General features: G+C 33.4%; 9 protein-coding genes, 1 long non-coding RNA gene and 1 other non-coding gene across 14 annotated transcripts; 4 read left to right on the top strand and 7 right to left on the bottom strand.

The window, feature by feature from the left end:
• Positions 1–19505: 19505 nt before the first annotated feature.
• LOC140044387 (protein strawberry notch homolog 1-like) lies at positions 19506–61298 on the bottom strand. The gene is made up of 26 exons (XM_072088868.1): positions 61154–61298; positions 57485–57709; positions 57173–57323; positions 56822–57031; positions 56001–56085; positions 55781–55871; positions 55032–55187; positions 54612–54726; positions 53561–53666; positions 51468–51621; positions 50993–51178; positions 50709–50806; positions 50248–50549; positions 49985–50151; positions 49725–49844; positions 46067–46202; positions 45805–45917; positions 42926–42997; positions 42643–42733; positions 42301–42381; positions 42063–42209; positions 41623–41717; positions 39627–39710; positions 39120–39331; positions 23378–23571; positions 19506–22692 (listed from the first exon to the last, which is right to left on the bottom strand). Exons 2-26 carry the CDS (start codon positions 57707–57709, stop codon positions 21644–21646), a joined length of 4440 nt encoding a protein of 1479 aa, XP_071944969.1. The 5' UTR covers positions 61154–61298; the 3' UTR covers positions 19506–21643.
• Positions 61299–61623: 325 nt separating this feature from the next.
• Positions 61624–83101, bottom strand: LOC140044388 (protein strawberry notch homolog 1-like). The gene is made up of 29 exons (XM_072088869.1): positions 82987–83101; positions 81867–82010; positions 81528–81599; positions 80850–81347; positions 80607–80715; positions 80275–80484; positions 80080–80164; positions 79799–79886; positions 79516–79677; positions 79271–79406; positions 78968–79073; positions 78726–78879; positions 78432–78614; positions 78102–78199; positions 77367–77719; positions 77103–77267; positions 71895–72073; positions 71656–71787; positions 70527–70662; positions 68709–68821; positions 68426–68497; positions 67995–68094; positions 67710–67784; positions 67467–67613; positions 67278–67372; positions 67053–67145; positions 66736–66953; positions 63453–63646; positions 61624–63315 (listed from the first exon to the last, which is right to left on the bottom strand). Exons 2-29 carry the CDS (start codon positions 82008–82010, stop codon positions 63209–63211), a joined length of 4224 nt encoding a protein of 1407 aa, XP_071944970.1. The 5' UTR covers positions 82987–83101; the 3' UTR covers positions 61624–63208.
• Positions 69005–69076, bottom strand: Trnad-auc (transfer RNA aspartic acid (anticodon AUC)). The gene has a single exon. It is a non-coding gene; the product is annotated as a tRNA-Asp (tRNA).
• A 3047-nt stretch (positions 83102–86148) lies between the features above and the next one.
• LOC140044390 (uncharacterized) lies at positions 86149–87338 on the top strand. Its single transcript, XM_072088871.1, has 3 exons — positions 86149–86266; positions 86699–86797; positions 87104–87338. The coding sequence occupies exons 1-3, from the start codon at positions 86218–86220 to the stop codon at positions 87289–87291; spliced, it is 336 nt and encodes a 111-aa protein (XP_071944972.1). The 5' UTR covers positions 86149–86217; the 3' UTR covers positions 87292–87338.
• Positions 87339–90378: 3040 nt separating this feature from the next.
• LOC140044389 (ATP-dependent translocase ABCB1-like) lies at positions 90379–101046 on the bottom strand. Its single transcript, XM_072088870.1, has 25 exons — positions 100545–101046; positions 99748–99796; positions 98541–98771; positions 98139–98272; positions 97819–97895; positions 97492–97586; positions 97199–97323; positions 96980–97096; positions 96658–96826; positions 96319–96555; positions 95999–96202; positions 95585–95755; positions 95060–95255; positions 94827–94960; positions 94513–94653; positions 94183–94365; positions 93860–93943; positions 93520–93723; positions 93022–93122; positions 92652–92792; positions 92315–92477; positions 91876–92073; positions 91469–91672; positions 91229–91375; positions 90379–90961 (listed from the first exon to the last, which is right to left on the bottom strand). Exons 1-25 carry the CDS (start codon positions 100706–100708, stop codon positions 90755–90757), a joined length of 3876 nt encoding a protein of 1291 aa, XP_071944971.1. The 5' UTR covers positions 100709–101046; the 3' UTR covers positions 90379–90754.
• Positions 101047–102035: 989 nt separating this feature from the next.
• LOC140044382 (arf-GAP with coiled-coil, ANK repeat and PH domain-containing protein 2-like) lies at positions 102036–126951 on the bottom strand. 2 transcript variants are annotated; one of them, XM_072088862.1, is made up of 27 exons: positions 126755–126951; positions 124647–124704; positions 124268–124326; positions 123515–123575; positions 121085–121138; positions 120464–120522; positions 117852–118035; positions 116108–116152; positions 115659–115754; positions 115479–115553; positions 114982–115076; positions 114811–114862; positions 114036–114136; positions 113706–113817; positions 113317–113381; positions 113061–113116; positions 112790–112923; positions 112375–112466; positions 112033–112151; positions 110699–110770; positions 110414–110517; positions 110002–110118; positions 109677–109786; positions 108928–108988; positions 104680–104729; positions 104505–104563; positions 102036–104105 (listed from the first exon to the last, which is right to left on the bottom strand). In XM_072088862.1, exons 1-27 carry the CDS (start codon positions 126805–126807, stop codon positions 103996–103998), a joined length of 2253 nt encoding a protein of 750 aa, XP_071944963.1. In that variant the 5' UTR covers positions 126808–126951; the 3' UTR covers positions 102036–103995. The 2 variants fall into 2 exon arrangements, with proteins under 2 accessions (XP_071944963.1, XP_071944961.1); XM_072088860.1 differs by having other exon boundaries at positions 113061–113122.
• A 10834-nt stretch (positions 126952–137785) lies between these two features.
• LOC140043289 (uncharacterized) lies at positions 137786–153508 on the top strand. Its single transcript, XR_011844293.1, has 2 exons — positions 137786–137960; positions 151822–153508. It is a non-coding gene; the product is annotated as an uncharacterized lncRNA (long non-coding RNA).
• Positions 153509–157094: 3586 nt separating this feature from the next.
• Positions 157095–164530, bottom strand: LOC140043290 (uncharacterized). The gene is made up of 2 exons (XM_072087789.1): positions 164361–164530; positions 157095–159367 (listed from the first exon to the last, which is right to left on the bottom strand). Exons 1-2 carry the CDS (start codon positions 164448–164450, stop codon positions 158003–158005), a joined length of 1455 nt encoding a protein of 484 aa, XP_071943890.1. The 5' UTR covers positions 164451–164530; the 3' UTR covers positions 157095–158002.
• A 13199-nt stretch (positions 164531–177729) lies between these two features.
• Positions 177730–182378, top strand: LOC140044386 (peroxisome biogenesis factor 10-like). Its single transcript, XM_072088867.1, has 8 exons — positions 177730–177739; positions 178100–178219; positions 178740–178820; positions 179599–179675; positions 179834–180091; positions 181264–181424; positions 181895–182030; positions 182240–182378. Exons 2-8 carry the CDS (start codon positions 178108–178110, stop codon positions 182306–182308), a joined length of 894 nt encoding a protein of 297 aa, XP_071944968.1. The 5' UTR covers positions 177730–177739; positions 178100–178107; the 3' UTR covers positions 182309–182378.
• A 625-nt stretch (positions 182379–183003) lies between these two features.
• LOC140044383 (uncharacterized) lies at positions 183004–192991 on the bottom strand. Of its 2 annotated transcripts, XM_072088863.1 has the most exons (21): positions 192950–192991; positions 192006–192312; positions 191433–191604; positions 190972–191078; positions 190211–190399; positions 189716–189879; positions 189228–189387; positions 188873–189063; positions 188605–188761; positions 188161–188330; positions 187914–188055; positions 187658–187803; positions 187042–187198; positions 186837–186952; positions 186598–186746; positions 186328–186490; positions 185972–186126; positions 185303–185429; positions 184619–184816; positions 184154–184338; positions 183004–183656 (listed from the first exon to the last, which is right to left on the bottom strand). In XM_072088863.1, the coding sequence occupies exons 2-21, from the start codon at positions 192211–192213 to the stop codon at positions 183626–183628; spliced, it is 3087 nt and encodes a 1028-aa protein (XP_071944964.1). In that variant the 5' UTR covers positions 192214–192312; positions 192950–192991; the 3' UTR covers positions 183004–183625. The 2 variants fall into 2 exon arrangements, with proteins under 2 accessions (XP_071944964.1, XP_071944965.1); XM_072088864.1 differs by lacking the exon at positions 192950–192991 and having other exon boundaries at positions 192006–192425.
• LOC140044384 (E3 ubiquitin-protein ligase MIB1-like) lies at positions 192781–200508 on the top strand. Of its 2 annotated transcripts, none has more exons than XM_072088866.1 (16): positions 192781–192800; positions 194213–194401; positions 194567–194674; positions 194925–195096; positions 195393–195499; positions 195698–195892; positions 196440–196561; positions 196850–196976; positions 197170–197357; positions 197532–197680; positions 198023–198185; positions 198371–198525; positions 199025–199154; positions 199393–199605; positions 199762–199943; positions 200055–200508. In XM_072088866.1, exons 2-16 carry the CDS (start codon positions 194296–194298, stop codon positions 200086–200088), a joined length of 2151 nt encoding a protein of 716 aa, XP_071944967.1. In that variant the 5' UTR covers positions 192781–192800; positions 194213–194295; the 3' UTR covers positions 200089–200508. The 2 variants fall into 2 exon arrangements, with proteins under 2 accessions (XP_071944967.1, XP_071944966.1); XM_072088865.1 differs by lacking the exon at positions 192781–192800 and adding an exon at positions 193088–193204.
• The last annotated feature ends 8049 nt before the right edge of the window (positions 200509–208557 follow it).

The following is a 208557-nucleotide window of genomic DNA, read 5'->3' on the forward strand; positions in this document are numbered from 1 at the left end:
CCCTAACCCTAACCCTAACCCTAACCCTAACCCTAACCCTAACCCTAACCCTAACCCTAACCCTAACCCTAACCCTAACCCTAACCCTAACCCTAACCCTAACCCTAACCCTAACCCTAACCCTAACCCTAACCCTAACCCTAACCCTAACCCTAACCCTAACCCTAACCCTAACCCTAACCCCTAACCCTAACCCTAACCCTAACCCTAACCCTAACCCTAACCCTAACCCTAACCCCTAACCCTAACCCTAACCCTAACCCCAACCCTAACCCTAACCCTAACCCTAACCCTAACCCTAACCCTAACCCTAACCCTAACCCTAACCCTAACCCTAACCCTAACCCTAACCCTAACCCTAACCCTAACCCTAACCCTAACCCTAACCCTAACCCTAACCCTAACCCTAACCCTAACCCTAACCCTAACCCTAACCCTAACCCTAACCCTAACCCTAACCCTAACCCCTAACCCTAACCCTAACCCTAACCCTAACCCTAACCCTAACCCTAACCCTAACCCTAACCCTAACCCTAACCCTAACCCTAACCCTAACCCTAACCCTAACCCCTAACCCTAACCCTAACCCTAACCCTAACCCTAACCCCCTAACCCTAACCCCCTAACCCTAACCCTAACCCTAACCCTAACCCTAACCCTAACCCTAACCCTAACCCTAACCCTAACCCTAACCCTAACCCCTAACCCTAACCCCTAACCCCTAACCCTAAGACAGACAAACAGACAGTCTAGATAGTTCAGACAGACAGTCTAGACAGACAGTCTATACAGTTCAGACAGACAGTCTAGACAGACAGACAGTCTAGACAGTTCAGACAGAAAGACAGTCTAGACAGTTCAGACAGACAGATAGTCTAGACAGACAGACAGTCTAGATAGTTCGACCGACAGACAGTCTAGACAGTTTAGACTGACAGACAGTCTAGACAGTCTAGACAGTTCAGACAGACAGATAGTCTAGACAGACAGACAGTCTAAATAGTTCAAACAGACCGACAGTCTAGACAGACAGTCTAGACAGTCTAGACAGTTCAGACAGATAGTCTAGACAGACAGACAGTCTAGATAGTTCAAACAGACCGACAGTCTAGACAGACAGTCTAGACAGTTTAGACCGACAGACAGTCTAGACAGTCTAGACAGTTCAGACAGACAGATAGTCTAGACAGACAGACAGTCTAGATAGTTCAAACAGACCGACAGTCTAGACAGACAGTCTAGACAGTTTAGACCGACAGACAGTCTAGACAGTCTAGACAGTTCAGACAGACAGACATATATTTCATACACCAAAGAAAAATTACAAGTTTATGCAAACAATATTTAATTAAAAATGTAAGATTAGCAATAAAATCGTAATTTGACTTGTATTGTGATTATCTTGTCCAATCACCAAATAATTGAATCATATTTACAAAAGTCAATATATTTACAACATTTTTATACAATGCAATGCATATGGAAACTATTAATAAAGGAATAACACTATAAAATAAACCATATCGTTGGTATTCTTTCAATACTTTGTATCTTGACAGAAAATGATCTTACAGGAAGAAATTTAGAATTTTATATGTAATGAAATGAAACACTAATAGTAAAAAGATCAAATTAATTATTTTTAATTTGTTCACTTACTGTAACTATTAATTATTATTATTTATTTTGTTATCTGTATAATTAGGGAGATCACTTATGGACGAGATCCCAACTGGAAAATGTACCGATGCACAGATGATATGATCACTCATCCTCGTCAGATGGCAGTACAATTAGACAGAGTTCATTTATACATTAGATGGCACACCACATTTCATTAGATGGCAGTACTGAATAGACAGAGTTCATTTATACAATGGCACACCACGTTTCATCAGATGGCAGTACTATTAGACAGAGTTCATTTATACATTAGATGGCACACCACATTTCATTAGATGGCAGTACTGAATAGACAGAGTTCATTTATACAATGGCACACCACGTTTCATCAGATGGCAGTACTATTAGACAGAGTTCATTTATACAAAGGCACACCACATTTCATCAGATGGCAGTACTGTTAAACAGAGTTCATTTATACAATGACACACCACATTTCATCAGATGGCAGTACTGTTAGACAGACTAGTTCATTTATACATTAGATGGCACACCACGTTTCATCAGATGGCAGTACTGTTAGACAGGGTTCATTTATACAATGGCACACCACATTTCATCAGATGACAGTACTGTTAGACAGAGTTCATTTAAACATTAGATAGCACACCAAATGACTGGATGACTTGGTTTGCTCTTATGACAATTGAAGCCTTTATAGATGAAATTAGAAAATGACATTGATGACATCATCAATTTGAGTCATCAGAAAATGCTTTCAGGCATGTTTTGTTTATTAAATATATAAGATAAAATATGCCTACCTGCCTATTTTTTTTGGAATTGTATTCAATACCATGTATGTTGGTATAATAATACGTCTAGATGTCACTATAATAATACGTCTAGACGTCACTACAATAATACGTCTAGACGTCACTACAATAATACGTCTAGACGTCACTACAATAATACGTCTAGACGTCACTACAATAATACGTCTAGACGTCACTACAATAATACGTCTAGACGTCACTACAATAATACGTCTAGACGTCACTACAATAATACGTCTAGACATCACATAATACGTCTAGACGTCACTATAATAATAAGTTCCGAATATTGATGAGTAGTTCCGAGTAGTTCCGAGTAGTTCCGAGTAGTTCCGAATATTGACGAGTAGTTCCAAATATTGACGAGTAGTTCCGAATATTGACGAGTAGTTCCGAATATTGACTAGTAGTTCCGAATATTGACGAGTAGTTCCGAATATTGACGAGTAGTTCCGAGGAGTTCCGAGCAGGTCCGAGCAGGTCCGAGCAGTTCCGAGCAGTTCCGAGCAGTTCCGAGAAGTTACGAGAAGTTACGAGAAGTTACGAGAAGTTACGAGTAGTTCCGAGTAGTTCCGAGTAGTGACCTAGTAGTTTCGTGTAGTTCCGAGTAGGTCCGAATATTGACGAGTAGTTCCGAGTAGTTCCGAGTTGTTCCGAGTTGTTCCGAGTTGTTCCGAGTAGTATCAATTAGTTCCGAGTAGTTCCGAGAGATTCCAATTAGGTCCGAGTAGTTCCGAATATTGACGAGTAGTTCCGAGTAGTTCCGAGTAGTTCCGAGTAGTTCCGAGTAGTTCCGAGTAGTTCCGAGTAGTTCCGAGTAGTTCCGAGTAGACAGACAGTCTAGACAGACAGACAGACAGTCTAGACAGACAGACAGACAGTCTAGACAGACAGACAGACAGTCTAGACAGACAGGCAGACAGTCTAGACAGACAGGCAATAGACTGTTCAGACAGACAGACAATAGACAGACAGACAGTCTAGACAGACAGGCAGACAGTTCAGACAGACAGACAGTCTAGACAGACAGACAGACAGACAGTCTAAACAAACAGACAGTCTAGACAGTTGAGACAGACAGTCTAGACAGACAGTCTAGACAGACAGTCTATACAGTTCAGACAGACAGTCTAGACAGACAGACAGTCTAGGCAGTTCAGACAGAAAGACAGTCTAGACAGTTCAGACAGACAGATAGTCTAGACAGACAGACAGTCTAGATAGTTCGACCGACAGACAGTCTAGACAGTTTAGACCGACAGACAGTCTAGACAGTCTAGACAGTTCAGACAGACAGATAGTCTAGACAGACAGACAGTCTAGATAGTTCAAACAGACCGACAGTCTAGACAGACAGTCTAGACAGTCTAGACAGTTCAGACAGACAGATAGTCTAGACAGACAGACAGTCTAGATAGTTCAAACAGACCGACAGTCTAGACAGACAGTCTAGACAGTTTAGACCGACAGACAGTCTAGACAGTCTAGACAGTTCAGACAGACAGACATATATTTCATACACCAAAGAAAAATTACAAGTTTATGCAAACAATATTTAATTAAAAATGTAAGATTAGCAATAAAATCGTAATTTGACTTGTATTGTGATTATCTTGTCCAATCACCAAATAATTGAATCATATTTACAAAAGTCAATATATTTACAACATTTTTATACAATACAATGCATATGGAAACTATTAATAAAGGAATAACACTATAAAATAAACCATATCGTTGGTATTCTTTCAATACTTTGTATCTTGACAGAAAATGATCTTACAGGAAGAAATTTAGAATTGTATATGTAATGAAATGAAACACTAATAGTAAAAAGATCAAATTAATTATTTTTAATTTGTTCACTTACTGTAACTATTAATTATTATTATTTATTTTGTTATCTGTATAATTAGAGAGATCAATTATGGACGAGATCCCAACTGGAAAATGTACCGATGCACAGATGATATGATCACTCATCCTCGTCAGATGGCAGTACTATTAGACAGAGTTCATTTATACATTAGATGGCACACCACATTTCATTAGATGGCAGTACTGAATAGACAGAGTTCATTTATACAATGGCACACCACGTTACATCAGATGGCAGTACTATTAGACAGAGTTCATTTATACAAAGGCACACCACATTTCATCAGATGGCAGTACTGTTAAACAGAGTTCATTTATACAATGACACACCACATTTCATCAGATGGCAGTACTGTTAGACAGAGTTCATTTATACATTAGATGGCACACCACGTTTCATCAGATGGCAGTACTGTTAGACAGGGTTCATTTATACAATGGCACACCACATTTCATCAGATGACAGTACTGTTAGACAGAGTTCATTTAAACATTAGATAGCACACCAAATGACTGGATGACTTGGTTTGCTCTTATGACAATTGAAGCCTTTATAGATGAAATTAGAAAATGACATTGATGACATCATCAATTTGAGTCATCAGAAAATGCTTTCAGGCATGTTTTGTTTATTAAATATATAAGATAAAATATGCCTACCTGCCTATTTTTTTTGGAATTGTATTCAATACCATGTATGTTGGTATAATAATACGTCTAGATGTCACTACAATAATACGTCTAGACGTCACTACAATAATACGTCTAGACGTCACTACAATAATACGTCTAGACGTCACTACAATAATACGTCTAGACGTCACTACAATAATACGTCTAGACGTCACTACAATAATACGTCTAGACGTCACTACAATAATACGTCTAGACGTCACTACAATAATACGTCTAGACATCACTACAATAATACGTCTAGACGTCACTATAATAATAAGTTCCGAATATTGACGAGTAGTTCCGAGTAGTTCCGAGTAGTTCCGAGTAGTTCCGAATATTGACGAGTAGTTCCAAATATTGACGAGTAGTTCCGAATATTGACGAGTAGTTCCGAATATTGACTAGTAGTTCCGAATATTGACGAGTAGTTCCGAATATTGACGAGTAGTTCTGAGCAGGTCCGAGCAGGTCCGAGCAGGTCCGAGCAGTTCCGAGCAGTTCCGAGCAGTTCCGAGCAGTTCCGAGCAGTTCCGAGAAGTTACGAGAAGTTACGAGAGGTTACGAGAAGTTACGAGAAGTTAAGAGTAGTTACCAGTAGTTCCGAGTAGTGACCTAGTAGTTTCGTGTAGTTCCCAGTAGTTCCGAGTAGGTCCGAATATTGACGAGTAGTTCCGAGTAGTTCCGAGTTGTTCCGAGTTGTTCCGAGTTGTTCCGAGTTGTTCCGAGTAGTATCAATTAGTTCCGAGTAGTTCCGAGTAGTATCAATTAGTTCCGAGTAGTTCCGAGAGATTCCAATCAGGTCCGAGTAGTTCCGAATATTGACGAGTAGTTCCGAGTAGTTCCGAGTAGTTCCGAGTAGTTCCGAGTAGTTCCGAGTAGTTCCGAGTAGTTCCGAGTAGTTCCGAGTAGTTCCGAGTAGTTCCGAATATTGCCGAATATTGACGAGTAGTTCCGAGTAGTTCCGAGTAGTTCCGAGTTGTTCCGAGTAGTTGTTCCGAGTAGTTGTTCCGAGTAGTTGTTCCGAGTAGTTGTTCCGAGTAGTTGTTCCGAGTAGTTGTTCCGAGTAGTTGTTCCGAGTAGTTGTTCCGAGTAGTTGTTCCGAGTAGTTGTTCCGAGTAGTTGTTCCGAGTAGTTGTCCCGAGTAGTTGTCCCGAGTAGTTGTCCCGAGTAGTTGTCCCGAGTAGTTGTCCCGAGTAGTTGTTCCGAGTAGTTGTTCCGAGTAGTTGTTCCGAGTAGTTGTTCCGAGTAGTTGTTCCGAGTAGTTGTTCCGAGTAGTCGTTCCGAGTAGTCGTTCCGAGTAGTTCCGATTAGTAGTTCCGATTAGTAGTTCCGAGTAGTTCCGAGTAGTTCCGAGTAGTTCCGAGTAGTTCCGAGTAGTTCCGAGTAGTTCCGAGTAGTTACGAGTAGTTACGAGTAGTTACGAGTAGTTACGAGAAGTTCTGAGAAGTTCCGAGAAGTTCCGTGTAGTTTTTTTGTTTGATGTTTAGTAGTAGTAGTATAATAATACGTCATTAAAATAATACGTCTAGACGTCATTAAAATAATACGTCTAGACGTCATGAAAATAATACGTCTAGACGTCATGAAAATAATACGTCTAGACGTCATCAAAACAATACGCCTAGACGTCACCATAACAATTACGTCTAGACGTCACCATAACAATTACGTCTAGACGTCACCATAACAATTACGTCTAGACGTCACCATAAAAATTACGTCTAGACGTCACCATAACAATTACGTCTAGACGTCACCATAACAATTACGTCTAGACGTCACCATAACAATTACGTCTAGACGTCACCATAACAAATACGTCTAGACTTCACCATAACAAATACGTCTAGACGTCACCATAACAAATACGTCTAGACGTCACCATAACAAATACGTCTAGACGTCACCATAACAAATACGTCTAGACGTCACCATAACAAATACGTCTAGACGTCACCAAAACAAATACGTCTAGACGTCACCAAAATAACACGTCTAGACGTCACCAAAATAACACGTCTAGACGTCACCAAAATAACACGTCTAGACGTCACCAAAATAACACGTCTAGACGTCACCAAAATAACACGTCTAGACGTCACCAAAATAACACGTCTAGACGTCACCAAAATAACACGTCTAGACGTCACCAAAATAACACGTCTAGACGTCACCAAAACAACACGTCTAGACGTCACCAAAACAACACGTCTAGACGTCACCATAACAACACGTCTAGACGTCATCAGAACAACACGTCTATACGTCATCACAACAACACGTCTATACGTCATCACAACAACACGTCTAAACGTCATCACAACAACACGTCTAGACGTCACCACAACAACACGTCTAGACGTCACCACAACAACACGTCTAGACGTCACCACAACAATACGTCTAGACGTCACCATAACAATACGTCTAGACGTCACCATAACCATACGTCTAGACGTCACCATAACAATACGTCTAGACGTCACCATAACCATACGTCTAGACGTCACCATAACAATACGCCTAGACGTCACCATAACCATACGTCTAGACGTCACCATAACAATACAAGAAGTTCCGAGTAGTTCCGAGTAGTTTCGAGAACTTCCGAGAAGTTCCAAGTATTTCCGAGTATTTCCGAGTAGTTCCGAGTAATTCCGAGTATTTCCGATAAGTTCAGAGTACAATCCGGGTACGATCCAGTTACGTTTCGGGTATGTTCCGGGTATATTCCAAGTATGTTTTGAGTATGTTCTGACTATTTTCTTAGTATGTTCCAAGTATGTTTCGAGTATGTTTCAAGTATCTTCCGAGTATGTTCCGGGTATGTTTCATGTATGTTTCATGTATGTTCCGAGGCTTAGTTTTTCACCCTTCTTAAAAATTTCCGTCACCTTTGCTATTTCCACGTGTTTGAAGATTTTAATGATTTTTTTATATTGATTTTAAAATTTTTCCTGTAAATCATTGATAACTCATTGGGTGCGTCATCGACATAAAAATATATATTACTATTACGCCAAGTGTAACACGCTTTGCGTTTTTGGAAAATATTGCCATATTTTCCCTAATATTCTTATGTAACCACTTTCAATTAAACATGCTTAAATATAATACTGTATAATAAATATTATATAATTTATAAGTAGAGCTCCACTTTAAAACAGACACGTGTGAACATTTTGCCCAGAAAGCGACTGGGTTTACTATGGCATGTTGTTATGATCAAATCAATCAATGATCACAGAGGAGTGTGCAAACGCCCTCTACCGTATGATAAAAAGTTATGCCATTGAATTCCCAAATACCCACTTTATCATCTCACTGGGTCTACCGAGAGTAGGGGAACTAAATTACAAAATTGAGATGGTAAACGCAGAAATCAAGCACGCAATGAGACTTGACAATATACACAACTTGTCATTCTGTGACAACAGCAATTTTCTTAGAAATGGTAACATTATCTACAATTTATTGGCCCAAGACGGATATCACCTATCTCAAAATGGAACAAGTCTACTTGCTAGCAACATTCGATGCAAAGTCCAGTTAACCCTCAAGTTACAACGCCCGAGTACATCGTACAAGAGACAGAAGTTAAAACCGAAATAACCAAAGTAACATGGAAAAGTCTACTCAAGCAAACCCTGAAAGCGCAACAAGTATAAACAATGACAATCTATCAAATCAAACTGATCCTATTACTCTATGTAACAACTTTGACGAACAGGATGAACTAACTGATCATAGTCTTAGCAATAAAATATGTACGATAGAGACATGCTCGTATATGAGCACAGACCAGTTAAATGACTCGGTTAATAAAATAAATAATATCAGCTACTCATTTTTACACTATAATATCAGAAGTATTAACAAACACTTAGATGAATTAATTACTTGTTTAAACGGCATTAAACACCCATTCACTGTAATTGGCTTATCAGAAACATGGCTTAAAGAAACATCACCTAGACCATACTTACCAAACTACGATTTCCATGCTCTAGACAGGGAAAATCGAAAAGGAGGTGGTGTTGGCTTGTTTATTTCAAATACTATAGAGGTCAAAAAAAGAACCGATTTGAAAATTAATTTCTGTGAATGTCTGTTTATTGAGATAATTGAAAAAAAGTGTAAAAATGCAATTGTTGGTACTGTCTACAGACCACCAGACATGAAAATAGATGTTTTTAATGATTCACTTGAAGATGAAACAAAAATACGTATAAAGAATTTAAAAAAGCTTTTGCACGCACGTGCAAAATCGCCAAAAAGATGTATTATGAAAATCTTTTCAATCGAACAAATGGTAATATTAAAAAAACATGGAATGTTATAAATTATGTAATTGATCCGAATAAAGGAAAAACTAAAGTTCCATCTTCTTTTACACATAGCAATGAAACTATACATGGTTGCGAAAATGTTGTAAATCATATTAATGATTATTTTATTAATGTAGGTTGTAAGGTTCGAGACAATATTGAGTCTACTACGACAAAATATTCTGAATACCTCACAAACAAACAACGCAACTCAATGTTTTTTTGCTATGTTGATGAGGAGGAGGTACTAAAAGTTATTGAATCTCTCGATTCAAACAAAGCCTCCGGATTTGATGACATTTCAGCTAAAGTTGTAAAGGAAGTAAAATACAATATTTTAAAGCCACAACAGCACGTCTAGACGTCACCACAACAACTCGTCTAGACGTCACCAAAACAACTCGTCTAGACGTCACCAAAACAACTCGTCTAGACGTCACCAAAACAACTCGTCTAGACGTCACCAAAACAACTCGTCTAGACGTCACCAAAACAACTCGTCTAGACGTCACCAAAACAACTCGTCTAGACGTCTAGACGAGTTTACCACCGCAACACGTCTAGACGTCACCACCACAACACGTCTAGACGTCACCACCACAACACGTCTAGACGTCACCACCACAACACGTCTAGACGTCACCATCACAAATACGTCTAGACGTCACCATCACAAATACGTCTAGACGTCACATCAACAAATACGTCTAGACGTCACATCAACAAATACGTCTAGACGTCACCTCAACAAATACGTCTAGACGTCACCTCAATAATACGTCTAGACGTCACCTCAATAATACGTCTAGACGTCACCTCAATAATACGTCTAGACGTCACCTCAATAATACGTCTAGACGTCACCTCAATAATACGTCTAGACGTCACTTCAATAATACGTCTAGACGTCACTTCAATAATACGTCTAGACGTCACTTCAATAATACGTCTAGACGTCACTTCAATAATACGTCTAGACGTCACTTCAATAATACGTCTAGACGTCACTTCAATAATACGTCTAGACGTCACTTCAATAATACGTCTAGACGTCACCTCAATAATACGTCTAGACGTCACCTCAATAATACGTCTAGACGTCACCTCAATAATACGTCTAGACGTCACCTCAATAATACGTCTAGACGTCACCTCAATAATACGTCTAGACGTCACCTCAATAATACGTCTAGACGTCACCTCAATAATACGTCTAGACGTCACCTCAATAATACGTCTAGACGTCACTTCAATAATACGTCTAGACGTCACTTCAATAATACGTCTAGACGTCACTTCAATAATACGTCTAGACGTCCCTATAATATTACGTCTAGACGTCCCTATAATATTACGTCTAGACGCCACTACAATAATACGTCTAGACGCCACTACAATAATACGTCTAGACGCCACTACAATAATACGTCTAGACGTCACTACAATAATACGTCTAGACGTCACTAAAATAATACGTCTAGACGTCACTACAATAATACGTCTAGACGTCACTACAATAATACGTCTAGACGTCACTACAATAATACGTCTAGACGTCACTACAATAATACGTCTAGACGTCACTACAATAATACGTCTAGACGTCACTACAATAATACGTCTAGACGTCACTACAATAATACGTCTAGACGTCACTACAATAATACGTCTGGACGTCACCACAATAATTACGTCTAGAGGTCACCACAATAATACGTCTAGATATCACTACAATAATTACGTCTAGACGTCAACACAATAATACGTCTAGACATCACCACAATAATTATGTCTAGACGTCACCACAATAATTATGTCTAGATATCACTACAATAATACGTCTAGACGTCAACACAATAATACGTCTAGACGTCACTTCAATAATACGTCTAGACGTCACTTCAATAATACGTCTAGACGTCACTTCAATAATACGTCTAGACGTCACTTCAATAATACGTCTAGACGTCCCTATAATAATATGTCTAGACGTCCCTATAATATTACGTCTAGACGCCACTATAATAATACGTCTAGACGCCACTACAATAATACGTCTAGACGCCACTACAATAATACGTCTAGACGCCACTACAATAATACGTCTAGACGCCACTACAATAATACGTCTAGACGTCACTAAAATAATACGTCTAGACGTCACTACAATAATACGTCTAGACGTCACTACAATAATACGTCTAGACGTCACCACAATAATTAGGTCTAGACGTCACCACAATAATTATGTCTAGACATCACTACAATAATACGTCTAGATATCACTACAATAATACGTCTAGACGTCAACACAATAATACGTCTAGACGTCACCACAATAATTACGTCTAGACGTCACCATAATAATTACGTTTAGACGTTACCATAATAATTACGTTTAGACGTCTAGACGTCACCATAATAATTACGTCTAGACGTCACCATAATAATTACGTCTAGACGTCACCATAATAATTACGTCTAGACGTCACCATAATAATTACGTCTAGACGTCACCATAATAATTACGTCTAGACGTCACCATAATAATTACGTCTAGACGTCACCATAATAATTACGTCTAGACGTCACCATAATAATACGTCTAGACGTCACCATAACAATATATGTCTAGACGTCATCATAACAATATACGTCTAGACGTCACCATAATAATATACGTCTAGACGTCACCATAATAATATACGTCTAGACGTCACCATAATAATATACGTCTAGACGTCACCATAATAATATACACCACAATAATACGTCTAGACGTCACTACAATAATACATCTAGACGTCACTACAATAATACGTCTAGACGTCACTACAATAATAAGTCTAGACGTCACCATAATAATATACGTCTAGACGTCACCATAATAATAATACGTCTAGACGTCACCATAATAATACGTCTAGACGTCACCATAATAATACGTCTAGACGTCACTACAATAATACATCTAGACGTCACTACAATAATACGTCTAGACGTCACCATAATAATATACGTCTAGACGTCACCATAATAATACGTCGAGACGTCACCATAATAATACGTCCAGACGTCACCATAATAATACGTCCAGACGTCACCATAATAATACGTCCAGACGTCACCACAATAATACGTCCAGACGTCACCACAATAATACGTCCAGACGTCACTACAATAATACGTCCAGACGTCACTACAATAATACGTCCAGACGTCACTACAATAATACGTCCAGACGTCACTACAATAATACGTCCAGACGTCACTATAATAATACGTCCAGACGTCACTACAATAATACGTCCAGACGTCACTACAATAATACGTCTAGACGTCACTACAATAATAAGTTCCGAATATTGACGAGTAGTTCCGAGTAGTTCTGAATATTGACGAGTAGTTCCAAATATTGACAAGTAGTTCCGAATATTGACGAATAGTTCCGAATATTAACGAGGAGTTCCGAGGAGTTCCGAGTAGTTCCGAGTAGTTCCGAGAAGTTTCCGAGAAGTTTCCGAGTTGTGACGACTAGTTCCAAGTAGTTCCGAGAAGTTCCGAGTAGTTCCGGGTAGTTTCGAGAACTTCCGAGAAGTTCCAAGTATTTCCGAGTATTTCCGAGTAGTTCTGAGTAGTTCCGAGTAGTTCCGAGTATTTCCGATAAGTTCAGAGTACGATCCGGGTACGATCCAGTTACGTTTCGGATATGTTCCGGGTATATTCCAAGTATGTTTTGAGTATGTTCTGACTATTTTCTTAGTATGTTCCAAGTATGTTTCGAGTATGTTTCAAGTATCTTCCGGGTATGTTCCGGGTATGTTCCATGTATGTTTCATGTATGTTCCGAGGCTTAGTTTTTTCACCCTTCTTAAAAATATCCGTCACCTTTGCTATTTCCACGTGTTTGAAGATTTTAATGATTTTTTATATTGATTTTAAAATTGTTCCTGTAAATCATTGATAACTCATTGGGTGCGTCATCGACATAAAAATATATATTACTATTACGCCAAGTGTAACACGCTTTGCGTTTTTGGAAAATATTGCCATATTTTCCCTAATATTCTTATGTAACCACTTTCAATTAAACATGCTTAAATATAATACTGTATAATAAATATTATATAATTTATAAGTAGAGCTCCACTTTAAAACAGACACGTTTGAACATTTTGCCCAGAAAGCGACTGGGTTACTATGGCATGTTGTTATGATCAGGGAAGAGTTAATTAACTCTTCCCTGTTATGATCAAATCAATCAATGAAAATCAACATTTATTTCCAAAATGGTGGCGTCACCAAAAAAGCAAAGCTTGTGTCAGGGACGCCCAAACAAAACAATCAAAAGCAAACAAAACATATAAATAAGACACAGAAATGAAAATAACAATAAAACTTAAAGCGGTACATTTCAATTGTAGTATAAATCATATTAATACATTTTCAATATTTCTATTAAAAGGTAAATATATTAACAAGAAACATAGCAGCTAGTATTGTTTGATAATAAATAATATTTTGCAGTTTTTTTTTAAATTATTTACATTATGTATATTTTGTAACGAATGAGGCAAAACATTCCAAAGTTTTGCACCAGAGTATCTAATACTGATGAAATATAGTAGTCCTGTGTTTTGGGAGATGAATGTAAGAGGATGACCTAGTGTCGTAGTTATAGAAAGTAACATTAAATTAAACATATCGTAAAATATATGAGAATAATTATGATTAATACAGTTATGAACAAAAATATGTTGCTGATAAGTATTTAAATCTTTAAGTGTTATTATATTAAGTTCCTTAAATAGAGGACCCGTATTAGCTGTAAAAGAAGATTTTGAAATTATACGTATGATTCTATTTTGGAGCAATGTTAATTTAGTAAGATTTGATTGAAAAGTATTACCACAGACCACATTACAATATAAAAAATAAGAAAGAACAAGAGAATTATAATAAAGGTACGGAGAATATTTACATTAACTAAACATTTAATTCTGTTGATTACTCCTATACTTTTAGATATTTTAGTCACCAATTCGTTGATATGGTATTTCCAAGTTAACTGCTCCTCTATGAAGACACCGAGAAATTTTGTTTGTTCTACTCTTTGAATGTCATCATTGTTAAGTACAATTTTTAAATCATTTACATCATCAGTCTTCTTTTTCTTATTACTAAAATAAATATAATTACATTTCTTTGAATTTAATGATAATCTATTAGCCTTAAACCATTCACAAATATAATGTAATTGGTTGTTGGCAGTACTATATAATTCATAGATGTCATCATTACTGTAAAATATATTTGTATCATCGGCATATAGTATAAATGAAAAAAGATCCGATGTCTTAAAAATGTCATTAACATATAAAATACATAATAGTGGTCCAAGTAGTGACCCTTGTGGTACTCCACATGTTATATTTTTCAGTTCCGACAGCAAAGATTCATATTTAGTAGGCCTACACTGGGATCGATTTTCAAGGTAACTTTTAAACCATTGTAATGCAACAACACCGTGGATTCCATATTAACTTAACTTATATAATAAAATGTTATGGTTTATCGTATCAAAGGCTTTGGATAGATCTAAAAATTACCTATTGCATGTGATTTGTTTGCAAATGCACTTATAATTCTATCTGTAAGATCCACCAGAGCCATTGAAGAAGAAAATTTGCTACGAAAACCATTATTGACCATTATGAAGAATATTGTACTTATCTAGAAAAGAAACAATTCTAAGAAAGGCAATACGTTCTAAAATTTTGGAGAAGCATGATAAAATAGAAATTGGTCTATAATTACTAATGTCTCCTTTGTCTCCAGATTGGTAAACGGGTGTAATCTTAGCTATTTTTAGTTGGCTAGGAAAAATACCCTTAACTAATGATGCGTTAAAAATATGGCAGAGCGGTTTGCTAATTAAGGCTGCTACTGCTTTAACTACATTGGGACATAAACCGTCTAACCCAGCAGCTTTATTATTTTTAAAATTATTTATTATATCACATATTTCTTCTTCGGTCGTTGGAAAAAAGTACATTGAATGGTTGTTTGGTAGTTTTAAATAATCATTATAATCAGAGGGAATTTTTCTATCAAGTGAGGAACCAATTTGTGTAAAAAAGTCATTAAATGCATTTGCAATATCTTGCGGTTGATCCAAAGATCGACCATCACAAGTAAAATTAATATTTTGTTTACATTTGACTTTTCTGTTTAATGAATTATTTATTACATCCCATGTTTTCTTTATGTTCGATTTAGTACTGGAAAATTGTTCGTTATAATAAGCTAATTTAGATGTTTTTACAAGAGTATTCAATTTATTTCTAAAAGTTTTATACTTTAACTCATTTGGGCCTCTTGGATATTTAAGAAACTTTTTATACAGTTTATTTTTTTGCTTAATAGACTGTAAAATCCCATTGGTCATCCATGGTTTTAATTTTCTCTTATTTTAGTTTTTAACAGTATGCAATGGAAAATTGTTTTGGTATACTGTTGTAAATTTGGATTGGAACAAATCATAAGCCTTTTCAGGGTTAGACAAAGACATTACATCATCCCATTCGTTTGTGGCCAGATCTTGTTTAACATTTACAATATTTAAAGGATTAATTAGGCGATACGCCTGAATAGGGACATCATTTTGAAATGAATCATTTATAAATTAAGTGATTTGAAAAATTGGCAAATGATAGCTAACGTCACAATATAATATACCCCTTGTGACAGGTAGATCATGTGAATTTGTTATAATATTATCAATCAATCTAGCAGTATTACTAGTGATTCGAGTTGGTCTATTTATTAAGGGTAAATAGAAATTACTATATAATATATTTAAAAAGTCTTGCGTTGAGTTTATACTCGTATATCGTAAAAGGTCTATATTAAAGTCACCCATAATATAGTTTAGCTTATTTTCTTTATCTATTGTTGTAAGTATTTTATATCAAAATCGTCCACAAAGTGGTTACTGTTTACATCTGGTAGTTTATAAACAACACCAGCGATAATATTCTTTCCATGATTTTGATTAATTTCAATAAAAATTGAATCACATGAAATATTTGTCAAGTAAATGTCATTTCGTTGAGTATATGATCTTAAATTACTTACATACAAAGCAACCCCACCACCTACTCTACCGTTTCGATTTTTAGATAACAATGTATAGTTAGGTATATTTAACGGTGGACTATTTTTAGATAACAATGTATAGTTAGGTATATTTAACGGTGGACTATTTTTAGATAACAGTGTATAGTTAGGTATATTTAACGGTGGACTATTTTCATTACACCATGTCTCCGAGATACCAATAATATAAAACTGAAAATGTAGAATTTCAATAAATTCCATGATAGCATCCAAATGTTTTACTAGACTTCTTGCATTAAAGTGGATACTAGAAAAACTTTTTTGAGTATCTACTGTTTTAAATTTGCATGCAAATTGATCACAAAGAAAATAATTAGAAAGGTTTGTGCGGCCGTCTGCATTGGTGATGTTTCATCAGATGACCTTCCTCTATTATGTGGCGTCCCACAAGGTTCGCTGCTTGGAACACAGCTGTTTTCCATCTATGTTGCCCCAGTTGCTGAAATAATACGAAGACACGGATTATGTCATCATTTAATTCTATGCAGATGATCTACAAATCTACGTTTCTGTCAAGCCTTGCCAGACCAAGTTTCTGTCCGCCGTAAAACGGTTAGAAGCATGCACTGCTGAGATTAGAAAATGGATGGGCTCCAACTTCCTCAAGCTAAATGATAAAAAGACCGAGGTGATCCTATTTGGTTCTGTTCAGCAGAGAAAAAAGATCCGGTTTGATGGCCTACATATTGGTGGCGTACTAGTCAATCCATCATCAGAAGTTCGTAACCTTGGTGTACAACTTGATTGTAAAATGACCATGGAATCACATATCAACAAAATCTGCCGATCTGCTATTTTCCATTTATGTAACATCGCCAAGATCAGACGTTAATTGAACCATTGTGCAATAGAGCAGATTGTGCATGCTTTTGTTACCAGTCGGCTTGATATGGAAAATTCTCTGCTGTATGGTCTGCCAAAGAAGCAGTTGCGGACTCTCCAGAAGGTGCAAAATTGGGCAGCTCGCTTGGTGATGTGTGCCAAGAAGTATGATCACGTCACACCATTGTTCAAAGAGTTAAATTGGCTACCCATGGAGTCACGTGTGTTAAATTTAAGATCCTGCTGCTGGTGTTCCGATGCCTAAATAGTTGCGCTCCAAAATATCTCTCAGAATTGTTGACAGTCAAGAAAGGAAAGCGAGAACTAAGATCTAGTCATCAGGTGCTACTGGACATTCCAAGGAGCAAACATAGTTGGGGATATCGGACTTTCAGTGTTGCTGGACCTAGGCTCTGGAACCACCTACCCTTGAACATTAAACACACATCATTATTGAGTCACTTTAAGTCACTACTCAAAACTCACCTTTTCTGATTTTTTACAGCGCCATGAGCAATGAATGTTGGAATGGCGCTATATAAATCGAACGATTGATTGATTGATTGATTGTAGAAATTTTGGTCAGGATCTAGATCAAATTTTCCTGCAGAATTTGTAATCAAACTTGAGTTGATTTAGTCTATTTGTATTATTGGTATTTCCTGAAACTGAATCGCTACCAGTAGTAGAATCTGGTGGGTTTAGGGTTCCCCTAACCCTAACCCTAATCGCTACCAGTAGTAGAATCTGGTGGGTTTCTCTTTGTATTATGAGTTGCTACTGAACAAGCCATATCACATGATCACATAATAATATAGAGTCAATTCCAAAAATATAGATACCCAATTGTTAATAATTTTATACTTACAATAAATAAAATGATACCAGTAAACAACATTAAATAAACGACAAAAAAAGAAACAAGTTAACGCCGCTCGGTAAAACCGACAGACAATTATTATTATTATATTATTATTATATCAACATTTATAAAGCGTCAATTCAAGAACCGAGGTACAAAATCAAAGGCGCTGGGCATGTTAGTGGTCGAAAAAATGAGTTTTGAGCAATTTTTTAAATAAGGCAACAGAAGAGCAGTGTTTAATTTGTGGGAGGAGTAAATTTCAGAGTGTGGGTGCTGCAAAAGAAAACGATCTATGACCAAAGGTTTTAGTGGCTATGCGTGGAACAGAGAGTAAAAAATCATCAGATGATCTAAGAGAGTCCGTCCAGGAACATTGACGGATGTAAGCAGGTTGGTTGAAAAGAAGTGCTTTAAAAGTAAGGAGCAAGATTTTAAATTTGATTCGATTGTCAATGGGGAGCCAGTGAAGTTCTCGAAGAACAGGTGAAATGTGAGAGCGACGGTTTGAGAACATGTTAAACATACAAAGTAAGGTACAGTATTCAAAAATACCACATATGCATATTATGGCATGTACCGGAATGAAAACAGCAAAATATTAAAAGTTATTTATAGTTTAGTTAGTCAACAAATATATGGGAAAAAAACTCCATAATAAACACTCCAATATTACTCCCTGTTAGTATGATTCAATCTTGTGCAATTCGGCCATACAACCTTTCATTTATATACAGATTTCCGTTCCGAAACACTGGTTTCTTACCTTTCGTTATATGCTTTCTGCATTTCTCTGTATGATTTCTATTTAGCAATATCTGCAGCGGGTAAGTCCTCTATTACGAACGTGTCACATTCTTTGAGAGTTGAGTTTTAGCGCGCTTTAACACGATACGTCGATCCGACCTGTAGACAAAACGAGCGATTATAATATGTCGTCGCGGTTTGTCAGCTGATGTTTTGGGTGGTTTGCCGGTGCGGTGAGCCGCCTCAATGTCAACGTTGGGATAGCCTACAGTAGCTTGTTGGTTATGATATTTTTTTCAGGGGTTTTTCACCCTTTTCTTCTGTGATGCCACCAAATCTAAGGTTAAACCCACGGGAATGACGTTCAAGACTTACCATTTGTGTCTCCAGACGTTGTAATGACGGTAGAGTATGCCGTTGAAATATTTGCTATTTTATTTGTCAGATCAACATTTTTCTTTTCGAGATCACTTACTGATTCTGCAGTATAAGCTACAGATTTTTCCATATCTTTTTGAATAGATTCCATCTTATCCATCCTTCTTAATAATGTATATTGATTTTTAAGTAGTACGTCAAGCCTACCTCGCATTTCTCCTGCGAGCTTTTGAATTTCCCGCCGAAGGTCAGTTAAGCCCTCACCTGGCTAGATAGTAGATGCAGTAGGAGGGCTTTCAGAAACAGCTTGGTCAGATGTTAAACGTAAGTTAGATTTACGAGTTGATCGGGCTGCCATTTCCTATAATATTGTAATATGTTGAATCTTAAGTCGATGCTTATTAGTATTTCACGGCGATCGGATGACGATGGTTCAGGAATAGTGATTTTGATTCAATTTTGGCGGAGCTAACTTACGTACGTTCTACATGACCTACATGACCTACGATCAATAAATGGTATGAACAAACAAATGGTATGAACAAACAAAAACGGAAAACATTATATTTAAATAGACTAGTTTTTATTCTGGATTATAGTTTTATATAAAAACATGAATATCTTACAACTTACCAACAAATTGAATTGTGTATAATAATTATTTAAAACGTGTATTTGATAGTGGACTTGGTAATTATACATTTTTTATATAACAGCTATCAAGGTTAAAATAATATAATTTTAAAAATTACTTTGGCAAATCCCATTCTCAAAAATAAAATAACGAGTTGTTTAAATGTAAGTATTTAAATTAAGGAACTTAAGGATCAAATTAAGTCCGACTACTACCGATATACAAAAGTATCCATAAAGCATTGCTAGACTCTTTCGGTAAAGTACAAAACTATTTTAAATACTGCCATAAATAACTCTGTAAACGTTTATGTTGGTCAGGTACAGTAAAACCAGGGGCAAACTTTTCTATACAGTATAGTACTATTTATACTGCCATAAATAACTCTGTAAACGTTTATGTTGGTCAAGTACAGTAAAGACAGGAGCAGATTCTTTCTGTACAGTAAAGTACTATATATACTGCCATAAATATCTATATTAATTTGAAAGAGTTCTACTGTACTTTTAAATCGGTAACAAACTTTCAGACAAGTAATAAAAAATATATATTATACACAGTATAAATCCATGAGTTATAAATGTTCTGTTTAAAATACAGTTACAAAAGAAAGCATTATTAGTATTAAATTTTAAAAATACCAATTTTACAGCATATTTGAACACTTATCTTTATTATAAACTATTAATACAATTAAAGACTTGCCAACACTTGCTTCTTTAATGAAATTTATTATATTCTAAAGGTTAAAATTCAATGAAATGTATTTTGGGGAAAAATGTTTAAACAGTAATGTTTGTTCAAATACTCAAATTATAGAATGCCTTTGATGACAATAATTATATGCACTGTCTGTAATAACCTTTATAATCTAGTTGCTCATTTACAACATTCCTCAAATTCTGATGGCAAACAAATCAATACACATTTTTATATATTATTTTTTCAAAAATAAATATAAATGTATACATTTTAGTGTATTGCACAATTCCCTGAGAAGTATATATTTTTATTAACTGATCTATAATATCTATCAAATACATATGTATTATACTGTATTATACTGTATAAGGATATGTATGATAAATAGTTTAGATCACAACATTGTACTACAAACGTACTGTAGCTATTTTTATTATCTTCCCTGAAATTATAAACTATTTAACCTCATAAAGGAGAAATACAGTTATCTCCTGTAAAAACTGGCAAGAAATGGCCAACTTAACAAATAAAAGAAAAAACCTTGAAACATTGTGTGAAAAATAAGTGAACTTGATACTGAGTGAGTAACAAACAACCATTTGAGATTACTTAATGCAGGATATATACTAGATTGATCAACAATAGCCAAACACCAGAAATAAATAGAACATTATGACTGTATGAGGCAGTATGGTTGATATTGAGTAACAAACAACCATTTGAGATTACTTAATGCAGGATATATACTGGATTGATCAACACCAGAGGTAAATAGAAAATCAAAAAATAAGACTACATAATAGTTTGAAAAATATTTTTTTACACAGACCAAGCATCAAAGGCAAATAATTTGAGCAGTTAAATTCTCTAGATTATCTCTATGCTGATAAATGACATTTTTGTGGTGGTGTTATATTAACCAATAATTAGTTTAAAAAATGAGCTAAACTTAGCAAGTTCTTGAAAAATAATTGTGTTAAGATCTGGTAATTTGATCAAGAATCCCAGTAAAATAAAGTTGATTATCATTGGATTCTGATGGTGGTGAGATAGGTTGTGATGGTGGTGAGATAGGTTCTGTTTCTAGGTGAGGAATACTCTCTTCATTTGGCCACAGATTACCTGGATTATTTGAGAAAGGAATGTATTGTTGAGCTGTTGTCTGCTGTAAAGACTTGTTTAATTCATTTGGCATTTGATAGCCAAAATTATTTGTGTATGACATATACGATGAATTTTTATTAATCATCTTCGTATGACTTGATAAGTTTAGATCAATTGATTCCTGTAATGGAACTGGAGAAAAACCATTACTATTAGGTTCCTGAAAAGACTGTGTTAATAAATTGGGCATTTGAAACCGACTTTGCTCAGAAGACGACTGTAGATTAACTTGCTTATGTGAATTGGGTATTTGAAACAGACTTTGCTCAGAAGAAGACTGTAGATTAACTTGCTTATGTGAATTGGGCATTTGAAACAGACTTTGCTCAGAAGACGACTGTAGATTAACTTGCTTATGTGAATTGGGCATTTGAAACAGACTTTGCTCAGAAGACGACTGTAGATTAACTTGCTTATTGGGCATTTGAAACAGACTTTGCTCAGAAGAAGACTGTAGATTAACTTGCTTATGTGCTTCACCAAAGTCAAATTTTTGTAAAAAATTCAAAGCGGACTTATTACTACTATCATGTTCAGGTTCAGTTTGCTTGTTTTTTGAATCAGTTTGTTCTTTTGACCTTGATGATGAGAAATACAAACTGTTAGGATTTGATAACACCTGAGAGGTACTAGGCTGTGCAAGAAGGTCTGTTAAAGAATCTGTTGGAATCATGTCAACTCGTGGAATGATTTCATTCATCCTTGGAATGTATGGGTACTGATTTGGCGTGTTTAATTCTTTATCTGAGGATACCGATTCATTATCACTAATTATAATTGGGTCCAGTGGTAAAGATGCTTTCTGCTCGTCAGCAAGCATAGACTTCAGCTCCTCAACACACACTTCAGGCATCAAACAACCTTGTATATTTAAAAAATGGAAAACTTACAATAACAAGTTTGAATAGTTAATCATTATAGAAGACTAGATAGAGTATTGGTAGGCCCTAATATTGATTTTACTTATTACACTATCTAGCATTGTATTCTAGTTAATCATTTAGAAGACTAGATAGAGTATTGGTAGGCCCTAATATTGATTTTACTTATTACACAATCTAGCATTGTATTCTACTAGTTAATCATTTAGAAGACTAGATAGAGTATTGGTAGGCCCTAATATTGATTTTACTTATTACACAATCTAGCATTGTATTCTATTGTATTGTTCTCTGGTTTGGGAGGATAGGTATAAATGGATAGTAGAACAATGTTGATTAATGATACATGTTATTAGAACATAGTAGCTACCATGTACAATGTATTGTTCTCTGGTTTGGGAGGATAGGTATAAATGCATAGTAGAACAATGTTGATTAATGATACATGTTATTAGAACATAGTAGCTACCATGTACAATGTACAACAATCTATGATATTATTAATTGTTCTGCCGCAAATCTTTAAATCATTTTAATAGAATTATATAATAGATGGTGGGGTGCAATATTCCGCAGCAGAATTAAATAAAAGATGATGATGTTATTATAGTGCTCTTTATTTGAGCTCCAATATGGAAGGAAGAACACCATTATAAAATACATACCTATCAATTTAGAATCATCCTCTAGTCGTACTCGTATGATTTGCATTTTAGATTGAGATCCTGGATGACGACGTAATACTTGCTCAACTCGTGACCATACACTTAAAACAGATCCTGTAAGAACATGGTAGTTAGTCTTTCGAAGACCTGACTTGCATCTAGTTGTTGATGTTGTAAGTTTACAATTACCCGTCCTGAAATTTGACAAAGAAATGATTTAATGCTAAATTACTAAAAATAAACAATACTTACAATTGTATATATCTCATTTTATTATAGTTAAGTTAATTGTATGTTCTACAGTATAGAGGGCCTTGACATCAACTAGCCTTCGGATCGATCTTCAAATAAAAGAAAAATAAATCAAGTTCAATATTAAAATACTAAATCTTGATTATCATTTAAGAATCTGAAAACTACTCTTTAGTTTATTAGTTATCTGCAAGCCACGCATCACTGGCACAACAGTTCATCTAAGAGTTTATTGGTAAGGGATCATTTGAGATGTAAACTGTGACGCAGCCACGCATCACTGGCACAACAGTTCATCTAAGAGTTTATTGGTAAGGGATCATTTGAGATGTAAACTGTAAGTGACGCAGCCACGCATCACTGGCACAACAGTTCATCTAAGAGGTTATTGGTAAGGGATCATTTGAGATGTAAACTCTAAGTGACGCAGCCACGCATCACTGGCACAACAGTTCATCTAAGAGTTTATTGGTAAGGGATCATTTGAGATGTAAACTGTAAGTGACGCAGCCACGCATCACTGGCACAACAGTTCATCTAAGAGTTTATTGGTAAAAAAAGGATCATTTGAGATGTAAACTGTAAGTGACGCAGCCACGCATCACTAGCACAACAGTTCATCTAAGAGTTTATTGGTAAGGGATCATTTGAGATGTAAACTGTAAGTAACGCAGCCACGCATCACTGGCACAACAGTTCATCTAAGAGTTTATTGGTAAGGGATCATTTGAGATGTAAACTGTAAGTGACGCAGCCACGCATCACTGGCACAACAGTTCATCTAAGAGGTTATTGGTAAGGGATCATTTGAGATGTAAACTCTAAGTGACGCAGCCACGCATCACTGGCACAACAGTTCATCTAAGAGTTTATTGGTAAGGGATCATTTGAGATGTAAACTGTAAGTGACGCAGCCACGCACCACTGGCACAACAGTTCATCTAAGAGTTTATTGGTAAAAAAGGGATCATTTGAGATGTAAACTGTAAGTGACGCAGCCACGCATCACTAGCACAACAGTTCATCTAAGAGTTTATTGGTAAGGGATCATTTGAGATGTAAACTGTAAGTAACGCAGCCACGCATCACTGGCACAACAGTTCATCTAAGAGTTTATTGGTAAGGGATCATTTGAGATGTAAACTGTAAGTAACGCAGCCACGCATCACTGGCACAACAGTTCATCTAAGAGTTTATTGGTAAGGGATCATTTGAGATGTAAACTGTAAGTAACGCAGCCACGCATCACTGGCACAACAGTTCATCTAAGAGTTTATTGGTAAGGGATCATTTGAGATGTAAACTGTAAGTGACGCAGCCACGCATCACTGGCACAACAGTTCATCTAAGAGGTTATTGGTAAGGGATCATTTGAGATGTAAACTGTAAGTGACGCAGCCACGCATCACTGGCACAACAGTTGATCTAAGAGTTTATTGGTAAGGGATCATTTGAGATGTAAACTGTAAGTGACGCAGCCACGCATCACTGGCACAACAGTTCATCTAAGAGTTTATTGGTAAGGGATCATTTGAGATGTAAACTGTAAGTGACGCAGTGTGTTTGACGTTTGACTACTGATCGTGAGATTGAGGTTCAAATCCAACACTCGCTGCATTGGTTGTATCATTAGCCAAGACACTTTACTTACCCGGTTAGGTCAAGACACAACCTTGCGCTGATTACTAGCTACATTATGGGAGCATGTTTCCATACATGTTTGATCCAAAAAAAATGACTGGGGTAATAATGTTCAGCACTTAGAGGTTTCACAACATTAGGCACTATATAAATCCAGGATATTATTATTAACATGCATTCTGCACATTTTTGCTGGAATTTAGTAAGAATAATGTGTTTATGGTGGAATGTTACAGCAACTTAAAAAATAATGCTGCTAAACTGACTTACCCATAAGAATGATTACAATGCATTTCAGAATAATGTGTCTATGGTGGAATGTGACTTAAAAAATGATGCTGCTAAACTGACTTACCCATAAGAATGATTACAATGCATTTCAGAATAATGTGTCTATGGTGGAATGTCACTTAAAAAATGATGCTGCTAAACTGACTTACCCATAAGAATGATTACAATGCATTTCAGAATAATGTGTTTATGGTGGAATGTTACAGCAACTTAAAAAATAATGCTGCTAAACTGACTTACCCATAAGAATGATTACAATGCATTTCAGAATAATGTGTCTATGGTGGAATGTGACTTAAAAAATGATGCTGCTAAACTGACTTACCCATAAGAATGATATGCATTTCAGAGTAATGTGCCTATGGTGGAATGTCACTTAAAAAATGATGCTGCTAAACTGACTTACCCAAGTTCAAGTTCAAGTTCAAATTTATTGTCAAAGGCCCTGTTCAGACCCATGGCGTTAGACCGTTTTAGCGTACAACGTTACTATCAAGGTCACGTTACAAACCGCAGAGAAAAAAACGAGGTGTTCAGACCCATAGCGTACGATTATCGTTACAACGGAAGTACGTCATCCAGGTTGTTTCTAGTTGCATATTCATGTACTCTTACCCATGTGTTTTCATCATTATTTCCACTGTATATAGGCCTAGATCTCATCCCTACAATTATGACAAAGTTTGCCGTAAATCAAACATACCTCAGCATTTATTTAAGAAAAATATAGTAAAGCCAAATTTCTGTTTCTATTGTTTTTATTTTGTAGTAAAAAACATTTTCCCCAGGCTATTGACTGTTACGAAAATAAAGCAGGCCTCGTAATGATGAAGAAAAAAATGATTGTTGATTAGTCTATCCAGTCCAGTCAAAAAGATATATATTCTTTGGTCCAGTCGGTTGAAAATAACCCTTAACTTGCTAATAAAAGGGACACAGCTCCCCTTGTTTGTTTACTGATTTTTTTAGGAGTTAGGGGGTTTTCAGCATTAAACTTGTCCAGTCTTGTCTGCCTTGTATGAATGAGTGACTTGATGTCCCACGCTAGTTTTTAGCTTGAATGAAATGCGTGAATGGCTCTAGGCCTAGCTAGGCCTAAAAGCGGATGGGATCGTAGTCCATATGTTTAAATACAAGGTGCATGTATTTATGTCATTTGTTAGAAAATATAATGGTAATCAGTTGATAATAGTTTGTAGCCTTTGTAACAGTTGTATTTGTAGTGTAGTTAGGCCTTATTTATTCTGGCCTTTTTGTTATTGAAATCCATCTCACACATTGACGATACAAGATGTCAGCCTAGGTCAAACCTTGTTTCGCGTCATAACAGCAAACGTTCTGATTGGATACAACGTTGACTTACAGTAGCGTCGTACGCTAAAACGGTACTATCAACCGTTTTCCACTACAACGCTACAACCGTTGTACGACGCGTTGTACGCTAATCCCCAACTGTTCAGACACACATTCTTTTAGCGTCGTACGCTAAAACGGTCTAACGCCATGGGTCTGAACAGGGCCAAATACACAGTAAATGAAATTTGCCTTCCAAGGTTCAAATTACAATAAAAATAACAACAGTTAAAAACATACAATACTATACAATGGATAAGATAATATATAAGAAAATATGCTATGTATAAAACATTATGAACAATATAAATATTAAAATACTATATAAAGAATAAAATATAAAACGTCTCAAGTTATCTTTTAAATTGCTTGTTGTATTGCCTGATTGCACACGGAAGAAATGATTTATTATGACGCTCAGTCTTCTTAATTGAAGGAATCATCCTTCCGGATCTACTGAAATTTATAAAGTTAAAAAGAGGATGAGACTGGTCGTTAATTATACATTTTAGTTTTTTCTCCATAACCTTATCGCATATATCATGGATAGATGGGACGTTTGCACCTATTACCTTCTTAGCCATTTTGATTATTCTCTGTAATTTATTTGAGTTATACTTAGATAAACTATTTAGCCATACAATACAGCAAAATGTTAATATGGACTGTATCATAGCCTGATGGAATAGAGACAGCGCATCTCTGCCAATCTTAAAGTTTCTTAATTTCCTTAAGAAGTACAATCTTTGGTTTGCCTTCGCATAGACTTTGGCAGTGTTGGCGTTCCATGACAGTTTTTCATCTATCCATACTCCTAAATATTTATGTTCACTAGTTGTGCGGACATCATTATCTTTGATATTTAAAGGTATAAGTTGCCTCTTAATTTTACGAAAGTCAAACACAATTTCCTTTGTTTTATTTACATTAATACTTAGACAGTTCATATCACACCAGTTAATTATATTATTAACTTCAGTTCTATACGTGCTCTCATCATTGTTTACAATTAAGCCTGTGATACAGGTGTCATCAGCAAATTTAACTATTTGACATGATTCACTTCTAAGGTCGCTTGTATATAATGTGAACAACAATGGAGATAACACGCATCCCTGTGGGGCACCGGTGTTTGAAACAATGATATCAGACAAAACATTATCAATTCTAACACGCTGGGTTCTGTTTTTCAAGAAATCTCTGATCCATAGACAAACAAAAGGATTAACATTCATACTAACTAATTTATCAAGAAGTATGTTTGGTTTCATTGAATTGAAAGCCGAAGAAAAATCTAAAAATAACGTCCTTACATATTGCCTAGGTTTATCCAAAGTTTCATAGATTGGATGCAAGAGGGTAGTTATTGCATCGTCGACACCTCTATTACTACAGTATGCAAACTGATTATTATCAACAAAAGGCAACGTTTCTTTAATCAATACATCTTTAAATAGCCTCTCAAAGCACTTTGTAAAAATTTGGGTTAGAGCAACAGGACGATAATCATTTAATATTTTCGGCTTAGGTACTTTATTTATTTGGGCTATTATTGAATACTTCCACATGCATGGGACACAAGAAGAGCTTAACGACCAGTTAAATAATCTACAAAAGATAGGCGCAAGTTGTTTATAGCATGACTTTAAAATATTGCCAGTTAGTTTATCTGACCCAGCTGCTTTATTTGGCTTAACACCCTTAAATACTTTCTCAACTGAAAGCAGATCAAATTCAGGTACATCAGATTTGGTTGTATTTAACTCTAGGTTCAGTTTAACATCATTATCATTAGTATTATTAATTTGGTCATCATTATCAAATCTGTTAAAAAATATATTCAGTTTATTTGCAAAGTCCAATGGGCGGGATCCGGATGGAACTATTGTTGTGTTCTGCCTTTTCGCGTTTCCAATAACTTTCTTTAATCCATTCCATGCTTGCTTGGGGTTACCGCTATCAAAATCATTCTTTATTTTCTCTCCAAATTTGCGTTTGGCATCATTAATTCGCTTTTTCATTAACTTCTGAATACGCTTCTTTTCCATAACATCATTATTGCGGACAGCTTGTTGTTTTTGCTGTAAAAGTTCTCGGATATCCTTAGTGACCCATGGTTTACTATTTGGATAAATTTTTATTTCCTTCTTTTTAATGATGCTAGACTCACAAAAATTAATATATTCAACAATTGTTTCCATAGTGGCGTCAATAGAATCTGTATTCATAAACACATCCCAATTCGTAGCTTCAAGACATCCTTTAAATTCCTCCATACTATCATTTGTCCACACTTTGATTTCCTTGACCATTGGTTTACTTTGTTTTAACTTTTGTTTATAAGCTGGTATTAAATGAATCATCTTGTGATCTGATTTACCAAGACCTGCCTTAGGCGACGACTTGTACGCGTTCTTTATGTTGCCGTAACAACAATCAAGTATTTTGTCACCGCGTGTGGGAAAGTCTACGTACTGATAGTAATTCGAAACCTTCTTGAGGTCGCACGAGTTAAAGTCACCAGTGACTAACTTAACAGCATCAGGGGATTCTGTGTCCAGCTCACTTAATATGGTTTGAATGTCAGATGCAGCTACTTTCATATCAGCTCTCGGGTGGATGTAGACTACTGTGACAAAAATGTTATTGAACTCGCGAGGAAGATAAAATGGACGAAGCGAAACAGTAATGAGTTCATAGTTAGTAGTACACCGCCGATATTTCACCGTAACATTGTTGCACCATAGACTGTTGACAAAAACGCAAACACAGCCTCCAATGGATTTTCCAGAGTCTAGTGTTCGGTCAGACCTTTCACATGAGAATCCATCGATGTTTGTATCAAACTCAGAATCAGTATCTGTAAACCATGTCTCAGACATACATATCAAATTTGCATCACGATAATCCTTGAGATAAAGGGTGCATGCTTTCAACTCATCCAGTTTATTGCGAAGTGACTGAGCATTCCCTGTTAGTATAGAGGGTAGCGGAGCAGAAAACTTACGGCGTTTAAGTCTAGCTTTAAGACCACCTCTTCTCCCTCGTTTCCTATTTTTGATCTGCGCTCCTAACGTGTCAGTGTCAGTGGCACTAGGCCTAGATCTACGTTGCACGCCGGGTAACGCAGCAACAGAACAGAAACCAGAGCTCGAAACACGATATAACTATACTTAGATACATAATGAAAGTAAAAAGGGAAGAGGGCGTTTTGGACCATGTGGATATTTAGGATTTTGCTCTCTCAAGGGCTCCAAAATTATCCGGTTTTAATTATTTTATAAACAGAATTTGTGGTTAAGTGTCATTTATATCTTATTTATGTTGGGATTCTGTAAAATTAGCACCTGGTTTGGTTTGAATCTGATGTTAACACGTTATCCAAAAGCTAGGCCTAGGTAGGCCACAAACCGGAAGCTACCTAGCCAGGCAGTGTTCACTCTAGTGACTAGCTGAGTGAGGTGAGCAAGAGTACACGTGGGAATAGGCTATACAACAAACAAGGATGCCTAGACCTAAGACCGTTAAAGGAAAAGGGAAAGAGGATGAGGTGTTAATAGTTGGAGATGAAGACTCGGCAGATGATGTTCCAACAGATGCAGTTTTGAAACAACTATCTGATATAAAAGACCAAGTCAAGTTTATACCCAGTCTCTTAGAAAATATGAGGGAAATCAAATCGTCCATGGAATTCTTTAACAAACTAATTGAAGAAAACTGTGTTAAGATGAAAAGCATTGAGCAAGAAAATAAACAACTGAAAGAAGATAACGAAGATCTTACGAGAAGAGTGGAGAAATTAGAGAAAGAGCAGGATGAACAGAATCAGTATAGCAGACGAGAGAATATTGAAATAAGAGGTATATCACAAATTGCAAATGAAAATACTGAAGATATTGCACTGAAAGTTCTAAAGGAAATCGACAGTAGTATAAAAAAAGAGGACATCGAGGCGTCACATAGGATTGGTAATCGAGATAGAATAGACAGACCAATAATTGTCAAATTTTGCAGCAGAAAGAAGCGTGATCAAGTATATAATGACAGGAAAAAGATTAGGAATACAACTACTGATATGCTTGGATACACAGGTAAAAACCACATATATGTTAATGAAAACTTAACTCAAAAGAAACGTAGTCTTATGGGAAAAATAAACGATATAAGGAAGACAAAGAACTATAAGTATTTGTGGACATACAATGGGCGCATCTATGTACGCAAACAACAGGGTTCAATGTTGATTGTTATTAATAGTGAAGATGATATTGGTAAAATTGTATAATAATGCTAATAGTTTTTCTGTACTTAAATATTTATTTATATGGTTTTAATGGCTAACCAAAATCTAGATTATCAATTACATAATAGCTGTAAGACATATTCGTCATCTGAATTTTGTAATTTTTTTGATAATAAATCTCAATCAGTGTTTTCAGTATCTCACATTAATATTAGATCGCTTAACAAGAACTTTGAAGAATTTAAATTATTTTATGAGGAATTGGTTCAAAGTAAATTTAAAATTATAGCCTTGTCGGAAGTGTGGCAAGTTACAAACAAGGATTTGTTTAAAATGAATAATTACTCGTTGGAAACTAAATGTCGTATTAATCAAAGAGGAGGTGGAGTAGGAGCGTACATACATGATTCAATTAATTATACGGCTATTGATTATAATGTACATCATTCTGAGTCTTTATGGCTGGAAATAGATGTTGGTCAAAATAAATCCCTCATAGTTGGAGTTTTATATAGGCAACCAAATACAAACGTTGAGGAATTTATTGAAAGCCTAGAATTGTCACTTGCAAATATTAAACAACAAGGTACTGAATGCATATTAATTGGGGATTTTAATATTAATGCCAGTAATTTAAATGCTGCAGATGCTTTAAGTCTAAAAAATAGCTTGTCTTGCTTAAACTTTATACAACTTATTAATGTATATACACGAATAACCAGTAGTTCAAGAACAACAATTGATCATGTATATACAAATATCCATTCTAGATTTTTAACTTCAGGAACCATAGAATTAGATATATCAGACCATTTGGCTACTTTTTGTATGTTAGAGAACTTTAATGACTACTTCCAACAGACTGATCAAATCAAATTTAGAAAATTTTCCAAGTTTAATATCCAACACTTCCAACATGATCTTATGAATGTAAATTGGTCTGAAGTATTTGATAGTCAAGAGGTAAATTCTGCTTACACAGAGTTTAAAAGGTTATTTCTAGAAGTTTGTAATAAACATGCACCATTAGTTTTAAAAACTGTTAACCCAAGAAAGAAACTAAAGAAACCATGGATTAATTCTAGTATAAAAAAATCAATTAAGCATAAACATAGGTTATTTTCAAAGGTAATAAAAAGTAACTAGATTTAATTCGTCACTATGACGAATTATAGGTTATATGCCTTGATTTAAATAAAGATAATTGATTTTTAAAAGATATATTGATTGATTGATTTTCTCAGAATCTTTAATTATTTATAATATATGATAGGACCTTGCTAACGCGAACACCATAGCCGGTATCACAATCCGATCAAAGATCCATATGCGTATAATGTCATAAACCACATTTGTTGTTACATAATAAAATAAAGACATAAGTTAATTTTTATCTAGATTTCATTATAAATCATGTGTATAATCTATACACTAAGAAATAAATTTGAACAAACAATACGGATAATAAAAAAAAAAAATTCGTATTTCGTTTCCCAAGGTGAGACTCGATCTCGGTACCTTGAATGCCATAGACACGAGCACAGACCACCGAGCCGTACACAACTGACTAAAAGTTGTAGAAAAATTCCTCCGTGTATTTACTATGCAGTAACCAGTTTGATGCAAATAGATTATTACATACCGAAATGAATTATAATTTTTTACTATGATGACATCTTTAAAATGTATACAAATGATGGACTGTCAAACTACATACTTTTAACTTTAATATATGAATTTTTGAAGGAAGAAAGTTAATGTTAAGTTTGTTATTTTGGCCTAAGAGAATGTCATAATTTGTTTGATTGTCGAAATTATTTTTTTTTAATTTAATATGCAATTAATGATGACTTAATCAACTTTTGTTCTCTTTATTTCATAAGAAATCATACATATGATACATACACTTCAAGAAAATTAAATAAAAAATAGGTGTTCCCGAGCATTCTAACGATATATATTAATTTTAAAATTTAGCATATTTTCACCATTTTGTTAACTTACACGTGCGTAGCCTGTCACTTTTGACGTGCTCGTATAACGCTGTTTCGCATTGAAAAGTGAATAAAATATGATGATATTATTAAAGAAAGGTTATACAACAGTAATCGGACAAAAACAGTGCGCATTAACGTTTGACGCGCAGTGCACGTGCAAAAATCTGCGCACTCATGGCAATTTTTTAAACGCTTAAAATTGCCTGAAACGTATTCTAATTTCATCGAAAATAAATTCTGACAATTTTCAACATTCTAAGCGCGCGTACGCATGCGTTATATGCGCTACGCACGTAATTGTATTGCCATATGATGAAATATGACCTGAAATTTATGAGTACCAAATTTTGTTTAAAAGTGATTCATGCTTGTGAAGATATGATTACAAACGTGATTTCGTTAAATCGCACGTAGACCGCGTAATGTTTGATTGCGCACCCTGAAAACATAACCACATCGATTCCTGGCCATAAGGAATATACTCTGAAAAATTGACTTAGATAGATGAAACTGATATCAAGATAATTCACGGACAAAATAGTGCTAAGGAAAGAATAAACTAGATTTAATTCGTCACTATGACGAATTATAGGTTATATGCATTGATTTAAATAAAGATAATTGATTTTTAAAAGATATTTTGATTCATTGATTTTCTCAGATTCTTTAATTATTTATAATATATGATAGGACCTTGCTAACGCGAATACAATAGCCGGTATCACAATCCGATCAAAGATCCCTCTGCGTATAATGTCATAAACCACATTTGCTGTTACATAATAATAAAGACATAAGTTATTTTTTATCTAGATTTCATTATAAATCATGTGTATAATATATACACTAAGAAATAAATTTGAACAAACAATACGGATAATAATATAATAATAATAATTTCGTTTCCCAAGGTGAGACTCGATCTCGGTACCTTGAGTGCCATAGACACGAGCACACACTACCGAGCCATACACAACTGACTAAAAATTGTAGAAAAATTCCTCCGTGTATTTACTATGCAGTAACCACTTTGGTGCAGATAGATTATTACATACCGAAATGAATTATAATTTTTTACTATGATGACATCTCTAAAAATGTACAAAAAGGATGCACTGTCAAACTATATACTTTTAACTTTAATATATGAACTTTTGAAGGAAGAAAGTTAATGTTAAGTTTGTTATTTTGGCCTAAGAAAATGTCATAATTTGTTTGATTGTCGAAATGAATTTTTTTTTATTTAATATGCAATTAATTATGGCTTAATCAACTTTTGTTCCCTTAGTTTAATAATAAATCATACATAAGATACATACACTTCAAGAAAATGAAATAAAAAATATGTGTTCCCGAGCATTCTGACGATCTATATTAATTTTAAAATTTAGCATATTTTCACCATTTTGTTAACTTACACGTGCGTAGCCTGTCACTTTTGACGTGCTCGTATAAGGCAATTACGCGTTGAAAAGTGAATAAAATATGATGATATTATTAAAGAAAGGTTGTACAACCGAAATCGGACAAAAAGAGTGCGCATTAACGTATAACGCGCAGTGCGCGTGCAAAAATCTGCGCACTCATGGCAATTTTTTAAACGCTTAAAATTGCCTGAAACGTACTCTAATTTCATCGAAAATAAATTTTGACAATTTTGAACATTTTAAGCGCGCGTACGCAAGCGTTATATGCGCTACGCACGTAATTGTATTGCCATATGATGAAATATGACCTGAAATTTATGAGTACCAAATTTTGTTTAATTGTGATTCATGCTTGTGAAGATGTGATTACAAACGTGATTTCGTAAAATCGCGCGTTGACCGCGTAATTTTTGATTACGCATCGTGAAAATATAACCACATCGATTCCTGGCCATAAGGAATATACTCTGAAAAATTGACTTAGATAGATGAAACTGATATCAAGATAATTCACGGACAAAATAGTGCTAAGGAAAGAATAAATAAATAAATAAAGATTTTGACAGAATCAAGAGGTTATATGCATGATAATGCATATAACCTAATTACAATGTAGATATGTTAGCAAAGTATAAACGATATCGAAATTGTCTTACAAACACCTTAAGAACAGCAAAACAGAAATATTACTCAGATCAATTTGAAGAAAAGTGTGGTAACACAAATAAAATATGGGAAATTATTAATGATATTTTAGGAAGAGGTAAGAAGAAAATGAAATTACCTAATAAATTAGAAATTAAATCATGTGATGGCAATGTTAATATAGAAACTAATCAAACAGCAATAATTAATGGTTTTAACGATTATTTTGTTTCAATTGGAAAAAATCTTGCAGAAGAATGTATTGATAACACAAATGTAAATCATAATATATATTTATCAACTGTACCCCAGAATTCATTATTTTTCAATTATGTTGTTGATGAAGAAGTAAATGATATCTTAAAGGGTTTAGATAAGAATAAAGCTGTAGGCTTGGACCAAATTAATCCTAAATTAATTATATATGCAGCAGATTATATATCTAGACCTTTTACGTATATAATTAATTTGTCACTATCTACAGGGATCTTCCCTGATGACTTAAAAAAAGCAAAGGTATTTCCATTATTTAAAAAGGGTCTGCCATCAGATCCAGGGAATTACAGACCAATATCTGTATTGCCACAATTTAGTAAAGTATTTGAGAAAATTATAAATAAGCAACTTTTATGTTATTTAAGTAAATTTGATTTATTATATCATCAACAGTATGGATTTAGAGAAGGGTACAGCACAAAACTTGCTATTATTGAGTTAGTACAAAATTTGTCTGAGAAATTAGATAAGGGAAACATAGTTGTTGGAATATTTTTAGATCTAAAGAAAGCATTCGATACAGTCAATCATCAAATACTACTGGATAAGTTAAGTGCATATGGGATAAGAGGGTTGCCATTAGCTTTATTTAAAAATTATTTATATAATAGGAAGCAATGTATCAGTGTAAATGGAATAGAGTCTAATGAGAATTCAATAACTTGTGGAGTACAACAAGGGTCGGTCTTAGGACCTACATTGTTTCTTATTTATGTAAATGATATTGTAAACTCTTCTGACTTTTTTGATACACGATTATTTGCAGATGATACTAGTTTATTTTGTTCTTTTAATCCACATGAAATTGTTGACCTAACAAATGTAAATGAGCAGTTGAAACATATAGTAGATTGGTGTGATGTTAATAAGTTGACAATTAATTCTAAAAAGACAAATTATATTATATTTCGTAATCAGCATACAATAATTGAAGTAAAGGGGGATATATACATAAAGGAATCAAAATTAGATGAAGTTGAAGCTACAACTTACATTGGGGTAGATATAGATAATAGACTTACATGGAAAGTGCATTCTAATAAGGTTAATAAAATTATTAGTTCTAAGGCTGGTTTATTGTACAAACTTAAATATGTTGTACCCCAATCAATTTTGGTGCTTTTATATAATTGTTTTATTTTGCCTCATATTTCATTTGCATTAGAAGCTTGGGGTAACACTTATAAAACTCATTTAAAACCAGTATATTTAACACAAAAACGTATTATACGCACATTGACTTATTCTGATAGACTAGCACCAACATCATTATTATTCAAAGAACTTAAAATTTTAAATATTTATCAGCAGCATCAGTATTTAATTACTTTATTTGTTCATGATAGTTTACATGGTAAATTTCCAGATACAACTCCTAAATATTTTTTGTATATTAATTTTCGTTATTCATCAAGGTCTCAGACTAGAGAAAAGTTGTATGTACCAAAATATAGAACAAACATAGGACAACATTCCATCAAGTATTCTGGTGCAAAGCTCTGGAATGAAATCCCGGATGATTTAAGGTTTCTAACAAAAAGCAAATTCAAAAAAGAAATGAAAACATACTATTTGTTTGTATAGTGATATTTATTTATTTTATAAGAGAATTATATTGTATATATTTGAGAGAAAGTGTATTTAAAAAAAAAAAAAAATGTTAATGTATATTAATTTTATTTTAGACAAGTAGCCCTAATTTATTTATATAACTATTTATATTTCAATGTTTAGGGGCTGAACTTGATTAGTTTTAACTATTTTTTAGCCCTTCCCTTGATATAATTATTATTATTTGTATATTACAATGTTTATCATTTATATTTATGGGTAAATAAAGAAAGAAAGAAAGAAAGAAAAATAAGGCAACTGGATACAAAAATATCACCGAAACAACAAATTTAAGACGATATAACAAGACAATTTCCGAACCTTGGTGGTCGCCCTCAGTGTAGCGCCCTCTCTCCCCTTGGTGGTCGCCCTCAGTGTAGCGCCCTCTCTCCCATAAGAATGATTACAATGCATTTCAGAATAATGTGTCTTTGGTGGAATGTCACTTAAAAAATGATGATGCTAAACTGACTTACCCATAAGAATGATTACAATGCATTTCAGAGTAATGTGCCTATGGTGGAATGTCACTTAAAAAATGATGCTGCTAAACTGACTTACCCATAAGAATGATTACAATGCATTTCAGAATAATGTGTCTTTGGTGGAATGTCACTTAAAAAATGATGCTGCTAAACTGACTTACCCATAAGAATGATTACAATGCATTTCAGAGTAATGTGTCTTTGGTGGAATGTGACTTAAAAAATGATGCTGCTAAACTGACTTAACCATAAGAATGATTACAATGCATTTCAGAGTAATGTGTCTATTGTGGAATGTCACTTAAAAAATGATGACGCTAAACTGACTTACCCATAAGAATGATTACAATGCATTTCAGAATAATGTGTCTTTGGTGGAATGTCACTTAAAAAATGATGCTGCTAAACTGACTTACCCATAAGAATGATTACAATGCATTTCAGAATAATGTGTCTTTGGTGGAATGTCACTTAAAAAATGATGCTGCTAAACTGACTTAACCATAAGAATGATTACAATGCATTTCAGAATAATGTGTCTATGGTGGAACGTCACTTAAAAAATGATGCTGCTAAACTGACTTACCCATAAGAATGATTACAATGCATTTCAGAGTAATGTGTCTTTGGTGGAATGTCACTTAAAAAATGATGCTGCTAAACTGACTTAACCATAAGAATGATTACAATGCGTTTCAGAATAATGTGTCTATGGTGGAATGTCACTTAAAAAATGATGCTGCTAAACTGACCTAACCATAAGAATGATTACAATGCATTTCAGAGTAATGTGCCTATGGTGGAATGTCACTTAAAAAATGATGATGCTAAACTGACTTACCCATAAGAATGATTACAATGCATTTCAGAATAATGTGTCTTTGGTGGAATGTCACTTAAAAAATGATGATGCTAAACTGACTTACCCATAAGAATGATTACAATGCATTTCAGAATAATGTGTCTATGGTGGAATGTCACTTAAAAAATGATGCTGCTAAACTGACTTACCCATAAGAATGATTACAATGCATTTCAGAATAATGTGTCTTTGGTGGAATGTCACTTAAAAAATGATGATGCTAAACTGACTTACCCATAAGAATGATTACAATGCATTTCAGAATAATGTGTCTATGGTGGAATGTCACTTAAAAAATGATGCTGCTAAACTGACCTAACCATAAGAATGATTACAATGCATTTCAGAGTAATGTGCCTATGGTGGAATGTCACTTAAAAAATGATGCTGCTAAACTGACTTACCCATAAGAATGATTACAATGCATTTCAGAGTAATGTGTCTTTGGTGGAATGTGACTTAAAAAATGATGCTGCTAAACTGACTTAACCATAAGAATGATTACAATACATTTCAGAGTAATGTGTCTATGGTGGAATGTCACTTAAAAAATGATGACGCTAAACTGACTTACCCATAAGAATGATTACAATGCATTTCAGAATAATGTGTCTTTGGTGGAATGTCACTTAAAAAATAATGATGCTAAACTGACTTACCCATAAGAATGATTACAATGCATTTCAGAATGCTGATACTGAGCTATCCAATCAGATTTTGCATGTTTTGGTGATACCTTTGTATATCTTAATTTGATGTCATCAAGTGATTGAACCTTGTTGGTACGGCCAATGTTTGGACGGAACTGTTGTACCATTCCTGTTTCAGCTGCATTTTTCACAAGAATAGCTAGACATTTCTCATTATACCGCTTAAAGAAAAATATTATAACAGGTTTACCATAATTGTTTGAATCCATATTATGCCAGGTAGGATTTGCAAGGAATCTAAAAAAATACTTTAAATATATATATCAAATAAAACAACACACACACTTGTGGGGCATTAAGACATTTATACACCAAATGAGCTTGACGACTACTTAAGGTTAGTTACTTACTTACTGAAATGTAAATGTATTTAGCACTGTACATAACATCAAATGCAATGTATATACAATACTGCATGGCGTTGTTAGAGAGTAACTGAAAAAGAGTTTAAATTACCTTATTTGATTTGTAAAATGAACAGTCTCCTTGAATGAAAAAATCTAATGCTTGATCATATGAAATTCCACGATCTGACACAATCTATATAAGAAACAGACAGCAGTAATAATACCTTATAAATGTTAAAATATGTTATAGAAACAGACCACAGTAATAATACCTTATGAAGTTAAAATATGGTATAGAAACAGACCGCAGTAATAATACCTTATGAAGTTAAAATATGGTATAGAAACAGACCGCAGTAATAATACCTTATGAAGTTAAAATATGGTATAGAAACAGACCGCAGTAATAATACCTTATGAAGTTAAAATATGGTATAGAAACAGACCGCAGTAATAATACCTTATTAAGTTAAAATATGGTATAGAAACAGACCGCAGTAATAATACCTTATTAAGTTAAAATATGGTATAGAAACAGACCGCAGTAATAATACCTTATGAAGTTAAAATATGGTATAGAAACAGACAGCAGTAATAATACCTTATGAAGTTAAAATATGGTATAGAAACAGACAGCAGTAATAATACCTTATGAAGTTAAAATATGGTATAGAAACAGACCGCAGTAATAATACCTTATGAAGTTAAAATATGGTATAGAAACAGACCGCAGTAATAATACCTTATGAAGTTAAAATATGGTATAGAAACAGACTGCAGTAATAATACCTTATTAAGTTAAAATATGGTATAGAAACAGACCGCAGTAATAATACCTTATTAAGTTAAAATATGGTATAGAAACAGACCGCAGTAATAATACCTTATGAAGTTAAAATATGGTATAGAAACAGACTGCAGTAATAATACCTTATTAAGTTAAAATATGGTATAGAAACAGACCGCAGTAATAATACCTTATGAAGTTAAAATATGGTATAGAAACAGACCGCAGTAATAATACCTTATGAAGTTAAAATATGGTATAGAAACAGACCGCAGTAATAATACCTTATTAAGTTAAAATATGGTATAGAAACAGACCGCAGTAATAATACCTTATGAAGTTAAAATATGGTATAGAAACAGACCGCAGTAATAATACCTTATTAAGTTAAAATATGGTATAGAAACAGACCGCAGTAATAATACCTTATTAAGTTAAAATATGGTATAGAAACAGACCGCAGTAATAATACCTTATGAAGTTAAAATATGGTATAGAAACAGACCGCAGTAATAATACCTTATGAAGTTAAAATATGGTATAGAAACAGACCGCAGTAATAATACCTTATGAAGTTAAAATATGGTATAGAAACAGACCGCAGTAATAATACCTTATGAAGTTAAAATATGGTATAGAAACAGACCGCAGTAATAATACCTTATGAAGTTAAAATATGGTATAGAAACAGACCGCAGTAATAATACCTTATGAAGTTAAAATATGGTATAGAAACAGACAGCAGTAATAATACCTTATGAAGTTAAAATATGGTATAGAAACAGACAGCAGTAATAATACCTTATGAAGTTAAAATATGGTATAGAAACAGACCGCAGTAATAATACCTTATGAAGTTAAAATATGGTATAGAAACAGACAGCAGTAATAATACCTTATGAAGTTAAAATATGGTATAGAAACAGACAGCAGTAATAATACCTTATGAAGTTAAAATATGGTATAGAAACAGACCGCAGTAATAATACCTTATGAAGTTAAAATATGGTATAGAAACAGACCGCAGTAATAATACCTTATTAAGTTAAAATATGGTATAGAAACAGACCGCAGTAATAATACCTTATGAAGTTAAAATATGGTATAGAAACAGACAGCAGTAATAATACCTTATGAAGTTAAAATATGGTATAGAAACAGACAGCAGTAATAATACCTTATTAAGTTAAAATATGGTATAGAAACAGACTGCAGTAATAATACCTTATGAAGTTAAAATATGGTATAGAAACAGACCGCAGTAATAATACCTTATTAAGTTAAAATATGGTATAGAAACAGACCGCAGTAATAATACCTTATGAAGTTCAACTGTCACTGTTCCTGTTGATGACTGACACTTAAACGATTCTGCTTCTATCTTTTTTACTTTTCCACTTTTAAAACCAAGATCTGGAATGAATATACAAACATTTTGTGTTTAAATTCAGAAAGGTGGCAAACACAAGATTCTCTACATAATATTAAAGTTCACAATTCTATGTATGCAAGATTTGTTATGTGGTGTAATACAATTTATGTGGAGTTTAAAGTAAATATATTTTAAATTTACTTTAATTTCTTTAAGGTAGAGAGAATGTTGCAACACATATCAGCAGCAAAAGGTTTAGTAAAGAATTATAAATGACTTAAAGTAGAGAAACTATAAAGGGGTTTACAGCATTAAGGTAACATAATAACTATTAAAATTCATTAATACTGTAAATGTAAACACTGACAAAAATGCTGATGAATTACCTAGAATTCCCATATCCCATTTTCCATCTTTTTTGACATTGTTGAGAATCTCATCTAAAGTGTCCATAAAGTGTTTAAATAACTGGTTTTGTAATTTCACCTCTAAACCAAGAATTCGATTAAGAAAAACTGAAACTTCATTACATCCTGAAAAATAAAAACATTTTTTGTAAAGATTAAATACTTTTTTATTTTTGTAATTAGGAGGGTTATAAATTCTTCTTGTATGACTTTTTACCTTTTTCAATTGTATATGTAGGCCTTCTGTAGCTAGCCATAGTTGAAATCATTCCAACCCCAGCAAGCCCTTCCTTTACACCTAAAAAAGCAATTATACAAGTTCACATCCAATCCAAATATCCTAATCACTATATATCAAGAACGTAATACAGTTTATAACTCTCTTTTTAACCTTTAAGAGGACTTCTAACATGCTCTTATATGTATTACTCCATACCAAGTTACCATATTGAACAAAGCTAGGGTTACACAGATTGATTGAGGAAAGAATTCCAGTTCCAGTACACCTTTTTGATAATGCTGAATGTGAGATTTTCATTTAGGAGAGCTAAATACTTACTTTCAAGAAATTGTTCATTTGGAAATGGAACCAGTCCTTCTTCTTGACCCACTATTTGTTTTAAGACATTGTCAAGAGCTTGTCGACCATACTGATAAAAAAGAATATTTAATCTTTGTAGTAAACTCATAACATGATGTTTTTTAATTATAACTTAAATTTAATTTATACAATACATCTTAAAAGAAACACTTATCATACTTACTTTATTGTTTATATTAAAGCTTGTTAGGTCAGTAGAGTTTGTGGCACAATACATCATACAAACACTTATCATACTTACTTTATTGTTTATATTAAAGCTTGTTAGGTCTGTAGAGTTTGTAGCACGTCTATCTCCATGTGTTAAAGCTCCCTGAAAATTGGTGACAAATAATACAAGAAAAATAGATGAAAGATTTTAGCACTACTGTAACCAAAATTAATCTATATTTATTTCAATTTTTTAATGATTATTATACATATATTGACTGCTTAGAGGTTAAATATAAGATTTTACATCCCGAGGGAATGATATTTTGTTCGAGGGAATATATTCCCTCGAACAATATATCATTTCCAAGGGGTTGTCAAATCTTATATTTTACCGATATAAAAGGCAATATCTGTTATATTACATGGCCAACAACAAGTTGAATGTAACTGCTGGGTCGGGTGTAGCTAGGCCTACTTTGTAATAAGCCTGCCTAGGCTAGTTAGGCGTTGCATTCACCTTAATAATATAGTCATAGTCATATATACTTTATTGTCCATTTAAAAAACAGAAATGTGATTTGAAAACTGGCAAAATACAAAAATATAAAATATAATTAAAACACACACAAAAAGTTAAGAGGCTAAAATTGTTAAAATTAGATAAAAATTATCGGTTACATTTTACCTTTGTACTCTGGAGTTATATAAGTGTATAGCATAAGTACAAACGAGCACCTAAACCGTTTTGTTTTGGTAGTAAGTGCACGTAGTCTTATGCCAGAATTCATGAGAGAAAATTGTTTGTGAAGAGGATGTGTTTCATCATCAATGATACTTTTTACTTTTTTTAACACATTTTCTTTATACAAGGATTCAACATCAGGTAAGTGCTCTCCTACTAGTCTAATTGCTCTATTTCCTATTCGATTAAGTTTAATTTTATCTTTTTGCATTGTATTACCATAAAAACAAACATTACAAAAAAGTATTACACTGAGAATTACAGAGTTATAAAACAATTTAAGTATAGTTTTGTCAATTTGTAGGTACTTCATTTTTCTTAAAATAAACATCCTTTGGTTGGCTTTGCATGTGGCTTTATTTACATTATTTATCCAATTTAGCTTATTGTCAATTATACAACCCAGATATTTGTACTCATTTACTACTTCAATCTCATTTTCATTTATAATCAGAGATAATAATATACAGATAATTACTAATTAATGATTCCTTGGCAATAAAATATGCACTTAGGCCTAGGTCGTTTAAATTAACAGAAGAATTTCCATCAATAAGCCTACATTAATAATAATAATATTATCAGGTAGGCCGAATAAATAATAATTCTTCCTCTTCGAGGACCTGAATCACCAGATGTTCAACGCGTCGCGCGTACCGAGTTACTACTGTGAGTATTAACCAATCACAAACAGTCTTTCATCACATCTAAGGAGGACTAATAACAAATGAGGGCGCTATGTATGCATAGTTTAAATAGTTAAGTTTTTTATTTTTTTTTATTTTTTCAAGCAATAATAATAGTCACAGCCACGCCACACGCAAGCAAGTTGCGTGGCGCATCGGATGAAGCGTTGTCCTGTGATGGAGTGACAATTCATCGCAAGTTTAAGACCCAGTAGATGAATTTTGTTTATTTATCGCCAAACGCGAGTGTTGTCAAACAAAAATTACACAGTCAATATCATCGTACTCGAGAATTTCCTGAATTTTATATATGTTTAAAGACAGGCAGGCCCGTAGCCAGGGGGGGTTTTATGGTTCGGGCGAACCCCCCCTTTACAGCGAACCCCCCTTAACCAACTGCGAACCCCCATCCCCGACATGCCCAATACCTCACCCTCATCTCCAAAAATCCTCCAAATACGTGCCCCACAGTACAAAAAGTTGTTTGTAAATTGAAAAATTCGTAAACTTGTTCATGAACGTTCTTCTCTGTATGAGTGTCAACTAGTGATACGTGTCTGTAAATTTCTAAAAGCTGCAAATGAATTGCCGATTTTAACCTGAAAAATAAATGTTTGGTCCCTGCATGTAACATGATACTGACGCGTCTCATAGCGAGCTGGCGCACGAACGATTCGTACAAAGGACACCGCCAGACAAACTGCGTACCTATAATTGTTTAGATCACTGGCAGTCAGGCAGCATGCATAAAGTATATAGCCTTCCGACGTACATCAGTATTTATGTGTGACTATGAAGTATAATGTATCATAGAGGATTATAGTGAATATTAATATTTTACACTATAATATCTATGGTATCAAGTACTGTAGTTCACATTATGGCATCCGATTATTTTTTTCTAGACCACCAGCCGATACGTACTAAAATGTATCAATATCACCTATTTACATATTTATATTCCTCAACAAATTTCTGTAGATAAATATTATAGATAGAGCTAGCAAATAGCATTTGCCTTCGCCCAGTGTGCTTTTTTCGGGGCTGCTCCTAGATATACGTTCGCATTGAACTTGAACGCAAAACAAAATACGGAGTAAATGATCAAACAATCGGCGGTTCCGCACAGAGCACGCGCATCTAACATACGGCAACAAATAGTTATCGTCATTTAAATTATCGACGTGTTTGAGGAGGAAAAAAGTACGATCTTTTTGCTCATTGGTTATATAGCATGCTGCACGAGAGTGTCTTTTCCGGCCATCTAGGGGTGTCATTTAACAAAATTCGCTTCGCATCAGGCTGGGGGAGGGGGGGGGGTTGACCCAAATATTTAGGGTCCGAACCCCCCCTTGACAGATCCTGGCTACGGCCCTGACAGGGACACGATAATTACGTGAAAATTACTGGGTCAATATCATCGTACTCGAGGATATATACGATTTACGATCCTTGCAGCAGTATTCATGTGATGCAGTTTAACCAATCACGTTCACGTATTTACATAGGCTATGTAATATAAAGATAATTATTACCTACCAGATTTTCAAGTCTCTTAGCAACAATGGAGGCAAATCTCTTCTCCCCAGCAAATCCTGAAATCAGGAAAACATATTCAGGGGAAGAAACTTGATTGGACCGATGCGTTCGACCTACAGACACAAACAAAAAAACATTTTTTATTATCTGGGACAAACAAACTTGTGAAAAACAAAATTCTACATAGCAACACAAACCATTGCGATGCATCTAAGGAGACATTTTTGCTTTATTCACTTCATCATAATTTGTTTAAACGTACCAAACTGCTGAATTGCTCTATCTGCACTCCATGGCAACTCTAGCATCATGTGGACTCTTCTTCTTCTGTTGGGTACTCTTTTGTCAGCTTGGAGTGAAATTCCAGAGCTTGCAGCCTCTGATATTACAGCAACAAACTAGGCAGACATTTAATTAAACATATACATATACCAAAATGTTATATATTTTATTTATTTTTTTTTTTACAATTTCAACTCCATTGTTATCTTATACACATTTAACACTGCTTATCTCTGAGTTATCAAACTTTTCTTTTTTCGTTCAAAACATTGACAAACTTTTTTTTTGCAAACATGGAACACATGCAGATTAAATTTCTGAGACTTAACCGAAAGTTGGTAACATTTGGGAGAAATATTAATCTAGTAAGAAAACCCATACATGGCTTATTTGAAGAGAGACTATTGAATGTTAGGCAATCTAGTGAGAAAAACCCATACACGGCTTATTTGAAGAAAGACTATTGAATGTTAGGCAATCTAGAAGGAAAAACCCATACATGGCTTATTTGAAGAGAGACTATTGAATGTTAGGAAATCTAGTAGGAAAAACCCATACACGGCTTTATTTGAAGTGAGATTATTGAATGTTAGGCAATCTAGTAGGAAAAACCCATACACGGCTTATTTGAAGAAAGACTATTGAATGTTAGGCAATCTAGTAGGAAAAACCCATACACAGCTTATTTAAAGAGAGACTATTGAATGTTAGGCAATCTAGTAGGAAAAACCCATACACGGCTTATTTGAAGAGAGATTATTGAATATTAGGAAATCTAGTAGGAAAAACCCATACATGGCTTATTTGAAGAGAGATTATTGAATGTTAGGCAATCTAGTAGGAAAAACCCATACATGGCTTATTTGAAGAGAGATTATTGAATGTTAGGCAATCTATTAGGAAAAAACCATACATGGCTTATTTGAAGAGACTCAGAGATTATTGAATGTTAGGCAATCAAGTAGGAAAAACCCATACATGGCTTATTTGAAGAGAGATTATTGAATGTTAGGCAATCTAGTAGGAAAAACCCATACATGGCTTATTTGAAGAGAGACTATTGAATGTTAGGCAATCTAGTAGGAAAAAACCATACATGGCTTATTTGAAGAGAGATTATTGAATGTTAGGCAATCTAGTACGAAAAACCCATACATGGCTTATTTGAAGTGAGATTATTGAATGTTAGGCAATCTAGTAGGAAAAACCCATACACGGCTTATTTGAAGAAAGACTATTGAATGTTAGGCAATCTAGTAGGAAAAACCCATACATGGCTTATTTGAAGAGAGACTATTGAATGTTAGGCAATCTAGTAAGAAAAACCCATACATGGCTTATTTGAAGAAAGACTATTGAATGTTAGGCAATCTAGTAGGAAAAACCCATACATGGCTTATTTGAAGATAGACTATTGAATGTTAGGCAATCTAGTAGGAAAAACCCATACATTGCTTATTTGAAGATAGACTATTGAATGTTAGGCAATCTAGTAAGAAAAACCCATACATGGCTTATTTGAAAAAAAGACTATTGAATGTTAGGCAATCTAGTAGAAAAAACCCATACATGGCTTATTTGAAGAGAGACTATTGAATGTTAGGAAATCTAGTAGGAAAAACCCATACATGGCTTATTTGAAAAAAAGACTATTGAATGTTAGGCAATCTAGTAGAAAAAACCCATACATGGCTTATTTGAAGAGAGACTATTGAATGTTAGGAAATCTAGTAGGAAAAACCCATACATGGCTTATTTGAAAAAAAGACTATTGAATGTTAGGCAATCTAGTAGAAAAAACCCATACATGGCTTATTTGAAGAGAGACTATTGAATATTAGGAAATCTAGTAGGAAAAACCCATACACGGCTTATTTGAAGAGAGATTATTGAATGTTAGGCAATCTAGTAGGAAAAACCCATACATGGCTTATTTGAAGAGAGATTATTGAATGTTAGGAAATCTAGTAGGAAAAACCCATACACGGCTTATTTGAAGAGAGACTATTGAATGTTAGGCAATCTAGTAGGAAAAACCCATACATGGCTTATTTGAAGAGAGATTATTGAATGTTAGGCAATCTAGTAGGAAAAAACCATACATGGCTTATTTGAAGAGAGACTATTGAATGTTAGGCAATCTAGTAGGAAAAACCCATACATGGCTTATTTGAAGAGAGATTATTGAATGTTAGGCAATCTAGTAGGAAAAACCCATACATGGCTTATTTGAAGAGAGACTATTGAATGTTAGGAAATCTAGTAGTAAAAACCCATACATGGCTTATTTGAAGTGTGACTATTGAATGTTAGGAAATCTAGTAGGAAAAACCCATACATGGCTTATTTGAAGAGAGATTATTGAATGTTAGGCAATCTAGTAGGAAAAACCCATACATGGCTTATTTGAAGAGAGATTATTGAATGTTAGGCAATCTAGTAGGAAAAACCCATACATGGCTTATTTGAAGTGAGATTATTGAATGTTAGGCAATCTAGTAGGAAAAACCCATACATGGCTTATTTGAAGTGAGACTATTGAATGTTAGGAAATCTAGTAGGAAAAACCCATACATGGCTTATTTGAAGAGAGATTATTGAATGTTAGGCAATCTATTAGGAAAAACCCATACATGGCTTATTTGAAGAGAGATTATTGAATGTTAGGCAATCTATTAGGAAAAACCCATACATGGCTTATTTGAAGAGAGATTATTGAATGTTAGGCAACCTAGTAGGAAAAACCCATACATGGCTTATTTGAAGTGAGATTATTGAATGTTAGGCAATCTAGTAGGAAAAACCCATACATGGCTTATTTGAAGAGAGACTATTGAATGTTAGGAAATCTAGTAGTAAAAACCCATACATGGCTTATTTGAAGTGAGACTATTGAATGTTAGGAAATCTAGTAGGAAAAACCCATACATGGCTTATTTGAAGAGAGATTATTGAATGTTAGGCAATCTAGTAGGAAAAACCCATACATGGCTTATTTGAAGAGAGATTATTGAATGTTAGGCAATCTAGTAGGAAAAACCCATACATGGCTTATTTGAAGTGAGATTATTGAATGTTAGGCAATCTAGTAGGAAAAACCCATACATGGCTTATTTGAAGTGAGACTATTGAATGTTAGGAAATCTAGTAGGAAAAACCCATACATGGCTTATTTGAAGAGAGATTATTGAATGTTAGGCAATCTATTAGGAAAAACCCATACATGGCTTATTTGAAGAGAGATTATTGAATGTTAGGCAACCTAGTAGGAAAAACCCATACATGGCTTATTTGAAGTGAGATTATTGAATGTTAGGCAATCTAGTAGGAAAAACCCATACATGGCTTATTTGAAGTGAGACTATTGAATGTTAGGAAATCTAGTAGGAAAAACCCATACATGGCTTATTTGAAGAGAGACTATTGAATGTTAGGAAATCTAGTAGGAAAAACCCATACACGGCTTATTTGAAGAGAGACTATTGAATGTTAGGAAATCTAGTAGGAAAAACCCATACACGGCTTATTTGAAGTGAGATTATTGAATATTAGGCAATCTAGTAGGAAAAACCCATACACGGCTTATTTGAAGAGAGATTATTGAATGTTGATTGTTAAAATTGTAAAACTAAACTGACCTTCTCTCCTTTCATAAAACAGTCCTTCTCAAATATGTTGACCTTATCGATATTTTCACTTCTTGGTTTGTATAAAAATTTACTGTTATCACGTACGATCCTATGCTTACGACCGGTCATCTGCAAAATATGTACAATTTTATGCACTGCACAGACTTGCGATAACAAATTAACTGGATTTAAGGGTCTTGATCTGGAACTGTGCGAGAACAGGTGTGAAAGACCCTTAAAAACAGGAAATAATAGGTAATTTAACTAACCTCGGCAACACTTGCAGGACCACCTAATTCATCAATCAGTGTATCTAGTGTATTGCAAGGAAGCTCAATTTTTTCTAGGTCATCTAATAGTTCTTGTCTCATCTTTTGTATATCTTTATTGTCTTGTTTTATGCTGGGAGATGAGGATCTAGTTAAGCGAGCACCAACTGTAAATACAAAATTCAAAATGTTTTAGTCAAAGATTTTAATACCATAGATAGTTTTTTTTTAGTGATGTAAGTGTAAACAATAAGACACCATACCTTCACAATTTTGAAACAACTTTGGAAATTCATTCTTCCTTGAAGGTTTAGGAAATTCATCTTCCGAATCACTTGAAAGTGTTATGATTTCAGGACTATAAGTACACTTCATTAATTTGTTATCATTTTCTCTTAATTCATCAACAAATGCTTTTCGTTTCCGTGACCTCTCTCCACTTTCTTCATCTTGACTGAAATTGGCTGGTGATAGGTTACTACCAGTGTCACTAAATTCCAGGTCTGGTAAAATCTTGTGATCTGAGCAAGGGAAATGCCTCTCTATTAATGTTCGAAGTATACCTCTGAAATTAAACACAAGAAGAATGCAAATACTTAAATCTAGTGTAAACAGCAAATAACCACATTTTAGTTAGTTTCATGAATTTAAAGGTCAAACATGTCATCTGGAATAATTGGGGTTTATTTTGACACAAATTTGTAACATGTTTAACCATACATACTTTGCTGATGACACAAAACTTGTTAATTGGTTACCAGCTGATTTCACAGCATCTATTGTCCGAGCCTCACCCGTTGATTGAAGACCTATTACTACACACTGCAAACAGAATTAATGAAAATTAACAACATTTATTGGTGTAGCACTGTACTGAATAATAATATTCTACATTTGAAACTATACTTGGAAAATAAACAATTTTGATATATGCACACATTAAAAATATAGTAGTTTCATCAAATGTTACTAAAGTGATTCTTTTCTGGAAAACATTTAACTACCTACCTTATCATTTTGTATTGCTTTAGAAGTTTGTTCAATAACTGAGGCAACTTTGGAAGCTATGCACATACTACGAAAGAAACGTTGATGGTCAGCCCAGAATTGAGCCCATGGCGGTCGTGATTTCTGACCTGGGTCAAACACACGCAGATCCAGTGCTTCCTGAAAATATTTTCTTGCTTTAATCCACTGGAAGCAAAAAAGTCAAAAAGGACATTGTTACTCAGTAGATAATACTGTTAATAAATACCACACAACTTGAGTTATAAACATAGGAAAAGGACATTGTTACTCAGTAGATAATACTGTTAATAAATACCACACAACTTGAGTTATAAACATAGGAAACAGTCTGTTTCAGATTTTGAGCTGAATATAATTTACTTTGTGAATTGTGAATGTGTCATTTTAATATTATATCAAAGGAAATAAAGTCCACAATTTTTACTTCTGATTTACAAAAATAAGGAACACTTACCCAATGAACTGATTGGTTGTAGACTTCAGTAAACTTTTGTGAGAGGGCAACCTCATGAATTTTGAAGGACACACCTTGGAAACTAAGCTGTCTTGCCATATACATGCCCCTAAGCTTCATTTCCATTGGGACTAGCTCCATTCCACGCACACCCCTAAATAAAGAATGCTAAATAATAAATTCCTCTGAAAGGTCAATTAAGCTGTCTTGCCATAATACATGCCCCTAAGCTTCATTTCTATTGGGACTAGCTCCATTCCACACACACACACCTTAATACAGAATGCTAAATAATAAATTCCTCAGACAGGTTAACTAAGCTGTCTTGCCATATACATGCCCCTAAGCTTCATTTCCATTGGGACTAGCTCCATTCCACGCACACCCCTAAATAAAGAATGCTAAATAATAAATTCCTCAGACAGGTCAACTAAGCTGTCTTGCCATATATATGCCCCTAAGCTTCATTTCCATTGGGACTAGCTCCATTCCACGCACACCCCTAAATAAAGAATTCTAAATAATAAATTCCTCAGACAGGTCAACTAAGCTGTCTTGCCATATATATGCCCCTAAGCTTCATTTCCATTGGGACTAGCTCCATTCCACGCACACCCCTAAATAAAGAATGCTAAATAATAAATTCCTCTGACAGGTCAACTAAGCTGTCTTGCCATACATGCCCCTAAGCTTCATTTCCATTGGGACTAGCTCCATTCCACGCACACCCCTAAATAAAGAATTCTAAATAATAAATTCCTCAGACAGGTCAACTAAGCTGTCTTGCCATATATGCCCCTAAGCTTCATTTCCATTGGGACTAGCTCCATTCCACGCACACCCCTAAATAAAGAATGCTAAATAATAAATTCCTCTGACAGGTCAACTGAGCTGTCTTGCCAAATACATGCCCCTAAGCTTCATTTCCATTCGGACTAGCTCCATTCCACGCACACCCCTAAATAAAGAATTCTAAATAATAAATTCCTCAGACAGGTCAACTAAGCTGTCTTGCCATATACATGCCCCTAAGCTTCATTTCCATTGGGACTAGCTCCATTCCACGCACACCCCTAAATAAAGAATGCTAAATAATAAATTCCTCAGACAGGTCAACTAAGCTGTCTTGCCATATATGCCCCTAAGCTTCATTTCCATTGGGACTAGCTCCATTCCACGCACACCCCTAAATAAAGAATGCTAAATAATAAATTCCTCTGACAGGTCAACTAAGCTGTCTTGCCATATACATGCCCCTAAGCTTCATTTCCATTGGGACTAGCTCCATTCCACGCACACCCCTAAATAAAGAATTCTAAATAATAAATTCCTCAGACAGGTCAACTAAGCTGACTTGCCATATATATGCCCCTAAGCTTCATTTCCATTGGGACTAGCTCCATTCCACGCACACCCCTAAATAAAGAATGCTAAATAATAAATTCCTCAGACAGGTCAACTAAGCTGTCTTGCCATATACATGCCCCTAAGCTTCATTTCCATTGGGACTAGCTCCATTCCACGCACACCCCTAAATAAAGAATGCTAAATAATAAATTCCTCTGACAGGTCAACTGAGCTGTCTTGCCAAATACATGCCCCTAAGCTTCATTTCCATTGGGACTAGCTCCATTCCACGCACACCCCTAAATAAAGAATTCTAAATAATAAATTCCTCAGACAGGTCAACTAAGCTGTCTTGCCAAATACATGCCCCTAAGCTTCATTTCCATTGGGACTAGCTCCATTCCACGCACACCCCTAAATAAAGAATGCTAAATAATAAATTCCTCTGACAGGTCAACTAAGCTGTCTTGCCAAATACATGCCCCTAAGCTTCATTTCCATTGGGACTAGCTCCATTCCACGCACACCCCTAAATAAAGAATGCTAAATAATAAATTCCTCTGACAGGTCAACTGAGCTGTCTCGCCAAATACATGCCCCTAACTAAACCGGAAAGCACTCCACTAACACACGTGATTCAATAACCCAAGTAAACTAAAAGTTGTTTACACTGGATTTTTGTATTTCTGCATCCTGCCTAAACACATTACTCATTATACATTTTTTGTCTCAGAAAGGTGACATACCACTTTTCAACTGTATTCAAGAAATCTTGGAAGTTTTGAAAAGGAGTTGACTTTCCCCAAAGACCAAGTCGAGTCATATATGCCATGTTTTTTAATTCTGAAGCACCTTTAAGAAATGAAAAAAGAAAACATAAATTGCATACTTATTAAACTGTCTAGATGTCTCTGACGTCAGATTTCTAGATGTCTCTGATGTCAGATTTCTAGATGTCTCTGATTTCAGATTTCTAGATGTCTCTGATGTCAGATTTCTAGATGTCTCTGATGTCAGATTTCTAGATGTCTCTGATGTCAGATTTCTAGATGTCTCTGATGTAAGATATCTAGATGTCTCTGATGTCAGATTTCTAGATGTCTCTGATGTAAGATTTCTAGATGTCTCTGATGTCAGATTTCTAGATTTCTAGGATGTCAGCTTTGTTTATCATTTGAAGTTTGAATTGGGTTGTACGATTGAGGAAAGTCCTGAACCAAGTGTACAGTGGTTTGCACACCTGCCTTAACAGCCCGTCCACTAGACAGGTTAGGCTACAGATTTTATGGTTTGCACACCTGCCTTAACAGCCCGTCCACTAGACAGGTTAGGCTACAGATTTTATGGTTTGCACACCTGCCTTAACAGCCCGTCCACTTGATAGGTTAGGCTACAGATTGTATGGTTTGCACACCTGCCTTAACAGCCCGTCCACTAGACAGGTTAGGCTACAGATTTTATGGTTTGCACACCTGCCTCAACAGCCCGTCCACTAGACAGGTTAGGCTACAGATTTTATGGTTTGCACACCTGCCTCAACAGCCCGTCCACTAGACAGGTTAGGCTACAGATTTTATGGTTTGCACACCTGCCCTAACAGCCCGTTCACTAGACAGGTTAGGCTACAGATTTTATGGTTTGCACACCTGCCCCAACAGACCGTCCCCTTGACAGTAGTTCTCCCTGTTTTCAACTTTGAGATTCAGTTTCATTTTTTTTTAAATATATTTATCTTATAATTGGCTATGACAAGTCAAATAATTTGTATTCATTATTAATATATATTTTTGAACATACCTGTTGCACTACAATACACTATTCTTGCTTTAGGTAGGCGTTTCTGAAGTTCAATAACCTTGGCTGATGTCTTTGTGGACAAGTTCTTTGCTTTATGGCACTCATCAAGAATGATCTGAAAGTAGCAGTCAAGGCCGTCGACTTGAAGCAGTCAACAAGAATGTTGATCATGTACAGTAAAACACTATTTCATTTAATTATATATAGGTGAAAGCCATAGAAAGATAAATATTGCTCTTATAGGCCTTTACAATTATTATTAGTGGTATATATACAAAATAAAAGCTCTGAAGAATAAAAGTACTGGTCAACCAGTTATTCTAAAGAAATGCTGTTGTTTCATATCTTTTTCTACCCATACACCTTTTGACTGTGACTTTTATTTAAATATTATATAAATACATCATTCGATAAGGATACAGGTCCCTCAAAAAACTCTCCACCACACCATTGAACAAGTTCATTTATTCGACTTTCATTATTTCCTCGACTTTCCCTAATTAGTGATGAGTAAGTAGAAAACACAACACCATCCAATATTCCAGATGATTCACCATTTAGGTTACCATACTTAACCTAAGTATATAAAAGAATAAAGAAACATATAGTGATTCACCATTTAGGTTACCATACTTAACCTAAGTATATAAAAGAATAAAGAAACATATAGTGATTCACCATTTAGGTTACCATACTTAACCTAAGTATATAAAAGAATAAAAAAACATATAGTGATTCACCATTTAGGTTACCATACTTAACCTAAGTATATAAAAGAATAAAAAAACATATAGTGATTCACCATTTAGGTTACCATACTTAACCTAAGTATATAAAAGAATAAAGAAACATATAGTGATTCACCATTTAGGTTACCATACTTAACCTAAGTATATAAAAGAATAAAAAAACATATGACTATAGTTTAACCCTTGCATTGTGTATATACCCTTAATAACAGGTATTATCAAATGTTGAACTGCTTGCGTATACCTGGTACCACCGGGTACAGGGTCAATAATTGTTTTAAATTATTACTTTAATTCAAGTTTAGATAATTTTAAATATTTATTTAAAAATGTGTATGCATCCTTTATAATTATTCGCACATAATATTTAGTATGATTAAACATTACAGAAAAATGTGTGACCTTGTTGTGGTGACTGACCTTGCTAAGTAGGCATACAGATATATCTGGTGCTCCAATATCTCTTAAGTCTCGTTCAGCATCATATTTCAAATCACTAGACACAGAGAACCTATGGAAACAAGTCATACTTCCAATCAATAGAATAACCACTACATTATGTTAGCTTTCCATCACTACAATGCATTATACCCAGGTACAGCATGCTTTAAGGGTCAAATTCACCAAACATTGACCTTACCATAAAGCTTTCTTGCGACCTCTAAGGTAGTTTTCGTATATAATCCCAGCTGCACTTCTGCCTTTCCCAACACCTACACCATCTCCTGAAATAACATTATCGTAAACATATTTAAAGGTATTTGAATGATTAGCTCATGTAGACAAGTAACCCCTAAAATATGATGCAAGGGGCATTTTTGGGTAGAAGCTGGGATCCACTTGATTTAGAATATTTGAATGAATAGCTCATGTAGACAAGTAACCCCTAAAATATGATGCAAGGGGCATTTTTGGGTAGAAGCTGGGATCCACTTGATTTAGAATATTTGAATGATTAGCTCATGTAGACAAGTAACCCCTAAAATATGATGCAAGGGGCATTTTTGGGTAGAAGCTGGGATCCACTTGATTTAGAATATTTGAATGATTAGCTCATGTAGACAAGTAACCCCTAAAATATGATGCAAGGGGCATTTTTGGGTAGAAGCTGGGATCCACTTGATTTAGAATATTTGAATGATTAGCTCATGTAGACAAGTAACCCCTAAAATATGATGCAAGGGGCATTTTTGGGTAGAAGCTGGGATCCACTTGATTTAGAATATTTGAATGAATAGCTCATGATTCAAGAATTTTCTGCAAAATTGTCATTATGTTGAAATTATAGACTTTTTTTGGATAAATACAGACACCACTGGATTGGTTAGGTAGGAAAAATGTGAAACAACCCAGAGATATAGTGACGTTCACTATAATATCTCTATGAACAACCAGAGGGCACTTTTGTAACCAATAAGCTGCCTTCCAAGTCTATACTATACAAATACAAAAAAAGCATACCTATAAGAAAGCCTGCTCTCTCATCTGATGCCAAGAACCTACTGTGTTGTTGACAAGCATAGATAACAACCTCCAATTGTAATGCAGACAGTTTACCATCTGCAATAACTGAAGGAGGAAAGGCAAGTGTGTAGTCAACATCTGGTGGTTCTACACTTGCAAGTGAGCTTGTTTCTACTACAAGATCAGGATGCTTCAAGCCAACATCAGCTGAAATTTAACAAAAAATTTTAACATGAAAGCTTACTACCATGGAAGAGATTGTAATCATTGCTTATATCACTGTCCTTCTCTGAACATACATTTAGGCTGCCTACAAAATGCTTAATATAAAAAAAAGAAGATTGTTACATTTGCTAGGTTTGTAGTTGGCAAATGTATCTGCTTGGCTCATTTCAGCCTCTCCATCATCTTCATGGTCAACAACTGCATCTTCCTCCTCAATTGACTCTTCTTTGTTAGCCTTTACTTTTTCTTCAATTGTTTGAAAATGTTGAATTTCCTACAAAATTTAGTATTTAATTACTACAAACATAATGGAATAATTATATTTTTATGTCCAAAAATAAAAATAATTGATTCAGATTCAATGTACTTTAAAATAATTCCTGGAATCGTGATCAAAATGTTATTTCTTAGAATATAATCACAAAGTATTCTAACCTGGTCTAATGAACTACTATACATATGGTTGTTTAACTCAGGTAATACTGCTTGCCCCATATTCACCATCTCACTGAACTCAGGTTGATCCACAAGAAAAGCATCAAGTTCTTCCCATATGTCCATTTCTGCTGTGTCCCCAGCTCTAACTCTGTCTCCTTCCCGCGTGTAATCAAAATTGTCTGTGTTCATGGCTAGTAGCAGATTGCCACTATTATTATGCATCTACAATGATAATTACATTTTTTTGCCAGTAATCATACAGTATGTCATTGTCACATTTATTTTTAAATACTTGCCAAATTTTCAAAATTTGATTTGAATTATTATAGGTCAATTAACAAATGAATTAATATTTATTTGTTTATTCTTTATATTGGGTAACATCTTCAGTTAAAAAATTGTTCTCCCAGAGGGTCTATTACAGAAATCACAATGACAGTAACTGTTCTCCCAGAGGGTCAAATACACAAATCACAATGACAGTAACTGTTCTCGCAGGGGGCCCAGTACACAAATCACAATGACAGTAACTGTTCTCCCAGAGGGCCCACTACACAAATTACAATGACAGTAACTGTTCTCCCAGAGGGTCAAATACACAAATCACAATGACAGTAACTGTTCTCGCAGGGGGCCCAGTACACAAATCACAATGACAGTAACTGTTCTCCCAGAGGGCCCACTACACAAATTACAATGACAGTAACTGTTCTCCCAGAGGGTCAAATACACAAATCACAATGACAGTAACTGTTCTCGCAGGGGGCCCAGTACACAAATCACAATGACAGTAACTGTTCTCCCAGAGGGCCCACTACACAAATTACAATGACAGTAACTGTGCCCAGTACACAAATCACAATGACAGTAACTGTTCTCCCAGAGGGTCAAATACAAAAATCACAATGACAGTAACTGTTCTCGCAGGGGGCCCAGTACACAAATCACAATGACAGTAACTGTTCTCCCAGGGGGCCCAGTACACAAATCACAATGACAGTAACTGTTCTCCCTACTCAAATCACAATGACAGTAACTGTTCTCCTAGTACTCAAATCACAATGACGGTAACTGTTCTCCCAGTACTCAAATCACAATGACAGTAACTGTTCTCCCAGTACTCAAATCACAATGACAGTAACTGTTCTCCCTACTCAAATCACAATGACAGTAACTGTTCTCTCAGTACTCAAATCACAATGACAGTAACTGTTCTCCCTACTCAAATCACAATGACAGTAACTGTTCTCCCTACTCAAATCACAATGACAGTAACTGTTCTCCCTACTCAAATCACAATGACAGTAACTGTTCTCCCTACTCAAATCACAATGACAGTAACTGTTCTCCCTACTCAAATCACAATGACAGTAACTGTTCTCCCTACTCAAATCACAATGACAGTAACTGTTCTCCCAGTACTCAAATCACAATGACAGTAACTGTTCTCCCTACTCAAATCACAATGACAGTAACTGTTCTCCCTACTCAAATCACAATGACAGTAACTGTTCTCCCTACTCAAATCACAATGACAGTAACTGTTCTCCCAGTACTCAAATCACAATGACAGTAACTGTTCTCCCAGTACTCAAATCACAATGACAGTAACTGTTGTCCCAGTACTCAAATCACAATGGCAGTAACTGTTCTCCCTACTCAAATCACAATGACAGTAACTGTTCTCCCTACTCAAATCACAATGACAGTAACTGTTCTCCCAGTACTCAAATCACAATGACAGTAACTGTTCTCCCTACTCAAATCACAATGACAGTAACTGTTCTCCCAGTACTCAAATCACAATGACAGTAACTGTTCTCCCTACTCAAATCACAATGACAGTAACTGTTCTCCCAGTTCTCAAATCACAATGACAGTAACTGTTCTCCCAGTACTCAAATCACAATGACAGTAACTGTTCTCCCTACTCAAATCACAATGACAGTAACTGTTCTCCCAGTACTCAAATCACAATGACAGTAACTGTTCTCCCTACTCAAATCACAATGACAGTAACTGTTCTCCCAGTACTCAAATCGCAATGACAGTAACTGTTCTCCCAGTACTCAAATCACAATGACAGTAACTGTTCTCCCAGTACTCAAATCACAATGACAGTAACTGTTCTCCCTATACTCAAATCACAATGACAGTAACTGTTCTCCCAGTACTCAAATCACAATGACAGTAACTGTTCTCTCAGTACTCAAATCACAATGACAGTAACTGTTCTCCCTACTCAAATCACAATGACAGTAACATTTAAAAACAATTCAAACAAACCATTGCCAATGATACAAATACAAAATAAAAACTATAAAACAAAGAAAAAAATACCACCCCACATTCATTAGTATTCCAGATGTGAGTACCCTAAAAATAAATCTTCTTTAATTAAATCAGTTCTAGCCTTGGGTAATAACCATTAGTAGAACTGAACCTGGTAAATAATTATGAACATCATGAGCTAAATCAAAACTATTTTGGAGAGTAGGGACCCTGCCACTCAAGCATTTAACAAAAGTAAGCACATGGGTGTCACGTCTGTAACTAAGAAAACACCAACCAAGAGAAGTATGCAAACAAAAACTTAGTACGATGATCCGCCCTGAGAATAACATGGGCAGCTCCATTCTGCATCTTTTGATGTACAATAATTTCCAATGATACTCCGTAATGCAATGGTTAAACTGGCTCTTTTATACAATAATTCATTATTAATGTATTGAATTACAAATGTCAATCAATGTGATGATAATAAAAAGTTTGGCAAGCCATTATTATTCAATATTTCAAACTTTATTGGTTCCTCATCAGATAACATATTTAGTAAATTACACATCCAATGTACAGTCTATCTATGTCTGTCTATTTTTTTTTATATCAAATAAAAAAAATGGATTTCACTATATAGCCCATCCACCATCAACACAGAAAGTAAGTGTGGCCTAGATTAGTATCGTTAGTGAATGTTTGTGAATGTCCATGGTCGACGTAAATGTTTTATTTAGCACAAATCATGTTCTAAAAACAGGGTTAATGCTCGGTTAGGGTTTTTATAGATTCTTTTACAGTCTGTCTGTAGTAGACTTATTGGTGCTATAATATAATAAATCATCGATGTTGTATTATCATGGATTTTGTACAGTTTATAATTACGTCCCAAACAACAATAAATTAATTGTTAATAAATAAAAAAAATAAAAAATTATAAGTAATAAGGCCAAGGCATAACCTAGTCCACCTACAGGACAAGTCCTACCAGCCAGGCTAGGCCCTATCCTGTGTCTGTGGTTAGTTGTTGGCCTTGCCCGACGGACGGAAAAACAGAAATAAACCAGTTTTTCCTTTTAATTTAAGGATGATAATAAAGCATATTATAGGCCTATAATATCTGTCATGATATGAACAGGGAGATGTAAAATAATAATCTCCTTGATGAAATAAAAAGTTCTTTCAATTTAACAATGACTACATTCCTTTGAAAATGAGATCATTTCTTTTTCTAGGCAAATCATTCTGAACCGGAAGTTGCAATACGAATATTCATATGAAGCAACCACCGTGTATAAGGCGATGGAATTGTTGCTCCGAGCCTTCTAAGCCTAGGCCTAACCCTTCGAAATCCTGAAGTCCGAACCACATAGACAATTGAAACCTCACCTTTTTCTTTACTCCTAAAAGTAATACTGCCAAGCAAACCAAACGTATTTTATTCAAAAATCATTATTCCTCATTATAAAGTATTCTTACGGTGCCAATCAATTGTAGATTTGTGTTTTTTTGTTCGTCATAAAAGGGATTTTCCATGGGAGATCCCCTTATATTTCGTTGGCTTGCGTCCGCGTGTCAATTGTGTCGTGTGTGTGTGAGAAAAAAGGCAGCACATCATAAAATCGATCGTTCCGTTTGTGTTCATCACACACAACACATACACGACGACGAACGGGAACCAATCTTTCTTGGAATTCCCCTATTCGTCATTAAAACTACTGTATATTTGGGTATCTGTACTCACTGTAATAAATATCCATGGCAAAAACGAATTGTGCTAGGCCAACATGTCGACGAATATAAAATAACATCATATTTCATACACTTTTATTTATTTCTAATTTTATCTTCTCAGGCACAATAATAAAAACAATTTTAAATGGGCTAAATACATTGGCTGTTTCCAGATGCTTTATTATTTTTACCAAACTCAGGATTAAATTTTTATATATAAATATTTTCTTAAACACATGGGGAAGGAAATACAGTCCTCGTATAAATTGGTATTATTGCGTTCGCCAAAAAGTTTTTTGAGATCTAAAATAAATGAACAACTCATGCAATGACAAATATATGATTTAACAATAACGTTTTGCAGCATATAGGTCTATACTGGTTCCCTGTAATAACATTCTTGAGTACTATCAATACTCAACACAATTTCTGATAAAAAATATAAACAAAAATAACCTCTTCTAAAATTGAAATAAAATCAAGAATGTTCTCAGTTCTAGTACTATTAAATCTTAACACCTAAATATAAAAATACTATTTTCTTTCAACGACTCCAATACTTAATTGATGTAATTTCAGTGACAACACAAGCAGTCAAATGTCCGACAATAATATTTTAATCCTAATTAGAAACAAAATAGATTTGACATTGAATAAATAGAATACTAGCAACTATTCAAGTGGAGTAGTAAAATGTTGGATAATGCAACATAATGCGTAACTCATACCATATACTATTAATGTGTGAAATAAAAGAACTATTGAAATTTCAGTGGAAAAAAGAATAAGCTATCTTAATTTTAACACAATTACTTAACCTGATCTGAAGAAGAATCATCGCTGAACTGCTAACAAAAGAATAAGCTATCTTAATTTTAACACAATTACTTAACCTGATCTGAAGAGGAATCATCGCTGCTAACAAGATCATAACAATACTGTTAACTGTTTACATAAACTGAAACACACACAATTAGTTACAAACTTTGTACTATGTTGTTTAAACATAACAGCATTTCTAGGAAGTGAGCTCAAGTATTTCACCAAACGAACAATAAACGTCATATGAAGCAGATAAAATGTGTTTTTTAATATTTTGAGTATTCATAACTTTTGATTTGGTAGTGAATAATTTAATTAAAATTTCTAAAATGTTTAAAATTTACATTTTGAATTCCAAAAAAAATATAAAGTAAGCACTTAATAAAAGTTGCTCATAGATGGTTTTCTAAAAAGATAGTTTATTATAAAAATTCTGTTTTTGATCACCATATTATGTCCCAACAAATGCTGTTTTTGATCACCATATGTCCCAACAAAGATATTTGAAAAACATAAGATACCAAGACATCATCAATATACTACTACTTATATTTTTTAATGGCAATAACTAAAACAAAAAATATTTCTAGAATATTCCAATAAAGAAAGTAAACTTTTGAAAATCGCCTTTTAGTTTTTTCAATTCAATGCTGACTCAATAGGTTCATTTGTTGCACTGATCGACTTCAGTTTTGGCTCAATAAGTTGACTATAGGTTCATTTGATGCACTGATAGATTTGTGGCTCAATAAGTATTGTTTTCAGAATACAGTATAAAGAATACAAAACGTTTTTTTCATGATTTAGTTGTTTTCAACAATTCACAATGTTTAGTTTCAGGGAAGTTGACTGTATATTCTTGACTGTATTCTTCTTGGTTTTTTAATATCAAAGTACTGCACTATCTGCACTGTTAAATTGTTTACTATATGTTGTTGCACCAACAGAGAGTTTAGCAATCAGGGCTGGTACACAGTTTTTTGGTATGAGGCAACCTGTAATAAAAGAATCAAACAAATATAATAATTAGTTTGGTGAGGTTATCATCATACATATCCATAAAGTGCTTGACAACAATTAGAGGATTTATATATACAATAAAAGGAGTAATGGAGTTATCGCTCTATCTTACCTACAAGTTTGGCTCCATCATCAGTTTTTAATCTTAAGATTTGCATTTTTGAATGGGGACCTGTTGCAGTTGCTAAAATGTCTTCAACCTTTGACCAAACACTTAAAACGGATCCACTAAGAATATAGTAAGTGCGCCTCCTTAAACCTACTTCACACGACTGATATACCATGTACCTTTTACAATTACCTCTCCTAATTAAAACAAAAGCATATATATTTGTTGTGAAACAGTAAAAATAAATAGTTATATTATATACTATGAGGCTAGCATAGATAACTTTTCAAACAATTTCTAGATTGCTATGGTGGTGACTGGTTAGCATAGATAACTTTTTAGACAATTTCTAGTTTGCTATGGGGATCCATAGTTCTTGGTGATGACTGGTTAGCATAGATAACTTTTTAGACAATTTCTAGTTTGCTATGGGGATCCATAGTTCTTGGTGATGACTGGTTAGCATAGATAACTTTTCAAACAATTTCTAGTTTGCTATGGGGATCCATAGTTCTTGGTGATGACTGGTTAGCATAGATAAATTTTCAAACAATTTCTAGTTTGCTATGGGGATCCATAGTTCTTGGTGGTGACTGGTTAGCATAGATAACTTTTTAGACAATTTCTAGTTTGCTATGGGGGATCCATAGTTCTTGGTGGTGACTGGTTAGCATAGATAACTTTTCAAACAATTTCTAGTTTGCTATGGGGATCCATAGTTCTTGGTGATGACTGGTTAGCATAGATAACTTTTCAAACAATTTCTAGTTTGCTATGGGGATCCATAGTTCTTGGTGATGACTGGTTAGCATAGATAACTTTTCAAACAATTTCTAGTTTGCTATGGGGATCCATAGTTCTTGGTGGTGACTGGTTAGCATAGATAACTTTTCAAACAATTTCTAGTTTGCTATGGGGATCCATAGTTCTTGGTGATGACTGGTTAGCATAGATAACTTTTCAAACAATTTCTAGTTTGCTATGGGGATCCATAGTTCTTGGTGGTGACTGGTTAGCATAGATAACTTTTCAAACAATTTCTAGTTTGCTATGGGGGATCCATAGTTCTTGGTGGTGACTGGTTAGCATAGATAACTTTTTAGACAATTTCTAGTTTGCTATGGGGATCCATAGTTCTTGGTGGTGACTGGTTAGCATAGATAACTTTTTAGACAATTTCTAGTTTGCTATGGGGATCCATAGTTCTTGGTGATGACTGGTTAGCATAGATAACTTTTTAGACAATTTCTAGTTTGCTATGGGGATCCATAGTTCTTGGTGGTGACTGGTTAGCATAGATAACTTTTTAGACAATTTCTAGTTTGCTATGGGGATCCATAGTTCTTGGTGATGACTGGTTAGCATAGATAACTTTTTAGACAATTTCTAGTTTGCTATGGGGATCCATAGTTCTTGGTGATGACTGGTTAGCATAGATAACTTTTTAGACAATTTCTAGTTTGCTATGGGGATCCATAGTTCTTGGTGGTGACTGGTTAGCATAGATAACTTTTTAGACAATTTCTAGTTTGCTATGGGGGATCCATAGTTCTTGGTGATGACTGGTTAGCATAGATAACTTTTTAGACAATTTCTAGTTTGCTATGGGGATCCATAGTTCTTGGTGGTGACTGGTTAGCATAGATAACTTTTTAGACAATTTCTAGTTTGCTATGGGGGATCCATAGTTCTTGGTGATGACTGGTTAGCATAGATAACTTTTTAGACAATTTCTAGTTTGCTATGGGGATCCATAGTTCTTGGTGGTGACTGGTTAGCATAGATAACTTTTTAGACAATTTCTAGTTTGCTATGGGGATCCATAGTTCTTGGTGATGACTGGTTAGCATAGATAACTTTTTAGACAATTTCTAGTTTGCTATGGGGGATCCATAGTTCTTGGTGGTGACTGGTTAGCATAGATAACTTTTTAGACAATTTCTAGTTTGCTATGGGGGATCCATAGTTCTTGGTGATGACTGGTTAGCATAGATAACTTTTTAGACAATTTCTAGTTTGCTATGGGGATCCATAGTTCTTGGTGGTGACTGGTTAGCATAGATAACTTTTTAGACAATTTCTAGTTTGCTATGGGGATCCATAGTTCTTGGTGATGACTGGTTAGCATAGATAACTTTTTAGACAATTTCTAGTTTGCTATGGGGGATCCATAGTTCTTGGTGGTGACTGGTTAGCATAGATAACTTTTTAGACAATTTCTAGTTTGCTATGGGGATCCATAGTTCTTGGTGATGACTGGTTAGCATAGATAACTTTTTAGACAATTTCTAGTTTGCTATGGGGATCCATAGTTCTTGGTGATGACTGGTTAGCATAGATAACTTTTTAGACAATTTCTAGTTTGCTATGGGGATCCATAGTTCTTGGTGATGACTGGTTAGCATAGATAACTTTTCAAACAATTTCTAGTTTGCTATGGGGGATCCATAGTTCTTGGTGGTGACTGGTTAGCATAGATAACTTTTTAGACAATTTCTAGTTTGCTATGGGGATCCATAGTTCTTGGTGGTGACTGGTTAGCATAGATAACTTTTCAAACAATTTCTAGTTTGCTATGGGGGATCCATAGTTCTTGGTGGTGACTGGTTAGCATAGATAACTTTTCAAACAATTTCTAGTTTGCTATGGGGGATCCATAGTTCTTGGTGATGACTGGTTAGCATAGATAACTTTTTAGACAATTTCTAGTTTGCTATGGGGGATCCATAGTTCTTGGTGGTGACTGGTTAGCATAGATAACTTTTTAGACAATTTCTAGTTTGCTATGGGGATCCATAGTTCTTGGTGGTGACTGGTTAGCATAGATAACTTTTCAAACAATTTCTAGTTTGCTATGGGGGATCCATAGTTCTTGGTGGTGACTGGTTAGCATAGATAACTTTTCAAACAATTTCTAGTTTGCTATGGGGGATCCATAGTTCTTGGTGATGACTGGTTAGCATAGATAACTTTTTAGACAATTTCTAGTTTGCTATGGGGGATCCATAGTTCTTGGTGGTGACTGGTTAGCATAGATAACTTTTTAGACAATTTCTAGTTTGCTATGGGGGATCCATAGTTCTTGGTGGTGACTGGTTAGCATAGATAACTTTTTAGACAATTTCTAGTTTGCTATGGGGGATCCATAGTTCTTGGTGGTGACTGGTTAGCATAGATAACTTTTTAGAAAATAATACTTTTCAATTTTCAGTTAAAAACCTTATGCAGTCTTTGTTAAAGGTTTTGAATTGACTTTTTACTAACAAAATAAATAAGCATTACTAACCAATAAGCATGACTACATTGGCTTGCTGATGAGTTGTACTGTAATTTCCAATCTTTTTCTGCTGCCTTTGGTAAAACCTTTTGGTATTTCTTTTTGATTTCTTGCATGGATTCTAGTTTCCCTTGTAAGCCAGTGTTTGGTCGAAATATTTGATACAAATTCTTTTTGACACCTTTAGCTGCTTTCACAAATATTGCCATCCTTTTACCATTTCGCATCTACACAATAAAAAAACAATATTTTGTATTTGTTAACAATGGAAAGCATATAAATGCAGATACATTACACCAGCCTTTAAAAAGAGACATTCTACATACCTGATTAGACAAGAAGAATCCTTCTTCAACTGTACGTAATTCTTGCCACATAGTAGAAACGGTTTCAAATGGTAAGCCACGTTCAGAACTAACCTGTAGGATACACAAGAACTTTTTATTTATTATGTCCATGTACTTACAAGTAATACAAACACAAAAGAACACAGTTATTATAACCATCACTCACAGTAAAAGAACAACAAATATTTATTAACTTGGCATTACCTTATTCAGTTCAGTTGTGGCTGTTCCAGTTGAAAAACTGCCTATAAATGTTCTTGCCTCTAATTTCTTTACATTTTCTCCTTCAGATCCAAGATCTATTGTTGATTAGAATTGTGATCATTACAATATTACAATTAGAATTTTAAATTGTATATAAAAGTTAATGTACATAATAAAACAGTATCATACCAAGTATACCCATGTCCCAGACACCATCTTTCTTTGCATTGTTAATTATATGGTTGAGGGTATCCATGAAATACTGGAATAACTTGTTCTGCAGATCTACTTGAATTCCTAGGATACGATTTAAGAACTTGGATATGCTAGTGTAATCTGAAATACAGATATACATGAATCAGGATGTGTTATTTAAGCAAGTATATGTACAATGGTTCAATCTTTATATGTTATATACAAGATTATGATTACCTTTGTCAAGTGAAGCATTTTCTAATTGCTCATCTTTAATCAACATCCCAACACCAATTAAAGCTTGTTGAATATCTGTAAGAACAAAACAATTGTTTGGCAGTTACATTCAATGAACCGAAAAATGAGATATTAAAACACTAGATTTTGTATTTATTCTGATTTTTTAACATTTTTGGTATTATAAAAAGTACAAGTTAAGAATAAAAAATATTATTATCTTAAACCTTTAGAAGACCCACATACAGGATGTATGAGTAAAATAAAAGTAGGTAAAGTACTTGCCTTTAAAGAACGAGCTATTTGCACCGCCAGGAGGTATAACCAAGGGTCTATCCAATCCCACAATGCTCTTCATTGTAGTCTCCAGAGCTGTCCTTCCATACTTTAAACATTACAATCACAAAATATCACAATTTAGACAAAATCTAACATGTATTAAATTAAACTACTACTTTCAACTCAGTATTCTGTACTAGTTGCTTCCATTACATTTTATAAACATGATTTACTGCAACAATGACACTTTGGAAATTAAGAGTAAAAGTATTTAGTTTTGTTGTATCCAAAAACGAGTAAATAATTAATCAAGTACAAACAAGTATGCATTCATATATTTTGTAAACAGTCTGTTTTTTTAGACTGTTGTTGTCAGTTTGGCCTGATGTCACCTCGGTGTTATTTGGATTTAAATGAAATTTATGGGAAAATCTTACCTTATTATCAATATTAAATCGACTTAGATCTCTTGTTTCAACAGCTCTTCTGTCTCCATGTGTTAAGGCACCCTAAAAACGATATAATTTTGATAACTGATTACTAAGTATTATAGGTACTGATTGCTAAGTACACTACTAGTTAAATGGAACATGTTTCAGACTGTTGAAATCGTTAGTTATTATAGTTATTAATGAATTATTACTTTCTTTACTCTACTTTGTTCACCCAAATGGCGTTTATCTCACGCTGCATAGCGGCACTATGATTGTTTATACTCACTAAACTTTCAAGTCTTTTAGCAACAATTGAAGCAAAGCGATGTTCTCCTGCAAGTTCTGATATAAGGAATAAATACTCAGGTGCAGTGACCTGATTTGAACGATGCGTCCGACCTGTTCAACAAAGAAGAAACACGTTCATCTAACACTAAGTTCACCTTAATTAAATTCAGTCCAAACAAATGTATACAAATTATCATTGAAACAGTCATAACTTAATAAATATATATATATATATATATATATATATAATTTGAAACGATAAAGATGAGGAAATCTGTGAGAATGAGAAAAAGTCGCCCCAACCGAGACTCGAACTCGGACCGCCTGCTTGATATGCAGATGTCCTAACCATTAGACCACTGGGGCTTTCATGGTATTGTTCGAACTCGATTGGATAACGACTCTTTAACATTCTCGGCGTGGTACGGCGGAACAGCACTAGTCCTCAGTTGTACGCACGCGCAACAATCCCGCCTCGTGAATAAAAATACTGAAAGATGAGGGCGTATCAACTGAGGACTAGTGCTGTTCCGCCGTACCACGCCGAGAATGTTAAAGAGTCGTTATCCAATCGAGTTCGAACAATACCATGAAAGCCCCAGTGGTCTAATGGTTAGGACATCTGCATATCAAGCAGGCGGTCCGAGTTCGAGTCTCGGTTGGGGCGACTTTTTCTCATTCTCACAGATTTCCTCATCTTTATCGTTTCAAATTAATTAATTAAATTTCAGTATATCACCGGGCGGTTTAGAATTAATGTTCTTTGCCTCTTGTGTTTATATATATATATATATATATATATAAACACAACAGGCATAGAAATAAATTCCAATTACCACCCGGTGATACACTGAAAATTATTTAATTAATTTTTGAAACGATATATATATATATATATATATCATTATTTACTATGACGTTATCCAAATTCCTTCACTTTCACTGATAAAGGGCTAGTGTTGCCCGAAAGCTCTCCTTATTTTTCTGGATGTTTTACTTTATCATTTTGATTTAGCTTTTCGCTTTTTTTTTTTAATTCAACAACAACATTTATTTAGAAACCAGTTCATAAAATAAAAACAGCATAGATTAAAAAACAATAACTTAAGATGGTAACATTAAAAAGAACGGTTTCAGGGATCAGAAAAAGAAGTTAAAAAACTTGTCAAAAACCAACCCCTAACACAAACAACAAAAGAGCAAACTGCAAGACAAATCATTTTTGTATCTCCATTGAGATCCAGCCTACCAACAGCATTGTCATTTTTTTTAGTAATTTGCCTTTGGATATATATCATTATTTATATTCTTATAATTTTTTACAATAATAAATAATAAAGCAATATTTTGTCGTTCACTTTCCTACTTTAATATTACAAATAGTAAAAAACCAAGATCGTGGCAATTGTGGACAAAACTGAGTTACAACATATTGAGAATAACCAAATTGTTGAACAGCTCTATCAGCACTCCATGGAAGCTCCAATGTAATAACTATGCCATCCACTTTTATATTACAAATACTGATAATTGTGACAAAACTGAGTTACAACATATTGAGAATAACCAAATTGTTGAACAGCTCTATCAGCACTCCATGGAAGCTCCAATGTAATAACTATGCCATCCACTTTAATATTACAAATACTGATAATTGTGACAAAACTGAGTTACAACATATTGAGAATAACCAAATTGTTGAACAGCTCTATCAGCACTCCATGGAAGCTCCAATGTAATAACTATGCCATCCACTTTAATATTACAAATACTGACAATTGTGGACAAAAATGAGTTACAACATATTTAGACTAACCAAATTGTTGAACAGCTCTATCAGCACTCCATGGAAGCTCCAATGTAATATGTACTCTTCGTCGTTGATTCTTTACCCTTCTGTCTGCTTGAAGTGAGATACCAGAGCTTGCTGCCTCAGAAATTACAGCAACAAACTAAAGAAAAGAGAAAGAAATGTCTGTTTTTATCAAACTCTATTAAACATACAAGGACTGCACAACGAAAAACATTACAAAACAAAATTGTCCAAATATTGATGAGAAAAATTAATTACATACCATATTGTTCTTAATAAACGCCCCCTTCATTTTTTTTTTCATTATCTAATTAACACACCTTAGTGCCCAATCTATATAAACAGAGGATTCTCACATTTAGAATTGGTTTTCAGCCCGGAAAGTCACATTTTTTAGCGACTGTGATAACGATGTACGCTAACAGCGTGACAAAACATGTAGGCATACACCGGGCGCGTATGGTAATTCGCGCGTGTAGGACACTGGACGTTTTTTTTAAATTCGCGACAACATACATTGCTGGTCTTTAAAAACCAGGAAAACAACGGGGATCAGACAATCGCATGTTTATTCACACAACACGGAATCGATACAAGGTGTCTGGTTTTATGAATCCCTTTCGTTAGAATTTTTCATCAAGTTGAGGGCGGATTTCAATAAACGCAACGCCTACGATAAACACGCTGTTTCTGTTGTGAAGGATAACGAAGAACGCTGCATCGTTGGCCATTTGTCATAAGAGCAATCCAAGATTTTTAATCTTTTTTTTTTAAAGATAAAGGCGAAGTAAAAGTATAAATTACAGCTAAACGCAGGCACAGTAGCATAGCAGGGAGTTTGGAGGTACCCTGTGAACTTATTTGTTGCACACCCTAAAAAACATTGATTGACCGTCTGAAGCAACTTGTTTAGGGTAGCCTAGGCAGGCCTCATATAGGCCTTGGCTCTATTTATGATTTTTACATTTCACCCCTAACAAACGCTCCCCTTTTAAAAAAATGCAACGCCCCGAGGGCGTTTATTAGGAACAATACGGTAGTCATATACCTTCAAAACAACAGTATAATATTTTCTCCATGTAGATAAGAAATTGTAGAAAACATATTTATTATTAATAATATTAAAATGTACCTTCTTTGCATCCATAAATCGTTTCTTTTCTGTTAAGTTGAGAATTTCTAAAGGAATGTCAGACTCACTACGTGCTTCATATTGAACATTCCCATCTTCTTTGCTAACTACACGTCCTTTACGACCTGTCATCTAGAAAACAATCCAATACCTCTTTTTGAGTAACATTACTTGCCACAAAGTTTTTTAAAAGTATTACAGTAATACAATAAACAATAATATCAAGTTGACAACCATACCTCTGCAACATTTTCTGGACCACCAAGACTATCAATAAGCTCATCAAGAGTGTTGGGTGGTAGTTCAGTTGACATCTCTTCAAGTTCATCTAAAAGTTCTTGTTTCATTAACTGAGCTTTTTCTATTGCATCCATGCCTGGCAAGAAAGGTGATGACGATGATGTTGAAAGTAGAGGGGCTAATGAAAAAAGAAACAAATTATACAATCATTTTAGATACTGTGTAAAAAATAAGGTACCATTATTGTAAACACTATGACACTTAACCATAGAGGTACTATTGTAAACACTATGACACTTACCAATAGAGGTACTATTGTAAACACTATGACACTTACCAATAGAGGTACTATTGCAAACACTATGACACTTAACCATAGAGGTACTATTGTAAACACTATGACACTTACCAATAGAGGTACTATTATAAACACTATGACACTTACCAATAGAGGTACTATTGTAAACACTATGACACTTACCAATAGAGGTACTATTGTAAACACTATGACTTAACCACTTACCAATAGAGGTATTATTGTAAACACTATGACACTTACCAATAGAGGTACTATTGTAAACACTATGACACTTACCAATAGAGGTACTATTGTAAACACTATGACACCAATAGAGGTACTATTGTAAACACTATGACACTTACCAATAGAGGTACTATTGTAAACACTATGACACCAATAGAGGTACTATTGTAAACACTATGACACTTACCAATAGAGGTACTATTGTAAACACAATGACACTTACCAATAGAGGTACTATTGTAAACACTATGACACTTACCAATAGAGGTACTATTGTAAACACTATGACACTTACCAATAGAGGTACTATTGTAAACACTATGACACTTACCAATAGAGGTATTATTGTAAACACTATGACACCAATAGAGGTACTATTGTAAACACTATGACACTTACCAATAGAGGTACTATTGTAAACACTATGACACTTACCAATAGAGGTACTATTGTAAACACTATGACACTTACCAATAGAGGTACTATTGTAAACACTATGACACTTACCAATAGAGGTATTATTGTAAACACTATGACACCAATAGAGGTACTATTGTAAACACTATGACACTTACCAATAGAGGTACTATTGTAAACACTATGACACTTACCAATAGAGGTACTATTGTAAACACTATGACACTTACCAATAGAGGTACTATTGTAAACACTATGACACTTACCAATAGAGGTACTATTGTAAACACTATGACACCAATAGAGGTACTATTGTAAACACTATGACACTTACCAATAGAGGTACTATTGTAAACACTATGACACTTACCAATAGAGGTACTATTGTAAACACTATGACACTTACCAATAGAGGTACTATTGTAATCACTATGACACTTACCAATAGAGGTACTATTGTAAACACTATGACACTTACCAATAGAGGTACTATTGTAAACACTATGACACTTAACCATAGAGGTACTATTGTAAACACTATGACACTTACCAATAGAGGTACTATTGTAAACACTATGACTTAACCACTTACCAATAGAGGTATTATTGTAAACACTATGACACTTACCAATAGAGGTACTATTGTAAACACTATGACACTTACCAATAGAGGTACTATTGTAAACACAATGACACTTACCAATAGAGGTACTATTGTAAACACAATGACACCAATAGAGGTACTATTGTAAACACTATGACACTTACCAATAGAGGTACTATTGTAAACACTATGACACTTACCAATAGAGGTACTATTGTAAACACTATGACACTTACCAATAGAGGTACTATTGTAAACACTATGACACTTACCAATAGAGGTACTATTGTAAACACTATGACACTTACCAATAGAGGTACTATTGTAAACACTATGACACTTACCAATAGAGGTACTATTGTAAACACAATGACACTTACCAATAGAGGTACTATTGTAAACACTATGACACCAATAGAGGTACTATTGTAAACACTATGACACTTACCAATAGAGGTACTATTGTAAACACTATGACACTTACCAATAGAGGTACTATTGTAAACACTATGACACCAATAGAGGTACTATTGTAAACACTATGACACTTACCAATAGAGGTACTATTGTAAACACTATGACACTTACCAATAGAGGTACTATTGTAAACACTATGACACTTACCAATAGAGGTACTATTGTAAACACTATGACACTTAACCATAGAGGTACTATTGTAAACACTATGACACTTACCAATAGAGGTACTATTGTAAACACTATGACTTAACCACTTACCAATAGAGGTATTATTGTAAACACTATGACACTTACCAATAGAGGTACTATTGTAAACACTATGACACTTACCAATAGAGGTACTATTGTAAACACAATGACACTTACCAATAGAGGTACTATTGTAAACACTATGACACTTACCAATAGAGGTACTATTGTAAACACTATGACACTTACCAATAGAGGTACTATTATAAACACTATGACACTTACCAATAGAGGTACTATTGTAAACACTATGACACTTACCAATAGAGGTACTATTGTAAACACAATGACACTTACCAATAGAGGTACTATTGTAAACACTATGACACTTACCAATAGAGGTACTATTGTAAACACTATGACACTTACCAATAGAGGTACTATTGTAAACACAATGACACTTACCAATAGAGGTACTATTGTAAACACTATGACACTTACCAATAGAGGTACTATTGTAAACACTATGACACTTACCAATAGAGGTACTATTGTAAACACTATGACACCAATAGAGGTACTATTGTAAACACAATGACACTTACCAATAGAGGTACTATTGTAAACACTATGACACTTACCAATAGAGGTACTATTGTAAACACTATGACACTTACCAATAGAGGTACTATTGTAAACACTATGACACTTACCAATAGAGGTACTATTGTAAACACTATGACACTTACCAATAGAGGTACTATTGTAAACACTATGACACTTACCAATAGAGGTATTATTGTAAACACTATGACACCAATAGAGGTACTATTGTAAACACTATGACACTTACCAATAGAGGTACTATTGTAAACACTATGACACTTACCAATAGAGGTACTATTGTAAACACTATGACACTTACCAATAGAGGTACTATTGTAAACACTATGACACTTACCAATAGAGGTACTATTGTAAACACTATGACACTTACCAATAGAGGTACTATTGTAAACACTATGACACTTACCAATAGAGGTACTATTGTAAACACTATGACACCAATAGAGGTACTATTGTAAACACTATGACACTTACCAATAGAGGTACTATTGTAAACACTATGACACTTACCAATAGAGGTACTATTGTAAACACTATGACACTTACCAATAGAGGTACTATTGTAAACACTATGACACTTACCAATAGAGGTACTATTGTAAACACTATGACACTTACCAATAGAGGTACTATTGTAAACACTATGACACTTAACCATAGAGGTACTATTGTAAACACTATGACACTTACCAATAGAGGTACTATTGTAAACACTATGACTTAACCACTTACCAATAGAGGTATTATTGTAAACACTATGACACTTACCAATAGAGGTACTATTGTAAACACTATGACACTTACCAATAGAGGTACTATTGTAAACACAATGACACTTACCAATAGAGGTACTATTGTAAACACAATGACACCAATAGAGGTACTATTGTAAACACTATGACACTTACCAATAGAGGTACTATTGTAAACACTATGACACTTACCAATAGAGGTACTATTGTAAACACTATGACACTTACCAATAGAGGTACTATTGTAAACACTATGACACTTACCAATAGAGGTACTATTGTAAACACTATGACACTTACCAATAGAGGTACTATTGTAAACACTATGACACTTACCAATAGAGGTACTATTGTAAACACAATGACACTTACCAATAGAGGTACTATTGTAAACACTATGACACCAATAGAGGTACTATTGTAAACACTATGACACTTACCAATAGAGGTACTATTGTAAACACTATGACACTTACCAATAGAGGTACTATTGTAAACACTATGACACCAATAGAGGTACTATTGTAAACACTATGACACTTACCAATAGAGGTACTATTGTAAACACTATGACACTTACCAATAGAGGTACTATTGTAAACACTATGACACTTACCAATAGAGGTACTATTGTAAACACTATGACACTTAACCATAGAGGTACTATTGTAAACACTATGACACTTACCAATAGAGGTACTATTGTAAACACTATGACTTAACCACTTACCAATAGAGGTATTATTGTAAACACTATGACACTTACCAATAGAGGTACTATTGTAAACACTATGACACTTACCAATAGAGGTACTATTGTAAACACAATGACACTTACCAATAGAGGTACTATTGTAAACACTATGACACTTACCAATAGAGGTACTATTGTAAACACTATGACACTTACCAATAGAGGTACTATTATAAACACTATGACACTTACCAATAGAGGTACTATTGTAAACACTATGACACTTACCAATAGAGGTACTATTGTAAACACAATGACACTTACCAATAGAGGTACTATTGTAAACACTATGACACTTACCAATAGAGGTACTATTGTAAACACTATGACACTTACCAATAGAGGTACTATTGTAAACACTATGACACTTACCAATAGAGGTACTATTGTAAACACTATGACACTTACCAATAGAGGTACTATTGTAAACACTATGACACTTACCAATAGAGGTACTATTGTAAACACTATGACACTTACCAATAGAGGTACTATTGTAAACACTATGACACTTACCAATAGAGGTACTATTGTAAACACTATGACACTTACCAATAGAGGTACTATTGTAAACACTATGACACTTACCAATAGAGGTACTATTGTAAACACTATGACACTTACCAATAGAGGTACTATTGTAAACACTATGACACTTACCAATAGAGGTACTATTGTAAACACTATGACACTTACCAATAGAGGTACTATTGTAAACACTATGACACTTACCAATAGAGGTACTATTGTAAACACTATGACACTTACCAATAGAGGTACTATTGTAAACACTATGACACTTACCAATAGAGGTACTATTGTAAACACTATGACACTTACCAATAGAGGTACTTTTTGTGGAAGGTTGAGAAGTCATTTTTGAATTCACTGTTGTATTTGTCTTTTGTATAAGCCCAGCTGCTAGTAGGACATTGTTCACTTCTTCACCGTTTTTCTTTGGTTTCTTGTTTTTTTTCTTTCGTTCTTTACGATGTAACCAAGGATCTAAAAAATGTAAAAGATGAAGAAGTCATTGCTGACGACAAATATGAAAAAAAAAATGCTTATGCCTATAAATGATGATAAATAAACTTGTATTCTTACCAGCATCGCCAAACGAATCACTTTGGAATGGATTGAAGTCATCTTCATCATTCGATGATAGCTCTGAATTACCAGTATCAGATTCCTCATCACTCAACCTTTTCATTTTCTCATTGTCACTAACATCAAAATTACTATCAATGTCACTATCATCATCAAAAAATGTTTTTCCTCGTTTATTATTTGATTTTTGATCACTAACACGTTTTCGTTTACGACTTGTTTTTTCTTTCATGTAACTATCAGGCGTGTTGCTTCGACTGTCGTCAAAGTCCCAGCCAAATAATCCACCTAATGTTTTCCGCCTGTTTGGTGCAGGAAAATGTTTTTCAACTAATGTACTAAAAACACCCCTGGAAATAAAAAATTCTATCTTTTATTGCAATGTACATGAAACAAAGTTAAAGCTACTACAACTGGTATGGGGGTGGGGGTGACCCAAATACTACGGCCCTGAAGTTAAAGCTACTACAACTGGTATGGGGGTGGGGGTGACCCAAATACTTAGTGTGCGAACCCCCCCTTGACAGATCCTGGCTACGGCCCTGAAGTTAAAGCTACTACAACTGTATACTTTAAAAACAAAAACTACCTAACTTCACAAAATAATCATCCTTTTAAAAAAATAAATTCTTAAAACATTAATTTAACTTGGTTTAATATTATTGCCTTTTTAAAAAAAATACAATGCAAATGCCTTATGTGAAATACTAATAATAATTCTACAGCACTTACTTAGCAGTAGATACAAAATCATTAAGTTCACCTCCTGCTTCTTCTAATGCATCTAATGTTCTTGCCTCACCTGTTGACTGTAGGCCTATTACAACACACTTAAAGAAAATTATCACTCAAATTAAATTGTTACTTTAATATACTTGGTAGATTAACAGAATGAGTCTATAAGATCAACAGAATGAGGGTTGGCAAGCACCATGTTAATAATTCTACAGAGTCTCTTAAACACAATGAAGCAGCTGTGTTACACCTTAAAAATAATTTACAATGAAAATAGTTCACTTAAAAATATTGTAGAAAGAGTAATCTTGACAACTGTGAACAAACCTTTCCATTTTTGACAGATTCCCTTGCCACCTTGACTGCATATGGCACTTTTGAAGCAATACACATGTACTTGAAGAACCTCTGATGAGCTGACCAGAACTGACCCCACATTGACTTGCGCATTCTATGCTCTGCACCAATTAAGTCAGCTGCTTTCTGGAAATATGCCCTACTTTTCATCCACTATATAAATAAACAAATAGAATACATTCTGCAATATTTTTATCAATTCTTATTTGATAAACATCTTAGTAGCTGGTGCACAAAAATGACACTACTTAGATACTGTCTTACCAGATGTGCAGATTTATTATATATCTCAATAAACCTCTTGGCTAATGATACTTCTTGTATACTGAATGAGACACCGTGAAAACTCAGTTGACGTGCAATGTACATGCCTCGCAGTTTCATATCCATGGCAACTATTTCCATAGCACCAACTCCCCTGTATAATTGTATAAAATAAACACAAATTCAAGATGACTGAATCACAGTTTAGAATTGGTTAAGAATTGATTTTGAATGACACTTGCCTTCTTTCAACAGCTTGAATGAATGAAGGAAACTCTGGAAAAGGTGTATCTTTGCCCCATAGGCCTAACCTTGTCATGTAAGCCATATTCTTTGGTTCTGACGCTCCTTAAAAAATTAGGAAAATCAAAGTTAATATATTATGAAACTACTTATACAAAAACATTATTTGATATACAGTTTTTAAATATATTACTTCTATTGGTAGTTTTATTTATTTTTTATTATCAAGGATATTACTTGCTTTCAAATACTATTAATGAACACAACAGCATTTAAAAAAAAAACTTGTTGGCTGTTCTTACCTGTGGCACTACAATATACAATTCTTGCTTTTGGAAGCTGCTGTTGAAGATCTAGTACCGTAAGTCCAGTCTTTGTTGGTCTAGATGATCCAACAGGAATCAAATTCTTTGCTTTATGACATTCATCCAAAATTATCTAATATGTAGTTGCTAAGGAAAAGAAGCACCATTGTAAACTAAAAATCCCTCATTATGGCAGTTTTTTGTAATTCTTTACATTTAATAAAAAACAATTGAAAGGATACAGGACCATCAAAGTCCTTGCCGCACCAATGAACCAGCTGTTTTAAACGCGTTCTATATTTTCCACCAGCCTGACTTTCACCTATCAATGATGAGTAGGTAGCAAATATTACTCCTTTCTTTACACTATTGTTTGTATGTGAATTGATTTTGGCATATTTAAACTGTAAGAAAAAAAGGTATAAAAATAACAAACTTTTTTAATTACTATGATCGTTTTAAGGAACATTGTAACAGGCTTTACACAATATGTTGTCAAATATGTTGGTTTCATCCTAAACTTACCTTGTTTAATGAATGCACACTTATATTTGCACCAATATCTTTTAAGTCTCTTTGAGCGTCATACTTCAAATCATTAGAAACAGACAGCCTGTGTAAAATTATGAATTTATTTTTTATGCTTTTATTTTAATAGTAATTTTTTTATATATCCATTCAAGGAATTGGTAGAGAGCCACTCTAACAGAAAATTTAATTTGATGTATTTTGTTTTTGTTTTTAAATACAAAAATAAATGTTGCTTTGAGATCATTTTTACAATCGATTGATAAAAGAAAACTGACCAGAGTGCACGCTTGCGTCCCAAGAGGTAATTTTCAAATATGATTCCAGCTACACATCTTCCTTTACCCACACCTGCACCGTCACCTAAAGTTTTAAAACAATAAAGAAAATTAACTTTGTGTATCTGTAGTTGGAAAATACTAGCAACATAAAATTATAACAATTATTTTTACACTCTAGAGAAGAAGACTCACCGATAAGAAAGCCCGCCCTCTCTCCACTAGCAAGGAATGACTCATGTTGTTGACAGGCATATGTGACTGCTTCAAGTTGCAGTGCGGAGAGGTGTCCATAGTCAATAGTACTTTCTGGAATGGCAAGTCTATACCAAACATCTGGAGGTTGAACACTTGCAAGAGAACTAGTCTCAACTACAGGATCTGGATGTTTTATCCCAAGTTTTACTGTTATAAATATGAAAAATCAGATCAGAAAAATAAGTAGTATAATAATATACAGTAAAATAGATGACATTTCATTGACATAGATTTTATTTGTGGTACATTAGTAATTTGGTATAACTTACATTTACTAGGCATATAGTCAGAATATGTGTCAGCATAGCTTAAACCATCTTCGTCTTCATCCTCATCAGGTTCTTCCTCTTTTGGAGCTTTAAGAGCATTCACTACAGCCTAAAAAAATTGTTTAATATAATCATAAAGCCTGGTTCAATGTGTCTACAAGACACATACATTAAACTATAACACTTTTAGTATTTACTCAATTTTTTTAAATATTTACTGTAATAAAAACTGGTGTTTCTTACCGGAAGATAAATTGAATTTTTAGCATTTTCATTTGGCCAGGACTTGATTGTTGTATTAATAGTTTTAAAGTCTTTCTTCACTGCTTGTGCTTGGGTGGATCCTTGCGCAAGAGACGTCAAAGCTTTTGATGCTACACCCGTTAAAAGTGAATGCTTAGAAACTACAGAAGTGGATGGTCTTGTTGTAAGTATAATAGTAGGCTCTGATTTTTTAGGTTGTGATTTCAAAGATGTTGCTATTTTTAAAGTCTTTGTATCAGATTTTCCATTTGAAATAACACTCTTTGGTGGTTCAATATTTAACTGTTCAATTGCTACTTGGCCAGGCCCTTTAGAAACCAATTTGTAAGTTTTTAGAATCTGATTATTTTGAAGGTTAGATAGTCCAGTTGCTGACTTTATCATGGTGGTTGGGGTCTGACCAAGAGATTTTGGAATTACAATTGTTTGCCTTGATGTCTGTGGATGGATAACAATAGAAGGACGCCTTTGTTGTACCTACAAAATAATAATTTAGGTCATTAATTTAATTTTAGCACAAATGTATACAGTAATAAGAACACATGCCATGATCAGTCAACCATGTGTGACAGAAAATTCCCAAAATGTTTTAAAAACTTTCAGTATTAACTTATATTGAAAGGGATTGCAATTAGGATACAAAGTATACATGCTTACCTGGTGAGTTGATTGAAGTGCTTCAATCAAAGGATCAGTCTCTGTAGTACTAACACCACTTTGAGCCAAAGCCTAATACAACAATATTAAATAAATACAAATTTTGTACAAATTTAACAGTCAATAAAACTATATTATTTTAGTTAAAAATTTCATACACTAAGCATAATCAAAACCTGAAATAAGTAGGTTATTCAAAATTGTTATCTGATAATTTTTTACAAATAAAGAAATAAAGTCAATAAATTGGCTGATTTTAAACATTGAAAATGGCAACAACAAATAGGCATGAAACACACTTTGCTGTCATTCAATTAAATGTTGGATGATCAAGTTCACCTGTGATATAAGTCCTCCTGTGTCAATATTCTGTTGGTTGTTGGTGTCATCATCAGGAGGATTCAGAATATCATTAATATCTAATGAAAGGCCACTCTCATTCATAGCTGCCGAAAGCAGATCAAAGCCTGGCTGCTCAGACATCTAATTAGAAAAACAAAAATTGAGTAAAGTATATTATCGACTATTGCGGTGACTAAGGTCTTATGAATAAAAAAATTGCATTTTACTATTTTTAAAGTACATTTACTGACATTGCTTGCAGACTGTCTGTTCATTTTGTTGTCAACAAGTGATATAAATATAAAACGCTGTTTTATTATTCCGGCAGAATCAACACAATTGCTTGGTCAATTAAAAATCGCTCATACATGCACATTTTTATAACCTCATGTACAAAGTTTAACACCGATTTTTCCAACTGGTTTTATTTTTAACTCACAATTGTCTTTTTTGTCTTTACCCACAACTTCCTAGAGGGATGTTTGTTTTAGGTTTAGAGGGCCGAAAGCATGATTGTCTCAGTGAATTTGTTATGATAGGCAGTTGAGTTCTGATGCCGGAATCATAATAATTCAAGATAATTTATTGTTGCCATGAAGATTTTAAAACAATGTTTTGTTGTCCATTGTCAGATACCAACAGGTTTCTGGTTAAACTTAACCATTCATTTTGTCTTTTTATAATAATGTAATATTATTTTTGTTTACTTTTTTTTTCAAAAGCCTTAGAGTTAGACCTACCTTTTAATGAAAAGTAAGTGTAAAAAATGCTGTCTTGTTAAATATGACAATTGTATAGGCCTACTACTACTCTACTACTAGGGCCAGGCCTAGCTAGGCTAGCCTAGACTAGGCCTAGAGTTAGTTGAAAGGTAGACTAATCTGCTAAAGTACGCCGTATCTACTAGACTAGGCCTGACAACCAGTACAGTGCCAGTGCCACTAACCTCCACACGTCGCACGCGGTTTATATTCATGTTGTTGTAGTTCATCCTATAGGCTAGGCCAGGCCTAGCTAGGCCTTTAGGAGGCCTAGGCCTAACCTTTTTAATTAGGCCATCGCTAATAATGTAATAAAAGAAACGCCAAAACCTTACAGAAATGTTAATTATGAGTACCTTGTTTATTCATGTATGTGTTTCAGGCGATTTTGGAGAATCCTTAAACTACGTTCTTTTTAAACAAAGCATGTTTTCCTACTAGCTAGGCTAATAGTAGTCTAGGCCAAGAACGTCTGCTGCTCTATAAAAACGAACGATGGATGCTGAGATGAGATCACACATTTTTACCGTCAACCATGTTTCAATCGCGTCAACATTGTGTTTGTCGTCATATATTAACGCAAACATACAGACATTATACAATATACAATTATAGATTGATAGATTATTGTGTGATTGATAAGACGCATTTTAAGTGTGCCACTGTACCTATTATTATTAAGTTTCAATTCTTCCAGATCATAGTATTCATTCATTAGTATTTTTCCGTGCAAAAATCCTTATTGTTATCCTGCTGGATCCTAAGGTGGTAGGCCTAGGGGTTCATTTATATCATTATTATTAATACAATAGATATATAAAGTATTATAAAAAGTGTTATTGGTGAAAAGTTGGCTCCTAAATTTCAATTATTTTCAATTAAGATCAGAAACTGATTCTTGGAATTAAATTTAATATTTTATATCCAGGTAGCCTATATGCCTACTCTCCCAATCATGTTTGGTGTCCTTTCTCAATATGTGTAGCTCACACCTACACCCCACCGATTCTTGGAATGCCTAAGTCTCCCAGTCATGTTACTGTTCTTGTAGGTGTCCTGTCTCAATGTATAGCTCACATGTACACCCCACCGATTCTTAGATAGAATTAAAAATCTTCTCTTTGGGTTCGTTCCCAATGCTTTCTTTGTCCCTTGTGTCCGAGGCAGAGACCCGACTCAAGTTCCTGTATCTTTCTGGGATATCCAACTGCGTTATTCCTTTCCTCCCAGATGTATTGTTATTTGTAGGGCCTATATGTTATTCCTTTCCTGCCAGATGTATTGTTATTTGTAGGGCCTATATGTTATTTCTTATTTATTCCCTGATGTATTGTTATTTGTAGGGCCTATATGTTATTTCTTATTTATTCCCAGATGTATTGTTATTTGTAGGGCCTATATGTTATTTCTTATTTATTCCCTGATGTATTGTTATTTGTAGGGCCTATATGTTATTTCTTATTTATTCCCTGATGTATTGTTATTTGTAGGGCCTATATGTTATTTCTTATTTATTCCCAGATGTATTGTTATTTGTAGGGCCTATATGTTATTCCTTTCCTGCCAGATGTATTGTTATTTGTAGGGCCTATATGTTATTTCTTATTTATTCCCTGATGTATTGTTATTTGTAGGGCCTAGATATGTTATTTCTTATTTATTCCCTGATGTATTGTTATTTGTAGGGCCTTTATGTTATTTCTTATTTATTCCCATGATGTATTGTTATTTGTAGGGCCTATATGTTATTTCTTATTTATTCCCTGATGTATTGTTATTTGTAGGGCCTATATGTTATTTCTTATTTATTCCCTGATGTATTGTTATTTGTAGGGCCTATATGTTATTTCTTATTTATTCCCTGATGTATTGTTATTTGTAGGGCCTAGATATGTTATTTCTTATTTATTCCCTGATGTATTGTTATTTGTAGGGCCTTTATGTTATTTCTTATTTATTCCCTGATGTATTGTTATTTGTAGGGCCTAGATATGTTATTTCTTATTTATTCCCTGATGTATTGTTATTTGTAGGGCCTTTATGTTATTTCTTATTTATTCCCTGATGTATTGTTATTTGTAGGGCCTTTATGTTATTTCTTATTTATTCCCATGATGTATTGTTATTTGTAGGGCCTATATGTTATTTCTTATTTATTCCCAGATGTATTGTTATTTGTAGGGCCTTTATGTTATTTCTTATTTATTCCCTGATGTATTGTTATTTGTAGGGCCTATATGTTATTTCTTATTTATTCCCTGATGTATTGTTATTTGTAGGGCCTATATGTTATTTCTTATTTATTCCCTGATGTATTGTTATTTGTAGGGCCTATATGTTATTTCTTATTTATTCCATTATTGTCTAAATCAAAAGGAAGTAAATAAATATTATTTTGAATTGAAAAAAATAATGCTGCACGTCCACATCTTACAGTGGTTTTTTTTCCTATAAATATTTTAATGTGTCTGTAGACCTACTTCTTCGTCAAACCATGTTTCAACTACGCGTCAGGATTTGTAGCCGGCCACATCAATTTGAAATCCTGTTTTTTGCTTTTGTGGGTTTGTTTGCCTATTATCTGTAGTGCAATCCGTATTATTTCTTCTTTTCATTTGTTTGGGTTCTGTTTTTTTTTACTTCAAACAAAACTATTTTTATTAGTATTATGTTTTTTTTTATTTGTATGTACATTATTATTAATAATATTTGGTAAGCTTTCTCCTTGGTAAATGGGTTGTTAATACCATCAAATTCTGTAATTTCCCTCAATGTTTTGCTATAAATGACTTTATCTGGTACATAAGTAGCCTATGTTGTGCAGGAATCATTGTTTTAAAAGTTAGCTTGGCTTAGGTAATAGTATTGAAACTCTTTCCATTCTAAAGGTTTGTTTCTCCGTTTTGCTTCAATTTTTCGTTTTTCTTTATAAAGGCTTTCCATTCTTCTCGGTTTTTTTTTTGTCTGTTTCCTTGAAATGTAGATGTTCAAAAAGGGTCGAAGGTCCTTCATTAATCTAGCTTTTTTTTTTGTAGATTTTTCTCAAAGATTACTTTTATTAGTCTCGATTTCCCTTCTCGTTTCATTTTCCTAGCCTATTATCGGTGCAGTGATTTCATCATCTCACGTTTAACTGTTCAATATTGTGTTGGCTTGTGTTGTACTGTTTCCTAACTTTACTGTTAGGCACATGATATTTTTTTTTTCTCCTATCCCGTACTGTCTATATCCATGTAATCTGTAATTTGTTTCTTTCATCCACATTGGTTTCTTCTGGTAAGTTAAATATGTATTTTTTTTACATATCATCTAGTTTAGTGCTGTTTGTTTCGTGCACTGCTCCAACCCCCCTCGACCCCACCCCACCCCACGCACAAACCAATTCCCGCCCACCACCACGCCCCCCCCCCCCCCATCCATGCCGCGTAGTGTTTTGTCAACAACGTGTTCCAATTTTGCGCGTGAACATTGTGCGTTCCCCCTAGTAACTCTACAACACAAAAGCACAAGTTTTCAATTGTTATGAAAGATAGCTGCGCATTTTTGTCATTTTTTCGTTAAAATACACTGCTTCTACTTTTTTTTAGATGAGATATCTATTTCAAACACTTTTCATTAGCTTGTTTCCAAAAACAGGTAGGCCTACGGAATAATTTGTGTTGGTTTGGATTTTTATTCACTATCTATACTATCTATCTAAACTAGCCTAGGCCAGTGTTTGGGCCCACCACCAGACACTGATTTCATGCATATCATCAAAAAACTTATATAAGTTCTTTGATATCATGGTTTTTTTTTTTATTACAGTGTTATTATTTTTCTAACCTAATAGTTATGTACAGTAACCGGTAGACCTGCTTAACAGAACAAACTCTTTAACAACTGGGTTATTTTCAGATTTAATTTTTTAGAAATGAATTAGGCCTAGTATTATACTGTTACTTTGAGGGGCTTTTATAAATATCTATAGTATCGTTGTAAGAGCCTTTATTTTTTTGATGTAGCATCTTTTCAATTCTTAGTCGCTCTAGGTGTGCATTGCTTAATTCTTACGTTGTTATCTATTAGCCTCTGGATGGGTATCGGAATGGACAATGGGGCCACCTTGTGATGACCACCAAATTGGTGGCTATTGGGGACAGCGTTGCGATGGGTTTAAACTTGAAGGTTAGTGCATACATTATTTCAAAATGATTGCCACTTTTAAATGGTCATTTGCATACGGTATTGCAAAAAAGACGCCTTTAAGCATGGAATAATTTATTTTTATATAAAAATAATGTATTTATGTATTGTTAGCGCATTACATAAAACATCTCAACAATTTAAATCAAAATTTAAAGACTTCCTATTATGTGGACCTTGCTTGCCCAATGTTAGGTTACGTCAATATATCATGTTACGTTAAAATGGATTATATTTTAATACACATACATTTGGTTTGAACAATTTTACACTGCACTTTTGTTTTAGATGATCGTGACGATCCTGAAGTTTTATTTGGTGCTTGGATAACATGCTTCCTAATCCTAAGTTTGCTTCTAATAATCCTGGTCAAGAATGCATACGCTATAAGTCAGAGTGTGACGTCAGCATTGTCAACGCAACCGTCAGGTGTTTGGACAAGAACTACACAATCCAATCGGCTACAACGCATATAGGACTTTCTTTTAATTTAAAAACAGTAGGCCTAGGGCTATGCTGCAAAACGGAAATAAATTTATAATTTAATGACTTATGTCATATTATGTTGAGACCGACTTACTTTAAAAATCTCTAACATTTAAGCCTATTTGATATCAGAATCATGAAATAATTGATTCAAATTATTGTCACTTTTGATCATCATAAACTTTCAAATACAGCCAATGGTACAACAACAATCACAAAATCAGCTTTGGAATTATTGAAATTATTGGTATTTTATGTAATGTGATTTTACATAATGTTTGCCGAAATTAATAAAATACATACAGTACTTGTCCTGTTCACAAGCATTGTGCACGGACTGACCGGCCGGCCGCACAGTGGGCCAGAATCAATTCAAAGTGTGCCAAAAGCCCAAAATGGTAAATGTGGCATTCCAAACTTTTTAATATTGGATTAAGAAGAAGACATCTTAAATTATATAAATCCACTAATAATTTAAATTTTTGTAAATTTTAATAGTGTCTTGTAACCATGGAAACTTGAAGAAACCATGGCATTTCACTTAACATGAGCAAAAACAACAGTTTTGATAAATTCACTGTTATTTTTTCTAGAAAAAAGCAATGGATTTGATACTGCATGAAATTGTTGTCTGTTATTAATAATATTAGGCAGTAAAATAACATTTTCGATTATTGCTTTATTGTAGGGTTAAAAGTCACAAAATATAGCCCAAAAATACCAAAAAATCGTATTTTTAAAGTAAAACCACTAAAGTAGTTTGGATTCGCGTCGATTTGCGCGCTAATTTTTACATTAATATTTTGAGCAAAGCTTGCGACATTGCATATAGGAAGCTATTTAAATGTCCCGTTTTAAAATAAATGTATAATGCATTTCCATTGACACATTGATGTACCACAATCGCACTAACTTCACGAAGAGAAAACGTTTCCACGACGCGTCTGTATTGGAAAAGAGAATGCTACCAGTGTGAGAATAAGCATTCATAAATGTAGGTACAGGTAACATGGCCTCCATATCAAAATACAACCTTTAAAGCTGTCCATTCGGCTGGTTTAATTACCAACATTGAACTAGCCTGCAATGTATGTTTACGTGAATTGCGTTTACATTACAATGTAAGGAATGCCGAGAACATATCAAAAGAACTTTTGGAGTATACTACTAAAACTATCAAACCATTTCTTTATTATTTACGAAGAATATGGTACAAGTATGGCCATCACAAGGTTCATTTCATCAGCTATTATTAGTCAGAGAACCAAAAGAACTGCTCTATGCTGCTTCTCAAGGCGTCTATAAGCAAAATTCACATTTAAAATATGTGCTGAAGTTTGCAATGGTAACACCATTAAGACCAGCTAAAATAAGAAAGCTTTGTCACTTTTAGCTAGTTGAAACTGATATGACAAAACAGTCATACCAAACAGGTTTGTGGAACGTGAGGGAAGCTAAGCATAGATGCTACGCAAATAATATAACGGTTAAAGAAGATTCGTCAAGAGTACCCCTTCAAAGCTTGCTGGACCAAACTGCACTTCAAATTGTTCAGTAAAAAAAAGAAGAAATTACAGAAGTAGTTGAACATAAAGATACTTCCTCGTGATTTTGCCGATCTTTACACCTGCAATTCAATATATTATTTGATATTAATTAACTATGAACTGGCTGCAGATGAAAACAGAAAAGACAACATCTAAATACACTACAATTTACAATTCACCATAGTTGACCAAAAGGTCGTGAATGCTTTGACTGAAACCAAGTATTCAATGCGATGTTATATATATGTGGAGCTACTCCAAAACAGTTTAATGATTTGGATAAACTCCCATCGTCAAGTGAAGAAGCCTACAGCTATGGCTCTCGCCACTATGGAGTAGGTGCTTCGAAATGCTAATTCATATTGGTACAGAATGCCAGTAAAAAAAGGGGCGTATTTCGTCTGATAGTGAAAAAGACATCGTTGCCGATATGAAGAAAAGAAATACACGATCGGTTTAAAGAAGATATAGGAGTGAAAGTAGATGAACTTACAACAATGTTCAGGAAAACAATGGCAACATAGCTTGCAGAGCTAGCTTTCCAGGAAAAAGAGACTTTCGCTGAAATTTGCGGGTTTGGATGTCAATCTAATACGTGTTTAGACCCTTTACAATTTAGGGACTACTGCCGAAAAACAGCAGAGTTATATATACAACTCTATCCATGGTATAAAATGCCAGTGAGTGTACATGTTCTCCTAGTTCATGGTTCATCAATTATTTCGAGTTCTGTATTACTGATAGGTATGATGAGCGAAGAGGCTATCGACGAAAACATGCAATGAAAACAAACAACAACATAAGTGATGTATTTCAGTCATTTAAACCCTTATTTGTAACATACAATAAAAACCTATTTCAATATTAATATTATTCACACAATCAGAAAACAGTATTTGTAATGACATCATACTGAACAATAAAAAGATGGTTTCATTGAACTCTGTGGATCTTTAAATAATTTAAGTACGTTTCAAGCATGGATGCAATTTAATCACACATGATATTGTAATGAGAATTAAAGTCATCTAATCAAAAATTATTATTTTATGACGTCTAATATATTAAGAAAATGTTTCAGTTGGATTTATTGGGTGTAATAGAAACCCTTACACTTTCAATAATGAATGTAATATCAATCGACATAAGAATCACAAGCACATTCGCCTCAACCAATCAGAAAACACCATTTGTATTACGTCATACCTATTTAAAAATACTTCTATTAAATTCTACGGGTACGTCTGAAAACCCTTTAGATCCTTTAAAAGTTAAGGTAATCAGTATTTATTTATGCGTATAGACTTTTGGCACACTTTGAACCAATTCTGGCCCACTGTGGGCCGCCACGCCGAAGATGTTAACGTCGATAATCAAACATGAGAATGAGAATGTGGTTTAGTTAGTAACAATTTATTTATTCATTTTCTTTTGTAAACATCAAAGTTGGAATGCATGATGTATATTTACAATTATAAAAAAATTAAAATAAATTTAATTGAAAAACTATATTATATTCTACTACTAAAACATATAATCATGAACATCAATCGGATTATTACTATTATTATTAGTGTTATTGTTATTATTATTATTATTATTTATTACAAGTTGAAGTTGATATTCGTTTTTTCGCACAACAATTATTGTTAGTAATAAAGTCGATTGGATAATAGGAATTAAACAAAGAATGGAGAGTGTTCTGCATCAATCTTAGCTACTTTTAATTTACTGTAATAAATGTATTATTAACTATGTATTGATTTCATATGCAACAGGAGTATATGCTAACATGTAGGCCTATAAGTACGTCTGTGTTGGAGATAATCTGTACAAGTGACTTGTTTATAGATTGGTATCTTCAACCCGTATTACGTATGCATTGTGATTGTGACAATAGTACAATTTATTGTGATTTATTTTGCCGCTGGCCGCCAGTAAGTACAAAATAGTGTGCTTTCTTGTCCATTAGTTCTTGATGTGATCCGGCCTCAATAATCCGACCATCTTCAACTACCGCTATTTTATCTGCATTTTGAATAGTTGATAGACGATGTGCAATTACAATGCAGGTGCGACCATCCATAGCACGATCTAACGCTGTTTGGACAATCTATAATTTAAACAAACGTTGTTTACGCAAAAGAGAACTGGGCTTAGGCTTACTAATAAATAAATTATTTACTAAACATTAGTAAACTCACCATATGTACATTTTGTTATATGCATCATATTGTTAAAACTCACTCTCATAAAGCTACTATATTGTTATTTTTATGCCCACCATTCATTCGTTCGTTAATTCATCCATTCATTCACTCCGGTGTCAAATAATACAAACAAGCAGAAAATGCTGAAAACTTTATGTAAGTAGGCCTACCTTTTCACTCTCACTGTCTAAGGCTGAAGTTGCTTCGTCAAGTAGAAGTATTCTGGGATTTCGAGCAAGTGCTCTTGCAATTGCGACCCGTTGTTTCTGTCCACCAGATAGTTGAGTACCCTTTTCTCCTACAGGTGTTTCATAGCCCTGCATATATAACACATTATAATTTGTAGTAACACACAATGCACTGTATAAAATATCAAGTGTTTTCTTTGTATAATTAATAAACTGTTTTACCTGCGGTAATGAAACAATAAAGTCATGGATGTTAGCCATCTTGGCAAACTCTTCAACTTCCGGCACCGTTAGAGGTGTTTCAACAGAATACTCAATATTCTCCTTGATAGTTTTATCAAACAAAATAGGTTCCTGGCTTACTATGCTCATCTGAGATCTTAACCACTTTATGTTATATGCTTTTGTTTCGTCGCCATCTAGCATCTGAAAGAAAATAGTTAATAAAAACATTATAAAGCTCTGTCTACACTATTAAATTAGTTTGACCAAAAGTTTAGACAAGGCTTAATGAAGAATTATGAAAATACTACCATTGCCTGATGATTGTTGTGTCAATTAAAATAAACTGCAGGCATATGTCTAAGTTCTTCTACTAAAAACAATTTGTTTTGACATAACAAACTTACAACTTTTCCTTCAGATTGATCATAAAAACGCTCTAATATGGAAACAAGTGTGCTCTTTCCGCATCCACTTTCACCAACGAGGGCAACGGTACATCCCGGCTCAATAGTCAGATCTAAGCCTTTCAATATCTTCATATCTGGCCTTGACGGATATGTAAAATGTATAGACTCATACTTAATTTTCCCCTGCATTTCACCCTGAAGTAAGAGTTATATGGAAACAGTTAAAAGCCTAGATTCTAGTATTCATGGGCGCTACGTGTCACAAATATTAATAATTAAAATTTATACATACTAATTATTATTTAATACTATTATGTGCTTGATTTTTTTAAATACTATATTGTTTTGAATCAATTGAATTTTTATTAAACTTAAAAATTATTTACAAACATAATTTTAGGAACATTTAGGGAAAATGATGATAAATGATGATTACCGGATTTGGTTTTAAACCTCCAGTTGAATAGCTGTCTATAGCAGGTACTGTATTGAATAGTTTGATTAGAAGAGCTGTCGAATATTTAGCTTTTGTGTAATCTGGAATGAACGCAGACGACTGTCCGAGCGAAATACCAGCAAACGATATACCAAAGAAAACCCTTAAAAAATGACATCCATTGTTAATGGAAAGAAGGTGGAAAAAGTGATTCGAAAACATCTTCAGAGACTCTATGTTCAATAACCGAGAATAACAAGTCAACAGTTCGTTTAAACATTATAAAGTTTGGGATTCTGGAAACTATATAAATACATATCAGGACAAATATACTTACTTGAAAACTTCGTCTGCTTGCATTTCATCTTCCGTTATAAGATAGCCTCCAAAACTGAATGCAGCAGCATATATAAAGAACATAATGCCTTGAGAAAACGCAAATGTTAACCCATAGAGCATGGTATTTCTTTGGCTTGATCTTAAAAAAAACAGTGGTAGGTGTTTAAAAAAAGACAAATAAACTATAAAGGGCAGGAACCTAAAAGCATCATGTCAGATTTCACATTTCGATTCACGTCATCTCAATCGGTCTTCTCTCTCAACAATGTATAACCCTACGTCTAGAAAGGCGTTGAAGGAGGAATGAATCAGAAATGTCTAAAGGGACCGAAGCTTCTAATATATATAATTTTAGGTTAGTCACTTACGTGTAAGGTGCCTGTAACTGTTGGCAGTATTTACTGTAGAACCTTTCTTCTAGCGTCAAAGAGGCCACCGTACGCATGTTTTCAATCGATTCACTGGCGGTCTATTAAAATAGTTATAGTAAAGTCACCAACATGGCGTAATAACGAGATGTTTACGTTAGATTACCGTATTTGGACTTGATGCTAGTAAATCGGTATCATAAGATATTTTTTTCGAAAAAGTTCTGCAATTCAGTTCAGTTCACTCTGGTCGAAGCTTCTACAAATTGGTTCATTTAGGCCTAATTTAAAACTGTTATTATCCCGTAAGTAATAGTAATGAAAATCTTTCGCATCTGCATTAATAATATAATAATTTGAAAGCAACGTTTTTATTTCTAATGGTCTCACCCTAACCCCAATTGCAAACGATTTAACTAAAACATGTATTCAATTAGCTTTAAATGAACCAAAAAACATAAAACAACTTAGGCCCTACTATTTTAAATATAAACCTACTTTTCCAGCATCTTCAAGAAGTTCAGCATCTTTCTTTTGACTTCCGGAGACAGCTTTCATCTGAAGAACTCCTGCTAGAGCCAAGAACGGCATACAGCCAAACATGACCAATGCTAATTTCCAACCGTAGTAAAATGCAATAAAAATCGCGGCTACCATGGTAACTACTGACTGCAAAATGGCCCCTATACGAATACCAGTCGCCTATAGTAAATTAGGATTTTAGAGATAAAACGGACAATAGTTAGACATTTAGCACTTATTCACTTACGCGACTCACCACAATGGAATAAATCATGTAGTGATGTATACTGTACTCGCATTTTCCGTTAATACGTACCCCTTTTACGTTAGAAGCATCAGTGGCCAGTCGAGTAGTCAATGCGCCAGTGCTATGATGACTATCATCGTACCATGCCATATCCTACAAAATAAAGGTAATATACTGTCTTGAAGAATCGTAATTCTATATAATTGCTCGTAGAACCACTCAAATTGTTGTCTTTTTATTGTTATTTTACTGGAATTTGTAACTTTACGTAATGTGTTCTTCAGTATTGTAGAAGCTCTCTAAACTTAAACACGTGTCCACGTGCACATTGCCCAAAAGCGTAGGCATAGTCCGTATTTCTATAGATCTTAGTTCTTACTGTGTGGAAATACCTGTCTTAACATGGCTTCAAATGCCTTAGTCCTTAAACGCATAGTGAGATTCTCGCCAGAGATGCTAAACATCCAATTTTGGAAAAAATTGCCTAAACCAGTTACAACACCAAGTACAACGAACATCAACGACCAAAACCTGGCGGCATCTTGCATTTCCTCAAGAGAATCTTCAGAAAACACCTGGCAAACAAAACAATTTTTAACTTACTGATGTAAAGCAAAGAAAACTTATCCACAAATTACGTTCGACATAAGCCTTGTACTATCTTGATTTTTTTATTGTTTTTATACATCACTATTTTTTATTAGGACTAACATTATACATACGTTTATTATTTCGCCGAAGAAGATCGCAAACAATGGAAAAGTTAAACCGAGAACGCATGCAGCCAAACATCCAACGATTATGTAGTTCAATTCAGGTTTGTTCATTCCAAGTATTTGTCCATACTTAATTTCAGGGACTTCCTAAAAATAAACAAGTTAAAACATGACGATGGTGTTTGTGAAGTAATTCTCTATGGCTGCGTACTACTACTGACGTACGGTACTGTATTATAATTGCATCAATAAAAAAGTAGACCATTATAATCAATATTGTATTAAGTTCTATCAGTATACATTGAGTACGTGTATTTTACCTCTTTTTCCTCTTCTTCGTCCTTAGTACTTCCTGCTACTGATTTTGTTCGAGATTTCTGGCGAGATAAGTGGCGTTTTGTAGATGTTTGCCTTGAAAATGACTCTGAATTTTCTAACTTGTCTTCTCTGCCTTCTGTTGTCATCCAATAAGAAAGAAGAACATAACAAGCGTTATTACAACAACAAATTTTAACAACAATTAGTAAAATGTTCTGCACCACATACTACTAACCTTCATGGGCAGCCTTTTCTGCACCATCTATCATTTGTAGAGTCACTAATTGCTTGTAAACGCCATTTAGATCCATAAGTTCGTCATGTGAACCATATTCCATTACTTGTCCATCTCTTAATGCAAAGATTATATCAGCATTTCTAATGGTTGACAGTCGGTGAGCAATTACAAGTACAGTACGCCCTTCTTGTGCCTTATTAGAAAATAAACTAAATCGTAACCTTTTTTTACCATTACAATTACAATACTTCACTAAAACAACAAAGGATTTTCTTGGTTCGTTTCTAATTTACTTCACTTTTTAAAGAAATAAAGTGAAGGAGCCTAACAGAAAGCATAGTTTGCGTAGTTTTTGTAAAGTTTATTTTATTGAAAATTTCAAATTACTTTTACAAACATCCGTACAAACATCCGTTTACAAAAACAAACCTTTTTTCTCTTACTCAATAATAAGATGGTGTGTCATTGTCCATCGTTTATTGATAGGCCTATATATCTGCTTAATTAGAATAATGGTGATACCTTATCTAGTGCCTCCTGGACAATCTTTTCACTTTCACTATCTAAAGCAGATGTTGCCTCATCTAGCAGCAGAACTGTTGGATTACGTACAAGTGCCCGGGCTATAGCAACGCGTTGTTTCTGACCTCCAGATAACTGAGCTCCTCGTTCACCAACCAACGTGTTGTAACCCTAAACATTACATGAATATATTTAATATAATAATAAATATATAATTTAGATAATAGGAGGTATAATATAGGAGAAACGTTTGAGGAAGCCATAACAAACGGGGGATATAGTAATGGATCTAAAAGACACTTAGATTTGTTGATTTATTACAATCATTCGGTTTAAAAATTGACCATAATTATAGAGTAGCTTTTCATTGTGGAAATAAAAGAAAATTAATATGATATTTATAGAAGATTTTACCTTTGGAAGCTTACTGATGAAATTATGTGCATTTGCAGATTTAGCAGCTTGTATGACCTCGTCATCAGTCACATGAAGCCTTCCATACCGTATATTCTCGTCAATACTACAACCAAATAGAATTGGTTCTTGGCTGACGACACCAACATTCTGACGCAACCAGTTGATGTTTAGATCTTTTATTTCAACTCCATCCAGTAGAATCTAATATTACACAAATATGTATTATTATTTCAAATTTCATTGTTTAATGGACTTTAATTAAATAGCTGTGTTTCTGGTTGGTTAATAAATATCATTATTAAAAGATAGTAGCTTACCTGGCCACCAGTGATATCATAGAACCTCTGCAGAAGACTTACGACTGTTGATTTACCACACCCAGACGATCCCACAAGTGCAACTGTCTGTCCACTGGCGATATTTAATGATAACCCATTCAGAACTTGTACGTCGGGTCGTGTTGGATACGTAAACGTTACGTTTTTTAGTTGTATATTCCCTTGTAGAGACTGAGGCCGAAGACCTTCTTTAGAGCTACTATTAATTGATGGTTCCTATTTGAAATGATAATTGTTCCATTATTGTTTACTTTACACAATGTACCTATACAAACTACTTGATTATCAATTAAAACATTAGATAACGGTATAACCTACATTATCAATAATTTCATAAAGAACATAAGCTGCTCCTCTTGCGGTGGCAACAGACGACAAGTGTGGTGTAATGTTTCCAAGCGAAAATGAACCAATCATGACGCAAAAAAAGACAGTCAAAACTTCACCCGGCTCAATTTTGTTTTCGCTTACCATCTTTGGACCGTACCTATAATCAAATGTATAATATGTCTATTGAGTATTTGAGAATGTAAAAGACATAATTTGCTTTCTGTGTGGAAATTACTATTAGCATAAACAAACACACACGTGATCTAATTGCCTTCTACATACGAGGCAATAAATGTGAAAAGAAAATTACCAAAATGCCAGTGCGTAAGAAGAAAACAGGATAAACATAAATAAGCCAATACCAGTTGCTGTTGTTAATCCTTTCTTGATACCAACGTTTTTAGCAGCAACAAGTTCTTTGCTATACCTAAAGACACAAGAAAACCAACTCTACACCTATTTTCTGCTCTTTGTTATTGTTACATAATACATACAAGGTTTAAAGCTATTGTGAGAAGGATGAACTTGCCTCTTTGCCTCTTTCTGCTCACCACCAAATGCCACGACTGTTCGAATACAGGACAGTACTTCCTCTGCCACGCTACCTGCAGCAGCATACACAGTCTGCTCTTTCTTTGAGAACGACGTAATGGTCTAAAAACACGTATCATTTATTATGTATACGTATTGTAATGATGATTACCCTGTTGATTGCGGTGATGATAATAATAAAGTTGACGATGAAAAAGAAATGAAAATAAAATATATAAATGGCTTTATGACGATAACAATTACTAAAACGTGAATTGTTGCAATACATACGATAGCCATGAATGCGCCACATATGGCTAATAAAGGTGTGAACGACATCATCACTAATGTAAGTTCCCAGCTTTTCCAAAATCCAATAGCAAATCCTATAAAGAAACATCACACACTATAAAACTGACACCATAACTTGTGATTTAAAATAATAATCAATCCGCGACAGAAGCTTTTTGGCTCTGTTTGCTTCTATTTGAGCAATAACCGTAATAAAACTTTTAAATCTATAATAATCAGTTCACCCGTTGTTTTCTAGATTCTACATTGGCCTCCTCCTCAAAAACTAGTGGGGACAATATGGCATTATTCTTGAATATAATTTACCTGAAATAAGTTGTGATAAGAATTGGATAACCAAGGCAAACTTATCACCTATGCCTTCCTTCACCCGTTCTAAATCACTGGAGAAAAAAAGAGGAAAATCTTAAGTATTGTTGATCTTCAATTATGAAGACCTCATGCTTTGTGGAAACTTTCAATATTTATTATTAATCCATATAGATATAATAGGGTATGCATGTGTAATTCATGCGTAGAGAGTTCAAGTAGTGAAGTACCGTACTCTGTAGATTCTACACCCTTATAACGTTATGGAGAATTCAGGACTAATAACACAAAACAACAACAATTGGTTGTCTTCTTACTCGGCTAATCGTGTAGTCAACTCTCCGCTTTGATGTTTATCGAACCAGCCTATTTCCTGCCGAAGTATTGCTCGAAAAAATGTTTTTCTTAAAATGTGTGACTGACGCTCACTGGCGGCACTCCAACATGCGGCCTAAAAATAAATTAAAAACTCGTGAAAAAGTATATATTTTGATGGTACCTTATAGGCCTAACACATTTCCATGCCAATGTTTCTAAAAGTTAGGTTTGATTTATTGTTCATATTTATGTATGCAATTAATATTCGGTATAGCAAGACTGCGAATATAAATCTTTTTTTTTTTCCGGGGAATATACGGATGTAAATTTCACCAAATTTGGTAATCTAGTGTACGAAGAAATCGTAACCAGAAAGTGTTGATTTAATGTCTATTACAAACCTGGAGAAAAGAGGCGAAAAAAATTACACAGCCAATATACACATAAATCAGTGAGTACCGCCTGATTTCGTTTTTAAAATCGTCCATTGAGATATTTTTATTCGTCTCTACAAAATCTGTAGTCATTTCACCAAATATGATCATCATGAATGGCCATCCTGCACCATGTACAAAGGCAAAGATCGAACCAATTAGCAATAATAGACCATCAAAGTACGTGGCATATCGGAACTGCAAAATAATAAACATGCAATATTTAGAAACCAGAACAGAATATACAAGATACAACAATTTACACGATAACTTTATTGTCAAATAGTGAGAAAGTAGTAGTAGTCAACGAAAGATTTGAAATTGTCTTTTTTCATGGCAACATAATATAAAAATAGAATAAAATCAGTAAAATGTTAAAACACGAAGTAAAATACACAGAACAATAATATGTACAAAGGATAAATGCAATCAGGCGTTCCCAGGTGTTTTATAATACAACTATTTGTGTTTGTTGTCATTCTATTTAAATATGCATTGTGGGACAAACGACAGTCGGTACCGTGCTGTCCGTAACCTTGATGGTAGGCATACTCTTAGTCGACACCCAGTACGATTAGATACAGAGTGGATGAAGTGTCATCATTCATAATTGCAATTCTTTTCTGTTCCATTCGATTATCATACATTTCCATAACATTAGGCAGATTATTATCTCCATTTATGCATTTCTTAGCTCTTTTTTGACTATGCGTTCAAATTGCTTTTTATTGTATTCATATGTGTTACCATAGTAACAAGTTTTAACTTAACTTAAAAGTTAAACATTAGAACGGCTTTGTAGAAGAGTAAAAGTATTTCTTCATTTACCCTAAAGTTTTTGAGTTTCCTAAGGAAATACAAACGTTGATTGCTTTGCGAATAGTTGCTGCATCTGGTCAATCATGGTTCCTAAATATTTATATTTGTCAACTTGTTAAACAACATACTAAGGCTATAGGACGTATTTCTTTTATTTATATTTGTCAACTTGTTCAACAACATACTAAGGCTATAGGACGTATTTCTTTTATTTATAAGTTTTATTTGTTCATGTTCTCATTTTAAATGCAGTAAGATGCGATAATAGTATTATATCATTAATCAAAAAACCCACAGCAGTTAGTTTTACCCATTTTTACTCAACTTACATACGGTTAAGTATGTTAACACTCACTAGTTCAAAAAAGGCGGCTTTGTTCCTTGGTGGCTCTTCATTTTTCTCTCTATATTGAAAAAAAAACCCCTTTTTAATAAATTAGGTGTGTACGAGACACGTACTATTGTTTACATAGAGCAAATACACCGTCCAACTTAATAGACAAGTTAAATATTAAACTGCTCGTTTTAAGAAGATGACCTTTGGAACTTTACTGTCTGATAACCACTTCTGATATACCTGGATACGCCATTAATTCTAGACCCAAACCAATTTTTGGGCAAATATGTCCGTGCAATGAATGGAATACACGTCTTAAAGGAGCCCTTCTCTGCAATTAAATTTCTCAATGCCTCCTTATAAGCCTATCTTAATCACGGGAATAATCCTCTGTTTTTCTATTGATTTGCAGTCACTAAACAATAATATGCAAGAGCGGCCACTCCGTATCAATAGTATATATTAATTAGATTTAACTTTATATGAAAACAATTGTATTAATAAATACACACACTCCCGGCCAGAACCTCCCTCGCACAACATTACATCATCATTCGTAAACAATGTAGCATCGATATCATAACAAAAAATGCCAAAATACAGGGTATACTCTGGCGAACCATTATCTACGAAGGTACAACACATTAAAACAAACAAATGCATAGAAATTAAATAAATAATTAAGAGAAGACGTATTAAGAGAGACAATTTGCCACCTGAAACCACGTGTCCAGTATGCAGGAATTATAAGAAATAAAAAAAGAAAAGGAGAAATCAACAAAAAATGTGTTTATAGTGATGTTACATGATCTTACCCCTGCTTCTGACCGTCTTTGATTTCCACTTCAATGTCGTCAGATTTCCCATTTGGCAGTTTGTGATGAGCATTTACATCCTCTTTGATTGCTCCATAGTCATAATTTTCCTCTTTCACCATGTTTCCGTTGTCTAGCAACCCCTTCGATTCTGACGCTGTCATGTTGGAAAGAATAATTAACGTTTGCAGCTTTGAAGTTCACGGTGTTTGATCAAAATGGTGATGTGTACCGAATTCACTTAGGATCTATTGCAATTGACCCGACCAATGATGATCCCGTGACTAATGGTTATGATATCATAGCCTATTTTTAGGTATGATAAGCGATTTTACATTTGTGATAGATTTAGTAAGAAAAAAATAAATACTGTTTATCGGATAAGAGAATTCACCAACCGGATGCGGCGGATACAATTATACTACGCTTGAGGGTTGTTGCACTCTTACTTCTAACTCTAACCACCCCACCACACCACACCACACCCCAATCCCCTTCGCCCATCAGCACCTTTCTATTATTAAAAAATAAGATCACTCTCACTGTACTCAAAATGATTAAACCTTTCCTGTTTCCATCCATGCACTGAGACGAATTAATTATAAAAATAGCACGACGCGTGTTCAAATTAATTAACTATTATATTTTCACTCACGAGTAAATAAATAAATTCAATGCGAATTCTTACCTATCTGACAATACGTTGATCAGGAATGTTCATAGACACAGCGGAGACTAAACCTTCCCTCCGTTATATAAACGTACAAGTAATAATCAATGAATATTGCGTCCGAAGTTCATTATTAAAATACTACCTCCTAATGTCATCTTGAGTGGCTACATCGGCTGCTAATATAAACACATTATAATTTATGATAGCAGAGTGAAAGTCACACTCCTAAAGTATATCTTTCCAATGATTTAAAAAAAGCGGACATGTAATTTAGATCAATATGTTTTATGTATAAGAAGAGAAACACAGAGAATGTCTAAAATGGTACGATTTTAGATTTGTATTATGAAACCCAATTACGCATAAATCGGATCATTTTGTTCAGCAACTTCTCTGATCTCACTGATTTCGAAAGGAACGGAGTCAACGAAGTTATGCACATAAATTTTCTGCCAAATAAATTATTAACTTGATTTTATCTTAACCGAGCTTGGGCGGATCTAGAACGATTTTGAGAGGGATGATGAGAACGAAAAGAAGACTGGGGGAAAGCTAGACTGAGGGAAAGCTAGACTGAGGGACGGGGGTCGCCAGGGCCATCGGTAATCGAGCTCGAACTAATAAGCCTAAATAATTTTGTTGTCCTATTTTCTCTTTCGTCCCCCCCCCCTCTCTCTCTCTCCCCCTCTCTCTCTCTCTCTCTCTCTCCTCACCTCTCTCTCCTCTTCCCCCACCCCCATCTCTCTCTCTCTCTCTTCCCCCCCCCCCTCCTCACTCTCTCTCCCTCTCTCCTCCTTCCTATTTTTTTGCTGGAGGTGGAACTGGAATTAGGTAATGTCATAATTTTGAAAGAAATAGAGACATACAATATATCATTTTAGTATTGCGTACCTTGCGTATATTAACAACAAGCTTTTAACCTAAAAATAATGAATGAACTGTATACTATAAACCATTACATTTAAAGACTTACTAAAATATGGTAGATGTAATACTTAACTACAGTTTTACAGTTATTAAACGTTTTCCATCAGTAGGTAGTTATTAATAAGTAATTACATCACAATTATTGTTTGTGGTTTGACATTACAGCACTCCAATGGTATGCTTTGGCCTTATTCATAAAACATGAACCTCAAACTACAAACTTAAATTAAAAGATGTTTACTCCGCCGAGAGTTTTAATATATTACCAGTCTGCAGTCCATATGTTGTTGCTGTTGTATTAATATTGTATTTTTGTATATTATATAAAGAGCTTTTTATGTTATATTTTGTGTATATTGTACATTGATAACGAAATAAAGAATAACTGAATGATTGAAAATATACCATTATTGACTTGAAAAACGTGGTATTAAATTGGTTAGTTAAATTGGCACACTTGAAAGAACAGAATGGAATGAATATATATATTATACACTACAATACTACACTAAATGTTAGGTATAAAACAGTAGAAAGCATGTGGATTGCATAATTCCAGCATAATCTATTTGCTGTGATGGTTATCTGTGATCGTATCAACGCCATATTTGAGCATAACACTGTACTGGGTGAACGAACTATTACTGAACCAACTGTATGTACATAAGCTAAACTTATTTAGATACGGTTTTTCGCACCATATAAGGAGATTCAATCAACATTCAAACAATACACTCTGTACATTAAGTACATAAGCCTCATGTGTTAGTGTTATTGTCTATATTCTTAAGTGTTGTTGAATAATTCTCCTGCAGCCTGAGTTTAGTAAAAAGTTTTAGTAAACAATAAATTACTCACACTACAATTTATATCTGTATATTTTAGGATAATTTAATAATAATAATTATATTGTTAACTTGTTGCTTCAAGAATTCATTTATTAAAACAGTGCCTTCTCACTATTTTAAATCATCACAGTTAAATGATAATATCATAAAAATGATAAAAATTTGCACAAATTAATATGCATCCTTGCACATATATAAAAGTATCAAACGAAATACTTAAAGCTTAAATATTTTTAAATAGACATCTGGATATCAAAAATAGTCCAATCAATCACTTTAATGATAAACCATCACTGGAGTCATATGGATAGTATTAAACACCCACAATATACGCCAAATTCAATACCCCACTGCACCAATTCAATAATGCACCAAACCCATATTATGGATATCTAAACGCAACCATTACAGTGATGCATCTTAGATATGTAATCATACTTCATTTCACAAACCACCGGAATATCTCAACCCCACTTATTCTAACCCAGTATTAGTCTGTACACAGTATATCACTAGCTGTTATTGTCAGGTACACAGTATATACAGTACTTTCTACATTGTTACCACTTTGATTTCTGTTCAATTTATCTGGATTGTTGGTAGCCATGTTGGTGAAATCTCAACCCCACTTATTCTAACCCACTATTAGTCTGTACACAGTATATCACTAGCTGTTATTGTCAGGTACACAGTTTATACAGTACTTTCTACATTGTTACCACTTTGATTTCTGTTCAATTTATCTGGATTGTTGGTAGCCATGTTGGTGAAATCTCAACCCCACTTATTCTAACCCAGTATTAGTCTGTACACAGTATATCACTAGCTGTTATTGTCAGGTACACAGTATATACAGTACTTTCTACATTGTTACCACTTTGATTTCTGTTCAATTTATCTGGATTGTTGGTAGCCATGTTGGTGAAATCTCAACCCCACTTATTCTAACCCACTATTAGTCTGTACACAGTATATCACTAGCTGTTATTGTCAGGTACACAGTTTATACAGTACTTTCTACATTGTTACCACTTTGATTTCTGTTCAATTTATCTGGATTGTTGGTAGCCATGTTGGTGAAATCTCGAAACACATCCTGAAATGTCTCATCTCCTAAAATAATAATTGCAAAGTATATCGTATACAAATATATCAGAGTTATTTGTTAGATTGAAATAGTTCCTTCTTTGGTAATAATTGATTTTTAGTAGAATATTATTTATTATAAGGTGATAAGTGAATGACTTAATGATTTAATTGTGTAATCTCAGTCTTTACAAACATTAGGATATAATTAACCTCTCGTTTATTTTTAACCTGTAGTACTAATATAATCTGTGTGTATATAATTATGTTTACATAGATCAATAATGTTGTTATCTACCAATAAATAAATGCAGGTTACAAAAATAGTTAAGCATTCCAATCAACTAACACAAAACAAGCAATATGGCCCAAAGCAAGCATATTTTGGGCCAAGTCAAAACATTTTTGTGTTGGCCATTATCATACCTTGATTGCCATAGTCTGCAGATTCCTTCATTTCTTTGTTAAGTTTTTCAAGACGTAATCTGTAATAATATATTCCAAAAAAAAAGAAAAACATAAAAGAAACATTGAGAGATAATAATATATTGATTGTACACTCAAAAAACAAAAAGATTATAATAAACACATTACTACTCACAGTGTAACAATATCTGCATTGGCTTTATCTATCGATATCGATAAAACATTCTGGAACAAAAACAAATAAAATATTCATAATTCAATATTTTTTCTGGGTATCAATAAATGATTATTAAAATGAATTAAAGAAGAAAATTAAAATTATATTTCCTAACAATTCACAGGATAGTTAGAGGATAATTTCATTTAATTTGGTAATAAAAAGTAATGATTATAATAAATATTGATTATTATCTTTTCAATTATGTTCATTTTTTTTCAGATTTTGACATGCTCTAATTCAAATAGATTCTAATTTAAGTTTAGGAATGACATGCTCTAATTCAAATAGATCCTAAGTTAAGTTTAGGATTGACATTAAGCAAATGTCATGCTTTACAAACTCATGATATTTTAGTTAAAACTAACTAAAGCCACATTCCCTTTACATCCAAATACATTTCATTTGGAAAACAAAGCATGCTACACTAACACATGTGAGATGAATATGCTGAAGCAATTCAATGTAGCAATGCAACATGTTACACTATCACATGTGAGATGAATATGCTGAAGCAATTCAATGTAGCAATGCAAGCATGCTACACTATCACATGTGAGATGAATATGCTGAAGCAATCCAATGTAGCAATGCAAGCATGCTACACTAACACATGTGAGATGAATATGCTGAAGCAATTCAATGTAGCAATGCAACATGTTACACTATCACATGTGAGATGAATATGCTGAAGCAATCCGATGTAGCAATGCAAGCATGCTACACTAACACATGTGAGATGAATATGCTGAAGCAATCCAATGTAGCAATGCAACATGTTACACTATCACATGTGAGATGAATATGCTGAAGCAATCCGATGTAGCAATGCAAGCATGCTACACTAACACATGTGAGATGAATATGCTGAAGCAATTCAATGTAGCAATGCAAGCATGCTACACTATCACATGTGAGATGAATATGCTGAAGCAATTCAATGTAGCAATGCAACATGTTACACTATCACATGTGAGATGAATATGCTGAAGCAATCCAATGTAGCAATGCAAGCATGCTACACTATCACATGTGAGATGAATATGCTGAAGCAATCCAATGTAGCAATGCAACATGTTACACTATCACATGTGAGATGAATATGCTGAAGCAATCCGATGTAGCAATGCAAGCATGCTACACTATCACATGTCAGATGAATATGCTGAAGCAATCCAATGTAGCAATGCAACATGCTACACTATCACATGTGAGATGAATATGCTGAAGCAATCCAATGTAGCAATGCAAGCATGCTACACTATCACATGTGAGATTAATATGCTGAAGCAATCCAATGTAGCAATGCAAGCATGCTACACTAACACATGTGAGATGAATATGCTGAAGCAATCCAATGTAGCAATGCAAGCATGCTACACTATCACATGTCAGATGAATATGCTGAAGCAATCCAATGTAGCAATGCAACATGTTACACTATCACATGTGAGATTAATATGCTGAAGCAATCCGACGTAGCAATGCAAGCATGTTACACTAACACATGTGAGATGAATATGCTGAAGCAATCCAATGTAGCAATGCAAGCATGCTACACTAACACATGTGAGATGAATATGCTGAAGCAATCCGATGTAGCAATGCAAGCATGCTACACTAACACATGTGAGATGAATATGCTGAAGCAATCCAATGTAGCAATGCAACATGTTACACTATCACATGTGAGATGAATATGCTGAAGCAATCCGATGTAGCAATGCAAGCATGCTACACTAACACATGTGAGATGAATATGCTGAAGCAATTCAATGTAGCAATGCAACATGTTACACTATCACATGTGAGATGAATATGCTGAAGCAATCCAATGTAGCAATGCAAGCATGCTACACTAACACATGTGAGATGAATATGCTGAAGCAATCCGATGTAGCAATGCAAGCATGCTACACTAACACATGTGAGATGAATATGCTGAAGCAATTCAATGTAGCAATGCAAGCATGCTACACTATCACATGTCAGATGAATATGCTGAAGCAATTCAATGTAGCAATGCAACATGTTACACTATCACATGTGAGATGAATATGCTGAAGCAATCCAATGTAGCAATGCAAGCATGCTACACTATCACATGTGAGATGAATATGCTGAAGCAATCCAATGTAGCAATGCAACATGTTACACTATCACATGTGAGATGAATATGCTGAAGCAATCCGATGTAGCAATGCAAGCATGCTACACTATCACATGTCAGATGAATATGCTGAAGCAATCCAATGTAGCAATGCAACATGCTACACTATCACATGTGAGATGAATATGCTGAAGCAATCCAATGTAGCAATGCAAGCATGCTACACTATCACATGTGAGATTAATATGCTGAAGCAATCCAATGTAGCAATGCAAGCATGCTACACTAACACATGTGAGATGAATATGCTGAAGCAATCCAATGTAGCAATGCAAGCATGCTACACTATCACATGTGAGATTAATATGCTGAAGCAATCCAATGTAGCAATGCAAGCATGTTACACTAACACATGTGAGATGAATATGCTGAAGCAATCCAATGTAGCAATGCAACATGTTACACTATCACATGTGAGATTAATATGCTGAAGCAATCCGACGTAGCAATGCAAGCATGTTACACTAACACATGTGAGATGAATATGCTGAAGCAATCCAATGTAGCAATGCAAGCATGCTACACTAACACATGTGAGATGAATATGCTGAAGCAATCCGATGTAGCAATGCAAGCATGCTACACTAACACATGTGAGATGAATATGCTGAAGCAATCCAATGTAGCAATGCAACATGTTACACTATCACATGTGAGATGAATATGCTGAAGCAATCCGATGTAGCAATGCAAGCATGCTACACTAACACATGTGAGATGAATATGCTGAAGCAATCCGATGTAGCAATGCAACATGTTACACTATCACATGTGAGATGAATATGCTGAAGCAATCCGACGTAGCAATGCAAGCATGCTACACTAACACATGTGAGATGAATATGCTGAAGCAATCCAATGTAGCAATGCAAGCATGCTACACTATCACATGTGAGATTAATATGCTGAAGCAATCCAATGTAGCAATGCAACATGTTACACTATCACATGTGAGATGAATATGCTGAAGCAATCCAATGTAGCAATGCAAGCATGCTACACTATCACATGTGAGATTAATATGCTGAAGCAATCCAATGTAGCAATGCAAGCATGCTACACTAACACATGTGAGATGAATATGCTGAAGCAATCCAATGTAGCAATGCAAGCATGCTACACTATCACATGTCAGATGAATATGCTGAAGCAATCCGACGTAGCAATGCAAGCATGCTACACTATCACATGTGAGATTAATATGCTGAAGCAATCCAATGTAGCAATGCAAGCATGCTACACTATCGCATGTGAGATGAATATGCTGAAGCAATCCGACGTAGCAATGCAAGCATGCTACACTAACACATGTGAGATGAATATAATATGCTGAAGCAATCCAATGTACAATAATTATTATGCTATGCTCTGGGCCTTGAAACTTATTGGCTATTAAACGGGTCATTAAGGTAAAAATAAAAAGGATTTTAATATACACTCTTAAATTCCTATCTATATGTACATACAGTATTATACTACAGGTTATGTTGGGATGACATATTATCCACCCTCTTTTCATGTGTTCATGATTTAAATGTATGTCACACAGGTTAAGAAAAAATCCTTTCATTCTTTTAATAGCACTGTCAACATGCAAATAAAATCAAACCAATGTTCCATTCAATACTAAAATTAAACAATGATTAAACACATTAGTATAGATTTAGTGCATTTAAAAAAAAAGAAAAAACTTCCAGTGAAGCATCCTTACTATAAATTATAACTACTCTCTATTGAACTCCTAAATGAAGAAAACAATATATACCAAAATATGATGATATGGCCTATTGTGGTGTGATACTGTATAACATTATTACTGCTCTAAGGTTGTAGCATTTTGACCTAAAATGCATTGCAATGTTTGTACATACAAGGTAGAGTATTGGCATAACAATATTTCACACATCCATATATATTGCAACTTATACAGTGAGAATTATGTGAGCATGCTTCATGAGGTGTGCTATAAATGACAATTACTGCAGTGATACTTGAGTGAATGAACAGAATGTGTTAATGATGTTGGAGGGACATACCTTTCCATCATTGTCTTTAATATCTTGATCAGCACCACGTTTTAACAGCAAGCACACAAATCTAGAATAAATAAACTAATAATTCATGACTTTGTTTTAATTGTTGAACCAATAATTCTGATATGATATTCTTTGGTAGAAAGTAAGATAGCAAGTTTTCAAGTGACAGTGTCATACCCAGTAAATCCTTTGCTTGTAGCTATGTGTAGGGTTAGGGTTAGGGTTACCCTAACAAGTTTTCAAGTGACAGTGTCATACCCAGTATATCCTTTGCTTGTAGCTATGTGTAGGGTTAGGGTTACCCTAACAAGTTTTCAAGTGACAGTGTCATACCCAGTATATCCTTTGCTTGTAGCTATGTGTAGGGTTAGGGTTAGGGTTACCATAACAAGTTTTCTAGTGACAGTGTCATACCCAGTATATCCTTTGCTTGTAGCTATGTGTAGGGTTAGGGTTACCCTAACAAGTTTTCAAGTGACAGTGTCATACCCAGTATATCCTTTGCTTGTAGCTATGTGTAGGGTTAGGGTTACCCTAACAAGTTTTCAAGTGACAGTGTCATACCCAGTATATCCTTTGCTTGTAGCTATGTGTAGGGTTAGGGTTACCCTAACGCTATGTGTAGGGTTAGGGTTACCCTAACAAGTTTTCAAGTGACAGTGTCATACCCAGTATATCCTTTGCTTGTAGCTATGTGTAGGGTTAGGGTTAGGGTTACCATAACAAGTTTTCAAGTGACAGTGTCATACCCAGTATATCCTTTGCTTGTAGCTATGTGTAGAGCTGTTCTACCATTGGCATCCTGTGAATTCACTTTAGAACCATTTAATAACAAGAACTCTACAGTTGTAAGAAAACCCTGCAAAATATACTTCATGTTAATATAAGTTTCCTAGCTTGCATTTTATTTATTTTTTATATACTGGTAAGTGTTCATATTGCATGTGATCTTTTATTCTTTATATACTGGTAAGTGTTCATATTGCATGTGATCTTTTATTCTTTCAACAAAAAATTATTATATCATTTGTTTAGTATATCAATGTTATTAGGACAAAAACGAGATGAACTCACCCCAGATACTGCTTCATGTAATGGGGTAGTTGTTGAATCACTTGGAATTGTGGGATTGATTTTACCTCCTTGTGCTAAAGCCTCTAAAGCCAGTGAAACATTTCCAAGCCCAGAAGCCTGTTGTTGAATTGATAATGACAACAACATAAAATGTTTTATTGATAATGACATAAAATGTTTTATTCCAATATATAATAGAAAATCTTTATATATTATAATAGTAAGATTCAGGACAGATTTTAGTAATGGAATTTATAAATCAATGCTTTCAACAGAAATATCAGAATAAGCATTAGTCATGATAATCAAAACACTGTTATCTAATTCTGTATTTAGACTACAAAGTATATCAGCTAAAATGTGAAGATACTGCCTGATGTTTTAGTAATGTAACAAGCAATAAACTACAAACCCTAATTAAGCGAGAACTAGCATCCAGCGTCTTCCAATCTTTTACTTTTTCTGGAGGAGGTTCATCAAGGATTTCTGCATCTGAGTTATCACTATCATTATCATCTGTTATCAAAAACATAAATAAATTGTATTACATCTAACTTTTTCTTGAAAACATTTTTCTATATAATTCCGTTTCAAATAATAGTTTACCGATAAAGCTCAGCATATAAAGTTGTTATTAAGCACATGTTTCATATATATAACACACCACTTAATTACACAAAGAATGCATGGTACTTACCAACTAAATTGGAAGTAGGAATGCCAACAGCTGCTAAAGTTTCTGCACTCAATCCACTACACAGTGATGAGGCTATGAACAAATGAAAACATACCACAGTCTGATTAAGCACATCCATTCAATATTACAAATTATTGCACTCAACCCACTACACAGTGATGAGGCTATGAACAAATGAAAACATACCACAGTCTGATTAAGCACAGCCATTCAATATTACAAATTATTGCACTCAATCCACTACACAGTGATGAGGCTATGAACAAAGGAAAACATACCACAGTCTGATTAAGCACAGCCATTCAATATTACAAATTATTGCACTCAATCCACTACACAGTGATGAGGCTATGAACAAATGAAAACATACCACAGTCTGATTAAGCACAGCCATTCAATATTACAAATTATTGCACTCAACCCACTACACAGTGATGAGGCTATGAACAAATGAAAACATACCACAGTCTGATTAAGCACAGCCATTCAATATTACAAAATATTGCACTCAATTCACTACACAGTGATGAGGCTATGAACAAATGAAAACATACCAGTCTGATTAAGCACAGCCATTCAATATTACAAATTATTGCACTCAATCCACTACACAGTGATGAGGCTATGAACAAATGAAAACATACCACAGTCTGATTAAGCACAACCATTCACTATTACAAATTATTGCACTCAATACACTACACAGTGATGAGGCTATGAACAAATGAAAACATACCACAGTCTGATTAAGCACAGCCATTCAATATTACAAATTATTGCACTCAATCCACTACACAGTGATGAGGCTATGAACAAATGAAAACATACCACAGTCTGATTAAGCACAACCATTCAATATTACAAATTATTGCACTCAATCCACTACACAGTGATGAGGCTATGAACAAATGAAAACATACCAATCTGATTAAGCACAACCATTCAATATTACAAATTATTGCACTCAATCCACTACACAGTGATGAGGCTATGAACAAATGAAAACACACCACAGTCTGATTAAGCACAACCATTCAATATTACAAATTATTGCACTCAATCCACTACACAGTGATGAGGCTATGAACAAATGAAAACATACCACAGTCTGATTAAGCACAATCATTCAATATTACAAATTATTGCACTCAATCCACTACACAGTGATGAGGCTATGAACAAATGAAAACATACCACAGTCTGATTAAGCACAACCATTCAATATTACAAATTATTGCTACAATTATTTTTTTAAGTAGCCTCATTTACTTTTTGAGTTTGTGTGTGTATGTGGGTATACTATGTATTATTTACAGTTACAGAGTCAGTTATACCTGAATGTTTGTGTGTTAATGTTCGCCTTTTCAATGTACCACTTTGCGGGCTTTCTGGTTCCTCAGAAACATACTTTCTGTTAATATACTTATCTTTAATCCAGGTAGTTCGCACTGAACTGTAAACACAAGAAACGCATAACAATATTTACAGACAAAAATAAAATCACATTAAAAATCAAAATTGAAATGAACACCAAACTCTCAATTGGTAATAAACAAAGACAACTCAATTTCACAAATTATATAAAATGAGAATTTTAACAAATGAAACTACATAATCATAATGAAACAAGATGTAAAACGAAAACATTGACAGCTAACAATCAAAATAATTCTTACTGTAAACATCCAGGCTTTGCTCGAGTAACTGTAACATCAGCATTAGCTTCATATATACTGTTTGTTACAATATTACCCAACTGGTCCATAACCTAAGAAAACATTTGAACTAATCAATTCTGTCAACATTCTAACATCCAAAAATTCATGGCTATCTTCGAATGGTTGAGAGTGACTTTTGTAACTTTTTGCTTTCATTGTGACAATTTGAAAATTGACAAATGAGAAAATAGAAATGCAAGAAAATATCTCTCTACAAAACATTTGATAAATTATACTAAAAAATGATGATGGTTAAAAACCACCACCATGCGCAGATATCATTCTAATACCACATAATACTTTCAATTTTGTTTTTTATAGGTGAATTGTGTACTTAAACACAGCTAAGTGGTAATAAAGACCATATAATTACCTTAAGTGTTTCTGGTTCCCAAGCATCTAGAGTGAGTGACCGTACTTTACTAATGTGAACACCAAGACTTCTATGTACACCGGAACATTCAATACACAGCGTTATTCCTAGATTTATACTAGCCCATGTGGGATCTAAAAATCAAATGAACTGATAAATTCAACAATATAATGAGTTCATCATCATTTATTCTGTTACTATGAAAAGCAAAGAATACCATTGATATTGGTTTAAGCAATATTTAATGACCATGCATAATAGAACCATATACCTTTATTCATACAATCACAGCATACTTCGTTACCAGGTATACCCTGTACTGTACTTCTGAAACTTAAACAAAACACTTAGACAAAACAAATTAACAATAATAATTATTCTCAGATTATATCACAATCTTTCACTTTTTCACCAAATAAATGCATGTACAAATATCAACTCATTTCTTTCTTTCATGAAATAGAAATTAAGTTGGTATAACACATGTCATTGATATTAATACAGGTATAAGATTTAAATCTACATACCTAACTTTTCTTGTAGATTTCTCTGAAACAGAATTCACAGGTTGAGAAGCAGAAACAGCGTGCGTCTGTCAAAAAAACAACAAATGATGGTTTTTGTCTAGGTGTAATCATTAGATGGTACACATATTCAGGCATGTGCAGTATTCACGTACCAGTGTGGCAGATGTGTGAATAAGTTTAACTATAGTTTATTAACCGTCTTTAAAGAGGATCACCCATGCAGGTCTTCATTTTTAAAAAATATCAAAGATCTATAGGCCTATATTCAGGCACATACAGTACCAGTGTGGTTTCACTAAAAGGTGTTAATAGGGCTTATCAGGCATGTGCAGCCATACCATTGTGGCAGATGTGTGCATACTATGATTCACTCATATAGTGTTTCTTACATATGTATATTGTTTGGTTGGGCCAACACTGAAAGCGGAATTGATTCCTTCTGCAAAAGCAGTAGACCATTTCTTTCTGATATTCTCACTGTCTGCCTGCAGAGCAATTGTTCTAAATAACAAAAACAATTATTTTAGTTAAAAGGGCATTACTCACTTGATTTTGCTCAATTCTTAGAAAAATTGAATAAAACTCACTTTCCTGGTAATACAACATCAAAACAAAATTGAATAAAACTCACTTTCCTGGTAATACAACATCAAAACAAAATTGAATAAAACTCACTTTCCTGGTAATACAACATCAAAAGAAAATTGAATAAAACTCACTTTCCTGGTAATACAACATCAAAACAAAATCTTCTTTCAGTTTCATCAGAAAATTTGACGGTACACAATCTTAGGTCCTCAACAGCTATTGTACAATCATCCTGTAAATTTATGATACAAAAATACAGTAGATTGTATTTCTATGCAAAGTTCCACAATGGGCTTGATTTCATATTGTTATTCTATTTGTCTAAAGATATATGATTAGTTAGAAACAGATATAGTTAAATTGAAAGAAGTAATGGATATTGAGTAGTGGACATAGAAACGGTAAATCAGATAGTTTTATTTATTTGTTTCCTAAAGGCAGAAACCATATGCCGTGAATAAAATTCAAAGTAATAAAATGTTTGAAGATTCAAAGTGTACCGAAGTGACACAGGTTTTCAGATGCATTTGAAATAGGTTTGTTTGATTTGTCAGTATACTGTTAGGGCATATAAAGCACTAGTTTATTTCCCCTTTACAAAGTTGAAACCACATCATCTTTATCAAAACAGGCAGAATCTTTATTTAAAAGAAATTATCACATAATTCGATTTCTAAAGAAAACCCTCTACAAATCAGATAGTAATTGTTTCCCTAAAGCTTTATTCAGAATTTAAAACTCAATTTGTTTTTATTTATTTCCAACCCCAACAAACCAAAATAAAAGTTGCCACTTACAGCAGGTTTGAATACTAACTATACACTGTAATAATGGCAAGAAAATGCAATCATAGTCATTTTGTCTACTGAAATACTCAGAGAGCACACACATAAGACTGTATATTACCTTGGATCTTTTTTGATATACCAGCTGATTATTTCTTAATGTGAACCACCTTCTGTAAATTAAAAATTTATTTTACAAATTAAATGATGTAAATTTGTCTTCTGTTATATATAAATTGTTGACCTTATACAGTAAGTACTGTAAAAAAATGATTTTGAAATGAACTTTGACCTGTGCCATGACTTAAAAGCATTGTTTGCTCGTTTGTATAGATATCCTTCCATATCAATCGCCTCCCATCCGTGTGGGTTGTTCCATATTTCATTCTATTAAGTACAATTACATTCATTATTAGTGTGTGATTCAAACTAAAAAATTAACTCAAAACTTCACCATTGAATAATAACCAGGAGTGAGAATAGGCTAAAACCCAGATTCTGCACTAACTCCATATAATTTAGTAGTTTTGTTTCATAATTAAACATTACAGTCATAATTAAAAATTAAAATATAGGAGACAATGTTTAATACTCTCTATTGAGTTGAGTTTTTGTTTCATAATGAAAAATTACAGGAGAAAATGTCATATCTCAAATTGTTGTAAAATAACTTTTATACTACAGTATGTATGATAGATAAGTAAATGTCATATCTCAAGTTGTTGTAAAATAACTTATTATATACAGTATGTATGATAGATAAGTACTAAAAGGAAACAAAACAATTACCAAATTTTCAACCATTGAATGACTTCTTTCCATATCTCTTTGACATTCTAAGTTTTCCTTAGCAACCGTATCCAACTAAATGTAATGAGATGTACAATTATGACAACATCCAAACATTATTTACATAATTAGAATGTAACACAAAAAAAATTAAAAGTGTGAAATAAATGATAATTTTACCTTAACTGCCAGCTGTTTAAGCTGAGGTTGTCTGTCTTTTAATAAATCATAACCTTGATGAAAATAGGTAAACTGTGCATGCATAAATGACATCATCTGTTAACAAATAAATTAAAATATAGTTTATGGAATAAATAAAAAATGACATTTAAAATGAAAGCTACAAATATTGAAATGAATAAAATAGTAAGATCAAGAATCATGGGGAGAGGTAATTGTATTGTCTTTCCTATTTACTATAATCATCTCATAAATTGCAATTACAACATACAGTATACAAACAATGTATCACACTATTTGACAAGAATAATGATTACTATGTAATTAATACAGCAAATTGGATCAAATATTGCGGTAATTCTTATTAGTTTTAGTATAAACATTCAATACAATGTGATAACATCACATGACATTGACAGATTGTTAGACTCATGAATGGTTTTACATACATTATTAAGAACCTCATGCCTCTTGGCTGCTTGGATCATGTTTAACTAAAGACAAAAAAGGCAGAATTCAATTTTAAAAACATATCAGCTTACTACAGATCTACATCATATAAATACAAACAACGCTTCTTTTGTTATAGATATTTAAAACAATTGGAAGCACAAAATGTTCACTGTAAAATAAATTTATGAAACCATGATTGTTGTATTATTGTATGCTTGGTTTTAATACAAACGAAGTGAGTTTATACTATAAAGATAGAATTAAACTGAAATGCAGTAAATCTAAAGACACTGAATAACCACCAATGGCCAAAACTGTACAACATGATGGACACTGAATAACCACCAATGGCCAAAACTGTACAACATGAATATGGACACTGAATAACCACCAATGGCCAAAACTGTACAACATGAATATGGACACTGAATAACCACCAATGGCCAAAACTGTACAACATGAATATGGACTTGTGCATTTCATCAGATAGGTGTGATGACTGTAAATTATTTTCATATTGTTATTCATACACAAACCTTTAAGTAATTCATGTACTGATTATCATTTTCTCACAAATTAATTAGATATGATGAGATTTACACTGAATTCATTCTAGTATACACAATCTTAAAATGTCATTAGGAATCAGTTGTTGAACACTCTGTGTGCAATAAAAAAGCTTTAAAACTATGTCATGTTGTACTGTTTGTCCACATACATACTCCCATTGAGCTCTGTGAATACACTCTTGAAAATTCTTGAAACTTTAATGAGATTTAAACCATGTCATGCTGTACTTTATTCCATGTCCACACACATTCCCATTGAGCTCTGTGAATACTCTTGGCACATGACATACAGTCATATAAACCATGTCATGCTGTACTTTATTCTGTGTCCACACACATTCCCATTGAGCTCTGTGAATACTCTTGACACATGACATACTGTCATATAAACCATGTCATGCTGTACTTTATTCCACGTCCACACACATTCCCATTGAGCTCTGTGAATACTCTTGGCACATGACATACTGTCATATAAACCATGTCATGCTGTACTTTATTCCACGTCCACACACATTCTCATTGAGCTCTGTGAATACTCTTGGCACATGACATACTGTCATATAAACCATGTCATGCTGTACTTTATTCCACGTCCACACACATTCGCATTGCGCTCTGTGAATACTCTTGACACATGACATACTGTCATATAAACCATGTCATGCTGTACTTTATTCTGTGTCCACACACATTCCCATTGAGCTCTGTGAATACTCTTGGCACATGACATACTGTCATATAAACCATGTCATGCTGTACTTTATTCCACGTCCACACACATTCCCATTGAGCTCTGTGAATACTCTTGGCACATGACATTCTGTCATATAAACCATGTCATGTTCTTTCTTTTAAAAAAATCATATCCTTTTCTGTGAATACATTCTAGAAAATTCTATAAAATTAAATGACATATCAACTTGTACACTTTCAATTTGTTGTATCATATTATATCATCTTATATCTTATTGCTTAATATAAGATTTATGTATTTTATACCTTTTTATCCAAAATAATAAACAATATTGTTTGGTATGATAATCATGTGTACAACATTTTTCATTCAGTAACTATAAACACTTAGATGTTTTGTTAATGTTTTCATAAATTTTATTATAAATAGTTTTACAGTGTGATGTTAATTTTATAAAAAGACCAACAAGCATACCTCTTTAACATAGTCCAATGCAGTATGAGCAAATGCTGTTCTAGTAGCTGTGAGTATATTGCCAGTCTCTTCAGCTTCCATTGGCTTTGATCGCGATACTTGTGCATTCTTGTTTAATGACGTATCAAAATCCTCACTTATTCTATAAAAAGCTCTCTTTGTATCTTTTACTTTCTTCAAATCACTATAATAAGACAAATTGTATACTATTTTATTCTCAATAGTAATAGTATTGCCCAGTTAGTATTGGTACATTTGGTTTAAACAATATTTACTGGTTGTGTATTATAACATTGTTTCTGTTTTGAAATGTTTTATTTGATGCATGTATTGCCTGAAAAACAATGGCAGAAATAAAAGCCACTTTGCTGAAAGGAAATGGTAGTACAGGGAGCGGTTGTTGGTAAAGGGTGTGTTATAAAGTAGGTAATATGTACAGGAAAGTATATAATCCTCCTATAAACAATACCATACACTAATTTCCAAATGTGTAAAGTTAATGGCCCATGAGTTGACATTTCTGTAAAAAGGTTTTAGCTTTGTTGATCTATATATACATGTAGTAGTTGATACATGGTGGTTGATTCCTAAATTGTAAAAAAAAACTAGTTCCATATAAATGTCAGCTTCAAGGCAACTGGAATCAATCAAAAAGAAGACAATTGTGGACATTTTTAATATTTTTTGCGCATCAAAGTATTATAATTTATATGGAGATCACAGCTTTATTTAACCTCAATTAAATTATATTAAAACTACTAAAAAAACACACATCAAGAATGTCTTTTAAAAAACACACATCAAGAATGTCTTTTAAAAAACACACATCAAGAATGTCTTTTAAAAAACACACATCAAGAATGTCTTTTAAAAAACACACATCAAGAATGTCTTTTAAAAAAATCCTATAAAAACTGTTCATGAATAAATGTATTCTCCTAAAGTTCTTTTAGAAAATGGAAAATATATTTTAAACTTATTATAACATTAACAATAACATTAACTTATTATAACATTAACAATAATGTTGGTTTTAAGTATAAAATGACTAGAAGGATTAATGATGCACAAAAATAACTACCCGGTAATTGTGTTAAAAATCAATTTTTGGAAATTTATGACATTACATTAAATTTTACAGTGAGATATTTTTAAAATTAACTCTTTCACTGAAACAATCTACAGCAAGGAACAATACACATTTAAACAATGTGTACCTTGTTGTTAAAATGACAATAAATAATACTGTATCGTAATATCGTATCGTATTGTAAAACATGTTTATGTTATGCTTATCCAAACAAAAACAAGCAAGCATTAAACTAATCAATCCACAATATAACTTAAGCCTAAATGGAACAATATATATTTGTATCGTATCGTATTGTAAAACATGTTTATATTATGCTTATCAAAACAAAAACAAGCAAGCATTCAACTAATCAATCCACAATATAACTTAAGCCTAAATGGAACAATATATTTGTATTGTATACATTTAAAACATGTTTATATTATGCTTATCAAAACAAAAACAAGCAAGCATTAAACTAATCGTTCACAATGGGCCTGTTTCTGCTGCAACTGCTCCAAATACAGTATAAAATATGGTATTTTTTATACCGTATTTTTTAGTACCCCGTTTCTGCTAACAATACTTCTTGGGTGGTCGTGTAAAATTTCCTCCTTTTTACCCAAATTGCCATTCATTTATTTGGTCGATAATTAAAAGTCGCAATAAAGGAAGTTTTACGTCTCACTTTCAACAGCCTAGCCCTAGTGATAGAGATGTTGTGAGAGCACAGAAAACATCTTAATTCGTTCCCTCCCCGAGTTATTGTCTTTTGCAATGTTGTACTGCTTTTGCAGGCTCTTTGAGTTAAACTTGCTTTGGAGACAAGTCTATTTCGTACTCCTGCTTTATTTTTGTAGAAATGTCTTTATAAATGTGGTTGTCCCTTTTATTACCTTTTAGTTGGCCGGACATTTTAGCTTCCCCACCCCCTCCTTCTCCACCCGCTCCTTCTCCACCCACTCCTTCCCCACACTGATTTATATAGTAAATACCGTGACGTCTTCGCTCCACATTTCCGCCAAATATATCTATACATGTGTGTAAAACAGCTGACAGCGACAGAAAATAAAAACACGATGTTGACCTCATGTCGCAGGTAAAAAAAACACGGTATTTTTTATTGGCAGCAGAAAAGGGTACAAAAAATACGGTATAAATTTGTAAATGTTGTATTTTATCCACAAATTTTGTTGGTAAAATACGGTATACAAAATACCGTATTTTTTTTATGACCGTTGTTTCTGCTGCCAAAAAAATATGGTATAAATACGGTATATATACGGTACTCAAAAAATACCGTATAAAATAGGTATTTTCTTGGCAGCAGAAACAGGGCTAATATAACTTAAGCCTATAACCTAGAAATGTGATTTACAAGTAGAAACTAAATATTATTGGTAGCTATACATCCTACCTCTACTCAATTGATAGGTTGTACATAACAGTACAAAGGTAACAAAGGCTACTAATAACCTGAACTCTAAAGTAAACAACTAAGTTTCAGAAATTGACATAACTGTTGATTCTTTAAGCTTACCCTTTTATAAATTCTGAATACGATTTGCACACTGTTCTATTTGCCTGATCAATTAGTATCTAAAAATGAAAAGTTTAATCAGTATAAAATATTGTTTTGCTTGTTGTAATACTTTAATATTATACTACTCTATCATAGTACAGTACCTTTTTGCACTCAATAATATGTATTGTTCAATTCATTTTAATTGATTGTTTATTGGTATTTTATTTGCAATTTTATTTCTCAATCCAATAAATAGTTTATACTGTATATCACTTTTGGCTATTGTAAAGCACAATGGTGCATTATTTATAATTTAATAATAATAATTCTTTTAATGCCGGAAAACAAGATAACAAAAATGACAATAGGTGAAAATGTTGATGGGTCATGCATTAAACATGCTAATAATTGACCAATGAGACATCAGAGAATTGGCCAAATTGTATATTCACTGTGAATTGATCATAAAACAAGAGTCAAGTTATATATTATTATAGTATACTATCATGCAAATTTATCATAATTTGAGAATGTCATAAACCTCTAAAAACCACTAATCTGTCCTTTTATGCTGTATGCCTTGATAGCAATGACTAATAATTTTGTGAATGCATATAAAAGAGATTGTAAACTTACTGAATGGTATGACTGAACGTCCTTCAGAGATTGAATAAACTTTTTAAAATAATCCTATATAACAACCATTTGACAACATGTTTAATACTTAAAAACAATATTATTGAAAACTTTTAGATCTTATAGAATGAATGCAGTTTAAGAAATATAGTGTTAATAATGGATTGAATTTCAATTATCAGTCTAGTGTTCAAGAGTACATTATCAGTCTAGTGTTCAAGAGTACATTATCAGTCTAGTGTTCAAGAGTACAATATCAGTCTAGTGTTCAAAAGTACATTATCAGAGTACATTATCAGTCTAGTGTTCAAGAATACTATATCAGTCTAGTGTTCAAGAGTACAATATCAGTCTAGTGTTTAGAGTACATTATCAGTCTAGTGTTAAAGAGTACATTATCGGTCTAGTGTTCAAGAGTACATTATCAGTCTAGTGTTCAAGAGTACATTATCAGAGTACATTATCAGTCTAGTATTCAAGAGTACATTATCAGTCTAGTGTTCAAGAGTACATTAATATCAGTCTAGTGTTTAAGAGTACATTACCAGTCTAGTGTTCAAGAGTACAATATCAGTCTAGTGTTCAAGCGTACAATATCAGTCTAGTGTTCAAGAGTACATTATCAGTCTAGTGTTCAAGAGTACATTATCAGTCTACTGTAGTGTTCAAAAGTACATTATCAGTCTAGTGTTAAAAAAAATACGTTATCAGAGTGCAATATCAGTCTAGTGTTTAAGAATACATTATCAGTCTAGTGTTCAAGAGTACAATATCAGTCTAGTGTTCAAGGGTACATTATCAGTCTAGTGTTCAAGAGTACATTATCAGTCTAGTATTCAAGAGTACAATATCAGTCTAGTATTCAAGATTACAATATCAGTCTAGTGTTCAAGAGTACATTATCAGTCTAGTGTTCAAGATTACAATATCAGTCTAGTGTTCAAGAGTACATTATCAGTCTAGTATTCAAGATTACAATATCAGTCTAGTATTCAAGAGTACAATATCAGTATAGTGTTCAAGAGTACATTATCAGTCTAGTATTCAAGATTACAATATCAGTCTAGTGTTCAAGAGTACATTATCAGTCTAGTATTCAAGATTACAATATCAGTCTAGTGTTCAAGAGTACTGTACATTATCAGTCTAGTATTCAAGATTACAATATCAGTCTAGTGTTCAAGAGTACATTATCAGTCTAGTGTTCAAGAGTACATTATCAGTCTAGTATTCAAGATTACAATATCAGTCTAGTGTTCAAGAGTACATTATCAGTCTAGTGTTCAAGATTACAATATCAGTCTAGTGTTTAAGAGTACATTATCAGTCTAGTATTCAAGATTACAATATCAGTCTAGTGTTCAAGAGTACATTACCAGTCTAGTGTTTAAGAGTACATTATCAGTCTAGTGTTCAAAAGTACATTATCAGTCTAGTGTTCAAGAGTACATTATCGGTCTAGTGTTCAAAAGTACATTATCAGTCTAGTGTTGAAGAGTACAATATCAGTCTAGTGTTCAAGAGTACATTATCGGTCTAGTGTTCAAAAGTACTGTACATTATCAGTCTAGTGTTCAAGAGTACATTATCAGTCTAGTGTCCTCCAAGAGTACATTATCAGTCTAGTATTCAAGAGTACAATATCAGTCTAGTGTTCAAGAGTACATTATCAGTCTAGTGTTCAAGAGTACATTATCAGTCTAGTGTTCAAGAATACATTATCAGTCTAGTATTCAAGAGTACATTATCAGTCTAGTATTCAAGAGTACATTATCAGTCTAGTATTCAAGAGTACAATATCAGTCTAGTGTTCAAGAGTACATTATCAGTCTAGTGTTCAAGAGTACATTATCAGTCTAGTGTTCAAGAGTACATTATCAGTCTAGTGTTCAAGAATACATTATCAGTCTAGTGTTCAAGAGTACATTATCAGTCTAGTATTCAAGAGTACATTATCAGTCTAGTGTTCAAGAGTGCATTATCAGTCTAGTGTTCAAGAGTACATTATCAGTCTAGTGTTCAAGAGTACATTATCAGTCTAGTGTTCAAGAGTACATTATCAGTCTAGTGTTCAAGAATACATTATCAGTCTAGTGTTCAAGAGTACATTATCAGTCTAGTGTTCAAGAGTACATTATCAGTCTAGTGTTCAAGAGTACATTATCAGTCTAGTGTTCAAGAGTACATTATCAGTCTAGTGTTCAAGAGTACATTATCAGTCTAGTGTTCAAGAATACATTATCAGTCTAGTGTTCAAGAGTACATTATCAGTCTAGTATTCAAGAGTACATTATCAGTGAGTGTTCATTGCATGAACATTGAATGTCATGTTTATATTTAAACAGGAAACATAATCCAGAAACTATCATAGCATGTAATTTCAATTTTTATCAATTTCTTTCAAAGAATATTAATATATTGTAAACTAACCTCAACTAATTGATCAGTTTGGAAATGTTTTCGAACATCATTCATTCCAGAAATAAAAGTACTGATAAAAAATATATATATTTGTCAGATCATTTTCATTCAATTAATAATGAAATCAAAAAAATGATTACACTTTATAATAATAATGCCAACACTATCAGCAATAACTACAAAACTGTCAAAATCCTTTCACACATGGTCAGTTCAAAGCAAATTTTACAATATTTAAATAATAATTGAATTCTAAAATCAAAGATACATTAGAAAATCTGTTAAAACAACCTTTTCTGCAAAGTTCATACTCGTTGGTAATAAAAGTTATTTCTACAATAAACTTTTGGACATTGCAAAACAAGTTAAGCAATTTAGCCAGAGATACTGTACTTTAAGTTAAGGACAACTACTGATTTAATGCTAATGGCAAACAATAGCTGGACATTTTCACTATTGGGGTTGGTCTTTACATGCAGCAGCAGACAATGTGCTTAAAGCAAACAGTAACTTCAAGCACATACTTTAAGTATATTTTTTAGTTTAGTAGTTTAGTATTATGGTTTATAACGCACCTCAGTATCTTTTCCATCATTATTGGTTAATTATCTTGTTTTTATTTCACAATGCATCACACATGTTATTAGATTAATATTTAAATTGTGATTACACAGACAATATTCAGTATTTAGGTAATTGTTAATTAGTATTAATTTGTATTAATATTAGATGCACAAAGTGTGATCAAGTTGAAAAACTTACCCTGTGGCAACATTGTAAACTTTTCCTGCATCTACCATGGCTGAACATAACTTGACAAGCTAAATCAAAGTTAATGTTAATAATTGAGATACAATTTTTAAAATATTAAAAAACAAGTTTTGCATCAACAACAACATATGACTTACAAATATAGACCTTCTTAGATACAATTCTGGTAGAAGAAAAATAAATTTAATTTAAATTAGAAAATTAGAATGTATTATAAGATAGGCTACTTTGATTAATTTTATGTTGTGTCATAAAAACCCTACGGGCATTACTATTATAGAGATAGGTATGAAAAACTTTTAACCAAAGCGTGCATTGCAAACAACTAAGCAGTTTATTTCAGAGAAATCATTGAAGAGAGAAAGTTTACCTTTTCAAGTTTAATTTCCAAATCAAATATATCAAGTTCCACGTCCTCCAATGAAGCCCTATATATTAAAATTAAATGAATGAATGTAAAAATAGACCTTAGCTAGGCTAGATACTGGTACTGGTACTGGTTCAAATAACCGGCTCACAGAGACATCTGGTAGCCATTGACTTGAAGTTGGCATTTGGATGTGTTACTTTTAAATGTAGGCCTACAGTATGAGAGTGACTACTACCAAATTACACAGTCACAAAACAACTTATAAAACAGTTCATATATACAGTTAAAACATTGCTGGGAATTATAAATTTCTGTTGATAGTATGGTACCTGTATTTTTGCGTAGACTACTAGTATTAATGTTGCTATTTAAAAAAAAACATTATCCAAACCAGGGCCGTAGCCAGGATCTGTCAAGGGGGGGTTCGGACACTAAGTATTTGGGTTACCCCCCCACCCCCCTCCTGGGGGTGGGGGTGGAGGTGGGGCCTGAGGCGAAGCGAATTTTGTTAAATGACACCCCTAGATGGCCGGAAAAGACACTCTCATGCAGCAAAACGATCGTACTTGGACTCGTGGACTATTTAAAGCTTGGTTCCCACTAGCGACGCAACGTAACGCAATCTAAGCAACATAAGCAAATGCCCTTCCAATAATAATAATTGTGTTTTCCCCCGCCTGCGTGAAATTAAACCTACGACGTTTGCAGCACTATTGCGTCGTCGGTTCCCACTTATGATTACGTAATACAGCACTTTGCATCGATACGTTGCTACGTTGCGTTCTAGTGGGAAGAACCACGCTTTAAGGACGATAACATTTGTTGCCGTATGTTAGATGCGCGTGCTGTGTGCGGAACCGCCGATTGTTTGATAATTCAGTCGGTATTTTGTTTTGCGTTCAAGTTCAATGCGAACGTACGTCTAAGAGAAGCCCAAAGCACACTGGGTGAAGGCAAATGCAATTCTTATTATAGCTCTATCTATAATATTTATTTACAGCAATTTGTTGATGAAATTAAATATGCCAATGTAAATAGGTGTTATTGATACAGTTTTGAGTATGTATCGGCTGGTGGTGGTCTAGAAAAAAATAATCGGATGCCATAATGTGAACTACAGTACATGATACCATAGATATTATAGTGTAATATATTAATAATTCACTATAATCCTCTATGATGATGATACATTATACTCAAAGCCACACATAAATACTAATGTACGTTGGAAGGCTATATACTTTATGCATGCTGACTGCCAGTGATCTAAACAATAGGTACGCAGTTGTCGGGCGGTGTTCTTTGTACGAATCGTTCGTGCCCCAGCTCGCTCTGAGACGCGTCAATATCATGTTACATATGCAGGAACCAAACATTTATTTTTCAGGTTATATTTGGCAATTCATTTACAGACACGTATCGCTCGAAGTACGCTCATACAGGGAAGAAGGTACTGTATGAGTTATTCACGAACGAGTTTACGAATTTTTCAATTTACAAACAACCTTTTGTACTGTGGGGCACGTATTTAGAGGATTTTCGGGGATGAGGGTGAGGTATTGGGCATGTCGGGGATGGGGGTTCGCAGTCGGTTAAGGGGGGTTTGCTGTAAAGGGGGGGGTTCGCCCGAACCATAAAAACCCCCCCTGGCTACGGGCCTGCAAAAAAACCATGCATGTGGTGTAGTAAATCCAGTATCATTTTGGCCTAGGCTAGGGTAGGCCTACCTAGGTAGGCTATTATATCAGCATGTTAAAATTGGAGATTAGGCCTAGAGGCCTACTACTACTAGCCTACTACTAGGCCTATACGTTTTGAGCTACTAGCCTAGCCTACTACTACTACTACTACTACAGTAGGCCTAGGCTAGGCCTAGGCCGATATTCATAACTGCCTAGTAGGCCTACTAGCTAGGTCTAGGAATATAGCCTAGAAAAGGGCAATTTATTAATTGATGCAAATCTAGGCCTAGGCGTAGGCCTATAGGCCTAGTAGTAGAAGGCTAGGCCTAGCTAGCCTACTAGGCCTAGGCCTAGCCTAGGCTCTAGGCCTAGGCCTAGGCCTAGCTAACAGACAGATATTATAAACAGATATTAGTTATTACTTACCGAAACCTGGGAGAATCCTTTAGGCATTCATCAAATGAAATATTAGGCTTCATGACTAAAGTAAATCAACACAACACAAGAAAACACATATTTAACAATGATAATAAACTAGCCTAAGCTTACAGCTAGCAAAAAACTGCAGTAGCCGTTCGAAACACTACTCCTTCCGCCACGCAGCTGTAAATCTCGCCTTTTCAATTCCGATATTCCGAGAGCTGATGAGAGAGAGAGAGGCCGCTATACTCTAGGCTATTTCCGTTTTAGTTATTACCACGGCTGCCGTGTATATCCGACGTAATCGAATTTATAATAGATGTTTGATTGATGATGTGAATTAAATTTGTTTTTTATCCTTAATTAAATGTATTATTGCATCATTATGATAGCTGTATTAACGAATAGAATTTGCGCAAAAATGCTATCTTATTGTTAACAAATTTTTATTGAATAATTGAAGCAACTTAGTAGGCCTATGGAGACATTTTAAAGTCATATAAAATAATGTTACTCTTCCATCATGATTGCCATGAATCTGGCGCTGTTTTAACTGTGGATCGATGGGTTTTAGAATACTATTTTTTAATCTTGTAATATTATTATAGGCCTAAGATTAAACGATGGTGAACAAAATATTGAATCGAATGTTTATAGTTTTAATAACGACGTATCAGTAGGCCTAAACACCTATATTTGAAAATGTAATGTTCTCGGGCCATGTACGCCGGTGTCCATGGGAACCAAACCCGACACAAGCTAAAATACACAACGCGCATCAATTTAAGTCGTTCATAAACTAATTAAAATGGATTATAAACCCTAAAGCAGCATTATTATGTTACAATGAGAGGAGACACTACATACGTTATAATATTAAAATGTTCCCACTCTGAACAGTCCTTTGTCACATCTATCTTACGTAATTCGTATCTCTAAAGATATTGAATTAATTACAGGTAATGACATTAAGTCAACTGACTTATCGTCAAGTATCAGCTTAAAATAGATGTGTAATTATATCATTATTGGTTGGTGTCCATAATTGATCCGTATATTAGTATAAAATAACCACTCTAGTAAAATGACATCATTTGTCGAGATAATATCTTTGGGAATATTACCGACGTGTTAAAAGTATGCCTACACATTGCACGGTTATGTGAAAATTATAAAAAATCTAAATTAATAATTTGTATATTGATATAATAACTGCTTAGTATAAGATTATTATTTGACTGTAAAAAAGCACACATACCCTCCGGTATAATAATAGCGCAAAAGAAAAAATAACATTCAAACTCTACCTCCCTTGAATGAATAAACTGAATACTCTGTGCATGTTATTATTCTAGAACAATTACGTCACAAATGAACACCCAGTCCCATAGGGGATGACATAAAACCATCTTATTTGTGCACATCATTATCATCACAGTCTGGAGAGACAGAGCCGACGCTGTCTGTCTGTCTGTCCACGCCGCCAACAATCAGTTCCCTCACCTTACTTACATCATCAATATTCACGTCAACAGTATATAATTATTCACAAAAACAAGAATGAATGATGTGTGAAAAATATTGATTATTGTAAAAGTAACAAGAATGTCAACATGAATGTTTCACACAAACAAAACATAATATTCATAATAACGTTTTCGTTGTTGTCGATTTGTATGTCATTGTCGTTTATACGATATACTAGACGCAAGAAGAATTATTTTCCATGTATGCAGTAGACATAGCCTGTGCTTACTGACGGTATTATATGCGGATATTTTTAAAGTAGATTATCTTAGATGAATATTATGAAATCCATTACTAGATCTTATCGAAATACACTAAATGAATAAAAGTGATATTTCTATTTTAGGTGGCAATTCGTAGAATCTCAAATACATGATTTAAAAAAATATCATTTTGCATATTTTGTATAATAATATACATCACAAATCGTAACATTCTAAAAAGTAAAAATGATGTATTATAATGAGGGTTACATATAACAATTGTTACGTGTCCTTTGTATTCAAAAACATAAAAATGAAATGTGTTTAACAGATGTATGGAATTAACATCTGCTTATGTGTTTTGTTAAACATGGTATATATATGATACTCCATGCATGGCTTATTTATTAATCTTATACACATTATTCTAATAAGATCCATCCATGTAAGTGACGAACAAAGAATTGTTCTAATAACCTCTTTGTTTTTTTACATGATTTTAAGTAATTCTTTTAGGCCTACTGAAAATATCTAGAAACACTACCATTTAGAAGGACTATGGTAAATTATAAATAGATATGATATCATAACAGAACAGCACAACTGCATTGGTTTGAGTTGAGCTACTGAGTAAAATAATAAATATTCATTTTAAATTGTGTTTAAGCAAAAGTCGGTTAATTATGTTTCTTGGACATAACACCTTTTGGGAGGATCTGATTTGAATCCCTTGCCAAAAGACTATCAACTGAAATATTTAAATGATCAACTTCAATACACATTGGTGGAATGATAAGAGAATAACAACAACAATTAAAAAAATCTTTGCAGTGTGCCAAAGAAAGATATTTCCCATTGGATTCAATACGCCGCAGTTTAAAACAAATAAGTAGGTTTCTATAACTTGTTTGAATCACTGGAGCAAATCAGGTGCTGGTTTATTAGTTATGTTATTGTAGAAACGTTGCATATAGCAGCCTAGATTCTGTTTAATTATTGTGTATCGTACGTTGTTAAGAACAGTGTTCTTCCAAATATTCATAAATAAATTATTTTTCTTTCAAAATTGTGGTCAATTTAAATGCAAACATGTTGTAACCCATTCCAGTTGTCTTGCAAGTCATAAATCTTCCTAAAATAGGCTTACAATCAAAATAAAGACAGTCTATAGGGCCTTCGGAAAGAAAACATGTCGAAAGAAGTAATTCTCTGACAGTCGTCTATCAGAACAAACGGTGTATGCATTTCATTTTAATGTTAAATACATACTGGTACTTATCAATAAAACAAAGTACTAAACACTAGAATTTTATTTTCTTATGTGTGAATGGCATGTTTTTGTCCTGCTGTGGAATTAATAAACGTATTTTAAGGTAGTTTCGAAATGCTGCTTTTCTTTTTTCCTTCTTATTTATGATATAAAGTCCGGTCAGAGATACAAAAACTTGTTATTTTTGTTTTTATTTCTAGTGGAAATAAAGTCTGAATACTTTACTACAACAAGTGTAGTCTACTTGAGTAACACGTCATACAAAGTTGTCAAAACAAGAAATTCACTGGTATGCACTGTATTGAAATCTACAATTAACGTGTTCGTTGGGAAAGACTCACATAACTATCGAAATTGATCTGCAGAATCCACCTTTGACAGCTTCACTTATTGTATCTAAACATTATTTTCTAATCATCCTAGTATCAACTAATAGATATTTATATTATATGAATAAAAAAGGGTATTCACGCAGAATACGTCGAATAATGTGACGTATACCAATCATCAAATGTGACATCTAACTAATTTCTTTTATACTTTAATTACATTTGGCTGGAAGCAATTGCCCCTGGTGCAATATTCTGATATTCTAATCAAACAAGATGATCGGTAATGGCCATGCTTCTTGTGTTTAACTTTGATAATTGCTCAAAATGTTGCAAATTAATCAGCATCTTATGGGTTACAAATGTGCGTGACTTTGTTACAGATTAACACAAATAAACAAAAAAAGGAATATCATTTAAAAAGGTATAAGTTTGTCAGTGGGATTCATGTGGGGAAATTTTTACTTATTTCCGTTTTGTGAACATTTCATTTGGTTATGACATTGAACAATCTATAGCATTTAGTTGGCAATCTTCGAACACCATCAGTAGTATAACCTACAGGTATACTACAAATTCATTATACTTTGACTTCGCGTACCTACATTTCATTCTTATTTCCATTTTTAAGTACATTTCATTCTTATTTCCATTTTCTAGAACCAACAACATTCCTCTTCCTCGGACTAAACCCCACATAATGGTTTGTAGAAATGAGAATTACTCTAGCAAGCCTTACCCTATACTACGTAAAAAGGAGTCACCTTCGCCACATTCTGTTATAAGAATATATTCTTTCTTGGACAAAATGTTAGATGATTTAATACACAGGTCATCCATTTGGCATGGGTGAATCTTGAGATACAAAATCAACATATGATAGTACCCTGGTCACCATGGAATATTACATTTACGTTGAATGAGTGAATACACAGGTGATGAATTTGACATATGGATCAGGTGAATCAACGATATAAAACCAGAAGACCAGGACAGAAAGATACTATACTGGCTTGTCGCCGATACACGTACGGCGGCACAAAGCGTTTGTTCTAGAAAGTTCATAGTGAAGCATGGTACGCCAAGTTGATCTCTAGTGAATCTGTTGATTGTTTCCCGAGTAATCAAGATTAACATAAACCAAAGGATTAGTTTTCATGTGGTGTTCAAGTAGAAGAAGAAGAGTATAAAATCATTCTCATAGTTCACTCATCATCACTGACAAGATAATCATTTCTAATAATGTTCGATGAAACAGTACGGTACGTAAATGGCAACTAATTGATATTAACACTGTCGGTGTTAAATGAGATTAACCTTCGGTTTATAATAAAGTACTCATCTTAGTCAGGTGTATAAGTACCATTCAAACCTTATCGTATGTTAGCCTATTTTACGTGTAAAACTTTCATATTCTTCAAACACTAAATCAACACGTTGTATTCGTGGAGAGAAAAAAAATAAGACCAAAAAAAAAATGTACAATAATAAAATGATTGCACTTGAAATATTATTTAGGATGATTCTTAATTATACATTATATTTCAGTTAAGGTAACGCGAACGATGGAATTGAGTTTCACAAACTATAGACAAAAACAAAATACGACTAAACCTCTCCTATTTCATTAATAATTGTATAAGTAGATCACGTCCTGATATACAATACGAATGAATTTCACTCGCCATCGAGTATAACATTTCACATTAAATCTATGGTTATTTGATAGAGCTGACTCGATCATCATATACGCCACAATAGCTTGGTTACCTCTTGGGCAAATGATTAATCCCAATAAGTTTTTCCGAAAAATAATAAATTGTTTAAAAAACAAACTAAATATACAGTAGTAAAGTAAATATATATATACATAATAATAGTCTTCTGATGAGTGAGTTGCACGACTCACGAAACAAGCCTGTAGAGACCAAACTGTAGTTTTTACTTCTTTTCCAGACTTAACGTATATATTGTAATAAAAACAATAGTCTGAAATAGTTTCAGAATTAATAGGTGGTAATACTCAGAGATATCATATTAAATTAAGTGTATGCCGTAAAGTTTATAGTTATCTTTTACCTTTTATTTTACGACGAATAGCCTACATTTTATAAACTCACTACTCATAAGTTGAAGGGTCTTTTTTATGATTACGTTTGAAGCCGAACAAGTTTCATTATCTCTTACTTAAAAACAAATCATTGAATGTCTGGATTAAAAAGAAGGTGTAGTTAAAATTATATTTGAAGTCATATTGAATGTCTTTTAACATATCACATAACAATAAATAGCGTCAAGCTAAACAAAAAAGTAAATCAAGAATTGATGAGATATATGACGAGAGGAACCTAAAATCCTTTACTTAATGGTCGTTTGCATGACAACATACATATGACAGAGGCAAAACATCAAAATACCATGGGTACATACTTTGCACATTAGGCCTATGTTAATCCAAAAAAATATAAGTAGATAAAACAAACAAGAAACCAAGATTCTCTCCGTTGGCCTGATGCGGTTATAGTTAAAACGCCCACATTGTAACAATGTTCAAAGCACTTATACAATGTGTTTTTATCTTATATAACATGTTTAAATTGATTTAATTCATAATCATGATTTATGCTACGACAATAGATCAATGTGTATTCACGGTTGAAAATCCCATAAAAACAATGCGATGCTTTACAGTTGACTGACAGTGACGTCATATTAATATCCTGCAAATGAAATGCCGGTATAGTACGTTATTATATTTTTATTATTTAACTTTGAGTAACAGGATATTGCTTTTATTTCTCGTTTATTGCTGAAAGGATCGATTACATAAAATAGATGAGTAAACGTAATATAGATCAATCAGGAGCAGTAGCACTATCATAAAAATCAAAGAAACTTTCTAGACAGTGGTGGTGGTGGTTGTCATATTGAACAACAGCAGGATGGACTATCGGTATATTATAATATCATCACTGTAAAAGAAGTGTCATGGGGACTGATATTACGCACCAGCTTTCCATTGGCAATAAGGGAAATCATTTCACATTAAGCAGTAATATAATTATGATTCAAGATTCAAAAAATGTTTTTAAAATGGAATTTCATTTTGCTTGGCATAATTAAGACAATAAAACTACACTAAAAATACATCAAATTGCACAAACGCTATAGGGCATTGTTAAAATACTGTTAGAACGATTAAAAATTATTAAAACTATAAAAAAAATTACAGTATGGAGTTATTGTCGAAAATTTGAATTATACATAATGAATGCTATTTACAACAAAGGATGTCCTAGTTCTACATAGATTGGGTTTTGGTGGTCATAGTCTAATGACAGATCTATTGAAATTGTTATGTAACGGATGAGTATAGGTCTTTCATATCAACTGTTCTTATAATACACTTCTCGTAAATAAGTGAACATTGCGTTATTTCTGCTTTAATAAGACGTTATGCAATTGTACGTGGTCTCTCTATATTTGTCTTACCATAAAAACATTCAATGCTAAAAGATAATACTTTGATAAAATAGGATTGAAATAGTGTTATTAACTCTAATTTTGCTTGAGCTTTCCGAGAAAGTCTTTGATAGGCCTATGCCTTCTGGGAAATCATAAGTTAGTTAGATTCCCAACTCTAATTTGTTATCTTTTATAGTTTAAGTACCGAAATATTTATATTGGGTGACTCTTTCAACCTTAGTAAATTATGTTCTAATGCAGTATTATGCAGTCTATCATCATCTCTTTGGTTTTGGTAATTTTAAGAATTAAGTGAATGTCTTAACTGTCACCACTTTACAAATCTCTCAACTTCATTAAATTATCATTTACATCTTGCTTTCCGTCAAAAGAAAGCCACTAATTACAGTATGGTCAGAAAATGTAACATTTTGCAAATTCTACTTTAAAATATTTAAACTATACTAGAATAAAATGAAATCAAAATTGGAGAAATAATTCTTTATCCACGATAAGATACCGTTGTACTTACCATCTGCGGCACCCATTGCAGTAGCAAAAGCAGAGAGTTATAATAATACCTGTAGGTCTAACTGTAAAAATAACACATCACATATTACATAACACTATTACACATTTGCACCTACCATTACCACCGTCACATTAAATTTGCATATAGAGATACAATTTTCAAGTAATTAGCAATCAGTCGATAATTCTACCTATATTGTATGTTAATCAAATATCTCTCACAATAATTAATCAACTATTTTAATTACCGTTAATTTAATTAAGTCATAATGTAGTATGTGGATGGCAAACTTATGGTTACAAATTTAAGGCATCAATTAGATTGGATTGGGAACTCTGAACATGGACAACGACACAAAAAGTACCCTACCCACTTCTAGTATAACGACACAACAAGTGCCCTACCCAATTCTAGTATAACGACACAAAAAGTGCCTTACCCACTTCTAGTATAACGACAAAAAAAGTGTCCTACCCAATTCTAGTATAACGACACAAAAAGTGCCCTACCCACTTCTAGTATAATTTAATTCCATTACACCAATGAAAATATCAAAATGATGTTCAAAATATTATCATTAGAATTGTTTATTTTCATCCTTGTGATCACTCTTCGACATCGTACTAAACTATAATTATTACCAAATACTATTTTGTTTGGCTTCTGTGTCCTCTTGTATTTTTCAAAACGCATTAGAAGGCAGAACATTTCAAGAATTTAGGAGAATTATTTCCTGTCCTTATACATCCTAAATATCCAAAACATGTCATGATGCCAAATGTATATATAGTATTTAAATTCAACATATAAGAACAGGATGATTTATTTCTGTTCATACAACCAGAATATACCAATGTCTCCCGATATATATTTCAAGTAAGCTAAAAATAAATATTGTGATATTTTTTTTCTGTTTTGTCGGAAAAATATCGATAATAAGAAATATAATTAGGATTGTATTTGTTTTAATAATAATAATAATAATAGTAAGTTATTTGAAAGGATGTTCTCTTTCAAATTATACTTTCAAAGTGTTTTAAACTGAAGACTTATCGTTACATCTGTGTGTATACGGAAGATATTCATCAGTTACCGTACTTAATGGATCGCCCTGTTAGGAATATTAATGATACCACTCTGAAGGCACGTCTTTGAATAATATCGTAAATTCAACGTCAACAACAAATATTAAGACAAAAATATTTACTTGAATATTAATTGAATGACGTTTATTGATTAGATTCGTGCATCTAAATCAAGTGCGTCAAGCTGACTTAGTAACGTTTTATAGTTTATTCGATCTGAAATGAAAACACGCAATATAATACTATATATCCAATCTGCAGACAGTACTGTTTCGATCTTATTAGATCTCACTATATATAGATTTTGAATTGGGGACATATACAATGTAAGCATAAACACACAACATATACAATGTAAGCATAAACACACAACATATACAATGTAAGCATAAACACACAACATATACAATGTAAGCATAAACACACAACATATACAATGTAAGCATAAACACACAACATATACAATGTAAGCATAAACACACAACATATACAATGTAAGCATAAACACACAACATATACAATGTAAGCATAAACACACAACATATACAATGTAAGCATAAACACACAACATATACAATGTAAGCATAAACACACAACATATACAATGTAAGCATAAACACACAACATATACAATGTAAGCATAAACACACAACCAAAACACTTCTACCTTTATAGTATGAACAATTATTAATCGAATCTGATAAAAACATAACACAATTCGAAACAATAAATGGCCTAAATGTAAAACCCTATATTTTTTTAATCATCGAAACGATATGAGACACATTTTTTTTTTTAGTTTAACAAACATACGTTCAGCAACAAGCCGAGTGAAGACTTGATGGGCTAAATCCTAATAGGTCATTTATTACAGTAAATTAGCGGCGGCACTTGAAAGCATTATTATTAGCCTAAGTTTAAAGATTTATTCCATGTCGGTTGATAGCAAATTATACTGGATAAACGATGAGAAAGCTCATCTACAATGTTTACAGCACATTTAAATAGAGATTGTTTCAATGTAAATTATGTAAATTAAGCAGTTCAACACGAATATATCACATCGGATACAGGAGTGTTTAGAAGACAAACTTTTTTATAAGAAAACTAAGCCTAATCTGTGAATGGCTGTGAGATATACTAATGATTCAGCGTAAAAAATGGTTATACCTACTACTTTAGTTTGTTTGTAAGTCACTCACGACTCACGCCAATTCGTGCACAAATCGCTACTGTCTCAAAAGTGCTATTCCAAATAAATTATTATTGTTATGTGTTTCATAATAAAATATCGTAGTTTAGCCAATTATGATAATTCGAGGTTATAAAATTATAATGAATAAAACATAATGTGACTATCACAACTTTAGCAGCACGTCTAACCCGTCGTGTTAAAAATCATTTTAACAATTCATTCATTACTTGACTTACTGCTGGTTTCCGTGTAATTTAAAGTTAGTAGGTAAGTAAAATAATGATAGCATTAAAGATAAAAACAATCGTTATTAATGTAGGCAGATTTATTGATCAGTATTATTTGGGTACTCTGTTTTGTTGATGGTTTTACTGCAATAAACACAGTTTAGTGGATCATCAGTAAACGTTATCTGAATTGGTAATCTATTCATTTAATGCTCTCATACATTTTATTGTGTTACTATCTCTTAATATAATGCACAGTATCAAAGAGTTAGATTCACACCTAAAATGTATTTCATGTACTTTTTTGTCCTCCTGAACTACGGTGTGACATTCGCATCTTGATCACGTTGCATGTTCATCTTCTTTCGCCAAATTATTTCTAGAACGGCGATTTCCAAAAAAAAAATATGTCGACGATGTCACACAGTTTCAGAATAGACGTAAAGAAGAAGGTTAATTTTAATTACATTCATTCATTTAACCAATTTTTTAACAGTTTTTTGAAACAAATGTTAGTAAAATGTGCTTACCGTAGACTAGAGTACATTTCCATAGATCAGAGTAGTACCATCAATAATAAATAAGTTTTACTTTATTGCGCACCAGTGGATTGAAATATGTTCATATATAATCAAATAATTTTAATATATAAAATATTTGAGGGAATAAAGGATTAATCATCGCACAACAGGATTACAATTTAGCCAAATATGATTACAAACATTTGCATCAGCAACCTCATTTATAAAAAGCAAGGGTGATACAAATGAGTTTTATATATACAGGGTTTCTAAGAAATATAGACAATACAATAGACAATGTCGTCCTCAAGACACGGGTACACTCCGTTATTATAAGCTCTTTACTATTTTAGCAACACAATACAAAATATCTAAATAGAAACCGACCATCAGTAAAATTCTATCTGGTAAATGTACGTTAATTCGATACATACCATTCAGAGCATTTATTATGCGTTTATTTTAAACTGATAGATTATATCTAGTCCAATTCACCTGATATAGAGATGTATAACCATCCAATCACGTTATCCAATTGCAAGAAACCGTACCTACTTTTTCATACACAATAGTTAAAATAACGTTATGGTTGGATCCAGCCAATCAAAAGTCGTATAGAGTCTGAGATTTGTGTAAAGAAGATTGGTCACGCAATAAAGGTTTCCAAGTCAGTTGTTATATAAACTAAACTACACGCATTGTGAAGCAATCAACTCGACATAAACCATCGTCTGTGGTCTTTTCTTTGCGTTCTTGCCAAGTACACCTTCTAAAAACATGAAAACTTTATTTCTTTCTGTAGTGTTAGCATGCAGTTTGTTGGTGGTATACACTTATCCATTAGATGAAGAGGAAAGGGTGAGTATACATTAATTATTGTATCAGTATTTCTTGTTTTAATCTATTCATGGGAATAGTGTGGAGGTGGAGTATTTTTTTAAACCAGAAAATGTACCAGCATCTAAAATTCTCATATAATGTAGTAATATAATAATGTTAGAATTGCCAGAAAATACAACGCACAAAAGATATAAACTACCTAATAGAAAATGAATACCGACAGAGTGATTCAATTGGTAGGCCTATCTTAGCGAGAAAACGGGATGTTAGGGTAACCAATACAAATGAATACCGACAGAGTGATTCAATGGTAGGTCTATCTTAGCGAGAAAACGGGATGTTAGGGTAACCAATACAAATGAATACCGACAGAGTGATTCAATGGTAGGCCTATCTTAGCGAGAAAACGGGATGTTAGGGTAACCAATACAAATGAATACCGACAGAGTGATTCAATTGGTAGGTCTATCTTAGCGAGAAAACGCAATGTTAGGGTAACCAATACAAATGAATACCGACAGAGTGATTCAATTGGTAGGTCTATCTTAGCGAGAAAACGGGATGTTAGGGTAACCAATACAAATGAATACCGACAGAGTGATTCAATGGTAGGTCTATCTTAGCGAGAAAACGGGATGTTAGGGTAACCAATACAAATGAATACCGACAGAGTGATTCAATGGTAGGCCTATCTTAGCGAGAAAACGGGATGTTAGGGTAACCAATACAAATGAATACCGACAGAGTGATTCAATTGGTAGGTCTATCTTAGCGAGAAAACGCAATGTTAGGGTAACCAATACAAATGAATACCGACAGAGTGATTCAATTGGTAGGTCTATCTTAGCGAGAAAACGGGATGTTAGGGTAACCAATACAAATGAATACCGACAGAGTGATTCAATTGGTAGGTCTATCTTAGCGAGAAAACGGGATGTTAGGGTAACCAATACAAATGAATACCGACAGAGTGATTCAATTGGTAGGTCTATCTTTGCGAGAAAACGCAATGTTAGGGTAACCAATACAAATGAATACCGACAGAGTGATTCAATTGGTAGGCCTATCTTAGCGAGAAAACGGGATGTTAGGGTAACCAATACAAATGAATACCGACAGAGTGATTCAATTGGTAGGTCTATCTTAGCGAGAAAACGGGATGTTAGGGTAACCAATACAAATGAATACCGACAGAGTGATTCAATTGGTAGGCCTATCTTTGCGAGAAAACGCAATGTTAGGGTAACCAATACAAATGAATACCGACAGAGTGATTCAATTGGTAGGTCTATCTTAGCGAGAAAACGGGATGTTAGGGTAACCAATACAAATGAATACCGACAGAGTGATTCAATTGGTAGGCCTATCTTAGCGAGAAAACGCGATGTTAGGGTAACCAATACAAATGAATACCGACAGAGTGATTCAATTGGTAGGCCTATCTTTGCGAGAAAACGGGATGTTAGGGTAACCAATACAAATGAATACCGACAGAGTGATTCAATTGGTAGGCCTATCTTTGCGAGAAAACGGGATGTTAGGGTAACCAATACAAATCATATACATATCATAAGTTATATTATATTGTGACATTTTATTGACTAATCGTTATTTTGAAAAGTATTATCAATGACAACTGCATTCGAATTATATACAGAAGTAGGATCAGACATTTCGTATCATTGCTTTCCATTAGACTCGGTACCAAACGTCACTTTGAACAATTAGGAAAAAGTAGAGTTAGAGTTGAAATGGTATATTATTTTAGGCGTAATAAAACATGTGGCTCGTAGATTTTATCCTACAGCATGTTAAATGTTGTTTTAGTCTGCTGGTTATATCTGTCATTGGATTTCCTTTGGTATTTATTTCTGTAAAAATTAAAAAACTTATCATACGACAATAGCCTAATACAATAAACGATACGGTACATTATTAGTCTATTATCTATTTTATTACATTTATATCAAATTCATTATGCTTTTCCGGGTATTCTTATTACTAAACATGGACTGATGGGTTTACTTGCTTACTGTAAGGAACATAATTATAATGCAATTATAATAATTCGAACAATAAAGTAGTATAGTTGATATCAGTAGGCCTGCTGTAGTATTATTTCATAGTATTCAATAATACTGAAAATACAAGTTGACATAATAGTACCGCGAATATTCATGAGCTGTATAGGTATTTTATGTACGGAATAATTGAATTTTATCTAAGTAGTTAGAAGATGTTACTACCGGTAACTAGAATTCAAACTGACGGGCGTGTATTCTTATTTAGAACAGTGCACTTTAACGAGAAGAAAAAAACCACATTGAGTGACGTGAACTAAATGTATCACAGTATATACCTTCGGTTTTATGTTCGTAAACCTTTTGAAATATGTCTAACGCCGCGTTTGCCATTCTGAATGGGGGAGTTTACCATCATATTGATCGTCAGGTACAGTAATCAATTGACACTGAATGTATCACAGTATATTATACCTTCGGTGTTATGTTCGTAACGCCGCGTTTGCCTTTCTGATTGGGGGGGGACTTTACCATCATATTGATCGTCAGGTACAGTAATCAATTGACACTGAATATATCACAGTATATACCTTCGGTTTTATGTTCGTAACGCCGCGTTTGCCTTTCTGATTGGGGGACTTTACCATCATATTGATCGTCAGGTACAGTAATCAATTGACACTGAATGTATCACAGTATATACCTTCGGTTTTATGTTCGTAACGCCGCGTTTGCCTTTCTGATTGGGGGACTTTACCATCATATTGATCGTCAGGTACAGTAATCAATTGACACTAATATATCACAGTATATACCTTCGGTTTTATGTTCGTAACGCCGCGTTTGCCTTTCTGAATGGGGGAGTTTACCATCACATTGATTGTCACGTAGAGTAATCAATTGACACAGAATGTAGCATCAAACAACTTTAAGTATGATACCTTAACAATTAAAATAATCATAATTCTTTGTCTCAATAACATAATTGCTTATAAATTAATAAAATAAACATAATATAACGGGGAAAACATGAATTTGGAAGGCATAAAAACTAAGCCACAATTACAGTTTAGACACAAAAGATAACCACCACTGTGCAGAACTATCATCATTTGAATTAGATAGTTCATGATATGTTTATATATAATAGTAATTAGAATATTGTACAGATAACTGTGCAAAACTATCATCATTTGAATTCAATAATTCATAATAATATTTAGATAATAATAATTATATTGTAACGATTGTGCAGAACTATGTGAATTCGATAGTTCATGATAATAGATAATGATTTAATTAGAATATTGTATTTTAATGTTATGAACGTGACACACTTTAAACTAGTAATTCAAGATAATCTCCATTTTAATCGCAATTAAAATATTCGATATAAGTGTAAATCCACTCTATATATCGATTAAGCTTCTAACGGGATTTAAAATTACTTTACTGGACAAAATGGATTAAATAACATAATGCACTTGTTTAGATAGTTTTTTCCATAACATGAAAAGCTATCAGGTAAAACGGCTTTCAACGGTACCATTAAATCGCCTTATATCAATATGATTAGGTCACGTGATTCTATAATGATGATACTTTGATGCTGCAATCATCACCAGCGGCAAATAATTTACGTACGCATGCGCATTACATAATTGAGAAGGCGGAATAAGTTTGACAGTGGTAGGATTGCCAGAAGCAAACTAACGATAATTACCATTGCTGTAATAGTGGTTTGAAAAGCAATAACCATTCAAATGATTTACAGTAAATCTGATAAACGTCATCCTCTTCCAAATTTTGTAAAAACACAAGTTGCAGCAGCCCTACCAGTATATAATATATTATTTAACTATCTCTCGGTGGATTTCCGATGATTTGATGGTTAAATATCTAAAATGTTTACTTTCACAAGGTAGGCATATCGTACATATTTCTTCAATGTAAATCAAGTAATAAATCTACAAAAATGAGTCTGTACTAAAGTCGTGACTTAAAATAAACATTATTCTATTCTATCCATACTTTAATTGTTGTATGAACCCGTGGGCTGTCATTTACAAACACTTTTAAAAGTTTGCAACAACACCTATCAATTGGAATTTCACTAAAAACAGTTTGATTTTCAACACAAATCCTTATAACGAACTTGTAAGGCGTAAATGTAATAGGTTACGTTGTACTTGTAGGTGTAATGAACCAATGCAAATTCGTGTACTTAATCCTCTTGTAATAATAAACACGCTGAGATCGACCTATACTGACGTCGTATATTATGCAAAATATTTTGACTTACTCAAACATAAAGTGCTTCAGCCAAAATGTTAAACAGAAGCACAAATAAATATTGTGTAAATATTCAAAGGTCATACAAGCCTAACTTTAAAAAAATGAAGCAAGAGATTAGAACAATAAACTTATCTAGGCAACATTCCATTTTTGTTTAATTAAATTGTCATTTTATACAATATGCTACAAAGACTATAAATTAAAAATAGTATACATTCCTTCAAAATGGTAAATTGATATGGTCAAATTGGAAATATAAAATTTCCCACCGTCGGCCTATAAAATAAATTGACATTTTGGTCTACTCAAGACCACGAATTAAACCTACTAAGAAAAAGTTCAACTTTTTTCAAAATTGGTAATTCTGACAGTTACGATACGGACAAGTTATATGATATTAACAGCATAGTCCTAATCATTCAAAATGAGAAATTTAGCAATTTACTTAACCTGTCCAATGTATTCAATGTTCAAACTGTTGGTAAAGTTCTATGGAAATGTACCTAACCTGTCCAATGTATTCTATGCTCAAACTGTTGGTAAAGTTCTATGACAATGTACCTAACCTGTCCAGTGTATTCAATGCTCAAACTGTTGGTAAAGTTCTATGGCAATGTACCTAACCTGTCTCATGTATTCAATGCTCAAACTGTTGGTAAAGTTCTACTTCAATGTACCTAACATGTCTCATGTATTCAATGCTCAAACTGTTGGTAAAGTTCCATTACAATGTACCTAACCTGTCTCATGTATTCAATGCTCAAACTGTTGGTAAAGTTCCATTACAATGTACCTAACCTGTCTTATGTATTCAATGCTCAAACTGTTGGTAAAGTTCTACTTCAATGTACCTAACATGTCTCATGTATTCAATGCTCAAACTGTTGGTAAAGTTCCATTACAATGTACCTAACATGTCTCATGTATTCAATGTTCAAACTGTTGGTAAAGTTCTACTTCAATGTACCTAACATGTCTCATGTATTCAATGCTCAAACTGTTGGTAAAGTTCCATTACAATGTACCTAACATGTCTCATGTATTCAATGCTCAAACTGTTGGTAAAGTTCCATTACAATGTACCTAACATGTCTCATGTATTCAATGCTCAAACTGTTGGTAAAGTTCTACTTCAATGTACCTAACATGTCTCATGTATTCAATGCTCAACCTATTGGTAAAGTTCTATGGCAATGTACCTAACCTGTCCAATGTATTCAATGCTCAACCTATTGGTAAAGTTCCATTACAATGTACCTAACCTGTCTCATGTATTCAATGCTCAAACTGTTGGTAAAGTTCCATTACAATGTACCTAACATGTCTCATGTATTCAATGCTCAAACTGTTGGTAAAGTTCTACTTCAATGTACCTAACATGTCTCATGTATTCAATGCTCAACCTATTGGTAAAGTTCTATGGCAATGTACCTAACCTGTCCAATGTATTCAATGCTCAACCTATTGGTAAAGTTCTACTTCAATGTTTATACACTATGCTCTTTGTAGCATGACTATTCAATGCTCAACCTATTGGTAAAGTTCTACTTCAATGTTTATACACTATGCTCTTTGTAGCATGACTATTCAATGCTCAAACTATTGGTAAAGTTCTACTTCAATGTTTATACACTATGCTCTTTGTAGCATGACTGTTTAAATTCTACAGGGATTGTATTCGGTTTCTTATTTATATATGAATGATAGGTTCACCAAAACAATAATTATTACACAATGAGATGTTTCGCAACTGAGGGATATTTGATTCCAGACTATAAATTGATTATTAATGACTTTAAAAAAAAATACTAAATGTACGGTATGGTTATATATACCAACATATTGTAGGTGTACTCCTACTCACAAAATAATTAAAAAATGAAAAAGTTATTTACAGTATGTCGGACTTATGGCTTTTAAGTCAAAGAGCTTCATACTGTCTCCCAGACTTTAAGTGATATAAATAAATCAAATGCAAGTAATTTCTTATGGTAGTTATATTTTAGTTCATTAAATTTAATTTAGATATTTTTTTCTTTTAAGCTGCCGGTGTAATTTTCTTAATAATCATTACGTCTTTCAAAAAAAATGAAATATTATACATATTATTTGATGGGAGTATTGGATAGAATTACAGAATAGTTAGTGTCAGATTAATAATTCATACAAGTATGAATAATTATTCGAATTAGTGTGTATAATACTCATGTGGTAGACTAGAGACTAGATTCCACTTATGAAAATTGAAACAAAAAACCAGAAATAATCCATGTAGCCTACTGGCCTATATAATTACATTTAAGCACGGCCTAACACCCGTATTATTGACAAAATTATATTTCAAATGAAACTGGATATCCAATTTTTCGAATCTAATAAGGGCAACCAGAAGATTAGAAGATAAGTATAATTACATATTATTGATTTTGGCGAATACTATCACTCTGTAGCCTAACATGATACAAAAATTACCTCGACAATTAATAATGTCATTATGCTACTTTTATTTTATGAAGAGTGGTTTGGAATTGACGGCCGAGTTGTCAAATCAAATGAACAATCCGTCTTTATTTTATTCTTTATCATTAGTTGTCTATGAAACGGAACAATTTAAAACATCCCAAAGTAATCTGATCGATAGGCTCCACTTTTTTCGTTATTTTAATCATTTTCAATGTTATTGTGTTATTTTTAATTGTTAATTCATTACTAAGCGTGTTTTAATTATAATATCACTGGTAACAGTATAACTTAAATACATTGTAAACATAATATTTGCAATAAAGTGGTTATATGCCTACATTATTGAGGAACACAAACGAACTATGTTACTGTAAACATGGTATAGGCCTATGCTACATTTATCGTCGATGACGAATTATACCGTCTACTTCAGTGTTGGTTTCAAATAAAGATTCTTTGAAACATTGACCTATAAAACATTTGCCATAAAATCACTTTTAACGTATAATTGTGTTCAATTTATACCATTGTATAATGTTTTGTAATTCTACTGAAACTGTTTAAACAATAATAATCGCATCACCTTATTAATGAATAACTGAGAATAAATGGGAATTCTGTACGAACGACGATTTACGAGAATATAAATGTTCTTGTTGGATACCTCGGGTCTTCATTAGCTCGCATAATGACATATTGAACCAATACACCTACTGTATTATTAAATGATTTACTTTGTACCTACATGTTTAAGAGCTTATGATTCCTAGATTACCCAAATGAAGCAAGGTGATAATGCAACAACATTTAGTGATTATTAAGAACATGGGCCATTAAAATACTTTAAGAGTCACAAGTGGATGTAATCCACAACTTATTAATAGTAACCGTTTGATACATATAGTCATTTAACTAATCCAGCGACTTGTTATATGCAATGTTTGATTAGTTACTCATTCACAGATTTGCTAAAGAGTTTTATTTCGATTTAAATGTAATATAGTAAAACTATTTAGATTAATATAATGCATTTTCAAGGACGCGGTTAGATATTAATTGATTTGCCCTACTTTCTGGGTGGGTGTAAGTAAATCTTGTATTTACTAATTGTAACATTGAATGTTCTAACTAACCACAATGTCTGAGTAAACCTGGTTCTATAAATAAAATCTTACCCATCCTATCTTTATACTCATGGGGTTTGGTCAAAGTATGAAGGAAAATATATTTATTCTTTCATCCATGGTGAAAGCACCGTCGTTTAAATTTGATTCTACAAACAACAGTTTAGGTTAGTTAGCTCCAAGACATTATACTCTTACTCCCTTTCTCTACTTTAAAACTTCAAAATTGCCTATTCAAAGTCTAATTTTTAAGATCCTAATTGTTCATGTTTTTGGAGGACACATCTTTGATGGATATACCTTGATCATTTTTCGGAGTTTCTTCTATTGATTGTAAGTCGTTTAAAAATAATCATAACCATATACAAATTGATATTAATAATAATAATTCTAACTGTCGTTTAAAAATTGCTCAGAAGTAGTTAATATTTCATAATCCCAGTACGCGTACACATTTCACATACGAAATTCAATGATATTAATCTGACATTGGATATCAATATCAATAATATGTCTTGTAACGCACGGCCTCTCAATGTCAATTACACAACTTGTATCGTATTCCAAAGATCTTAATCTTTGCAATTAAATATACATAATGTCTAAGAGGTAAATGCTATAGGACACAATTTTGTTTTATGAATAAATTTAAAAATTAGCTGTGATACTTTCATTTATCTCTGACAACATTATATCATTTCAAAGGTATAACTTGATAAGACGCTAGTTTGATTCAACAACGCATGTATTTTGAATGAATAGTTAAATATTAATTGTAAAACATACTTTTAAAATATACGTGTCAATTTATAATTGTTTTATATGGTTAGGCCTACGATTAGTGACATCAATTTCTTTTTATAAGATATAGAGGAGTATTCATAATTGGGTAGTGGTGAAATGTTATGAAGAGATACATTGTCTTAACACAAACTGTTTGGATTACTTTTCCTCATTGTAGGAGAGATAATGACAACATCATAGTCTGGTTTGCGTATGGGAGGTGCATCTTGGGAGGTTTGGATAAATCATAATACAATAAAGATTTTCCGGGATGATACCGTATAATATTATTAGGATGGGTAAGCTGTAATGGTTGTGATTTGTATTCCAGTGAGGATGTGCTGATTTTGCTTAGGTGGAACTTATCTACATCATTATTAGTGAGGATGTGCTGATTTTGCTTAGGTGGAACTTATCTACATTATTAGTGAAGATGTGCTGATTTTGCTTAGGTGGAACTTATCTACATCATTGTTAGTGTTTTACATGACGTACCGTGTATCAATATCATTAACTTGTTACTTACAATGAACTCCATAATCTCAATTTCAGCCTTTAAATTTCTACATGATCATATTAAGACTTAAATAAAGAATAAATATGATTTTGATTTAAATTAAACATTTTTCTTATCATTAGACGTAGATCAGACTACACAGTGCATTTATAGTGTATGTACAGTAACAAGAAACAATCCGAATACACATAATAGTTTCCATCTATATAGTAATGATTCGACTGGGAATTAAATTCTACTTTTATTAATAATTATAAATATCTATGTCAAAAGTGGTAATCATATTTCGCAATAAAAGTTCTATTATTTTTTCAATTTAAAGTAATGCATAGATAAATTTTGACACATAAAAGCAAGTGGCTATAAAGGAATAGTAATAAAGTTTAACTTAAATTCACGACTTGTGGTCATAAAATGATAGAAGATGCATCTCCTACAAATATACCAAAACCCAACACTTTATCAGTCTACTGACACCGAATGAAAAAGAATACGAACACACACAAACCACGTATTGAATATATATTAGTAATTATTCAACAAAATTACACTCTCTCTTGATAATTCGTTCAAATTTGATTTTTTAAGGCTGACACGTCGAAGTACTTAGTGTTACCATCTATCTATACTTATCCAGATATTTTAAGATTTCTCAAGATTATCATGTTATCCTATAAAATTAAAAACCTGATAAAAAGTGACGTGATGTATTTGTTACAGTTATACTGATCGTCGGTAGTGTGTAAATTCTCCTTTCTTTATGTAGACTAAGTTTACAAATTAATAATGATCATCTTCTAGGGTATACTACCTTATTTTATACGCATCAGCTTAAAAATTGCGTTCAGCCAATTGCAGTTCTTTTAATTCGTATTGGTATTCTGAAAAAGTTCTTTCAAATGCTCTGGCTAAACGTGTTTGTAACGGTTGTTTTTTTTAAAGTGTTTAGCTGCTCAATCAATCCAAGTATAATTTGATAAACTAGTGAACAGTGGGGATTATGACCTGCTCAAATTGCACACTTCAAAACTTTCTAAGGATAAATCGGGTTCATAAACACTAATCATCATCTTAGTGTTTTGATCATTCTCTTGTGTTTCTACAATGTTCTAATATATTCTCAAACACGCGCACAGTCTCAATATGTTTGTGTTTCATAGTTGCGTTTGTTAATTACCAATATCCCGAACAATTAATTCAGTAATCATTCTTAACTACTTCTTACAATTAGTAACATTTAGGTATTTTTAGATTCAGTATTTCTAATTTACAACATCTGATATTGAAGAATATGGCACAAAACCGACTACTTACTTATAGCATTGTTTTCAATGTCGTATCAACATTTTTAAAGATTTTCACATATTTTTAGTGAATGTCACAGCATACATCAATATTTTGCAAATAATCTTGATACACAATTAATACAATATAAAATAAGTGTACGATGCAAAAAAAGCTATCTCTTTACTTTATTATACAGTATCTATAAATATATTCTCCACTAATACTAAATCACTGTTCAGCATCAACTGAATTTAATCCGTGTAAATAAATTGCAATTTATTGATTGACTGGAATTACCAATATAATTGAAGTTGCTTTTTTCAACGTATATTAATACTCTTAGTATCATTATAACCTTAATGAATTAACGTAGACGACAAAAACAATAGATTGTTTCGAGTTCGAAAACAAGTTCACAAATTCTTGACTACATACTAGATACTATCTACATTATGCAAGAGTACGACGATTTTCAATATGATGCGACCTGTTGAAATCAATCAATTTGAATTCTGCTACAAATGGTAACCTTTCTATCATTGATTTGTAATTAATCTCGTCACGATTAACTTCCTTCTTTATTTTTTGAATTATGTGAACCTTTTATAATTGTCAAAACATGTATCGAAAGATACATGTCGCTTGGGTTCTAAATCACCGGTAATAAATTGTGCATAACCAAAGTCGATTAATAGGGACTCCATAATTTCCAAAGAAATGAAACGCATACAAAAATTAAAAATCTAATGTACTTAAGTCTAAACTTCATGGCTCCGATTTATTATTATACCTAGCAAGTGTTTTTTGTCTCGTAGACTGAGACAAATTAAACGAAGATTACTGTATATCTTTCACTAAATCTGTACATTTTATTTATTATCTCTTGTCGTTTTTTTTTTCTTATATTAGGAAAATGTCAATAAACCGTCTACATAATTATTAAACTTTACAGAATCATTCTGTTTCCTTTAATTCATTATCATCATAAAACCAAAATAGGTGAAAAATCCTATTAACCTATATATACCACAAGAAAATAGAAGTGAAAATGAAGTGATTTAACTTAAACAAGAAAAAACTTAATATAAACTAATACAAAATATTAATGTCTATCTCTGTTATAATAGAAGTTAAATCATGACTTCATCAGTTTGTAGAAGATGCCGTGCCAGTTCTTTCAAAGTCATTGTGATGACTGTATTAGATTGATTCCTTATTACATTTACGACTTTTTTTATAATAGCACTTTGGCGTCAAGCTAGTTCCAGTTTTCGAATTCGTTGTCGTGTTATATTCCTCTTCACAGTTTAAATTCTTTTTTTAAAATCTGGGTTTATGTTTCGCGTGCGAAATACAAGTTATTAATGTTTTTATAATAAACGATAGGCTATATAAAATAAAAGCTATTGTTTTGTGGGTCATTTTTTTTTTGCATACTGCCTTTAATCAATTTTAATATTTTTATCAAGGACATAGTTTGTTCAAAATAATAATACACCTTATAAGCATGTTTTGTTTATGGTGTAGTTAGGCCTAATAATAATAATAATAATCTTCGTTTATTATTTCATAGGCCTAATAATAATAATAATAATCTTCGTTTATGATTTCATTTAATAAGACGTTTATCAATAATTGCCTATCATTGTGTAGTTTTAATAACAATTTATGTTTGTTAGTAGAAACTATGGAAGAGTGAAATTAGAATTAATTAAACCGAATGAACATTGTTAAATATCACAATTATTAATATTAATAACAGTAAACTTGGAATAAGGTACTTCTGAGTTAATTTCATATTAACCAATTTGTGGTAAATAACCATGGTGATTTTTAAATTGAAATGTTAGAAACCCGCAGTATGACTCACTATGCGTTTGTCTTTATTAAAAATTAATATTGTAATAGGAAGCAATATCCCTTCAGACCAATAGTATAACGTTAGTATTTTAGCATTTAATTCTTAAAGGCTGGTTGTGATGTACACTTACAGATGACCTGATGAAAATATAACGGTAATATACTGGCAATATAAGATCAAAATGTACACCGACTTTTAAACACGTAATTAAAATACATTGCATGAAAAATGTAGGCATTTTTCTTAGAAACAGTAAATCAAATATTTAATCTACGTGAACTTCGGGCTCCATTCATGATGTTCTTTTTTATCTCATTCTGAATTTCTTCAGCATGATATGTCACAAATAAAAACGACATAAGGAGTAGTTTATTTTCTAATAACTTCAAAATTACTCTTATTGATTTTTAAAAATAATTATCGTATATTGATTTGCATCAATAACATGAAAAAAGTGTCTATTTATCTACACCACTAGTTTAACACATAAACTATATTTATCATAGAGGAGCTGTTACGTGCATGGATGATTTTTAATAACCCACTAGAAGTATTTAATTATCTTCGGTTACCAGTATTCTAAGACTAATCAACTGAGAATGTTTTCTTAACCTACGTTACCACACTACAACTAAGATGCTGTACAATGACTACAACTAAGATGCTGTACAATGATTACAACTAAGATGCTGTACAATGATTACAACTAAGATGCTGTACAATGATTACAACTAAGATGCTGTACAATGATTACAACTAAGATGCTGTACAATGATTACAACTAAGATGCTGTACAATGATTACAACTAAGATGCTGTACAATGATTACAACTAAGATGCTGTACAATGACTATAACTAAGATGCTGTACAATGATTACAACTAAGATGCTGTACAATGATTACAACTAAGATGCTGTACAATGATTACAACTAAGATGCTGTACAATGACTACAACTAAGATGCTGTACAATGATTATAACTAAGATGCTGTACAATGATTACAACTAAGATGCTGTACAATGATTACAACTAAGATGCTGTACAATGATTATAATTATCAACTAAATTAGAAAAGAAAACAATTGAAAAACACCAAATGTAATAAATGATGGACATAGGTTTACGATCCTATTGAATATTTAATATTAGGGAATAAAAGTGAAATCACAATAGCATCTTGTAACAAATATACATAAAATATAGATGACTGAAGCAAAGACAAAATGCAAGCTATAAATATAGTTTAGTATTCCAAACACGTTTATTTTAATATATAATTATTATCAATAATAAATATATACCATGGCAACAGCAAATAAATGTTTTTCCGTTTTTAAATCTTATATTAATCAAGTAAATGCTAAGTTATCGTAGGACGTCCCAAAGAACAAGCGATACGGATTGTTTACAAAAAACGACTTTCTATATAAGTAGACTAATTATAATTTATTTGTTCAATTTCCAATATAATAAAATAATATTCATTTTCAATTTACTTACGGAATCCAAATCATTCTATCTTCCAGGACTATCAGATGCTGAGGCGAATTTTGAAAGAAGTGGGTGAACTACATGAAAAGGCTGCTAAGAGAGGAAAACCTTGTTTCGCAGACAATCCAATGACGTTGTATGAATGTTACGGTTTCCATAAACGCGATGCTTCATCGGACCTTCTTAACGAATTAGGTCAAGACGGCAACTAGTAGTACAAATGCATTACAAAATTCATTCATTTTAGCAGCACTATTTTCTCTTGTTTCAACAGTACAAACTGTAGTAAATTATTCTTAAAATAGACTTATTTTTCTTAACGTATGATGTGACAAGAACAAATATTCAGAACATTTAAATTGCACGTGCATGGCTCACCTGGGTGTGTGAGTATGATGTCATCAAACAAGAGTCAAAAACAAGACTTCATTCTATAGCGCGTTATTTTATTAAAAACGTCATTTAAATGACGGAACATTTTAAAACACTAAAAAGAAAGTATCTTAACTTTGTTTTTTTTTATCTGAGAAATTCAATAAATTAATAACTAGATGCCTGACATGTATATGTAATCTATGGATAGTCGGGATTGTAATTAAGTGTTATTTGGGTGACACATTGTGTTGGAAATGACAAAACAAAGCGTACATTATATTCTAAGTAGATACTGGCCGACAGTCTTATAAGATGATTAAATTATTAGACTATTAATAAGTAAAGCTATTAATATTTATAATTTATATAATCTCATGCATATATTAATTTGGCGTCTGGCTTTAATCCAATTTTGTATCTATTAAGGTGTAATGTTATTGTAAAAGTTACATTATTTGGCTCCAATTGGCCCAGACTTGTAACGTTATGTAAATTTGAATTATAATAAATTATTAATTATTATTTTCATTATCATTACAGTATAATTAACGACATTGGGACTTTCTAAACACAACCAAATTTAAAGTTAAATGAATATATAAATGATTACCAGTATATCTGTGTTATTTCGATATTGTATTAAATCAGTGACATTTTTACTTCTGACAATTTTATTATCATATGATATAGGGCCTATTTAATATAAAAAATTAAATGGTAAAATTGTATTTTTATCTCAGAATAGCTTGAGCTTGACTTGAGTTATTATTAGTAATTTAATCATCACACTTAAATAATATTATAATATTTCAGTCTAAATCTATATTTATTTAGAATGTATTTTATCACATCATTTGAATTGTTGTCCCAGGTGATTAAATGGTTTTAAAATACAGTCACATAGATAATTTGCAATATGTACAATTTATTATAATTTGCATTTTTCATTTTTTTTTTGGTCAAATAAAGGTAAAAAAAACCTTCAAAGTAAATACTTACATAATTGGTTTTCTTTTTTCTAACACTGTAATTGGAGCAATATATTGAGAGTAAGATTTATGGTAATGGTGACAACGGAGTTGATGGTGAACATCTCGCCAGTTAGAATACGGATAAAATTGGGTTTTTTTTATGATATTTATGTATTTTTAGTAAGTAATAATTAAAAAAAAGTCTGTCACCATTCACCCTCATATTTCACTTGCTGGATAGTATGCTGTATAAGTTATAATAATTAAATAGCCTACTATTAAAGTATGTTGTGTAGAGTCCAATCTCTATGATTGTATATACTACGTATTATTTAAAAAATAATAATAAAATCCAATGGATCAATGCGGTGCACGACCTTTCGAGTATTTTGATTCTATTTTGTACATATTAAGCGAGCATGTTGATGGCCACTATAATGAAAGGCCGGCCGGCGACGACGCATACAATATTACGTCCACACGTCCACAATCCATCCACTGCCTGGTGCTTCTGCCTTCTATTTTATAAGTTAGGCTACATGAAATTGAGCTTCCTCACATGTACCACTGGCTGTAATTACGCGTTAATTCAATTCTATATGATGCAACAACACTGTGATATACAAAATTAATACAGATACAGAGGTCGAGCTTCAGATATTCTACTGGTGGACGTTTTTCTATATCGTATTCTTAAGGACAATTTCCTTCTAATGAAACATATCTTGGGAGACCTCTGTTAAATAGCCAATGCATTGGCTCTATTTATATAATTATTAGTGTGTTGTTCGTAATTTTCTGACATTATAAAACGGATGTTCTTAAAATTGAGGGCGCTAAACATACAATTTACGAGATCATAAAAGGTTGCGTAAGCCAGAAGAAAAAAAAATGTGGTGTGCTCCCTTGCCTCTAGCACGGTAAGGCCCTCTCACAGCCTTGGGTACACATCAGATGCCTTGATGTTACCGCCTCATGATAATCTGTGAACCCAAAACACAGAGGCTCGCATAGCTTTAACTCTTTTCCACCGAGACCGGCATGGGGTTTGAACCCACGATAATCGTGTTCCACGACGCTCTATCGACTGAGCTATCCGGCCCGCGATTTTTTTTTTCGTACATAAGTTGGGGACCCCTCATGAAACGTCACAAAATAAACATGAATAATTCATCAGTTCAACTTGTTGTTCCGTGTGCACCCAAGCGTATAGCAACAAGAAGTGATTACACAACTGCGATACGATACTTTCTACAGTTAGGCCTAGGATTTTAAGTCAATTCACGTGATTGCCTTCGCGCACTCTTCTTCGAGTCGAGGCTAATCGACAGCTGCTAGGCAAGACATTAAACTAAGTAGTAATTCATTGGACAGCCCAAAGAAAGCTTAGACCCACAAGAATAAAGAATGTGTATAATTTGTGTACTGTAATTTTTTAATTCTGCTATTTTATTATCAAACAATATGCATGTACTCAAAGGAACTTAAAAAATGCGCGTATATCAACACATGAGATGGGAAGATTAGACCCACGAGAATAAAAAATGTATTTTTGTGTAATGTTTATTGTTTAATTTTCCTGACTTATTACTCTGACTCTCTGACTGTGTCATAACTAAACTAACACACACGTCACACACACCAACACAGCTACTACTAGAATAGACATGGGTTTAGAGACTAGTAATTAGGCCTAATAGTATCAATAGAAACTATAATTTTAACACGTAATTCTTTAGTAATAAATTATATTTAAAACACCATAAACTAAAGGCTGATTATTTCGACAATCTACACGCGGCAACCACAGCGGAGATAGGCCTAGAATCGTACCGCACTTGTGTAAACTGTAATCACTTCTGGTTGCTATACGCTTGGGTGCACACGGAACAAGAACATTTAAATGATGAATTATTCATGTTTATTTTGTGACGTTTCATGAGGGGGTCCCCAACTTATGTACGAAAAAAAAAATCGCATCCGGCCCTCTGATTCAAAGCCACGTAAAACTAATACTAGTTTTGTTCCCTCAAGATGCCGGTCATGAATATGCATATTTATGACGTAACGATGACGTCATATAGGCTCGTAGGACAAATAAAATATTATGTGCCTTCTTTTTAGTCGTGTCCTTCTGTGGCGTAGCGAGTAATGCTTGGTTTTGAGTACTCTCGGCTCTCTCTGATGTACGGTTTTTGGATTTTTTTCTTCTTTTTTTTTGCGCAAATAAATCGTTTTTCTTTTGAAGAGAGATATTTAGAAGGTTAAGGTAATTCAAGAAATAATAATAATAATGTAGACTTATATATTATTAAAAAGATAAATATTTTTGCACATATGGCGTTTCATACGTATACTACTTGAGCTCGTACAAACATCAAAAAGTTCTGAGGCGATATAAAGGATTAAAGTATTATCTGTAGATGGAACTATAAGTGGGGTTAGGCCCATGTTATTCACATTTTGTGGCATGATGAAGTAATCAAAATTTAGATTTTAGTTAGAGTGGAAATAATATGATGACGTCACAGAAGGCGAGATAATTACTCGTTACGCCATAATAAAGTACTGTACACGTCTACAGTTGAAATTAGTCTTATCCACGTGCCTCATATTACGTCATTCTAATTGTTACGTCGTCTGAGCGTCGTGTTGATAACACGAATGTCATGTGTTCAAATCCCACGGTGGAAGAAGTTAAAGCTATGCTAGCTACTGTGTTTGAGGTTCACAGAATAATACGTTCTCCATTCCACCACACATCATGAGGAGGCAACATCAAGGTATCTGGTGTCATGGAACCGACCCAAGGCTGTGGAAGAACCTTACCGTGCTAGAGACAGGTGAGCACGCATCTTTATTTCTTCTGGCTTACGCTAATTAACGTAAATTAGCCCTCCATTTTAAGAATGTCAGAAAGCTAGGAGAATGCCCATTGATTTTCAGGAAAAATTATATATTGGACACGTCACAATAGTATATTAAAATCGGACTTACCTATATCTTCCGTATAAGGTATTAGATAGCACGCCTTTTGAATTCTTGTAACGTGAATATTAAATAGTGAGCCCTCTCAGTCTCCGAATATAGTTTTCGCTGATGTATTTTGCCAAGTACTTCACTCAGTTTCTGAGTTCTTACATTGTTGGCTACAAAAACACAGCACTTAAGATTCTTACAACGCAATTAACAGCGCCCACTGTGGTTTGGTTGTCTTATGAGCCTTATGTGTATTGTATTTGTAACTAACCGGATATAAAAGGCTTTCTGCACAGTGACTTGGCGTCAGCATGCTAATGTTCAAATTCTTAGCCGTCCGTAACGTTTAAGACGACACTAAAGTGCAGTGAATCTCTTACGGTTCTTTAATTAAAGTATCTATTAGGCCGCAGCCTACGTGACTGTACACATTAGCGTACTAATAATCAAAAGTAGTCAAATCCAATTGATGAATGATTTACAGTATTACCAAGTTACAACTAGGGTGAAACATTACAACTACTCTTGTCGTACACATGAGACTACTAAGTTGCGCTTTAAACACCAACCTCTATGTTAATTGGGGCCCGAACATTTAACGTAATATCCTCTATAAAAAACGTGCTGGCCTTTTCTGTTTGAGTATGACCGGCGTGTGGTTGTGTACGTCCTATACATTCGCATTTTGGCTCTGTGATATTTATGTGTTGAATTTTTATTTATAATTCAGCCTTACTATCCAATTTAAAAATGTCTTTTAATCTATTTCATAGAGAGCATTAGTCTTCTCTACTTTGTGGTTCTGGAATAACTCCCATTATTACGCTACATAAGTATAGTTTTTATATACATACTATTTTTTTATTATATAATAGCAATTTAACTTTATGATCAACTTTTATGTCATTTACAAAACGATCAAACACGGTAGTAACACTTCAACATGATATTGAATATGTGAGGACATTTTCAAATGTCCAATATACATTTTAATGCTGCATCAATTGAAATTAAACATCAATGAAATTACCATATTGGAATCAAGTCAAACTTTCATCAGTAAAACTGTCATCAGTAAAACTGTCATCAGTCAAACTGTCATCAGTAAAACTGTCATCAGTAAAACTGGTACCATTTTTAGTAATATCACAAAAATACTAGCTGTTTCTTCTATTTATTTGTTTTATTTAGTTGTATTGATTCAATTTTGTGGCGCGTTTTTTCCTACAGGATTTAAGACCAATGAAAACGTGCATTGACTCACAACGAGAAAATAATCTGAACAATATGTATCATAACTACGTCACATAAATTTATTAATTTTAATTTACAGGAAGATAACATAATTGTGATTTTCAATAAGCACACGTAACGTAATAGGCACTGTGTTTTCTAAAACAACTGAAATTAACATATTCATTTAGAAAATATATTATTTTACGTAATAGATGTCAATTAAAAATATCGACGGCAGAATATGGTAAATGTGACTAATTTTGTTTCCATCCAAGCAAACGTTCTCACTTAGAGTCCTCCCTACTAACACCTCAACTTACCTCCCATTGGACATAATGCCGACGCGAAGTCCTTTGGAATTTATTGAGATCATACTTTGACTGTCAGTCTTATCATTTTTGTCATCACAATTTTGGTCAAAACAAATTATAATGAAACATAAAAAGTACTTTAAATCATTCAAAATTAAAAGTATCCGTTAGTTGGTCATGTCGTCAAAATTAAACCAAAATTAATTTGATATATAAATATAAATAAATTCTGTTTTCTTAATTAATTCTACAGATTTTTGTTTTAGAAACTATGGGACAACATTGCAATTTCTTAAACATTTTAGTGGTTCCTGTCAAGGTATGTGTAATTATGTCCAGTAAATTTATTCGGATTTTCCGTCATCTGAACTAATTGATCGTTTTTTGAATCCGGAAATACGACCATTCATTCCAGAGGAAAGGCCTCCATGTAAAAACGACGAACCTTTTTTGAAACCATGGAGACTGTCGTGTGTTTTAAAATCGTCAAATATTGCTCGCTTTCCATTAAAATATTTGCTACCTAATGTGTCCATACCACCACTTCCCGGAAACGCTCGTTTTCCTGTAAAATATCCATTGCCAAGGGTGTCCATTCCACCACTTCCCGGAAAAGCTCGTTTTCCTGTGAAATAGCCATTTCCTAGTGTGTCCATTCCACCACTTCCCGGAAACGCTCGTTTTCCTTTGAAATATCCATTGCCTAGTGTGTCCATTCCACCACTTCCCGGAAACCCTCGTTTTCCTTTAAAATATCCATTACCAAGGGTGTCCATTCCACCACTTCCGGGAAACCCTCGTTTTCCTTTGAAATATCCATTGCCAAGGGTGTCCATTCCACCACTTCCGGGAAACGCTCTTTTTCCTGTGAAATATCCATTGCCAAGGGTGTCCATTCCACCACTTCCGGGAAACGCCCTTTTTCCTGTGAAATATCCATTGCCTAGTGTGTCCATTCCACCACTTCCGGGAAAAGCTCTTTTACCTGTGAAATACCCATTGCCAAGTGTGTCCATTCCACCACTTCCGGGAAACGCTCTTTTTCCTGTGAAATATCCATTGCCAAGTGTGTCCATTCCACCACTTCCGGGGAACGCTCTTTTTCCTGTGAAATATCCATTGCCTAGTGTGTCCATTCCACCACTTCCGGGGAACGCTCTTTTTCCTGTGAAATATCCATTGCCTAGTGTGTCCATTCCACCACTTCCGGGAAACGATCTTTTTCCTGTGAAATATCCATTGCCAAGCGTGTCCATTCCACCACTTCCGGGGAACGCTCTTTTTCCTGTGAAATATCCATTGCCAAGCGTGTCCATTCCACCACTTCCGGGAAATGCTCTTTTACCTGTAAAATATCCATTGCCTAGTGTGTCCATTCCACCACTTCCGGGAAACGCTCTTTTTCCTGTGAAATATCCATTGCCAAGTGTGTCCATTCCACCACTTCCCGGAAACGCTCTTTTATCATTAAAACCTATTTTTTCTGAACTATCTTCAGTGCTATCTGCTGCTCGTTTTCCTGTAAAATATGACGCTCCTAGGGGATCCATTCCACCTGTAGGAAAAAGCCCACGTTTATCTTCATCATTTAATTGAAACAATTCATCATCGTTGGAACTAAAGTCCTTTTTGGATTTGATGAGGTTATCAATAAGTTCTTTGGCTTCTTCGTCCGCAATTTCTACATTACTAAGGACATCAGCTCGTGCCTGAAAGTATGACATAAACATTTCAGTTTAATGATATATCGTGTTATAGGAATAACTAATAACGTATATAATAATAATAATTATTACCAGTATACAATAATGTTTCTGTAAGTATTTATTTATCTACTAAAATGTTCCAGTACAAATTGGTAGTAAAACCTCTGTGTACTAATATGTATTCAGGAAGTACTTGTTAGACCTGTTTAGGTTATTAATAGAAATAGCACTACCACTACCAATGTTTTAGAATAATGAATGTGTATACTCGATCGTTGCAACACTATTTCAAACCAATTCTTTGTTAACAATCGCAAAATGTCTATCTAAGTTAACACATTTCCTTCAAAGCATCAATGTTGATTAATCTTAATGCACCCACCGATTAAGTTGAGAAAAAGAAAACTCTAGTAAACTAGTGCTCAACTGTATGTTATTAACTTAATGTTTGTATCAAAGTACTATTGTATGTTACATGTTTAACTAATGGTTTACCATGTATATAACATATTTGTAAGATAAAGTATATACATTATTAAATGACGTCAGAAGGAACAGATAAATTATCGATAACCAGTACAAATTTAAAGAAACAAACGTTTTATATAGTATTTAGAGCACGATGACACGATAATCATAATAAATGGTCAGTAATGCGTGAGATAATGACAACAGTATGGACGAAAGAAGCAATGGTCGGGCTGCTAAGAGGTTTGGCGATTCCACGCTGGTGCTTATTTTTGAAACAAATAATAATTACTCCCTAAATGCCTGTTACCAATTTCGCAACGTTAATGAAAGTAATCTTTAGTTAAAAGGACAGAATCATAAAGGAATCAAGTAATAATTGCTCGCGATTAAAATAGTTTAGATGTATTCTGAGCATCCTCGCTCCTAGCAATTTATAGAATTGTTGTATTGACTGCTGCAGTTGATGCTATGCCTCACTTGGTTTATCGTTGAATCAATCAGTTTACTATATAAGATTTCTATGAATCTATTAGTGAAGGTCTTTTGCTTCAAACACACAAATACTAATAAAAAAAACAATAATGATTTTCCAAAAGTATCGAGTTGGCCTGACGACAGTTTATCTTTTAGCGAAATAATAATTATTAATTTCAGTACTAAAATAATGAGTCTATACAAAATTGATGCTGGAAAGGAAAGGTTAACATGCATGCAGTTGAATCCTATTTAAATAAAATTAATTATGGCACGAATATTTTACTTAATTCAAGTAAATACAATTATAATTATAAACTGAATAGATTAGAAAATATATTATTATATTTAGCAATTGTAGGATACTAGGACTACTGTGAAATGTTTGTAACTTCTAATGTACATTAAAACAAAATAATACATTTACAAACATTATGTTATGATTTATTATGACACTTCTTAGTAAAAATATAAAGCGATCCAAAATATGACGAGTGTCTGGTTTACCCAGCTATGTTTAAGCTCATAAACAGATTTCATTATAAGGTGTAAACGTGTCTATGTGCTTCTTGTTGCAAGAGATGATACTAAACCTCGTGTAAAATTCTTAGATTGAAAGGTAAGATGTTTTACGATTATGATTATGTTTCACGACATCTTAAGTTGAATAACCAATGGTATATTTTTTTATACAGGAACATTAAGAATATTTTTAGTGACAAAGCATTATTTCAATAAGTACACTAGATTATTAATTTATCCTTTTTAACAATTTATTTTTTAGACCTATTTGTTTTTATTTATTTATTATTATTTAAAGACAGGTAAATAGAAGTTCTTAGGAAGATCCAAGAGAAGAATAAAAGCCACTGTCATAAATTATGTAAACCTACACCTATTTACTAACAGAAACTGTACATTACATAGTGTGTGTAGTATACGCAGTCAATAAATTACTAAAATTATTACTAATCACAAGTTTTTAAGGTGTGATTGAGAGTTTATTGATCAGGGTGCATTGCGCATGTCCAGTAATACCTACGAATTAGACACATGGGAAGCACCTTGGAAAGTATAATTTCGTAGTTTATGATAAAACAAGCACAACGACGTTAATGTGGCCAAAAATTAACGACTCCCAGTAGACACAGTATATTACTTTATAGCTTGGTTTAATTAATTCATTTCTTAAACTCATAAATTGACTCCAATTGTGCGGGATTATGATCTGTCTCGTGATATGTTACGCTAGGCCACCTCACACCGTATGTATTAAAATCAATAGATCGTGATCGTAGATTTAACAAAATCCTTGGAGAATAAAAAATATTCATTCGTAAAGTACTATGTTGTTTAAACTACTGCTTTATTTAAATTTTCAATCTTAAAATATCATTAATAGTATTTATAAAAACACTCCATAACTTAGTTCTTATCTGTTTTTTTTCCCTTTTTTTTCAAACTATAATATTACAGAACCATGGCTGATGTATATGGTAAATGACTTCTGATAAATAGGCCTAAACAAATTATCGTTGAGCAGCAAACAGCACGTAAGACAACATATTGTATTATTATTACAACCTGAGAAAATATTTCAAAAGATTAAATATTTAGAATCATATTATCTCTAATGACTAGAAAATGTCAATGCTTTCGCTAGGAACTACTACTGGTCAATAACTCTGTATACTATTTAAATATTATCTTTATTTCTTCTTGTTCTCAATAGTACAATTTATGGAAATTATAAGAAGTGTTAGGTTAGAGAAACCACACAAATAAATCATAAACTAAATTGTCCATTAAAAATGTAAGACGTGTGCCATCTTTATGGTTAAGATGATCAAAGACATATTGGTTAAGCAATGTATGTGAATAAAAGCTTTTAAGAGTTAACGCAATTCACGCCGCGAAGGTCTTTACTAATATGTAAAGTGGAATTAAGACGAATCATTAGGAGGACGATTTACTATAAAGGGGTTAAATATGATAAAAAAGTATTACGCAACAGATCTATTTTTAATTAAACTTAAGCATTCTACTTTTAAAATCACAATTAATTCATTGATTTAAAAATACAGGTCTAATAAAAATGGAAAACAAGAAGATAAAATTCAGATAAAGATTTTTTTATAAAAAATATCTTTCGCTGAACTCTTTTTCGATAACCACCAGTGCAGAAAGGTAAGTGCTGCCATTTTGACCTCTCTCTCTCTCTCTCTCTCGTTCAAAGTCAACGTTCCAAGTTCAGATAGATGGAATACAGCATTTATTAAAAATGTATGATTGACTGACTTTTTAACTAAACAATTGAAATACAGAAAGCAATAGTTATTTCTGTGTAAACTTATAAAACTATTTCTAAATTTTTCCTGTCGCCAAAATAATTTCTTTTTGGTTTAGGCCTAAACACATACTTATTCATTATCACTAAACTTCAGATAAAAGAAGGTTGGTTACGAATTACGAAAGCCTATCTTGACTAATTGTTTCAAAGTAAACATCGTGTAATAAACTTGAATCCTAATCGGCAACATTTCATACACGAGAGAATATTAAATTAAGTGAAAAATATGGTTCAGATAAAAGTGAGTCAGTCACTGGCCCCTCCTATCTCTAAAATGATTGTAATTGGTATTTTCTTCAATTTGAGGGAATATATAAGTTATACAAATAAATGGATTTTGAATCTGAAATGAATAATTATTCCATCAACAAGAAATATAATAATACTAGACATTTAAAAGGCGGCTCTTATAAGAATATACGGTAATTTAGTAAAATTATAAGATGGCTATTAGCAACGTAGTAGGTATAAAATATGTTTACAAAGCGACATTTGTAGGTTGTATCACAACTTCAAAATGTGATTATTATTTTGAAATGAACAATCTAATGTTTGTTGAGATTTTTTTCATTGTGATAATAATTATGGTGTACTATGACGGAACCCAATACGAAGACGCTTTCTTTGTTTCCATTTTAATATTCATATCGTTAACAACGGAAAACTTTTTAAAATCTGAATTTGATTAGTTGAATATACACACAGTTTCAGGTTTATTAAAGTAGTGAGCTCATTATACCACAGTACGATAAGACATTATTTAATGATATTTGTAAGTCGCCAGATACTATAGGATCGCATCGTTGCTTTATGATGAAAATGGGACGACTTTTTAGCTACTGTATTTAAAAAAAAGTGCGTGTGTTGTGGCTCATCAACCAATCTTACTGAAAGCTTAATAAAAGGGTAGAATGATTTCTATTCGTACAAAAAAATGCTGAGAATGATTATTATTTGGGATTAATAAATTTCAAAAATGAGGCCAAACTTATTACAACTTTCCATCTAAATCCCAGCTGTGAATGTCATCAAGTCATCGGTTCATCAATTTAAATGTCGAATAAAGTAATTGTTGTCTTTAGTGGATTATGATCTCTCTTCCTTTGGATTTCATTGAGGTCTATTCTTGTTCCTCATTATACTTATAAAATATACTAATAATGATATTTTTCCCATCAACTTTCATTTTTTCAGTGGAAAAATAACTTGACTAAGATTATTTTATACATTGTTTACCTCTTTAAACATAAAGAAGACTTTGTATAGAAAAAAACTAACTTGGTAATGTTTTCCCAGTTAACTACCTGTCTACATTTTAAATACCTATTAATTTCATTTGCATAAAACTAACTTGGTAATGTTTTCCCAGTTAACTACCTGTCTACATTTTAAATACCTATTAGTAAATCATTGCCGTTTGTACAAAAGGAATTATCAGATACAATTTACGGTTTTGTAAATTTTGATTGATAATATTCTCATTAACTTAGAATTTTACAGAAATATTTCTCTGAGATTGTTACAATGCATATGAATATTATTCTATGATGGTTTAAATACACACCTGCCTAAACAGAATTTATGGCGTTTTGCCGCCGAACGCCTAAACGTCAGTCGACTTTTTCTTAAAGTTGAATCTACAATTTCACTATATTAAATTGATTTTACCTAATAGATGCATGCCATAATAACTAAACTTACCGCTTGTTCACTGCTCACTGTTGGTATTAGTGCCACATTCAGTAAACAGCCTACTAACCAAATACTACCAAACAATTTGAAATAAAACATTCTTTCACAAATGCCACTCTTACTGGTCAGATGTAATAACAACCAGGTGTTTCAAAATAGTTTTTCTGACTGTAAAAGACCCTACTCGTTACCTGCTTTTTATGCGAACTCATAACAAGTCACTATCGTCCATGCAATCAACACAAGTAACACATCGTATAGTGCGCATGCGTTTCTAATCGCGTGTATCCTTGCATTTGATTGGCGAGATGTCGAAGAACGTTTTAAAAGAAGGTTTTTAATTACACGTTACTGGAAATAACTATCGATTATTTAAGTCCGTGTTTCGTGGGCATTAAGCTGTCGAACGATCCAATATCTCCATTCAGGTAGCAGTCACCAACGCATTTACTAGCAACGAAAAAGTTGGAATTATTTTATCACATAAACAAAGCAATTAGACACTAAGAAGGTGTGTTACTTTTTATATCGACTCAAACTAATATAATAAAATATAGTAATGTTTATAATACCTAAAATACCAGTGCAACAATTATACAATTTTGACAAATATTTGTGTTCTTCTTCTATTTATGCATAATTTGGATTTATTTAAATTTATCGTGAGCTATAATTTACCTTCAATTATTTGAAATTAATACCCACGTATTTCAACTTCTGATATAAAGTATCGGATAATGTTTTACAAAACCACAATATTTTAATTGATTCTTCAAACTTTAGAAATACAATTATTGTCTTACATGAGTACATTTGTAATGTCTAATAGGAAACTGTGAATGTTGCAGTATATTTTAAAAATGTCCTTGAATTAAAAGTTTTTTTTCAGATGCTGTACTTGTAGTTATTAAAAATTAAATAAATGCTTCTAAACTACGACTTCGTAAATAAGATATTAGAACACAAGTTAATTAGATAGGTCAGAGTACACAAATGGCAGAATTATTTATTCAATAATGGGGATGCATTATTATTCCAATAAGTAAATTATTGAGCAAAATTAGATTAATTCTTAAAGTATACCAATTAGCGCATACGCATGGTGGCATCTCTCTGTCAAAATGTTTATTATCATTGTCAATTTATCAGGTAATAACTTTATTTATTATATATTTCGTCATTATAAAGCTTTAATTATCTTTCGTGTTGCCGATTTATTATTACAGTGTCAAGTTTCCATTATCATCTGCATTACAAACCAAAAATAATTCAACAAAATGACAATCTAACTTTAGAGTAGAAGACCAATGGGAAGTGGTGTCGAGGATTGGTCTATAGGTGGATACTTGCACTGATAACGACATTGATTATTACACATTAAACAAATTATTTATCGATATCTTACTAATACAGCCCTTTTATTTTGAATTATACATGTAAACTAATTCTTAAAAAGTAGTTAAATCATTTGACTGCTTTTTAGTAAAACACTCTACATCTTAAATAAAAGCATTATAACGTTATTACATTATATTTTTTTTAGTATTTTCCAACGTATTAGTTCAATAATACGTTTACTATACTTTGAGAAGAATTTAAGATTACTACAAGGCCAAGATAGGTGAACAAACAGATCTTAATATAATAATATTATTGTTCAATTAATGAGGCTTTTATGGGGTTTTGAGAAAACAATAGGGAAAATATTGGATTTAAATCTACATTGTTTGGCTACAGCCATATTGTGATAATAGTTGGCTCCAAACATTAATGGATATATTTTACTTAATCTTGCATTAAAACGGATTAGATTTAAATTCTTCATAAATTCAATCAAGTTCAGAGATTGTCGAACAGTAGTTTATTCATCAGCTATGTACCTGTGATTGAGAAATAAGCGTATTGCTCGTCTTGTCGCGAACCTTTCGGTTCTTATTAGGAGCAAAATGTATGAGATATATAACTTATAAGATACAATATAATTATTATTTCCTGAAATCCACATAAAAATCAAAGTATATATTTAAATAAGTGGGATTGAAATATGTTATATCTGTTAACTAACCTGTCTACAAAATAACTGATACAATTTTCAAAAACCATGAATATATTTACGTATAAAATACTTTTATAAATCATGAATATCTACTTTTAGTCTCATAGATACCATTATAATTTATTCTTGGCAGTTTGTGTCCTCAAATGATTTCATATTCAGACATATTCATATAGAAATGTTATTCCCATGTTTGTGACTTAGTATGCACTTAGTCATTTTGCGCTTGTGGTTTATTATGAAAGAAAACTGATCAATAATCATGGCAAGTAATGTCATCAATTGTTCTTTACTGTAATTTTCAAAACGCATAAATTTCATTATAATTAAGACGTTAAAGGAAAATTAATTCCTCGTTACTACACATATGTAGTTTGAACGAACGATATGATATCTAATAATGTGTCAATATGTACATTGCACCAATAGTTTCGTTGTCAGCTCTGTTGATATTTAATAACTTTCACGATAGCAAATAATGCTAGTATTTGAGTACTAACTTGCTGTCAGTGACCGGTTAGCTTAACATTTTAATAAGTTTGTATAACGTAGGAATGTTGTGTTTACAGCTTCTGTGACGCGACGATGACGTAGCTAGGAGATGTGTTCCTAAAGATAATTTATAATTGATTTTGAACCTATGTTATATTATGATATTCTTTTATAAAAGGTAGGCGTACTAATATAAATGATCATCGCAAAAGAAGGAATGGCTTACATTGTAATCAGGGAAGAGTAAAATTATATTACAGAGTGTAATTTCAATCTTCCCTGAGTGTGAAAAAGAGAAATGACATAATATTTGGTCCCAGGTAACAGCAAAATAAAAATCGATTTTCTTATTATCTCTTTTTTTCTCAGTTATTTTTCTACATTCGTTCAAAAACAGTAGCTACTTTCGCTTAATATCTCATTACCACTCTATCATGCAATAAAATATTGAAACTCAAAGATAAGTTCGGATTCAAAATTAGACAAGGTTCGGAAGAATGATACAAAAAAAAAATATGAAAGTGTTACGTAGCATAGACATCAGATAGCTAATATCAGTTGTTGGACGGATTATAATGTTATATAATCTAATATCCATGTACAATATCGAGTATTAATCGGTGTTTTGTGTTTAAATATCAGTTATCGACGAGGTGGCTACAAACATATATTTTAATGTCAAGAAAGAGGTATACTAAGATAAGGTTGAAAAGTAAGCTTTATATTCGATATGACATTCGTGATATGTCCAGTATAACCTAGAGATCCGAGATTACTGATTTTTTGTAGTCAAAATTGTGATTGTTTTCTGTAAAATCTATTCATGGTGTGTTATAATTGTATGTCTAATGATCATTCAAATCATCTCAAACGACTATCTTCATATTAAGCGATTTGTGCCCGAATATTCACTCATTGTGTCATAATTACCAGTTTGTTTAATAGCAAGCGCGGCATCGTCCATTCATGTCTCATTAATGATATTGTCAATGTCAAATCTTTTTACTGGTCTCAAAATTTCCTATTTCAAAAACGAATTAATTTAGAATAATTAATATTCTTCCCTGAAATAATATGATCAAATATGCCGAACAACTACAGGTACAGATATTCATTATAATTGTTCTCTATTGAACCTAATTACTGAATACTATAATAAGACACGTTTGTGTGTATAATAGTCAATTTCTATTAAAGCTTAAAGATTTCGAGTCTAACCAAAATAGACAGTGTTATCATAGACCTATAATTTATAGGTCTATTTATAGTTTTAATTTTTATTCATTTAATTCAAGGTATACACGTCACAGCAAACTTAATATTTTTCAATAATTGTTGATTAAGATTAAAGAGATACACATAAATCATCACTTTTCGATCAATGTGCTACCACAGATGTCTTTTACAAATAGTGGACAGCACGCGCATGCTTTTGGGTTGACCCATAATAGATTGGAGAATTGGCAGAAAGATAAAGTGGATGACTTTTCTATTACCCATAGGCTGACTCCTAGTAATTTCCCGATGCACACTGGGAATGGCTTGATGCACAAATCTTCTAAATTGTTAAAAACAAAACAACAAAAACGTCTATAACCGCAGACATACAAGATTGGTAATTTGACGATAAATAATGAGTTTAATATTGGATTAAGCTATCATAACCTATGTCATTTTTATTACACTGTTTGTCGTTTATTATTCACTAATTTCAATTTAAATCTCCAGTTTGATCGACATTTTCTGCATCGTTAGTATCATTACCCTATTAATAATTCATTTTAACATTTTCTCATCATAAACATTGCTATGTTGGCAAAAGATGCAAGTAGGTCTACAGTTGTAAACATTCAGTGCTTAGCAATCGGTACAATGGCAAGTGACAACATAGTATAAACAAATGTAATGTATTTACATCGAAACAAATAAATACCATACTTAGCGTAATTATGAGGTTTCACTGATTAAAAGTAAACAAACCAAATACAACTTTATTACAAATTTGAAAAAAAAACAAGCATCTGATGATTTATGTTTTATATTGTAGTGCATTCCATATTTTGAATAGATCGAATAGACCTTCCGTAATATAATTTATTTAAAATACTTTCATACACGTATATTCGACAGTGATATACTGAAATACATGTGAATATATTGACGACTCTATCATACCTAGTTTTTCAGTTCATAACTAATCCAGTTGGCAATACGTATCAATAACTTATGTCAACATGGCGCATATGATCACTACGCCCACTTCTAATGACAGGTCGTGGTTCATATTGCGACAGAATCGCGCAAATTGCTCAGTAAATTGACTTGTTCACAGGTGGTTACCCAATCAATATTCGCATTGAATACGTACATAGAGAAATGATGCGAGGTGATAGATCTAGCGGGGATCGACGCTTGCAATACCGCTATCAAATTGCATCTTAGGCTATTGAGTGGCAAGATAATCGCTTACGATTTCCTTCTCATATCTTTTGAGTTAACGTCCTGTAAGCATAGTTGATCGATAGACATTTTGATGAGCACAACATATTACATACTATAATTGACATTAAGATTCAACCAGAAGCATTTACGAAATCTAGCTAGATAACCACTGACAATTATTTTGTGACACATGTCTAAAACTAGTTCGCTATTAAAAAAAACATAGACCAAGTTTATTGATACAACCAAATCATTTGAAATAAAAAATTTTATATTTTAACATTGTCTTTATTATTTATTTCATTTATCATCAGTGATAATGGGAATAGACATGATCCGCGTACACAATCTACATCCTTAATCATCAGGATATCGACGCGCATGTCATTAGCTCTCCGCGGGACTGAAAGAAATCATACATCAGATTTTGGATGTCAAATCTCAGTAAGGTTGGTTGCCAAATTTAATAACTATACAACCTTCACTGTCTTCGTTATAATTCAGTATTATCGATTTCAATTTAAAAGTAATACTAATTCTTCAATACGATATATGCGTACCCATTTCAGGGTAAACATGGGAAAGCGTTTCTCTGCATGTAGGTAATGAAACAACTGATCATCTTGACAAGAGATAATTGATAAAACCGCAAGGTGGTATCGCCACTTAGCTCAAGTTTTGTAAACAGTATAGATGAGTGAGCCATGACACATTTGAACTTGCTGCAAGAACAACGCACCATAATAATGATGTTGATTGTGCTTTTAATATATTGTATTTTTATATATTCTGCATAATACATTATTTACATATTATATGTTAGCTGTTTTCCCTCAACTCGTGGAAGAACAAGTGTTTTATCTTGTATGCTGTACTTTTTCATGAATAAATAAAGCTAATACGATATTGAATGTAAATGATTCAGTAAAATAATAATAGTAACAATAACTATAAGTATACTGTATAACATTTAGTTAACTTAACTTGTACAAGATCTTTTTACTTAAACAATTCAATAATGATAATGACATTTGTGATGACGTAAAACCTAACTCTTCACTAAAAAGTTAGGAACACATTAATATAATATTTTACTCAGTACCGTAGTTATTCTTAACAGAATTGTTTTATCATTTTATATTTTGTATTGTTTTAAACTGACTTTATTGTTTTCTTCGTCTTCTCTCTTCGTTTCACTGCTTTCTTTTGTGACGTATAGTTGCAAACTCTTTCATTACTTCTCGGTTTATTGACGATGCCGGTCACTTTTATTACAAACATGCATTTGTATTGGACTTTTGTGATTGTACATTTATGTGGAGAAGAACTCATTAATGTAATATTTACATTTCCGGTGAATTGAAAATTCCGTTAATTTAAAATAAGTTTAATTTCATTTTTATCTACATCAACATCATCAAGGTTTTTTGTCATACTTTAGATGTGTGCAACTACCAGTTAATATCCTCCAGTCTAATAATAACAACGAATTAGTGTCATCAGTCACAATCTAAACAATACGGTTTCATTCCATCTCTTGTAAATTAAATTGATGTTTATACTAGGTTTAAGATTGAAAGCCAAGCTGAACCAGATGCGATATTCTACTATTCAGTTAATTTCAGTCTAACACTTTCTCGTTTTTATAGTTTGGCTTACGAGCGATTTTCTTACAACAACAGTAGTATAAGTTAATAGCCACCCGAAAGTATTTTAATTACGACGACTACTGCGTTAACTTTCCACAACGATAGAATCAAAGTAGCAGTAGACAGCAATGTTACTCTGCTACATTAACACAATTGGATAATGTTCATGGGTACTTACATTTAACGTGATTCTCAAAATACATTTACAAAAAGAGATTGGTAGTAATTAAACAAAGACATTATGTTTTAATAAAAAAAGACTTCCCACGCCTGCGATAACGCGAGACAACAATTTTGCAAGATATCTGAATGCCAATCTTGTTTGTTTCATAGTGATTGGTAAAATGATAATTTAAATAATGGTTCGGTAACTGACTGTAGTAAGGATATATAGAAGAAATCAAGGCAATCTTTATGATAAAATTGTAATGTTAAAATACTTATTCCTCGAACATTTATTATATTATATGACTGAATTCATCAAGTTAGATCAGTTCAAAGACGAACTGAAGCTTCTAGATATTATTAGCATTTAATAATAGTGTTTTATTGACAATATTATATTATTTTTTTGTTGAAAAAATGTTGGTTTACTATGTTTATGAAATTATCTATAAATTAAAAGGAAGTTCGATATTTGAAATATAGCACCTTAAGATATTGTGTTCTATAGACATATACTGTATGGAAAAGAAAACAGAAGGAATTCTTGAACAAGTTGAAGCCATGGAAGATCAGTGAAATTCCTGACATAAGAGGAATTCTTGAACAAGTTGAAGCCATGGAAGATCAGTGAAATTCCTGACATAAGAGGAATTCTTGAACAAGTTGAAGCCATGGAAGATCAGTGAAATTCCTGACATAAGAGGAATTCTTGAACAAGTTGAAGCCATGGAAGATCAGTGAAATTCCTGACATAAGAATCGACTAAGTTGTGCAATAAATGGAGATTACGCAACAAGTGGACATTGTGAATATACGTTTAAATGACACATGAGATGGGTATATGAAACTGAGAATGGACTTATTACCAAAATACATTAGTGAGAATATGTGTATCTATAACTATCTCTTTATTCTTTTCGTAAAAATTGTAAAAAATATCTTATTTCTTTATACTAATTTTAATATTATTATGATTGTAGTACACTGAAAGTATCTATTTTTAGTCGCGTGGAAGCGACTCTATAGTTCACTATGTCGGTCGGTTGGTCGGTCTGTCTGTCTGTCTGTCGGTCGGTCTGTCTGTCGGTCTCTGTCTGTCTGTCGGTCTGTCGGTCCAGTATCACTATGCGTTTTATCGCTTTCTGACCTTATCTTGATATCAGTTTAATCTAGCTAGGTCAATTTTTCACAGTATATTCCTTATGGCCAGGAATCAATGTGGTTATGTTTTCACGGTGCGCAATAAAAAATTACGCGGTCTACGCACGATTTAACGAAATCACGTTTGTAATCATATCTTCACAACCATGAATCACAATTAAATAAAATTTGGTACTCATAAATTTCAGGGCATAAATCATCATATGGCAATACAATTACGTGCGTAGCGCATGTAACGCATGCGTACGCGCGCTTAAAATTTTCAAAACTTATTTTCGATGAAATAAGAGTACGTTTCAGGCAATTTTAAGCGTTTACAAAATTGCTATGAGTGCGCATATTTTTGCGCGCGCACTGCGCGTTAAATGTTATTGCGCACTCTTTTTGCCAGATTTCTGTTTTCTTGACTTACTTTTCAACTCGAAATTACGTTATACGAGCACGTCAAAAGTGACAGGCTACGCACGTGTAAATTAAAAAAATATAAATGTTTTTAAACATTTCAACATTTTTAAACATGTTCAGTAATTTCGGTCAGTATAGTTCACTATGTCGGTCGGTCGGTCTGTCTGTCTGTCTGTCGGTCTGTCTGTCGGTCTGTCGGTCTGTCTGTCGGTCTGTCTGTCGGTCTGTCGGTCTGTCGGTATGTCTGTCGGTCCGGTATCACTATGCATTGTAGCACGCGACCTAATGGCTGTTGGCCTTGTTATTTCATCGTTTTTGTTTTTATTTATTATTTTATGTAGTAAGTTGTATTAGTTTAAATGTATGTGTATTGTTTCTGGGGTCTTTCTCGAGACAAGAAACTTGATTTCTTCTAGAGAAGACCCCAAATGATGGCTTATTACTAATGTTTTCATTTATGTACACATCTATATATTATACTGTATAATGCCATTGTTGAACAAATAAATGTTTTTTGAATTTGAATTTGAATCTTGCGAACAAGTTAATATATTTATCGGCCTTAGTATGGTAGTTTATGTACTAAAGTGTGTATCTATAACTATCTTGCGAACAAGTTAATATATTTATCGGCCTTAGTACGGTAGTTTATGTACTAAAGTGTGTATCTATAACTATCTTGCGAACAAGTTAATATAATTATCGGCCTTAGTATGGTAGTTTATGTACTAAAGTGTGTATAACTATCTTGCGAACAAGTTAATATATTTATCGGCCTTAGTATGGTAGTTTATGTACTAAAGTGTGTATCTAGAACTATCTTGCGAACAAGTTAATATATTTATCGGCCTTAGTACGGTAGTTTATGTACTAAAGTGTGTATCTATAACTATCTTGCGAACAAGTTAATATAATTATCGGCCTTAGTATGGTAGTTTATGTACTAAAGTGTGTATAACTATCTTGCGAACAAGTTAATATATTTATCGGCCTTAGTATGGTAGTTTATGTACTAAAGTGTGTATCTAGAACTATCTTGCGAACAAGTTAATATATTTATCGGCCTTAGTACGGTAGTTTATGTACTAAAGTGTGTATCTATAACTGTCTTGCGAACAAGTTAATATAACTATCGGCCTTAGTATGGTATTTTATGTACTAAAGTGTGTATAACTATCTTGCGAACAAGTTAATATAATTATCGGCCTTAGTATGGTAGTTTATGTACTAAAGTGTGTATCTATAACTATCTTGCGAACAAGTTAATATATTTATCGACCTAAAGTGCGTATTGATCTAATTAAGTTTTGAATTATACATGTTACCTTCCATTATTATTTTTCTTTATCCAACACATTTCTCTATTAGTTCTCACAATGTAATAAACCACAGTTAAAATTAGGGTTTTTTTTGTACATTTCTAAGATTTTGTCTAAACAATATCTGTCAAAAGTTCACAAGAAGTACATGCGCTGTTAGTAATAAATTGAAATTAGACTGACTATCTGATGTTCTATTTTAGTAGGGATATAAGTAAGAAACTACTTTTCTCGACGTGTTATTGATATATTTACGAGAATGACACTTGTTTTCACGTCTTTATAATTAACTGTTGAGTCAGTTGCTTAAGCCAATCACTCAATTTCATCTATCATTTTATCAGATCGGGTTGCAAGAGCGTATCCTATAGAAGCGATCATTTTTTGGATGTCTATCTATACCTCCCGAATAGATACACTAACTTAGTACAACACTACAATTTTTCGTCTCATTTTGTTGTAAAATGATAAGATAAGATAATTTTGTTTGATCACAGAACAAGTGGAAATAATGGTGATTGTCTCATACATTTTATTACAATTTGTAGTCACATTTTTTAAATCCCCCTCTCTCCCAGTATCTCTTCTGTGGTAAAACATCAGGAGACAATTATATACGAATTCAAATTATCTTTTATTAATCCTTTCGGAAATTCATTGCTCGTTTTACAAATACATAAAAATAGTAACAATACAAAAGGTAACAGATTACAAAACAGGAAAAAAACGTCATTAAACATGAGTAAACATTAACTAACCTTTTGCAAATCATCAGTTTAAAATGTTTATTAAAAAGTTGAATGACTTGTGGAAGGAAGGTTGGTGAGAGTGTTAAGTAGTAAATAATCACATTTCTGGTTTAATTAATCGTAGATGTAAAAATTAACAATTGTTTAAAATGAATAAGACTGTAGAACATTTAGCTATATGTAAATGTACCACTTCTTCTTACATTATAGTGTTTTATTGTTGTTTCTACATAAATATTTAAGATTTAAATCCTGAATACACAAGTTTCTTTGAGAGGTGTTATTATTCCTAATATATTAGTTAATCTTTAATGTGAAAATGTATTAAAAGTACCTTGATCAAATTTACGAGCAAGGTCTAACGTACTTAGTATTAAATGAAAATGCGATTTCTTATCCATAAACTAATGCGCATGCGCAGTTATTATAAACTCTGCCGCGTGCCTCAGGAACGAACTAATAGGAGGAGCTTTCGTACGGAAAATAATTTAGCGGAACCGATATGTAAATACATGCAGGACGTACAGACAAAAACATTCGGATAAAGTTGGGTTTCATCTGCTATAAACACCCACACTATATCATTATAAATATTTTTATTAAAAAATAATACATCAGCGAGATAGATAACAAACCATGATTGTATTAGACTGTTATGCTCCATGCTGTAATTAAATCACAGAAATTGTAAGAGTTAGTGAATTTGTTAAGCACTTAAAGAAACCTATTGAAATTAGTTCAGCTTTGCTAAAGCATACACAAATCACTTGTGAAACTTATCAACGCCGAAAATTACAAACGAGTTACAAGTGATAAATTATTCAAGAATTCATTTTGTTCTGTCCAGACGTCATTATTGTGGATACTTACGTTTATATCCCGGATACGGAACGCACAACATCCTCGTGTAAACTTAAATTAATTTAATTCCTTAGCTAAGATGTTTGATTGTCGTTTGTGGCAAGAGATATTTTTATACTATTGACTGTTTCCCATAAATGTGATAACGAAGTAATCGTCGACATCAATTACGTAATCCATTAATTTTTGGTGGGTGGGGGAAAACACGCACGTGATAATAAAAAGAACTTTAAACACTGTCCCAGTTAGTTATCTGGCCTACTGTCTGCAAACGCTTTGACCCACTATTTACCCAACTAGGGCATTTTTAATATAGAAAGTGTGTAACGATTCAAATAGAGATGTTCTTGACCAAATCTGATTATCTTTTCAGCAGGCGATCAAGTGTATATAATAGATAACATACTACGAAATGAAATGCAGCTCTGAACCTCTCTCTGGAGAGTAATTCAGAATACATAAGATGAGTTGGAGATGAATGATTCACAAATGACATACTAATTGACTATCAGAAGCATTATACAACTAGCTTGTTTAAAGATAAAATAAACATATTACGGATAATTACTGACTTGAATAAATGGTTGTTTTTCCATGTGTATCGGCCTAAATGAGGGTGATAAGGAATCGTGGCTATTAATGGCTGCTAGGGATTGAAATTCACTGATAGTTGCATTAGCTTTATCAATCTGCAGTAATAAAAATTGTCTGGAAAGCTACCATTCTCGAGAAGAATTCTTCGATAGATATCATTAACAGCGCTTTTGAAATGTGGATTTCGGCACTGCTAATAAAATGCAGCGTAATAATAATATGCTTAGCACCGGTGGAACCAGATGGCTTAACAATAAGAATTATTATAAATTATCTGCTATGCAAAACTACTTTACACTTCTTATCGTATTTGCTGAAATAAGGGATTAGGTTTGTTGGTGAATATTTGTTTAGAGATCCGACAATGTTTAGAGTACATTTACGTATGTTATATTCATTACTATTCCCCATTTGCGAGCATACACACATTTATTATCCTTATCATTTTCAAACAAAAAATTTTCCGGGTTTTTTTTTTTTTATTTCTCATCTGAACACACTATCATTGTAGGACCACCCATGACATTTCATTCCTGTAATTACGTAGAACAGCCCCGGTTGTTATGCGGACAAAGCAGCACCAAATGCCACATAAGTCTAAACCTCACTTTTGACGGTCTGTTCACCACGATGTAACACTGCTTCATAGCCGTGTCCTATTTAAACATTCAAATGTAAGAGGTGAGCGTGCCCGCGTTCATAATGAACTGTCTTGAAAAGTAATATCCAGTAATGTAATATACCCGCATAAAAGAAATTAACGTCAAAGTTTTGTGAAATGAGCAAGGAATTAAGCAGGTAATTAGTCAAAATAAAGCCTCAAAAGCAGAGGGACGGCACGGAAACCTATTAGCTATATTTCCTTTAAATTGTACAACAATAGAGATGTAGATTAAGTTAGAAGTTTCCATCGAGTTCACCGGTGATACGCGCTCCAACCAGTCGCTGATTCTTTCTTTAAAAGCACGTCTTGTTTTGTAAATCTCATCATTTTGTTTCCGTATTATTTAGATGACGTAAATTAAGGCCCAACGTTACAACACTAATTTTTTTGCATTTTTTTAAAAATGGGATTATTGGTATAGATATCTGAATAACAATTTCATGACATATTTTGAAAGCGTATGAGGGGATAGTACCTCTATGCTCAGCAGCCACACAGGGGAATGTGACAATGTATTATACATAATGGTTATCGTAGCATCGGAGTAATAAAGTCACCAGTTGTTTGGGTTTTAGATATCAACTACAGTAGGCCTAGGATAAGATCCTAAAGAATATTTAAATTTAACTAATTAAACTAGTAAAAGAAGAAAGACTAAAAGTGGGGGTTGTCCTCATCCACCCGAATTCACTGAATTGGATTTAAAAAGTTAGATTGGCTATGAACTCCAGAGGGCGTAAATATAGCAATCAATTTGGCAGCATGGCGCTAGCTTAGCTTTTGCTAGGCTCTTTGCATATAATGTTAGAAATCGACTAAAATATAGCCTAGGTAGGCCTACCCTCTATACAATATAATGCATTACAAACATAATGTGTATTTAACAAAAGTACTGCTACGGTTAAGTTAAGGCCTAGGCTCCTAGGCATACTAGCTAGGTAGGCTGAGTATTAGATAGGGTAAAGCATTCTGAATGGCCTCGTATTTACTTATAGATGACTGGTGTAGGCTAGTAAGAGAAAGAGGTGTGTACTAAAATATGGCGCGCAAAAGTCGTATTAAATGTGTAAAGCAGGTTACGTTTAAATTTCGGTAAAATTTGAACAAAAAAATAAATATTGAATCAAATGTCAATGTAATGTATCATCGAATTAACTAATTAATTTTTTTAATGATATCTCATAAAATTAGGTGTGAAAATGGTATTGCACAAAGCTGGGCAGGCTGAACTGATTCGTTCCAATCAGAAGGATGTTTATTATTCCCACCAAATTTATAAAAAGCTCTCTGAATTATGGCATATGTTTGCAGGTAGGGTATCACTGACTCAGATGCAGGTTCTTGTACAGGAAGTTGATATGTAAAAATCCATCAATAATAAACTACAGTATACAACATCCAACAATAACAATTTAACCTGTAAAAAACGGTTTAAATATTTGCATATACAGTAACTGTATGTTATTTAAAACCTGCTTGCTGGCTAAAAAGAAATCGCATAAATATCTTATTTACAAACAGCTTGCCAGCAGACATAATTTTTGATAGAGACAAAAGTAGGAATAAATAGCTAAAATGGTAAAGTACTGTATGGTATTAAACTGAAATAATTGGTCTTTGACTTTCATTTCATTCATTATTGTATAAATGATGTTTTTTAAATATTTATGTAAAATTTAGATTTGTCATCACTTTGTTTGTAATTTAAATGATGTAGAAAGAAGGAAAGTTAGTAGATGAATTATTAGAGTCATAAACAGCAATTACATTTTTCATCCATTTCTTTAAATCGAGTTTTTTTTTTTACATGATTAATTGGTTGTTATTAAAGGAGCAAGGTCTTGGATTGTGTGGCGAAAGGAAATTGATATCATAGCTAATGTGGCCTACTTTACTCTTACAACATTATCAGGTAAATCTTGACATTTAGTTTCTCAATCATGAGTACATCTATGGAATGCCAATTATTAGTTTATGACATCATCTCTATTAAAAGTATAATTAATAATAACAGTATAACTGTAAATGCCCATAAAGAAGGTTGTTCTCTGCTGAGAATGTGTGCTAGTAGTTTACCAATTGTAATAGCACGGTTGTATTTCATGTGGTATATATCTTAATCTCCCGATTTATTATAAAAATATTAAATTTTAAGGTGCATTAAATCACTGGGTAATAATTGTGGCATATACAGTAACTCTATATTAATTTTAAAACCATTTTACTTAATTTCATGACAAAATGATTCTAGTTTTACAGAAAATAAAAACTTTGGATTTAATTTTTATGTGCAGAGATCATCATCAGATCAAGTTATTCTTATGTTCTTATTGTATAAAATATGTCCTATCAAAAGTGTTTACTGAAACTATTTGTAAACCATGTCCTACAGTATCAAAATTACTTTAAAAACACTTTGTGTAAAGGTTGCCCATCAACATATACTAGACTTTAAAGACTAAAATATTTGTAGTTTAAACACTTGTATATGTATATAACTAGATAGTAATGGGTTAAAGTTAGCTTATTTTTTCATATCAATAACTAGTACTATAAATAGCGTATAAAGTATGCCCTACAGTATCCAAGTTATATAGAAAATTCTGTAAATTATGTACAGAAAAGAAATTCTGACATCTTTCTAAAAAATAATATTACTTTATTTAATCAATACTGTTGTTGTTAATCAGGTCTGCAAAGTTTAGGAGAAGAATATGTCAATGTTGTGCAAGTAAAGACTACTGAACGAAAGATACCATCACATAATGTAAGTTTGAAGGTTATGTGTTTTGTATATCAAAATTAATTTAATCAAATAGTAACATTGCTGTATGGTGTGAACAATTAATGATAAATGATATAATACTAGGATAAACACTTTATCCGGTTTTTATACTACAGTACTTTACCTTTCTTTGATAACAGCAAAGATTCACTCTTGTGTTGATGTACTCGCTAGGCCCATACCTCACAGATAAATTGTTAGTATCTCTGGAAAGGCGGCTGCAGCAACAAGAGCAAGAGGAGGCGTCAGGTCATTTGTCAGCTCATAAGAAAAACGCATTGCAATATTTATCAGTGCTTCGGAGTATAATTAGATATGTCTCTAGGGCACATTTAGCATGGTTTTATCTAGATGGAACATTTTACCATATAGCTAAAAGAATAGCTGGTATTCAATATGTAAGTACAACACAATTATTATATTCATTAAATCAGATGCATGTTAGCAAATTGCCAATATATATGCATAAAATAAAGGGTAATGAAAACTATAAAAACGTGTACTGTACTGTACCGTATATCATTTATTGTGTCACTAGTTGTCCCAACAATTGGTAAAACAAATATGGAAGAAATTGTTATCATAATTTTTATTAATTTTATAATTAGATGTAATTGAAAATAATATACCTGTAAACAAAATAACTTATCCATTTTTTAGAATTATTAGTAAATACTTAATGTGCTGGCTGTGGTTATAAATTGTTTTGAATTTGATTATGTTCGGTAGGAATGTTCTTAACTACCTCAGTAATAAATCATTAATAAAACTTTGTTTAGATAGAAATCTAGAATTTAGATTTATTGAAGATTATCTAAACACAAAATAATAGAATATAAATGAAATGTTGATTTATGTACAATTCTTCATGCAAATCTACAGACTACAATAACATGGCATAACTAGAGGCTACTCAGAGAGTACAAACCTCCGCCTACTGTAAAATTCCCTACATAAAATGTCCCCGGAAAATATATATATTATTAAGTGTAAATAGGCTAACTGCACACTACAAAGTTGTGGATGAGCGTTTGGTGTAATGGTTATGTATCCAGCCTCTCACAGCTGAGATCGCTTGTTCAAGTCCCACTGAGGTTTTTTTTTATTATTATTATTTTTTTATTACTTTTTTTTTTTGACCTTGATCTTTGACCCTTTAACCACAATTATATGATGAGTCATTGATCATTGTGGCTAAGTTTGGTGAGAATTGATAAAAACTGTGGTCTCTAGGCAGTAAATTAGTTTTTTGTTAGTTGTAACCTTGACCTATGACGTTTTCCCCTCAAATTCAAACTCGTCCGAGCTTTTGGGGCATAGATCATTGTGACTAAATTTGGTGAGAATCTGCTAAAAACTGTGGCCTCCAGGCTGTTCACAGACACACAAATATACAGGGTGAAAATATAACCTCTTTGGCGGAGGTAACTACACTATTTTGGGGATTTTCTCTGTTATTTAGTAAATTAATTTAACCTTCTTTACTATCACATTTAGAAATGTTTAAAATGACCATACATTTACTGACAATTTCCTGACTCAGTTTACTTTTACATTCATGTTATAATAGGTACTTGTACGGCAAGGTCACATGTCATCAGCATTAAAGCAAAGTTTTACGTTTTTGGGTTACATGGCATTAGCTCAGTTAATAGTTAGTGTTCTTTTGAAAAGTCAGTTTTTGTGGAATCAAATTGAGCAAGATGATAATAATCAAATGCAAAGTTTAAAGTAAGTAAACATTTGCTTAAATCTTAAAAACCAAGAAATATTTCATCACAAAATAATTATAACAAAAAATTGCATAATAAAAACAATAAAACATAGCATAATTCATTGCAATAATTTATATCATGATTCAACTTTAGCCGGTCATTTACAATATTCCCTTAAGATAACATCACAGTGTATAAATCATAGATACATTGAATAATACCCCTGTGTGTTATCAACATAGCCAACATTAACACATATATTGAGATACATAAGGATAGATTCACTTCTTTAATATATAATCAATTCTTATTTCATACTCCAAGTATATGAACAAATCACTTTCATAATAATCTGCAGGTTCAAAGGTCAAACTAAAGAATGCCAATATATACACTTTATTTTCTGCTACATTTTAGTTTCATGAATTAGTATACATCTTTCTAAACACAAGAATTTCAATTGCATATTTTATTTATCACTTTTAGTTACAATGTCACCAAGGAGAGTACATCTAATGCATCTCACTGCGCACTTTGTCTTGAAGAGCGCCACCATCCTACAGCAACTCCCTGTGGTCACTTATTTTGTTGGAAATGTATTGTGGAGTGGTGTTCAACAAAGGTAAACAGTTTATATGTGTGGACTGTAGTGTGAAAAGTAAAAAACTTGTATACCATAAATTATTAAAAGTGTAATTTAGGTAGCAGCAATTTTCTCTGAAGAAAATCACAAATTGCTTTTTTTTAAATCTATACCATATATCTATGCACATTTTTGCAAAATTCATTAGTAAAAATAATAAAATAGATATTGTTTTAATCCATTTGCAGCCTGAGTGTCCTTTATGTAGAGATGAAGTTCAACAACAACAACTAGTTCTTTTACAAAATTATATTTAAATGTTCGAGATACAGTAAAATAGATGATGTTGATAAAGCATTACTTACATTGGACCTTGATTGGATAGAGTGTGTCAGTTAATGGAATCTGATTGGTTGAAGTATTATGGTTTCTGAAATGCGGTTGGCTATTTAAACAGGGTTAGTGACATTTTATTAGCTAAAACAGCATAATTTGTGAAATTTGATTTAAATCAGTTCTAATGATGCCTTGAGTATTCATAAAGTGATTTCCATTATAAGTGTGATGATTGCAACCCTTAGTAAGTAGAAGACAGCAAGCTATACAATCTGTTTATTTGTTGAGATTTCTTTTGGAATTCATAGACTGAGCATGTAACTAAAGGACAAAGATTTGTTTGCTATTGAGCTAAATGCTACCAACCCTACACTGGTCATTTTCAATGACAATTCAAACCTCAGCTGTAACTTGAAGTCCAACTTAGGCATATTAGACCATTAATCTTTTACAAAACAACCATGAGGCTGGAATTGTGTACACATGTTTTATTCACGATTGATTTAACCTACTCTTCTATTAAACATTTTTTCTTCTGTATTATAGTACACTTACTTACTACAATGTATAGTATGAATAGTATTTACTATTATAGTACACTTACTTACTACAATGTATAGTATTTGAATAGTATTTACTATTATAGTACACTTACTTACTACAATGTATAGTATGAATAGTATTTACTATTATAGTACACTTACTTACTACAATGTATAGTATGAATAGTATTTACTATTATAGTACACTTACTTACTACAATGTATAGTATGAATAGTATTTACTATTATTATAGTACACTTACTTACTACAATGTATAGTATGAATAGTATTTACTATTATTATAGTACACTTACTTACTACAATGTATAGTATGAATAGTATTTACTATTATAGTACACTTACTTACTACAATGTATAGTATGAATAGTATTTACTATTATTATCTGATATCTTTCATTAGTTTAATCTCCATCCGGATGATTTATGTGTATATACATATATATGTTTCATGTTGCCTATTGATTTATATATTTTCAATTAGTTAATGTTCTGTTTATTTCCTTATTAACCATTAATGTAAACAAGTTTTGCTACATTGTTCCATTATTGAATAAATAATGTAATGGACTTGTTTGTACTGTACTACTGTATACTACTACCATCACAATAAATAATGTAATGGACTTGTAAGTAAAAACAACTCTTAATATTCAGACTGTTATTTGTGAAGAACAACAAACTATAGGGAAACACACTGCATTTTCTGTGTATTGGTATCATGTGTCAAAAACTACTTAAAACACATTCAGGCCGCCATCACGAAGCCTGTTGATAAAAAAGAAGTTAAACACATTATGAAGTTTACACTTTGCAGATGTTCGATAATTATAAACGCATAAAACTTGCTATATACATCCATAACATATCGATTCTCAATACATTGTTCATTTTAAAACAAATCAAATATAAATATACCAGTGTATATAAATTATAATGAATGAATGATATGGCCAATGGAAACACATTAAAGGATTAAAAGATTGTCCTAAATCTATTTTGTATTGTAATATATAAGTTTGAAATTAAAGAAACATGCATTCAAGTACGAAATTTTAAAAAAAGCTGAAACTTTGTTATAAAACACCAAGATTCAATCAGTCGGTCAGAATACAATGTTTTCATTTCATTTATTTCGTCATGAAAGAACAAAGAAATAACAAAACAAAACAAATGACTGGATAACCAAAAAGGGAAATGAATCACTGTCAATTGGCTCACTAAAATGAAAAAAGAAATGCAATGTTATTGAGCGTGATACTTACTTTCTTTTCTGCTGAATTGCAATCAGTTTGTTACGCTTTAACATGTTATCAACAAGGTCTATTGGTCGTTTTCCTCTGTTGTTCTTGATAGATAAATCTGCACCGTTTAACACAAGAAAAGATGCAATAGCAAAGCCTTTACTATCGTCACCGACTCCTACATTAGCACCTGCTAATAATCCAAGCTGTGAAATCAAGTTAATGTTAATATACTAATACAACAAGATGATTTAAATTTGAACTTGGTGAATTTAGACATCTATTTCCTATAAAGGAATTAAATACTTGGATGGTAAAGTTACATTAACAGTTTCTTGACTGAACCAATGAGGTAACTTTACCATCAAGTATTTACTAATAAAATGTTTGTACAGTATTTATTTTACTGTAGGTATGATTGAGATTGAAGAGGACATCAGTCCTAAATCCGTAAGTTTTACACATACTAACATACAGTAAACTTACTAGTTGCAATTCAGGTGGTAGTGATACCCTACTTATCATCAAAGCAATATGTAGACATGTATCACCGTCATTGTCTCGAATGTTCATGTTTGCACCTCCTTTAACTAGAACTTCGATCACTGTGTTGTTTCCTTTGGTTACTGCATGGTGCAATGGTGTTGAACCACTCTTATCCTGAATGTTTTTATTACACATTGGCTATTGGTCAGATTGAAAATGAAGTTTTAAAAAATGGTATCGAGTCAAAGGGCCGAGCGGTTAAGGCAAGGCAGAGGCCTCGTTTACCATACATATAAAAGAGCAATATCAGGATGGGTTCGAGCTCTACTCGCTCCTACTTGTGGTGAAACAAATTTTCTCGGATAAGAAAAACCGTTAGTCCAGTATACAGTTAACCCAGTTAATCATTCGAGATGATGTGTAGTGGGTAGTGACCCCGGTCAACTGGTCCACAACAACAAGCGCACATGTGTCATTACCACCTATCTGATAGGAGAGTGATTAATCTAAATTCACTATTGCTAATCCTTGGCCATAACAGTACATATTAAACATTATCGAAATTATTTAAATGTAGACTACAACGTTGTTCTTGGGTTGTTGTAGTAAAATAATTAGGGTTGATATAGCTAATGATACATATTACTAAAGTAATAATATTGTCTTGAAAGATCGCTGTCTTACCAGAGAGATGAAATATTTAACAACAGCATGACTATCGTACCTCGCAGCAACGTGCAATGGTGTCAGTCCATCAGTTGCCTTTGTATTTGTAAGTCCTGGCTTTTTCTCAACTATTTTCTTAATTGACCTATGATTCAATTAGTACAAGTACTTAATGTCTTGTGCCTATGATTCAATTAGTACAAGTACTTAATGTCTTGTGCTTTGCGCTCTATTCTACATAAAATGTTTGTATTTGTTCCCTAAAATGTTTCACTATAATATGGAGTTTTACTAAAGCAGGATATAGTATGTACTAACTTTTAAGAATATGTTTATAAGAATATATTTAAGTATAGTATTTATATAATAATAGCTGTGAGTGACATCACAGTGTATATGTGTATTATTTCGTAGTTATGCCTTATCTGTATAGGGTGTATTTATGCCTTATGTATACAATCAAAATTGCATCTCAATGCATCGAAGCGAAAACAAAATTTGATACGCCATCGTCACAAAACGTAGTTCCGTCGAGGTGAATTTCCCGCCGACTGTGTGCCAGTTGAGCATCGGCCATTGGCACATTTCAGACCTCTTTGAACTATATCGTAACATTTAAAGAATGGAATGTTGAAGCAGTGGAGTGGATGGTAACTAGTATTAGTTTGAACATCATTGTGAACTTACATGACATCTCCGTGTGCTGCTGCCGAGTGGATGACTAGTATACCTTTGTTGTTACAAATAAGCAAATCAATACGAGGATTGTTAACTAGTATTGCGGTAACATTACTATGTTTTTGAGATACAGCATCATGGAGTGCTGTGTCTCCATCATTATCCTATTAAACAAAATTAATTAAGAACATGGAAAAGTTAATTCATCAAATAGATAAGAACATTTTTTGGTACAGTAGTAAAGAAAAAAGACGTCCGTGTAACAATTAAAAACTGTTGTATTTTGGTACTTAAAGATACACATATATTTACCAAACCAAAACAATTGTAAGAATGTAAATGAAATGAAATTTTTTTCCCGTTACCTTTATGTTGGGATCACAATTGAAACGCGTTGCCATCAGAACTGTAACGCATTTGTCGAAACCTTTTCTTGATGCTAAATGCAGACACGTGCTTCCATTATTACTGCGAACATTTGCATTACAACTTTTAGAAAGGAGAAACTCGACGATATGAGGATGATTCCTGCAATTTAAAGTCTTAAGTCAATATAAAATATAGAAAACGTTATATAATACACAAACCCACGATATATTTTAAAAATCGTTCACATAATGAAAAGAATAACTCACTCATTGACAGCAAAGAAAATAGCAGTCCATCTATCTTTGTCTGTTTTTTCGATGTTTGCCCCTCCTTGCAGAAGACGGTCGGCAATATTTTTGTGACCTTTACCAGCTGCTGCCATCAATGCTGTGACGTTCTGATGCATTGTATCCACCTATATAACATGCAATATTGTATTAATTTTACATCGTCTCGTAATTTCCAAATTGCAAAGTATATATTGATACAAAAAGTGAAAGATTACCGAAGAAGGATTGCGTCTGATGCATTGGTCAACTGTAGAAAGGTCGCCGTTTGCAGCGGCAGCAACAATCAGTGATACTGTTGACTGGCCGATTAACAACCGAAGAAGTTCTCCCTCTATTCACGAAAAGAAATATTGGTTTATGAATAGTTTTATTAGTAACATGCTATAAACAAATTGTTAGATGGTTAGGGTTAGGACTCACCTAGACTGCTACGACCTGTATAAGATGATGTACCATCTCCACGTGAGACCAGCTCCAGACAAGCAGGGTTAAAGTAGAAATTACGGCCTGTTGAAAAGCTAACATGCACATCCCCATCACTGTCAACTTCCATTACATTTCCAGTTTCCCCAATAGTCTGACGATAACAAGTGATAAGTCGTTTTAAATAACATATAATTTGCTCCTGTCAATTTCCTTAAAGTAAGTTCATTAGGCCTATGTTTTGTGCACTATACCATCACCCACAAAAGTTACATTACAACTGTAACGAAAAAAACTATATGAATTGAAATTCAGTCTTTAAATTGTAACAAATTACAAAGTAACTTCCATAAATGATTCATATTATTTATATATACATATATATATATATAAAGGGCTAGTGTTGCCCGAAAGCTCTGCTAACTTTTCTGGCTGTTTTACTTCTCGTTTTGATTTATCTTTTCGCTTTTATTTTGTATCTCCATTGAGATCCAGCCACTGATACCCACAGCATTGTCATTTGTTCAGTAATTTGCCTTTGGATTTATATTGGTACGGCGGAACAGCACTAGTCCTATAAAATACAAATCAATAGCTACTTTAATTTGTTTACCTGTGTCAATTCAAGGACGAATCCTCCATGACCTGATTGAAGTTTCATCAATGAGTCCATACTTAAACTTGATTTAACTCGGACAACGTCTCCTCTTCGTATCGGTCCATCGTCCGTCTTTGTATCCGTTGTTGAAGATAAGGAGCCTGTGGTTATAAGTTATAGCATTATCTTTAAAACTTTGGCGAAGTACAGTACGTAGTTATAAAGAAAATCAATTGTTATTTTTTATTTTGTGAGGAAATGAAATGCTTACCATAAAGTTTTTTTGATCGTGGACCTTGTTCAATTAGATTAATGCAAGCTGGGTTAAACTTGAATGACCTCCCTCCAAGTGACACAGTTACAGCTTTCGTATCGTCGTCGACGCCTAGAACAGTCCCTGTTTTACCACACACCTTGAATTGAATTATCCCAGTTTGTAAATTTTAGGTACATTTCTCTTATTAAATGTAAACACTGTAACTATGTTATGTATCTTTCTTTACGACTTATCAACTTACCGACTTCATATCTGCATCAAATTCAGTGTAATCTTTCTGCATTTCACGCATTTGGTATTCTTCTATCTTTCTCACACGAACTTTATCCCCCGATGCGAATTTAGTTGTCTTGATTACCGGTGAATTACACTGTTCAGTTGGTTTTTCTTTTTGAGATTGACTCGGATAGGCTGGTGTAGAATAATGTTATGTTTACGTAAGGAAAATGTTAATGGAATAATCAAAATCAAAATGCTAATGAAATGCATAGAACTGCATACTTTAGAATGAAGACAAATGCAGGCTTAAAGTCTTGTTATACTGGGAATGACGACATCAACGGACATATATTTGTTGTTTAAGTAGATTAGTAGACATTAGTAGGCCTAAGTGTATCTAGTGGTTTTACACAACCATAAGTAATAAAACAACAATGCGCATATATAATCGACAATACAAACTCACTAGTCTGAACAAAATCATCTGTTTCATCTGTTTTATTTGTTTTATTTACAAGCTCCAGGCACGCTGGATTGAGGTTCCAAACAGTCGAATCCTGGAATAGTACATTTGGTACATTACCAGCTTTTATTGCTTGTACCGTACCGGTTTTACATCTGACCTATGGAAATTAAATAGCCCTTTGAATTTTACCATGTAAATATTGACAGCAATGAATTTTGAAGGCCTAGACATTTACCTCGAGCATTTTGAACTAGGCCTAGACATTTACCTCAAGCATTTTGTCAACAAAACCACCGAATCCTTCTTGAAGTTCTTCAAATTCACTTTTGTTTATCCATTTTAAACGCACTTCATCACCAACCTTGTAAGATGTTTTAGATCGGGGCATGGATTTTTGTGGCATGGATTGTTGTGGCTTGCTGTGTGTATCTTGTCCCGTTGGTTTTGGATAGGTGCTTTCTATAAATGAAATAAAAAATGTTACAATTCGTCCACTAAAATCAACTCTTTCTAAACTAAGTAATTGAGGGCCTTTTAAATTTAGGAAGTTGCTCGGGCGGATAATACTCTTATTCGAAACTTTTGGAAGAAGTCAAACAAGTTTTTTTAATGTTGCTTTTTACCATTTGATATTTTCTTTAGGAAATCATCATCCTCTGCTTTAGTGACTTTTTCCAAGAGTTTTGGATTGATAGTATAAACTTGACCGTCTAATTTTATTCTCGGGTACACTTCACCCTTATGTGTCAGTATCGTTTCCACTGTACCAGTTTTACCAACAACCTGCAAGCAATCATTAAGAACTATTGTTAGTGATTTGATTTAATTCAACGTATTTTCTTTTCAGTATAAGGAAGATTGCTGCTAACAATCTTAAATTTTTTCTCAATTATTATGGTTTTATGATATTCATCTAGAGGTGCGTGAACTCACTGTATGTATTATTAAGTTTATTGTATGTTTCTACCTTAGATTTTCCTCAAGTTTGTTATGTAGTTTGATGTTGTCGTTTCACGAGTAGTATACGTATGGCCATGTGTGCCAACATAATTATATATTTACAAATATTAAGTCGAAATGCAGCTAGAACCTATTCTAGTACCTACTTTACCTTTGCTAGGTCATCTGAAAATCCTCCATAGTCTGACTGCATCATTCTAAATAGATCTATGCTGACTTTCTTTACAATAACTTGGTCCCCCTCAAGTAGTTCAGCAGACTTAGTCTGTGCTGCTGCTGCCTCAGATGCCTTTACATCTTTGTTGTCACGTGGTTCTAGTATTTAGAAAGTAAATGGAGTAGTATTAATTCTGTTCTCAATTATAAGGCTGGAACATGAAAACATAACTTGAAAGTAAATATCATTACTCGCATTATATTTTATATTTTTATACAGTAGTAGGCCTATTTGGGTTTTAAGCTAAATTCTCAGTTTTCCAAAAAAGTTTTTTTGTTGTAGTCTGCAAACATCTTTGTGCAGGTTTGATTAAATCAATCGATATATTGTTTATCTTAGATTAGCCATTACCAAACTATTTTACACATAGGCATGGCATTGTCAATGTTTTGTGAAAGTACTTTATATGAGATGTGTTGTTATACATACTGACATAAGCAAGATGGTCTCGGTAATAGGTATCTCCTTTTCTCTCTTTGACAAATTTCAGGTCAACAGCACCATCATAGCCAACACGGTAGCCTTTAATACTACCATTCTTCCATTCAACTCTGGCACCGCTTCTCCAAGATGTCTTGTTCCAATTGGCAATCAATTTTACAACACCAGTGTCACCACCTGAAATAAAACCATTTCAAATATAGTTCCAATGCCATGTAAGTTTTCTTTTCATCGATATCTACCCCATCAATAATAATGTACAGATAAAATAAGTCGCAATATTTGCGCATTCTTTGTACGCCAGTGGGTATACAAATAAATAGGCCTATAAATACCTCTCCAACGTATCTCTATTTTGTTTTCACATTCTCGCTAAGTATACGAACTCAAAGGTCTGTAATTAATGCCGTTGCCTCATCATAAATCTGGTGATAAAACTTTGTTGGCAGTAAACTAACTAGATACGCATTTATCAGCTTCCTAAACAAATATTCTTTTGTCAACAATATTTATTAAGCTAAACAATTTCTAAGTAAATGTCAACGAGAAAGATAATACATAAATGATAATGCAGCACAGTGTAAGCACATAGTATCATACATCATGAATGAATTATAAATATTTAAAGAATGAAGAACGTATGAACATAATCAATCAATAATCGCGATAGTAAGCGAGACATCCTCGATTCGATTCTTGTAATGCTATATGACGTCATGGCTGAATAGACAAAAAAGGTGTAAACCTACCATCCTGATCACCCCATTTCCAATGTTTTCCTCGAGTAACTTCTGCACCCGCACAAATGCCCCAAGCCTGCAACACCACTGATCCGTGTCGTTTACCAACAAAGACTCTAAAAAAGTAAATAAAGCATAATGTTTTCCGCATTCCAGAATGTGGATTTTAACGCACTAATAATCACTAATAATGAATGTGGATTTTAACGCACTAATAATCACTAATAATGAATGTGGATTTTAACGCACTAATAATCACTAATAATGAATCGCAATTTGGTGATCTAGTCCTAGTCTACCAGAGAAAAGTGGTGGAAGTACTAATTTTATTCTTCCATGGTTTTACGCCTATTGACTTTTCTTATAGCATGGAGACGCTTATGTTGAATGCAATTTCTGATCTTTTTTGTGAAGAAAGCATACATGATTTCGTCTTTTTTATCTAATACCGTAATTAATATCAAAATAACCTTTGACCTCCATCATGAGTTATTCTGAGGAATTGATGATCCATTTCATGTTCTTGCTTCATGTAACAGAGATTACAAAGATCATAGTTTGAACAATCGTTGCATTTCCATCTTACACCAAGAAAAGCTTCCTTACTGCAGGCACCACAAGTCACATTTGCATGAGTAGCACCTACAACAAATAATAATGATACCTTATACAAATTAAATAATTTTATTGCAATCTTCATATAGTAGTTTATAATTGTTTTTATGAAATGCATTTTTGTACTGTACATGTATTGTCGAGGGCCCCATTGATCTTTGCTGGATCGGATAAGTTACCCTCATGAAACATGGTTGGATTTTTAGTTTGGGGTTTTCGTATTCATCTTCCACAATCTTAATTTAGGAAAATAAGTTAGTGGTCTCTTTAAGAACTGCTCTCGTGTATACGGACCACCAAATTTTTATTTAAAAAATAATACTAAAATCTGAACAAGGGTTTTCATTTTTTAACTTTTTTTTCTATAAAAAGAATTGTCCATAATTACCCATCATACTAATGTCCAGGAACTATTTGGCCTATCTTACCTGTTGGTGCGTTATCGTAGACCAGTAACTCTCCTTTCTCTCCGATTTCACAAACCGTTTCATTTCCGTTATCCCACACCACGTAGGATTTTTCTGAGAACGTTGGCTTGTCTTCTGGTTCGAAGATAGTTCCTAGGTGACCTTCACCTCCATCTAGTTTACCTTGCTTCCAAAAAGCACTGCGTACGACTCGAGTACCCGAACTCATTTCGCCTCGAGTTTTTTTACATTTACATCAATTCTACCAAGTATTCAGTGTTTTTATATTACCAGTCAGTTTGTAAAGTCCACTAAATGTACCGATATACTAGAACAGAAATTAGTATTATATATGGTAATATATTTTTAAATCAACATGCATATTGATATTCACAATTAAACGGATGGGCGCTGTAAAGAATATCTATGCGATTGTATTGGCAAACTAACCTAACTAGATAAATAGCATATCTAGACAAGTTGTGTCCCTTTACGTCAAAGGAGCATATTGTATCTATTTAACCGGAATTGTGACCGAACAATAATTAATAAGTATAATACTGCAGATTTCAAAACCAGATCGTGGGTTTTTACATGTTCGTATTGCTATACAATTTGATGCTAAAAATAGATCATGTAATGTTGCATACGATTACCTTAACAAAGAGACGGCGTAGGCTGGCCTATAGTAAGGTTCGATTGCCTATTTAATGGCTTTATTCGCAGGTTTTATTAAATACAACCTCTAAATATATTCAAATGACGATAAGGCGAACCTATGCTTTTAATTGATTTTATATTGTAAATCATTATGAAGTGAGTTTCAGGTACGTAGTAGGTTTCGACGGCATTAATATGCTTTGCGAAATTTAGATTTAACGCATTTGCATCTGAATAATTACTGCAAAACCCGTAAATTATCTATTGTAAATGAAAAATAATACATGCAAAACAACACAACTTACATATATGTATGCCTGTACAATGATAGTTGCCTGTGTTGCTATTGCGCTACGTTATGAAAAATAAAATGTACCAGGAATAACCCAATAATGACGTCATGTTTTGTTATATTCACTGACGAAGTCTCCTTTGTGATTGGCTATGAGCAGAACAACACTTTCAACGCAATACATCTCTTATTTTGGGGGTGCGTTAATCCAAAAATATTTCTGGGAATATTAAGATCGATTACGGAGCTAGTGTTTACAAACATCAAGGTAACGTAACATCATTATTTTCTTCTTTATTCAGCTTTGTACACAACACAACAGCAATATCAACATGAACCTGTTGCTCTAGCCTAATTGAATGATCAGTAGACTTATACTCTAAATTGATAGAAAACATAAATGTATTAATTAAGGTTTATCTTAGGAGGAGAGTCTATCTTCACTCTGATTATTCTTACAACGCATTTGATAAATTCTGTAAAAGCTATTTAAGCTTCTCATGGGAAAAACGGTCTTCGTTGAAATATTCCCAATGAATGGTATTGTTGCTTGTATAGTTTCATTTTCTTTTAGTTTTTCTTTTTTTTTCTCTCACCGCACCGCATGTTGTGAGTGCCACCGATCAAAAGGTGAATGGGCCAACAAATAAATAAATAAATAGTAATAGACTGGATTCCTATCAATAATTTGAATTCTTATGGCTAAAAACTGCTTTTCCAACAACCTTTATTCAGAACCTGCTTGTATGTGCTAATAAAAGAGTTAACATTACACCACCACCATTCCTTAATACGTTATATTTCATGTTAAAATCTTTTTTGATGGATTTATGAAAATTCTATAGTCCAAACTCCAGTTTAAACACATAGTCATCATCGGAACGTTTTAGATTGTCAATAGCATATAGTGTCTCAGCCTTTAGTTTCATTATAAATGTAGTTATTGTTGAACCAGAAGTTGAACTTTGTACAATACAGACCCCCGATATGGTATCATACCATTATCGCGAGTTATTTGCATTCATTGTATACACTCAAGGAAACGGTGCGAAAATGATTGGTTTATTTGCTCAGAATAAACGCCACAATAGAATATCAATAAACATGGATGCCGTTGTCTGGAATTCCCCATTATATGTTTATGAGTTATAAATAACTATACCTATAGACGAATATGTATATTATAATCAATTCAGGTAAACAGTATAGTGTTATTTATACTTCTACAATTCAGCTAAACAGTGTTATTTATTATTGAAAGTATGTCTTTTATTAGGAATAACTGCCAGACACTCATGCGTGTCTCATTCTGATCAGATCATTTTTGGTCGGACGTGTTTGTGTGTTGTTTTTAAAATCATGAGCGGAATTCGTGTTGTACGGGGCCCTGATTGGAATTGGGGCGTGCAAGATGGCGGTGAGGGTCATGTGGGTACTATCGTTTTTCCAAAGGAGACAGACGAGCGTAAGTCGGGTCTAATTATTTTTATATCACATTGTATCAATCCTAGATAGAATACTTTACTGCATTGAACAATGTATTTTGCTTGAGATATAATGTATAAATAATGTGGAGTAAAATCGCTGCCAATACATGTCAAGTTTACATAAATACCTTTTTTAATGACAGTTAAATCGAACGCAACTTTCGTAAATTGGGATAAGGGTTTGCGTGCAAATTACCGTACGGGACATGGTCAGAAGTTTGATTTGTTGGTGTTTGATACTGCCCCTGCAGGTGAGTTATGTTATTTAATTATATAAATTTAAATATAATATTGACGAGACTCGGCATTGCAAGAAACACTGACTACTGTACTTTCCATCTGGAATAATAATTAAACACTAGAACATAATCATTTTGCATTCAGCATGATTCTATTGTTAGAAATGTGATTTTTTTTCCGTAATATATGTTATTGTGAAGGGCTATTTAACTGTGTCATCTTGATCAGTTTAATTCTATTAACTGAATATGTATTAAACAGGAATCACACATAGCACTGTACAGTGTGATGGGTGTCAGTGTGATCCTCTTCGTGGGATGAGATGGAAATGTAATGACTGCCATAACTATGACCTGTGTAGTGCTTGCTACATGTCAGACAAGCACGATAAATCGCATACATTCATGCGTTTTGACGCACCGCATCTTGATTGGTATGTATATAGCAAATGCCGACTCTGTATCAAAGTATAGTATAGAACTACTGTGTGGTTAGCCCCATAGAGTAAAGATGCAACACACACAACAAAAACATGACAAGCATGCAGATACATTTAGGACACCGCACTAAAATTACTGAGTCTACCTTATTGTAGAAAAGGGAAAAATCTCAATGTAGTCGATCCACCATAGTCACTGTCAGATGAAATTATCATAAGATTGTATCTTCTTCATCTTTTTCATTCTTTTATTTTATTTTGGTTTAAATTATTGTTTTGTTTGTTCACAGTGTTGCGGTCCCTAAACGTGTTGGTGCCGTTAAATGTCAAGCATGGGGTATATTCGAAGGAGCAACAGTTGTCAGGGGACCAGATTGGCAATATTCTGATCAAGATGGTAACGATAACATACGAATAATTAAATAATAAAACAAAACGATCAGTTGCTTAAATTTCATTATTTTTCATTTAATACAAAATTCTGAATTTTTTTATTTCTGAATATATATATATATCAATTTTCCTTTTTCAAATGTTGCATCAAATTTTAATAGGCTATATCATAAAAAACAATACTCTATATAATATTTGTAAGGTGGAACGGGTCAAGTTGGTGAAGTAAAATCAATTATGGATTGGAAGGAAAACTCACCAAAAAGTGGGGCAAAAGTGGACTGGCCAAACGGTAAATCCAATAACTACCGTGTTGGATTTGGAGGAAAAGTAGACGTTGAGTACAGCATGGAGGCAAGTGGAGGATTCTTCTACAGAGATCACCTTCCAAAATTTGGTAATTCTACTTTAATGTATTTACAACCATATGAACAAAAATGGACCGTTAATTGCCATCTGAAATTATTCCACCTGAATAAGCATATTGAATGCTTAGTAATGAATATTTCTTTCGTTCGTGCTAAGGTAAATCATGCTGCCGTGGTTGGTTGATTGTATTGTTTCCAAACTCTAAAAAAATAACACATCAGTAATTATTGTTTATGCTATATTTATTTTCTTCGAACATTCTATTTCCAATTTATCCATTTACAATTTATACATTTACAGTATGGATAATCGCCAATAACATTACATAAGTACTTGCTCTATATTTATCTTTACTTATAAACCAGACTATATTATAGGGTCCAATAATATATGTTTTGACGTAGTGATATAAAATAAACTCTGAGGCAATGCATTATGATATATGATATTTCAAACTTTATTTGTTCATCTTCAATCCTAATGATAATAAAATTATTTATCACATATTACAAATAGAGTACAGTAACTAAAAATAACTAATATATAATATTGTGTATGTTTCTTATCTTGCAAAGATATGAAGTACTACCGGGTCCTTTTCCCAATGGATGCTTCTGTGACGGTGAGGGATTTACCATTAGAGACACTGCGCAGACTCCAACAGGATCGGTGTGGATGGCAAGACGCTATGATTTCGGTTAGTTTGTTGTTCTATAACAACTTATTCAAAGTACATAACAAAAGTAAACTTCTATGAAACATTGATTTTAAGATGCTAATGATCATTTATGATGTAATATAGCTTAACCTTAAATGTGCTTCTTATTCATATCTAAACTTGCAATTGTTCGTTTAGGATAAATCTGGAATAGATAGGAATAGTTTCCTGTTTTTATATAATAGGGATTTTTGTTTTCTTGCTTTATATTAGAACCCATTCATTGTATAATTATGCGAAAGATGTTTTCTTAACTATTTGACACAGACTGCAGGGAAAGACGGTACTGTTATAGCTGCTGCTAAAGACGGTGATATCAAAGTGAAAACCGAAGTTGGCACGTGGTTTTACAACCCAATCTGCTTAGAACCGACTGATGCTGGTGGTGACGATGGTAAGTCGTTGCTTGTGATGTCCTTGTGCGATTTGTGGTAAAACGACAACGAATGGCAATGGTTGCAGGGTTAAGTCTTGTTTTACAGTCAGCGATAGTGGAAGTCACACTCCATTGCATTGCCTTAAGTATATTCTGAACTTTATTAAGCATGGTTAGGCCTACTAATAATATAACATACATTGTTTCTTAGGTGACCCTGATACTGGCGATCTTCTACGGGCTCTAGTGGGAATGGCACTAATTGAACGTTTGGGCCAAGATCTGTTAGGCGCACTCGATGGTGGGGTCCCAGACTCCGGACACGGAGCCATGATCAAAGCAGCTGCCGATGGTGATGCGGATGCTCTTAAACGCCTCATCGATTCTAATCCAACTTGGGTAAGTTTGTTTGGTCACTATATGGAGGCAATTTGTGAAGTCAATCGACAATCGTCGTGACTTTTCCTACTCTAGCCTACTCTAAATGTTCTGTCTGGAAATTGTTAAATCTTCTACCATCAAACGCGTATTACAATTCAGTTTAACTGTTACATTATGTCTAACTATTTTTAGGTTGATAAGAAGACAAAGGACATGACTGCATTACATGTAGCGGCTCATCAAGGACACTTGGATTGCATACGGACTTTGGTTAAGGCTAATGCCACATTGAATGTCCGTGACGAAAATCAGCTCACACCTCTTCATTTCTCCATTATTGGGTTGGTATATTGTCATGTTTGGCGCGGATCCTATGTCATAGATATTATATTTATAAAATACACCATAGACAAATATTATTAATATTATAGCAATATCTAATATTCAGAATTGAAGTGTGTAAAGGTCATCACTTTACATTTTATGATGGTAAAAATACAGTGTTTTTAAAAGTGTTTAGCAACATTAGATCATACAAATATCTTGTACATTAGCCTAAGGTAATCTCCACTTTGAAACCACGACTAGAGAACTAAAACATTTGCCATAACACTGATTCCATTGAATGGTTTGGAAAAGATAATTATTAATGACAATACATGCTTACGTTTTCTCTCTCGTAGAAATGAAGCCAATGCTACCGAATTACTACTAAGTAGTGGTAGCACCGTTGACGCTGCCGACAAAAATGGTCTAACACCACTCCACTTGTGTGCGCTCCAAGGCAAAACAGAGTGCGCACGATTGTTACTTAGAGATATGTTCTACTGCGACAGAAACGCTCAGGTAACAAAAAATAGTTTAACAAATTATTTGTTAATGTACATTTGAACTCGATGTGTACGTAGAATTCTTGAATTAGAACTACAGGTATATCCTTGTGTTTTTTTTTAAACACAAGGATATACCTGTAGTTCTAATTCAAAAATTTAAACATTGTTAATGATAAGTTTTTGTTATTCCTTTTTTAGGATAAGGATGGTGACACACCACTCCACTGCGCTATACTTAAAGATGAAAAAAACATGATCAATATATTGGTTCATGACAGAAACACTGATTGCAAAATCCAAAACAACCGAGGGTTTAATGCACTTCAATGGGCCTCACTGAAAGATAATGTCCAGTAAGTAATCGTGGTAACGATGATGCCATAACGAAATCTGGTGATGTTTGTATATAGAGCATTTACAGGTTTGGTGAAATTGCTGTCCTCATTTCAACAAGAAATAGCTATTCGGTAGCTAATCGACTAAAGCCCCCGTATCACAAGTTTTATTTATTCATTCATTTATTCAAAAATATCGTGGTCGCAGCACGAGGCTGAATTACAATTTATATTCATATAAACAATAATTTTAAAATACACATAAGAAATATCAAAAACATTCAAATATCAAAATAATTATAAGTATACAAATAAAAAATAGAAAATTGCAAAAACCAAATGTTATTTAATCCTGGTTATCTTCTGACCTGCCTTAAAAACGACATACTTGCTGTAGGCTACTACTGTGTGGCGATCCATAGTATCATTACAAATAATTATCAGTTTACTCTGTGCATTTTGTTTACGAATATATTCCCATTTGTTGCGTGTAATTATTAAATGTGTTTCATTTCAGTGCTGTCAGACGTATTTTGGACAAATGTCCTGACATTGCCAATTACAAGATGGACGACGGGGGACACGCTGCCCTTCACATTGCAGCAATCAATGACCACACTAACATTGTTAAAGTTCTGATTCAGCAGGTACGCTTGCCTTTTCCCTACGCGAAGTTGATTAACCACAAAAGAACATATAGACAGCATTCATTCATATTGTTACGTTTCACGGAAGACTGTACCGTTAAATCTTTGTTATTATTATTTAAACATGGACCCTTTTAATTAAAGATCCAAAACAAAACGGTGCCGTTTCCGTTCCGGAGCCTTTTTCTTGATTTCCTCTGATGCAAATGGTTGTTTATTATATTTGTCTTATTTCAAGGGTAAAGCCGATGTTGATGTACAAAATGCTAAGAAGCGAACACCGCTCCATCTCGCTGTTGAAAAAGGGATGCTGAAAATGATCGAATTACTGGTAAAAAATGGTGCAAATGTGAACGCACAGGACGAAGAAGGAGATACAGCACTTCACGAGTTACATATCAGAGCTTCTGGCAGACAGTTAATGGGAGGAGGCCTAGGCCTATTAGGATTGGTAAGTGTCACATAATACACAACGTAATGGAATTACGACATATAACAATTTACTGAGAGTAACTAAAAAGTAGGGCCTTATTGATAATATTAGACATTGTCCACCGTGATGTTTAATTGTTAAATAGTTCGTTTCATTAAATTGACTATTTTACAGCTTTTGAACGCGGCTGGTGGTGATGATGCTCTTGGCAAGGAAAAGGCTATTGCCATCGGTAAATATCTTATTGAAAATGGCGCTGATATTTATCTGAAAAATAAAAAAAATATGTCAATACTGGATTGCATAATTGACCGCCAAACCAAGGAAGCAGTTAAAGTTGCCTATGAAAACAGCAGGTTGGTTATTATCATTTGTCTGTTTCTATAGATTACATATTTTAAATACCGAATATTAGTAACTATGTGTTTTTCTTTATACAAATAACTTATTTTTATTTTATTCCTCAGAAAGCAAAAAGCATCAAAATGTCTCGTTATGTAAAACAGCTCAGTTTCAGTTTACGAATTCCATCTTGAAGCAGAAGATCTTCACCCAAATAGAACATTCTCGTACAAATTTGGTTAAATTTACTAACAGAGCCTCTTCGCAACATAAAGCAAATTAGGATAATAATGTATATACATAATATTATATTGTTTAAAGGTTTATGGAAATTTCCTTTTCGAAACAGATGATACTGCAAACTTACCTTTATTAAAGTGTACATAATTGTTTGTAGTGAACTTAAAGTATTTTAAGCGGTAAGATCATGTTTAATGAATTTTAATTTGGATAGTACACACATCACACTCATCACACTCATGACACACATAACATCATAATACATGACTATAGATTATTTTATTACGTGTAGAAATAAAACTTTGAAAATTAATATAAAATATAAGAGTCAAAATCGAACCCGTTTGTTGCGAACTAATATTTTTTAATATATATTTTATGTCTTTAGCAATATTTTATTTATTTTAATACATTTTAAACTGAGATTTTAAATATGTATAACACTAGACTGTACAATATAATCACTATTATCCAATAAATAAAACACTAACTTATCATTGTTACGTTCGAGGAGTATAATGAATGACCTATACACCTACTGGGCTTTAAACAAATAATTATTATACCAATACTTTCAATTCAATTCAATTCAACTTTCGTATACGCCAGCTACTATTAAATTTAGTTTAATACAGTATATCTGTTCTATTGTTGAACATTTTTGAAACATAGAGATACCAGGTTTTCAGAAATTTATACTTGAATGTAGGCTTACATTACTGCTCTTCTCTGGTATCACAAAGTGCGAGCCAGTGAGGCATACAATTCATGCAGGTATAACGGTTATTCAACACAACAAGATCATAAAATATAAACAGCGTGAGCCATACACAAGTCAATTTTTACAATTTATAATGACACTATAACGCGAGTGTTTTTAGGGCGCTAAATATAAAGTTTGTGAGATCGAATAAAAGTGGCGTGGCTCCCTGCTTAAACTTAAGAATGATTAATACAATCAGTATGTTCATAAACGTGATGTGAATACAATGTACTCAAGTGCACCCAATTTGGCACCAGGCGAGCACAGTGGTATAAAATAGAAAAAATTCACGGAATGTTAATATCTTTTCGTATGTTAATACACTGTGCTCAAGTGGACCCAACTTGGAGCCAGTCTGGAGCACAGTTTTATAAAATAGAAATAAGTCACTGAATTTTAATATCTTTTCGTATTAAGCATATTTGAATACCTACCGGTATGGTACCATGCATGTTCGACAATACAGTGTCAATATCTCTATTAAAAAAAAAACAATATTAAAAAAAAAAATTTCCGTCGAGGTTTGAACCCCAGCCGATAGCACTCAAAATTGACTGAGCATTCACCGATTACGCCACCAAGTACATGACTGAAAAGCTGATAATAGTCTATTTATACGTGTATTACGTAATTGATCATTACGTCATAAATATCCTATTAACCTTGCTAAAACCAAAATGATCAGTTAGCTCAGTCGTCTGAGCGTCGTGTTAACAACACGTATGTCGTGGGTTCGATTCCCACGCTGGTCGGTGGAATAGAGTTAAGGCTATGCGAGCCGCTGTGTTTGGGTTCACAGTACGGCCCCCTTTCCACCACACATCATGAGGCGACAACATCAATGCATCTGATGATGTGGTGGAAACGACCCGAAAAGGCTGTGGCAGGGCCTTAGTGCTGAGGCAGGGCCTTAGTGCTGAGACAGGGAGAGCACATTTACCATCTTTTTTTTTGGCTCTCGAAAACTGCTTTGGTGGTTTAAATTTTATGTTTAGCGCCCTCAATTTATTTTAATGTTAAAAAAGGGAATTAATTCTTTTCGTCGTTACGTGTTTAGAAGAGAATTAATTTTATCTCATCGTAGTTTGGTATGCCGTGCGTTTGTTATGCAAATGAGTGTGCACATGTGCTGTGGGAAAGATGGTATTGTTAGTTATTCGCGATCAAAACTGTTCAATTTTTATTTTGTTAATCTTTTACATTAGAATTATAATTCTACCGTTACACATTATAGTGTATTTTTAAATATCCGTTTCATGCAAGATATTGTATTGTAGGCCTACTAGTTGTGGATAAAAGTTTATGGCAGAATAAATAAATATGTTTTAAGCAGATCTTCGAAATTGAAGCATATATGAAGTCGATTTTTTTTTTAAACCCAACCTACAATTCGCATCTGGATAGTTGAAATTTCAAATTCAAATTCAAATATTCTTTATTCATCATCAATCATGAAAATATACAACAATATATGAGAACATAAAATAAAGGTGAAAAAGAAACACATAAAAACTCAAAAGAGCTTGATTAATTGTGTCCCCCTACGTCCCTAACTAGCCTAAAAACTAAAACATAAATAATAAAAAAAAAGCTAAATCCTGCAACAAGTATTATTTTAAAATTATTTGTAAAATGATAATAAATGTTCTTTAAACAATGATTTAAATATATATATATTGATTTGGTACTTTGTAGTTCGTAATTCAAGTCATTCCACAATTTAGGTCCCACACATGACACAGTAAAACTAGTAGAAGTACGATTACGTTTTCTGAGTCTCATTTTGTCTTTAGTTAACCATTTTTAATAAAGAGCGATGAAAAACGCACGTCCTGATTAGTAGTAACATTATACATGAAAAGCCCAATTTGGTACCTATTGATATCCGCAATTTTAAGAAGTTTAAATTTATAGAAACATTCAGTCATTGAATCATTAAACTTTGACCATGTTATAGCTCGTAATGCCCTTTTCTGGAGTTTAAATAACTCATCTAGATAACTTGGAAATGTACTACACCATATTATGTTGCAATAACTTAATACTGGTTCTTATGAGTGATTTGTATATTGTCCAGAGAGCATAGGTTGGTAAAAAATGTCTTACTTTATAATAGTATGCCTACATATCGAGATATTTTCCTAGCTGTAACATTGATGTGATTCTTATATGTGAGAAATTCATCAATATGTACTCCAAGGAATTTAGTCGATTTAACTCTATCTATTCTTTTATTGTTGACATAAATATTTACATTCTCTAATAATTTAACATTATAATTATCAAAGGTGATATGATAAATCTAATTGTTTTCTAAATTATAGAAATATTAAAATTAGTAAGTAGGCTTTTGTGTGCTAGCTCTGTTTGTATTTCATAATTTTGTTTTGTTGAATTACCGTCACGGCCGCGTGCATTGCATGTCTCACACTTGGTAAACAATCACCATTGTATGGCTGGTACTGAAGACTTTTATATTTCGTTTCATAAATTCCGAGGACTAAGCTTTCATTCTTAGTTCTGCCCCAACCATGGTGAGCTTATAACTGGAGACTTTATATATATTTTCATATTCCAATAAATATTTTTTTTCAAAATTGTCTTTGCTCAACCCCAATCATGGTGGGGTAGTGAAGACTCTCATATATCATGTTTCAAAATACTATAGGTGTCATTTCTGGAGACCTTGTAGCTATTTTAAACAGTTTGGTAAGCCGTGCGTTGTTATGCAAATGAGTTTGTGCAGGTGTAAGATGGTATTGTTAGTCATTAGTAACGAAATGTCCGATTCTTCATAGTAGTTGGTCTGTATGGCCGCACCGTCCCAGAATATAAACATGTTTTAAACAGATAGTTTGTCTCTGATGGTTTTTGTATGGGGTTAATGGAGAGTGAAATAAGATCAAATAGAACAATTTTGCAAAGATACCGATTTCCAGACCAATTTCGAAGCTTAGACTAATTCCGCCGCCGGGCTAGGCCATGGGCATATACGAAGTCGAGTTTGTTAAAGTAGAAAACCCCACCTAAAATGTTGAAGTCGCATCTGGATAGTTGAAATTATAACATTATCATAGGTGACTATGTATAGTAATAAGTATAAGTAAGTGCATTCATGAGCTCTATTTTCATTGCTCTGCCTCAACCATGGATGGGCTAGTACTGGAGACATATTTAATTTTATATTTCAATGAATAGGTGCACTTTCCGGGGACAAGCTCATTATTGTCCTGGTGAGTCTTATTATAGTTTGTTTCATTCAAATCATGTAACGCCTACTGTATACAGCTCTTTTTTCAAAATTGTCTTTGCTCAGCCCCAAGCATGGTGGGGTACTGAAGATTCTTATGCATGTTGTTTGAAAACATAATAGATGTCATTTTAAACAGTTTGGTATGTGCGTGCGTTGTTATGCAAATGAGTCTGTGCAGGTGTATTATGGTAAAGATGGTATGTTAGTCATTCGCGGTCAACACGCCACACTTTTAAATTTTGATGCGGTTAATTATTTACATTAGAAGATTTTTCAAATCATGTAAATAAAATATTTTCCTGGCGGGAAGCTAGCAATTCCCCTCGTTTAGTTTGCAAAAGTAATCTCGAAAAGAACTCCATGTGGAAAAGAAACCCACCCAAGAGTAGGCCTACATACGAAAAGATTATAACTTGAGTGACTTTATTTCTATTTTATATCACTGCTCCCCTGGTACCAAATTGTGTCCACTTGAGCACATAAAATTTAGTGACTTTATTTCTATTTTATTTTTTTATTAAACCTTATTTTGTGAGGGTGACCCTAAACAGCATATGCAGACAGTCAAAAACATATATGAAAAAACGGATGAACTATGTTCAAAAAATATAAAAATATATAATATAATATATGTATTTAATTTTTAAAATATAGCCTACAATACTATACAAAACGTTGAGTTTTTTCTTTTGGGATTAAATATTTTTTTAGAGCAGACTTAAAATTATATATTGTTACCGCATTCCTTAGTTTGGTGGGTAGCAAATTCAGGTATGTTGGTGCTCTATAGATGAAGCTGTTCTTAAAAGTTTCAGTTTAGGGAAAGGGGCGTCAAATTTCCTCTCACTGACACTTCGGGTACATCGATGATTTTGAATTCAGGCAAGACGCAGGGCAAGGTTTTCCGGAGCAAGACCATTTGCAGACACGTAGGCAAGGCAGCCCAGTTGTAGATGCATGTGATCTTAGACTGTATGAAAATTCAATTCAATTCAATTCAAAATTCTTTAATCATCCCACACGGGGCAATTCAAATAAAAAGGTCTGGATTAAAATGATCTTACAAAATATACAAAATATCACAATACACAGAACAAAATAGAAAAAAAGTCAAGTCAAGGTTCAAGAATTTAAGAGTCGAATAGCCACTGGCAAAAACGAATTCCTTTTCCGGTTTGTTCTACATGCCGGGCATCGAAAGCGACGCCCATGAGGCATGAGCTCGAAATCACTGAAAAAGGCATGGTTAATATTTTTTAGAATAGCTCTACTTTTTTCTAGAGTTTGCATGTCACAGAAAGAAGATAAGCTACGAAGTTGACAACCTATTAATTTAGAACTTAAGTTAACAATTCTTTGTAGTGAGTTTTTCTCTTTGACCCTAAGACTAACAAACCAGCATATAAAGGAAAAAGTTAAAACGTTCTCAATAAAGGAATTATAAAAAACCCTAAGAATTACTTTATCGACATTAAAATGGTTCAGCTTCCTTAACAGATAAAGTCTCATAAATGTATGTATGTATGAAAATGTAAGGTGTTGTAAATGTTAGTTCGTGGTGTGCGAGGATGAGCTTTAAAAAGGATAATGCGAAATGCTCTATTTTGAATGGTCTGTATATTCGGTCAATAAAATTCGATCTGATTCCCCAAACACTACATCAATAGTCAATGTGTGGGAGGATTATAGTGTTATAGAGGAGTATGGATGTGTGTTTATTAATGAAATGACCGAGCACGCGATAAGTTTGGAACGGAGTTTATTTACATGAAAAGAAAAAGATAAATTTGAATCAATGTGAATGCCAAGATGTTTCTGTTTGTCAGTTTGTGATATGGGTATATACGAAACGATATTAAAAGTAGTGACTTTTATTTCTATTTTATATCACTGTGCTATCCTGGTGCTAAAAATTGGGTCCACTTGAGCAGAGAATGCTCCAGTCGTCAGAATGACACTCTGAATATACCTCAAAAAAGGTGGTACCGCCGCAGAAGAAAAAAAAATATGGTGTGCTCCCTTGCCTCTAATACGGTGAGGCCCTCTCACAACCTTGGATACACATCAAATGCCGTGATGTTATCGCCTCATGGTGTGTGGTGGAATGGGGGACGTTTAAATCTGTGAACCCCAAACACAGAAACTCGCATAGCTGTAACTCTATTCCACCGAGACCGGCATGGGGTTTGAACCCACGATAATCGTGTTCCACGACGCTCTACCGACAGAGCTACCCGGTCCTCTGATTCAAAGCCACGTAAAACTAATATTAGAATTCTAAAACAAATATTTGATTTTGAAGTTCCTCAACACTTTCAGACAGAACGTATTAGTATCAAGGTATGAATTCTGAAGTCTATGGGAATCTTCACCAATAGTCATTGGCGTACTAAGGCCCGTAGCCGGCCCCAGAGGGGTTTTTATGGTTCGGGCGAACCCCCCCCCCCCCCCCACCTTTACAGCGAACCCCCCTTAACCGACTGCAAACCCCCATCCCCGACATGCCCAATACCTCACCCTCATCTCCGAAAATCGTCCAAATACGTGCCCCACAGTACAAAAAGTTGTTCATAAATTAAAAAATTCGTAAACTCGTTCGGAATAACTCATACATACAGTACCTTCTTCCCTGTATGAGCGTACTTCGAGCGATATAGTCTGTAAAGAGTTGCAAATGAATTGCCGATTTTAACCTGAAAAATAAATGTTTGGTCCCTGCATGTAACATGATATTGACGCGTCTCACAGCGAGCTGGGGGACGAACAATTCGTACAAAGGACACCGCCAGACAACTGCGTACCAATTGTTTAGATCATCACTGGCAGTCAGGCAGCATGCATAAAGTATATAGCCTTCCGACATACATCAGTATTTATGTGTGGCTATGAAGTATAATGTATCATAGAGGATTATAGTGAATATTAATATTTTACACTATAATATCTATGGTATCATGTACTGTAGTTCACATTATGGCATCCGATTATTTTTTTCTAGACCACCAGCCGATACGTACTCAAATGTATCAATATCACCTATTTACATTGGCACATTTAATTTCCTCAACAAATTGCTGTAAATAAATATTATAGATAGAGCTATAATAAGAATTGCATTTGCCTTCACCCAGTGTTCTTTGGGCTTCTCCTAGACGTACGTTCGCATTGAACTTGAACGCAAAACAAAATATCGAGTAAATGATCAAACAATCGGCGGTTCCGCACAGAGCACGCGCATCTAAAATACGGCAACAAATGTTATCGTTTAAATAGTCCACGAGTCCGATCGTTTTGCTCATTGGTAGCATGCTGCATGAGAGTGTCTTTTCCGGCCATCTAGGGGTGTCATTTAACAAAATTTGCTTCGCCTCAGGCCCCACCCCAGGGGGGGGGGGGGGTAGGTAAGGGGGAGGGGGTGACCCAAATACTTAGTGTGCGAACCTCCCCTTGACAGATCCTGGCTACGGCCCTGTTGGAGGCCATTTAAGTTTTAAAATACCTTCATGGTTACCCGTTGCTCTAGAACACTAATCTACTAAGTTCAATATAGATATACTAAAGTTTAATAAGTAATTGACTGACTTAACTTGATCAAATGCTTTAGCAAAGTCGGTATAGCCGGGACTAACATAACAACATTCTAAAATCGTTAATTGTAAAACAGTAAAAAGGATCAGAGACTATAGAGAGGCAATAAGTGCAAGAACGGAAGGGGTAAAACCATATTTGGCTGATCATCCGTGGACCGTGAGGATTGGGGGAATGATTAAAAATTAAATTGAATTAGAAAAAATGAGTTCAATGTTTTGGAAAAAGCGACGGTAAGCCAGGTCTTACAAAAGCCAACAATGTTGTATACATTGTTTAACAACACACGCAAAATGCAGTTTATTTAGCTTGGTACTGTATTGCCGTGCGCTGTTATTTAAATAAGATTATGCAGGTGTAGTGGACTCGTTGTCATTCGCGGTCAACATGTCACACGTAAATTTTGCTTGGTTAATCTTTTACATTAGATTGTGCCTCATTAGGCCTTTGTATTGTTTTGATTCTAGTATATTATTTTAACTTAACCATTTCTGTTTCATGAAAAAATATACATATATTTTTTTGGTTACGTACAGTGCGCTCTTGACCAGGGGTGGCGCCAGGATCTTCCCGACGCGGGGGCTACATTCCCCGATGAGGGGGCTATGCGAGCAAAGCGAGCATCACAAGGCTGGGGGCCAGGGGGCCGCCAAGGGCCCCGGGTGGGGGTCCAGGGGGCGAAGCCCCCGGAAGCAACGCGTTCTAGCGTCATTTGAGGTCATTTTAATCAGATTTAGGGTAGCAATTTTTTCCATTTTTTATAATGCATAAATAAAATACTGCG

This window comes from Antedon mediterranea, chromosome 3 (assembly GCF_964355755.1).
Source record: "Antedon mediterranea chromosome 3, ecAntMedi1.1, whole genome shotgun sequence".
NCBI lineage: Eukaryota > Metazoa > Echinodermata > Crinoidea > Comatulida > Antedonidae > Antedon > Antedon mediterranea.

Coding starts and splice junctions, on each gene's coding strand:
- LOC140044387 (XM_072088868.1), bottom strand. CDS start 57,709: ATGCATAATAATAGTGGCAATCTGCTACTAGCCATGAACACAGACAAT. Junction 50,550..50,708: donor AGTTTTGTGTCATCAGCAAA/GTATGTATGGTT, acceptor GTTTAATTTCAG/AGGTATACTTCGAACATTAA. Junction 46,203..49,724: donor GTTTTATGAAAGGAGAGAAG/GTCAGTTTAGTT, acceptor ATGTCTGCCTAG/TTTGTTGCTGTAATATCAGA.
- LOC140044388 (XM_072088869.1), bottom strand. CDS start 82,010: ATGTCTGAGCAGCCAGGCTTTGATCTGCTTTCGGCAGCTATGAATGAG. Junction 79,678..79,798: donor GTGTGCATTCATTAAACAAG/GTAAGTTTAGGA, acceptor TTTTTCTTACAG/TTTAAATATGCCAAAATCAA. Junction 68,095..68,425: donor GATTTAATATTGATAATAAG/GTAAGATTTTCC, acceptor TAATGTTTAAAG/TATGGAAGGACAGCTCTGGA.
- LOC140044390 (XM_072088871.1), top strand. CDS start 86,218: ATGAGATATCTATTTCAAACACTTTTCATTAGCTTGTTTCCAAAAACA. Junction 86,267..86,698: donor TAGCTTGTTTCCAAAAACAG/GTAGGCCTACGG, acceptor GTTATCTATTAG/CCTCTGGATGGGTATCGGAA. Junction 86,798..87,103: donor CGATGGGTTTAAACTTGAAG/GTTAGTGCATAC, acceptor CTTTTGTTTTAG/ATGATCGTGACGATCCTGAA.
- LOC140044389 (XM_072088870.1), bottom strand. CDS start 100,708: ATGACAGCGTCAGAATCGAAGGGGTTGCTAGACAACGGAAACATGGTG. Junction 97,587..97,818: donor CTTATCACAACTTATTTCAG/GTAAATTATATT, acceptor GTTTCTTTATAG/GATTTGCTATTGGATTTTGG. Junction 91,376..91,468: donor TTATTGTTTCATTACCGCAG/GTAAAACAGTTT, acceptor TTATATATGCAG/GGCTATGAAACACCTGTAGG.
- LOC140044382 (XM_072088860.1), bottom strand. CDS start 126,807: ATGAAGCCTAATATTTCATTTGATGAATGCCTAAAGGATTCTCCCAGG. Junction 118,036..120,463: donor TATTCAGAATTTATAAAAGG/GTAAGCTTAAAG, acceptor GTCTTATTATAG/TGATTTGAAGAAAGTAAAAG. Junction 109,787..110,001: donor TACATGAAGCAGTATCTGGG/GTGAGTTCATCT, acceptor TATATTTTGCAG/GGTTTTCTTACAACTGTAGA.
- LOC140043290 (XM_072087789.1), bottom strand. CDS start 164,450: ATGTTTTATTTCAAATTGTTTGGTAGTATTTGGTTAGTAGGCTGTTTA. Junction 159,368..164,360: donor CAGTGAGCAGTGAACAAGCG/GTAAGTTTAGTT, acceptor TCATACTTTCAG/GCACGAGCTGATGTCCTTAG.
- LOC140044386 (XM_072088867.1), top strand. CDS start 178,108: ATGGTATTGCACAAAGCTGGGCAGGCTGAACTGATTCGTTCCAATCAG. Junction 178,821..179,598: donor TACTCTTACAACATTATCAG/GTAAATCTTGAC, acceptor GTTGTTAATCAG/GTCTGCAAAGTTTAGGAGAA. Junction 182,031..182,239: donor TGGAGTGGTGTTCAACAAAG/GTAAACAGTTTA, acceptor ATCCATTTGCAG/CCTGAGTGTCCTTTATGTAG.
- LOC140044383 (XM_072088863.1), bottom strand. CDS start 192,213: ATGAGTTCGGGTACTCGAGTCGTACGCAGTGCTTTTTGGAAGCAAGGT. Junction 188,331..188,604: donor AGATGATTTTGTTCAGACTA/GTGAGTTTGTAT, acceptor ATTCTACACCAG/CCTATCCGAGTCAATCTCAA. Junction 187,804..187,913: donor ACGATCAAAAAAACTTTATG/GTAAGCATTTCA, acceptor TTATAACCACAG/GCTCCTTATCTTCAACAACG.
- LOC140044384 (XM_072088866.1), top strand. CDS start 194,296: ATGAGCGGAATTCGTGTTGTACGGGGCCCTGATTGGAATTGGGGCGTG. Junction 196,977..197,169: donor TGATGCTGGTGGTGACGATG/GTAAGTCGTTGC, acceptor ATTGTTTCTTAG/GTGACCCTGATACTGGCGAT. Junction 198,186..198,370: donor ACTGCGACAGAAACGCTCAG/GTAACAAAAAAT, acceptor TTCCTTTTTTAG/GATAAGGATGGTGACACACC.